Source organism: Bos grunniens, chromosome 5 (genome assembly GCF_055505025.1).
Source record: "Bos grunniens cultivar Pamir isolate PY7600 chromosome 5, Bosgru_T2T1.0, whole genome shotgun sequence".
Classification (NCBI taxonomy): domain Eukaryota; kingdom Metazoa; phylum Chordata; class Mammalia; order Artiodactyla; family Bovidae; genus Bos; species Bos grunniens.
Window position 1 is genome coordinate 103,485,544 of NC_141169.1, and position 241,419 is coordinate 103,726,962.

Here is a 241,419-nt window from a genome sequence, read left to right on the forward strand (position 1 = left end):
ATGTCCGACTCTGTGCGACCCCATATACAGCAGCCCACCAGGCTCCACCGTCCCTGGGATTCTCCAGGCCAGAACACTGGAGTGGGTTGCCATTTCCTTCTTGAATGCATGAAAGTGAAAAGTGAAAGTGGAGTTGCTCAGTCGTGTCCGACTCTTAGCAACCCCATGGACTGCAGCCCACTAGGCTCCTCAGTCCATGGGATTTTCCAGGCAAGAGTAATAGCACAGTGCTATTCAGTCATTCAATAAGCATTAGCTGAACAACTATTAACTTACAGACAGTGGAAATACAGAGCTTAGATTCAGATATAGGCCTCACTCCAACCCTGGGCCCTGGCAGGGCCTCAGGAGATTCCTGCAGCCTGTAGGAGCCTTGGGTAGCATGCTCAGACGGGGAAGGATTTGATCATAATGTAAAGTGAATCTGTTACAGACTTTTTGATGTTAAAGGAGGAACATATTTTGCTGCATTTCCAGTGTTGTTAGGTTGGTGTGCTTGGTGGCTCAGAGGGTAGAGCGTCTGCCTGCAATGCAGGAAACCCAGGTTCTATCCCTGGGTCAGGAAGAGGCCCTGGAGAAGGAAATGACAACCCACTTCAGTATTCTTGCCTGGAAAATCTCATGGATGGAGAATCCTGGTAGGCTTCATAGGGTCACAAAGAGTCAGACACGACTGAGCAACTTCATTTTCACTTTAGGTTGATGTGCATGCTGGACTCAGCTGCACCAAAGCTGCTTGTGCAATAGAGCATCAGTTCAATAAAGTTCAAATTTGAGCAACCATGCAAGGTTTGAACTCTGTGCCACTCCAGTGACACTAACCTTGGGTTTAAGTGGTTTAAGAGTCACCACCCACAAGATCTCAATCACTTTGGAGTTGGTAATTACATCGACTCTGAGCAGAGGTAGATTAATCATGAACTAATGAAGCTTGATCTTCACGGCCTCTCCTTGAACCAGCTCCTTCCAAGGCCCAATGGGGGTCCCTAGTGCTGTGATCACAAGGAAATAGGTTTTTAATGAGTTTCTTTCTTGAGTTGAGGAAAAGAAGCAATTCAGTAAAATTATTTCTTTCTTAAAGTGAAAGAGAAGAGTGAAAAAGTTGGCTTAAAGCTCAACATTCAGAAAACTAAGATCATGACATCTGGTCCCATCACTTCATGGCAAATAGATGGGGAAACAGTGGAAACAGTGTCAGACTTTATTTTTTGGGGCACCAAAATCACTGCAAATGGTGACTGCAGCCATGAAATTAAAAGACACTTACTCCTTGGAAGGAAAGTTATGACCAACCTAGAGAGCATATTCAAAAGCAGAGACATTACTCTGCCAACAAAGGTCCATCTAGTCAAGGCTATGGTTTTTCCTGTGGTCATGTATGGATGTGAGAGTTGGACTGTGAAGAAAGCTGAGTGCTGAAGAATTGATGCTTTTAAACTGTGGTGTTGGAGAAGACTCTTGAGAGTCCCTTGGACTGCAAGGAGGTCCAACCAGTCCATCCTGAAGGAGATCAGTCCTGGGTGTTCATTGGAAGGACTGATGCTAAAGCTGAAACTCCAGTACTTTGGCCACCTCATGCAAAGAGTTGACTCATTGGAAAAGACTCTGATGCTTGGAGGGATTGGGGGCAGGAGGAGAAGGGGATGACAGAGGATGAGATGGCTGGATGGCATCACTGACTCGATGGACATGAGTTTGAGTAAACTCCAGGAGTTGGTGATAGATAGGGAGGCTTGGCGTGCTGCAATTCATGGGGTCGCAAAGAGTCTGACATGACTGAACAACTGAACTGAACTGAACTGAAAGGCAAAGAGAAGGCAATGACAACTCACTCTAGTACTCTTGCTTGGCAAATCCCATGGACGGAGGAGCCTGCTGGGCTGCTGTCTATGGGGTCGCACAGAATCAGACACAACTGAAGTGACTTAGCAGCAACAGCAACAAAGGCAAAGAAGTTAATTAAGTGAGTGAGCACAAAATTCAGGAATCAGATTTGTTCAGGAAATCAACAAGAAACTGAAGAGGTTTAGAAAGCACACACTGCCTTTTCATTAGTACAAGATTGGTGGAAGGGTAGAAATAAGATAAAATAACTATCTCAGAGCAAATAAGAGCTGTATAAGGATAAAGGTCAAGGTGCTAAGAGACAAATCAGGGAAATGGAAGCATGACTCTCAGCACAGTAAAGGTAAAAGAGATGTACCAGGTGTGTGTGCTCTTAAACAGGATGCCAGATCTAAATTTTCGTCAACAGGAATGGTGACTGAGAACTAACCAAGCCCAACAGAGGAAGCAAGGTGAGACCTGAGGAGCAGCTTGGGACAAAGACACAAAAGGAAGAGGAGATCCAGGAAAGTAACTGCTTCATGTGACAGATTCTGTCTTCTTTTCAAGTCTTCTTTCTCCTTTCGATCCATCAGAAAAGATTCTGCTCTGCTGCTGGAAAAGGTGATCCCCAAATGTCAGTCACACACACACACACACACACACACACACACACAGACACACATACACACATATGGACACCCACATACACACACAGACATACACAGAGGGACACACACATATACACAGTCACACAGATGTGGACACACATATACACAGACACTCACACACACATACACAGATGGACATACACATATATACATACAGACACATGTGAACACACATATACACATACATACTCACACGCACATACACACACTCAATACACATACACACATATACAAACTTATACACACACATATACACATTTACAGATGCACACACTCATCACAACCTACAGATGTTTGTGGTCAGTGAGGCTCTTGCACATGCTCAATCTGGAACACGCAGCTTCTGGGGCAGGAAAGAGAGAGACTAGAGAGTCACACTTGGGCTTTTCATGCCTCCACTCGGGACTTGGAAATGGCGAACCTGAAAGAACAACACTTGGACAGTCTCTGTAAGGACTGACAATTTTATTTTTGTAGTCGAGCCTTTTTATAGGAGTGAGGAACAAAGAGCTTAGAGTTTATGGCCAGCAGAACACATATAGGGCTAAGATATAATCAGTAAAAGATACTTTAAGGAACAGCACATTTTTAACGACCCATGCGTTTATCCATGACCCATTTTTTCAAGCAACGTCTTTAATGTTTAATCGCTAAATTTTGGCGCCGAGCATAGCCAAAGGCAGGAAATGTTTTTTAGCTATCAGTATACAATGTCTGGGTACTTTTGGCCCTTCACCATTTCCCCAAGGACCTTCTCCTTCAAGGCTATTTTGTACTGTGTCTCCCAACAGGAGGTGACACAAGAGACACCACCCATGATTCACTGGCCAGAATGAGTCACTGAGGACTGGAAAAGTAACTATTTGATGACTATGTATGTCTATCCACATCCTTCAGTAGAACTCTTGATAGAAGTGCTATCAGTTTTCTCTCACCTTAGAGAAGCTTCTGAGGCACTGCTTTGTGCAGAAATTGAACATGATTTTATCTTCCCCGGAGTGGGATTTGAAGGCATTTTCTATCTGATTCCTTTGGCTGGTGTGTCTCTGACTCCTTTTTCACTTCAGTCTGTGCTGAGTGGGATTAGTCAGATTTGTGTCTCTGCTGCCCCCGTCTTCCTTCCCCTCAGTAGTCACTAACTACAGTGTTATTTTCAGCCTTTGTTCATGCAATCATTTCTTCAATTATCCAGTATTTCTTAAGCTCTTTCTTTGTGTCTTTACTTGGCCCTAAAAAGAAACTGAGGAATAAGACACAGTCTTAGCTCTTGTTAAGCTCCCACTTTAAAGACAGTAAGCAAATTTCTGCACACTAAATAGAAACAGCAGTAATTTTAGGCTGGAAGAATTAGAAATAGTTCATAGAGGTGAAAGCTTTGTGCATTTATAAACATGGAAAGATTTATGAATTTTATGCCTTGAAAATGTATTGTCTACAATTCAAATGTGCATAATATTCTCTATTTTTGTAACTGACTTCATCCTGTTCACTAGCAAGGGGTGTTTGTGTGGATTGAAAGTCCCTTTAAGGTAACACAGAGTCTCCCATTTAAAATCCATCCCTCAGCTTAGCTCAGGTTCACTGTAGTCATTGTCTTGTCAATTCTCAGTTCCAGGTCCCTGTTGAGATTGGCTTTCCTCTTCATGAGGAGGTACCTTCTCTGTCTCCTCCCAGAGATGTTGTCCGGGATAAGGGGCTTCTTATCCAGTGGCAGTGAGAAAAGGTCCTTGGTCTGTATGCTCTCACTTAGAATCAGCTTGTCTTTGATTTAGTAGCTTTGATTTGTTCTGGTCTCTGGCCATCAGGTACTGGACCTGTGGAGAAATGTGTGTACTGTGCTGTGTGTATCTGCTTCAGTCGTGTTGGACTCTGTGTGACCCTATGTACCATAGCCCACCAGCTCCTCTGTCTGTGGATTCTCCAGGCTAGAATATTGGCGTGGGTTGCCATGCCCTCCTCCAGAAGAAATGAATGAGGCCAATTCAGTGCCAAACTCTCTGTTAGATATTGCTGATCATAGACTCCAAAGGGCTGAACAAGAATGATGGGCTGGACCTCAGCCAGCTCATGATCTTATTCTTTCCCTCATGCCCCTGTGATGAAGTAGTCATTGGTAAAGTAGCCTTTACTGATCTTGGGTCCATTCAGGCAAGGAACACAAATAGTGAGAGGGGTCTCCAAATCTTTGGTATAATAACTCTATTATTTTCTTTAAACTTGCATAGATAGTCTTAATTCAAAAATATTTTGCATATTGGTCACTCTGATTGGTCCTGAAAATGTCCCTCAAGCAAGGATGCTTAATTATCAACTTTTCTAGCAAAGAGATTACTAAACCTCTCAAATCTCCTTTTACTCATGGTAATTTGGGAATAACAATGCTACATATTGTATTGCTTTACAATCCATAAGGCCAATTAAGCAATTTCCCAAAGTAAAAGAATTCTTTCTGCTCTTTACTTCTGCACTTTCAATTCAATATAGAAGCTTTTACTTCTGCACTTTCAATTCAATATAAATATTTTTTATAACAAAATTTTCTTCCTGTTACAGTCGTGTGTGGTTTGAATTGAAAGTGAGCCAAATGATAAATATATAAACATCCTTCCCACTTGGCCACATCTGATTAAGACCAGAAGAGGAGGCTTCATGGTGCTCACCTGTCAGTGAGCTGTGGTTTGCCAACTGTATCTTCGGATATACACAGATACTTGCAGCATCTACACAGTTTAGAACTGGCCGTCTCTTAGGGAAAAAAAAAAGAACTGGCCGTCTCAGCACCACTCTGGGAATGGGGTTGCATTTGTTTCTGGATATTGGAATTTACTGCATTTATTGCAAAAATGTGTTGTAGTGAAACATACATAACTAATACCATTTAGTAGTGTTGAAATATCATTACAACAAATGATGCAACTTGCAGTTGCAATGAAGCCCTCACTAAAAGGTGAATTACATTTTTTTAAAAAAAATTTTTTTTCTTTTTGCATACAGGGTTATCGTTACCATCCTTCTAAATTCCATATATATGCATTAATATACTATATTGGTGTTTTTCTTTCTGGCTTATTTCACTCTGTATAATAGGCTCCAGTTTCAACCACCTCATTAGAACTGATTCAAATGTATTCTTTTTAATGGCTGAGTAATACTCCATTGTGTATATGTACCACAGCTTTCTTATCCATTCATCTGCTGATGGACATCTAGGTTGCTTCCATTGAATTACATTTTTAAAACAGCATTTTTAATTAGAATGATTTCTATAAAACACCTACCAGAGTGACATTCATTCATTTATTTATTCAATAGACATGGTCTGGCCATTTTAATTACCCAGGTATTAGGGATATGAAAGTGAATTAGACACAGAACTTTTACTAAGTACCTTCCAGCTTATAGGGTAAAATAAACAAGTAAACAACTTAATTCACAAAAGCTCACAGTTGGTAAGGTCGAGGTTCATGAGCAGTAGAATGGGGGCACAGAGAGAAGGGGCGATGTGTGGAAGACTCACAACTCTGATTGGCACCAATGACCATCACAGCATGTGGTTCCTGGGAGAGTTCTGACAGATCCAGTCAAGGCTCTAGGCAACAGCATTGAATTCCTGTTCTAGAGTGCTGTGAATCTCCGGATGGAATGTAGAGTCATGCCATAATACTGCTTCTCTACCAGTGCTATCACATACTACTGTTAGCTAGAAGTTATAATGTATCTGTGTATGCTCAGTTGTGTCCCACCCCAGGGGCTGTAGCCGCCAGACTCCTCTGGCCACAGAATTTTTCAGTAAAGAATACTGGCATGGGTTGCAATTTCCTACTAGACGGGATCTAGAGGAAATGGCATTTCCGACTCAGGGATCGAACCCGAGTTACCTGCATTGGCAGATGGGTTCCTTACCACTGGTGCCACCTGGGAAGCCCATAAAATTAATGCTTACTAATGCCAACTCACATATCCTCACCAAAACTGTTATCTAGACTCAATAAAAACCTTAATTTTACAGATGAAACCACTATACAGAGTGTAAGAACCCTGTTCAATGTCTCACACATGGTATGTGGCTGAGCTCTGAGTCAGGACAGGGCAGACTGACTCCGTTCTCCTGACCCCTGCACTGCACTCTCTCAAGTCCACTGTGGACACAGCTGGTTGGAGTCCTCCCTAAAGCATTCCTTCTTCAAACCTTTGATGAGATTGGACACTGAGATTTCCTTATGTGTCAGAGAAGATGTGCCTTCATCCGAGAGTGAGTTGGTCCATGCTGACCTGCATTCCCAGTTCTGGGGTACAGGGTGCTGTGGGGCAGCCTGCCAGCCCCAAATTAGCCCCTCCTTTCCAGCCCACCCCTCCCTGTACCAGGAGCCCCTAGCAGTGTCTTACCTGTGAGATCTCCATCCCGAGGTGAGACTGTGTGCCTGTTTTACTAAATGCATCCATGTGTCATGCAGTGGGAGGGATACTGGACCCCAGGAAGCACGTCCTGTGTTCTAGGTGTCTGTCCCGTGGTTTCTGGTGATGCTGTGGAGCCCATAACTGGGTAAGGAATGATGACTCTGGGCCCAGAGGAAGTAGAGCATCAATTCTAAGTGACTGAGTATTTCCTGGTCCTACTCCACCACCTCAGTTTACATTCTGGTTCTGATACTTACAACTAGTTATTATCATTAATGTGTTAAGAATCCTGATATAGAAGGAGATGGGGCTCTATCATGGGACCTGGGAGTGGGAGGAAAAGATGACAAGTAAGTAATTCTATGATTAGTGGGTTGATACTAGCACATATAAGTAGAGGGACAAAAGCATGTGCTCTATTGTCTTTTCTCCTGAGGCTCAAGGAGGATGGATGGGTACATGGCAGGACACAAAAGCTAGGTCTACTGACCAGGTTGAGGGGTCCTTCCAGTGGAGGTGTTACAGGGCTGTGGACTGCCCACAGGTGCCCTCGTGTTGTCCCCACTGAGACCTTAAGGTATGGGAGGGGGAGAGCGTGAATCCATCTCTGAACGCTGGTGGGGACTCTGGGGTGTGTGTGTCACAGTTGCATCCTTCCCACACCTGAGATGAAATGATGAGAGTCAGGGTGAGGGGGCCTCAGGGTGCGCTTGTGTGGACCACAGGGCTGTACCATGGGAACCCTGAGCCTGAGGGGCCGTGAGGAATGGGGGCAGCATGTTGGTGATCTTGAGTTTTGAGGTGGGAGCTCTACTGTGCTTCCCCCTAAGGCCCTTCTCAGTCTCTCTACTCATCACAGTGCTACTCTCTGGGTACTGTCTGGGAGCTTCCCTGATCAGTGGAAACAGAACAAGGCAGAAATGGCCACCATGTACATCAGCCCCTTCTGCTTGGATCTGCCCCCTCAACCCACCTGGGCTTCCATTCTTGCTGCCACTTTTCCTCTTAAATGCAGAATGGAGGAGTTGGAGTCACTGCTGGCTGCAGGCAGCATGAACCCCTTCTCTTCTCTGCTTCACTTGCCTCTTCTTTGCTCCCTCCCTTGCAGACACCCTCTAGCAGAAGGCTTTCTATTTCCCCTTCTGTCAGGAGCTGTTTCCTTAAATTATATTTTGCATCTTTTTTAGTTATGGTTTATAAGTGTGTACTGAATGTTACCAAACCAAACTTTCAATATACAAAGGGGAAAAATGAAGTTTAGAAACTCTTAGACTTTCTAAACTATCTATTTTTTCTCAGGACCCCAAACTTCAGTTTTGGAGGGCTAGAGTTGAATGATGACTCCTACTTTCTCTTTATTTCCTTTATATATAAATCTTTTTCTCTCCTGAAGCCTAATTTTGAGACTAGCAGAAAGGGATATTTCATAAAATGAAATGTGATAAATGGAAAAAGATTTAGTATGTCTGCTGCTGCTGCTGCTAGGTCACTTCAGTCATTACCGACTCTGTGTGACTCCATAGACGGCAGCCCAACAGGCTCTGCTGTCCCTTGGACTCTCCAGGCAAGAACAACTGAGCGGGTTGCCATTTCCTTCTCCAATGCATGAAAGTGAAAAGTGAAAGTGAAGTCGCTCATTCGTGTCCGACTCTCAGCGACCCCATGGACTGCAGCCCACCAGGCTCCTCCATCCATGGGATTCTCCAGGCAAGAGTACTGGAGTGGGGTGCCATTGCCTTAGTATGTCTAGAAGCCCTTATATATAGATACTGTGTATATGCATATATGCATCTGTCTCTCTATTTACTTATTGTCATTATCATCAATCTGTCAGGCCATCTATCTAATCTATTTCTTTAGTATCTATATTTCTATTCTAATTAATTTATTTATAGTTAAAACAATGAAACTGATGTCTTCATCAATAGACTCTTCTAAGATGTTTTAATATGAAAATAATAACCGTGACCTTTAAATAAAATATCAAGCACTTTAATTTTACTTGACACCAGCTTCCAGGAATTTGTCATTCCCAACTCTGCCACCTTGTGGTGATCCTGTAAACTGCACACGTGCAAAGCGGAGCCCGATGCTGTCAGACCAGCAGCATCCATGCAGAAGCTGAAACATTCATGTGAGGGACAAGTGCAAGGATACAGTGAGTGGATTACAATCTGACCTTGGACATTCATTGAAAAAATTGGTCATTTAAGTATCTGGAACTCAGAAGGCTAGAACCACCTAGGACTATGTAAAGATTCAGTGTCTACTTGACCCACAGACAGGTAGTGAGCCCGGGGAAATGGGTGGGGTACTGATTGGGGGAAGCCATTAGCACAGACGTTGCCTCTACCTGGAAAACTCCCACCTCCGCCACTCCTGGGAGAGACAGTAACCTGGACCTGGAGTGGAGTGAAAGAGAGAGGTTTATTTTTTCCTTTTCCTTTTTCAAGAAGGTTGAAAGATTCAGAGGAGAACAGATATACTTCTGGGTGCTCTGTGGCAATATGGTAAAACAATGCAGTATTTTTGTCATTTGAAAAATAATGAGCTTCTATTCTTCAAATATAATAATTCCTGTTCTAAGTATCAATTACAAGTAAATAATCTGAAATACGGACAAAATATATGTGAAAAAAACTTTATGGTAACATTAATTACATAAAAATGAGGCTATAAAATTTTTCTTCCTTCATATTGTTCATTTCTTCCTTGTCCTTTCTGATAATGATTGATAAATTATTACCATTAAGGAAGCTAACTGTTAATATATCCTATTCTCAGAAGCATATGAAATGTCTACTGACTGCAACTTTTCATGAAGCAATTGAAATTTTAAAAAAGAATGACATTTTAAAAACTTGCCCTGGGAACTGTGTCAGATGGGCTGGAAATGACCTGAATGTGACCAGAGCATCTTCAAACTGTCCCCTCAGAGAGACCTGAGCCTGGAAGGCGCCGGGGTTAGATCATGGCCTTGCAGGGGAGAGTCAGCCTGAGGCCTGACCTCCCTTCCATCCCCTCTCCTCCTGCACAGCCAGGGGCCTGGCCTGTGAGCAGGCACTGCACCCAGTCTGTGTCTATTCCCTCTGAACCTGCATCTTCAAACCTCAATGTGCAGAAGAACAACTTGGAGGGACTGTGACGTGATACACAGAGGCTATTCGAAGCTTCTGGGTCTTGCTGGTGCTGCCTGGAGTGACCACACTTTGAGATGCCCTCGTCTAAACTGCATCCCCACCTCCACAGCAAATAGCAGGCCTCGGTCACCCTCAGGACCAAGGTTGCTCACCTGTTGTCCCTTCTCTAGTGGACGTGTAGAGAAGAAGCTGACAGTTCTTGAAGCAGCCTGGGCTCCATTTGGGTAGGAATTCCTGTTCTGAGATCCCTGAAGGGGTTTAGAAGGGGGGATAGCAGGGACTCCCTCTGGGTGTGGGTGTCTCCTCATGAAACCTTCTCCCTGGTGAGAGGCTGGCTGGGAGCATCCAGAGCAATGTCTTGGGCAATGCAGTATCCAGGGCAGGGCCTCTCTGGACCAAGTCTAACGGGAGTTCTCCTGCACACATTCTAATCTCTGCACTGAGCTTGTGTTTTGCAGGAAGAAACATGGCGCAAGTGCATCAGCAGGTGGCTCTCGGGGCAGGACTGCTGCCCCTGGGTGGCTGCAAAGAGAAGAGGGGTTGGGTCTGTAAATACAGAAGACCACATCCCCTCTCACTCTGCAGAAGGGGAGTATAGCCCAAGTGACATAGCCCAAGGACAGAGTGGTCTTAGGGGCTAAGAAAGATCCGTGACCGGAATAGTTAGGTTCAGTCAAAAAGTGTTAATTACTCAGTCGTGTTGTGTCCGACTCTTTGAGCCCGCCAGGCTCCTCTGTGAGATTTTCCAGGCAAGAATATTGGAATGGGTTGCCATTTCCTCCTTCAGGAGATCTTCCCAACCCAGAAATTGAACCTGTGTCTCCTGCATTGTGGGAAGATTCTTTACCATCTGAGCCACGAGGGAAGGTTCTGTCAAAGCCCTGTGTTCTTATGACACCCCTGTGCTCCAGGACCTTGTCTCCAGATCATTCTAAGAAGCGGGGAATAACCAGCAATCTCATCCCCCCAACTCAATGGTTCCCACCTCACCCCCTCCACGCTCACCTGTGAGTTCCTGTGCTCCTGTCCTCATTTCTGCTGACCTGATAATCACGCATGTATTTTCAGCCTGTTTACAGTTCTCTTCTTTGTCCCTGAGCCCAGCCCTGGGAAATATCAATGCCTGATTCCACCAAACTTATTCTTCATGGGCCAACTGATCCCAAACCCTGACCATGTGAGATCTCACAGTCTGTATATGCTGGCCAGGGTGAGCAGGGGAGAGAGAGTCACTCGTGTGACTTAATGCAACTTTTCTACACCAGCACCGGCCATGGGGCCTGGCTCTCGGGACCACGGAAACAGGAGGTCAAAGGACCGTATTGCTCATATAAGGAGATGTTGAAGATTCAGAAGCTTATTGGTGTCTGAGCTGCAGACAGGGGCAGATGCAGCCTCCGATAGTGCCTGAAATGGTAAGAGGTGTCGCTATTGGCTCTCACGAGGGAGGGTTTAAGGGGTGGTCTATATAGACCCCGGTCGGTACTCTGACACCTCCTCTTAGGCTGATCCTGCAGCTGGGACTGTGACCTTGAGGACGTGGGGTCAGGATGGCTCTGGGCAGACACCTCTCCCTGCGGGGACTCTGTGTCCTCCTCCTTGGCACCATGGTGGGTGGTCAAGGTAAGAGCTACCCCTCTGTCCTGGGTCCACAGCAGGGAGTGAATGCCTTGATGAAGGGAAAGGTATATGGAGTTCTGGAGCCGAGCCTCAGTGTTTTTGACCAAAAGGGAGCCATGCTGACTGAAAATACTGGTCCCTCTCCTGTGCGGGGTCCACTGGTCATAGCAGCAGATTTTAAAGAGCAGTGAGGTTTGGTCTGGACCGAGCTGGGTTATCCTGAGTCCTTCCACTGTCTCCCTTGTCTTTAGGGAGCTTCTAGGAGTCCTAATGGCTCCCAGTGTGTGGAAGTTCCAGCCACTGACCTCAGCTGGGACTCTGGGCTGTTCCCACACACTCCACGTGTCTGGTGTGTGAGCACTGCCCCTGGGTCCCCGTGTTTCCTGTGTCTATGCTCCTGTAGGCTCTGTGCTTGTGTGTGTGTGTCTGTGTGTGAGGAGTTTGTGTTTGTGTGCAAGGATATGTGTGTTTGCAGGAGTGTGTGATGAGTGTGTGAGTGTGTGTATGTGTGAGAGAGGATGCGTGTGTGTGAGGATGTGTGTGTGTGTGGAGCGTGTGAGGAGTTTGTGTACAAGGGTATGTGTGTTTGCAGGGTGTGTGAGGAGTGTGTGAGGATGTGTGTGTGTGGAGTGTGTGAAGAGCTTGTGTGTGTCTGTGTGTGAGGGTGTGTGATGGTGTGTGAGGGTGTGTGGAGCCAGTCTGTGTGAGAGGAATAGGACTGCTGAGCAGGGACTGAGTCTGTTGGTCTGTGAAGCACACAGGGTCCCACAGGGCTGGGTGTCATGGCTGCTGCAGATCAGAGATAATTGTGCACCTGCCTGCTTCTCTCTGACTCCCCTCCCCCATCCCCCGGCTCCCCTCTGCTTGTAGACGCATCTGCCCAGCACTGGGCTCTGTGAGAGGCTCTGCCTGCTGACCTAATCCATTCCCACCAGGTGTCCATTGTGAAGCAGAGAAGCCCGCAGCCAGGAGAGAGAACCTCTTGCCTGTAGAGTTTAGTTGATGTGCAGCCCCAGGTGTATAAGTTCCCGAGTCCCTGCCCTGGCCCCTGTAACTTGTTTCCTGATGTTACGAGGGCCTGGAATGGTCCTTTCCCCTCCCAGAATCTGCTGTGACTCTGTGGGGAGTTCTTTCTCTCTTGTGCCCTCTCCTGTCCCTCCCTGGACCTGGTTTCCCCTGAGTGAGAGGACAGGGAAACCATCCTCTCAACCAGTGAGGGCTACAGCTGCAGAGAATCTGGTCTCCAGCCTGGAGGAGGCAGCTCTCTCAGATGTGGGTGCTGGTCCACTGAGACTCAGTGCAGCCCTGTCTCCTCTCAGAGCTCACTGTTGTCCCCTAGACCTCAGCCTCCAGTTCACAGCTCTCCTTGGAAAGCCCCCTCCCTGCATGTCTCTGCTTCTCAAAAGCTGGGTAGATGCTGGTGAAGCATCTTCTCCTGAGAGCTCTGGAGGGCAGAGGTGGGTTTTGATCCCCTGAGGGGTGAGGCAACATGTGTTCAGATGCAAGTCCCCACACTTACGAGGACAACTGTTGGAAGTTTCCTGAGATGTTACTTATGAAGCAAGACCATTTTGCCCAAGGAAGTACTCTTTTTATTTTTCCTGAAACAACACTGTTCAGTGATTTCCTACTAAAATTTTCTTCTACTTCATATGACATTGAACTTGCTCCTTATAAAACAGTAGTCTAGGCATTTGTGAGCATTTGATGATTGCTGAGCTGGGCAGACATTACAAGAGTTTTTACCAGGAAATTCATGATGGACATTGCCAAAAAATTATTCCTTGAAGCATAATTGATGTTATTATACACAATAATGTAGACCCCCCAAGATTAGATAATTCAATATATATTTTTATAACATGTTTTTAAAAGTTAACAATATATTTTGCACATCTGTATATATTAATATTGTTAATTATGCTGCTTTTACACAGTAAAAATTTTTTATTGTTTTGATGTGTGTATGTGTGCATTCAATTGTGTCTGACTCTTTGTGACCCCATGGACTGTAGCCACCAGGCTTCTCTGTCCAATGGGATTCTCCAGGTGGGAATACTGCAGTGGGTTGCCATGCCCTCCTGAGGGGATCTTCCTGACCCAGGGATTGAATCTGCATCTTTTTTTGTCTCTGGCACTGGCACACAGATTCTTTGCACTGCTTAGGAAGTCCATTGTATTGATGGAATTACAAAAGATAGGATATTCCAGGAATAACATAGAAAATTTAAATCCTACAATTATTTTATCTTATAATTGAAATGCAGTATACTTTCCTAATCACTGATGTTAGGCATGTTGCTGAAAAATCAATTAACAATTTTGTTAAGGAGAAAAGCAGGGGATTTTATTCTACCCAAACTTTGGATAATAACCTGGGAAGCAGATTTTCAGAAAGCTCCAGAGTCGTCTTGAATCCTAATTTCTTAAGTGAAACCTCATCACTTTTGCCAAATTCCATTTGTTAGACTCATGTTACTAGATACGCACAAGTGTGGGGATTACACAAGGACATGAACACAGGCAGAAGGAATAACTGAGACATTTCAGAGCCTGTTACCCCAGCCCTCTGTTCCTGAGCTGGATGAGATGCTCCCTATGGACAGGGAAAGAGAGGGAGGATTCCTCCCTGGATCCGGGGCCACGAGCTGTAACTGAGATGAGGAAGCTGGGCCCTAGTGGCGTTGGGCACATCTACAGGGAGGGCAGCATCCAGAGTCTCTGAAGGCCTGTCCTCGGTGGTGTCCCTGGAGCTGGTTCTACAGGCTCATGAGAAACACCTGGTGCATCCCTTCCTGCTCCAGGTTCAGTGATGGCACATTGGGAGCTTAGAGTTGGCCACGGTGGGAGTATGTGTACCACATAAGTCAACAAATACTATATATAGGTAATTTTTACTCTCAGCTCATTTTTAAAATATTTATACCATTGCCTTGTCTCCTAAAATCTCTCCTGTGCCCTCTGTCTGTGTCTCTCTTGCAGATCTGGAGCTGAGGCTGAAGGATGGAACCCACCACTGTGAGGGGAGAGTAGAAGTGAAGCATCAAGGAGAATGGGGCACAGTGAATGATTATGATTGGGGCTTGGAGGAGGCGGCTGTGGTGTGCAGACAGCTGAGGTGTGGAGCTGCTGTTGAGGCTCCTCGAGGTGCTTATTTTGGACCAGCAGCTGGCCCCATTTGGTTTTACTATGTTTTATGTGGGGGAACAGAATCAGCTCTCACTGAATGTCAATATTCTAGTATAAGAGACTTTAGTGATGATGGTTTCATTCATGACTGGGATGCTGGAGCAGTCTGCTCAGGTGAGTCCTGCCTGGTCTGGGTGGGGGTCCCCAGCAGCAAAAGCTTTGGTCTGATTCCAGAATAACTATGTGAGAATATGGATCACAGCCTTTAGAGTCTACTTGGGTGAAGACCTCAGTCCCACATGATTCCTAGAGCATTGGGTGCTCAAGGGAGCAGAAGGAATTGCTTGTACTTGAACAGTAAAGGTTCCAGACCAACTTCTGGGTTGGACCTGTCTGAGTTAGTTTTATCATGGTAGCTGCTTTTTATTCTTTTTTAGGATGGTTTAAGAAGTGCAGCTACAGGATGGTATATAGGAGAGATGCAGGCAAGCAAATTTTATTGTATTCATGTTCCTAGGAATTATTATCTGTCCTATGAAAAAGAAAGAGTACCATCAGGTCAGTTCATGGGGAGATGCCAATAGAACAAGCTCAGCCTAGCAGTCTTAACCAAAATGTGGCGTGAAGATCCAGGGACCAGTGACAGTACTGTGGGTCAAGATGCAGTTACACAAGGGAAAAGACATGAGGGGATTTCACTGATGTGTTTGAATGTCACTAGGTCACGGTCAGTAAGGGGTGGCAAGAAGGGGGACTTCTGGCAGGGGATAGTCTCATCACACTGGTGATCACACTGGTGCACCTGCTCACCTGGGTAGGGAGCTCATATCTTTATGTGGGGATGTTGAAGCTGCAGAAAAATATGAAGCTTTGAAATTTATACCACAGTAGCTGGAACAAAGCAAGTGCTAAGGCAGTGAGGCTAAAAGAACCTGAAGTGACTCATAAGAAGTGTTCAGTGTTGTCTAAGTGTAACTGACTTGTGCCAAATTGGAGGCAGTAAAGACAGCAGTGAAACTGGAGTGTGAATGGGTGGTCTCAGGAACTAAGAACATCTCAGTTGTTATCACAATGGTGGATGAGATGGCCAGGATGTTAATCTATCAGAGCAGCTGGATTGGAGGAAGAGTCAGAAATCACAGTGAATTCCCCGAGGGAAGTGGCTGAGTCTCAGGAAAGGGTCACCCCACTTGATGGGATGGTGGGACCTGGGAGCCCTGAGGACATCTGCAGTGGGTCCCTAAGAGCCACAGCCAATTAGCTCTTTGGTTATGTTGGAGAAGATTGATGGAAAGGTGATCTTTTCCAATCCCACTTTCAGCAGATTTTTGATGATACTAGTTGAGACCCCCTAAGAAAACAATTATTTTTCTTTTTAGAAAATACTTTATCCAGGCATTACTGACAAACAAAAACTGTACATATTTAATGTTTTCAATATGATAAGTTCGCAAATCAGTATACATCTGTGAAACTATTACAACACCCATGCCATAAACCTGTTCATCTCCTCAAAAGTTTTCATCCACCTTCTTTTTTACAGTATTACCCTCAAAAACTATTATTTTCAAGGAGATTTGACTTTCTATTATAATTTTTGCTTTAAGAAAGCCTTAATGTTTTCCAACATTTCAAGTGACATTTCTTATTGGCAAAATGTCCTAGTCATGGTTTCGCCTGAAGATAAACTTCTGGAGACACTACAGGAGGCTCTGCTTTATTTTGATAAATCAGCATCTAAGTTAAAATGGACTGTGTGCTGCTGGAGCTCCTAGTGATGATTTTAAGAAAATTGATGTCTTGATATTAATTCCAATTAAGATGCATTTTAAAATAAGAAGATTTGTGAGTAGTCTGGCATTTAAGCCTTGACTGTGGTCTGTACTCCCTGACCACTATTGCTCCAACTTCGGCTCTCATACATTTATGGACAATTCCAGCTTACTTCTATGAATGTCTTTGTCATGAGTTTCCTCCCACTCATTTGTCTTTTCTCTATTTTCAGACATGTTTTAATAATGTGAAGGTAAGTCAAAACAGTGGTGATGCACCAGAGATAAGAATAGAATAGCACATCTGTTCAGTTTTCTCAGTGGAATTGAAGTCTCGGAGTTTATTCCTCTCAGTCTTAGGAGTCAGGTATGGAAGAGAAATCTCAGCCTCTTTAGTGGATTGTTGGAAGTGAAGCAGGAGAAATCCAGAGTAGAAACAATCACTTGAGAAGAATGTACAGGAGTTTGTTTGAATTAAAAAGCGGACTTCAAAGGCTTCAAGACAAAGGTTTGGGATGGCTTCACAAGCTGAGAGGGACTGCAGTACAGAAGTGCAAAATGATGAGGGGACGAAGATGCAAGGATTACAGGAGGGGAGGGTGGGTTCCTGATCCAGGTCAACTACTACATTCACCACAACTTCTGTGTACCCTTGCTTCCTGCCCTCTCTTCCTTTATCTTGATGTGGGAGTCATTTCTGAGCCTTCTGGAAGTGCTGGCCATTGAAGGTTGCCATTTTATTTGTGGAAAGTTTTTATAATATTGAATCTATTTCTTTAGCAAATATAGGACCAATCAGATTTTCCCTTTTTTGGTATCAGGTTCTGTTGAGTTGTGCTTTTCAAGGACTTGGCCTATTTTGCCGAAATTTTTGAAATTGAGTAAAATGTGCTCATATCTCATATCATTAAATTCACCAGTTGACTCTGTTGATTTCTTCATTGTATGTTTGATTTCTATTTAATTGATTTCTGTTCTCAGTTTTTGTTCCTCTTTTTTGCTTATGATTTGTTGTTATTTTTGTAGATCCATGAAATGGAATCTTAGATCATTTCATTCAGCTTTGGTTTTTTTCTAATGTAGGCATCAAGGAAGCATCAGTTTTCCAAATTTTCTTCTAGCCACCACTTTAATGTTAGCCCACTAATTTTGATACACATAATTTCTTTTGTATTTTATTATCATAAAATATTTCTTCTCTCTCTCTGAATATATTCTTTGCCCTATACTCTTACTTTATATGATACTAATATAAACACTACAGTTTTGTGCATAGTGTATAATTTTTACCTCTTTATTAATAATTTGTTTCTGTGCTTATATTTAAACATATATATTTATAGACAGCATATGGTTTTACAGGGCTTCCCCAGTGGCTCACACAGTAAAGAGTCTGCTTGCACTACCAGAGACCAGTGTTCAACCCCTGGGTCAGGAAGATCCGCTGGAGAAGGGAATGGCAACCTACTCCAGTATTCTTGCCTAGAAAATCCCATGGATAGCAGAGCCTGGTGGGCTACAGTCCATGGGGTGCAAAGAGTCAGACACAACTGAGCAACTTCGCTTTCACTTTTCCAGCAGTTAAATGTTTTTACTTTGTCATGGGACTTGCATTGCCTCAAACAGAAAGTCAGAACTACTTATCTTATCCTCTCCTCCTGGCTTCAATCTTTCCCAGCATCAGAGTCTTTTCCAGTGAGTCAGATCTTTGGATCAGGTGGCCAAAGTATTGGAGTTACAGCTTCAGCATCAGTCCTTCCAAAGAATATTCAGGACTGATTTCCTTTAGGACTGACTGATTGGATCTCTTTGCTGTACAAGGGACTCTCAAGAGTCTTCTCCAACACCACAGTTCAAAAGCATCAATTCTTCAGCACTCAGCTTTCTTTTTTTATTTTATTTTATTTTTAAACTTTACATAATTGTATTAGTTTTACCAAATACTCTCACATCCATACATGTCTACTGGAAAAATCATAGCTTTGATTAGATGGATCTTTGTTAGCAAAGTAATGTCTCAGCTTTTTAATGCTGGGACGGAGGAGCCTGGTAGGCTGCAGGCATGAGGTCGCTTAGAGTCGGGCATGACTGAGCGACTTCACTTTCACTTTTCACTTTCATGCATTGGAGAAGGAAATGGCAACCCACTCCAGTATTCTTGCCTGGAGAATCCCAGGGATAGAGGAGCCTAGTGGGCTGCTGTCTATGGGGTCGCACAGAGTCGGACACGACTGAAGCGACTTAGCAGTAGCAGCAGCAGGTTGGTTATAGCTTTTCTTCCAAGGGTCAAGCTCTTTTAATTTCATGGCTGAGGCCATGGTCTGCAGTGATTTTGGAGCCCAAGAAAATAAAGTCTGTCACTCTTTCCATTGTTTTCCCATTAATTTGCCATGAATAGATGGGACCAGATGCCACGATCTTCGTTTTTTGAATGTTGAGTTTTAAGCCAAACTTTGAACTCTTTCACTTTCATCAAGAGGCTCTTTAGTTCTTCATTTTCTGCCAAAAGGTTGGTGTCATCTGCATATCCCAGGGATGGAGGAGCCTGGTAGGCTGCGGTCCATGGGGTCACTAAGAGTCACACATGACTGAGCGACTTCACTTTCACTTTTCACTTTCATGCATTGGAGAAGGAAATGGCAACCCATTCCAGTGTTCTTGCCTGGAGAATCCCAGGGACGGGGGAGCCTGGTGGGATGCCGTCTATGGGATCACACAGAGTCGGACACGACTGAAGCAACTTAGTAGCAGCAGCAGCAGCATATCTGAGGTTATTGCTATTTCTCCTGGCAATCTTGATTCCAGCTCAAGCTTCATCCAGCCTACCATTTCCCATGATGTACTCTGTGTAAAAGTTCAATAAGCAGGCTGACAATATATAGCCTTGACGTACTCCTTTCCCAAATTGGAACCAGTCTGTTTTCCCATATCCTGTTCTAACTGTTGCTTCTTTACCTGCATACAGATTTCTTAGGAGGCAGATAAGGTGGTCCAGTATTCCCATCTCTTTAAGAATTTCCCACAGTTTGTTGTGATCCACCCAGTCAAAGGCTTTGGTGTAGTCAATAAAGCAGAAGAAGATGTTTTATCTGAAACTGTCTTGCTTTTTCTTTGATTCAGTGGATATTGGCAATTTGATCTCTGGTTCCTCTGCCTTTTTTAAATCCAGCTTGAACATCTGGAATTTCTCGGTTCACCTACTGTTGAAGCTTGGCTTGTACAGTTCTTCTGTGTATTCTTGGCCACCTTTTCTTAATTTCATCTGCTTCTGTTAGGCCCATACTATTTCTGTCCTTGATTGTGAACATCTTTGCATGAAAATCTCCCTTGTTACCTCTAATTTTCTTGAAGAGATCTCTAGTCTTCCCATTCTATTGTTTTCCTCTTTTTCTTTGCATTGATCACTGAGGAAGGCTTTCTTATCTCTCCTTGCTATTCTTTGGAACTCTGCATTCAAATGGGTATCTTTTCTTTTCACCAGTGCCTTTAGCTTCTCTTCTTACTCAGCTATATGTAAGGCCTCCTCAGACAGCCATTTTGCTTTTTTGCATTTCTTTTTCTTGGGGATGTTTTGGATTACTGCCTCTTGTACAATGTCACTAATGTCCATCCACAGTTCTTCAGGCACTCTATCAGATCTAGTCCCTTGAAATATTTGTCATTTCTACTGTATATCATAAGGAATTTGATTTAGTCATACCTGAATGGTCTAGTGGTTTTTCCTACTTTCTTCAATTTAAGTCTGAATTTTGAAATAAGGAGTTCATGATCTCCTGTTAAATTAATCCAAATAATTATTTCAGTTAGTATAAATTTCAATTTTACAAGTTCCATTTGTTTTTTCTAGTTTCATTTCTCTGTTTATTTTTATGCTTCATTAAGCAATTTGTATTAGTGATTTAAATACTTTATCAGCCAATTCAATCATTTCTGTAATTTCTGAATCTGTTTTTAGTGATTGCTTAAAGAGCAATCCAGAGAAGCTGATGGCACCCCACTCCAGTACTCTTGCCTGGAAACTTCCATGGACGGAGGAGCCTGGTGGGCTGCAGTCCATGGGGTCGCAAAGAGTCAGACACGACTGAGCGACTTCACTTTCACTTTTCACTTTCATGCATTGGAGAAGGAAATGGCAACCCACTCCAGCATTCTTGCCTGGAGAATCCCAAGGACTGAGGAGGCTGCCATCTACAGGGTCACACAGAGTCGGACACGACTGAAGCGACTTAACAAAGAGCAATCAATGTGGTATGGGTTATATTTTTATTTTTTGGAAATTCTAGTATAGTTTTTTTTTTTTCCCATTCGATACTGAGAATTGTTAGATAGTCCTTTACTGGAAAGAACTTTAGAAATAAGTAATCAGAACACACTCAGAAACCAGGGAATTGTACATGATGAATTAAATTTTTTTTTTAATTGAGTTACCTTCATTTTCTTCAAACTGTGTTCCTATGATGACCAACTCACAAATTTTTATTTTAGTCTTCCTCCTTTAGTTTCAAAGCTTCCTGTGAGCCCACCTTACCTGCCACATGCCTCACTTACACTCCATTCTACAGCAGGTGCTTCCATTTTTTTCTTTTCTTTTCTATCCATCCATATCTTTTAAGATGATGTTTGCTTGTCTGAAGTGGAAGAAATGAGAATTGATGGTAGGATTATGTGGTAGATGTGAGAAACATCTAGATGTGATATAATATGCAAAAAGCTTATTCAACTAATATTTTCCCAAATGTTATATATTTTATCCATTGTGAGGCTTTTGTAACTTGGAACTTTCCAAATTATGCCTTGCTTTTTCACTGCTTCCTTCCTGTCATTTCCATTCTCTTCTTCCTTCTCCTTTACCTCCTCCTCATCCTTCTTCTTATTTTTGTTTTGGCAGCATTCCAGCTTCTTTTAACATTACAAAACATTCTTGAATGAAATTAAGTAAGAGGCAAATAAATGAAAAGTCATCCTGTGCTCACTGTTGCTGCTGCTGCTAAGTTGCTTCAGTCATCTCCAACTCTGTGCGACCCCATAGACGGCAGCTCACCAGGCTCTGCCGTCCCTGGGATTCTCCAGGCAAGAACACTGGAGTGGGTTGCCACTTCCCTATCCAATGCATGAAAGTGAAAAGTGAAAGTGAAGTCGCTCAGTCATGTCCGACTCTTATCGACACCATGGACTGCAGCCTACCAGGCTCCTCTGTCCATGGGATTTTCCAGGCAAGAGTACTGGAGTGGGGTGCCATTGCCTTCTCCATCCTGTGTTCACAGATTGGAATAATTAATGTTAAATATCTATGCTATTCGAAGTGAGTACAGACTTGATGCAATCCCTATCAAAGTCTCAATGGCATTGTTTATGGAAATAGAAAAGGCAATCTTCAAATAAGAGTGTGTTGTTTAATTTTTAGGTACTCATTAATTTTCCTGTTTTCTTGTCATCACTGAATTTTAGTTTCACTCCACTGTGGTCATAAAGATACTTGGAATGATGCTGATCTTGAATTTGTTCAAACTTGTTTGTACCTAGCATGTCATCTAGCCAGGAGAACATGCCATGTGTGCTTGAGAAGAATGCAAATTTTTCTGTTGATAGGAATACAGAATTAGTACAATGGTGGTATTAAAATCAATTACTGTCACCCCTTTGCATTTTCTACAACTCCTGTCTCAGAAGAAAAATCTCTAATAGGAGATGATCTGCAAACTCAGCTGTCTGGGAAACTCTCATTAAGAACTCCCTCTCCCCCAGGTTCATTGACAAATCCTGGGATTTCAAGAGAGATGGTCAGGACCATGCCCCCACTATGGTTTTCCAGTAGTCATGTATAGATGTGAGAATTAGACTGTAAAGAAAGCTGAGAGCCAAAGAATTGATGCTTTTCAACTGTGGTGTTGGGGAAGACTCTTGAGTGTCCCTGTACAGCAAAGAGATCCAGCCAGTCAGTACTAAAGGAAATCAGTCCTGAATATTCATTGGAAGGACTGGTGTTGAAGCTGAAACTCCAATATTTTGGACACCTGATGCAAAGAGCTGACTCATTTGAAAAGACCCTGATTCTGGGAAAGATTGTGGGCAGGAGGAGAAGGGGATGACAGAGGGTGAGATGGTTGGATGGCATCACTGACTCGATGGACGTGAGTTTCAGCAAGCTTCCAGAGTTGGTGATGGACAGGGAGGCCTGGTGTGTTGCAATCCATGGGGTCACAAAGAGTTGGACATGACTGAGTGACTGAACTGAACTGAACACCCCTCTCTATGACTCTCTGAGCTTTCTTAACTCATCTTATTTTCCACTTAGGCAACCTAATAAATTCTTGGAAATTGTTATCACCAAACTTTTGGAAAAAATATGGTGCCAATTAGTTATAATATCCATATTTCTTTACTGGAGCTGTCATCTGTCTAGAAGTTGGCATGCGCTCATGGATACAGCCTCATGATTTTCCATAACCTAAGTCACTTGAAGACTAGCCCCTGGGAGAGAAAACTGGTCAGAATATTAGCCCCAGAAGTCTCAGCAAAGCTTTCTAACTTTGTCTGGATGATACATCTCTAATCTCATATCCCACATCCCTCTTGGTGGGTTGTGTTCTGCATATCTCTGCATTCAAGTTTAAGTGCTCAACTATTATACAGTGTCCTTGGGTCTGTAGGCCCCAGCCTTCTAAATAAGAAATTTTCTTCTCCAACCAGTGCTAAAATATGTGTTCCTGGTATTCAGTTGTTCCGGTGATTTGTCTTAGGCCAGATCTGTCCAGGCTCCAAGACCAAGGAATTCACATTTTTAACCAATCTCAAAGTATATGTTCTTGGGATTCAGCCATCAAACTGACCCTGTAATCCTTCTGGATTTCTCTTCAGAGACTTGCACATGAAAATCCAGTTATGATGATAACTGTCAAATTCTCTCCCCTTTCCCTGTCCTAGGAAATAAAAGTTTTTACAGTGATGCCTGGGACATATTGTTTTCAATTATCAAGCAAGGTCCATGAACATTGACTAGGTTTGTTGTTTTTCTCTCAGTATTTGTGCGTCTAGCTGGAGGAGCTAGACCTTGCTCTGGGCGAGTTGAAGTGCATTCCGAACAAGACTGGATCCCAGTGTCTGACAGGAACTTTGCACTCCCCACTGGCCAGGTCATCTGTGCAGAGCTGGGATGTGGCAAGGCTGTGTCTGTCCTGGGACATGTGCCCTTCAGGGAGTCAGATGGCCAGGTCTGGGCTGAAGAGTTCAGGTGTGAGGGGAAGGAGCCTGAGCTCTGGTCCTGCCCCAGAATGCCCTGTCCAGGGGGCACTTGTCACCACAGTGGAGCTGCTCAAGTTGTCTGTTCAGGTAATATACATGTCAGGACTTAACCTCCCTACACACTCTGTTCAGGTGAGAAATCATGAGATTTTGCTGAAATCCTGTCATCTCATATCCAGCATACTCAGAAGTCCGGCTCATGACAAACGGCTCCTTTCAGTGTGAGGGGCAGGTGGAGGTGAACATTTCTGGACAATGGAGAGCGCTCTGTGCCTCCCACTGGACTCTGGCCAATGCCAATGTTGTCTGTCATCAGCTCGGCTGTGGAGTCGCCATCTCCACCCCCAGAGGACCACACTTTATGGAAGGAGGTGATCAGATCTCAACAGTCCGATTTCACTGCTTGGGGGTGGAGTCCTTCCTGTGGGAGTGCCCTGTGACTGCCCTGGGTGTCCCTGACTGTTCCCATGGCAACACAGCCTCTGTGATCTGCTCAGGTAAGAGAGAGGGACAAGGGCTACTGGTACTCGGGATGCTCCTGGAGTGAAACGTCTCCAAGAGCAGAGAGTGAGGGAAAACTGGCTTCAATAGTCAGATATTCCATGGTGAAATATGGTTCTTCTTATTCTTCATTTATTTTTCAGGTCAGGGCAAAAAGTATGAAGGGGAATAATATATTTTTAAACAACAGTGTTATTTACACATGGTCATAGAAAACAATGTATAAGCAGTAAGTTAGACTTCAGTCATGTTCTCCAGTCCAAGTCAACAAAGAGAACATTCCCAGCACCACAGAATTATTGTTGCCTCCCCATAACTGTCCTCTCCCTCCTCTCCAGTGAAAATTGCTTACTAACTTCTACCGTAGAATACTTCATCAGTGTTTGAAGTGTATATAAAATTTTGCAGTATGTTTTCTTTTGTATCTAATTTATTTAATTTATTTTATCTAATTTATTTAATGTTTGAGTCACTTGCTCAGTCGCTCTGTCATTTGGCTACAGTGCCTACAGTCTTTGCCATGGCATGGACTGTAGCCCACCAAGTTCCTTTGTCCATGGGATTTCCCAGCAAGCATACTGGAGTGGTGTGCCATTTCCTCCTCCAGGGGATCTTCCAATCCTGGGATTGAATCTGAGTCTCTTGCATTTCCTGTGCTGGCAGACAGAGTCTTTACCACTGAGCCACCAGGGAAGCCCTTAGTGCTTCTCATATCCCTTTACAAATAACTCTAAAGTAAAGTAAATGTTACTCAGTCGTGTCCGATTCTGGCCTACCAGGTTCCTCCATCCATGGGATTTTCCAGGCAAGAAGACTGGAGTGGGTTGCCATTTCCTTCTCCAGGAGATCTTCCCAACCCAGGGATTGAACCCAGGTCTCCCGTGTTGTAATAACTCTGCCTACACCATAAAAACATTCTCTGAGAGTATTTTATAGAAGTTTAATTATTTATCTCTTGCATGTTGTGCTTTCCTTCTGATGTGGATATCTATGTAAGATAATTGTCAGAGTTCATACAGACATCCAATTGACCCAGATCTTTCTGAAAAGACAGTGTTCCAGATTGCACTGCCACTTTGTCATAAACAGAAGGGTATGGTTGTCTGAGTATTTTTTGAGACTCTCTACTCTGTTCCATTGTATCATTTCTACACCCTTGAATGTTTTATTAATTATTGTAATTTTATAATAAGTATGAAACTTTTAATTTATAGGAATTACTTTATACTTAGTCTTCATTGCTTGTCTTGCCAACCACATTGGCTGTTTTTGGTCTTTGCATTTTGTATAAACTTGTGAGTCAGCTTATCATTTTTCACCAAAAAAGCATAAGGTATTTTGACTGAGATTTGATTTAATCTAAATATAAACTTGAGGATGATTGACTGTAGTAATTTTGAGTTTTCCAACTCACTGACATCATACATTCCTCTATTCAATTTGGTCTTGAATTTCTCTCAGAAGATTTGCTCATCTTTTACTGGGTTTTGTCTCCTAGGCATTTTATTTTTTGATGTTACTAGTATTTTTTTTTTTCCCTGTGTAAGTGTCTGAGCAATGAATTCTCTCTGACTTGTTTTCACCTTTTAATTTTTTTTCTTTTGAGCTAATTTGAGATTTACAGAAAAGTTGCAAGAATAATTGCAAGAATAAAACTTTCCAGATGACATTCACCTGGATTTCCCAGTGTTGGTATTTTGCTTTAGTCTTCCTTTCTCTGTCTGTTTCTGTCTTTCTCTTTTCCTCTTGGTTTGCCTCTCACCCCATTTCTCCCTGAATATGTAAAATCTTTCTGAATTAGATTGCAGACATGATGTCCCTTTACCCTTGAAATACTACGGGGAATTTCCTTATGTAACCACAGTTCAGTCAAGTTCTCAGACAACTTCAGCCCCAGATGACATCTAAGTGCAGCCACATGAAAATCCCAAGACAGAACTGCCAAGTTTGTCTGTCCCAAGTTACTGACCCGGAAAGTCTTAAGTAAAATGAAGTTGTTTGTTTTTGTTTTCCTACTGCTACTAACATTTTTGGAAAACTTTGTTATATAGCAATATAACCGGGACACTTACCATGTGAGCTGCATTCTAAATAGATGAATATTTGTCCTCTGATCTTCTATTTTACAGTTTCTACCTTGTGCTGATCTAATGTGCTGATACACTCATTCTCTAGTTCTTAATTTCAGTTATTAAGTTTCAGCTCTAGAATTTTTATTTGTTTTCTTGTTATCATTTTTCTGACAAGATATATCTTGTCAACTAATTCTATAATCACTGTAATCACGGCTACTTAAATTCTCTGCTAGATAACTCTAGTAGCTGAATACCTTTGGGAATACTTTCTAATGTCTCCTTTTTCCTCTTGGTTTTCCAGGAGATCTCTTCTATGTAAGCATTTTTAAAATGACAGACATAGAAGTATAAAATTATAGAAATCCTTCAGAAAAGGTTTTATTTTGCATCTTTTAATTAGAGATAGATTTAGGATTAGAACAGCTAATGTAACATAATTTTTTTAATTGAGTATAATTGCTTTACAATGTGGTATTAGTTTCTGCTGTTCAAGGAGTGAATCAGTTATATGTATACATATATCCCCTCCTTCTTGAAATGCAAATCAAAACTACAATGAAGTATTACCTCACACCTGTCAGAACGGTCATTATAAAAAAATCTACAACGATTAATACTGGGCATGATGTGGAGAAACGGGAACCCTCTTGTACTGTTGGTGGAAATGTAAACTGATACAGCCACTATGGAGAACAATATCAGTTCAGTTCAGTTCAGTTCAGTCACTCCGTCATGTCCAACTCTTTGTGACCCCATGAATCGAAGCACGCCAGGCCTCCCTGTCCATCACCAACTCCCGGAGTTTACTCAAACTCATGTCCATTGAGTCATTGATGCCATCCAACAATCTCATCCTCTGTCATCCCCTTTCCTCATGCCTTCAATCTTTCCCAGCATCAGGGTCTTTTCAAATCAGTCAGTTCTTCACATCAGGTGGCCAAAGTATTGGAGCTTCAGCTTCAGTATCAGTCCTTCCAATGAATATTCAGGACTGATCCCTTTAGGATGGACTGGTTGCATCTCCTTGCAGTCCAAGGGACTCTCAAGAGTCTTCTCCAACACCACAGTTCAGAAGAATCAATTCTTTGGTGCTCAACTTTCTTTATAGTCCAACTGTCACATCCATACATGACTACTGGAAAAACCATAGCTTTGACTAGACAGACCTTCGTTGGTAAAGTAATGTCTCTGTTTTTTAATATGCTGTCTGGTTTGGTCATAACTTTTACTCTAAGAAGGAAGCATCTTTTAATTTCATGGCTGCAGTCACCAACTGTAGTGATTTTGGAGCCCAAGAAAATAAAGTCAGCCATTGTTTCAACTGTTTCCCCATCAATTTCATATGAAGCGATGACACCAGATGCCATGATCTTAGTTTTCTGAATGTTGAGTTTTAAGCCAACTTTTTCACTCTCCTCTTTCACTTTCATCAAGAGGCTCTTTAGTTCTTCTTCACTTTCTGCCATAAAGGTGGTGTCATCTGCACATCTGAGGTTATTGATATTTCTCCCGGCAATCTTGATTCCAGCTTGTGCTTCATCCAGACCAACATTTCTCATGATGTACTCTGCAAATAAGTTAAATAAACAGGGTGACAATATACAGCCTTGACATACTCCTTTCCCTATCTGTTGTTCCATGTCCAGTTCTAACTGTTGTTTATTGACCTGTATACAGATTTCTCAAGAGGCAGATCAAGTGGTCTGGTATTCCCATCTCTTGAAGAATTTTCCACACTTTGTTGTGATCTACACAGTTAAAGTCTTTGGCATAGTCAATAAAGCAGAAATAGATGTTTTTCTGGAACTCTCTTGCTTTTTTGATGACCCAACAGATGTTGTCAATTTGATCTCTGGTTCCTCAGCCTTTTCTACATCCAGCCTAAACATCTGGAAGTTCATGGTTCATGTACTGTTGAAGCCTGGCTTGGAGAATTTTGAGCATTACTTTGCTAGCGTGTGAGATGACTGTGATTGTGTGGTAGTTTGAGCATTCTTTGGCATTGCCTTTCTTTGGGATTGGAATGAAAGTTGACCTTTTCCAGTCCTGTGGCCACGGCTGAGTTTTCCAAATTTGCTGTCATATTGAGTGCAGCACTTTAACAGCATCATCTTTTAGGATTTGACATAGCTCAACAGGAATTCCATCACCTCCGATAACTTTGTTCATAGTAATGCTTCTTAAGGCCCACTTGACTTCACATTCCAGGATGTCTGGCTCTAGGTGAGTGATCATACCATCATGATTATCTGGGTCATGAAGATCAGTTTTGTATAGTTCTTCTGTGTATTCTTGCCACCTCTTCTTAATATCTTCTGCTTCTGTTACGTCCATACCATTTCTGTCCTTGGTTGTGCCCATCTTTGCATGAAATGTTCCCTTGGTATTTCTAATTTTCTTGAAGAGATCTCTAGTCTTTCCCATTCTATTGTTTCCCTCTATTTCTTTGCACTGATCACTGAGGAAGGCTTTCTTGTCTCTCCTTGCTATTCTTTGTAACTCTGCATTCAAATGGGAATATCTTTCCTTTTCTCCTTTGCTTTTTGCTTCTCTTCTTTTTACATCTGTTTGTAAGGCCTCCTCAGATAGCCATTTTGCTTTTTTGCATTTCTTTTTCTTGGGGATGGTCTTGATCCCCATCTTCTGTACAACGTCATGAACCTCTGTCCATAGTTCTTCAGGCACTCTGTCTATTAGATCTAATCCCTTGAATCTATTTCTCACTTTCACTGTATAATCGTAAGGGATTTTATTTAGGTCATACCTGAATGGTCTAGTAGTTTCCCTACTTTCTTCAGTTTAAGTCTGAATTTGGCAATAAGAGTTCAGGATCTGAGCCACAGTCCTTCAAAACCTAGGAATAAAATTAGCATGAAGTGAAGTGTTAGTGAAGTCGCTCAGTCATGTCCGACTCTTTGCGACCCCATGGGCTGTAGTCTACCAGGCTCCTGTGTCCGTGGGATTTTCCAGGCAATAGTCCTGGAGTGGATTGCCGTTTCCTTTTCTGACCCAGCAATCCCCCTACTGGGCATAAACAGTGAGGAAACCATAATTCACAAAGACACATGTAACTCATTCTTAGGGCAATACATAGCGTAAAAGAAAAATTTTGGCATTCTCAAACACAGAAGTCTCAATAGAGATTAAAATTACATTAACTTTGCTGCTATGTTATAGCTCCCATCTCAGGCTCCATCACTAGATCATTATTTAGCTTAAATCAGTTTCCAGTTGTTCAGCTTCCCAGCTCTCTAATCATTGCTGTTTCTGCAGGAAACCAAACCCAGGTGCTGCCCCAGTGCAAGTACCCCGTGTCTGAACCAGCGGCCTCAGCATCCCCAGAGGAGAGCGCCCCCTACTGCTCAGGTGAGGGTCCCACAGAATAGAAGACCCTTCTCATTCCCCTGTCAATGCCCCATTGTCCCATTTCTCTCTCCTCAGACAGCAGGCAGCTCCGCCTGGTGGACGGGGGCGGTCACTGCGCCGGGAGAGTGGAGATCCTTGACCAGGGCTCCTGGGGCACCATCTGTGATGATGGCTGGGACCTGGACGATGCCCGCGTGGTGTGCAGGCAGCTGGGCTGTGGAGAAGCCCTCTACGCCACGAGGTCTGCTCACTTCGGGGCAGGGTCAGGGCCCATCTGGCTGGACGATCTGAACTGCACAGGAAAAGAGTCCCACGTGTGGAGGTGCCCTTCCCGAGGCTGGGGGCAGCACGACTGCAGACACAAGCAGGACGCTGGGGTTATCTGCTCAGGTCTGCGCTGCACACTGTCCACAGGCTGGGGAATGGGGGTGGCTGGAGGATGGGGTTCTAAGCCCTGAGGGAGAGATGCTGAAAGGACTAGAGAAGGAGGCTTTCTCCCATGGAACCTGTGGTTCCAGCAGACGTGAAGACGAGGTGCTTTCACTGCCTCCTGCAGCAGCTGACGTTTTTGTTCTTTCTTCTCAGCAGTGTTTCCTGGCAGAGCCGTTTCTTACAGTTTCCACACGACAGCAGAGCTCTCTTTTCAGTTCCCTGTGGTAGTAAAGTCTAGAGATCCCGTTGGTGCTGTAATGAAAGCACAGATTTACTCTGTTCAGTTCTATTTGCTAGGAGTCTGCTGACGGTCTCCGTGGGCCAACATCCTGGTGCTCACAGAGCTGCGATCTTCCTGAAGGCACAGGGAGGACTCCTTTCCCAGCCTTTCCTGGTTTCTTTGTGACCTCTTTCCTTGGCTTAGAGCCCTCTTCTTCTTCAGACCTACAGCAAACTATGTCTCTTCTGAGCATTCTTCTTTACAATTCCCTCTAACTGGAGCTTTGCAAGGTTATCCATTTAAGGATACCAGGGATAAGGAGGTGATTAGGCTGGACTCAGGTGGTTAATTCACAATATTCCAGCTTAGTCTCACCATCCCAAAGTCCTTATCTTAGTAACATCTGTAAAGTCCATTTTCAAATGTAAGGTAACATATTCACAGGTTCCACAGATTATGATGTAGAGATTTGTGAGTTCATTATTCTGCCTACCCACCCCCCACCCCAGTATCCACATCACATCCCATTCACAGATCCTTTTTAGATTTTACCAGGAAGCAGGATCTAGCTCCCCCTGCTTGCAGGTACCCAGATTAGTCTTTCTCTCTGTTCATATCCATGACATCACTGTGGTAGAAATAGACACAAAAAGACAAAGTAAGATGAAAGGGAGATGAATGTCATTCTTGTCACCTAGTGGACATCTCCTCAACTAGGTCAGGGATGTATAGTCACAAATTCTTGGAGAGAGGAAAACCCAGAGCACTGAGTTGGGTATTGTTCACTATGTCCTGTTTCCTCTCCTTTTCAATCTTAGATTTCCTGGCTGTCAGGATGGTGAGAAAGGACCAGGAGTGTGCTGGGTGGCTGGAAGTTTTCTACAATGGGACCTGGGGCAGTATCTGCCGCAGCCCCATGGAAGACATCACTGTGTCCATGATCTGCCGACAGCTTGACTGTGGGAACAGTGGAAGTCTCACCACTTCAGTTGCTCTTAGGGAAGGTTCTAGACCCCGGTGGGTAGATAGAATCCGTTGTCAGAAAACTGATACCTCTCTCTGGCAGTGTCCTTCTGACCCTTGGAATTACAACTCATGCTATCCAAAGGACGAAGCCTATATCTCATGTGCAGGTAAATTACTGTTCTGTTTTTGTGTCTGTCCCAACCCCGTAGGATGTTGTTAGTGTGATTTTATGTTTTTCAGTCTAAGTGATGAATTTAGGTTGAATCTAGAAAAAGGTGGGCTATGTTTCTGTCTGTGTTTCCACGTATTTGTATTCGTTGTGCGGTATGGACCTGGTAAACAGCAAAGAGATAAAGAAATTTCAGCTTGTGGCAAGATGTAGTTAATGTCTCAGCCCATTAGATGATGAAACCCCTGTTTTTACTTGTTGTTTGGATTGAGCCAAGGACCTTTGATAATCTTGTTTGGGAACAAGACCAGCCCCAGCAGTCCCTGATCCAGCACTTCTCATCATTGCTTCTACAGGAGGGAAACACAAGAGCTGTCCAACTGCTGCCCCCTGCACAGGTACGTCAGCCCCGCCCCCTCCCCTGTGGCTCCCAGGGGCTCCTTCCTCCCACCAGGGGAGTCACAGGAGGGGCTGCTGCCTTTTCAGACAGAGAGAAGCTCCGGCTCAGGGGAGGAGACAGCGAGTGCTCAGGGCGGGTAGAGGTCTGGCACAGCGGCTCCTGGGGCACCGTGTGTGATGACTCCTGGAGCCTGGCAGAGGCTGAGGTGGTGTGTCAGCAGCTGGGCTGTGGCCCGGCTCTGGAAGCTGTGCCAGCTGCGACATTTGGCCCTGGAAACGGGAGCATCTGGCTGGATGAGGTGCGGTGCGGGGGCCAGGAGTCCTCCCTGTGGGACTGTGCTGCTGAGCCCTGGGGACAGAGCGACTGCAAGCACGAGGAGGATGCTGGTGTGAGGTGCTCTGGTGAGTGAGGGGCTCGGTGTTCATCCCAGTGAGTGGAGGACAAGTGTGAGTTTGTATCCAGAGCACTTCCTGGGGTAACCTGCTGCTTTGTGCTCTGGCTTGAGAAAAAGCTATTATCTGATTTCCTGGGATCTGGGAGAGAATGATATGCCCATAATGATAGATGTAACCTGATGGCTTTTTCCAATTAACTCAGTACAGTAATCCATTCTTTTTTTCCTTCTCTCACTGTGAGAGAACAGCAGTTCCCTCCAGCCATGGAAGTAAGTGGTTCTGCTGCTCTGAGCAGTGTGATTGTGGAGATCCCCATATTTTCAGGCACCTGCACTATATATCTTTATATTTCAACAAAACTACCCATATCAGTACAGAAAACCTTAATGATCTCATGTTTACAATCCTGTTAAGCAGTGGCAGCTGATGTCCTCAGAGCTTCACCAACTTTCATCCTGTAAAAATCCTCTAGAACCAAAATGAGAAGACACTTGACATAGCTCAGGGAAAGACCTCTATCGATCACATCTTGGGGTTCAGGCAAACCCATTGTGTCTTACTGGTGACTTCATGGTCTTGAAGACTCAGAAGAAGACCAGTATAAGGACAGAAGGGTTTCTCTGGACTTATGACCCTCCTAAAACCCTATGGTCCACTTTGACTCAGCTCCAGACCCTGGCATCCTCTCCCTTCCCATGATCATCTGCATCATCCTCGGAGCCCTTCTCTTCATGGTCCTCATCATCCTGGGGATACAGCTACACAGATGGAGAGCAGAGCACCAAGGTGGGCCTTAGGGATGCTAAATGACCTGGAAAGTGGTGGGAAAGAAATTGAGTCTGTTGTGACATCAAGAAAGTGCACAAGTATTGGTCTCCATGCTCATTATCTGGTAAAATCCCACCTTTTCTACAGTAGACAACAGGATTTGAAAGAATGGAATCCTTGGTCCTGGGTTGAATGTAAAATTTCTTGAGAATTATGACTTCCTGTGTGAACAGTGCCAGTGGATATTGAGTGTGAGATCAAGGTCAGGGTCAGGAAATCTAGTTCTGTTCCATGTAGCTAAGAAAGGAGCCTGAGCAGCCCAGAGTGGTTCCCCAAGGGGCAACGCTGGAGAGCACTGAAGGCCTTTTCTGTTGATAAAGGGATTAACTCCAGGGTCAGTCTCTAACTCATGCCACTTTCCCAGAGTTATCTGATTTTGAAGCTGCTGTTGATGAAGCTGTGTACCAGGAGATTGATGACATCATAAAACCAGGGAAGAAGGACCTGTTGGATAGCCAAGGTAAGTCCCACGCCCTCCCCTCTGATCATGAGTTGGCTGTGTGTTATTTTCAGCAAACAGAGACCTAACCTTATTAAGCCAACTTCACATGGAGTTCCAAGCCTTCTCTCTACAAGTCTGAAGTCTCAATATTTCCTCTAAACTATGACAGCAGGCATCCTACCATGACAGGGCAAAGGTTTCCATTTTTCTATGATGCTTTTCTCCCTACCAGGTAACCTGTCTGATGACTCAGCAACTAAGCTGCCGTATTACACAGGGGATGATGGAGAGGATGGATACCCCGACTCTGCCTCAGGTAGCAGGTCTTCCCTTGGATGGTGGGGATGCGGAGGAGGAATTGTGTCTGAGGATCTCTTCCTGTGATTAAGACATCACAGGATGTCTTAATCATCCACACGGGAAGGATCTCTTTTCTCTAGTTCACAACAACTTTTTCCCTCTCTTGCCCACTCTATGACCTCAGAAGTGGAAAGGTCAGACCTAGTTCTCTGTATTCATGACCACTTCTACCCAGTTACAGACTGAATATGTAGTGCTTCCCAGGTGGCGCTAGTGGTAGAGAACCTGCCTGCCAATGCAGAGAGATAAGAGATGCTGGTTTGATCCCTGGATCAGGAAGATCCTCTGAAGGAGGGCAGGGCAACTGACTCCAGTAGTCTTGGCCAGAGAATCCCCACGGACAGAGGAGCCTGGCAGGCTACAGTCCACAGGGTCTCAAACAGTTGGACACAACTGAAGCAACTGAGCATGCATGGATCTAATAGTACATTATTATCTAATGTACCATTAAAGATTTTAAGACCATTTAAAAAAAATCTGAAACTGATAAACTAAAAATTGTGTGGCTAAAGAGAACATTGGAAACTATAGTTGGATCCAGATTCAGTCTGATATTTTAATTATTTCATGGATTTTTATATATATTGAGACACAAATATTGCTATTGATAAGCCCTGGAATATATGGAGTGATCAGTGCTGGTAGTTACCAATGACCAGAAACTCTTACTTATAAGGAACTGGAGAAAGGACAATGTCCTCTCTGGGTCTTCTCCAGATAATAAAGATGGACAACCCCTGGAGGTGAGATCCTAAGGTCAACCAAGGTCTAGAAGGGACTGAAACCCAGGCATCTTGTGACTGGGATGGTGGGATATCCTGTCTCTGAGTAACAGATGTCCAGGATCCCTCTCCCACCAGCTCTGTGTCTCCCAGAGCCTTAGAGAGCACACAGACACCTGGGTTCTCTTGGTCCAGATTCATCCTCCCCAGTCACTGATAAGTGCACAGTATATGTTATAAATCTGTATCATATGCTTGAAATAGTACCTGAAACTCATAGCATAATAGCTTTTGTTGATGCTTTATGATATGAGAGACCGTGTTAGAAAAATATGACTGACCCTGATATATTGAAATAGTTAAAAGATTTAAATGATTTCTGAGCACTGTGAGATCAAATACATGCCTTTGACACGACCTTGGAATATAGAGTCTATATTTATCAGTTGTTTGAACTTCTGCATTAGAAAGGACTTAGGCCATCACATAGTCCAACACATACTTTGCTATTCCACCTAAGTCCGTGTCTGTTTACAGATCCTCTGAGACAGCGTATCAACACCACAGGAAATGGTTATGATGATGTCGATGAGTTACCTGTTCCTGTAAATCTTTTCTTCCCTGGGATGAATGAAAATAACTTTTCCCCAGAGGACAGAGGTGGCGCCCGTTATTCCCAGACAAGTGAGTTGACAGCTCAGTAACCTGACTTCATCGTGTGGAGAAGATGAGTTTTGACCCACTTAACAGTCAGTTGTTCTTATTGTTGAAATTGGGGTAGACTCTTATACCTAGATGGGCTTCCCGGGTGGTGCGATAATAAAGACTCCACCTGCTAATGCAGGAGACACAAGCGGGTGTCTTGTGTCTTGATAGGGTTTGATCCCTGGATTGGGAAGGTTCCCTGGAGGAGGGCACGGCAAACCACTACAGTATTCTTGCCTGGAGAATCCCATGGACAGAGGAGCCTGGCAGGCTATAGTCCGTGGGGTCGCAGAGAGTCGGACATGACTGAGCATGCTCACATGCACAGAGAAAGAAGAATGCCTTCCTGGACCTTTTCCAGTTAGTAAAGATGGACGACTAAAAGGGACTGAAACCCAGGCGTCCTGTAACTGGGATGGTGGAATATCCTGTCTCTGAGTAACAGATGTCCAGGCTCCCTCTCCCACCAGCTCTGTGTCTTCCAGAGCTTCAGAGAGCACAGACACCTGGGTTCTCTTGGATCAGATTCATGCTCCCCAGTCACTTTTATGTGCATAGTATGTGTTACAACTCTGTACCACATGCTCAAAAAGAGTACCTAAAACTCATAGCATTATAGATTTTGTTGATGCTTTATGATATGAGAGACCATACTAGAAAAATATGATTGACCCTGATATATTGGAATATTTAGAAGGTTTAAATGATTTCTGAGCACACTGAAATAAACTACATGCCTTTAACAGCCCTGGAATATGGAGTATATATTAGTCATTTATTTGAATCTCTGCCTCAGAAGGGACTTGGAGCATCACTTAGTCCAACTCATATTTTGCTTTTTCACCTAAGTTCTTATCTGTTTTCAGAGCCTCCGGGACAGAACATCAACACCATAGGAAATGGTTATGATGATGTTGATGAGTTACCTGTTCCCATAAATCCTTTCTTCCCTGGGATGAATGAGAATAACTTTTTCCCAGATGATAGAGGTGGTGCCAGGTATTCCCAGACTGGTGAGTTGACAGCTCAGTAGCCTAACTTCATCATCATGGAGAAGATGAGTTTGACTCATCAACTGTCAGTGTTTCTTTACTATCAGAACTGGGGTAGCCTTGTTTGGGTTTCCCTGGTGGTGCAGTAGTAAGGACTCTGCCTGCAAATGCAGGAGACAAAAGAGACTTGAATTCGATCCGTGAGTCAGGAAGAGTCCCTGGAGAAAGAAATGGCAACCCACTCCAGTATTCTTGCCTGGAAAATCATGTGGACAGAAGAGCCTTGTGGGCTATAGTCCACGGGGTTGCAAAGAGTCAAACACGAGTGAGCATGCATGCACCACATATACCAGGTATTATTGACTTTTTATTATCTCTGGAATATTGGAGCTACTTCATCTCTTCTAAGAGGAGAACATACTGTGTTCTCTTGTCCGTGTCCATCATCAATTGGATAAAGACACATTTGTATGAGTTACAGAGGCTTTGTTTCCATTTTCATACCCCAAATTGAAATATACGTTTTGACAATAAATTTGGAGATTTTTCAAATTGTGAGAACTAATCTGAAATGTTTTTAATGGCAGTATAAATTAAATTTATGAGCTATAAAACTTGTTTTGAGAAATCTGTGTAACCATATATTTAAAGTTGATTGCTCACTATTAAAGCAGAATCTGAAATAGCCTTAACTACAGAATCATAAATCTCAACACTAGATGGGAACCAAGAGAAAATTTTCTCTCACTTCAATTGCCAGATGAAGACCCTCATTCCCAAGGACTAGGCTTTCTGCCTATATGTGGGGATATGGTCCCTGGGGAGCAGGAGGTTGTGAAATTTGGTTGAGTTGCCCATTTCTGGCATCTGACAGAGGACCCAGAGTGTTCTCATAGAGCTTGCAGGTCAGGCTGGTTCTGTTGCTGAGGTGCTCAGAAGAGGGCATCTAAGGCACTCTACAGAGGTCATCTCCTGTCTCTACTTCTTGAGAAATCAGACCCACCGAGTGTTGAAGAGGCATGCACATCTCCTTTCCACTCCTGGCCATTATTGGTCCATCTTCTTTCCAACTTCCAAGGTCCAGACAAGATGTTGCATGGAGTAGCTGAGTCAGTATGAAGTAGCTCAATCTAGACTTTTAGACAATGCTGGGTGCTCCCCCTCACCTCAGATACTTTGTGGCCCCTTTTACTATCCTTCCATCAAAGGTTGTGTCTTGTCATTTTGTCACCACTAAAACCAGACTCTCCTTACTGTTTCAGGCATGTCTCTGAAGTCTCTAAGAGAAACTGTTGACTCTGGGGTGGAAGAGAAGGAGTCCTCATTGGTCCTGAGACAAGAAGAGCCTGGATATGATGATGTGGAGCTTAGCACCATGTAGCACCATGTTTGAAGCAAGAAATTCTTAAAAGACAACTCTGTAATATTTTTTGTCAAATAAATGAGAATCCTGTCTTCTTCATAATTATTGTTTTTACATGGAACTATGATTAAAGGAATTTTTTTTTCCTCTGTAGAAATCATATCATTACCTGCGACACAGGGTTTTACATTGAAAGTTGCCATGAAACATAATCCCTGACATTTTCATGTCTTTGTAACTTACTCCATTCTGCCAGAATAAAGTATTTATGGGTGGTAAGTGCCTGTGAGGTTTCAGAAAAATCCTAGAGACTTTCACTGGGTCTTCCCAAATAACATAGGACAGGCCTCCAAGCTTAACATGCTAAGTGCACTACAGATAGGAAAGAATTTCCTATAAATACTTTCCCCACATGACATTCTGGCTGCCTTGTCATAATTAATACTCTGCAGAGAAGTTTTCTTGTTTTTGTGACAGACCCTGGAACGATAAACCCTCCCAAACCACCCCTCACAAAAGGCCCCTTCACAGGCCACGTGGATAACTTGGAATGATTGCCCTCATCTTCCTGATCTAAACAGTCCAAAAGTCTATTCACCAACTCCTGGCCAGTTTTGAGCACTCAATCCATAATAGGCTCATCCTGAGACTCTCCCAAGTCTAGGTGGGAAATCTTGTCCTCCTCTCCTCTCCCATAATTTTATATGATTTTTATCACCCAGAATTACAGTAACCAGCTCTTTTGGCTTCATGGATACCGTGAATCAGGAATAAAATATAATATTCTTTATGGGTACACTTTACTCTGTCACTTATTTCATCACTTCCCAATGGCAAATGGCCACATGAGCTGCACTTGGAGAAACCCTAGGGATCTCTAATCCCCAGCACAGAAAAAAAAATTACAGAGATTACAAGTATGAGTGTAGGTTGGAGCCTTGGACATCATCCAGAGCCATCAACTAAATAACAGGTTGGCCACAAATCATACTCAGGCCAGCACTCTCAGGTCTTATATTAGTTCAGCAGCTTCTCCAAATGTCCACAATGAAATGGGATGGGAGTCAGGGTATTGTGGAAATGTATTGTTTACTTGGTCACCCCTACAAGACAGCTCTCTCTACCCTGAACAATCACAGCAGGATCACATTTACATTTTCAACAGTTACCAGATTAAAGGACTCTTTAAACAACATGTTTTCAGAGAAGCCTATTGGTCTGAAATTCTTCCTCTAAGAGTTCAGTCATATCAGATGCCTCCATTGACATCAATAAAACTCACATAGCCCCAAATTCCTCATCTTTTTGTCTATATCCCTTCTTCTAGATCCCCTCTGTCTTATTCTCCAATTTCTTGCCCCTTTATCCCACCTGATGCCCCTCAGTGGTGGGTTGGATGGTAAAGAATCTGCCTGCTGGGCAGGAGACCTGGGGTCGATCTCTGGGTGGGGAAGACCCCCTGAAAAAGGGAATGGTAACCCACTCCACTCCAGTATTCTTGCCTGGAGAATCTCATGGACAGAGGAGCCTGGCAGGCTACAGTCCACAGGGTGGCAAAGATTCGGACACCACTGAGTGACTAACATTTTCACTTTGTCCCACCTGGATACAGGGTGTGAGGTAGCACCGATTTGCCCTTCACCAACTTGGAGAGAGATACGAGTTGATGTAATTCACTTTAAATGCTAGATAATTGGACAGACAAGAAATGACAACATCCTGAAGAAGTAGTAGAAAGTGATGGAGAGGCAAGACTGGATTTAAAAGGATTTGATAACCAACTAGACATGGGAGAAGAGAGATAAAGAGTCTATATGCACTTGAGGAAAAAACTGAAAAAAGTAACCTAGGGAATGGGAGATAAAAAGGAAGAGGTAGTTATGTAGAGTGAGATTTTTAATTGGCCTTGAGAATTTAGGCAGGGTAAGGAAAGCTGTATGCATTCTCTTCCACCAGCCAATTTCTTACCCTCAACTTTGAAACTCACACCCAATCTGGTGCCCAATAACTGAATAAAAACAGATGGTGTGACATCTTGGGAAAGGGGAAGAGCATATAGGAAGGTTTAGGATTTCCGCCCCCCACACAAGTTCACCTTGCTAAGAATGAAGGTGTGAGTGTGGACAAAGTTTAGAATCTGCTGTCTAAGAAGAGTGACCTGGAGCATTTCTGAGCCTGAGTGAAGTCATGCCTTAATTAGCATTTAGGGGAGGTGAGACAAGTCAGTTCACTCATCTGGTATTTCCTTATAAGGAAATTGTGATTGAGTACCAATCCTCTAAGAGCATTTGGAATGAATCTTGCCATTGTCAACAAAGCAAAAAGCTATTTTATTGAGAATATTTCATTATGAGCAATTTCCATATAATACAATTATAGGTCAGCACTATTCTACTAAAATATGGGCAATTAGAATATCTGAGACAACATCTCATATTTAATACATCATGGGGAAGTAACTATGGATGTTTCCAGAGCACTTAGTTCAACATCATCGTACCCAGTGTCTGCTTCCTCCCCCTGGAGCAACCAGGGGCTCTCTTCTTCTTCCCTAGGATCAGCCACCTCTCTAGAGATATTCAGAGAAGAACCTGAAGTAGGAACGAAACATTTGATTAGAACTGAAGCAAAGGGACCTGACAGAACCCTGTGGTGGAAGTGAGTCAAATAAGTGGTGATGACAAAGCATCCCTGGGATCCAGGTGCACTCAGGGAGGCTCAGGCTATTTCATGTTTATTTCAGTGAGGATGGATCAGGGCTGTCTTCTCAAGATCCGGCCCAGGAATTGGCTAGTTAGTGGTCCAGTGGTCAGGACTTGGTGCTTTCACTTCTGTGGCCCAGGTACAATTTCTGTTTCAGGCACTAAGACCTGCAAGTCTTGCAGCACTGCCCCTCCCCACCCCCAACCCCCCAAAAAAGGATTCAGCCCATCTGAGGTCTCAACTTAAATGGGAAATCCTGGATTAAAGATCTGTTCCCAGGCTACACAATCAGCAAGGAGATGCCCAAGAAGGGAAGAATCTCTAGAAGGGGTATAAAATTTTCTTTTTTCATAATCAACAGGTCTGAATCAACAAGGAGAGGGAGGTAGAAGATCACATCTGGAGAAATCTCAGCTCCTCACTGACCATCCAACTCTGCTCTTGGTGGTCTTGACTTGTGTTCCCCAAAGCCCACAAAAAGCAACCACAGGATCCTTCTGCAGTTGCCCCTTCCCCAGGAAACACATGAACCTCAGATGGAGAAATACCCTTGATGGAGAATGAGTGTATTTCCTTGGCCACTGAAATGTGTGGAGCAGATTAACATGAACCTGCCCACAAATTCTGAGTCCATAATCCACCATCATGCTTTTGTTTTTTAGGGCCATATATACCATCCACTTTACACATATTTGGGTTGACCTATGGTCAGAGTGCATTTTAAAGTATAAAAATGCTTACAAATTCCAATACTAACATAGTCTTTAAAATCTCTAACTGCATTTCACATATGAGACAGCACAAAAGGTTATTCAGTTATTCTATTTTTGTATTAGGTAAATATGCTCAAGTAATCTGCAAGTGTTAATGCAGGCACATGAAGGATAAAGCCATGCAGACACAGTTACTAGTACTAGAGTGCTTCCTCTTCTCCCCAGGAGTCTGAAAGCATTAAAGAAAGGAATAAGATCAAAATGATGCTATCAACTATTTGAGGTCATCCAAAATTGGAATATCTATGAGGGATGGACACTGAGCAGCTCAAATTCACCATTTCCAGGATAGAGACCAAAGATTGCAGGAGATCAGCTAACTCCACTCACCTGTCTGAGAGGACCTCGTCACATCCACCTTCTCTGGGGGCACTTCCTCCTCACTCCCCTGAGAGGCAGTAGGAGCCCCAGGCAATGGTACCTCTTCAGCATCATCGTAATCCTCACCAAGGGCATCAGTCCTCTGATCTGGGGCTTCCAAAGGCAGAGCAAGGGTCAGATGAAACCACAGGAAGTGGGTTGGTCTGGGAAATACCTAAGATCCCTTCTGACCCAGAGTTTCTGAGCCACTAAACAAAAGTACCAGTCACTCTTTGTTGCAACAGAATTTTTTCTAAGGTTGTATTTCATGCTGGTGTGCCCATAAACCAAACAAATGATTTTATACATATCAATACTTCCTTTGCCAACAAATGTCTATATAATCAAAGCTATGGTTTTTCCAGTAGTCATGTATGGATGTGAGAGTTGGACCATAAAGAAGGCTGAACATCAAAGAATTGATGCTTTTGAACTGTGGTGTTGAAGAAGACTCTTCAGAGTCCCTTGGACTGCAGGGAGATCAAAACTGTCAATCCTAAAGGAAATCAACCCTGAATAGTCACTGGAAGGACTGATGATGAAGCTGAAGCTCCAATACTTTGGCCACCTGATGTGAAGAACTGTCTCATTAGAAAAAACCCTAATGCTGGGAAAGATTGACAGCAGGAGAACAAGAGGATGACAGAGGATGAGATAATTAGATAGGATCACTGACTCAATGGACATGAGTTCAAGCAAGCTCTAGGAGCTGATGATGGACAGGGAAACCTGGCGTGCTGAAGTCCATGGGGTCACAAAGAGTCAGACATGACTGAGCAACTCAACAACAACAACAACAACATTTCCCGATTAAAATTACATATCTCAAAGCAACTCTTATACCAATGAGCATTACTATAAAATTTTGACAAATTATGTTTTCCAGATGTTGTTGTTGTTGTTCAGTCGCCAAGACATGTCTGACTCTTTGCAACTCCAAGGACTGCAGAATGAAAGGCTTCCCTGTCCCTCACCATCTGCCGGAGTTCTTCCAAGTTCATGTCCATTGAATCGGTGACACCATCCAACCATCTCATCCTCTGTCACCCTCTTCGCCTTCTGCCCTCAATCTTTCCCAGCATCAGGGTCTTTTCCAATGAGTCAGCTGTTCCCATCAGGTGGACAAAGTATTGGAGCTTCAGCTTCAGCATCAGTTCTTCCAATGTGTATTCAGTGTTGATTCCCTTTAATATTGACTGATTTGATCTTCTTACTGTCCAAGGGACTCTCAAGAGTCTTCTCCAGCACCTCAGTTCAAAAGCATCAATTCTTCAGTGCTCTACCTTCTTTATGGTCCAGCTCTCACAACTGTACATGATTACTGGAAAAACCATAGCCTTGACTATACGGACCTTTGTCAGCAAAGTGATGTCTTTGCTTTTTAATACACTGTCTAGGTTTGTGAGAGCTTTTCTTCCAAGAAGCGAGTGTCTTAATTTCATGGCTGCAGTCACCATCCACAATGATTTTAGAGATGTTTCCAGATAATGTTTTCTTTTAAATATGTGCCTGTTGTGACCGAATGAGAGTGACTAAGGACACAGAGAGCCCAGCCCCAGCATGAGACATTGCAGAACAGCTAGAGAAGGGGGAGAACAGACCCCATCTGGACACAAGGGATCCCTCTGGTCCATTAAAGGAATACTGTTTCCCTTGCATCTCATCTCTATGAGGGAAACTCTCCTCCCCAACATCCAGTTTCAGCGGGTCCACCTCTATTACCTGGATCAGATCTGTGGTCATTGTTGTCTTCATTGTCCCTCATGTAACATGGCATTTTATTCACTGAGTCATCTGATAGGAATCGTAAAGTGTAGAAAAATGTCACAGAATACACAGAAATGACCCTCCGGACACCCACGGAACATGTGTTAAGACTGAGAAGAAACGCGGAGACAGGCCTGGCTACTGCAGCACAGATGGAGGCTCGGGGCTCATCTCTCTTTGTAGAGCCGCCTCTGTGAGCTTGGGGTATACATGAGGTCTGCAGACACTGAGAAGATGTGCACAGCCAGTGGGTGATGACAACCAGAAGTCCCAGGAGGGCAGGCAGAGACACCCACCTGGGCTGCCCAGAAGATCCCCTTTCTGTGTCACAAGGTGATCTAGGTCCTTGTACACAGCTTCAGCAAGAGCATCTTCATAACTGGATAAGGCTGAGAGATCCCCCAGAAGGTCAGAGATGCTGCTCCAGATACCCCGATCCAGCCAGCCCACCCTTCATCTCCCCAGTGCTCACATGGGCTGCTGGGACCTCAGCATTGTCTCCCACCCCATGCATCGTGTGTGTACCTTCTCTCCTCATCTGACCTGAATCCACAGCTCAGCCTCAACTCTTTCTTCTCTCACAGAAGAGGCCATGTCATATGAGAATTCACATCCCAGTCCTAAGAACCTGTGTACACTCAGCCTTTAGAGATCAGCACAGAGCACATGGAGTCTGCAGACTCAGAACAGAGACCTGGCCCAGGTTTCTCTCCTCACATCTGCTCCATCTCCTGCCTCCACACACTCTCCCTGGTCCCCAGTTCCCCCTGCAGCCCACCTCTGCGCTCTGCTCTCCATCTGAGCAGCTGAGTCACCAGGATGATAAGGACCAGGAAGAGAAGGGCTCCCAATATGAAGCAGAGGACCTCAGGCAGGGAGAAGGCACCAGGGAGAGGATTTGAGGTTGTTCTGGTCCCTAAGGAGAACAAGGCAAGAGGGTGTGGAGAAGGTCCTGGGCATAGAGAAATCCCTGAGCCAGCATTTCCGGGAGCTCCAGACGATGGTGTTCCAGCGTTAGACAGTGACTGGGCTCCCTTGGGTCTCATCCTGAGATGGGTCAACTCCACTCTGGCCAGTGTGACCCCAAGGCAGAGCCAGGGGTTATCAGGGAGCTGCCATGCCAAGACAGCCTCTGAGGACCCAGTTCATCCCTTCTCCTTGGGGATCAAACAGGCCTGGAATTTGCATCTCACTGATGAGGAGCAACACTTAAGGGCAGGTGGGAGAACTTTAGACTCTTCAAAATGGGAATCAGCCTCTCTTGGACCCCTGGGCATGAGAACCCTCTGACCCAGGGGACCAAGGCAGAGGAGTTCCCCAACATACTGCTCTGGTTCACCCCCACCAGTCAGGGGCTCCTCAAGCTCTTTGCTCTCTTTCATTGTCAGAGAATCCACAGAACAGGTCCCAAGACTCTGAATATCTACCCTGCCCAGGAATCCTGGCACTATACTTACTGGGGGGCAGTTGCGGGGCTGGCAATGTAATTCTTACAGCCAAAAAAAGTAGGAGTTTGGAGAAAGAAAATTGGCCAGAAATAGGTGAAAGTGAAAGTGTTAGTCACTCAGTCGTGTTCAACTCTTTGTGACCCCCTGGACTATAGCCCACCAGGTTCCCCTGTCCATGGAATTCTCCAGGCAAGAATAATGGAGTGGGTTGCCATTTCCTCCTCCAGGGGATCTTCCTGACTGAGGGATCAAAGCCCAGTCTCTTGCATTGCAGGCAGATTCTTGACTGTCTGAGCCACTTACTAGGGTGTGGTTGGGGAGGGCAATGCAATTTTTTCACCCAGAAAAAAAACAGGAGTTGGGAGCAGGGTGATTGACCAGATGCAGGGCAGCCCATTTTTCTCTCCTGAGCCCTGAAATCACCCTTCAGTCTCCACAAAATCAGTGTCCAGTCCTCCCAGCTTCTACATCATAGATCAAGGCCCCAGGACCGGGACACTGTCTGAATACAAACTCCCCACCACCCCCCAGCCCAGCCCACTGTCCTTGCGCTGCCCCAGCTCACCCAGGGCAGACCCCGAGCCTCTCACTCACCAGAACACCTCACACCAGCATCCTCCTCGTGCTTGCAGTCACTCTGCCCCCAGGGCTCCGCAGCACAATCCCACAGGGAGGACTCCTGGCCCCTGCACCTCGTCCAGCCAGATGTTCCCATTTCCAGGGCCAAACCCTGTGGCCCACATGGCTTCCAGGGTCTGGCCACAGCCCAGCTGCTGACACACCACCTCAGCCTCTGCCAGGCTCCAGGAGTCATCACACACGGTGCCCCAGGAGCCGCTGTGCCAGACCTCCACCCGCCCTGAGCACTTGCTGTCTCCTCCCCTGAGCCGGAGCGTCTCTCTGTCTGAAAAGGCAGCAGCCCCTCCTGTGACTGCCCCTTGTGGGAAGAAGGAGTCCCTGGGAGCCACAGGGGAGGGGGCGGGGCTGACGTACCTGTGCAGGGGGCAGCAGTTGGACAGCTCTGGTGTCTCCCTCCTGTAGAAGCAATGATGAGAAATACTGGATCAGGGACAGCTGGGGGTAGGCTTGTCCCCAAACATGAATATCTATCATCCTTGGTTCAGTCCAAACGACAAGGGTAAATACAGGCTCATTATCTATTGGACTGAAGCATTCACTGCATGTGACCACTAGCTGAAACAACTGTAACTGTTTATATATTTGTCTCCACATTCCACTACAAATACAAGCACACACATTTTGTAGATTCGACCTAAATTCATCACTTAGATTGCAAAATATCAAACCGCACTAACGACATCCTACAGGGCTGGGATAGACACGGAAACAGTAAGTCACCTGGACACTACCTCCTTTGGAGAACATGAAGTGTAATTCCAAGGGTCAGAAGGACACAGCCAGAGAGAGGTGTCAGTTTTCTGACACTGGATTCCATCTACACACTGGGGTCTAGAACCTTCCCTAAGAGCAACAGAAGAGTTGAGGATTCCACTCTCCCCACAGCCAAGCTGTCTGCAGATCATGGACACAGTGATATCTTCCATGGGGCTGTGGCAGACACTGCCCCAAGTCCCATTGTAGAAAACTTCCAGCCACCCAGCACACTGCTGGTCCTCGCTCACCATCCTGAGGGCCAGGAACTCTTAAGATTGAAAGGGAGGAGATGGGACACAGTGAGCATTCCACTCAGTGCTCTGGGTTTTCCTCTCCCCCAGAAACTGTGACCATACATCCCCAACCCAGCAGAGGAGATGTCCACTGGATGAGAAGACTGACTTTTGCCTCACTTTCACCTGACTTTGTCCATTAATATAAGTCTATACCCCAACCAGTAATGCTGAAGAAGCTGAAGTTGAATGGTTCTATGAAGACCTACAAGACCTTTTAGGACTAACACCCAAAAAAGATGTCCTTTTCATTATAGGGGACTGGAATGCAAAAGTAGGAAGTCAAGAAACACCTGGAGTAACAGGCAAATTTGGCCTTGGAAAATGGAATGAAGCAGGGCAAAGACTAATAGAGTTTTGCAAAGAAAATGCACTGGTCATAACAAACACCTGCTTCCAATAACACAAGAGAAGACTCTATACATGGACATCACCAGATGGTCAACACCGAAATCAGATTGATTATATTCTTTGCAGCCAAAGATGGAGAAGCTTTATACAGTCAGCAAAAACAAGAACAGGAGCTGACTGTGGCTCAGACCATGAACTCCTTATTGCCAAATTCAGACTTAAATTGAAAAAGTAGGGAAAACCACTAGACCATTCAGGTATGACCTAAATCAAATTCCTTATGATTATATAGTGGAAGTGAGAAATAGATTTAAGGGCCTAGATCTGATAGGTAGAGTGCCTGATGAACTATGGAATGAGGTTCGTGACATTGTACAGGAGACAGGGATCAAGACCATCCCCATGGAAAAGAAATGCAAAAAAGCAAAATGGCTGTCTGGGGAGGCCTTACAAATAGCTGTGAAAAGAAGAGAAGCAAAATGCAAAGGAGAAAAGGAAAGATATAAACATTTGAATGCAGAGTTACAAAGAATAGCAAGAAGAGATTAGAAAGCCTTCTTCAGCGATCAATGCAAAGAAATAGAGGGAGACAACAGAATGGGAAAGACTAGGGATCTCTTCAAGAAAATCAGAGATACCAAAGGAACATTTCATGCAAAGATGGGCTTGATAAAGGACAGAAATGGTATGGACCTAACAGAAGCAGAAGATACTAAGAAGAGATGGCAAAAATACACAGAAGAACTGTACAAAAAAGATCTCCACGACCCAGATAATCACGATGGTGTGATCACTGACCTAGAGCCAGACATCCTGGAATGTGAAGTCAAGTGGGCCTTAGAAAGCATCACTACGAACAAAGCTAGTGGAGGTGATAGAATTCCAGTTGAGCTATTTCAAATCCTGAAAGATGATGCTGTGAAAATACTGCACTCAATATGCCAGCAAATTTGGAAAACTCATCAGTGGCCATAGGACTGGAAAAGGTCAGTTTTCATTCCAATCCCTAAGAAAGGCAATGCCAATGAATGCTCAAACTACCGCACAATTGCACTCATCTCACATGCTAGCAAAGTAATGCTCAAAATTCTCCAAGCCAGGCTTCAGCAATATGTGAACCGTGAACTTCCTGATGCTCAAGCTGGTTTTAGAAAAGGCAGAGGAACCAGAGATCAAATTGCCAACATCCACTGGATCATGGAAAAAGCAAAAGAGTTCCAGAAAAGCATCTATTTCTGCTTTATTGACTATGCCAAAGCCTTTGACTGTGTGGATCACAATAAACTGTGGAAAATTCTTCAAGAGATGGGAATACCAGACCACCTGATCTGCCTCTTGAGAAATTTGTATGCAGGTCAGGAAGCAACAGTTAGAACTGGACATGGAACAACAGACTGGTTCCAAATAGGAAAAGGAGTTCGTCAAGGCTGTATATTGTCACCCTGTTTATTTAACTTATATATAGTGTACATCATGAGAAACGCTGGACTGGAAGAAACACAAGCTGGAATCAAGATTGCCAGGAGAAATATCAATCACCTCAGATATGCAGATGACACCACCCTTATGGCAGAAAGTGAAGAGGAACTAAAAAGCCTCTTGATTAAAGTGAAAGAGGAGAGTGAAAAAGTTGGCTTCAAGCTGTACATTCAGAAAACGAAGATCATGGCATCTGGTCCCATCACTTCATGGCAAATAGATGGGGAAAAAGTGGAAATGGTGTCAGACTTTATGTTTTGGGGCTCCAAAATCACTGCAGATGGTGACTGCAGCCATGAAATTAAAAGACGCTTACTCCTTGGAAGGAAAGTTATGACCAACCTAGATAGCATATTCAAAAGCAGAGACATTACTTTGCCAACAAAGGTTCGTCTAGTCAAGGCTATGGTTTTCCTGTGGTCATGTATGGATGTGAGAGTTGGACTGTGAAGAAGGCTGAGCGCCAAAGAATTGATGCTTTTGAATTGTGGTGTTGGAGAGGACTCTTGAGAGTCCCTTGGACTGCAAGGAGATCCAACCAGTCCATTCGGAAGGAGATCAGCCCTGGGATTTCTTTGCAAGGAATGATGCTAAAGCTGAAACTCCAGTACTTTGGCCACCTCATGCGAAAAATTGACTCATTGGGAAAGACTCTGATGCTGGGAGGGATTGGGGGCAAGAGGAGAAGGGGACAACAGAAGATGAGATGTCTGGATGGCATCACTGACTTTATCTACGTGAGTCTGAGTGAACTCCGGGAGTTGGTGATGAACAGGGAGGCCTGGCGTGCTGCGATTCATGGGGTCGCAAAGAGTCGGACACGACTGAGAGATTGATCTGATCTGAACCATCTTTCTATTTCAACCACAAGGATGTAGTGATTATGAACAGAGGAAGACCAACCAGCACTTACAGGGCAGGGGAGCTGAATCCTGCTTCCTGAGAAAACTTCTAAAGACTGTGTGAAAGGATGTGATGTGCCCAGTGAGGTGGTCAACAGTATAATGAACCCCCAGAAATGTCCACATCCCAATCCTGGAGCCTGTGATATGTTACCTTACATTTAGAAAGGGGCTTCACAGATGTGATTAATAAGGACCTTGGGATGGTGAGATTAAGCTGGAACAATGTGTATTAATCACCTGAGCCCAGCCTAATCACCTCCTTAGCCCTAATACCCTTAGATGGATCACCTTGCAAAGCTCCAGTTAGAGGGAAATGTAAGTGAGGAAGAACAGTTGGAATAGGCACTGTTATCTGAAGAAGAAGAAGAAGAAGAAGAAGAGGAGGAGGAGGAGGAGGAGGAGAAGAAGGAGGAGGAGGAGGAGAAGGAGGAGAAGAAGGAGAAGGAAAAGGAGGAGAAGGAGAAGAAGAAAGAGGGCCCTGAGCCAAGGAATGAGGCCACATATAAACCAGGAACGGCTGGGAAAAGAGTAAGCCGCAGAGCATCCAGGAAGAAAGCAGCACTGTGGACACTGGGATGTTGGCTCACAGAGACCATTGTCAGACTCCTAGCAAACAGAACTGAACAGAATAAATCTATGCTTTCATTACAACGTCACCAGAATCTCTAGACTGTATTATGACAGGGAACTGCAGAGTGAGTCCTGCTTTCACGTGGAAACTGTGAGAAAAAGCTCTGGCAGGAAACACTGCTGAGAAGAAAGGACCAGAATCTCAGCCACTGCAGGAGGAAGTGAAAGCACCTCGTCTTCTCGTCTGCTGGAAAGACAGGCTCCATGGGAGGAAGCCTCCTACTCTGGTCCTTTCAGCATCTCTCCATTAGGGCTCAGAACCCCGTCCTCCAGGGCCCCATCCCTACCCCAGCCTGTGGACAGTGTGCAGCACGCACCTGAGCAGATGACCCCCACGTCCTCCTTGTGTCTGCAGTCCTGCCGCCCCCAGCCTCGGGAAGGGCACCTCCACACGTGGGACTCATTTCCTGTGCAGTTCAGGTCGTCCAGCCAGATGGGCCCTGATCCTGCCCCGAAGTGAGCAGACCCCGTGGCACTGAGGGCTTCTCCACAGCCCAGCTGCCTGCACACCACGTGGGCATCGTCCAGGTCCTAGCCGTCATCACAGATGATGCCCCAGGAGCACTGGTCAAGGATCTCCACTCTCCCGGCGCAGGGACCGCCCCCGTCCACCAGGCGGAGCTGTCTGCTGTCTGAGGAGAGAAAAATGGAACAATGGGGTGGTGACGGGTGGTGAGGGGGGCGAGGGGGCAGGGGAGTGAGAAGGGTCTTCTGTCCTGTGGGACCCTCACCTGAGCAGTAGGGGGTGCTCTCCTCTGAGGCTGCAGAGCCTGCTGGTTCAGACACGGAGTCATCGCACTGGGGCAGCACCTGGGTCTGGTTTCCTGCAGAAACAGGGGATTGGGAGGGTTAAAGAACAGAAAATTGAATTAAGGTAAATAATGACCTAAGTGGTGGAGCCTGAGATAAACGCTGTAACATAGCAGTAACCTTATGGTAATTTTAGAGTTCACCTTCTCTATGAAGAGTTCTGTGTCTGACAATGCCAAACGTTCTGTTTTAAGCCAAGTGCTGCACTAAGAATAAATTTACAAAAGCGAGAAATTATCAATACTTTTGATGTTGTTGAGCTACCCAAGCAGTGAGAGTTTTTGGAGCCAAGCTCTCAGAGAGAATAAAGGGCAGAGGTGAGCCACTTCTCTGAGGCTTTTGTCAATTCAGAGGTAAGAGCTGAGACTCTGAAAAGCTCAGCAGAGATTCACCAGACACACTAGCTCAGGGAACATGAAGCACTATTCAGGGTCCGCCTGGGAGAAGATTAGCCAGGATCTGGGCATGGTAAAAGGAAAGGGAACTAAAAGCTGATCCTTTCCCAAGGAATGGATGCCCAGTTTCTATTTTCTTCACCCTCTTTCAAGTAAGGTGATCGACCCTAAATTGGGTGTCTGGAGGAAGCTATAAAATAAGATCCTTTCTGAAGGAGTTCTACAATTTTTCACCTATAATGTCTGTCAATCAAAAATACTCAGTCACAAAAGATAAACAATTTGACAAAAATGTATGAAGAAAAAATGCATTAGAAAGAAATGTATAGGATACCCGGCTACTGGACTTAACCCGACAAAAGTTTAAATCACCATGGATGAAATGTTCAAAGAATGAAATGACAAGATAGAATTTTGGCAGAGAAATGATCACAAAGAATTTAACAAAAATTCTAGAATTGAAAATGTCAGTTTTTGAAATAACTCAGAGGATATGTGTAATACTCCATCAGACCAGCACAAGATAGCAATACTAAAAGGAGACAGAATGAAGCACAGAAAGAAAAAAAAAATGGAAAATGTAAAAATGTACAGAAAGATGCTAAACAGGTCTGGAATTCATATATACTAAGTCTTAGATACACAAAGCCAAAATTGACAGAACTAAAGGCAGAAACTTAGAATCAACAATTTCCCATTTTATATACCGTGGTGGGTTTTAAGCATCCACAAAATCTTAACATCCACTGAGAAGTGAAGTCTATGCCTCCCTCCCTTGAAGCTCTGCTGACCTTCATGAATTCCCAGTAAACAATGGAAGGGAGTGTATGTATCACTGCTCAAACTTCGTACTAGGTCTGAGGACCATTCAGCCTCCTCTGAAATCACTGAGGACTTTTGCTTTAGAGCAAGGAGAGACAAGAAAGCCTTCTTAAGTGAACAATGTAAAGAAATAGAGGAAAACATTAGAAGGGGAAAGACTAGAGATCTCTTCAAGAAAATGAGATACCAAAGGAACATTTCATGCAAAGATGGGCAAAATAAAGGACCTGGCAAGGACATTTAGGAAATGGCAAGAACCTAACAGAAGCAGAAGATACTAAGAAGAGATGACAAGAAGACACAGAAGTGCGTGCTAAGTCACTTCAGTCGTGTCTGACTCTTTGAGACCCCATGGACTGCAACACGTCAGGCTTCCCTGTCAATCACTAACTCCCAGAACTTGCTCAAACTCATGTCCATCGAGTCAGTGATGCCATCCAACCATCTCATCCTTTGTCGACCCTTCTCCTGTCTTCTATCTTTCCCAGCATCAGGGTCTTTTTCAGTGAGTCAGTTCTTTGATTCAAGTGGCCAAAGTATTGGAGCTTCACCTTCAGCTTCAACGTCAGTCCTTCCAATGAATATTCAGGACTGATTTCCTTTAGGATGGATTGGTTTGATCTCCTTGTAGTCCAAGGGACTATCAAGAGTTTTCTACAACACCACAGTTCAAAAGAATCAGTTTTTTAGTGCTCAGCTTTCTTTATGGTTCAACTCTCACACCCATAAATGACTACTGGAAAAACCATAGCTTTGACTATACAAACCTTTGTTGGCAAAATAATGTCTCTATTTTTTAATATGCTGTCTAGGCTGGCCATAACTTTCCTTCCAAGGAGTAAGCATCTTTTAATTTCATGGCTGCAGTCACCATCTGCAGTGATTTTGGAGACCCCCAAAATAAAAAAGTATCTCACTGTTTCCATTGTTTCCCCATCTATTTGCCATAAAGTGATGGGACCAGATGCCATGATCTTAGTTTTCTGAATGTTGAGTTTAAGTCAACTTTTTCACTCTTTCATCAAGAGACTGTTTAGTTCTTCTTCACTTTCTGCCAAAAGGGTGGTTTCATCTGCATATCTGAGGTTATTGATATTTTTCCTGGCAATCTTGATTCCAGCTCACGCTTCATCCAGCCCAGCGTTTTTCATGATGTACTCTGCATATAAGTTAAATAAGCAGGGTAACAACATACAGCCTTGACCTACTCCTTTCCCTATCTGGAACCAGTCTATTGTTCTATGTCCAATTCTAACTGTTGCTTCTTGACCTGCATGCAGATTTCTCAGGAGGCAGGTTAGGTGGTCTGGAATTCCCATCTCTTTAAGAATTTTCCACACTTTTTTGTGATCCACACAGTCAAAACTTTGCCATAGTCAATGAAGCAGAAGTCGATGTTTTTCTGGAATGCTCTTGCTTTTTCTGTGGTCCAACAGATGTTGGCAATTTGACCTCTGGTTCCTCTGGCTTTTCTAAATCCAGCTTGAATATCTGGAGGTTCTCGGTCCATGTACTACTGAAGACTTGCTTGGAGAATTTTGAGTATTACTTTACTAGCATATGAGATGCATACAATTGTGTGATAGTTTGAGGATTCTGTGGCTTTGCCTTTCTTAGGGATTAGAATGAAAACTGACCTTCTCCAGTCCTGTGGCCACTGCTGAGTTTTCTAAATTTGCTGGTATATTGAGTGCAGCACTTTCACAGCATCATCTTTTAGATTTTGATATAGATCAACTGGAATTTGATCACCTTCACTGTCTTTGTTCATAGTGATGCCTCCTAAGGCCCACTTGATTTCACATTCCAGGATGTCTGGCTCTAGGTGAGTGATCACACCATATGGTTACCGGGGCCATGAAGATCTTTTTGTATAGTTCTTCTATGTATTCTTGCCACCTCTTTGTAATATCTTCTGCTTTTGTTAGGTCCATACCATTTCTGTCCTTGATTGTGCCCATCTTTGCATGAAATGTTCCCTTGGTATCTCTAATTTTCTTGAAGAGATCTCTAATCTTTCCCATTCTGCTGTTTTCCTCAATTTCTTTGCACTGATCAAAGAGGAAGGCTTTCTTATCTCTCCTTGCTATTATTTGGAACTCTGCATTCAAATGGGTATGTCTTTCCTTTTCTCCTTTGACTTTAGCTTCTCTTCTTTTCTCAGCTGTTTGTAAGGCCTCCCTCCTCTGACAACCGTTTTGTCTTTTTGCATTTCTTTTTCTTGGGGATGGTCTTGATCTCTGTCTCCTGTACAGTGTCACAAACCTCCATCCATATTTCTTCAGGTACTCGGTCGATAAGAACTAATCCCTTGAATCTATTTGTCACTTCCACTGTGTAATTGTAAGGAATTTGAGTTAGGTCATATCTGAATAGTCTAGTGGTTTTCCCTACTTTCTTCAATTTAAGTCTGAGCTTTGCAATAAGGAGTTCATGATCTGAGCCACAGTCAGCTCCCAATCTTGTTTTTGTTGACTTTTTAGAGCGTCTGCATCTTTGTGTGCAAAGAAATCTTTGCACATCTTTGTGCAAAGTCACACATCTTTGACTGTGTGAATCACAACAAACTGTGGAGAATTCTTAAAGAGATGGGAATATCAGACCACCTTTCCTGCCTTCTGAGAAGCCTGTTTTCAGGTCAGGAAGCAACAGTTAGAATTGGACATGAACAATAGACTGTTTCCAAACTGGGAAAGGAATACATCAAGTTGTATATCATTATCCTGCTTAATTAACTTCTATGCAGAGTACATCTTGTAAAATGCTGGGCTGGATGAAGCTCAAGCTGGAATCAAGATTGCTGAGAGAAATATGAATAACCTCAGATATGCAGATGACACCACCCTTATGGCAGAAAGCGAAGAGGAACTAAAGAACCTCTTGATGAAGGTGAAAGAGGAGAGTGAAAAAGCTGACTTAAAACTCAACATTCAAAAAACTGAAATCATGGGGTCTAGTCCCATCACTTCATGGCAAACAGATGGGGAAGAAATGGAAACACTGACAGATTTCATTTTCTTGGGCTCCAAAATCACTGTGGACAGTGACTGCACAGATGAAATTAAAAGATGCTTGCTCCTTGGAAGAAAAGCTATGACCAACCTAGATAGCATATTAAAAAGCAGAGACATCACTTTGCTGACAAAGGTCCATCTAGGCAAAGTTATGGTTTTTCCAGTAGTCATGTATGTATGTGAGAGTTGGACCATACAGAAGGCTGAGCACCAAAGAATTGATACTTTCAAATTGTGCTGCTGGAGAAGACTCTTGAGAGTCTGTTGGACTGCAAAGAGATAAAATCAGTAATTTCTGAAGGAAATCAACCCCGAATATTCATTGGAAGGACTGATGCTAAAGCTGAAGCTCCAATACTTTGGCCACCTGATGGGAAGAGTTGACTCATTGGAAAAGACCATGATGCTGGGAAAGATTGAAGGTGAAAGGTGAAGAGGGTATGAAGTAAGAGTTGTGGTTCATTTTTTTTTTTTTCCCATGAATATATTCAGCCAGTACATCTTTTTTTTTTAAATTATACTTTCCCCTTTGAAATATCTTGATGCCTTTGGAGAAAATCAACTTATTATACATAGGTTTAGGTCTAATAGTGAACTTGATTATGTCCTGTTGATCTATTTATCAATGCTTACTCAAAGACAATGTTGCCATGGACACATTGTAGGAATCTTCAAGTTAGTTTGCTTCTATTTTTGTTATTATCTTTCAAATTTGTTTTATCCACTTTATCTCCTTTCCATTTTAATATGTACACAAATATTTAGAATAGGTGTATAAATTCACCTCCCTGCTCTTTAGTCAAAACAGTCGGTGTGCATGGATAAATCATGTATAAGCCATCAATCTACAGTCCTAAAGGATGTGAACAAGCTGTTCCTGGGTGCTACCAAGGGAGAAATTTTTAAACAACACATTATAGGAACTTCCCTGGAAGTCCAGTGGTTAAGACTCCATGCTTCCATTGAAGAGGGCATGGGTTTGATCCCTGGCAGGGGAACTAAAATTCTGTGTGCAGTGAGGTAAGGCCACAAAAAAATTTTTTTTTTTTTAATTTAAACATAAACAGCACATTATAATCATTTAGTTATTCCACCTCATTCTTAGTCTGTCCATGAATCAGATTCAAACAATTTAGCATCTGCAAAGATAAGCATAGAGCAGACTCAGCAGACCTGAGGATGTCAGAGCCTCAGAGTTGGTGATTTATTTTGTAAAGGGGAGGACTGTATGCAGTTGGAAGGATATCTTTGTCCAACTGGTGATCGATCATTAAGAAAACTACACAGGCTGCAGGGGAGAGGTTCAAGAAAAACAAAACACAGGAATACTAACTAAAAGAATTAAGCCACTTTGTGGGTCAGTATAAACAATTTTCTTTTAAATCCTCTAGTGAAGTAGATTTGTGCAGAAGTGCCAAGAACTACTTCAAATTCTACTGAATGGAAAGGCACGTCCAGTCTTACTCAGAACTCTTAGTTTGCTGCAGCTTTTACATAAATATGGACAAAGGAACAAACAGACTCTTGGTGGGCTGGATAAAGGCATGAGTACTTAGCACATATCCTGATTAATTATCGAAGTCTACCCTTAAACAAAATATTCTCTTGGAGCCTGCTGAAATGAATATACAAGCAACTTTGGTATGTTTAATTGTTGGGGGCCAGAGTGAGGTACTCCGCCCGTGACAAAGGTCATGAGGAAGGAGGTTCGACATACGCAAAGGCGGGATCGAGCCTCAGGAGTCCCCCTGGAACTCCTCGAGCATCTACCCCCATAACCAGAGCCTGCCTACTTTACTACTTTGTGCTCACCTACACCTCTGACTTTACGGGGGGCTGTCCCCCACCACCTCTTTTGGAGAAGGAGTTAACTTAGAGCTCCAGTTTATAATAATTCCTGGGCGTGATAAGAGTGTTTTAACCTACAAACTCCTCTGAAGGTTCTCTGGCCTGCCTGACAGGCTTGTCCGGCCACATGTGATCGCTCACAGCCTCCCAACCGTGAGAGGCACAAGATGCTTTAAACCTTCTAAAAACAGGTTCCTTAGAAAAGTTAGAAAACTATTAGTATAAGTATAATGGGCTAATTAGAAATTGTGTTGGTGAAGGGTTTTTCATTTGTTGAGCCAATGTTTGTTGCTAAGTCTCCATATCCCCTGCCCTTACACACATTAATGAATATATAGAATTAACCTTTGATATTAATCACGTTAGACCTTAGGCTAAGTAAATTCTTTCCTTAACTAAAACCCACTACACCCTCACCCTGTAGGAATGTAACTTTATTTGGGTGGCGTCTGTTTTGAGAATAATCAGCCCTGGAGAAATAAGTGTCCTGATTGACTGACCGCTGTCACAAGGAGAGGGTCGTAAATTGTCAGCAGGCCCCCCTGGCCAGAAGATGATGTAACACCCCTAAGACCTCTGTATACATTTGTATGAAGCACCTGACTTTGATAAAAGTCAGGACTGCTGACCCCGCGTGACTTTTGCATAACATCTCAGTGTATAAAAACAGACTCTGGAAAATAAAGAATTGGGATCAGTTTCTCGAAATACTGGTCTCCCCATGTCGCTCTCTCTCTCACTCTGGTTGAGTCTCCATCTGGAGCGCGGAACCCACCATGCTTACTAATCATGCCTGGGCTTCTAAGATCCGACCGGGGAGGCCTCAGTGTCTCCTCTCCTTCGGGAGAACGGAAGGACGCCTGCGGCCTACGTAAGTGGTGCAAACTTCTTGTCTTGAAGTTTTATTGGTCTCCCGCGTAAACCAAGCTACTCAGCCTCTTTTCTCCACTGAATTTTCCTACTGAGCTATCCTTATTCTATTACTCTTTATATCTTTAATTAATATCTAATTGAAGCTATCGTATCCTGATCCTCGCCTATGCCGTCTCTCCTTCGAATACCCTGGATCAGCCGGGGCTGGTCCCCGGCAGGTGGCGCCCGAGACAGGGATTTTCGAAGGTAAGCTCCCCAAAGCAATCAGGGCCATCAGCCCTATTGCTCCCCGTTCTCGGAACAACTGGGTCACCAGCCCTCTTGTTCCCCCACGGAGCAGTTTGGGTCACCAGCCCTACTGCTCCTCCCTCGGAACAGTTTGGGCCATCAGCCTACTGTTCCTCCCCCGGAACAATCTGGGCCATCAGCCCTATTGTTCTTCCAATGTTCGGGACGGCTAGGACCCCACTCGAGGGTGCCGCGGACCCCCCTGTAGGATAGACAGGGCGAGAGGAGTGGGAAGTGTTGAAAGTGTTAAAGAGTTAGAGTTAGAAAAAATGGTTTCTGAAGTTAAAAGGCCAAAGAAAAGCCTGATCTTTTGAAAGCTAAAAGCTTTATCTTCTATTATATTTAACTTTCTGACATGGATAACACTGAAACTAAGAATGGCAACTCTTTATACAAGTAATCTTGAAACTGTTAAAGAAGCTACTGTTAATTTAGATACTTGGGTGAAGGTGAAAAAACAACTAAACACTTATCCTATAAATATGATTAAAAATGTTCTGGATCCTCATCATGAGGCTGTGGGATGACCTATGGGAGAGGCTATAGCGGTGGATGGTAGTGGATCTCCACCTTCTGCGCAGATCATATTTTCTGCCATTGACAAGGAAGAGGAGGGACACTGTGCTCTACCTCCCGAGGAGTGAGAGGGCTTACAGGACGCTGCGGCCGGGCGCCCTGGCGAGCCCCCTCTCCCTCTACACAAACCTTTAAAAATTTATCCAACAATTTCTGATTTAAGGCGACTACTCCACCTCTGCTTGCACCTCTCAGGGCCTAGGAATTCCCCAGTTTACATCCAAAGCCTCCCAGAGCATTGCCTAAGGTTGAAAAAGATTAAAAAGTTTTATTTTTAAAGAAAGGAGCTTTTAAAAAATACACAATATACAGAGCCTACTCCTTGCAGGAAAACCCCCTCTGGGGGGGCCTCACCCAAGCAAAAAAAGAGAGAAAAATAAAAAGAAAAAAGAGAAAAAAAGTGAAAAAGAAAAAAGGAAAGAAAATAGAGAAAGATCTAAAGATAGAAAAAGAACTAAAGAGTGAAAAGGAGAGAGGATCGGAGGAGGAAGGAATCAGGGAATGCAGCAAGATAGAAAAAGAAAAAAAAAGGAAGTTAGAAAAAGAAATACAGAGAGAAAAGAGAGGGAGGAGGAAAGAAAAAGAGAGAAAGAGGGTAAAGGAAACGAAACTAAAGAAAGAGAAGGTAGTAAGAAGGAAGAAGGGAGAATGAAAGAGGGAAACAAAAAGGAAATGATAGAAAGTAAAAGAAAAGAGAAGAGGAAGGAAAAAAGATAGAGTGAGGGAAAGAAAACTTGAGAAAGATTTAAAGAGAAGAAGTAAGAAAAAATCAGCAGAGGAGAGGAGAGGACTTACAGGACACTGTGGCCAGACGCCCTGGCGAGCTACCTCCCCCTCTGCGCAAACTTTTAAAAAAACTTATCCACCACTTTCTGATTTGGGGCGATAGCCGCCGCCTCCGTTTGCGCCTTCCAGGGCCCAAGAGTTCCCCACTTTGCCCCCAAAGCCTCTCAAAGTGTTGCCTAAGCCTGAAAAAGATAAAAAGTTTTTTAAATAGTGGAGCTTTTAAAACAGACTGCATGCACAATATGCAGAGCGTGCTCCTTGGAGAAAACCCCCTCAGGGGGGTCTCACCCAGGCTAAGAGAAAAGCCAAACGGTAAGGGGATTTAGCAACAATATTAACCCTTGACGAGGTTACTCCAATTCCAACGGGAGTGGCTGGCCCCCTACCTGAGGGCATTGTAGGACTTGTGCTAGGGCGTAGCTCGCTTTCTTAAAAAAAAAAAAAAAAGAAAGAAAATAAATAAATAAGTAAATAAAAAGAAAAAGAAAATTTCGGTGGTGCATGGTGTAGTAGATTCTGATTATATTGAGAAATTAAAGTTTTGTTCTCACCGCCTACTAAAACTGTGCAAATTAATAAAGGTCAAAGAGTAACACAGCTTTTGCTTTTTACCTTATTATCAGACAAGAAAAACCTTGACTTCTCAAGCTAAGAGCCACAGAGCATTTAGATTTAGTGATCTAGCTTTTTGGGTGCAGGGAATTACAGCTCCAAGGCCTTTAAAAGATCTTTTAATTCAAGAAAATAAAATGTCAGGGCTATTAGACACAAGAACAGACGTCTCTTAACATTGCTGGAAAAGACTGGCCTAGTTCCTGGCCCACGTATAATACTGAAAATGAGTTGGTGGGATTAGAGAAAGTGTTATGCGGGGTGAGAATGCTGTAGAAAAAAAAAGGTGAGGGAGAGTTTAAAACCTTGAAGAGTAGTGAGTTTCCTGTTGCTGGAAGTATTCAAGCAAAGATTAGATGGTTGCTTGTCATCTAAAAAGCTATAGACCAGATTTTGGTTTACAAAACTAACTGGAGAAGCTTATAAACATGTTGTGCAACACCTCTTTACTTGCTTCTCATGTTTAGGTCTGCCAAAAGTTTTAAAAACTGATAATGCCCCTTTGAAGCTGTGAAGAGATTGTTTACTAACTTTAAATGATTTCCAAAAATTATTAGGGGACATTAATTGGATACGCCCTCATTTAAAACTGACTACTGCAGATTTAAAGCCTTTATTTGATTGCTTAAAAATTGATCCTAATTCCAGTTCTAAGAGAAAGTTGACTAATGAGACAGTTAGCTCTTGTTGAAGTGTATGAGACTTTAAATGATCAGTTAATTAAGATTAATATTACCAAAAGATGAGATTAAATTATTTTTGCCACGAAACATACACCTACAGGGTGCTTGTGACAAAAAGGCCCATTGGTTCCATCTACCAGTGACCCCAAGAAAAGTAGTTTTATCTTATCCCAGCTTGGTGGCACAATTAATTATAAAAGGAGGAAAAAAGAAATGTGGAACTTTTTAGAAAAGAAGTAGCAAATATAGTAATTCCATTCAATAAGGATCAACTGCAAGTCTTTTACAAAATAGTGATGATTGGCAAGTTGCCCTGATAGATTTCAGGGGTCAAATTTTGTTTCATTTGCCCTCAAGCCCCCACAGTAGTTAAAAGTCCAAAAATGTTAGATTGGCAGTTTGAGGGTACCTGTGGAACTTTCCAACCCTATGTAGTTCCTACGCTCCCCTTTACCCTATGGGGGAGGGACGTGCTATCTCAAATAGGAGATACTCAGAGAAGGGTTTTCTCAATTTCTTAGTGATCAACAGGTGGTACAATTAATAATACTATATATATTATTATAAATACATAATATAAATATATTTGCCTAATTACAGTTTGCCTAATTAGGTATGGGTATAAATAAAATATAATAGAGGTATACCTAATTCTATTTATGGATCTATACTTAATTAATCTGTATATAAATTGGTATGTATACTGTATATGCATATTATATATATACTGTATAATCAAATATATATTGCAGTAATATAATGTGTGTGGCTGATATTAATTGGTATGGATTGATGTGCTGTGATGATATATGTTCTATATACTGTATAATTATATATGTGTGACATGTATTATTGCAGTACATTGGTTTGTGTTGGCTGGTATTAGCTGTGTATGTGTTGTATTGCTGTAATATATATTAATTAACATATTAATTATAAAAATTAATTCAAGTATATTGATTATGTCAATAAGTTTATACTTGTTGCCATGTATAAATACATATATAAATACATTTTGCATTTAGATATATCTGTATACCAAAATGAGATAAGGAGGTTATGCATTTATTATTTAAATTTATACAGAGACCTAAACTAAACATTAGACCTAAATTAACATATCCCAAAATTTATGCTGTTAAAATGTAAATTTTAAAAATTTAAAAAATTAAATTGACAACTGCTTGACAGTTCCTTTGCCATAGAACCCCCATAGGTGTAATTGGGGTGGCCAGACAAAAAATTGGTTTTATGGCAAAACGGCCCCCTAGAATGGGTCCATCTCCCCGCCCAAACTAAAAAAGTAGTGGCTTCTTATCCAGGATTGATAGCTACGCTGATATTAAAAGGGAGAAAGCGGAGCATTGAAATGTTCGGTAAAGAACCAGCAGAAATTGTAATTCCATATAATAAAGAACAACTTGATGCTCTTCTAATGTTTGATGAGGACTGGCAGGTTGCCGTAGGAAATTATTGTGGTCAAATTCTACATCATTTACCTTCGCATGTTTTGCTGAATTTTATATCCAGACATCCAGTTATTTTTCCTGTCAGATGTAAACAATCTCCTATTCCAAATGCTCAGATAGTTTTTACTGATGGGTCAGCAAACGGTAAAGCCTCCATAGTTACTAAAAATCACCAAAAGGTTTTAGAAACATGGGAAACTTCAAACAGCATAGAGGCTTTTGCTATGTTTGCAGATGAAGAATTTAACCTTTATTCTGATTCTCAGTATATTGTCAGGTTGTCTCCACACATTGAAACTGTGGTTTTTGTCTGAAAATAAAACTACCATATTTCATTTGTTAACTAAATTACAGCAACAAATTTGGAAAAGAAATAAAATATTTTTCATTGGACACATTCGGGCTCATTCCGGATTGCCCGGCCCTTTAAATGCCTTTAATGATTTGGCTGACTTAACCAGAAATACAGTGGCTACTGTGATTGAGGAGGCCAGAGCCTCTCACTCACTTCATCATCAATATGCTACTACCTTAAGATATCAATTCCAAATTCCCAGAGAAACTGCTAGGGAGATTGTGCGTTCTTGCTTATATTGCCCCACTGTTTATAATAGTCTACCTATGGGAGTTAACCCTCGTGGTCTCAAACCTAACATACTCTGGTAAATGGATGTAACTCATATCTCTTCATTTGGAAAACTTTTCTTTGTTCATGTAACTATAGATACCTTTTCTCATGTCATTATTGCAACGTCTTATACCGGAGAGGCAGTTAAAGATGTTATACAACATCTCTTTACTTGTTTTTCATATTTGGGCCTACCAAAAGCTCTGAAAACTGACAATGCTCCTGCTTACACTTCTAAGTCTTTTCAGGAATTTTGTTTACAGTTTCAAATTAAACACAATACAGGCATCCCTTATAATCCCCGGGGACAAGCCATTGTGGAAAGAGCACATCAAACATTAAAGCTTCAAATTCAAAAATTAAAAGAAGGGGAGTTTAAGTATAGCTCTCCCCATCAAATCTTGCAACATGCTCTTTTTGTAATAAATATTTTAAATGCCGATTCCGCCGGAACTACTGCAATGCTTCGCCATTGGTGCCCAGAGCAATTGAATGCAAAGCCATTAGTCAAATGGAAGGACCTTCTCTCAGGACAATGGAAGGGTCCTGACTCATTATTAACTAGCGGTCGAGGATGTGCTTGTATTTTTCCACAGGACGCAGATTCACCAATTTGGGTTCCAGACAGGCCAGGTTCGCGGCGCGCACTCGCTTGCCCCGCCCACTAGGCAGCTCTTGCCTCTGCGCCTCCAGCCTCGCCCCGCACCCTCCTCGCTGCACCCCGCGACCTAGAGCAAAGAAGTTTGTGCAGCGAGTGAGGGCCAGAGAAGAGAGTGCACCCACAAAGTGCCGTCCAGACCAGCGCGGCGCCGGCCAGCAGGGGAGACAAGATAAGCATCGAGATCCCGGCGAGACTGACAGGGCTGCTGCAGCGTGAACTCCAACCAGAAAATAATTCTACTTATTCTGTTTTAGCTTGTCCACACTCGCCTTATGTTTTCCTTTTTACTAATGACTCCAACAAACTTAATGTAGGCATGAATTATTCAGGTGGACCTAACGTAGTGACTTGTGAACAATGTATGCTTTCATCTTGTTTAAACCCTCAATGTAATGTTTGCTCCTTTGTGGTGTTAACAATGCCCATCCTATCTTATGGTGCCTATATGATAGCTATAGTCTTACTGTGTTACAACAACTGCAGGATTTAATGCGATCGCGACGGTTTGTGGTCTTGCTTATCCTAGGAATATCAGCTTTGATAGCAACAATTACTTCTGTTACTGCGGCAGCAATATCATTGACTCAACAAGTGCATACTGCCCAATATGTTGATACCATGTCTAAAATTGTTTCTTTAACTCTAGCAACACAGGAAGCTATAGATAGGAAATTAGAGATGAGAGTAGACGCCTTAGAAGAAGCAATTATGCATATTGGGATTGAGTTACAGGCTTTAAAGGTGAAGATGGCGTTGACATGCCACGCTGATTTCAGGTGGATATGCATGACATCTTTGAAGGTAAACGAGACAGATTATGAATGGGAAAAGATTAAAAATCATATCTCAGGTGTTTGGAACAGTTCTGATATTGGCTTGGACTTAGGGAAACTTCATAATCAAATACAGACCTTGGAACACTCTCGACTGGATTTTACCACCACTGGAGCAGCTAATGATTTTTTTAACACCTTCTCTAACTTTATTTCTGGAAAAAATATTCTGTCTAATATCCCTAGTTATGTTGTTTTTGGTGATCTAATCCTACTTCTCATAATCATTCTTCCTTGTATTGTCAGGATTCTCTGGCAGAGCATTTGGAAGCTCGCGACTGAGCTGCATCTGGTTGTTTTAAGAAATAAAAAAGGGGGAGATGTTGGGGGCCAGAGTGAGGTACTCCGCCCGTGACAAAGGTCATGAGGAAGGAGGCTCGACATACGCAAAGGCGGGATCGAGCCTCAGGAGTCCCCCTGGAACTCCTCGAGCATCTACCCCCATAACCAGAGCCTGCCTACTTTACTACTTTGTGCTCACCTACACCTCTGACTTTACGGGGGGCTGTCCCCCACCACCTCTTTTGGAGAAGGAGTTAACTTAGAGCTCCAGTTTATAATAATTCCTGGGCGTGATAAGAGTGTTTTAACCTACAAACTCCTCTGAAGGTTCTCTGGCCTGCCTGACAGGCTTGTCCGGCCACATGTGATCGCTCACAGCCTCCCAACCGTGAGAGGCACAAGATGCTTTAAACCTTCTAAAAACAGGTTCCTTAGAAAAGTTAGAAAACTATTAGTATAAGTATAATGGGCTAATTAGAAATTGTGTTGGTGAAGGGTTTTTCATTTGTTGAGCCAATGTTTGTTGCTAAGTCTCCATATCCCCTGCCCTTACACACATTAATGAATATATAGAATTAACCTTTGATATTAATCACGTTAGACCTTAGGCTAAGTAAATTCTTTCCTTAACTAAAACCCACTACACCCTCACCCTGTAGGAATGTAACTTTATTTGGGTGGCGTCTGTTTTGAGAATAATCAGCCCTGGAGAAATAAGTGTCCTGATTGACTGACCGCTGTCACAAGGAGAGGGTCGTAAATTGTCAGCAGGCCCCCCTGGCCAGAAGATGATGTAACACCCCTAAGACCTCTGTATACATTTGTATGAAGCACCTGACTTTGATAAAAGTCAGGACTGCTGACCCCGCGTGACTTTTGCATAACATCTCAGTGTATAAAAACAGACTCTGGAAAATAAAGAATTGGGATCAGTTTCTCGAAATACTGGTCTCCCCATGTCGCTCTCTCTCTCACTCTGGTTGAGTCTCCATCTGGAGCGCGGAACCCACCATGCTTACTAATCATGCCTGGGCTTCTAAGATCCGACCGGGGAGGCCTCAGTGTCTCCTCTCCTTCGGGAGAACGGAAGGACGCCTGCGGCCTACGTAAGTGGTGCAAACTTCTTGTCTTGAAGTTTTATTGGTCTCCCGCGTAAACCAAGCTACTCAGCCTCTTTTCTCCACTGAATTTTCCTACTGAGCTATCCTTATTCTATTACTCTTTATATCTTTAATTAATATCTAATTGAAGCTATCGTATCCTGATCCTCGCCTATGCCGTCTCTCCTTCGAATACCCTGGATCAGCCGGGGCTGGTCCCCGGCATTTAATGGTGATAGTAAAATTCTCTGAAGCTATAACTTTGATGAAAATGATGGTTGAAGCTGAGACAAAAGAGATTCCTGCTGGTTGGGCTCCTTATGTGACTTTATTATTGGAAAGATAAGATGATGTCAAGGAAGATGTCATAGATAGCTTTCCAAGGCTACTGTAAATGTATCTGAGTGATGGGGAAATGACTGGAGTTTTTCAGAAGGATGAGAATCAAATATAAAATGGCAAAAAAATGGAGGGCATCTAAAATTACTGAACGTATACAGATGGTTGACTGGAAAATAACATGAAAGAGGAGGAGACAGGTGGAATAACTGCTAAAAATTTTAATGATTCTTTATAAGAGATTATATCATCAGATTGCCTGGAATATCTCCTTAAACTGTAAACAAACATGATAACTTAATTCATCAAAACCTTTACGAATCATTAAAATATTATGTAAGAGATGAATCTACAGGCCCTTTAGAGTCAATATGGAATAAATTAATGCAAAGTAAAGGAGATTATGACTCTGAGTGACAGGTGGGCCAATATGTTTTGGCACAATGCCTAGCAGGCAGCAGCCTGAAGGTGGTAAAGAAACTTTCGTGGGGTTAATAGACACTGGTTCTCAATGTATTGTAATACAAAAATGAAAGTTAGATGGCAGTATACAGTATTTAGGGCTTCCCAGGTGGTGCTAGAGGTAAAGTATCTACCTGTCAATGCAGGAGATGACAGAAACATGGGTTTGATCCCTGGGTCAGGAAGAACCCCTGGAGTAGGAAATGGCAATCCACTCCAGTATTCTTGCCTGGAAAACCCCATGGACAGAGGAGCCTGGTGGTCTAAAGTTCATGGGGTCACAAAGAGTCAGACATGACTGAGCAACTGAGCTTGCACCCACACAAATATCTGTTAGATCCTTCATTCTGAAGTATGGTGTAAGCCTCATGATTTTGTGTGGATTTTCTCTCTGGATGATTTGCTGAAAGTGCAGTATGAGTATTCCCTACAATTACCATATATCAGTCTCTTTCTCTCTTTAGATCTGTTCAGTTCAGTTCAGTTCAGTTGCTCAGTTGTGTCCGACTCTTTGCAACCCCATGAATTGCAGCACGCCACTCCTCCCTGTCCATCACCAACTCCTGGAGTTTGCTCAAACTAATGTCCATCGAGTTGATGATGCCATCCAGCCATCTCATCCTCTGTCGTCCCATTCTCCTCCTGCTCCCAATCCCTCCCAGCATCAGGGTCTTTTCCAATCAGTCAACTCTTCACATGAGGTGGACAAAGTACTGGAGTTTCAGCTTTAGCATCAGTCCTTCCAATGAACACCCAGGACTGACCTCCTTTAGGATGGACTGGTTGGATCTCCTTGCAGTCCAAGGGACTCTCAAGAGTCTTCTCCAACACCACAGTTCAAAAGCATCAATTCTTCAGCACTCAGCTTTCTTCACAGTCCAACTCTCATATCCATACATGACCACTGGAAAAACCAAAGCCTTGACTAGACGGACCTTTGTTGGCAAAGCAATGTCTCTGCTTTTTAATATGCTATCTAGGTTGGTTATATCTGTTAGTATTTGCTTAATATATTTAGGGGCTTCAATGGGGAGTATGTATTTATGATTATTAAATCTTCTTGATGAATTGACCCCTTTATCATGATATAATTGCCTTCTTGTTTTCTTATTACTATTTTTGGCCTAAATACTATTTTGTCTGACATAATGTAGTTACCTCTGCTCTCCTTAGGTTTGCACTTGCCATGGAGCATCTTTTTCAGTCCCTTTACTTTGAGCCTTTGTGTGTTCTTAAATCAGGAGTGACTCTCCTTTAGGCAGCAAATAGTTTGGTCTTGATTTCCATGCAACTAGGCACTCTTTTTGAGTAATGAATTTAATCCACTTGCATTTTTACTGATTATGGATATGTAAAAATTCCTAATGCCTTCTTATTGCTTTCTGACTATAGTCCCATTGCCTTGTTTTGTTTCTGTCTTAGCCTACTTTTTTACATTGGTAATTTTTCATGATGGTGTGCTATGATTCCCCTTTACCTTTTGTAAGTACACTCCAGATTTTTGCCTTGCAGTTACCATGAGTTTTACATGAGCATATTATATATAAAACAGTTCATTTTATACTGATAGCAACTTAAGATGCCTGCTACTAAGTTGCTTCAGTCGTGTCCAACTCTGTGCGACCCCATAGACGGCAGCCCACTAGGCTTCTCTGTCCCTGGGATTCTCCAGGCAAGAGTACTGGAGTGGGTTGCCATTTCCTTCTCCAATGCATGAAAGTGAAAAGTGAAAGTAAATTCGCTCAGTCGTGCCTGACTCTTAGCAACCCCATGGACTGCTGCCTACCAGGCTCCTCCATCCATGGGATTTTCCAGGCAAGAGTACTGGAGTGGGTTGCCATTGCCTTCTCCGAAGATGCCTACAAACACTCTACTTTTTAACGTTCCCTTGTACATTCCAATGTCACATTTTATCTCTTTTTATGTTGTGTGTTTGTTAACAAATTATAACATCTACATTTGTTTTTACTACTCTTTTCCTTTAATCTTTATTCTAAAGTGAGGTGGTTAACACAGACTGTTGTATATACATTCATTTTTTTTTTCATGTCACAAATTAACAACATTTTGTTTAGGCTTGAAAAACCCCTTTCAGCATTTCTTTTGAGTCAGGTCTAGCAGTGATTAACTCCCTCAGCTTTTATTTTTTGTGAAAATCTCTCCTCTTTCCTATGTGAAGGATAACACTGCTGGATAGAGTATTCATGGCTGGCAATTTTTTTCTTTCAACACATTGAATATGCCATTCCACTTTCTCCAGGCCTATAGATTTTTTTGCTTAGAAATCTACTGATATGGTTGTCTCTTAAAATTTTTGACAGTATCATTATACAGTATCCAGGAGAAGGTATTTCTGCACTCAGATAATAGGGTTATTATCTTTATGAACTTGAGTGTCCAAGTCTCTTCCTTATGTTTGGAAAGTTTTTGGCTATTATTTATTTAAATAAACTTTCTCACAGTTTCTCCTTTCTTCTCCTTCCTGAACCTTAATTATTCTAATATTTGTATGTTGAATGGAGATTAATAGATCACATAGGATATTTTGTTCTTTTTTATTCAATTTTCTTTATTTTCCACTGATAAGAGCTGTTTCAAAATTCCTATCTTGTAGTCACAGATTCTATCTTGAATTTGGTCTACTCTATTTTAGATGTTCTCTGTTACATTTTTTTTCATTTATTAAATTCTTCAGGACCAGAATTTCTGTTGGTTCTTTGTTATAATTTCTATCTGTTTATTAAATCTCTTACTGTGTTAGTATAATATTCTTCTGATTTCATTGAATTGCCATTTTGTGTTTTCTTATAGCTCATTGAGATTCCTCAAAACAACAATGTTGGATTCTTTCTAAGTTAGATCACAAAATTCTATGTTATCGACATGTCCCTCTGTCAGTTTGAAAGATATTTGTCACCCTTTGTGACAATGATATCATTCCACTTTGATGGGCCTTGGAGTTTTGCACTGGTGCTTTTGTATTTGAAGTGGTAGACAACTCTCACCCCCCAAGTCTTTAGTAATTACTTTCAGATGATACATACTCTTCTCTGACCTTGTAAGGATACACCCATTTCACATTCCTTGCTCCTTCCATAGCAAAATTTTAAACTTTTTTGTCTTCTCTGGTTCTTACCACTCACCAGGCTGGCTGCTGAAAACCTCCTTTTTGTTTTGCACAAGGTTCTACTTCAGCTCAAGTGTGTGGTTACCCCCTTGCCCCCAGGACTGTCCTGTTTCCTGAAAACATTCCGTTTACTGAAGTTTACTCTCAACTCCACACTTGGGAATACACACAGGGAGCTGTCAACAGAGTAGAGGTAGGCGTGGGTTGATTACTCAGGGCACTGGGGGCACCAATAGGCCCAGGGAGAAGGATCCTCCTTTGGGGTTTCCCCAGAGGCTTGTGTAGAAGTTTTCTGTTGAAGTCTCGAGCACAGTCAGCAAGAACTGAATCCATCTTCTACCCTTTGACATTCTTAATGACCTTTCACATCATTTCTCTGCCCCCAGTCATGAGGTCTGGCCCCAGAACTCTGGGTGCTATCAGAGAGAAAAGGGTTTATTCGTGCCTCCCACAGAACTGGGGGGCTGGGCACTGACAGATTTCTTCTCTTTCTCCCAAAGGGAAAGGCCCCACTGGCTAGTTTAGCTCCATAGTGTTTCACCTCAGGATGAGGGCAGCACTGGAAAATGACTCTTACCATCTGCAATCTTTCTTTTTTTCTCCAATGGAATGCTGAAATCTGCTTTCAGGAATCCTGGACTCTACCAAGTTTCCTTCATGCATAGGTGTCTGACCAAGTCAGAATTCTCCAGGTTTCTCCAGGTTTTCCCCATAGCCTAGAGGGCATGGAGCAGGTTTACTGGCTTCTGCTAACTCCTGTGACATAACAAAGGACTTTGATCCTTACTGGGAGCACAGGTGAGTAAGTATTCTCCTGGGCCCCTGGCACTAGATACTGGTGCCTTCAACATTCACAGAGGCAGTTGAGATCATGGATGTCCATGATGTTCATGGCTGCAAATGCAGGAGACCTGGGTTTGATCCCTGGGTTGGGAAGATTCCCCTGGAGAAGGGAACAGCTACCCATTCCAATCTTCTGGCCTGGAGAATTCCATGGACTATCCATAAGGTTGCAAATATTTGGACATGACTGAAGAGAAAGCCCACAAGCAGCAATGAAGCCCCAGCCCAGCCAAAAATAAATAAATAAATCTTTAACAAAAATAATAATATTGTGTGAAATTAACATTTTCTGAATCTCAGTGGATGTCTTTGTACTTAAGAAATGCATGCTGAGTAAAGGAACCTGATATGTATAAGTAATTTTTAAATGGTTCAGAGGGGAAAAAAAAACCCTGACTGAAGTACATGCTTATTATTTACACATTGTTCTCAAAGGTTATATGTAGGTAAATAATAATGTTTATTTTTAAATGTATTATTCTTCTTAACATTTCTGCCCTGACTTGAAAATGGATGAACAGTTAGAAGAATCATTTCATAAAAAATAAAAACATTTCATGAAATATCTACATTTTGAAGCCAGTTTTCCCTCACTCTCTACTCTTGGGGATATTTCACTCCAGGAGCATCCACCAGTAGCCCTTCCCTCTCTCTTACCTGAGCAGATTACAGAGGCCGTGTTGTCATGGGAACAGTCAGGACCACCCAGGACAGTCACAGGACAACTCCACAGGAAGGACTCCGCCCCCAAGCAGTGAAATCAGACTGTTGAGATCTGATCACTTCCTTCCACAAAGTGTGGTCCTCTGGGGGTGGAGATGGCAACTCCACAGCCAAGTTGATGGCAGACAACATTGGCATTGGCCAGACTCCAGTGGGAGGCACACAGAGCTCTCCATCTTCCAGAAGTGTTCATCTTCACTTGCCCCTCACATTGAGAGGTGCCATTTGTCATGAGCTGGACTTCTGAGTATGCTGGATACAAGACGACAGGATTTCAGAAACATCTCATGATTTCTCACCTGAGCAGAGTGTGCAGGGAGGTTATTCCTGACCTGCATCTCACCTGAACAGACAACTTGAACAGCTCCACTGTGGTGATAAGTGGCCCCTGGACAGGGCACTCTGGGACAGAACTGGAGCTTAGGCTCCTCCCCTTTACACCTGAATTCTTCAGCCCAGACCCGGCCATCTGACTCTCTGAAGGGCACGTGTCCCAGGACAGACCCAGCTGTGCCACATCCCAGTTCTGCACAGATGACATGGGCAGTGGAGAGTGCAAAGTTCCCATCAGACACTGGGGTCCACTCTTCTCCAGAATGTACTTCTACTCACCCTAAGCAGGGTCCATCCCCTTCAACCAGATGAACAAATCCTAAGGGAAAACAACAACAAACCAGTGAGTCTTCATGATCCTGGCTTGACAAATGGAAACAACACATCACAGGCAGTGATGTGAAATCTTTTCTTTTCCAGGAGTGGAGCATGGAGAGAGAACTTGACAGTTACTGTCACAATTACATTTTCATGAACAAGTTTCTGAAGAGAAATTCAGAAAAACCTGCAGAATCAATTTGGAATGACTGAATTCCAAGAATGTATACTTTGAGATTGGTTAGAAAAGACTATCCTTGGTCTAGGAGCCTGGAAACTACAGGGCTTAAGACAGATGATTGGAATGGCTGAATACAAGGAATACATATTTTAGTGTTAGATACCGGATGACTTTCCATTTATTTTTATCTTTATTAATTTCATTCATAAATGTTTTATTGTAAAAGAAGCTGACATGCTGCCCATATATATATATATATATATATATATATATATAGGATAAGGAGGAAGAAATGGAGAATTGTTGGGAGCCGTGTTAGGCATTACTGACAAAATGGAGGCACGGCCCTAAACCCACTCCCTTTGTTCCATAGGCACGGACCTGGAATTAAGGAGTTAGGCTTTGTGATTCTCACTTGTTTTTTTCCTTTCCTTGGCTGAGTTGACTGAAGAGAATATTAAGGTGCTTATTGTTTTTGAGAGGAGCATGAGAAGGCATAAAGCCTTCTGCAGCTGTGCTCAAAGAATAATTCATAAAGTTAATCACTGACGTTTGTTCAAGGACTTTTACAAAAAAGTGTTCCAGGCTGAGCACACAGGCTGCAGTTTGAGACCATGGGAGGGATTTCTATCTGAAGCCCATTTGTGAGAAAAGTGTTTATGGCAAAGGAATTTGCTGAATTTAGGGCTTAGGAATAATTAAAAGAGTTAGAAGCTAAAGATTTAAGGATTGCTGTAATGTTGGCTCAGATGGTAAAGTGTCTACAATGCGGGAGACCCGGGTTCGATTCCTGGGTTGGGAAGATCCCCTGGAGAAGGAAATGGCAATCCACTCCAGGACTATTGCCTGGAAAATCCCATGGACAGAGGAGCCTGGTAGGCTATAGTCCATGGGGTCTCAAAGAGTCGGACACGACTAAGCGGCTTCACTTTTACTTTTTAGCATATTCTACTATAGCTTATAGAAATTAGGGACTTTAGAGATATTATTAGCTAGAAGCCCTTTCTAAGAAATAGTGAGCTTAGGATACTAGGGGCAAACAGGACTTAGAAAGATAAGAAATAAACTGAGGAATGTGGTATGCAGCCCAGACATTAGCATGAGTTACAGTGTATTCACAAGGACACATGAGAAAAAGTAGATAAGAGAATTGCTGAGGAAGGAACTCCTTTTGAAGGGCAACAATGATTTTTGGAGAAAAATAAATCTGGGTCAATGGGAACTAAAAATATCAAACCTCTGACCTAATGCTTTTGTAAAAGTATAAAAGAGAATCATAAGCTTGAAATGAACAGGCAGTCCAAGAAAAATGAGAGGCTGCCTCAGTTTCTTGCCGACACTGCTCACCTTTTCAGGTTGAACCTCTGGCTGCTGGAGCTGGACTCCAGCAGAGAATGAAAGGAAGGAGGCAGTGAACAAATACACCAATTTGGGGAGTTTCAAGTATCCAATTTGGCAATAAGGAGCTCATGATCTGAGCCACAGTCAGCTCCGGTCTTGTTTTTGCTGACTGTATAGAGCTTCTCCATCTTTGACTGCAAAGAATATAATAATATGATTTCGGTGTTGACCATCTAGTGATGGCCATGTGTAGAGTCTTCTTTTGTGCTGTTGGAGGAGGGCGTTTGCTATGACCAGTGTGTTCTCTTGGCAAAACTAGCTTTTGCTCTGCTTCATTCCGTACCCCAAGGCCACATTTGCCTGTTATTCCAGGTGTTTCTTGACTTCCTACTTTTGCATTCCAGTCCTCTATAATGAAAAGGACATCTTTTTGGGGTGTTAGTTCTAAAAATCACTTCATGGGAAATAGATAGGGAAACAGTGTCAGACTTTATTTTTGGGGGCTTCAAAATCACTGCAGATGGTGACTGCAGCCATGAAATTAAAAGACGCTTACTCCTTGGAAGAAAAGTTATGACCAACCTAGATAGCACATTGAAAAGCAGAGACATTACTTTGCCAACAAAGGTCCGTCTAGTCAAGGCTATGGTTTTTCCAGTAGTTATGTATGGATGCGAGAGTTGGACTGTGAAGAAAGCTGAGTGCCAAAGAATTGATGCTTTTGAACTGTGGTGTTGTAGAAGACTCTTGAGAGTCCCTTGGACTGCAAGGAGATCCAACCAGTCCATTCTAGAGGAGATCAGCCCTGGGTGCTCTTTGGAAGGAATGATGCTGAAGCTGAAACTCCAGTACTTTGGCCACCTCGTGCGAAGAGTTGACTCATTGGAAAAGACTCTGATGCTGGGAAGGATTGGGGGCAGGAGGAGAAGGGGACGACAGAGGATGAGATGGCTGGATGGCATCATCGACTCAAAGGACGTGAGTTTGAGTGAACTCTGGGAGTTGGTGATGGACAAGGAGGCCTGGCATGCTGCAATTCATGGGATCGCAAAGAGTCAGAAACAACTGAGCAACTGAACTGAAGCATCCAATATGGATAAAACATATAAATATTTGGGGAAATATGAGTGGAATAAGTTTCTAGATATTACATCACCCTCTTCTTCTCCCATCTGCCACCTAACCCTGCCATCCTTTTATATTTCTTCCACTTCAAACAAGTAAACACCATCTTAAAAGATTCTGATTGATGGAAAAATGAATCAAAAAGGAAGCAATTGCTATAGAAGTGGAGTGTAGATGAGATATGTGGCAGGTAAGGTGGGATCACAAACCAAAATAAAAATTCATTCACTTGGTCATAAAAGGAATACATTTTTAAGAGAATGAAGGTAACTCAATGGAAAAAATATTTAATTTTTCAAGTACAACTCGCTGGTTTGAGTGTGTTCTGATCATTTATTGCTAGAGTTCTTACTGGTAAAGTATTGCCAAACAATTTCCAGCATCCAATCAAAAGATTACTAGAATTCCCCCAAAAAGAAAAAAGTGACCCATAACAAGTTTTTTAAAAAGCAATTATTGAGGGGGGTTCAGGATGGGGAATACATGTACACCTGTGGCAGATTCATGTTGATGTATGGCAAAACCAATACAATATTGTAAAGTAATTAACCTCCAATGAAAATAAATATATTTATATTAAAAAAAGAAAACAGATTCAGAAATTATAGAGATGATTGAATTGGCTGATAAAATCTTTAAACCACTAATATTAGTACATTTAATGAAGCATAAAAAGAAAGGAAAATCTAGAAAGAAAAACAAATTGGACTTCTAAACACTATCTGAAATGAACAATTATTTGGATTAGTTTAACAAGAGGCTAGACATTGCAGAATAAGAGAATTGGGAAGTTAAACAAATAGCAATAGGGAATACCCAAGCTGAAGTAGAGATAGAAAAGAGAAAAATATGAATGGAAACTCAGTGGCATGTGGGAAAATATCAAATTATATAAAATATGTGTATCTGAAGATGCAGAATAGAAAATGAAGAGAAAATGTTAAGAAATGACAGATGGAATTCTTCTAAATTTTATGAAAACTGTAAACCCACCGGTCCAGGAGGTTAAACAAATCCCAAATGAAATCAAGAAAATATTCTTAGAAAACCCTGTAATACAATTGCTGAAATCCAGTGATAAACAACCAATCAAACAAAAAGAAACAGTCTTAAAAGCAGTCAAAAACGTTGACACATTATATACAGGAAACTAAGACAAGTTGTCCTGACTTTTTGTTGGAGGCAATGTAAGTCCCTTAACAAAGTCAAAACATATTTTAAGCACTGGAGCTAGGGGAGGCATTACCTAGAATTCAGTCACCTATGAAAATACTTTTCAAAGCTGAATGAAAATTTAAATGAGTTCAGATAAATAAATGATGATAGAATTTGAGGTGACCTGACATATGCTGCACAAAACTGCTACAAAATGCCTTCAGGCTAAAGGCAAATGATAAAAGATGAAAATGTGGATCCACCCAAAGCTATGGACACTGCACTAAACAGTAATTTTGTGGATAAATATAAACATTTTTCTCTCATTTTTAATATAATAGAATATTTAAGGCAAAATAATAGCAACATTTTATAGGATTCATAATGTAATTACAAGTAGAATGTATAACAACAATAACACAAATGACAAGAACAGGGAAGTGGAAGTTTACTACAGTAGGTTTGACATTGTGTGTTGTGACAAAATGTCATCTCAAGGTAAAATGTGATTGTTCTTCTTGTTCAGTAGCTAAGTCGTGTCTGACTCTTTGTGACCCCATGAACTGCAGCACATCAGGCTTTCTTGTCCTTTACTGTCTCACTCTCTTGAGTTTGCCCAAACTCAAGCCCATTGAGTCGGTGTTGCCATCCAACCATCTCATGCTCTGTCAGCCCCTTCTCCTCCTGCTCTCAATCTTTCCCAGGATCAGGGTCTTTTCCAATGAGTTGGCTCTTCAAATGAGGTGGCCAAAGTGTTGGAGCTTCAGCATCGGTCTTTCCAAAGAATATTCAGGGTTGATTTCCTTTAGGATTGACTGGCTTGATCTCCTTGAAGTCCAAGGGACTCTCAAGAGTCTTTTTTTTTTTTTTAACTTTACAATATTGTATTAGTTTTGCCAAATATAGAAATGAATCCACCACAGGTGTACCTGTTTTCCCCATCCTGAACCCTCCTCCCTCCTCCCTCCCCATACCCTCCCTCTGGGTCGTCCCAGTGCACCAGCCCCAACCATCCAGTATCGTGCATCGAACCTGGACTGGCGACTCATTTCATACATGATATTATACATGTTTCACTGCTATTCTCCCAAATCTCCCCCACCCTCTCCCTCTCCCACAGAGTCCATAAGACTGATCTATACATCAGTATCTCTTTTGCTGTCTCGTACACAGGGTTATTGTTACCATCTTTCTAAATTCCATATATATGCGTTAGTATACTGTATTGGTGTTTTTCTTTCTGGCTTACTTCACTCTGTATAATAAGTTCCAGTTTCATCCATCTCATTAGAACTGATTCAAATGTATTCTTTTTAATGGCTGAGTAATACTCCATTGTGTATATGTACCACTGCTTTCTTATCCATTCATCTGCTGATGGGCATCTAGGTTGCTTCCATGTCTTGGCTATTATAAACAGTGCTGCGATGGACATTGGGGTACATGTGTCTCTTTCCCTTCTGGTTTCCTCAGTGTGTATGCCCAGCAGTGGGATTGCTGGATCATAAGGCAGTTCTATTTCCAGTTTTTTAAGGAATCTCCACACTGTTCTCCATAGTGGCTGTACTAGTTTGCATTCCCACCAAAAGTGTAAGAGAGTTCCCTTTTTTCCACACCCTCTCCAGCATTTATTGCTTGTAGACCTATGGATCGCAGCCATTCCGACTGGTGTGAAATGGTACCTCATAGTGGTTTTGATTTGCATTTCTTTAATAATGAATGATGTTGAGCATCTTTTCATGTGTTTGTTAGCCATCTGTATGTCTTCTTTGGAGAAATGTCTATTTAGTTCTTTGGCCCACTTTTTGATTGGGTCATTTATTTTTCTGGAGTTGAGCTGTAGGAGTTGCTTGTATATTTTTGAGATTAGTTGTTTGTCAGTTGTTTCATTTGCTATTATTTTCTCCCATTCTGAAGGCTGTCTTCTCACCTTGCTAATAGTTTCCTTTGTTGTGCAGAAGCTTTAAAGCTTAATTAGGTCCCACTTGTTTATTTTTGCTTTTATTTACAATATTCTGGGAGGTGGGTCATAGAGGATCCTGCTGTGATGTATGTCAGAGAGTGTTTTGCCTATGTTCTCCTCTAGGAGTTTTATAGTTTCTGGTCTTACGTTTAGATCTTTAATCCATTTTGAGTTTATTTTTGTGTATGGTGTTAGAAAGTGCTCTAGTTTCATTCTTTTACAAGTGGTTGACCAGTTTTCCAAGCACCACTTGTTAAAGAGATTGTCTTTAATCCATTGTATATTCTTGCCTCCTTTGTCAAAGATAAGGTGTCCATATGTGTGTGGATTTATCTCTGGGCTTTCTATTTTGTTCCATTGATCAATATTTCTGTCTTTGTGCCAGTACCATACTGTCTTGATAACTGTGGCTTTGTAATAGAGCCTGAAGTCAGGCAGGTTGATTCCTCCAGTTCCATTCTTCTTTCTCAAGATAGCTTTGGCTATTCGAGGTTTTTTTTTATTTCCATACAAATTGTGAAATTATTTGTTCTAGCTCTGTGAACAATACTGTTGGTAGCTTGATAGGGATTGCATTGAATCTATAAATTGCTTTGGGTAGTATACTCATTTTCACTATATTGATTCTTCCAATCCATGAACATGGTATATTTTTCCATCTATTAGTGTCCTCTTTGATTTCTTTCACCAGTGTTTTATAGTTTTCTATATATAGGTCTTTAGTTTCTTTAGGTAGATATATTCCTAAGTATTTTATTCTTTCCGTTGCAATGGTGAATGGAATTGTTTCCTTAATTCCTCTTTCAGTTTTCTCATTATTAGTGTATAGGAATGCAAGGGATTTCTGTGTGTTGATTTTATATCCTGCAACTTTACTATAGTCATTGATTAGTTCTAGTAATTTTCTGGTGGAGTCTTCAGGGTTTTCTATGTAGAGGATCATGTCATCTGCAAACAGTGAGAGTTTTACTTCTTCTTTTCCAATTTGGATTCCTTTTATTTCTTTTTCTGCTCTGATTGCTGTGGCCAAAACTTCCAAAACTATGTTGAATAGTAATGGTGAAAGTGGGCACCCTTGTCTTGTTCCTGACTTTAGAGGAAATGCTTTCAATTTTTCACCACTGAGGATAATGTTTGCTGTGGGTTTGTCATATATAGCTTTTATTATGTTGAGGTATGTTCCTTCTATTCCTGCTTTCTGGAGAGTTTTTATCATAAATGGATGTTGAATTTTGTCAAAGGCTTTCTCTGCATCTATTGAGATAATCATATGGTTTTTATTTTTCAATTTGTTAATGTGGTATATAACACTGATTGATTTGCAGATATTGAAGAATCCTTGCATCCCTGGGATAAAGCCCACTTGGTCATGCTGTATGATCTTTTTAATGTGTTGTTGGATTCTGATTGCTAGAATTTTGTTAAGGATTTTTGCATCTATGTTCATCAGTTATATTGGCCTGTAGTTTTCTTTTTTTGTGGGATCTTTGTCAGGTTTTGGTATTAGGGTGATGGTGGCCTCATAGAATGAGTTTGGAAGTTTACCTTCCTCTGCAATTTTCTGGAAGAGTTTGAGCAGGATAGGTGTTAGCTCTTCTCTAAATTTTTGGTAGAATTCAGCTGTGAAGCCGTCTGGACCTGGGCTTTTGTTTGCTGGAAGATTTTTGATTACAGTTTCAATTTCCGTGCTTGTGATGGGTCTGTTAAGATTTTCTATTTCTTCCTGGTCCAGTTTTGGAAAGTTGTACTTTTCTAAGAATTTGTCCATTTCTTCCACGTTGTCCATTTTATTGGCATATAATTGTTGATAGTAGTCTCTTATGATCCTTTGTATTTATGTGTTGTCTGTTGTGATCTCTCCATTTTCATTTCTAATTTATTGATGTGATTTTTCTCCCTTTGTTTCTTGATGAGTCTGGCTAATGGTTTGTCAATTTTATTTATCCTTTCAAAGAACCAGCTTTTGGCTTTGTTGATTTTTGCTATGGTCTCTTTTGTTTCTTTTGCATTTATTTCTGCCCTAATTTTTAAGATTTCTTTCCTTCTACTAACCCTGGGATTCTTCATTTCTTCCTTTTCTAGTTGCTTTAGGTGTAGGGTTAGGTTATTTATTTGACTTTTTTCTTGTTTCTTGAGGTATGCCTGTATTGCTATGAACTTTCCCCTTAGGACTGCTTTTAAAGTGTCCCACAGGTTTTGGGTTGTTGTGTTTTCATTTTCTTTAGTTTCTATGCAAATTTTCATTTTTTTAAAATTTCTTCTGTGATTTGTTGGTTATTCAGCAGCGTGTTGTTCATCCTCCATATTTTGGAATTTTTAATAGTTTTTCTCCTGTAATTGAGATCTAATCTTACTGCATTGTGGTCAGAAAAGATGCTTGGAATGATTTCTATTTTTTTGAATTTACCAAGGCTAGATTTATGGCCCAGGGTGTGATCTATCCTGGAGAAGGTTCCATGTGCGCTTGAGAAAAAGGTGAAATTCATTGTTTTGGGATGAAATGTCCTATAGATGTCAATTAGGTCTAACTGGTCTATTGTATCATTTAACGTTTGTGTTTCCTTGTTAATTTTCTGTTTAGTTGATCTATCCATAGGTGTGAGTGGGGTATTAAAGTCTCCCACTATTATTGTGTTATTGTTAATTTCTCCTTTCATACTTGTTAGCATTTGTCTTACATATTGTGGCGCTCCCGTGTTGGGTGCATATATATTTATAATTGTTATATCTTCTTCTTGGATTGATCCTTTGATCATTATGTAGTGACCCTCTTTGTCTCTTTTCACGGCCTTTGTTTTAAAGTCTATTTTATCTGATATAAGTATTGCTACTCCTGCTTTCTTTTGGTCCCTATTTGCATGGAAAATCTTTCTCCAGCCCTTCACTTTCAGTCTGCATGTGTCCCCTGTTTTGAGGTGGGTCTCTTGTAGACAACATATGTAGGGGTCTTGTTTTTGTATCCATTCAGCCAGTCTTTGTCTTTTGGTTGGGGCATTCAACCCATTTACGTTTAAGGTAGTTACTGATAAGTATGATCCCGTTGCCATTTTCTTTACTGTTTTGGGTTTGAGTTTATACACCGTTTTTGTGTTTCCTGTCTAGAGAATATCCTTTAGTATTTGTTGGAGAGCTGGTTTGGTGGTGCTGAATTCTCTCAGCTTTTGCTTGTCTGAGAAGCTTTTGATTTCTCCTTCATATTTGAATGAGATCCTTGTTGGGTACAATAATCTGGGCTGTAGGTTATTTTCTTTCATCACTTTAAGTATGTATTGCCATTCCCTCCTGGCTTGAAGAGTTTCTATTGAAAGATCAGCTGTTATCCTTATGGGAATTCCCTTGTGTGTTATTTGCTGTTTTTCCCTTGATACTTTTAATATTTGTTCTTTGTGTTTGATCTTTGTTAATTTGATTAATATGTGCCTTGGGGTGTTTCGCCTTGGGTTTATCCTGTTTGGGACTCTCTGGGTTTCTTGGACTTGGGTGATTATTTCCTTCCCCATTTTAGGGAAGTTTTCAACTATTATCTCTTCAAGTATTTTCTCATGGTCTTTCTTTTTGTCTTCTTCTTCTGGGACTCCTATGAATCGAATGTTGTAGCGTTTAATATTGTCCTGGAGGTCTCTGAGATTGTCCTCATTTCTTTTCATTCGTTTTTCTTTTATCCTCTCTGATTCATTTATTTCTACCATTCTATCTTCTAATTCACTAATACTATCTTCTGCCTCTGTTATTCTACTATTTGTTGCCTCCAGAGTGTTTTTAATTTCATTTATTGCATTATTCATTTTATATTGACTCTCTTTTATTTCTTCTAGGTCCTTGTTAAACCTTTCTTGCATCTTCTCAATCTTTGTCTCCAAGCTATTTATCTGTGATTCCATTTTGATTTCAAGATTTTGGATCAATTTCACTATCATTATTTGGAATTCTTTATCAGGTAGATTCCCTATCTCTTCCTCTTTTGTTTGGTTTGGTGGGCATTTATCCTGTTCCTTTATCTGCTGGGTATTCCTCTGTCTCTTCATCTTGTTTAAATTGCTGAGTTTGGGGTGTCCTTTCTGTATTCTGGCAGTTTGTGGAGTTCTCTTTATTGTGGCGTTTCCTCGCTCTGTGTGGGTTTGTACAGGTGGCTTGTCAAGGTTTCTTGGTTAGGGAAGCTTGTGTCAGTGTTCTGGTGGGTGGAGCTGTATTTCTTCTCTCTGGAGTGCAATGAAGTGTCCAGTAATGAGTTATGGGATGTCTATGGTTTTGGGGTGATTCTGGGCTGTCTGTATCTTGAAGCCTAGGGCTGTGTTCCTTGCTGCTGGAGAATTTGCTTGGTATGTCTTGCCCTGAAACTCCTTTTGAAGACTTGGGTTGCTTTTCTGGGTGCCTGATGTCCTCTGCCAGCATTCAGAAGTTGTTTTGTGGAATTTACTTGGCATTTAAATGTTCTTTTGATGAATTTGTGGAGGAGAAAGTGTTCTCCCTGTCCTACTCCTCCTCCATCTTAGCTCCTCCCCCCCCCCCCCCCCCCATGTCCAGTTCTAACTGTTGCCTCCTGACCTGCATATAGGTTTCTCAAGAGGCAGGTCATGTGGTCTGGTATTCCCATCTCTTTCAGAATTTTCCACAGTTTATTGTGATCCACAGAGTCAAAGGCTTTGGCATAGTCAATAAAGCAGAAACTCTCTTGCTTTTTCGATGATCCAGCAGGTGTTGGCAGTTTGATCTCTGGTTCCTCTGCCTTTTCTAAACCCAGCTTGAACATCTGGAAGTTCACGGTTCTTGTATTGCTGAAACCTGGCTTGGAAGATTTTGAGCATTACTTTACTAGTGTGTGAGATAGTGCAATTGTGTGGTAGTTTGAGCATTCTTTGGCATTACTTTTCTTTGGGATTGGAATGAAAGCTGACCTTTTCCAGTCCTGTGGCCACTGCTGAGTTTTCCAAGTTTGCTGGCATATTGAGTGCAGCACTTTCACGGCATCATCTTTCAGGATTTGAATAGTTCAACTGGAGTTCCATCACCTCCCCTAGCTTTGTTTGTAGTGATGCTTTCTAAGGCCCACTTGACTTCACATTCCAGGATGTCTGGCTCTAGGTGAGTGATCACACCTACAGGTGCTGAAATTTCTCATACATACCTGACACTTATAATTGAGAGGAATAAACTCCAAAAGTTCAATTTCAACTAAAATAATGAAAAGGTCTGCTATTCTAATATTATCTCTGTTGCATCACCACCAATTTGACTTACCTTCATATCAATAAAACATTTCCTGAAAATATAGAAAAGAGACAGCAGTAGCAGGAATCGGGTGACAAAGATTAATAGAAGAAAACTGCAAGTGTTCATAAAAGCTTGAGAACCTAGGTTAGAGCAATGGTAAATAGGACTTCCCTGGTGGTTCAGATGGTAAGAATCTGCCTGTAGTGCAGGAGACTCAGGTTTGATTCCTGGGTTGAGTATGGAATGGCAATCCACTCCAGTGTTCTTGCCTGGAAAATCCCATGGACAGAGAAGCCTGGCAGGTTAGAGGCCATGGGGTGACAAAGAGTCAGAAAGAACTTGGAGACTAAACCACTGCTGCCACCAATCAGGGAGTACAAACCACAGTCAAATTTTAAATGCCAGAGCACACCCAATCTGTTTTTTATTAACTGTGTCCCAACTGGAATTAATATCAAGACACCAATTTTCTAAATATGATAATATTAGAAGTACCAAAATCACACAAAGTTTCAAGAAAACACATTCCCTTTTAATTTAGATGCTGATTCATCAAAAGGTAGGGCCTCCTGTAAGGTTTCACAAGTTCATCTGCAATTCGAACCATAATTAAGACATTATGACATTAAGGAATGTTACTGGAAGAGTGACTTATTGGGAAAGACTCTGATGCTGGGAAAGATTGAGGGCAGAAGGAGAAGGGGGTGGCAGAGAATTAGGTGGCTGGATAGCATCATCAACACAATGAACGTGAATTTGAGCAAATTCTTGGAGATAGTGAAGGACAGGGAAGCCTGGTGTGATGCAACTCATAATATTGCAAAGATTCGTACATGACTTACCGATTGAACAATTGGAAATGCCAAAAGACATGTTTTCTTAAAACAATAACTCCTAACTGAAATTCAAACATCCCTTAAAATAATTATTTTAATAATAATATTGTAATAAAGAGAGTGAAGGAGAACCTTTGAGGAGATCAACAGATATGTGGCATAGACTGTGGTCGGGATTTCACAGATGTATACTGATCACCCCACTCATTAAGTTGTACTAACTACATATTGCTTTTTGTATGTCAGTCATACCTCAATATAGTACTTGTAAAAAAGGAAAGAAGTGTTTTCTTTGGGACCTCAAGAAAATCATCAAAGATCTGCTAAAGATGAGATTGGAAAAGATAATCTTCCAGTTATTTTCCCCAACAAAACACAGAGAGCTGATTGGCTGTGGCTGCTAGGGACCTACTGCAGATGTCCTTAGGGTGAACCTTTAAACCATATCATCATGTTGAGTGACCCTTTCCTAAGATCCAACCACATATTTTAGGAAACTTGTTGTAATGTCTGATAATATCTTCCTCAATTCAAGCTATGCTGCTGGGATTAATGTCCTGAAGAATTCATCAAACATTCTGATAAAAACTGGGAACATCTCTGGCAAACACTGTGACCACCCAATCACATTCTAGTTTTAACCTTAGTATAGGTGAAATACATACAGTCAGGATTGAGCCCTTTTTATATGTCATTTCATGCTTCTTACCCTCACTGTGCTTTAGGTTTGCTCCAATTTCAGTGCTGTAAATTTAAAACTTTAGGTTTTCCTGCAGCCTCAACAACCCCACAAATAGGAGATGACCTCCCCACCCAGGCGAACAGGTGCACCTGTGTAAGGAGATTAGCCCCTGCCACAAACCCCGCTTCTGGCCCTCCCCTGTGACCTAGTGATATTCAAACACACCCATGAAACCTCCCTTTTCCTAGTATATCTCCACCCTGACCCCCAGTATTGTCACTTCTCCATGGGTATTTACACCCCATGTTGGGTTCCCACTGCTAGGTGGATCCTGGTCTATTGGTCCCTCTCCCATGTACCCATCTTATGGTCTCTGTCTCTCTAGGACCAGTGAGTATAATACACTTTGTTTGCCTGCTTCTCTCCTATATACCATCCTGTAGCTGCACTTGTCTGACAATGTCATGAAAGAATACAAAAAGCTACCATAATGAAACTAATTAATCAAGGTCCAACCTGACAGTTATACATGTATGAAACATTTGAGCTCACCTCCCTGCCTCCTATGAGACACATCACAGAGACTGGAGGGACCAGTGACTATGGATCTGGAGACTTTCTGTCCAGGGTCAGTTCAGTTCAGTTGAGTCAGTCAGTCGTGTCCGACTCTTTGAGACCCCCATGGACTGAATGCATGCCAGGCCTCCCTGTCCATCACCAACTCCTGGAGTTTACTCAAACTCATGTCCATTGAGTCAGTGATGCCATCCAACCATCTCATCCTCTGTTGTCTCCTTCTCCATCCACTTTCAATCTTTCCCAGCATCAAGGTCTTTTCCAATGATTCAGTTCTTAGCATCAGGTGGCCAAAGTATTGGAGCTTCAGCTTCAGCATCAGTCCTTCCAATGAATATTCAGGACTGATTTCCTTTAGGATGAACTGGTTGGATCTCCTTGCAGTCCAAGGGACTCTCAAGAGTGTTCTCCAACACCACAGTTCAAAAGCATCAATTCTTCAGTGCTCAGCTTTCTTTATAGAAAGCTCAGGACCAAGTCAGACCTTATGTTCCTTTGAATACCTAATGTTCAAGAAAGCACTGTGTGACTGAAATCTTCACCCAAGTATGAAGTATAAAGACCACCCTGGTAGTCCAGTGGTTAAGTATAAAGACCACCATTCAAGTAAGTTCTACGGTATGTGACCCATATTCTCATAGCTATTCTGTGAATAAGACTGAGGCTTTTTCTGCTGGGAATCCCTCCCAGACCACAGGGCTTACCTGAGCAGACTGTTCCCACATCCTTGTCATGGGAATTGCCCTCAGGGCGATGATCTTTAACAGAAGGATAACTACACTCCATGATAGCTGACTCTGGACCTTTGCAATAAATATAAGGAAACCAAATGGGGCCAATCCCTGGGCCAAAATGAGCCCTCTTGGGAGCATCAGTGGCACTTCCACATCCCAGCTGTCTGCACACCACAGCTGCCTCCTCCATGCTCCAGTTCAGATCATCCACTGTGCCCCATTCTCCTTGGTGCTTCACTTCCACTCTCCCCTCACAGCAGTGGTCTCCATCCTTCAGCCTCGCCTCCAGAGCTGCAAGAGAGACACAGGACATAGGAGAGATTTTGGAGACTTGCACCAGTGGTGTGCTGGTAAGTATTAAAAGATGAATACTCTATTCTCTGGAAAAATCACTGTGAATAGAAAGTGTTGACTTCTGTGGTATACACATTCCCACCATGGCCAACTCAAAGCTCCCAGTGTGCCATCACTGAACTTGGAGCAGGAAGGGAGGCACCAGGAATTTCTCACGAGTCTGTAGAACCAGCTCCAGGGACACCACCTAGGACAGGCCTCCAGAGACTCTGGATGCTGCCCTTCCTGTAGATGTGCCCAAGACTACTGGGCCCAGCTCCTCCAACATCTCAGTTGCAGTTCATGGCCCGGGATCCAGGGAGGAATCCTCCCTCTCCTTCACTGTCTATAGCGAGCATCTCATCCAACTTAGGAACAAGGGACTGTGGTAACAAGCTCTAAATCATACCAGTTGTTCCTGTCATCTGGTATTCATGTCCTTGTGTAATCCCCACGCTTGGGTGTAACTAGTAACATGAGTCTAACAAACAGAATTTGGTGAAAGTGATGAGATGTCATTTAAGAGATTAATTTTTAAGACAATTCTGGTTTCTCCTGGTGACCTATCCTGCTCTCTCTGTCTTGATGAAGCCAGTTGCCACATTGTGAGCTATGTATGGAGAGACCCACATGATAAGGAATCGAGGGAGACCTCTAGCTCATGGCAGAAAGGGACTGGTGCTCTCAGTTAAACGGTCCACCAAGGTCTGAATGCTGCCAACATCCAGGTGAGTATATTTGGGTGATATCCACTCCTAGATGAACCTTTTAATAAATGCAGGCCTGTGATACATACCATATGTGTGTCTATAACTGATCCCTGGTGTATATGGGCACCTGTACCTGGTCCCTCAATGCCAACTGGGTGCACACTTCTGGCATTGACTCTAGCCACTGCCACTGCCTGCCATGGTCCCTAGCCATTGGACCTAGGGGTACTATTGTTAATATACTGAGTATACTAACAATCCTTACAGCCACTTCACATCTCCTGCAACGCTTGCTAAAGTCCTCAGAGTTGTCAGAGCACCTGAATTTATTATACATCATTCAGACAGATAATCAATTAGAAACAGCGGATTTGAAGAACCTAGTGCACTGGGACGACCCAGAGGGATGGTATGGGGAGGGAGGAGGGAGGAGGGTTCAGGATGGGGAACACATGTATACCTGTGGTGGATTCATTTTGATATTTGGCAAAACTAATACAATTATGTAAAGTTTAAAAATAAAATAAAATTAGAAAAAAAAAAAAAAAGCACTTCAGAGTACTGAAATGAAGAACCTAGTAAACAAATGGACTTAACAGACATATACAGAACATTTTATCCACCAGCAGTAGAATACATATTCTTCTCAAATACACACAGAATATTTTCCAGAATAGATCATGTTAAGCAACAAAACAAGTCTTAACAAATTCAAAAATATAGAAATATTATCAAATATATTTTCTGAGTACAGCTATTTGAAATTAAAAAATCAACAATAGGAGGAAACTGGCAAAATCACAAATATGTGGAAATTCAACAACAAGCTCCTGAACAGCCAATGATAAAAAAGAAATCCAAAGGCATATTAAAAATATTCTGAGATAAACAAAAGTAGAAACACACATTCAAACACTATATACTACATCCAAAGCAGTTATAAGAGGGAAATTTATAGTGATAAATGCATACTTAAAAAAGAAAGATCTCAAATAGACAACCTAATATTGCAAATCAAAGAACTAAAAGAGAAGAATGAAGTAAACCAAAATCTAGCAAAGGAAGGAAAAAACAAAGATTAGAGCATAAATAAATGAAATAGAATATAAGAAAGTGATAGAAAAGATTAACAGAGGTCATTCTTGAAAAAAAATAAACAAAAATGACAAACTTTAAGCTGTACTAATCAAGAAAATAAATGAGAAGATTCAAATAAATAAAATTGGATAGGAAACAGGGGACATTAAAACTGATACAACAGAATACAAACCATAAGAGGCTCCTATGGAAAATTATAGGCCAACAATTTGGATAATCTAGAAAAAATGATTCAGAAATGCTCACTGGTGACTTCTATCAAATATTTATACAAGAAAAACATCTGTTTTTTTTTACAATCTTCTAAATATTGAGGAATGAGCACTCTGCAAATCATTTTACATATCCTGCATTAGCCTGATACCAAAGCTATGTAAAAACACTACAAGAAAGGAAAATTACAAGCCAATGTCCCATTAATACAAATGCCAAAATTCATAACAAATTTAGCCAAGGGAATTCAACAACACATTAAAAAGATTATATACTGTGAGCAAGTGGAATTAATCTCTAGGATGCAAAGATAGTTCAACATGTGTAAATCAATAAATGTCATACACCACATTAATACAATGAAAGATAAAAATCATAAGACCATCTCAACAGATGCAGAAAAGATGTTTGACAAAATTCAACACTCTTAAATTTTTTAACTCTCAAAAACTGCATATAGAAGGAACATTTCTCAATATAATATAAATCATATATGAGAAGCCCATAGTTAATATCAAACTCAATGTTCCTCTAAGATCAGGAATAACATAAACATGTCCTCTGTTACCAATCTTAATCCACATAGTACTGGAAGTCCCAGATATAGCAAGTAAGCAAAAAGAAATAAAATTATCCAAATAGAAAAAGAAAATTTTCTCCGTTTCCAAAAGACATAATATTATTATAGAAAATTCTAATAGTATATCAATAGAACAACTGTTAGAACTAATAAATTCAAAAAAGTCACAGAAGACAAAATCAAACTACAGAAATTGGTTGTGTTTCTACACACTAACAAGGAAACATCTGGAAAAAAAAGAAACAATCTCTTTAAAATGGTATAAGAAGCCATAAAATGTTAAAAATAAATTTAACCAAAAAGATGAAAGAGCTATACTCAAAAATCAATAAGACTAATGAGAGACATTGAAGAAGACACTAATAAAATGGAAAGAGAGCCCATGTTCATAGATTGGAAGAATTAATATTGTTAAAATGTCTATACTACCCAAAGCCATCTATAGATTCAAAGCAATTCCAATAGTATTTTTCATAGAAATAGAAAAAATCTTAAAATTTGTGTCAAACCACAAAACCTCAAATAGCCAAAGCAATTTTAAAGTGAAAAAGAGAAAATAATAGCAAAACTGGAGGTGACTTGCCTGGTGGTCCAGTGATTAAGAATCTGCCTACCCAATACAGGAGACACAGTTTCTATCTTGGGCCCAAGAAGATCCCACATTCCACAGAGTAACAGAGCCCGTGTACCTAGAGTCTGTGCTCCGCAACAAGAGAAGGCACTGCAGTGAGAAGACTGAGCACCACAGGGAAGGGCAGTCCCGACCTCTGCAGCTAGAGAAAGCCAGCGGGAAGAACTCATTATCAGAGAAATGCAAATCAAAACCACTATGAGGTACCATCTCACACCAGTCAGAATGGCTGAGATCCAAAAGTCTACAAATAATAAATGCTGGAGAGGGTGTGGAGAAAAGGGAACCCTCTTACACTGTTGGTGGGAATGCAAACTAGTACAGCCACTATGGAGAACAGTGTGGAGATCCCTTAAAAAACTGGAAATAGAACTGCCTTATGATCCAGCAATCCCACTGCTGGGCATACACACTGAGGAAACCAGAAGGGAAAGAGACACGTGTACCCCACTGTTCATCGCAGCACTGTTTATAATAGCCAGGACATGGAAGCAACCTAGATGTCCATCAGCAGATGAATGGATAAGAAAGCTGTGGTACATATACACAATGGAGTATTACTCAGCCATTAAAAAGAATACATTTGAATCAGTTCTAATGAGGTGGATGAAACTGGAGCCTATTATACAGACTGAAGTAAGCCAGAAGGAAAAACACCAATACAGTATACTAAAGATGGTAACAATAACCCTGTGTACGAGACAGCAAAAGAGACAGTGATGTATAGAACAGTCTTATGGACTCTGAGGGAGAGGGAGAGGGTGGGAAGATTTGGGAGAATAGCATTGAAACATGTAAAATATCATGTATAAAACGAGATGCCAGTCCAGGTTCGATGCACAATACTGGATGCTTGGGGCTAGTGCACTGGGATGACCCAGAGGGATGGTATGGGGAGGGAGGAGGGAGGAGGGTTCAGGATGGGGAACACATGTATACCTGTGGTGGATTCATTTTGATATTTGGCAAAACTAATACAACTATGTAAAGTTTAAAAATAAAATAAAATTAAAAAACAAACAAACAAACAAAGATCCAGCAATCCCACTGCAGGGCATACACACTGAGGAAACCAGAAGGGAAAGAGACACGTGTACCCCAATGTTCATTGCAACACTGTTTATAATATCCAGGACATGGAAGCAACCTAGATGTCCATCAGCAGATGAATGGATAAGAAAGCTGTGGTGCATATACACAATGGAGTATTACTCAGCCATTAAAAAGAATAATTTGAATCAGTTCTAATGAGATGGATGAAACTGGAGCCTATTATACAGAGTGAAGTAAGCCAGAAAGAAAAACACCAATACAGTATACTAACGCATATATATGGAATTTAGAAAGATGGTAACAATAACCCTGTGTACGAGACAGCAAAAGAGACACTGATGTATAGAACAGTCTTATGGACTCTGTGGGAGAGGGAGAGGGTGGGAAGATTTGGGAAAATGGCATTGAAACATGTATAATATCATGTATAAAAAAATGAAGCAAAAATAAAAATAAAACAAAACCAAATAAAAAACAAACAAAATAAAGCTGGAGAGACTTCCCTGGGGGTCCAGGGGTTAAGACTTTGCCTTCTAATGCAGGGGGTGCAGGTTGAATCCCTGGTCAGAGAGCTAAGATCCCAAATGCTTTGTGGCCAAAAAACGAAAAAGTGAAAAGAAAACAGAAGCATTATTGTAGCAAATCCAATAAAGACTTTTAAATGCTCACATCATCAGGGGACTTCCCTGGTGGTCTAGTGGTTAAGAATCCACCTTCCGGGGAACTTGACCGTGGCACAGAGGCAAGTTGGAATCTGACTGGAAAGGCTGAGAAGTTTCTCTGTGTTACGGACAACAACGGACACCCAGAATGTTCAGCCCCCTAAGCAGCAGCCAATGATATGTATCTGCAGAGAATGTCACACAGAAAATGAAATAAAGTCAAGGGATCCAATCCAATGTGGAGATACAGAATAATGTACAAGAGAATGACCAAAAGACTGGTGATTTTAGATGCTTGGTGAAACATGAAGTTCAGAGGAATATCTTATATGGATTTGGATTTGCTGTTAATGTTGTACAGATTTTGATTAGTGTACTTTACGAATATAATTATATACTTATGGTTTCATTTTAAAAACCTTACTGTATTTAGATATCTATTAGTGGCTTATATAAAGATATTTTTTGTTCAGAAAAAAAAAAAAAAAGAATCTGCCTTCCAATGCAGGGGTCTCAAGTTCAATCCCTAGTTAGGGAGCTAAGATCTCAAATGTCATGGGGCAACTAAGGCCATGCACTACAACTCCTGATCCCTCTGTGCACTGGAGCCTGTGCACCACAACTAGAGAGAAGCCCATCCACTGCAGGTGGAGAAGCCCATGCTGCAACAGATGCCACATGTTACAGCTAGGAGTTCACGTGGCATAAGTAGCATGGCATGCTGCAACTGAAGAACTGCATGCTGCATAAAGATCAAATATCACATGTACTGCAGGCAAGACCTGCTGCAGCCAAATACATAAAAACAAACATTATGGCAATGGTGTGAAAATAGACACATCAAGCAATTAACAGAACTGAGAGCCCAAAAATAAACCCATGCATGGACAGTCAATGAATGTTTGACAAGGGAGGCAAGAATACTCAGTGAGGCGAGGATGGTCTTTTCAGTAAATGCTGTTAGGAAAACTGGATATTTACATGCAAAAGAATGAAACTAGATCCCTATCTTAGAACCACAGAAAAATAGACTCAAAATAGATCAAAGACATAAATCTATTTAAGACCTGAAACCACAAACTCCTAGAAGAAAACATAGGGGAAAGCTCCTGAATGTGGATATTGGCAATGAATTCTTGGGTATGACAGCTAAAGCACAAGCAACAAAATCAAAATAAACAATGGGACCACATTAACATCAACCTAAAAAGCTCCTGTAGAACAGAAGAAACAGTACACAAAATGAAAAGACAATGCACAGAATGGAGAAAAAGAACTTGCAAATCATGTATCTCATGAGGGGTTAATATCCAAAATATATAAGGAACACATATGACTCAATGGCTAATAATAATAATTAACTCTAACTCTCCAGGGAGAGAGAGTGCTCCCTACAGAGTTACAGCAGATCCTGGAAGGGGAAAAGACCATCCCAGGCCCCCAGCATATCTGGAAATGTCACAGGGACCAGGGCAGGGACTCGGGAACTTATATACCTGGGGCTGCACATCACCTGATCTCTACAGACAAGAGATCCCCTCTCCTGGCTGCTGGCTCCTCTGCTCCACAATGGACACCTGGTGGGAAGAGGTGAAGCCAGCAGGCAGAGCCTCTCACAGAGCCCAGTGCTGGGCAGACACGGCAGCAAGCAGAGGGAAGCCCAGGGGACAGGGAGAGGAGCCAGAGAGAGGCAGGCAGGTGCACAATTATCTCTGATTTGGTTACATGCAGCTGACTTGACACCCAGCCCTGTGGGACCCTGTGTGCTTCACAGACCAATGGACTCAGTCCCTGCTCAGCATCCCTGTTCCTCTCAAACAGACAGGCTCCACACACCCTCACACTCTCTCTCTGTCTCTCTCACACGCACACATGCATCCTCACACACAAACACACCCTCACAAACACACTCTCACACACATACACCCTCACACACACCCTCACTCACCCTCACACACATACACACCCTGACACACTACATATACACACCTAAGAACAAAGCCTACAGAAGCACAGACATAAGAAATGGGGGGACCCTGGGGTAGTGCTCACATACCAGGCACATGAGTGTGTGGGAACAGCCCAGGGTCCCAGCTGAGGTCAGTCATTGGATCTTCCACACACTGGGAGCCACTGGGACTCTAGAAGCTCCCTGAGAACAAGGGAGACAGTGGAGGGATTCAGGCTGACCCAGCTCAGTCCAGACCAAACCTCACTGCTTTATAAAATCTGCTGCTACAACCAGTGGACCCCCCACAGGAGAGGGACCAGTATTCACAGTCACTGTGGTTTCTTTTTGGTCAAAAACACTGAGGCCAGGTTCCACAAGTCCAAACACCTTTCCCTTCATCAAGGCGTCCACTCTCTGCTGTGGACCCAGGACAGAGGGCCAGCTCTTACCTTGACCACCCACCACTGTGCCGAGAAGGAGGACACAGAGTCCCCGTAGGGAGAGGAGTCTTCCCAGAGCCATCCTGACCCCATGTCCTCAAGGTCACAGTCCTGTGAGGAGGCGTCAGGGTGCTGACTGGGGTCTATATAGACCACCCCTTACACGCTCCCTCCTGAGAGCCAATAGCAACACCTTTCACCATTCCAGGCACAATCGGAGGCTGCATCAGCCACTTTCTGCAGCTCAGACACCAATGAGCTTCTGAATCTTCAACATCTCCTTAAATGAGCAACATGGTCCTTTGACCTTCTGCTTCTGTGGTCCCTGAGAGCCCTATGACAGGGGTTGGCACAGAAAAGTTGCCTCACAAAGCATGAGTGGTTTTTCTTCCCCGATCACATTGGCCAATCACTACAGACTGTTAGATCTCACATGGGATTGGTTGGCCCATGGAGAATATCTCTGGTGGAATCAAGCATTCATCTTCCCCTGGACTGAATTCAGGGCCAAAGCAGAGAAGTACAAGAAGGTTTGAAATATGAGAGTAATTGTCAGGCCAGCAGAAACTGAGGACAGGAGCACAGGAATTCACAGGTGAGCTTGGAGGGGTGAGATGGAAACCATCAGGTTGCAGGGATGAGATTGTTGGTCTTTCTTTCCTTCTCAGAATGATCTGGAGACGGGACCCTGAAGCACATTGGGGTCATAATAACACGGGACTTTGACAGAACCTAACATTTCCCATCAAGAATCTTTCTTAGCCTCTAAGACCACTCTGTCTGGCAGGCACATTTCACCTGGGCTATACTCGCCTTCTGTGGAGTGAGAGGGGATGTGGTCTTCTTTATTTACAGACCCGACCCTTCCCCTCTGTGCAGCCACCCAGAAGCAGCAGTCCTTGTCCAACACATGAAGGTATCAGCTTCTACATGGATGCTGCTTGTCTAATAGCATCATATTCCACTTTGTAAGTGTGCAGTTTATAGGATCGCATAAGGTGATAGAGCTGGAAATGACAAATTCCTGGAAACTAGATTCACAGGTTTTATTTTATTGAGCTCCAAAATCACTGCAGATGGTGACTGTGGCCTTGAAATTAAAGGATACTTGCTCCTTGGAAAGAAAGCTTTGACAAACCTAGACAGCATGTTAAAGAGTAGAGACATCACTTTGCCAACAACAGTCCATACGATCAAAGCTATGGTTTTTCCAGTAGTCATGTATGGATGTGAGAGTTGGATAAAGAAGTCTGAGGGCTGAAGAACTGATGCTTTTGAATTGTGGTGCTGGAGAAGATTCTTGAGAGTCTCTTAGACTGCAAGGAGGACAAACCAGTCAATCTTAAAGGAAATCAACCTGAATATTCATTGGAAGGACTAATGCTGAAACTGAAACTCCAATACTTTGGCCACTTGATGTGAAGAACCTGCTCATTGGAAAAGACCCTGATGTTGGGAAATACTGAGGGCAGAGGAGAGAGAGGTGACAGAGGATGAGATGGTTAGATAGCATCACCAACTCAATGGACATAAGTTTGCACAAACTCCAGGAGATAGTGAAGGGCAGAGAAGCCTTAGTTGCTGCAGTCCATGAAGAGTTGACTCATTGGAAAAGACTCTGATGCTGGGAGAGATTGGGGGCAGGAGGATAATGGGACAACAGAGGATGAGATGGCTGGACGGCATCACTTACTCGATGGACATGAGTCTGAGTGAACTCTGGGAGTTGGTGATGGACAGGGAGGCCTGGGGTGCTGCAATTCATGGGGTCACAAAGAATCGGACATGACTGAGCGACTGAACTGAACTGAACTGATGGGGTTACAAAGAGTCAGACATGACTTAAGCAACTGAGTAACAACAATAGGAAAAAAGTCAAGTAAAATTTAAGTGCTTTTTATTTTTTTAAAGATCACAATAATATTATTTTCATATTTAAACATCTTAGAATAGTCTATTCATGAAGACAACAGAGTCAATGTTTGAACTATAAAGAAACTAAAATAGAAATGTAGATAGATGCTAAAGAAATCGATCAACCCTGAATATACATTGGAAGGACCGATGTAGAAGTTGAGGCTCCAATACTTTGGCCACCTGATGTGAAAAGCCGACTTATTGGAAAAATCCCTGATGCTGAGAAAGCTTGAGGGCAAGAGGAGAAGGGGCTGGCAGGTGAGATCATTAGATTACCTCATTGACTCAATGGACATGAGCTTGAGCAAACTCCAGGAGATAGTGAAGGGCAGGGAAGCCTGCTATACTGCAGTCCATGGGGCTACAAAGTTAGACATGGCTTAGTGACTGAACAACAACAAAGAAATAGATTAAGGAGATTGGATGATGGATTGATGATGATGATGGCAGTGGTGGACTAATAGATAATATGTAGATGTAGAGAAACAATAGGTATATATAAGGGGCTTTTGAGACATGCTAAATACCCTTTTCATTTATTGCATTTCAACTAGTCCCCAAATGAGATTTCGGGGAGAGAGACAGATTGCTGCTACAGGAAATAAGGAGAAGGTAAGAGTCATGGTTTAACTCTAGCCCTCCAAGATAGGATTTTAGAATCCCAAGAAGAAAAGATATAATTTAGAATGATGAACTTCCCATTTTTCCCCATTGTATATTGAAAGTTTTGTTTGATAGGATTTTGAACATAATTGTATTATAAACCATAGCTAAAGAAGATGCAAAATATAACTTATGGGAGCACCTCCCGACAGAAGGGGAAGTAGAAAGCCTTCTGCTGGAGGGTGGCTGAAGGCAGAAGGCAAAGAAGAGGCTAGTGAATCAGAGAAGACAAGGGATTTATGCTGTCTGCAGACATCAGTGACCCACCTCCTCCGTTCTGCATTTAAGAGGAATGGTGGTGACAAGAATGGAAGCACAGGTGGGTGGTGGGGACAGATACAAGCAGAAGGGACTGATGTCCAATGTGGCCATTGCTGCCTTGTTCTGTTTCCACTGATCAGAGAAGCTCCCAGATGGTCCCCAGAGTGCAGTGCTGGGATGAGTAGAGAGACTGAGAAAGGCCATAAAGGGATATAAGACACTGACAAAATTCAAGGTCACTAACATGCTACCCTGCATTCCTCACACCCTCGGAGACTCAGGATTCCCATGATGCACTCCTGAAGCCCACATAAGCCCACCCTGAGGCCCGCTCACCCTGACTCTTGTCATTTCAGCACAGATGTGGGAAGGACCCATCTGTGACACACACACACACCCCAGAGTCCCCAGCAAAGCCCAGAGACAGTTTCACACCCTCCCCCTCCCACACCATAACGTCTCAGTGGGATGAATATGGAGGACAGCTGCGGGCCAGTCCACAGCCCTGTCACATCCCCACTGGAAGGACCCCTCAACCTGGTCAGCAGACACAGCTTCTCTGTCCTACCTTGTCTGTGCTTCATCCTTGAGCCTCAGGTAAATAAAAAGGGAGAAAAGACAACTGAACATATGTATTTCTCCCTCTCAGTTCAGTTCAGTTGAGTTGCTCAATCGGGCCCAACTATTTGCCACCCTATGGACTGTAGCACGCTAGGCTTCCCTGTCCATCACCAACTCCCAGAGCCTGCTCAAACTCGTGTCCATCGAGTTAGTGATGCTATCCAGCCATCTCATCCTCTGTCATCCCCTTCTCCTCCTGTCTTCAATCTTTTCCAGCATCTGGGTCTTTTCCAATGAGTCAATTCTTAGCATCAGGTGGCCAAAGTATTGGAGCTTCAGCTTCAGCATCAGTCCTTCCAATGAATATTCGGTATTGACTGGTTTGATCTCCTTGCAGTCCAAGAGACTCAAGAGTCTTCTCCAACACCACAGTTTAAAAGCATCAATTTTTGGGTGTTAGGCTATCTTTATGGTCCAACTTTATGATTCAACCATGACTACAGGAAAAACCATAGCTTTGACTAGATGGACCTTTGTTGGCAAAGTAATGTCTCTGCTTTTTAATATGTTGTCCAGGATGTTCATAGCTTTCCTTCCAAGACGTCTTTTAATTTCATTGCTGCAGTCACCATCTGCAGTGAATTTGGAGCCCCCAAAAAGAAAGTCTATCACTGTTTCCACTGTTTCCCCATCTATTTGTCACCAAGTGATGGGATTGGATGCCATGATCTTCGTTTTTTGAATGTTGAGTTTAAGCCAACTTTTTCACTCTCCTCTTTCAACTTTCATCAAGAGGCTCCTAAGTTCCACTTTGCTTTCTGCCATAAGGGTGGTGTCATCTGCATATCTGAGGTTATTGATATTTCTCCCAGCAATCTAGATTCCAGCTTGTGCTTCATCCAGCCTGGTATTTCACATTATGTATTCTGCATATAAGTTAAATAAGCAGGGTGACAATAAACAGCCTTGACGTACTCCTTTCCCAATTTGGAACCAGTCCTTTGTTCCATGTCCGGTTCTAACTATTGCTTCTTGACCTGAATACAGATTTTTCAGGAGGCAGGTAAGGTGGTCTGGTGGTCCCATCTCTTTAAGAATTTTCCACAGTTTGTTGTGATCCACACAGTCAAAAGGTTTGGCATAGTCAGTGAGGCAGAAATAGATGTTTTTTCTGGAACTCTCTTGCTTTTTCTATGTACCAATGAATTTTGGCAATTTGATCTCTGTTCCTCTGCCTTTTCTAAATCCAGCTTGAACATCTGGAACTTCACGGTTCATGTATTGCTGAAGCCTGGCTTGAAGAATTTTGAGCATTACTTTACTAGAGTGTAAGATAAGTACAATCGTGTGGTAGTTTGAGCATTCTTTGGCATTGCCTTTCTTTGTGATTGGAATGAAAACTGACCTTTTGCAGTCCAGTGACCACTGTGGAGTTTTCCAAATTTGCTGACATATTGAGTGCAGCACTTTCACAGCATCATCTTTTAGGACTTAAAAATAGTTCAACTGGAATTTCATCACCTCCACTAGCTTTGTTCATAGTGATGCTTCCTAAGGCCCACTTGACTTGGGACTCCAAAATGTCTGGCTCTAGGTGAGTAATCACACCACTGTGGTTATCTGGGTCATTAAGTTCTTTTTTGTATAGCTCTTCCATTTATTCTTGCCACATTTTCTTAATATTCTTAATATCTTCTGCTTCTGTTAGGTCCATACCATTTCTTTCCTTTATTGTGCTCATCTTTGCATGAAATGTTCCTTTGGTATCTCTAATTTTCTTGAAGAGATCTCTGTCCTTCCCCTGGAGAAGGGAAAAGCTACCTACTCCAGTATTCTGGCCTGGAGAATTCCATGGACTGTATAGCCCATGGGGTAGCAAAAAGTTGGACATGACTGAGAAACTTTCTACCTCCAAATATGCTAATATTTATCTATTACTTATACAAGAATCGGGTTTCCAAGATGGCTCAGACAGTAAAAAAATCCACCTGCAATGTGGGAGACCTTGGTTCTATCTGTGGATTGGGAAGATCCCCTGGAGAGGGGCATGGCAACCCATTCCAGTATTCTTGTCTAGAGAATCCCTATGGACAGAGGAGCCTGGTCGGCTACAGCCCATAGCATAGCAATGAGGCAGACACAACTGAGCAACTAAACACACATGCAAGAATCACTTACTTTTCATTTGGTCCTCTCACTCCCTGGCCCTGTGACTGTACTTGGGCCCTATTTCCTTCTATATCTGGGCCTTTAACATATTAATGATAAAAACTGATCATAAATATCAGAACTAGAATTTAAACTCAGGTGCTGGAATAGGACCAGGATCTGCTGATTCACTTAGAGTTGATTCTCTACTCCCTCTGGGCCCAGACTCACCATTCCTTACCCAGTTATGGAGTCCACACCATCATCAGAAACCACTGGCCAGACACCTAGAACACAGGACGTGCTTCCTGGGGTCCAGTATCCCTCCCACCGGATGACACAGGGATTGTTTAGTGAACCAGGTACACACGGTCTCACCTGAGGATGGAGCTCTCACAGGTAAGACACTCTTGAAGGCTCCAGACCCTGTTATAGGGAAGGGTGGGCTGGAAAGTGAGGCAAAAGTATTAGTCTCTCTGCTGCTACTGCTGCTGCTAAGTCACTTCAGTCATGTCCGACTCTGTGCGACCCCATAGACAGCAGGCCATCAGGATCCCCTGTCCCTGGGATTCTCCAGGCAAGAACACTGGAGTGGGTTGCCATTTCCTTCTCCAATGCATGAAAGTGAAAAGCGTAAGTGAAGTCACTCAGTCGTGTCCAACTCTTTGTGACCCCATGGACTGCAGCCTACCAGGCTCCTCTGTCCATGGCATTCTCCAGGCAAGAGTACTAGAGTGGGGTGCCAAGTCTCTCAGTTGTGTCTAACTCTTTGCCACCCGATGGACTGTAGCCCGCCAGTTTGCCCTGTCCATGGAATTCTCCAGGTAAGAATACTGGAGTATTCTTCTGCAGGGGATCTTCCCTAAACATGGAGGAGTTAACAGGGCTGGCATGTGGTGCCCACAACTCCCTGTACCCCAGAGCTAGGGGTGCAGGGTCAGTATGCACCAACACACCCTCGGATGAAGGTCCATCTTCTCTGATACATAAAGAAATATCAGTGTCCAATCTCATCAAAAATTTGAAGAAAGAAAGTTTTAGGGAGGACTGCAACTGGCTGTGTCCACAATGAACTTGAAAGAGTGCAGTGCAGGGGTCAGGAGAACAGACTCAGGAGTCAGTCTGCCCTGTCCTAATTCACAGCTCAGCCACATACCATGCATGCAACCTTGAACAGGGTTCTTGCATTCTCTCTGTGTAGTGGTTTCCTCTACAAATGGCGGGTTTTGTTTGGGCCTAGATGACAGAATTTTGGTAAGGGTTAAATGAGTTGGCATTAGTAGTGATATTATAACCACTAGTTAGCAGTAGGACATAGTAGTGGTACAGAAACATTATTAGGACATCTTTCTCTATCCCTTCCTGGGAATCACAGGCACTCTAGAACAGGAATTCAATTCTGTTACCTGGAGTCTGGGCTTCCCTGATAGCTCAGTGGTAAAGAATCCACCTGCAATGCAGGAGAACCTGGTTCAATCCTTGGGTTGGGAAGATCCCCTGGAGAAGGGAAAGGCTACCCCCTCCAGTAATCTGGCCTAGAGAATTCCATGGACTGTGTAGTTCATGGGGTCGCAAAGAGTTGGACACGACTGAGCAACTTTCACTTTTCACCTAGAGCCTTGACCAGATCTGTCAGAAATCTCCCAGAAACCACATATTGTGATGGTAATTGGTGTCAATCAGAGTTGTGAGTCTTCCACACTTCACCCCTTCTCTCTGTGCCCCATTCTACTGCTCATGGACCTGACCTTACCATCATGAATTAAATTGTTTCCTTGCTAATTTTACTTTATAAGCTGGAATCTACTCGGTAAAAGTCTAATTCACTCTGTATCCCCAATGCCTGTTAATTAAAAATGTCAAACTATGTCTAATGAATAAATGAATGAAAGAATGAATGAATGGTACTCTGATAGACCTTTTACACAAATCATTCCTATTAAAAAGAACTGTTTTTCTTTGAAAACATAATTCAACTTGTTGTGCGAACTTAACAACACAAGTTGCCTCCTTTGTTGTAAAGGTATTTCAAAACTATTAAAAGATATGAGCTATGCGTGGCTCACAACAATGCCTTTCTGCAATGAATGCAGTAAATTCCAATATCCAGAAAGAAACACAGCCCATCTCCAGAGCAGGGCTGAGATAGCCAGTTCTAAAAATGAATAGATGCTGTAACTTTCCTTGTATCTGAAGATACAGAAGAAAAACCACAGCTTACTGACAGTGAAGATCATGAAGTCTTGTGCTCTGATCTTAATCAGATATGACGGGGTGGGCAGGATGTTGATATATTTATCATTTGGCACGTTTTCAGTGAAGGCAACATATGACTGTAACAGGAAGAAAATTTTGTAATAAAAAAGTTCAACAGATCCAGTAGTGAATTAGAAGTGCTGAAGTAAATAACGAAAAGAATTCCCTTCTTTCACTTAGGCTAACTGTTTGGCCTTACAGATTGTAAAACAATTCAGCACATTACAGCAGCATTATAATGTAGCATTACTATTCCCAAATTACACATGAGAAAATGGAGGTTTAAGAGGCTAAGTTCATCTGTTTTCTGAGGAAGATAATAATTAACCATCCTTGCACAAGTGACATTGTCTCAGGACCAATCAGAGTGACTAAAATAGAAAATAGTTTTGACTTAAAATTTATCTATACAACATTACGGAATTGGCAGGTGGTCCAGTGGTTAGGACCCCATACTTTTACTGCTGAGGGTCTGGGTTGACACTTCAAAGCACTGGGTACTCACCTCATCATCTGTGTTTCTTGCATGGATATTACAGGGTTTAGTAAAGGCTCCTTTATCAATGACCACTTAATCACAAGGGCATGAAGGAAGGCGCAAGGTCGTGAGCTGGCTGAGGCCCAGCCCATCATCCTTGTTCAGCACTTTCCAGTCTATGATCAGCAACATTTAACAAAGTGCTTGGCACTGAATTGGCCTCATTCATTTCTTCACAAGCCCAGCTTCTGATGCCCAGAAACCAGAACAGATCAAAGCTACTAAATCAAAGACAGGCTGATTCCATATGGAAAGCATGCAGACCAAGGATGCTTCCCCACTTCCACTGGAGAGTAAGAAACTCCTTTGTCCCAGACACCATCTTGGGAGGAGAAACAGTGAAGATATCTGTTAAAAAACCAATTTTGGCAGGGAACCTAGAATCAGTGAGATAATTATTACTGAATTAAGTTGAAGGACACATTTTAAATGAGATAGTCTGTTAATTTTATTGAAATTTTTTAATTACACAAATACCCCTTATAGGTGAGCAAGATTAAATCAATTATAAAAAAGAGAAAATACTACATTTATGCCTACATAAATTCTGAAGGACACATTTTCAAGTCCACTACAAATAGCTGCTTCTAAATCTTCATATGTTTTTAAATGCACAGAGCTGTCACCTCTGTGAAGCTCTTTCTGATCATTCTAGCTCAAAATTACTGCTGTGTCTATTTAGTCTATAAAAACTTGCTTACTATCTCCACAGTGGGAATTTCTTGAGAGCAAGTACTATGTCTTATTCTTCAATGTCTCTTTAAGGCCAAGTAAACACACATAGTAACAGCTTAAGAAATACTGGATAATTAAAGAAATGAATGCAAGAACAACAGCTGAAAATAACCCTGCAGTTAGTGAAAACTGTGGGAGAAGAGGGAGACAGTAGAGACACAGATGTGACTAATCCCACTCAGCACAGACTGAAGTGGAGTAAGGAGTCAGAGACACACCAGATGAAGCAATTCAACAGACAATGCCTTCAAATCCCACTCTGGGTGGACCAGATCACATTCAGTTTCTGCACAAAGCTGTACCTCAGAAGCTTCTCCAAGGTGAGAAAAAACTGACAGCACTGCTATCAAGAGTTCCACTGAAGGATGTGGATAGACAGTAATACTCACCAAATGGTTGTATTTCTAGCCCTCAGTGACTCATTCCGGCCAATGAAACGTGGGTGGTGTCACCTGTGTCACTTGCGAGTGGAGGCATGAAAAGCCCAAGTGTGACTCTAGTCTCTCTCCTTCCTGCCCCAGAAGCTGTGTGTTCCAGATGGTGCAGGTGCAAGAGCCTCACTGACCACAGACATCTGCAGGTTGTGCTGAATGTGTGTGTGTGTGTGTGTGTGTGTGTGTGTTTATGTGAATGAGATTTGGGGATCACTTGTTCCAGCAGCAGAGCAGAATCTATTCTGATGGATACAAAGGAGAAAGACTTGAAAAGAAGACAGAATCTGTCACATGAAGCAGGTACTTTCTTGGATCTCCTCTTCCTTCTGTGTGTTCATCCCAAGCTCCTCCCTCAGGTCTCACCTTGCTTCCCCTGTTGGGCTTGGTTGGTTCCCAGTCACCATGTCTGACTGACCAACAACTAGATCTAAGTCCTGTTTAAGAACACCCACACCCGGTACATCTCCTTTTCCCTTTACATCAGTCAGCGCTGATAGTCAGGCTCCCATTTTCTCAGTTTGACTCTTAGCATCCTGACCTTCATTTTTAAACAGCTCTCTTTTCCTCTGAGTTAGTTAATTGTTGATCTTATTCTTAGCCTTCCACCAATACTGTACTAATGAAAAGGCAGCATTTGCTTTCTGAACCTCTTCAGTTTCTTCTTTTTTTTAATATAAATTTATTTATTTTAATTGGAGGTTAATTACTTTACAATATTGTATTGGTTTTGCCATACATCAACATGAATCCACCACAGGTATACACGTGTTCCCCATCCTGAACCCCCTTCCCTGCTCCCTGCCCATACCATTGCTCTGGGTCATCCCAGTGCACCAGCCCCAAGCATCCAGTATCATGCATCGAACCTGGAGTGGCGATTCGTTTCATATATGATATTATACATGTTTCAATGTCATTCTCCCTGATTTCCAGAACAAATATGATTCCTGGATATAGTGCTCATGCACTAAATTAATTAACTTCTTCACCTTTGGGTAAGAAATAATCTTACTAAATTGCTTCTTTTCCTCAACCCAAGAAAATGGCTCATTGAAAACCTATGTCCTTGTGAGCATAGTGCTAGGAAGCCCTCCCCCGCCTCCAGGCCTTGGAAGGGGCTGGTGCAGTGAGAGGCCCTGAAGGTGAAGCCTCCTTAGCTTCATGATTAATCCACCTTGGCTCACAGTTGATGTACTAACTCCCGAGCTATTCAGTTCTTGCGGGTGGTCACTCTTAAACCCAAGGTTAGTGTCACTGGGGTGGCACTCAGGATTCAAAGGCTGAATGGTTGTTCAGACTTGAACTCTATGAACTGATGCTCTATAGCACATGGAGCTTTGGTGCAGCTGAGTCCAGCCTGCAGACCAGCCTAAGAACACTAGAAACACAGCAAAATGCATTCCTCCTTTAACATCTAAAAGTCTGTGAACAGATTCTCTTTTCCTTCCCCATCTGGGCATGCTAACCAAGGCCTCTGCCAGGGCCCAGAATTGGAGTGAGGCCTGTACTTGTGTATAAGCTCTGCATTTCCAGTCTCTGTAACTTAACAGATGCTCAACTAATGTTTACTGAATGACTGAATGGCACTGTGCCAGACATTTAAAAGAAATTATCACTAATATAAAGAACTGTTTTTGAAGACATCATTTAGCTAACTGATATTTTTGTTTTAAAGGCAAATGTTTTCAGCAATTACCAAGGCAAAATTTGATTTTCAAGAAGAAGGAGCTTATCATCAACAGACATGTCACAACAAATGGTGCAAATCTCTTATCTCTAAGGATACACAAGACAAACCACAATGTACTAACATGTGGCTTCTTATTAAGTCTTGATCAGAACCAACAGAGGAGAAAGCCTATTTGTATGATTTATCATTTGGCAGTTTTTCAATAAAACCACACAAGAATGTCACAGGAAGAAAACTTGCAATTAAAAAAGTACAGGTGCGCTGTCTGTCTGACATAAGGAAGGATATGACCTGCAGAAAGAGTTCTTTGGCTTAAAAAAAAAAAAAAAAACAGCCCAATTAGTCTTTCATGTTGTGTAAGGAAAGTCCTCTTGTGCTGATCTAGAAGGATGCTTTAAGAGACCAGGACAACTCAACTGTTCTGTACAACAGTTAGAACTGTGAACTGATAATTTTGGATAATGTCACTCTTTGATTCTCTTCTCTTTACTTTTTGTGAATCTACTGTAGGTTTTTACATTTTTGTTGGCATGAGGCTCACATGAAACATCTTATAGATACAATTGGTGGCTCAAAAGGTGAAGAGTCTGCTTGCAATGCAGGAGACTCAGATTTGATCCCTGGGTTTGGAAGAGCCCCTGGAGAAGGAAATGGAAACCCACTCCAGTATTCTTGCCTAGAGAATTCATGGACAGGGGAGCCTGGTGGGCTACAGTCCATGAGGTCGAAAAAGTTGGACATGACTGAGCAAGAAAAACGTACATAGACACAGTCTATATAATACTCATCTGATAACAAATTAATTTCAATCACATACTAAAGTTTTACATTTTTATCCCCTCCTATACTTTCTGTATTTGATGTCAGAATTTACCTCTCTTTATATCCAATAACAAAATATTTGACTAGAGTTAATTGGTTAGCACACTACCATATTACAGTGTGAGAGTATTCTGAATTGGATTACATATTTACAAGTTTACAAGTGTGTTGTATATTTTCACTTCTTTCATATAATAATTAACATCCTTCATTTAGCTTGAAAAACTCCCCTCAGCAGTCTTATAAGGCAAACCTGTGTTGGTGAGCTCCCTCAACTGTTGTTTGTTTGGGAACATCTTTATCTCGTCTTCATTTCTGAAAGACAACCTTCCTGAGAAAAGTATTCTTGGCTGGCAGGTTTACTTTCATCAGTTTGAATATATCATCCCTTTCTCTCCTGGCTTGACAGGTTTCTTCTGAAAAGTCTACTGATATTCTTAAGGGAATTTCTCTTTTGTGAGCATTTGCTTTTCCCTTGATGCTTCTAAAATTCTCTCACTACGTATTGGAGATGATACTTTTGAAGGAACTCCGAGGGGGGACCCATTAGCTACATGAACTTGGATGTTTACATCTCATCAGATGTGGAACTTATCTGCTATTATTTCTTTAAGTACAGTCTCTGTCCCTTTCTCCCTCTCTTCTGCTTCTGGGACTCCAGTAATGTGCAGGTTGTTTCTGTGAATGTTCACACAGGTTCTTTCACACTTTTTTGTTCTTTTTTGTCCTTTGTCCCCTGGCCGGGTAATTCAATTGTCCTGTCTTTGGCCTTACAGAGTCTTCTGCTGTTTCTGATGCTCTCTGTAGCATTTTTCATTTTGCTGAATTTCATTTACTGCAATCTTAAGCAACAGAATTTCTGTTTGGTTCATGTGTCTGTTTGGTTCTTTTTTTCTTTTGCCTCACTGCACAGCTTGAAGGATATCAGTTCCCTGACCAGGATTGAATCCAGCCACAGTAGTAAATGCATAGAATCCCAACCACTAAGCCATCAGTAAACTCCCTGTTTGCTTTCTTTTTTATGATTTCTATCCCTGTTTAAAAAATCTGAATTTATTCTGTGGAGCAACTCAGCCTGTGCACAACAAATACTGAACCCACGTTCTTGGACCCTTCAGCTACAAATATGAGCTCGCATTCTGCAACTACTGAAACCTGCTTGTCTAGAACCTGTGCTTCACAACAAGAGAAGCCACTGCATAGTGAAGCCACAAGGAAGAGTAGCCCTGCTTGCCACAACTAGAGAATGCCGGTGGCAGCAACAAAGACTGAGTGCAACCAAAAATTAAAAACAATGACAAAAATTATAATAAATACTTTAAAAAATCTTATTTTGTTCACATATTCTCTTCCTGAATTTGTTTAATAGTATATTTGTGTTTTCTTGGAGTTCACTGAACTTCTTGTTGGATATGCTTTATTTCTTTCATCAAATGTCATTTATTTCATCTCTTCTCAATGCTGAATGGCCATGTGAGCTTCACTGGCAGAAGTCCTGGGCATCTTCCCATCCCCAAACACAGCCTAGAACTACCAGGACTGAAGGCATGAGTATGGATCGGAGCTCTGGATCATGCATCAACCAAGTAACTGGGTGGGTTCAGCTCACATCCAGGCCACCACTCTCAGGTTTTATGTTAGATCAGCAGCTTCTCCACATGTCCACAATGGCATGGGGGGTGGGTGGGTGGGTAAATGTAATCTTGACTTAGGGACTCCTACATGACAGCTCTCTCTACCCTCAAGAATCACAGCAGGATCATGTAGTCAGATTAAAGCAATCTTGAAACAATATGTTTTCAGAGAAGCCCATTAGTCTGAAATTCTTCCTTTAAGAGTTTAGTCATATTAGACCCCTCCATCCACATCTTTGAAACAAGTAGACAAAGGTTCCTGATCATTCTGTCTACATCCCTTCCTCTAGATCGCATCTACTTAGGTCTTTCTTGCCCTCTTGTCTGACCTGGATGCAGGGTATGGGTGAGCACCAATATGCCCTCCATCAACTTGAAGAGATATGCAAGCTGATATAATTCACTTACAAGGAGAGATAAATGGAGAGACAAGAAATAGCAATGTCCCGAAGAAATAGTAGGAAGTGATGGAGAGGAGAGAATGGATTGATAAGGATTTGATAACCAACTAGACATGGGAGAAGAGCAAGGAGGAGTCTGTATCAGCTTGAGGAATAAACAGATAAAGTAACCTAGGGAATGAGAGATGAAAAAGGAAGAGATAGTTGTGCAGAGTTTCATTTTTAATTGGCCTGTGAAAATTTAGTCAGGATAAGGAAAGTTGTATCCATTCTCTCCCACCAGCCAAGTAACTTTACCCTCTTTGAAACTGACACCCAACTCTGGCGCCCAAAAACAGGTTAAAAACAGGTGATGTGACATCTCAGGAAAGATACAGGATTAGTTTTTTTCCACTAGTTTGTGAAATGAAAATATTTCCTGCCATATCAATAAACAAGAAATGTCACAGCCATCAGTGATTTCTGGCCTCCAAATGTAAATGAGGGCTCCCAAAGCATCCAGCGGATGCTGCCACCCCCCATGGTGATTGCTGAGGAGCTGGGGGAAAGCAAGAAGCAGCCATGTGCCGCTCCTTAAGGTGAACAGGGAAACAGGGTTGGCCCCAGATAACTGAGCTGCATATGAAACAATTGAATTCAGTGAGTCCAGAGGCTTGCATCTTCCCATACATAGAATACTAAATTCCTTAACTTGGTACCGGATCTTTGATCTTTAGACTGCCTGCTCCCTTTGTTGCAAACTCATGTATAGCCTGACTTGCCTTTCTGCCTTTTTGGAGCAGTTTACTCAGAGTTACTGAGATGCTGTCTCCAGGGCCTGGAGTCCTAAACATTCCCACCAAATAAAATAACACTACTTTCAGGTTCTGACTATAGTTTTTGGTTGAGAAGTTCATCTTGCTAGAAAGGAGGATGTGAATGTGGACCAAGTTTAGACTCTTTTTCTAAGTAAGAGTGACCTGGAGAATTTGTGATCCCAGGCAAAGTCATGATCTCATTAGCCTTTGAAGTTTGCAAGAAAACAGGACAGTGCACTCGTGTTTTTCCTTTGAGGAAAATGGTGTTTGAGGGCCAATCATCTAAAAGCATCTGACATGGAACTTGCTAAATTACCAGCAAAGCAAAAAAGTTACTTTATTCAGAATATTTCATTTTGAGCAATTTTCATGTAATACAATTACAGGTCAGCATTATTCTATTGAAATACAGGCAATTAGAATACTTGAGGCTTCATCTCATATTTAATACAACATCACCAGAAAGTCACTGTGGATGTTCCTTGGACACTGATTTCAACATCATCGTACTCAGGATCCCCTTTCTCCCCCTGGAGCAGCCAGGGCCTCTCTTCTCCTTCCCCAGGATTAGCTTCTTCTCTAGAGGCATTTAGAGAAGAGCCTGAAAGAGGAAAGAGGAATATGATTAGAACTGAGACAAGGGGACCAGACAGTGTGGTGGAAGCAAGTTAAGCATGTGGTGATGACAAAGCATCCCTGGGACCCAGGTGTGGGCAGGAGACTCAGGCTATTTCATATCAGTTACAGTGAGGATGGTCCCGGGCTATCCTCTCAGATCCAGTCCATGTAGAGTCTCTGGAGCCTCAGTTCATGTGGAAACCCTGCATCACAGGAGACCTGTGCTCACACAGGAGCTCTAGGAAGACCTGCCTCCACACTACACAATCAGCAAGGAGATGCCCAGGAATGGTAAGAATCATAACAATGAATTTAAATGTTCTTCTCTCACAACAGACAGATGTGAAATCACAATGAGAGAGAGAGAGTGGAGAAAGGAAAACCTGAGTTCCTCACTCACAAATCAGCTCTGCTCTTAGTTGACTTGACTCCTGTTCCCAAATGTCCACAAATACTATCACAGGTGCATCCACAGAGGCCCCTCCAGAGGGACCACATGGGCCCTCAGAAGGAGAAATATTCTTTTCCAGAGAATGAGTGTCTTCTCTCAGCTACTGAACCATTTGGAGCAAATTAGACTTTCAGTTCAATTCAGTCACTCAGTCATGTCCAACTCTTTGGGACCCCATGAATTGCAGCACACCAGGCCTCCCTGTCCATCATCAATTCCTGGAGTTTACTCAAACTCATGTCCATCGAGTCGGTGATGCCATCCAGCCATCTCATCCTGTCATCCCCTTCTCCTCCTGCCCCCAATCCGTCTCAGCATCAGAGTCTTTTCCAATGAGTCAACTCTTCGCATGAGGTGGCCAAAGTACTGGAGTTTCAGCTTTAGCATCGGTCCTTCCAAAGAACATCCAGGAGTGATCTCCTTTAGAATGGACTGGTTGGATGTCCTTGCAGTCCAAGGGACTCTCAAGAGTCTTCTCCAACATCACAGTTCAAAAGCATCAATTCTTCAGTGCTCAGCTTTCTTCACAGTCCAACTCTCACATCCATACATGACTACTGGAAAAACCATAGCCTTGACTAGATGAACCTTTGTTGGCAAACTAATGTCTCTGATTTTGAATATGCTATCTAGGTTCGTCATAACTTTCCTTCCAAGGAGTAAGCGTCTTTTAATTTCATGGCTGCAGTCACCATCTGCAGTGATTTTGGAGCCCAAAAAAATAAAGTCTGACACTGTTTCCACTGTTTCCCCATCTATTTCCCATGAAGTGATGGCACCAGATGCCATGATTTTCGTTTTCTGAATGTTGAATTTTAAGCCAACTTTTTCACTCTCTTCTTTCACCTTCATCCAGAGGCTTTTTAGTTCCTCTTCACTTTCTGCCATAAGGGTGGTGTCATCTGCATATCTGAGGTTATTGATATTTCTCCCGACAATCTTGATTCCAGCTTGTGCTTCTTCCAGCCCAGCGTTTCTCATGATGTACTCTGCATATAAGTTAAGTAAGCAGGGTGATAATATACAGCCTTGATGTACTCCTTTTCCTATTTGAAACTGTTGTTCCATGTCCAGTTCTAAATGTTGCTCCCTGACCTGCATACAAATTTCTCAAGAGGCACATCAGGTGGTCTGGTATTCCCATCTCTTTCAGAATTTTCACAGTTTATTGTGATCCACACAGTCAACTTTAGCTGACCTCAAACTGAGTCCATGACCCACCTAATTGGCTTTATGTTAAGGCCACCGTTTACCATTGATGCTTTTGAATTGTGGTGTTGGAGAAGACCCTTGAGAGTCCCTTGGATTGCAAGGAGATTCAACCAGTCCATCGTGAAGGAAATCAGTTCTGAATATTCATTGGAAGGACTGATGCTGAAGCTGAAACTCCAATACTTTGGCCACCTGATGTGAAAAGCTGACTCTTTGGGAAAGACCCTGATGCTGGGAAAGACTGAAGGCAGGAGGAAAAGGGGACAACAGAGGATGAGATGATTGGATGGCATCACTGACTCAATGGACATGCGTTTGAGTAAACTCTGGGAGTTGGTGATGGACGGGGAGGTCTGGCATGCTGCAGTCCATGGGGTTGCAAAGAGTCCGACACGACCGAGCAACTGAACTGACTGACCGTGTATCATAGATTTGTACATGTTAGTGCTGACATATAAACAGAGCTCATCTTAAATTATCAGAATGACTCACAAATTCAATACTGCAGTACATTTTAAAAAAATCTCTAGCTACCTTTCATGTATAAGACAGCACAGAGGTGTTATCAAATATTTTTTCTATTTTTGGATTTTGTAAATATGCTCAATTAATATGTAAGTTTTCTTCTTCTTTTGGTCACTGAACAATGCTTGTGGGATCTTAGTTGCTTGACCAGCATTTGAACTCAGTTCCTAGCAGTGAAAGCTCAGAGTCCTAACCACTGGATTGTCAGGAAATGCCCTAATCCGTAAATTCTAATGCAAGCATATTACATATAAAGTGAAAATTGATGTTGCAGTATAGATACATAAGTGCCAAAAGTAGAGTAATTCCTCACTGCCAAGGAGTATGACAGCATTAAAGACAGCATATGGTTGAGAAGTGAAGTGACACTCAGTCGTGTCCAACTCTTTGTGACCCTATGGACTACAGCCCACCAGGCTCCTCTGTCCATGGGATTCTCCAGGCAAGAATACTGGAGTGGGTGGCCATTCCCTTCTCCAGGAGATCTTCTCATCCAGTGATCAAACCCAGGTCCCCTGCACGCCAGGCAGATTCTTTACCATCTGAGTCATCAAATGCATGTGATTACCTAAATTTGAAACTCTAGAGAGGCTGGGCCTTGAGGAGCTCAAATAAACCCTTTCCAGGACAGAAAGAAAAGATTGCAAGAAATCAGCTAACACCACTCACGTGTCTGAGAGGACCTCATCTGATATTCCTTCTCTGGGGGCACTTCTGCCTCACTCCCCTGAGAGGCAGGAGGAGTCCCAGGCACTGGTACCTCTTCAGCATCATCATAATCCTCACCAGGGGCATCGGTCCTCTGATCTGGGGCTTCTGAGGCAGAGCGGGGGTCAGATGAAACCACAGTAAGTGGGTGGGTCTGGGAAATACCTAAGATCCCTTCTGACCCAGAGTTTCTGAGCCATTAATAGAGGCACCTTGTTTAAAAAGACTTTTTTCTCTAAGACCATGTTTCAGTTTGAAGTGTCCATAAGCCAAAACATGATTTTACACATCTTTCTCAAAGGAACTCTTATACCATTGAGCATTACTAAAGTATTTTGTCAAATTGTGCTTTCCAGATGTTATTTTTTAAAAACATTGTGTGCCTGTTGTGATTCTGGACACAGAGAGCCAAGCCCCAATGTGAGACATCACAGAACAGCCAGAGAAGGGGAAGGATGGACCCTGTCTGGACAAAAGGGATGCCTCTGGTCCATCAAAGGAAGACTGTTCCCCTTACATCTTGTCTCTGTGAGGGAAACTCTCCTTCCCAAAGCCCAGCTGAGGTGGGTCCATCTCTATTACCTGGAGCGGACCTGGAGTCATTGTCCTCACCATCTGACAGGAAGCCTAAAGTGGAGACAAACATCACAACACACAGAATGACCCTCCCCACACTCACGGGACCTGTGTTAAAGCTGGGAAGGGACAGACCTGGCTCCTGCAGTGTAGCCTGGGGGCTCTCAGGGCTCTGAGAGGCCATCCTACCACTTTATAGGAGCTGCCTCTGTGATTGTGGGGCACACGCTGGGTCTGAAGACATTGAGAAGACCCACACAATCAGTGAGTGGTGACAACCAAAGGTCCCAGGACAGCAGGCAGAGACACCCACCTGGGCTTCCCAGAAGACCCTCCTTCTGAGTCACAAGGTAATCGAGCTCCTCATACACAGCTTCAGCAAGAGCATCTTCATAGCTGGATAAGGCTGAGAGATCCCCCAGCAGGTCAGAGAAGCCGCCACAGACACCCCGATCCAGCCAGCCCACCTTCATCTCCCCAGTGCTCACATGGGGCTTGCCAAGGCCTCGGCTTAACCTCCCACCCCGTGCACCGTGTCAGCACCTTCTCCCCTGTCTGACCTGAATCCACAGCTCAGCCCCGAATCTGTCTGATCTCAAAGGAGTGGCCATGACTTATGAGAGTTCACACCCCAGTCCTAAAAACTTCTGTATACTCAGCCCTTAGAGCTCAGCACAGAGCACATAGAGTTCTGCAACTCAGAACAGAGACCTGGCCCAGGTTTCCCTCCTCACACCTGCCCCATCTCCTGCCTCCACACACTCTCCCTGGTCCCCAGTTCCCCCTGCAGCCCACCTCTGCGCTCTGCTCTCCATCTGAGCAGCTGAATCACCAGGATGATGAGGACCAGGAAGAGAAGGGACCCCAGGATGAGGCAGAGGACCCCAGGCAGGGAGAAGATGCCAGGGAGAGGATTTGAGGTTGTTCTGGTCCCTAGGAGAACAAGGCAAGTGAGTGTGGAGAAGGTCCTGGGCAGAGAGAAACTCCCTGTGCCAGCATTTCCAAGGAGCTCCGGACAATGGTGTCCCAGCCTCAGACACAAGTACACTGACAGTGACTGGGGTCCTCCAGGTCTTGTCCTGAGATGAGTCAACTCCACTCCAGCCAAGGCAGAGCCAGGGATTGTCAGGGAGATGGCCTGCCAAGACAGCCTCTGAGGACCTGGCTCATCCCCTCTCCTTGGGCTTCAGGAGACAGAGTGTCAAACAGTCCTGGGACCTGCACCTCACTGATGAGGAGCAACACTCAGGGGCAGGTGGGAGATCCTTAGAATCTGCACCATGGGAACCAGACTCACTTGGACCCCTGGCATGAGAACCTTCTGACCTTGGGAACCAAGGCAGGGGATTTCCCAAACATAATGCCTTGGTTTTCCCCCACCAGCCAGGGCTCCTCAGGCTCTTTCCTCTCCTGAGCTGTCAGAGAGCCCACAGAACAGGTCCCCAGTATTTGAGTATTCTCCCCTGCCCATGGATGGACCACAATACCTGCAGTACTTGGGGCCAATGTTGTCCTTGCACCTGGAAAGAAAAACAGCAGATTGGAGCAGGGTGATTGGCCAGAATGCAGGGCAGCCCATTTTTCCCTCCTGAGCCTGAAAACACTCCTCAGTCTCCACAACATCAGTGTCCAGTACTCCCAGCTCCCCTCTCCTACATCAGAGCCCCATCACCAGGATACTCTCTGAACATAAACTCCCCACCACCCCCGGTCCAGCCCACTGCCCCCATGCTGCCCCGGCTCACCCAGGGTGGACCCCAAGCCCCTCACTCACCAGAGCACCTCACACCAGCATCCTCCTCATGCTTGCAGTCGCTCTGCCCCCAGGGCTCTGCAGCACAGTCCCATAGGGAGGACTCCCGGCCTCCACACCGCACCTCGTCCAGCCAGATGCTCCCATTTCCAGGGCCAAACTCTGCGCCCTGCATGGCTTCCAGGGCTGGGCCACAGCCCAGCTGCTGACACACCACCTCGGCCTCTGCCAGGCTCCAGGAGTCATCGCACACAGTGCCCCAGGAGCCGCTGTGCCAGACCTCCACCCGCCCTGAGCACTCGCTGTCTCCTCCCCTGAGTTGGAGCTTCTCCCTGTCTGAAAAGGCAGCAGCCCCTCCTGTGACTGTCTTGGTGGGAGCGAGCCCCTGGAAGTCACAGGGTGGGGCTGACATACCTGTGCAGGGGGCAGCAGTCGGACAGCTCTTGGGTCTTCTTCCTGCAGAGGCAACAATGGGAAGCTATAGTTCAGGGACAGCTGGGGGAGGTCTTGTCCCCAAACATGAGTAACTAAGGTTTTTGGTCACAGTCAGATGACGAGAGACCACAGAAGCTTCACCATCTACTTGGCTGAGAGGGTCAGTGCATGTTATCAGCAGCTGAAATTACTGTATCTAATTAGTTGTTTACCAGAACAACAGCAAACAAACAGACACAGAGACAAATACAAACATACACCTACATTTTGTAGACTCAACCAAAACCCATCAATTAAATCTGAAAATATGAAATCATACTAACGACATCCTACATGGTTGGGAGTGACACAGAAACAGACAGTAAGTCACCTGCACACGAGATATAGGCTTCCTCCTTTGGAGAGCATGAGTTGTAATTCCAAGAGTCAGAAGGACACTGCCAGAGAGAGGTATCAGTTTTCCGACACTGGATTCCATCTACCCAGTGGGGTCTCAAACCTTCCCTAAGAGCAACAGAAGAGTTGAGACTTCCACTGTCCCCACAGCCAAGCTGTCTGCAGATGATGGACACGGTGATGTCTTCCATGGGGCTGCGGCAGACACTGCCCCAAGTCCCATTGTAGAAAACTTCCAGCCACCCAGCACACTGCTGGTCCTCGCTCACCATCCTGAGGGCCAGGAACTCTAAGATTGAAAGGGAGGAGACAGGACACAGTGAGCACTCCACTCAGTGCTCTGGGTTTTCCTCTCCCCCAGAAGTTGTGACCATACACCCCTGACCCAGGGGAGGAGATGCCCACTGGGTGACAAGACTGACTTTTACCTCCCTTTCACCTGACTTTGTCCATTAATGTCTATATACCTATTTCTACCACAACACTGTAGATATGAACAGACAGCAAGACGAACTTGGGCACCTGCAGTGACAGGAGCTGATTCCTGCTTCCTGACAAAACTTCTAAAAGAATGGAAAGTGATGTGGACAGTGAGGTGGTCAACAGAATAACGGACCCCCAGAGATGTCCATAGCCTAATCCCAGAACCTGTGATATGTTACCTTACATTTCAAAAGGGACTTTACAGATGTGATTAATAAGGACCTTGGGATGGAGAGATAAAGCTCAAATATTGAGGATTAACTATGTGAGCTCAGCCTAACACATCTTTAAACTCACTACACTGAGAAATGCATCATTTTTCCCAGTTCCAGTTGAGGGAAATGTGAGTGAGGGAGAACTGTTGGAAGAGGCACTGTTGTTGAAGAAGAAGAATAAAGAGGGCTCTGAGCTCAGAAATGAGGCCACACAGGAACCACAAAAGGCTGGGAAAGGAGTCCTCCCCAGAGACTCCAGGAAGAACGCAGCCCTGTGGACACTGGGATTTGGCCCACAGAGACTCTCTTCAGACTCCTAGCAAACAGAACTATAGAGGAAAAATCTGAGCTTTCACTATGCCAGGCTCCTCTGTCCATGGGATTCTCAGGCAAGAATAATGGAATGGGTTGTTATCCCCTCCTCCAGGGGATCTTCCTAACCCAGGGACTTAACCCACATCTCTTACATGCCCTGCATTGGCAGGCAGGTTCTTTACCACTAGGGCAACTTGGGTATCCCAGGATTTCAAGATGTTACTACCACAGGTAACTGCAGAATGAGCCCTGCTTTCAAGTGTTAACTGTAAGAAATAGCTCTGCCAGGAAACACTGGTGAGAAGAAAGGACCAGAATCTCAGCTGATGCAGGAGGAAGTGAAAGCACCTCATCTTCACGTCTGCTGGAAAGACAGGCTCCATGGGAGGAAGCCTCCTACTCTGGTCCTTTCAGCATCTCTCCCTCAGGGCTCAGACCCCTGTCCTCCAGGGCCCCACCCCTGCCCCAAACTGTGGACAGTGTGCAGCGCGCACCTGAGCAGATGACCCCCGCGTCCTCCTTGTGTCTGCAGTCATGCCGCCCCCAGCCTCGGGAAGGGCACCTCCACACGTGGGACTCATTTCCTGTGCAGTTCAGGTCGTCCAGCCAGATGGGCCCTGATCCCGCCCCAAAGTGAGCAGACCCCGTGGCATTGAGGGCTTCTCCACAGCCCAGCTGCCTGCACACCACGTGGGCATCGTCCAGGTCCCAGCCGTCATCACAGATGGTGCCCCAGGAGCCCTGGTCAAAGATTTCCACTCTCCCGGCGCAGTGACTGCCCCCTTCCACCAGGCGGAGCTGTCTGCTGTCTGAGGAGAGAGAAATGGGACAATGGGACGGTGACAGGGTTGTAAAGGGTCTTCTGTTCTGTGGGACCCTCACCTGAGCAGTAGAGGGCGCTCTCCTCTGAGGCTGCAGAGCCTGCTGGTTCTGACAGGGAGTCATTGCACTGGGGCAGTGCCTGGGTCTGGTTTCCTGAAGAAACAGCAATGATCAAGGTGTTGGTGATTGAAAAACAGGAAACTGAATTAAACTAAATAATGACAAGCAGTGGGGTCTGAGAAGAAAACTGTAACATAGCAGTTTTCGCAGTTGTTTAGTTGCTCAGTAGTTTCCAACTCTTTTTGACACTATGGACTGTAGTACACCAGCTTCCTCCGTCCATGGAATTCTTGAGGCAAGAATACTGGGATGGGTTGACGTTTCCTCCTCCAGGGGATCTTCCCCAACCAGGAATCGAAATGTCATCTCCTGTATTTCCTGCATTGGCCAGCAGATTCTTTACCACTGAGCCTTTGGGGAAACCCAGGTTAACATAGCCATAAATTTTTCATAACTTTGGTGTTTGCCTCTGCTATGAAGAGTTCTGCTTCTGACAGTGCCACAATTTTTGTCTCAAGCACTAAGAATGAGTTAAATAAGTTCTGTCCCTAAAGTGAAAGTGAAGTCACTCAGTCGTGTCCTACTCTTTGCGACACCGTGGACTGCAGCCTACCAGGCTCCTCTGTCCATGGAATTCTCCAGGCGAGAATACTGGAGTGGGTTGCCATTTCCTTCTCCAGGGGATCTTCCAGACCCAGGGATCAAACCCAGGTCTCCCACATTGCAGGCAGACGCTTTAACCTCTGAGCCACCAGGGAAGCCCTAAATCTATCTGTCCCTAAATCTATCCCTAAATAGAAGAAGCAAAATAAAACACTTTCTGAAGTATTTCTACAATTTGTCATCTACAATGTCTGTATTTTTAAAAATATTTATTGAAAATAGATCTCATGAGAAACCAAGAGGAAATGTAGACATTAGAAACAATTCCCCAGGATACTCAGCTACTAGAGTTACTTGACAGAATTTAAAGAGCCTTGATTAAGGTGCTCATGGAATTAACTGACAAAATGTGCACCCTGATGGAAAAAAACAAATAATGATAACAAAAACAAATAAAAATTCTAGAGCTGAAAAACTTACTAGTTGAAATTAAGAACTACAGAATTAGCATATCAGCACATTAGCTCAGCATAAGGGAGAATCAATAAAGTGGAAGGTCATAGGACAAATAGACCTCTATTTAGAAAGGCAGGCCACATAGTAAGTGTCCCAATTACACTGCTGTATAACAAATTATAAAAACAGCCTCTGAAGCAATAGATATGTGTGTGTGTGTGTGTGTGTGTACCCACACTCTTCATTTTCTTAAGCCTTCCTGGGTCAGTTATTTGAGAAAGACTCAACTTGGCAGTTGTGTCTTGGGATTTTTCATGTAGTTGCATTTAGATGTCATCTGGGGTTGAAGTCAGCTGAGGACTTGACTGCACTTTGGTTAATAAGGAAATTTCTTGAATTATTCTAGGGATAAAAGGACATCATGACTGCAACCTAATTCAGAAAGACTTTACATATTTATGGAGAAATGGGGCAGGAGGGAGACAGAGAGAGAAAGAGAGGAAGATTATAGCAAAATACTAATATTGGGAGATCCAGGTAAATGTCATTTGGAATTTTTATATTATTTTTGCAACTTTCAGGTCTCAAATTAGGTCAAAATAAAAAAATTAAAAGGTGAAAATAAGTCAGAAAGAATTAATTCCTAGGATACTTTCACTAAAAGAAATACAAATAATTTCAAAAAAGTGAAACACCTAGGAGAAAATCCAGTAAAAAATGGGCAAAACCTCTGATAGACCTAACTGAAAGGAGGGATATGTCATGTCAGTGAATTGGGAGACTCAAACTTCTCAAAGTCAATCATCCTCAAATTTCTGGTAGATTAAATATAATCTCAATCAAAATACATTTATGAAGTTTCTTTTGGTGAAAAATAACAAACTAATTTCAAAAATTCTTTTAAAACATAAAAGGCCAAGAATGACCAACACAGTTGGCAAGAAAAACAACATAGTTAGTTAATATAAAGTAACTCTTATTTAACTTATATGCAGAGTACATCATGAGAAACGCTGGGCTGGAAGAAGCATAAGCTGGAATTAAGATTGTCGGGAGAAATATCAATAACCTCAGATATGCAAATGACACCACCCTTATGGCAGAAAGTGAAGAGGAACTAAAAAGCCTCTTGATGAAGGTGAAAGAGGAGAGTGAAAAAGTTGGCTTGAAGCTCAACATTCAGAAAACTAAGATCATGGCATCTGGTCCATCACTTCATGGCAAATAGATGGGGAAACAGTGGAAATGGTGTCAGACTTTATTTTGGGGGGCTCCAAAATCACTGCAGATGGTGACTGTAGCCATGAAATCAGAAGACACTTACTCCTTGGAAGGAAAGTTATGACCAACCTAGGTAGCATATTCAAAAGTGGAGACATTACTTTGCCAACAAAGGTCCGTCTAGTCAAGACTATGGTTTTTCCAGTAGTCATGTATGGATGTGAGAGTTGGACTGTGAAGAAAGCTGAGTGCCAAAGAATTGATGCTTTGAACTGTGGTGTTGGAGAAGACTCTTGAGAGTCCCTTGGACTGCAAGGAGATTCAACCAGTCCATCCTAAAGGAGATCAGTCCTGGGTGTTCTTTGGAATGATGCTAAAGCTGAAACTCCAGTACTTTGGCCACCTCATGTGAAGAGTTAACTCATTGGAAAAGACTCTGATGCTGGGAGGTATTGGGGGCAGAAGGAGAAGGGGATGACAGAGGATGAGATGGCTGGATTGCATCACCAACACGATGGACATAAGTTTGAGTAAACTCCGGGAGTTGGTGATGGACAGGGAGGCCTGGCGTGCTGTGATTCATGGGGTCACAAAGAGTCGGACATGATTGAGTGACTGAACTGAATTGAACTGAACTCTTGTGAATTAAAATTACCCAAACTTACTATAAAATTACAATAATTAAGAAAATATAGTGTTTGTGCAAGGATAGACAAATGATACAATGGAATAGAACAGAGAGTCTAAAAAAAGGCTTAGACACACATGCCCTTCTCCTTATGGCAAAGGTGGCACACAGTGGAGACAAAAGTCTTTTCAGAAAAAGATTCTGAGTCAATTAGATGTCAGTATGAAATGTGACCCTTATCTTACATAGGTATCAATCTCAGAAGGAATACACAATTATATTCAAGAGAAAAGTAAACTTCTATAAGACACTATTGAAGAATGTTTTTATGGTCTTGGAGTAAGCAAAGTTCTTTTCAAAAGGATATAAGAAGTACTAAATATACCGGGAAAAACTAGTAAGTTATATTTCCTTAAGATTAAGAACTTCGCTCATCTAAGGACATGGTACCATTAAGAAAATGAAAATAAAAGACCAAGGATTAAATAAATAGCATAGATTTTCACCCAAAGTCATTGTCATGGTAAGTTGTGGCATCATATTTGTAATAGTCAAGGACAGGAAACAATTCAAATCTCTACCATTAGTCAAATGGATCAGTATATTGTCATGTGATCATTCAAAGAACTACTCTACAGTAATAAAAATGAATAGTCAGCTGCTATAAACAACATCATGAGTGAATCCCAAACATAATGTTGAGTCAAAGAAGTCAGACACACAAGAAAACATACAGAATGATTTTATATAAAGTTCAAAAATCAATAAAATATCCTATGGTTGTTGTTATTGTTGTTGTCCAACTGCCCAGTCATGCCCAACCTTTGCGACCCCATGGACTGCAGCATGCCAGGCCTCCCTGTCCCTCACCATCTCCTGGAGTTTGTCCAAGTTCATGTTCATTGCATCAGTAATGCCATCCAGTCATCTCATCCTCTGACACCCTCTTCTCCTTCTGCCCTCAATCTTTCCCAGCTTCAGAGACTTTCCCAACGAGTCATCTGTTCACATCAGATGACCAAAATACTGGAACTTCAGCTTCAGCATCAGTCCTTCCAGTGAATATTCTATGGTAGTAAAAGTTAAACTGTTTTCACTGGAGAGGACACAGGACAGAGTTACTGGGAGGCAACAGTGACTCTGTAGTGCCGGGAATGTTCTCTTGGCTTATCTGGGTTGGGGATCATGACTGAGGTCTACACTTATTGCTGGTACATTGTTTTCTATGATTATTTGTAAATAGTAATGCTGCTTAAAAATATATTATTCCCCTTCACACTTCTTGCCCTGACCTGAAAAATGAATGAACAATGAGAAGAAGTATATTTCACCATGAAATATCTGATTTTTGAAGCCAGGTTTCCCTCACTTTCTGCTCTTGGGAACATTTCACTCCACGAGTACCAGTAGCCTTTCCCCTCCTCTTTTACCTGAGCAGATTGCATAGGCCGTGTTACCATGGGAACAGTCAAGGCCACCCAGGGCAGTCACAGGGCACATCCATAAGAAGGACTCAGCCCCTGAGCAGTGAAATCGGACTGTTGAGATCTGATCTCCTCCTTCTACAAAGCGTGGTCCTCTAGGGGTGGAGATGGCAACTCCACAGCCAAGCTGACGACAGACAACATTGGCGTTGGCCAGACTCCAGTGGGAGGCACAGAGCGCTCTCCATTGTCCAGAAATGTTCATCTCCACCTGCCCCTCACACCAAGAGGAGCCATTTGTCACGAGCCGAGCTTCTGCATACACTGGTAGAAGAAGACAGGATGTCAGCAAAGTCTCATTTTTTAAAAAACCTGAACAGAGTGTGCAAGGAGGTTAAGTCCCAACCTACATCTCACCTGAACAGACAACCTGAGCAACTCCACTGTGGTGACACATGCCCCCTGGACAGGGCACTCTGGGGCAGGACCAAAGCTTAGGCTCCTCCCCCTCACACCTGAACTCTTCAGCCCAGACCTGGCCATCAGACTCCCTGAAAGGCATGTGTCCCAGGACAGACACAGCCTTGCCACATCCCAGCTCTGCACAGATGACCTGGGCAGTGGGAAGTGTGAAGTTTCCATCAGACACTGGGGTCCAGTCTTCTCCAGAATGCACTTCTACTCGACCTGAGCAGAGTCCTTCTCCTCCAGCCAGACGCACAAATCCTAAGGATAACAATCAACAGCAGCAACAAACCCTGTGAGTGTTCATAGTCCTTGCTTGGCATTGGAAACAGCACATCACAGGCAAGGATGTGAAAGCGTTTCATCTCTGGGAGTGGGGCATGAAGAGAGAATTTGACAGTTAGTGTCAGAATTGTATTAGTATTTTCATGAGCAAGTTTATGAAAAGAAAGCCAGAAAAATTTGCAGTCAGTAAGAATGTATATTTTGAGGTTGATTAGGATGAGAATTCCTCATCTAGGGGCCTGGAAACAACAAGACCCAAGGAAACTGCACTGCAGCAGGCATCAGACTGGAGCACAGAGCTGAACTAACCCAGAGTGAAGTAGGTTTATGGGATTCAGTAGTTTAGAGGACTAAGAGCCAGACAAGGTTAGAAGGCCATCTGAGATTTCTGGAGCTAGAATTCTGGCCAGTTTTCTCTCAGGAGCCAATAATCAAGTCACTGAAGACAGGGAACCTCATAGCGGGATATCTGTTAATTCAGGCTAGACTGTAGACAGACTTACGGCTCACGGGAGGAAAGCTAGACATCATACCAAGTCTACAAGTCTATTATGATTTTTGTATATTATAACAAGTCTATTATGATTTCACATATATTTCTCATAATTCTTGATGGTGAAAGATTCCCAGAATTTCTTAGGTGACTTGATTGTGAAAAGTTGTCCATAGATGAGTCTGAATATTAAGAAAGTTCAGAGAGTTATAGAAGAGGGACGGGCTGGTCCTAGCCATCTTTCTTGAAAGACTAGGATTTATCAAGGGAGAGAATGAGTTTTCAGTGGGAATATGCAAATCAGCTGAGTTTTATTACTTTCTACTAGACATGGGGATCTAAGACATGGGAATCTTAGCAAATACTAAGAAATGATGATAATTTAATGTGTTTTAATCCTACATATATGCTAACTGTGTTTTCCTTTCTTATTTGGATTCTTGAGAAATGGCTAGCATGCAGTAAAAAAAAGGAGAGGGAGAGAAAGAGAGCAGAGAGCAAACAAGCCATTTGTAATTTAGAGATTTCCAAATGCAAAAACCTCAATATGGATGAAAGATAGACAGACTTGAGGAAAATATTTGTCCAAGTTTTTGACAGATTTTATTGACTGTGCTCCTCCCATCTGGCCACCTAACCCTGCTACCCTTTACCATTTTACCCACTGCAGACAAGAGAACAATCTTAAAAGCTACAAATGGACACCTTATCTTCGACAAAGGAGGCAAGAATATACAATGGATTAAAGACAATCTCTTTAACAAGTGGTGCTGGGAAATCTGGTCAACCACTTGTAAAAGAATGAAACTGGACCACTTTCTAACACCATACACAAAAATAAACTCAAAATGGATTAAAGATCTAAACGTAAGACCAGAAACTATAAAACTCCTAGAGGAGAACATAGGCAAAACACTCTCCGACATACATCACAGCAGGATCCTCTATGACCCACCTCCCAGAATATTGGAAATAAAAGCAAAAATAAACAAATGGGACCTAATTAACCTTAAAAGCTTCTGCACATCAAAGGTAACTACTAGCAAGGTGAAAAGACAGCCTTCAGAATGGGAGAAAATAATAGCAAATGAAGCAACCGACAAACAACTAATCTCAAAAATATACAAGCAACTCCTACAGCTCAACTCCAGAAAAATAAACGACCCAATCAAAAAATGGGCCAAAGAACTAAATAGACATTTCTCCAAAGAAGACATACAGATGGCTAACAAACACATGAAAAGATGCTCAACATCACTCATTATCAGAGAAATGCAAATCAAAACCACTATGAGGTACCATTTCACACCAGTCAGAATGGCTGAGATCCAAAAGTCTACAAATAATAAATGCTGGAGAGGGTGTGGAGAAAAGGGAACCCTCTTACACTGTTGGTGGGAATGCAAACTAGTACAGCCACTATGGAGAACAGTGTGGAGATTCCTTAAAAAACTGGAAATAGAACTGCCTTATGATCCAGCAACCCCACTGCTGGGCATACACACTGAGGAAACCAGAAGGGAAAGAGACACGTGTACCCCAATGTTCATCGCAGCACTGTTTATAATAGCCAAGACATGGAAGCAACCTAGATGTCCATCAGCAGATGAATGGATAAGAAAGCTGTGGTACATATACACAATGGAGTATTACTCAGCCATTAAAAAGAATACATTTGAATCAGTTCTAATGAGGTGGATGAAACTGGAGCCTATTATACAGAGTGAAGTAAGCCAGAAGGAAAAACATAAATACAGTATACTAACGCATATATATGGAATTTAGAAAGATGGTAACAATAACCCGGTGTACGAGACAGCAAAAGAGACACTGATGTATAGAACAGTCTTATGGACTCTGTGGGAGAGGGAGAGGGTGGGAAGATTTGGGAGAATGGCAATGAAACATGTAAAATATCATGTAGGAAACGAGTTGCCAGTCCAGGTTCGATGCATGTTGCTGGATGCTTGGGGCTGGTGCACTGGGACGGCCCAGAGGGATGGTATGGGGAGGGAGGAGGGAGGAGGGTTCAGGATGGGGAACACATGTATACCTGTGGCGGATTCATTTTGATATTTGGCAAAACTAATACAATTATGTAAAGTTTAAAAATAAAATAAAATTAGAAAAAAAAAAAAAAGCTACAAATGGATGGAAAGGAGACTCTGAAAGGGAAGAACATCTGTAGGAGTGGAGTGTGGGTGGGGTGTGTGGTAGGTTAAACTGGGAGTGGATGTAGTACAAAACTGAAAGAGATCAAACTGGTCTGATGGGGAGTTCAGTCACAGTCTACTCTTTCTAATTAAATAATTTTTACTCAACACCTTGTTAGTTTCTGTATTGATCCCACCACATTATGAATTTAGAAAGAACAAATATTGCTTACATGTTATTGTAGATAGCCTGACACATGTTAGACACTCAAATATATTCAGAACAAAGTCTTATACACATCAGGATAGTCTCCCAAGACAAATTATTATTATTTCTTTTTTACTTTATATTTGATTTCAAATGGAAAAGTAAGTGTGTGAACATTGCAAGAAAATTTATGAACTAGAAGGATGATGTGAGGGGCTAAGTTATTAAAAATAATAAAACCAACCATGTTCTTATATAACAATAGAGAGAATGGGGCAGAATATAAATATCTAACAGACACAAAGACATACACGCACAGAAATTTAGTATTTGAAGAAGGTGATACTTTATATCACTAGAGAAGATAGACTGCTCAATAAATAGTGCTGAAACACTTTTTGGCCCTCATTTTCCAGGCTTAGTCCATTTGCAAAAGAGACATCAACCTGAGCCATAGGAGGGACCTCAGGGGCCAGGTTGTCAGGAAAGGATTCTCTCTGCACCTATGCCTGAGCCTGGGAGAGCCCTGATTTTCTGTACCTCAGCTTCTGCTTAGGGCCCTTTGTCCCAAAGGCTATCTCACTGTTATAGCTTTGGGGCTGGATTTTATCCAGGGAACCATGAGAGCATGAGGGACCAGGTGGATTTTCAACATTGTTCATGTAGATCACATCCTTATTTCTCTCCCTCTGACCAAGGTGGCCTCCTCTCTTCTCCCTGTAGCTGTGATGCATCTGCCTCCAGACCAACTCCCAGCCCTCCGACCTTCAGCCTCACCTGACCCTGGACCCTCTGGCTCTTCACTCATCATTCTGAACTCCTACTGGTTTGACTGGAACAGAGCACTGTGTGGCCTGAGGTGTAGGAAATATCCTTGTTGGGTGAGGGATGTGGCCTCTCAGAGATCCACAAAGATCAAGTATCTTCCTGGAAGACCGGACCTGCCCTGGACCCTTGGGCTGCCCATTCCCCTCTGAAAGCCAGAGGGAATCAGTGTGATCTTTCCATCAAGGTGCAGCAAAGGCCAAGGAGAATGGGTCCGTAGAGGCCCAGTAATAGACTCTCTGATTGGGAAATGAAATGGAGAGAGAGGAGAGGCTACAAGGGAGTCATATCTGAATTCTTTCCAGAGGTCTGATATTTAAGTAGGAGGATGTTATTTGAAGGCAATATTGAGAATCTATTTTCATATGGTTTATTACAAATACAAGCACCTTTTTAGAGTCTGTTATATTCATGAATTTTGACCGATGTTGGGAAGTAAATCACAATAAAACAATGCCCTTATCTTTTTAGAAGTGCAGGAGAAAAACAAGTAGACAGTTTAAAGCCCTCCAAAATGTTTATGAGAGACTTGGATAATCAAAGAAAGGGAAACTGCCCTTTCAGAGGGCCATTTATTTGTATGAATCAACTGAAACAAAGGCAAAATGAAACTGTGGTCAGATTTATCCTTGTCTGGTCTCTTGCTGTACAGACATCCTGTGTCCTTAGGCACACGTAGCATCCTCCACACCACACCTGGACCCTCAGTGCTGCTCAGAGTACTTCACAGGTGCCTTTGTCAGCTCCCATTGCCCTTCCATCCCTCCAAGCTATGATAATTCTCTTCCAGCTTGTCCCCTTACTTCTATTCCTGTCAAATAAACTCCCAAGTGCAATTCTCTTATATCACTGAAATCATCAGGTGTAAACTATATAATCTCTTACTATAAAACACAGAATCAATATTTCATTACCTTCACCTTTGATGTGTCAGTACATGGCTAAGTGTTCTTTCAAAGTTTGGTTTAGGCAGATGTTTTAAAAGAAAACATGGATAAAGAATCTTTTCTAATAACAATGGAAGGAGAAGCTATGACTCAGAGCATTTCACCAGAGAAATTCATTTCACCAGAACTCAGGACAGTTCTCTGGTCCTACCAGCCAAATGGCTATGAATATTTACATTTAAATTTGTAAAGGAGACTTGAAACTTGGCATAAATCCATAAATTGCTTTCTGACTTGTTTAATGATATCCCCTGTGCCTCCACTCTTACTGACCTAGTGCAAAATAGCGTGTCATGGGGTAACTACCGAAACAACTCCACCCAGGGAGGTGCACCCTCATTCTTGTCCCTCCCTCCTGTGGGTTCACTGTGCAAAGGGGTCTGTGAGTGGTGATTTGCAAGTATTTCACTCTTCCAAAAATTATATAAAAAATTATGAGGATCAATTATAATTGGAAATAATAGAGTAAACTCTGTCAGGTAAGATCACTGGAGAAGAAATATCAGAGACAGACAAGAGGAAAGTAGTGAAGCCCATCACTCAGAGATAAATGTGCCCTCAGGGAGGATGGGTAGATGTCTTAGACCTATCTAACTCAGTCATCTTCTATCGCCAGGTGATCAGACACCAACTTCCTTGGAACTTTCTACCTTCTCAGCCCATGGGCAATGCACTGACCGTACCTGAGCAGACGACCCCAGCATCCTCTTTATGCCCACAGTCGTGCTGCCCCCAGCCCTGAGAAGGGCACCTCCACACGTGGGACTCCTTTCCTCCGCAGTTCAGTTCATCCAGCCAGATGGGCCCTGATCCCTGACCTAATTCAGCAAATTGCAAGGCATTGAGGGCTTCTCCACAGCCCAGCTGCCTGCACACCACGCGGGCATCGTCCAGGTCCCAGCCGTCATCACAGATGGTGCCCCAGGAGCCCTGGTCAAGGATCTCCACTCTCCCGGTGCAGGGACCGCCTCCGTCCACTAGGCGGAGCTGTCTGCTGCCTAAGGAGAGAGAAATGAGACAGTGGGGGGTTGACAGGGCGTAGGGACCTGGGATAGGGTGGTGGAGATGAGAAGAGTCTTCTGGTCTTGAGTCTCCTTTGAGGCTGCAGAGCCTGCTGATTGAGACACAGAGTTTTTGCACTCCGGCAAGCACCTGGGTCTGGTATCTTATAGCAGCAATGAGAATAATAAGGTTGAAAATGGGCAAAAATAGGAAATATTACTCTACTGAGTTGTGTGAGACAGATGATGTTACCCAAGTCCTATTGGTATTAACCTTCTGATTTGTTGAGTTCTGCATTATTGTTTTTGAGTCACCAAGTCGTTTCCAACTCTTTTGCGACTGTATGGACAGTAGTCTGCCAGGCTTCTCTATCCATGGGATTTCCCAGGCAAGAATACTGGAGTAAGTCGCCATTTCTTTCTCCAGGGGATCTTCCCAGCCCATTGATCAATCAGGCATCTCCTGCACGGGCAGGTAGATCCTTTAACACTGAGCCACCAGGGAAGCCAGACAAAGGTCTGTCTAGTCAAAGTTATGGTTTTTCCAATAGTCATGTATGGATGTGAGATATGGACTATAAACAAAGCTGAACACCGAAGAATTGATGCTTTTGAACTGTGGTGTTGGAGAATACTCTTGAGAGTCCCTTGGACTGCAAGGATATCCAGTCAATCGTAAAGGAAATCAGTCCTGAATATTCATTAGAAAGACTGATGCTGAAGCTGAAACTCCAATACTTTGACCACCTGATGGGAAGAACTGACTCATTGGAAAAGACCTTGATGCTGGGAAAGATTGAATGCAGGAGGAAAAGGGGACGACAGAGGATGAGATGGTTGGATGGTATCACCGACTCAATGGATATGAGTTTGAGCAAGCTCTGGGAGTTGGTGATGGGCAGGGAAGTCTGGCATGCTGCAGTCCATGAGGTCCCAAAGAGTCAGACAGGACTTAGTGACTGAACTGATTGATAAATAAAAAAGAAAAATTTAAACATTCTAGAGAAAAATAAAAATGGTAATGAAAGCTATCATAAAGTCTTCTAAAATGATTTTAAATATTTACTGGTTTTTCACTACCTGCATCTAATAACAAATATAAAAACAGACATACAGACATCTACAAATGTGTACACACACATACACGCATCCCTACCTGAATTAAAGTTTCACTAGAGGAAGGACTTTGCATATCTTATTTACCCTGTGATTCTATTAGGAGAGTGCCTACATATTGTATGCACTCATTCGACAAGATTCAACTAGTATGTATATGGAGAACCTTTTCTAAACATCATGATAGTTGCTTAATAAGTATTTATTGAATGAATGTGTAGATGAATAAAATTCATGAAATAGGAGTCCTTTAGCTTCATGCTAGTCAGTGAGATATTAATAGTAAAGCAAATATAAATTAAAGGTAATGTTTTGTGATAATAAATAGTGCATATTAAAAATAAATTTAATTTACCACACAGCATTGCTATTAGGTAAGCATTGTTGGATTTCCCCAGTGGCTCAGTGGTAAGGAATCTGCTAGAAATGCAGTAGATGCAGGTTTGATCCCTGGGTCAGGAAGATCCCCTGGAGAAGGAAATAGCAACCCACTCCAGTATTCTTGCCTGGGAAATCTCATGGATAGAAGAGCCTGGCAGGCTACAGTCCATGAAGTGGAAAAGAGTTGTCCATCTGTTTGTGACCCGTGGACTGTAGCTTGAGAGGCTTCTCTATCCATGGGATTTCCCAGGCAAGAATACTGGAGTAGGGTTGCCATTTCCTCCTCCAGGGGATCTTCACAACCCAGGGAGGGAACCCACGTCTCTTATGTCTCCTGCATTGAAGGGGATTCTTTACCACTAGCATCACCGGGGTTAATACTGTATCTTATATTAGAAAGTTGGTGACAAAGTACACCTTAGAAGTTCTCATAACAAGAAAAAAGTAAGGGCTTCCCTAGTGGTCCAGTGGTTAAGAATCCACCTTGCAATGCAGGGGACACTGGTTTGATCTCTGGCCCAAGAAGATCCCACATGCCACAGGGCAACTAAGACTGTGTGCCACAATTACTAAGCCTGTGCTCTGGAGCCCTCAGACCAGAACTACTGAGCCTGTGTGCACCAACTACTGAAACCCTCGTGCCCTGGAGCCAGTGCTGCACTACAAAAGAAACCTGAACAGCACAACTAGAGAAAGACTGTGTGCAGCAAGGAAGATACAGCACAGTCAAAAATAAACATTGAAAAGCTGGTAGCTATACTATCCTTAGGCTAGTCAACATTTTCCAGTATGTACAAATACATAAACATTATGTTGTACACCTGCAACTAATATTAATACTGTTATGTGAATTATATGTCAACTGCAAATTTTTAAAAATAGTGTTGGAACATGTGGATTAAATTTCCATCTTAACTTCTGAGTTAAATTCACCCATTCCAGTTCATTTTAGTTCACTGATTCCTAAAATGTTGATGTTCACTCTTGCCATCTCCTGTTTGACCATTTCCAATTTGCCCTGATTCATGGACCTAACATTCCAAGTTCCTATGCAATATTGCTCTTTACAGCATTGAACTTTACTTCCATCTCCCATTACATCACAACTGGGTGTTGTTTTCTTTTGGCTCTGTCTCTTCATTCTTTCTGGAGTTATTTCTTCACACTTCTCCAGTAGCATATTGGCCACCTACAAACCTGGGGAGTTCATCTTTCAGTGTCATACCTTTTTGCCTTTTCATACTGTTCATGGGGTTCACAAGGCAAGAATACTGAAGTGGTTTGCCATTCCCTTCTCCAGTGGACCATGTTTTGTCAGAACTCTCCAACCATGACCTGTCAATCTTGGGTGGCCCGACCCGGCATAGCTCATAGTTTCATAGAGCTAGACAAGGCTCTGGTTCATGTGATTGGTTTGGTTAGTTTTCTTTGATTGTAGTTTTCATCCTGTCTGCCCTCTGATGGATAGGGATAAGAGGCTTGTGGAAGCTTCCTGATGGGAGAGACTGACTGAGGGGGAAACTGGGTCTTGTTCTGATGGGTGGGGCCATGTTCAGTAAATCTTTCATCCAATTTGCTGTTGATGGGTGGGGCTGTTTCCTTCCTGTTGCTTCACCTGAGGCCAAACTATGGTGGAGGTAATGAAGATAATGGTGACCTGCTTCAAAAGGTCCCTGCACTCACTGCTGCACTCAGTGCCTCTGACCTTGAAGTAGGCCATCACTGACCCATGCCTCTGCTGAAGACTCCTGGACACTCATGGGCATGTCTGAATCAGTCTCTTGTGGGGTCACTGCTCCTTTCTCCTGGGTCCTGGTGCACACAGGTTTTGTTTGTGCCTTCTAAGAGTCTGTTTCTCCAGCCTGTGTAATTTCTGGTGGTTCTATGGTAGGGTAATGGTGACCTTCTCCAAGAGGGCTTATGCCATACCCAGGTCTGCTGCACCCAGAGCCACTGCAGCAGGGCACTGCTGACCTGCACCTCCACAGGAGACACTCAGACACAGTTCTGGCTCAGTCCCAGTAGGGAAAATGACTAGACAATTCAGGTATGATCTAAATCAAATCCCTTATGATTATAAAGTAGAAGTGACAAACAGATTCAAGGGATTAGATCTGATAGACGGAGTTCTTCAGAGAACTATGGGTGGAAGTTTGTGACATTGTACAGAAGGTAATGATCAAGACCATCCCCAAGAAAAAGGAATGCAAAAAAGCAAAATGACTGTCTGAGGAGGCCTTACAAATAGCTGTGAAAAGAAGAGAAACAAAAAGCAAAGGAGAAAAGGAAAGATACACCTATTTGAATGAAGAGTTCCAAAGAATAGCAAGGAGAGATAAGAAAGTCTTCCTCAGTGATCAGTGCAAAGAAATAGAGGAAAACAATATAATGGGAAAGACTAGAGATTTCTTCAAGAAAATTAGAGACACTAAGGGAATATTTCATGCAAAGATGAGCACAATAAAGACAGAAATGGTATGGAACTAACAGTCAGTCACTTTAGTCACTCAGTCCTGTACGACTCTTTGCGGCCCATAAATTGCAGCATGCCAGGCCTCCCTGTCCATCACCAACTCCCGGAGTCCACCCAAACCCATGTCCATTGAGTAGGGGAAGCCATCCAACCATCCCATCCTCTATCATCCCCTTATCCTCCTGCCCTCAATCTTTCAGCATCAGGGTCTTTTCAAATGAGTCAGCTCTTCATATTAGGTGGACAAAGTATTGGAGTTACAGCTTCAACATCAGTCCTACCAGTGAACACCCAGGACTGATCTCCTTTAGGATAGACTGGTTGGATCTCCTTGCAGTCCAAGGGACTCCCAAGAGTCTTCTCCAACACCACAGTTCAAAAACATCAATTCTTCAGTGCTCAGCTTTCTTTATAGTCCAACTCTCACATCCATACATGATCACTGGAAAAACCATAGCCTTGACTAGACGGACCTTTGTTGACAAAATAATGTCTCTGCTTTTTAATATGCTGTCTAAGTTAGTCATAACTTTCCTTCCAAGGAGCAAGTGTCTTTTAATTTCATGGCTGCAGTCACCATCTGCAGTGATTTTGGAGCCCAGAAAAATAAAGTCAGCCACTGTTTCCACTGTTTCCCCATCTATTTCACATGAAGTGATGGGACCGGATGCCATGATCTTCGTTTTTTGAATGTTGAGCTTCAAGCCAACTTTTTCACTCTCCACTTTCACTTTCATCAAGAGGCTTTTTAGTTCCTCTTCACTTTCTGCCATAAGGGCAGTGCCATCTGCATATCTGAGGTTATTGATATTTCTCCTGGCAATCTTGATTCCAGCTTGTGCTTCTTCCAGCCTGGCATTTCTCATGATGCACTCTGCATATAAGTTAAATAAGCGGGATGACAATATACAGCCTTGACCTACTCCTTTCTCTATTTGGAACCAGTCTGTTGTTCCATGTCCAGTTCTAACTGATGCTTCTTGACCTGCATGCAGATTTCTCAGGAGGCAGGTTAGGTGGTCTGGTATTCCCATCTCTTTCAGAATTTTCCACAGTTTATTGTGATCCACACAGTCAAAGGCTTTGGCATAGTCAATAAAGCAGAAATAGATGTTTTCCTGGAACTCTCTTGCTTTTTCAATGATCCAGCGGATGTTGGCAATTTGATCTCTTGTTCCCCTGCCTTTTCTAAATCCAGCTGGAACATCTGGAAGTTCACAGTTCATGTATTGCAGAAGCCTGGCTTGGAGAATTTTAAGCATTACTTTACCAGTGTGTGAGACAAGTGTAATTGTGTGGTAGTTTGAGCATTCTTTGGCATTGCCTTTCTTTGGGATTGGAAGGAAAACTGACCTTTTCCAGTACTGTGGCCACTGCTGAGTTTTCCAAATTTGCTGACATATTGAGTGCAGCACTTTAACAACATCATCTTTTAGGATTTGAAATAGCTCAACCAGAATTCCATCACCTTCACTAGCTTTGTTCATAGTGATGCTTCCTAAGGCCCACTTGACTTCACATTCTAAGATGTCTGGCTAAGGTGAGTGATCACACCATGGTGATTATCTGGGTCATGAAGATCTTTTTTGTACAGTTCTTCTGTGTATTCTTGCCACCTCTTCTTAATATCTTCTGCTTCTGTTATGTCCCTACCATTTCTGTCCTTTATTGAGCCCATCTTTGCATGAAATGTTCCCTTGGTATCTCTAATTTTCTTGAAGAGATCTCTAGTCTTTCCCATTCTGTTGTTTTCCTCTATTTCTTTGCATTGATCACTGAGGAAGGCTTTCTTATCTCTCCTTGCTATTATTTGGAACTCTGCAATCAAATGGGTATATCTTTTCTTTTCTTATTTGCTTTTCACTTCTGTTCTTTTCACAGCTTTTGTAAGGCCTCCCCAGACAGCCATTTTGATTTTTTGCATTTCTTTTTCTTGGGGATGGTCTTGATTTCTGTCTCCTGTACAATGTCACAAACCTCCATCCATAGTTCATCAGGCACTCTGTCTTTCACATCTAGTCCCTTAAATCTATTTCTTACTTCAACTGTATAGTTATAAGGGATTTGATTTAGATCATACCTGAATGGTCTAGTGGTTTTCTCCACTTTCTTCAATTTCAGTCTGAATTTGGCAATAAGGAGTTCATGATCTGAGCCACAGTCAGCTCCTGGTCTTGTTTTTGCTGACAGTACAGAGCTTCTCCATCTTTGGCTGCAAAGAATATTATCAATCTGATTTCAGTGTCGACCATCTGCCAAGAGAAAGCACTGGACCTGACAGAAGCAGAAGATATTAAGAAGAGGTGACAAGAATACACAGAAGAACTATATGAAAAAGACATTCATGACCCAGAAAACCACAATGGTGTGATCACTCACCTAGAACCAGACATCCTGGAATCCAAAGTGGCCCTTAAGGAAGCATCACTATGAAAAAAGCTAGTGGAGGTGATGAAATTCCACTTGAGCTATTTCAAATCCTGAAAGATGATGCTGTGAAAGTGCTTCACTCAATATGCCAGCAAATTTGGAAAACTCAGCAGTGGCCACAGGACTGGAAAAGATCAGTCAACATTCCAATCCCAAAGAAAGGCAATGCCAAAAAATGTTCAAACTACAATTGCACTCATCTCACACCCTAGCAAAGTAATGCACAAATTTTTTCAATCCAGGCTTGAACAGTACATGAATCGTGAACTTCCAGATGTTCAAGCTGGATTTATAAAAGGCAGAGGAACCAGAGATCAAACTTTCAACATCCATTGGATCATCAAAAAAGCACGAGAGTTCCAGAAAAACATCTGTTTCTGTTTTATTGACTATGCCAAAGCCTTTGACTGTGTGTATCACAACAAATTGTGGAAAATTCTTAAAGAGATGGGAATACCATACCACCTGACCTGCCTCCTGAGAAATCTATATGCAGGTGAAGAAACAACAGTTAGAATTGGACATGGAACAGACTGGTTCCAAATAGGGAAAGGAGTACATCAAGGCTGTATATTGTCACCCTGCTTATTTAACTTATATGCAGAATACATAATGTGAAATGCCAGGCAGGAAGAAACACAAGCTGGAATCAAGATTGCGAGGAAAATATCAATAACTTCAGATACACAGATGACATGACCCTTATGGCAGAAAGCAAAGACGAACTAAAGAGCCTCTTGAAAGTGAAAGAAGAGAGTGAAAAAGTTGGCTTAAAACTCAGCATTCAGAAAACTAGGATCATGGCATCTGGTCCCATCACTTCATGGCAAATAGATGGGGAAACAATGGAAACAGTGGCTGACTTTATTTTGGGAGGCTCCAAAATCACTGCAGATGGTGACTGCAGCCATGAAGCTAAAAGATGCTTGCTCCTTGGAAGAAAAGCTATGACCAACCTAGACAGCATATTAAAAAGCAGAGACATTACTTTACCAACAAAAGTCCATTCAGTCAAAGCTATGGTTTTCCCAGTATTCACATATGGATGTGAGAGTTGGAATGTAAGAAAGCTGAGTACTGAAGAATTGATGCTTTTGAACTGTGCTGTTGGAGAAGACTCTTGAGAGTCGCTTGAATAGCAAGAAGATCCAAACTGTCCATCCTAAAGGAAATGAGTTCTGAATATTCATTGGAAGGAATGATGCTGAAGCTGAAAATCAAATACTTTGGCTACCTGATGTGAAGAACTGATTCATTAGAAAAAACCCTGATGCTGGGAAAGATTGAAGGCTAGAAGAGAAGGGGATGACAGAGGATGAGATGACTGGATGGCATCTCTGACACGATGGACATGAGTTTGAGTAGGCTCCGGAAGTTGGTGATGGACAGGGAAGCCTGGCAAGCTTCAGTCCAATGAGTTGCAAGGAGTTGGACACCATTGAGTGATTTAACTCTACTGGTCTTAGCTTCATTTTGTGGACCCATGATAAATTAATTACTTAAATATGAAAAAATAAAATCTCACTATTATCATTTTATGGGTTTAAGACAGACACAGAAACATACAGTAATTCACCTGCACATGAAATGTAGGCTTCCTCCTTTGGAGAGCATGAAGTATAATTCCAATGGTCAGAAGGACACTGCCAGAGAGAAGTATCTGTGTTCCGACACCGGATTCCATCTACCCACCGGGGTCTAGAACCTTCTCTAAGAGCAACAGAAGAGTTGAGACTTCCACTGTCCCCACAGCCAAGCTGACTGCAGATGATGGACACAGTGATGTCTTCCATGGGGCTTCGGCAGACACTGCCCCAGGTCCCGTTGTAGAAAACTTCCAGCCACCCAGCACACTGCTGATCCTCGCTCACCATTCTGAGGGCCAGGAACTCTAAGATCGAAAGGGAGGAATCAGGACTGGTGAAAACTTCACTCAGTGCTCTTGGTTTTCCTCTCTCCCAGAAATAGTGGCCATTCATCCCTGAACCAGCTGAGGAGATACCCAAAGACTGAAAGTTGTCTCCCTTTTATCTGACTTTGTCCATTTGTGTATATATTTTTAAACATTTCTACCACCATGGTGTAGTGAATATGAACAGAGAAGAAGAGCAACCTGGGCACCTGTAGGCAGGGGAGCTGAATTCTGCTTCCTGACAAAACCTCTAAGACAGTTTGAAAGGGATGTGATATGATATTGGGGAGGTGGCAAAATAATGAACCCTCAGATGTCTCATCCAAATCCCTGGAACCATGAATATGTTACTTTACCTCACAAAAGGGATCTCACAGATGTGATTAAGGTTAAGAATCTTGGGATGGTGAGATTAATTAATTCAGAATTGGAATATTGTGGATTAACTATGTAAACCTAGTCTAATCACATTCTTGTTGGGTTGGCCAGAAAGTTCCTTTGGTTTTTAAGTAAAAATAAAAGGCATTTTTCATGTTCACCAAGAACTTTATTGAACAGCATATTCATCATTTTGTTCCACTACCTTCTGCCATTTTCAGGCAACTTCATAATTCCCTCTTCCCAAAACTTTTATCTTTCCAAGCAAAGAACTATTCCAAGTGTGTTTTATAGTCTTCCAGGGAATTTAAATTTTTTCCATTAAGAGAATTTTGTAAAGATCTAAATGAATGGAAAGCTGAAACTGCAATGTCTGGTAAATACAGCTGATGAATCAGAACTAGCCAAACTGTGGCAGTTTTTCTCTGGCCTACAAAGATGTATGTGATCTTGTATTATCCTGATGGAAGATTATGCATTTTTGTTGGATTAATTCTGAATGTTTTTCATTAAGTGCTGCTTTCAGTTGGTCTAATGGGGAATAGTACTTGTTAGAATTATATTTCGGTTTTTTGGAAGGTAGTCTCTTAATAGAGGACTCCTTTCCAATACCACCACATACACAACATCACCTTCTTTGGAAGAAGACTGGCCTTTGGTGTGGTTGGTGGTGGTTCATTTTACTTGTGCCACAATCTCTTCCATTCCACATTATTGTGCAGTATCCACATTATTGTGCAGTATCCACTTTTCATCACCCATCACAATTTGTTTTAAAAGCAAAACGTTTTCATTATGTTTAAGTAGGGAATCTCATGTATAAATACTGCCATGAAGGTTTTTTTTTTTTTTTCACTTATGTGAAACTCAAACATCAAAGCAATTAATATAACCAAGCTGGTACAAATGACTTTCAATGCTTGATTTGGATATTTTGAGTATGTTGTCTATCTCTTGCATGGTTTAACATTGATTGTCTTCAAGTAATATCTCAATTAGATTGCTATCAACTTCAACTGGTCTACCCTACTGTGCAGTACTGTTCAGTGAGAAATCTCCAACACAAAACTTCATAAATCACTTTTGATGAATGTGATCAGTCACCACACTTCCATACACTCTACAAATTTGTTTTGCATTTCAGTTGTGTTTCTAACCTTTCTTGAAATAATAAAGCATGATATGCTGAAAATGTTGCTTTTTTCCCTTCTGTTTTCAATATTAAAACGGCTACTCAAAAACTCACCAATTTTGATTTTTTTTAAAAGATGCATGTTGATATGATAGCTGCCACAAAACAATCTAACAAAATTGTTTCAAACGAAGTGAAAGACAACTAAGTGTTACTAGACCATCTTACAGGAAAAAAAGAAGGAACCTTTTGGCCAAACCAATAGAAGCACTCTTTCTTGGCTCTAACTCCAGGGAGGTGTGACTCTGGATAATGGTTAGAGATGTGCAGCATTGCTGGTCTGATGATGGATGAAGAGGGGCTATGAGCCAAGGAATGCAAATTGTTTGAAAAGAAACTTGATATAAAAAATGGGATTCTTCACCAAAGCCTCAGAAGTGATGTGGCCCTGCTGAAATCTTAATTCCAAGAGGGAGATCCTGTTGAACATCGACCCTACAGAACTCTAAGGCAATAAATATATGTTGTTTTAAACCACTGTGTGGTAATTTATTACAGAAGCAAACAGAAACTAGTACCATGGACTTAAGATTTTCTTCCCACATGTAAGGCAAGGTGAATCCTACTTTCAACTGGAAATTCTAAGAAATGGCTCTGCCAGGAAACTCTGCTGAGAAGAAAGGACTAGAAGGTCCGCTGCTACAGGAGGACATGAAAGCACCTATTCTTTACGTCTGCTGGAAAGACCGGATCCATGGGAGGAAGCTATCTTCTCTGGTCCTTTCAGCATCTCTCCCTCAGGGCTCAGACCCCCATCCTCCAGGGCCCCACCCCTCCCCCAGCCTGTGGACAGTGTGGAGTGCAAACCTGAGCAGATAACCCCTGCGTCCTGCTTGTGTCTGCAGTCGTGCCGCCCCCAGCCCCGGGAAGGGCACTTCCACAAGTGAGACTCATTTCCTGTGCAGTTCAAGTTGTTCAGCCAGATGGGTCCTGATCCCACCCCAAAGTGAGCAGATCCCATGGCATTGAGGGCTTCTCCACAGCCCAGCTGCCTGCACACCACGCGGGCATCGTCCAGGTCCCAGCCGTCATCACAGATGGTGCCCCAGGAACCCTGGTCCAGGATCTCCACTCTCCCAGCACAGGGACCTCCCCCATCCACCAGGCGGAGCTGTCTGCTATCTGAGGAGAGAGAAATGGGACACTGAGGCGTTGACGGCGGCGGGGGCGGGGAAAAGATCTTCTGTTCTGTGGGACTCTCACCTGAGCAGTAGGGGACACTCTCTTTTGAGGCTACAGAGCCTACTGGTTCAGACATGGAGTCATTGCACTGGGGCAGCACCTGGGTCTGGTTTCCTGTAGAAACAGCAATGATCAGAGGGTTGGTGGATTGAAGAACAGGAAATTGAATTAAGCTAAATAATGACCTAGTGATCAAGTCAAATAAACAATGTAACAGTAAGGTTATCATAATCTTAGGGCTCACCTTCTCTAGGGAGGGTTCTGCTTTTGACAGTGCCACAATTGGTTTCAGCCAACCATTGCACTAAGAATAAGTTAAATAAGCTCTTTTGTCTCTAAATCTATCCATAAACAGGAAAGTAAAATAAAATCTTTCCCAAAGGGATTCTAACACTTTTTCATCTACAATGTCTGTTACTAAAAACAATACACATATAAAAGAAATCTCATAGAAAACCAGGAAGAAACAGACATTAGAAAGAATTTCCCAAGTTGTTCGGCTACTAGAGTTATCTGATGGAGAATTTAAATAGCCTCCTAGAATTAACTGACAAAAGAAATTGACAAAATAACAACAGATAAAAATTCTAGAGCTGAAAAACTTAACAGCTGCTATTAAGAAATAAAGGGTAAGAGTTTCAACACATTAGCTTGGCATAAGGTAGAAACAGTAAACAGAAGATCAGAGGACAAATAGTCTTCTATTTAAAGATGCGTGGGTCTCTAAATAAGAGATCATGTAATAAGTGTCCTGGTTGTTGTTGCTGTTGTTTAGTCACTCAGTCATGTCTGATACTTTTAAGGATCATATGGACTGTAGTCTACCAGGATCCTCTGTCCATGGAAATTCTCAGGCAAGAATATTGCAGTGGGTTTCCATTTCTTTCTCCAGGGAATCTTCAAGACCCAGGGGTGGAACTTGTGTTTCCTGACTTAGCGGGTGGGTTCTTTACCACTGAGCCACCAGGGAAGCGTGTCCTGGTTATATTGCTATATAATAAATTTTCCCATATAACTTAGCCACTTAAGCAAAAAAATATATACTTCATTTTGCTTAAGACTTCCTGGGTAAATAATTTGGGAAAGATCCCACTTGGCAGTTCTGTCTTAGAGACTTTCGTGTAGTTGCACTTAGATGTTATCTGGAGCTGGAGTTGTCTGATGACTTGACTGAAGTGTGATTACATAAGGAAATCCCTTGAAGCATTTTAGGGATAAAGAGACATCATGTTTGCAACTTAATTCAGAAAGATTTTACATATTCATGGAGAAATGTGGTGGGGGGGGGGACAGAGAATGAAAGACAGAAACAGAGATAGAGAGAGATGTCAATTGGGGGGAGAGAATAAAGCAGAATACTAACATTGGGAAATCCAACTAAAGGTCTTCCAGATTCTTATATTATTCTTACACCTTTTCTGTAAGTCTTAAATTACATTAAAATTTAAAAAAAGGAAAAGTAAAAACAAGTCAGAGATAAATCATTCCTAGGACACTTCCACTAAAAGTAATACTTATAACATCAAAAACATAAAATGCCTAGGAGAAAAACCTAGCAGAAAATGAGCAAAACCTCTGAGAGAAGTTGGAGACCTAACTGAATGGAGGGATATGTGTGTGTGTGTGTGTATATATACATATATATATATATATATATATATAGCCAATGAATTGGAAGATTCAGCATCATCAGTCAATCACCTCAAATTTCTGTGTAGATTAACTCTAATCTCAAACAAAATACATTTATGCTTTTTTTTTTTTTATGAAAAATGACAAGCTGAGGGATGTCTCTCCTGGTCCAGTGTCTGAGAATCAACCATGCAATGCAGAGGACTCAGGTTCAATCCTTGGTGTAAGAACTAAGATCCCACATGCCACAGAGAATCTCAGCAAGAGCCTCACAACTGGGCAGTCCATGTGTCATAACAGAAGATCCCACAAGATATAATGAAGATCCATACACTTCAACTAATGCCCAACACCGTCAAATAAATACATATGTTTTTTAAATGAAAATCTGATTCCAAAATTGGAATAAAATACAAAAGAACAAGAATGACCATCACAGTTGACCAAAAAGCAACAAAAGTAGAAGAGTTAATAATATAAAGAAACTCTTATACATTAAAATTATCCAGACTTACTATAAAGTTACTATAATTAAGAAAATGGAGTATTGGTGCAAGGATAGAGAAATGATACAATGGAATAGAATAGAGAGTCTTTAAAAAGACTCAGACATATGCTCTTCTTATGACAAAGGTGGCACTGCAATGGGGAAAACTCTTTTCAGAAAAAGATTCTGAGTCAGTTCGATGTCATATGAAACTTGATCTTAACTTACATAGATATCAGTTGCAAAAGGGATGCACAATTCTGTGCAAGAGAAAAATAATTAAACTTCTATGAGATACTCTTGGAGAATGTTTTTATGGTCTTGGAGTAAACAAAGTTCTTTTAAAAGGATTTAAGAAGCATTAAATGTAAAGGGAGAAGTTAGTAAGCAGTAATTTCTTAAAATTAAGAGATTGGCTCATCAAAGGACACCATACCATAAAGAAAGTGAAAATGAAAGACCATAAGTTAAACACACAAGATAAATAACATGTTTGCACCCAAAGTCATTGTCATAGTAAGTTGTAGCATCATTTTTGTAATAGTCAAGAATAGGAAACTCAAATCTCTACTATCTATTGTGGAATGGATCAATTCATGGTCATGTGATCACTCAAAGACATACTCTACAGTAATAAAAATTAATAAAATGCTTCTATAAGCAACATTATGAATGAATCTCAAATATAATGGTGATGCAATGTTATACACAAAAGAAAACATACTGCATAATTTTATACACAGTTCAAAAAACAATAAAACACTTTATGGTAGTAAAAGTTAGGAAGGCAGTTTTAGCTGGAGAGGAGGGAGACACAGTCATGGGGAATGAACAGTGACTGTGATGCTGGGAATGTTCTCTTTGCTGATCTGGGTACATGACTGAAGTCTACACTTACTGCTTTTACATTATTTTCTATGATTATATTTAAATAATAGTGTTATTTAAAAATACATTATTTCCCCTTACCACTTCTTGCCCTGAGTTGGAAAATGAATGAACAATGAGAAGAACCATATTTCACCATGAAATATCTGACTTTTGATGCCAGTTTCCTGTCACTCTGCTCTACAGGACATTTCACTCCAGGAGCATCCTGAGTACGGGTACCCCTTCACCCTCTCTTACCTGAGCAGATCACAGAGGCCGTGTTGCCATGGGAACAGTCAGGCCCACCCAGGATAGTCACAGGACAACTCCACAGGAAGGACTCCATCCCAGAACAGTGAAATCGGACTGTTGAGATCTGATCACTTCCTTCCACAAAGTGTGGTCCTCTAGGGGTGGAGATGGCGACTCCACAGTTGAGCTGACGACAGACAACATTGGCATTGGCCATACTCCAGTGGGAGGCACAGAGTGCTCTCCATCGTCCAGAAATATTCATCTCCACCTGCCCCTCACACTGAGAGGAACTGTTTGTCATGAGTCGGACTTCTGTGTACATTGGTAGAAGAAGACAGGGTTTCAACAGTCTTATTTTCTCACCTGAACAAGGTAAGTGGAGAGGTTATAAACCTGACCTTCATCTTACCTGAACAGACAATCTGAACAGCTCCACTGTGGTGACAAATGCCCCCTGGACAGGGCACTCTGGGGCAGGACCAGAGCTCAGTCTCCTCCCCTTTACACCTGAACTCTTCAGCCCAGACCCGGCCACCTGACTTTCTGAAGGGCACGTGTCCCAGGACAGACAAAACCTTGCCACATCTCAGCTCTGCACAGATGACCTGGGCAGTGGGGAATGTAAAGTTCCCATCAGACACTGGGGTCCAGTCTTTTCCAGAATGAACTTCTACTCTCCCTGAGCAGGGTCCATCTCCTTCAGCTAGACGCATAAATCCTAAGAGAAACAAAGGGAACCAGTGAATGAAGTTCTTGATCCTGACTTGACAAATGGAAACAACACACACAGGCAATGATGTGAATGCTTTTCTTTTCCAGGAGTGGGGTATGGAGAGAGAATTTGAGAGTTGGTGTCAGAATTGCCTTTTCATGAACAAGATTCTGAAGAGAAATTCAGAAGAATTTGCAGGGTCAGTTTGGGATAACTGTATCCCAACAATGTATACTCTGAGAATGGTTAGAAATATGAATTCCTTATCTACAGGCCTGGGAACTACGGAGCCCAAGACCTATCATCAGAAATGGCTGAATACCAGGAACATGTAATTTATCATTGGTTGGAGAAGTGAATTTTACATTTAGGAGCCCAGGACTACAGAGCCCAAGGAAATTGCATAATGTGTTGGCACTCAAATGTGAATGTAGACATATGAAAAACAGAACCACCCCAGAAAGACAAGGACTATGACAGAGTAGAGATCTGTCATTAGACAAAGTCAGAAAATTTTCCTGAGACTTGTGAGGCTATTATTTTGAATAGCTTTCTTTCCCAGAAGCTAGTCCTCAAGTGACTTAGGTAAGGAAAATCATGAAGCAGAATCTAAGAAAGCATGCCAACCTGTAGGGAGGTTGCCTGAGAGAAGAAATATAGACATTATAAATAATCAACATTTATGGTTTTTATATTTTTCTGATAATTGTTAATGGCAAAAATTCCAAGAATTTCTTGGTAATTTCAGTGAGAAAGAACATGAGTTAAGAAAGCTCGGAGAGTCATAGAAGAGGGGTTGTGGTCCTAACCATCTCTCTTGAAACCCCAGGATTTGTCAATGACCTTGGGAGAGAGTGAGTTCTGATTGGAAGTTTCAGGACTGTGAGTTTGCCAAACAGTTCCTATTACAGGTATTTCTTCGAACACAGGAATCACAGAAAATGCTTAGGAGTGATATTTAACTAATTTTAATCCTATTATTGTGCTTTTTCTGTATCCATATTTGACATCAAGATGATAGAAAAGGAGATTCCCCTGCTCTCATTCTCCCACAGAAACAGGGTGCCCCCAGCAACATGCCTGCCAACTTCAGACAGAACTGTGGACCCAGAATCAGCTCCATAATGTTGCTCCAGCCCTGCACCACAATGGTCCTGGGCAGTCCTGTCTGCCCAGACATCCAGAAGGAGGCACAACCTGTTGGAAACTCTGGTAATAGGAGGGCCAACTGCAGACCTGAGTACGGATTATGAAGCAGCCCTTTGACTTATCCAGACCCACTCTACCACAGTAGGGAGGCAATCCTGACCATGCAGGAACCCAGAGAAAACCACATCCATCCATGCCTTTGCTACATACCCACTGACCATAGACCCCAAAGCAGCTCCAGGAGCAGCAACATAACCTAACTCCAGCTTTGCTAGTCCATGATTCCAGAGGCAGTGCTATCAGTTCAAGGACAAGGCAGTAAATATTTACTTGTGGAAACCAGTCTGTAAAGTCTGGAGGAAGTGTCTGCTCCTTCAAATGCACAGTCACCAGTGCAAGCCTATCCAGATGATGAAAAATCTAGCAAACATGACACCACCAGAGGAAACTAATAAAGCCCTAAAACTGATCCTAAAGAAATAGAGATCTATGAACTGCTTGATAAAAAATTCAAATTCATTGTTTTGAAGCTCAGTGACCTACAAAAGAATGCAGAGAGACAAGTAAATACAGTCAGGAAAGCTATACATGAACAAAATGAGAAGCTTCATGAAGAACTAGAAAACATAAATAAAAGAACCAAAAAATTCTGTAGCTCAAGGATTCAATAATTGAATTACAAATCCAAAGGAAAGCATCAAGGAAACTCTATAATGGAAATCAAAGAATAAGTAAGCTTGAAGACATTCCATTTGAAATTATCAAGTTAGAAAGTCAAAAAGAAAAAAACAGTGAACAGAATACATAGCACATATGGGATACCACAAGCAATATATATATTTGAGAATCCCAGTAGGAAAAAAGAAATAAAGGAGCAGAAAGCTTATTCAAAGAAATAATAACTGAGAAATTCCCAAATCTAGGGAGGGAAATGGACATCTTGATTCATGAAGCCTGAGTTCCCAAATAGGTGGAAACCAAAGAGGTCCACACCAAGACATGTTATGATTAAATTACCAAACTTTAAGATAAAGAGAAAATTTTGAAAACAGGAAAAAAAAGTGACTTGTCACCAAGAAAAACCCTTTAAAACTAGAAATCTTGAAGTCCAGGAGAGCAGCATGATACATCAAAAGTACCACAAGAAAAAAACCTTGCCAACTCAATCATCAAAGCTTTACATGGATAAACTGTCCTTTAAAAATGGGGGTATTAGATATATATATATACATACATACACAAAAGGGCTTCCCAGGTTTCTCAGAGGTAAAGAATCAGCCTGCCAATGCAGGAGATGCAGGTTCAAACCCAACCACCACCACCACCAAAACAATAATGTATGTATATTATATAATATGTGTGTATATGCTATATAACATATACATGTTATATATACATTTGTGTGTGTGTTAGTTGTTCAGTCATGTCCAACTCTTTGTGACTCCAAGGACTGTAGCCCACCAGGTTCTTCTGTCCATGGAATTCTCTAGGCAAGAATACTAGAGTGGGTAGACAATCCTTTCTCCAGGGGATCCTCCCAACCCAGGGATCAAACCTGGGTATCCTGCACTGTAGGAAGATTTTTTACCATTTGAGCCACCAGGCTCAAATGACATATATATATATATATATATATATATATATATACGACAAGCAAAATCTGAGGGATTTCATCATCACTACATTACCAAAGTGCTAAAAGGATTCTTCAAGTTTCAGTGAATAAACAAAACAATGATACAAAAGTATCTTCACATATGAAACTGTAAATCTTACTGGTAAATCTAAAGAGAAATATAGAATATTGTAATATTGTAATAGTGCCACATAACTTGCTTTTAACATTAGTATATAAATATAAATCAAAAGACCATCATAAGAGTAACTATAATTACAGAAAGCTGCTGTTGGAAACACAATATAGAAAGAAGTAAAATCTAATATCAATCACTTAAAATGTAGGGGAGAAATAAAATGCAGTTTTTGCATGCTATTGAAATTAAGTTGTTTTCATAACAGTACTTAAGTTTGCTATAGACTGTTACAGCTAGAAAATGTTTTATACAAGTTCCATGGTAACTACAATAAAAAGTATAGTACATACACACACACACACACACACAAATGTTTTATACAAGCTCCATGGTAACTACAATAAAAATTATAGTACATACACACACACACACACACACACACACAAAGTATAGTACATACAAACACAAAAAGAGAAATTAATCAAAGCATACCACTATAAGAAATCATCAAGCCACAAATACAACACAGAAGAAAGAAGGAGCAAGAAACTATAAAACAGACAGAAAACAATTAATCAAATGGCAAGTAAGTCCTTATCTTTCAATATGATTATAAATGTGAATGTACTACACTTTCAAATGAAAAGATATAGATTATCTGAATGGATTAAAAACAAGATCCAACTACATACTGTGTATAAGAGACTCACTTTAGATTTCATGACTCAGGTAGGCTGAAAGTGAACAGGTGGAGAAAGAGATGCCATGCAAATCATAACCTAAAGAGATCAAAGTCAGGCAAAAGAGACTTTAAGTAAAAAACTGTCACAAGAGACAGTTCAACTGGAAGATATAACAACTACACAATATATACACCCAACATTATAGCATTTCAATATACAGGACAGCATGGACAGCTCTCAAGGGAGAAGTAGAAGCAATACTTTAACAGTAGAAAACTTCCATATCGCACTCTCTATAATTAACAGATCATTCAAACAGAAAATCAATATGCATTCTTCTCAAGCACACATGGAATATTTTCCAGGGTAAATGACATGTTAGGCTACAAACAAGGCTTAACAAATTCAAGAAAATTTGAATAATTCCAAGTATCTTTTCTGACCACAGTGGAATGAAACTAAAAGTCAATAATGGTAAGGAAACAAAAAGTCATGAATAGATTGAAAGTAAACAATATACATATTTTAGACTGTATTTCAGAATTGTACTTTCTATGTCTATAATGAATGCCATTGGACTTTTGAGAAGGGTTACATAAAACCTGTAGATCACTTTGAGTAGTGTAGACATTTTAACAATATAGATTCTTCCAACCCATGAACACAGGATGCTTTTTCATTTATCTATATCTTCATCAATTTTTTTCATATATATTTTATAATCTTGAAAGAAGGTGGCATGCTGCAAAAAGAGAGGGAGAAGAGAATAAGAAAGAAGCAGAAATCAAGTAAGGCCTAATTTGCAGAATTCTGAGTTTCAAAAGCCTCAATCTGTACAAAATACACAAGTATTTAGGGAAAATAGTTGTTAAATTAGTAACTAGAATATTTCATTGCACTCTGCTCCTCCTATATGTCACCTAACTGTTCGATCCTTTCTCATTTCTCCCACGTCAGACAAGAAAACACAATTTTAAAACATATGGATGGATGGCAAATAAAATGGAAAAAGGAAAACAACTGCTGTAGAAGTAGAGTGTAATTTGGGTATGTGGCAAGCAAAAGTGGGATAACAAGAAGTTTTGAAGTTAAAGTGGAGAGACCAAAATAAAAATTTATCACTTTGGCATCCAAGGAACATATTTTTAAGAGAATGCAATGTAACTCAATAAGAAACATTGTTTAATTCATCAAGTCAAATTCCCTGCTATTTGACTGTATTTATATTAGTGTCTGTATTCTGATTATTTATTGCTAGAATTCTTTCTGTTAAAGGACATCCTAGCAGTGCCCAACATCCAATCAAAAAAGTACAAGGCTTTCTAAAAAAGAAAAGTGTAACTCATAGCAAAATTTTAAAAGAGCAATCACTAAAAACAGATTCCAGAATAACCAATTATTTAATTGACTGCTAATAAAAACATTAATGTAAATATGCTTAGCAAAAAAACTAAAAGAGAGAAAAAACTAGAAGATAGCCAAATGGAACTTCTAAAACTGAAAAATCAATATATGGAATGAAAAATTGTCTGGATTAGCATAAAAAGAGGTTAGATGTGGCAGAACAAAAAAGGGGGTGGGGAAATTAAACACCTATCAATAGAGACTATCCAAACTGAAGCAGAGAGGAAAAAGAGGCAGAAAACGAACCATGGATGGGAAGTGGCACTTGGGACAAGAGTAAACCATGTAAAAATATGTATATTTGGAGACTCAGAATAAGGGATGAGTAGAAAACTAGTTGTAAATAATGGATGGAATTTTTTCCAAATTTAATGAAAGATATAAACCAAGCCAAAAAGCTAAACAAACTCTAAAAGATAAAAATAAGGAAAAGTACCTCAGACACCTGATAATATAATTATGGAAAACCAATGATAAACCAAAAAAAAAAAGCCATGAAACATTGACATGTTATGTAAAGGAGGACAACAATAAGTATTACTGGCTATTTATTAGAGGCAATGCTAGCCATGCTGCTAAGTCGCTTCAGTCGTGTCCAACTCTGTGCGACCCCATAGATGGCAGCCCACCAGGCTCCCCCATCCCTGGGATTCTCCAGGCAAGAGCACTGGAGTGGGTTGCCATTTTCTTCACCAATGCATGAAAGTGAAAAGTGAAAGTGAAGTCGCTCAGTCGTGTCTGACTCTTCACGACCCCATGAACTACAGCCCACCAGGCTCCTCCGTCCATGGGATTTTCCAGGCAAGAGTACTGGAGTGGGGTGCCATTGCTTTCTCCAATGCTAGCCATAGGCCAATGTAAAAATATCTTCAGTGTGGTGAAAATTTCTAAACTAGAACACAGTCACTGGTGAAAATATTTTTAAAAATTATTAAAAGTTAAAATATTTCATATAAAAACGATGATAGAATTTGAGACCACCAAACCATCACTACACACACACAAAAATGTTCCAGTAAGGTATTCAAGCTACAGGAAAGTGATAACATGTGAAAATTTGGGTCTACCCAAAGCTATAAAGACTGCTCTAAATGATAATTCTGTGAGTAAATACAAAAACTATTGCACATTTTTGAGATAATAGAATATTTAAGATAAAAATAGCAGCAACATTTTATAAGATTTATTAATTTGTTTTATTATTTGTTAAGTGACAAACTGTCATTTTAAGGGCTTCCATGAAAACTCAGTTGGTAAAGAATCTGCCTACAATGCAGGAGATCCTGGTTCAATTCCTGGGTTGGGAAGATCCACTGGAGAAGGAATAGGCTACCCACTCCAGTATTCTTGGGCTTCCCTGGTGGTTCAGCTGGTAAAGAATCCACCTGCTATGTGGGAGACCTGGGATCAATCCCTGGGTTGGTAAGATCCCCTGGGGAAGGGAAAGGCTACCCACTCCAGTATTCTGACCTGGAGAATTCCGTGGACTGTTTAGTTGATGGGGTCACAAAGAGTCGGACACGACTGAATGACTTTCACTTTCAGTTTTCCCTTATCATTTTAAGGTAAAATATGAAAGATGGAAGACTATAATGACTTAGGCTCACCTCCTCTCACAAAAGCACAAAAATCACAACTAACTTTTGAACAACCATCAACAAAAAAAGAGTATAACCTATTAAAAATAATATTCTACATCCAAAGACAAAGAAGAAGCCACAATAAGATGGTAGAAGGGATTTATTTACAATATAATCAAACCTCATACCCACCAGGTAAATGATTAACAAACTGGAAAATAATTATATAATAGATTACCCACAGAATGTTTCTGAAACTCAGGTCAAGCTCCCCACCCTGGGGGTCTGGCATCAGGAAGAGGAGCCCCCAGAGCACTTGGCTTTCAAGGACAGGGCCCTTGATCATAGGAACTCCACAGGAACAAGGGAAGGGAAGTGAAGTGAAAGTCATTCAGTCATGTCCAACTTTTTGTGATCCCATGAACTGTAGCCTGCCAGTCTCCTCTGTCCATGAAACTCTCCAAGCCAGAATACTGGAGTGGTTAGCCTTTCCCTCCTCCAGGGGATATTCTTAACCCAGGGATTGAACCCAGGTCTCCTGCATTGCAGGCAGTTTATATACTGTCTGAGCTACCAGGAAAGCCCAAGAATACTGGAGTGGGTAGCCTATTCCTTCTCCAGTGGATCTTCCCAACCCAGGAATTGAACCAGGATCTCCTGCATTGTAGGCAGATTCTTTACCAGCTGAGCTCCCAGGGAAGCCCACTGGGGCCCAGGGGAAAAACCATGACTTCACAGAAGCCAAGGACAGACCTACCTGCTTGTCTTATAGAGTCTTCTGGGGAGGTGGGGGCAGCTGTGGCTCACTGCAGGGACAAGGACATTGGTGGCACAAGTACCAAGGAGTACTCATTGGCGTGAGCTCCCCTGGAGGCTGCCATTTTGACACCAAGACCTGGCCCCACCCAACAGCCTGCAGGCTCCAGTGATGGGATGCCTCAGATCAAACAACCCACAGGGCAGGAACACAGCCCTGCCCATTAGCAGATAGGCAGTCTAAAATCTTCCTGAGCCCACAACTGCCTCTATACACATCTTTTGGCATGGCTCTGCACACCAGAAGATCAAGAAGTAGATTCTCCCACTAGTCAGCAGGCACCAAAACCTCCCACCAGGAAGCCTGCACAAGCCTCTAGATGAGTCTCACCCATCAGGGGGCAGACACCAAAAGGAAGAAGAATGACAATCCTCCAGCCTGTGGAAGAGAGACTATAAACACAGAAAGTTAGATAAAATGAGACAGCAGAGGAATATATTTTAGACAAAGGAACAAGATAAAATCCTAGGAGAACAACTAAGTGAAATGGACGTAGGCAATCTGCCTGGGAAAAAATGCAGAGTAATGATAATAAAGGTGATTCAAGATTTTGGAAAAAGAATGGAGGCGTGGAATGAAATGATATAAGAAATGTTTAACAGAGAGCTAGAAGATATACAGAACAGAGTTGAAGAATAATACAGTAAAAGAAATGAAAAGTGTACTAGAAGGAATCAACAGCAGAATAAATGAGGCAGAAAAATAGATAAGTGAGCTAGAAGACAGAATGGTGAAAAGTCACTGTTGTGGGACAGAAAAAAGAATGAAAAGATGTGAGGATAGTGTAAGAAACTTCTGGGACAACATTAAATGCACAAACATTCACATTGTAGGGGTCCCAGAAGGAGAAGAGAGCTGAGAAATATCTGAAAAGATAATAGCTGAAAACTTCCCTAACATGGGAAGGGAAATAGTTACTGAAGTCCAGGAAGCACAGAGTCCTAAATGGGATAAACCCAAGAAGGAACGTGTCAAGACTCACATTAATCAAATTGACAAAAGCTAAAGACAAAGAGAAACTATTAAAAGCAACAAGGGGAAAGCAACAAATAACTAAAAAGGAATTCTCATAAGTTTATCAGCTGATTTTTCAGCAGAAATTTTGCAGGCCACAAGGGAGTGGAATGATATAACTGATAACAGAGGGAAACCTACAATCAAGAATACTCTACCCAGCAATGCTCTTATTCAGATTCTATGGAGAAATCAAAAGCTTTACAGACAAGGAAAAGCTAAAAGAATTCAGCACCACTATACCAGCTTCCATGGAGAAGGCACTGGCAACCCACTCCAGTACTCTTTTTTTTTTTTCTTTTTTCTTTTTTTTCCAGTACTCTTGCCTGGAAAATCCCATGGACGGAGGAGCCTGATAGGCTGCAGTCCATGGGGTTGCTAAGAGTTGCACATGACTGAGCGACTTCACTTTCCCTTTTCCCTTTCATGCATTGGAGAAGGAAATGGCAGCCCACTCCAGTGTTCTTGCCTGGAGAATCCCAGGGACGGGGAGCCTGGTGGGCTGCCATCTGTGGGGTTGCACAGAGTCGGACATGACTGAAGTGACTTAGCAGCAGCAGCAGCAGCATACCAACTTCCAAGAGGTAAAGGAACTTTTCTAGGCAGAAAATTAAAAGGCCAGAGAAGAAAAAAGAAAAGTATGAATAAGAAAGCTTACCAGTAAAAGCAAACATACAATGAAGTTAGGAAAGCATTCACACACAAACATGATACCAAAACTAGCAATCGTGAGGAGAGTAAAAATGTAAGATACTGGAAACCCATTGGAAATTAAAAGATCAGAAACTTGCAATAGACTGCATATCAAAACCTCATGGTAACCACAAATCAAAAATCTACAATATATATTCACACAATAAAGAAAAAGGAATTCAAACACAGCATTAAAGATAGCCATCAAATCATGAGAAGAGAACCAAAGAGGAAGGGAAGAAAAAAAGACCTACCAAAAAAATACAAAGCAATTAACAGAGTGTCAGTGAGAACATACATTTCCATAATTACCTTAAATGTAAACTGATTCAATGCTCTAACCAAAAGACAGAGACTAGCTGGATGAAAATGAAAACAAGACATATATATATATATATATATGTGTGTGTGTGTGTGTGTGTGTGTGTGTGTATTTGTCACTTGTCCATGGGTCCTCACACTCCATTTTGGGAGCACCACTGCTTGGATCAGGGTGTTCTACTGGCACCTCCCCCAAGTACCCACCTACTGATATTCTGTCTCTCTAGGATCTGTGAGTATAATAAACTCACACCTCTCCTTACCTGCACCTCTCCTATATCCCCTCTTAGAGCTGCACTTGTCTGACCATCCCATGAAAAAAATACAAAAAACTACGATGGTACTACTACTACATTAACCTAATTAATGTAGGTTCAACCAGGCAGTTGTACATGTATGAAACATTTGATCTCACCTCACTGCCTCCTGTGACACATCACTCAGACCAGAAGGGCACAGTGCACACTGGATCTGGAGCCTTTACTGTCCATTGCCAAGAAAGTCCTTCTGCTCCCTTGAACACCTAATGCTCTAGAAATAACTGTGTGACTGGAATCTTCACCCAAGTATGCACTAAAGTCTGTGATCCATATTCTTATAGTTAGGCTGGGAATGAGACTGAGGCTTTTCCTGCTGGAGATCCCCTCCCAGACCAGACAAGCCTTACCTGAGCAGACTACTCCAGCATCCTGATCATGGGAAAGGCCCTCAGGACGATAGTCTTTAACAGTAGGATAACTACACTCTGTGATATCTGACTCTGTCCCTTTGCAGTAAATAACATTAAACCAAATGGGGCCAACTGCTGGTCCAAAGTGAACTCTTTGGAGAGCATCAACAGCAGCTCCACAACCCAGCTGTCTACACACCACAGCTGCCTCTTCTAAGCCCCACTTGTAATTATTCACTGTGCCCCATTCTCCTTGGTGCTTCACTTCCACTCTCCCCTCACAGCGGTGACCTCCATCCTTCAGCCTCAGCTCCAGATCTGCAAGAGAGACACAGACACAGATGCAAGACAGATTTTAGTGCACCATGCAGTAGTGTACTGTCAAGTAATAAAAAATGGACACTCTGATCTCTGAAAAAAATTCCCTGTGTACAGCATTTGTTGACTTCTGTGGTATATATATATATTTCCACCATGGCCAACTCTAAGCTCCCGATGTGCCATCACCAAACCTGGAGCAGGAAGAGAGGCAACAGGTGTTTCTCGTGAGCCTGTAGAACCTGTAGAACCTGTAGAACCTGTAGCCTGTAGAACCAGCTCCAGGGACACCACCGAGGACAGGCCTCCAGAGACTCTGGATGCTGCCCTCCCTGTAGATATGCCCAAGGCTACTAGGGCCCAGCTTTCCCATCTCAGTTACAGCTCATGGCCCAGGATCCAGGGAGGAATCCTCCCTCTCCTTCCCTGTCCATAGGGAGCATCTCATCCAGCTTAGGAACAGAGGCTGGGGTAACAGTGTGTACAGTGTTCTGATTTTTTCTGTTGCCTGGTATCCACATCCTTGTGTAATCCCCACACTTGAATGTACTTAGTAACATGCATGTAACAAATGGAATTTGGCAAAAGTGATGATATGTCACTTATGAGATTAGATTTCAGTTCAACAATCCACCAAAGTCTGAATGCTGCTAAGAACCAGGTAAGTACATGGCCGATATCCTCCCCTGGTTGAACGTTCAGATGACTGCATCCTTGTGAGACATCATGACTCCAAGGATCCAGGTAATCCATGTCAATTCTTGACCCACAGAAAGTGTGAGATACTAGGTGTTTGCTGACTTAAGCTGCCGAGTTCAGCAGTAATTGGTTGCACAACAACACATAACTAATGCAGGGCTTCCCTGCAGAATCAGAAGGCAGGGGTGAACAAGCCGGGGGTTTATACGTGAGCCTTCACTGCTTCATCCAGGTGAGACTTCTTCCTGTGTGATCAGGCCTGCTGCCTGGTCCCACCTGGAACTGGGACCCAAACCACCTCTCTCTATCACATCAGGTCTCACCCAGTGTCCCAGGCTCCTGCCTGCCTGTCAGGAACTGAGAAATGAGTTCCCTGAGACCTTGATCAGCTCCATTAGCTTTAAATTCAGGTCAGAAAATGAGAATCTTTCTTACAATCTAACAAGACGTCATCCTTGGGGCACCCTTGACACCACTCAGATCTCTGTCCCTGCCCCCCAACGTGCTCTCACTCTGGAAACCAAAGTGGTGCGTCACAGAGGGAACATCTGGGGAAATGCTGAATTGGAGAAGATCCTGGTGTATAGTCAGATCAGGCAGGCAGCCACCCAAAAACCAGAGTCTTGCAGGTTAAAAAACAGAAATTATTTATCTTATCACAGTTCTGGAGGCTGGTAAGTCAAAGATCAACGTGCTGGCAAAGCTGTGTTCATTCTGAGACCTCTGCTCTTGGCTTGTAGTCATGGCTCCCTCACTGTGTGCTCCCCTGGCCTTTCCTCGGGACAGATGCACAGGGAGAGAGGGAGGAAGATCTGTCTCATCCTCTTTTTATAAAGTCACCTATTGGATTAGGGCCACATCCTTATGACCTTATTTAACCTTGATGTTAGTGGTTTAGTCGCCAGATTGTGTCCAACTCTTGTGACGGCATAGACTGTAGTCTGCCAGGTTCCTCTGTCCTTGGGATTTCCCAAGCAAGAATAATAGAGTAGGTTGCCATTTCCTTCTCCAGGGGATCTTCCTGACCCAGGGATCAAACTTGCCTCTCCTGCATTGGCAAGAGGATTCTTTACCACTGAGCCACCAGTGAAGCCTATTTAAGCTCAATTAATTCCTAAAGACAGTGCAGTCACACTAGGGGCTAGGATTCAACATATTAATTATGGAGGGACACAGTTTAGTCCACAGACCCAGGGAGGTCCATTCTAGGAAGGAAATATAGATACTTAGCGGGAGGTAAAGGAAACAGTAGAAGTAGAGAGACATCCTATGGTGCTTAGTCAGATTTTTCAGAAGTCTGACACTGATATAAGAGTAAAGGATTGAATAGGATCTTGAAAGCACACAAGAAGCTATTTTTATTAATACTAAATGATTAAAGTGAAAGTGGAGAGTGAAAAAGTTGGCTTAAAGCTCAACATTCAGAAAACGAAGATCATGGCATCTGGTCCCATCACTTCATGGGAAACAGATGGGGAAACAGTGGAAACAGTGTCAGACTTCATTTTTGGGGCTCCAAAATCACTGCAGATGGTGACTGCAGCCATGAAATTAAAAGACGCTTACTCCTTGGAAGGAAAGTTATGACCAACCTAGATAGCATATTCAAAAGCAGAGACATTACTTTGCCAACAAAGGTTCGTCTAGTCAAGGCTATGGTTTTTCCTGTGGTCATGTATGGATGTGAGAGTTGGATTGTGAAGAAGGCTGAGCACCAAAGAATTGATGCTTTTGAACTGTGGTGTTGGAGAAGACCCTTGACAGTCCCTTGGACTGCAAGGAGATCCAACCAGTCCATTCTGAAGGAGATCAGCCCTGGGATTTCTTGGGAAGGAATGATGCTAAAGCTGAAACTCCAGTACTTTGGCCACCTCACGTGAAGAGTTGACTCATTGGAAAAGACTCTGATGCTGGGAGGGATTGGGGGCAGGAGGAGAAGGGGATGACAGAGGATGAGATGGCTGGATGGCATCACTGACTCGATGGAAGTGAGTCTGAGTGAACTCCGGGAGTTGGTGATGGACAGGGAGGCCTGGCGTGCTGCGATTCATGGGGACACAAAGAGTCGGACACGACTGAGTGACTGAACTGAACTGAAATGATTAAAATTTTATTAATGATAAAATTATCTATGGAGAGGCAGGTCTTTTTTAAGTACTATAAATACGAAAATAGTAAGACAATATCCTTGCCTACCTGGAGCTTTTATCTAGTTTATGACACAAACACATAGGTGATTTCATTACTGTGAAGAGTTCTAGGAGAGTTTCTCCGTAATGGTGGGCTTGCTTATTGAGGCTATCTCTTCTGCTGAAAAAGTAGAATTAATTTACTAAAAATTATCTAAAAGCATTAAAGACCTGATAAAATAGGAGGGGAAAAATCAGCCCAAATCTTAAGGGTGCTTGTAAATTCATTGAGTTTCAAACAGATAGAAAACATTAAAAAAAAAAAAAAAAAACTAACCAGAAATTCTGGGGCTGAATAATACCATGAGTGAACTGAATAATTTAATACAGAGCATCAAAAACAGACTTGACTATCAGATAGAGAAGGAGAAATATTATATGAAATCCCTTGTATATGAATCCAAAAAGAAATTTTAAAAATGGACTTATTTACAAAACAGAAAGAAACTCACAGATTAGAGAACTTAACTTATGATTGCCAAGGGAAAAGAATGAAGGGAAGGGATAGTCAAGGAATTTGGGACCGATTCCTACATACTGCTATATTTAAAATGGATAATCAACAAGGGCCTACTGTACAGCACAGGGAACTCTACTGAATGTTATATGGCAGCCTGGATGGGAGGGGAGTTTGTGGGAGAATGGATACACACATATATATATGTATGGCTGAGTTTCTTTGCTGTTCACCTGAAGCTATTGCAATATTGTTAACTGGCTATACGCCAATATGAAACAAAAAGTTTTACAAAATGCAGAGTTGACCAAGCAGAAGACTCAATGAAATAAAACAAAGATAAGTCGAAATTATCCAATCAGAGGAGCAAAAAGAATGCAAAGGAATACAGGAAACCTACAGGAATTATGGATGCCATTAGGAGAAACAAGGTATCCAAGATGCCTGCTCAGTCCTGTCTGACTCTTTGCGACCCCATGGACTGTAGCCGACCAGGCTTCTCTGTCCATGGGATTCTCCAGGCCAGAACACTAGGATGGGTTGCCATGCCCTTCTCCATGTGATCTTCCTGACCCAGGGATCGAACCCGAGCATTGGCCTTTCCAGGTGGTGGTAGTGGTAAAGAAGCCACCTGCAAATTCAGGAAATGTAAGAGGCATGGGTTCGATCCCTGGGTCAGGAAGATCACATGGAGAAGGGCATGGCAACCCTTGACTACTGAGCTACTGAAATAGCTCAGTAGTCAACTGAGCTATTTCAAATCCTAAAAGATGATGCTGTGAAAGTGCTGCACTAAATATGCCAGCAAATTTGGAAAACCCAGCAGTGGCCACAGGATTGGAAAAGGTCATTTTTCATTCCAATCCCAAAGAAAGGTAATGCCAAAGAGTATTCAAACTACCGCACAGTTGCACTCATCTCACACACTAGTAAAGTAATGCTCAAAATTCTCCAAGCCAGGCTTCAACAGTACATGAACCGTGAACTTCCAAAACTTCAAGCTGGTTTTAGAAAAGGCAGAGAAATCAGAGATCAAATTGCCAAAATTCGTTGGATCATCGAAAAAGCAAGAGAGTTCCAGAAAAACATCTGTTTCTGCTTCATTGAGTACACCAAAGCTTTTGACTGTATGGATCACAGCAAACTGTGGGAAATCCTTAAACAGATGGGAACACCAGACCACCTTACCTGCCTCCTGAAAAATCTGTATGCAGCTCAGGAAGCAACAGTTAGAATTGGACTTGGAACATCAGACTGATTCCAAATTGGGAAAGAAATACATCAAGGATGTTTATTGTCATCCTGCTTATTTAACTTATATGCAGAGTACATCATGTGAAATGCCAGGCTGGATGGAGCACAAGCTGGAATCAAGATAGCTGGGAGAAATATCAATAACCTCAAATATGCAGATGACACCACCCTTATGGCAGAAAGTGAAGAACAAAAGAGCCTCTTGAGGAAAGTGAAAGAGGAGAGTGAAAAAGTTAGCTTAAAGCTCAACATTCAAAAAACTGAGACATCTGTGGCATCTGGTCCTGTCACTTCATGGCAAATAGATGGGAAAACAATGAGAACAGTGGCTGACTTTATTTTGGGGGGCTTGAAAATCACTGAAGAAGGTGACTGCAGCCATGAAATTAAAAGACACTTGCTCCTTGGGAAAAAAGCTATGACCAACCTAGACAGCATATTAAAAAGCAGAGACATTACTTTGCTGACAAAAGTCCATCTAGTCAAAGCTATGATTTTCCCAGTAGTCATGTATGGATGTGAGAATTGGACCATAAAGAAAGCTGAGCACTGAAGAATTGATGAATTTGGACTGTGGTATTGGAGAAGACTCTTGAGAGTCCCTTGGACTGCAAGGAGATCAAAGCAGTCAATTCTAAAGGAAATCAGTCCTGAATATTCATTGGAAGGACTGATGCTGAAGCTCCAATACTTTGGCCACCTAATGGGAAGAAATGACTCATTTGAAAAGTCCCTGATACTGGGAAAGATTGAAGGCAGGAGAAGAAGGGGAAGGGAGGATGAGATGGTTGGATGGCATCACTGACTCGATGGACTTGAGTTTGAGCAAGTTCCAGGAGTTGGTGATGGATAGGGAAGCCTGCGTGCTGCAGTCCATGGGGTCGCAAATAGGCAGACACAACTGAGCGACTGAACTGAACTCGCGTAGTAGTCACAGTCATAGTATGCTGCTGCTGCTGCTAAGTCGCTTCAGTCATGTCCAACTCTGTGAGACCCCATAGCGGCAGCCCACCAGGCTCCTCCATCCATGGGATATTCCAAGCAGAGTACTGGAGTGGGGTGCCATTGCCGTCTCCAACAGTCGTAGTATAGAGAGCTCCAATATAAATCATTACAAAATGACAAACATCACAATTTTAAAAACACAAATGTCATGAGCAAGCAATGAAGGAGGAAATGAAGCATTAAATTAGTGAATATATGCTAGTTTTTGCCTATGAAACTGGATAAGATTTTAAAGCTCGATAAAAAGCAAATGTTGGTGAGGGTAAGTGGAAACTAATATTCTCACACAATACTAGTGAAAATAAAACTCAGTGCAAACGTTTCAAAAGGCATTTACTCTCTATGCACCAAAAGCCTTAAGGATATTCATAGCCCATGAAACAACAGTTCCACCCAGGGAACATCATTAGAGAAATAATCATGAATAGTCCTTACATTTAAATACAGAAAAACTCAGAGCAACTTTTTCTGTAATAGCAGAAATGTTGAAAATTACTAAATGCCTGATGAAATAAAATTTATATTTTAAGGCAGGGCAAGAAATATGAGAGGCTGGAGGATGGGAGAGAGGACCGAGAGAGAGGCAGGCAGGTACAATAATCTCTGATCTGGTTACATGCAACAGACATGACACCTGACCCTGTGGGCACCCTGTGTGCTTCACAGACCAACACACTCAGTCCCTGCTCAGTAGTCCCATTCCTCTCACATAGACAGACTCCATACCCTCATACAGCCTCATACACCCACAGGCACCCTCACATGCACCCTCACACACACACACACACACACACACACACACACAAGCACAGAGCCTACAGGAGCACAGACACAGGAAACATGGGGACCCAGGGGCAGTGCTCACACATCAGGCTTGTGGAGCATGTGGGAACAGCCCAGAGTCCCAGCTGAGGGCAGTCACTGGACCTTCCGCACACTAGGAGCCACTGGGACTCTTAGAAACTCCCTGAGAACAAGGGAGACAGTGGAGGGACTCAGGCTGACCCAGCTCGGTCCAGACCAAACCTCACTGTTCTGTAAAATCTGCAGCAATGACCAGTGGACCCCACACAGGAGAGGGACCGGTATTCACAGTCAGTGTGGCTCCTTTTTGGTCAAAAACACTGATGCTCTGCTCCAGAACTCCAGACACCTTTCCCTTCACCAAGGCATCCACTCCCTGCTGTGGACCCAGGACAGAGGGGCAGCTCTTACCTTGACCACCCACCACGGTGCCGAGGAGGAGGACACAGAGTCCCCGCAGGGAGAGGTGTCTGCTCAGAGCCATCTTGACTTCACGTCCTCAAGGTCACAGTCCCAGCTGCAGGATCAGCCTGTGAGGAGGTGTCAGGGTGCCAACTGGGGTCTATATAGACCACCCCTTACACCCTCTCTCCTGGGAGCCAATAGCAACACCTTTTACCATTTCAGGCACTATCGGAGGCTGCATCTGCCACTTTCTGCAGCTCAGACACCAATGAACTTCTGCATCTTCAATATCTCCTTATATGAACAACACGGTCCTTCAACCTCCTGCTTCCGTGGTCCTGAGAGCCGGGCTCCATGACCGAGGCTGGTGTAGAAAAGTTGCATCAAAAAGCATGAGTGACATTTTCTCATCTGATCACCCAGACCAATACCATAGACTGTGAGATCTGTCAGGGTCAGAGGAGGGGATCTGTTGGCCTGTGGAGAATATTTCTGATGGAATCAAGCATTGATCCTCCCTGGGACTGAGCTCAGGGACAAAGAAGAGAACTACAAGAAGGCTTGAAATACAAGCATATTTATCAGGCCAGCAGAAAGTGAGGACCAGGAGCACAGGAATTCATAGGTGACCACGGTGGGAGTGAGGTGGGACCCATCAAGTGGAGGGTGAGTTTGCTTGTCTTTTCCCCCCTTCTCAGAAGGATCTGTAGCCTGGGTACTGAAGCACGTGCATGCATTCTCTGTTGTGTCCAACTCTTTGCAACCCCATAGACTGTAGCCCTAACAGACTCCTCTGTCCACAGGATTTCCCAGGCAAGAATACTGGAGTGGGTTGCCATTTCCTTCTCTGGGGGATCTTTCTGACTCAGGGATTGAACCCACGTCTCCTGTGTCTCCTGCATTGGCAGGTAGGTTCTTTACTCCTGAGCCACCTGGGAAGCCCTATAAGGGATTTTCAGACACACTAAATCCCTTCCCCTTTATTGCATTTCAGTTTGTGTGAAATATCCCTTTCAGCTAGTCACCAAATAATGCTTCATGAGAGAAAGAGATTGCTGTTATATGAAGCAAAGAGAAAGTAGGAGTCATCATTCAACTCTAGCCTGCCAAAATCAGATTTGGGGATCTCTAGAATAAAACATGTAGTTTAGAAAGACTTAAGTTTCCTAAACTTTACAGTTTCCCTCTTTGCATATTGACAATTTGGTTTGATAAGATTCATTGTATTGTTAGCCATTACTAAAGAAGATGCAAAATATAATTTAAAGGAACTACCCCAGACAAAAGGAAAAATAGAAAATATTATGCTACACAGTAGCTACAGGCAAGGGGTCAAAGTAGAGGCCTGTGAAGCAGAAAAGAAAAGGGTTCATGCTGCCTGAAACTATCAGTCACCCCACCTCCTTCATTGTACGTTTAACAGGAAAAGCAGCGACAAGAATGGAAGCCCGGGTGGATGAGGGGACAGATCAAAGCAGAAGGGGCTGAAGTTCAGTGTGGCCATTGCTGCCTCATTCTGTTTTCACTGATCAGAAGAAGCCCCCCGATGGTAACCAGAAAGTAGTCCTGGGGTGAAAAAAGACTGAGAAGGACAGTAAGGGGATATAAGATAGTGAAAAAACTCAAGGTCACTAACATGCTACCCCCATGCCTCATGCCCGCTAAGGCTAAAGATTCCCATGATGCACCCCTGTGGTCCACACACGCCCACACTGAGGCCCCCTCACCTGTCTGACTCTCATCATTTCAGCAGAGATGGGGGAAGGACACATCTGTGACACACACACTTCAGAGTCCCCACCAGAGGTCAGAGATGGATGGCTCTATGCGCCCCACCCCCCCACACACACACCTTAAGGTCTCAGTGAAGCCAACACTGAGGGCAGCTGTGGGCCAGTCCACAGCCCTGTCACATCCCCGACCAGATGGACTCCTCATCCTGGTCATCAGACATAGCTGCTTCTCTGTCCTGTCATGCCTATCCTTCCTATTTGAGACTCAGGTAAATGAAAAGGGAGAAAAGTCAATTGAAAACATTTTTTTTTTCTCTCTTTCTATTTAAATGTGCTAATATTTTATTTTACAACAGTCACTTACTTGTTCTGTGTTCCTCTCACTTCCAAGCCCCCATCTGTACATGAACTCCAACTCCTTCTGTATGTTTGACACAGTAATGATAAAACTGATTATAAATGTCAAAACCAGAATATAAACTCAAGGGCTGGAGTAGGACCAGTATCTGCTCAGTCGCTTAGAGTCAATGCTCTACTCCCCCTGGGGCCCAGAGTCATCATTCCTTACCCAGTTATGAACTCCACAGCATCACCAAAATCCATGAGGCAGACACCTAGAACACACGACATGCTTCCTGGGGTCCACTCATCCCTCCCACAGGATGACACAGGGGTGCATTTAATGGACCAGGTACATACAGTCTTACCTCGGGATTGAGATCTCACAGATAAGACACTGTTAGGGGCTCCAGATTCTATTATAGGGAGGGGTGGGCTGGAAAGGAGGGGCTAACTCAGGGCTAGTATAGGGTCCCCAGCACCCACTACCCCAGAGCTGGGAGTGCAGCGTCAACATGGACCAACTCATCCTCTGATGGAGGTATGTCTTCTCTGACACATAAAATCTCAGTGTCCAATCTCATCCAAGATTTGACGGAGGAAAGCTTTAGTGAGGACACCAACCAACTTTGTCCACAATGAACTTGAGAGAGTGTACCTCAGGTGTCAGGAGAACAGACTTGGGAGCCAGTTTGCTCTGTCATGACACAGAGCTCAGCCACACACCACGTGTGTGACCTTGTACAGGGTCCTTACACTCTCTGTGTAGTGGCTCAGTCTGTAAAAGGAGAGTTATGTTTGTGCCTAGATGACAGAGTTTTGGTTAGAATTAAATGAGTTGGCATTAGTAAGAGATATAACCTTTAGTTACTAGTAGTACATAGTAGTGATAGAGAAGCAATATTAGGGCCCCTCTCTCCATCCCATCCCAGGAATCACAGAACTCTAGAACAGGAATTAAATTCTGTTATCTTGAGTCTTGACTGGAGCTATCAAAATTCTCCCAGAGTTTTGACATGCTATGATGGTGATTGGTGCCAGAGTTGTGAGTCTTCCACACATCACCCCTTCCCTCTGTCTCCCATTCTACTGCTCATGAACTTTGACCTTATCAACTGTGAACCTCATGAATTAAGTTGTTTACTTGCTAATTTTACTTTATAAATGGACTTGGTAAAGGTTCTTTGTATAATTCACCTTCTTATCCCCAATGCCTGCTGATTAAAAATCCTAAATGATGTCTCTTGTATACCTGAATGAATGAATGTCAGCCAGGTATTTTACACAAATCATTTCAATCAAAAGAAATCTTTTGAGAAATAATTTAACTTGTTGTGAGGACCTAAGAGCACAATGCAAGTTGTGTCAACTTTTGTAATGATATTTCAATATAATTAAATGGTATAAGCTATGCATGGTTCACTTCATACTTTGCTGCAATGAATGCAGTAAATTGCAATACCAGAAACAAGGCTAGCCCCATTCCAAAAGCAGTGCTGAGTGAGCCAGTTCTAAACACGTATAAAAAAGCTGCAAGTGTCTTTGCATATCTGAAGATAAAGAAGATAAACCACAGCACCCTGACAGGTGAAGGCCATGAAGCCTCCTGTTCTTGTCTTAATCAGATATGGCCAAGTGGTCAGGATGTTTATGTATTTATCATTTAGCACATTTTCAATTCAAACCACACATAACTGTAACAGGAAGAAATTTTTTTATTTTAACAGCTTTCATATTGAATTAGAAGTGCAGAAGCAAAGAGCAGGAAGAATTCTGTTCTTTAACTTAGACTGTTTACTTGGTCTTATGGTAAAGCAATACAATCTGCAGCAGCATTATTCCCAAATCACCATGAAAAAAATAGAGCTTTCAGAGGTTCAGTAATCTCTTTGCCAGGAAATTAATAATTAAATCTGCTTGTTTGAGGAACATTTCCTCAGGACCAATCAGACAGAGTGACTAAAATGCAAAATATTTTTAAATTAAAATAGTGGTACACAATTTAAAAGGAAATAATTCATTGAGTTGTTACACCAAAGCATTGGAGACCTGCCTCACCATCTGTGTTCCTTGCATGGATGGATGGTACCAGGGTTCGTAAAGTCTCCTTTACCAAAGACCACTTCATCACAAGGGCGTAAAAGAAGGAGCAAGGTCATGAGCTGGTGATGTCCAGCCCATCATCTCTGTTCACCCCTTTACAGTCTATAACCAGCAACACTGAACAAAGAGTATGGCTCTGAATTGGCCTCATTCACTCCTCCATAGTGCAGCATCAGATACCCAGAGACCAGAGCAGATCAAAGCTACTAAATCAAAGACAAGCAGATTCTTAGTGCAGAGCAAGCAGACCAAGGACTCTTCCCCACTGCTGTTGGAAACGAAGAAGCCCTCCCACCCCAGACACCATCTGTGGGAGGAGAGAAAAGAAGATGACTCTTTAAATAGAGGAAAACCAGTCTCAGCAGGGAGCTTGAACTAGAAATGACAAGACAGTTATTACAATGAACCCAAGCTAAGTTGAGGGACAAATTTTAAATGGGAGAGTCTGTGTTAATGTTATGGAACTTTCAATCCATACAAACACACCTTGCTAGTGCACAAGATGAAATCAGTTATAGTAATAGAGAATATTACATTTATGTATATTTGAATTCTAGAGGACACATTTTTAAGCCTACTACAAAAAGAAAATTGATAAATCTTCTCTTATTTTTAAATGCATAGAGTTTTCACCTCTGTGAATTCTTTCTAATTCCTCCAGCTCAAACTTACTGCTGCATCTATTTAATCTATATAAACTTTCTTATACATACTATACGGTCTCCAAAGTGCAGGCTTATGGAGAGCAAGTATTATGTCTTATTCTTCAGTGTCTCCTTAAGGTCAAGTAAAGGCACATAGAAAGAGCTTAACAAATATTGGCTAACTAAAGAAGTGAATTCATGGACAAATGCTGAAAATCACCCTGCAGTTAGTGATACTGAGTGGAGAAGGGAGGTGGGGGACAGGGGAGATACAAATCTGACTAATCCCACCTGGCACAGACTGAGGTGGAGTAAGGAGTCAGAGACACACAAGCCAAAGGATAAAAATAGGAAATGCCTTCAAATCCCACTTGGGGAGGGTAGGAGCACATTCAATTTCTGCACAAAGCTCTACCTCAGTAGCTTCTCCAACGTGAGAAAAAACTCACAGCACTGCTCTCAAGAGTTCTACTGAGGGATGTGGATAGACAGTAATACTCATCAAACAGCTGTATTTCCAGTCCTCAGGGACTCATTCTGAGCAATGAAACGTGGGTGGTGACACCTGTGTCACCTCTGAGTGGAGGCAGGAAAAGCCCAAATGTGATTCTCTAGTCTCTCTCTTTTCTGCCCAAGAAGTTGTATGTTCCAGATGGTGCACATGTAAGAGTCTCACTAATCACTAACAACTGTAGGTTGTGATGAGTGTGTGTGTGCACATGTATGTATGTGTGTGTTTCCATATGTGTGTATGTGTGTCTATATGTGTGTGTGTGAGAGAGACAGTGAGATTTGGGGGTCACTTTTTCCAGCAGCAGAACAGAGTCTCTTCCGATGGATACAAAGGAGAAAGAAGACTTGAAAAGAAGACAGAATCTGTCACATGAAGCAGATACTCTCCTGGATCTCCTCTTCCTTCTGTGTCTTCATCTCAAACTACTCCCTCTGATCTCACCTTGCTTCCTCTGTTGGGCTTGGTTGTTTCTCAGTCACCATTTCTGATTTATAAACAACTAGACCTAAGTCCTGTTTAAGACCACCCACCCCTGGTGCATCTCTTGTTCCCTTTAAATTACTCTGTGCTGACAGTCAGTCTCAGTTTCCCAAATTTGCCTCTTAGCATTTTGACCTTCATCCTTAAACAGCTCTCATTTCCTCTGAGTTAGTCAGTCCATCATCTCTGATCTTATTTCACCTTCCACCAATTCTGTACTAATGAAAAGGTAGCATGTGCTTTCTAAGTCCCCTGTTTCTTCTTGATTTCCTGAACAAATCTGATTGTGCATTTACTGCTCCATGTATGTAATTAACTTCTTCCCCTTTCAGTTCAGTTTAGTCAATCAGTAGTGTCCAACTTTTTGTGACCCCATGGACTGCAGCATGCCAGGCTTCCCTGTATCACCAACTCCTGGAGCTTGCTGAACTCATGGCCATTGAGTCGGTGATGCCATCCAACCAGCTCATCCTCTGTTGTCCTCTTCTCCTCTTGTCTTTAATCTTTGCCAGCATCAGGGTCTTTTCCAATGAGTCAGTTCTTTGCATCAGGTGGCATCATTCTTTGCATCATTGGATTTTCAGCTTCAGCATCAGTCGTTCCAATGAATACTAAGGACTGATTTCCTTCAGGATTGACTGGTTGGATCTGCTTGCAGTCCAAGGGACTCTCAAGATTCTTCTCCAACACTGCAGTTCAAAAGCATCAGTTTTTCAGTGCTAAACTTTCTTTATGGTCCTGCTCTCACATCCATACATGACTACTGGAAAAAACATAGCTTTGACTAGATGGACATTTGTTGGCAAATAATGTCTCTGCTTTTTAATATGCTGTCTAGGTTGGTCATAACTTTTCTTCCAAGAAGAAAGTGTCTTTTAATTTCATGGCTGCAGTCACCATCTGCAGTGATTTTGGAGCCCAAAAATACAATGTCTCTCACTGTTTCCATTGTTTCTCCATCTATTTTCCATGGATAGATGGAACCAGATGCAGTGATCTTCGCTTTTTAAATGTTGAGTTTTAAGCCCACTTTTTCACTCTCCTCTTTCACTTTCATCAAGAGGCTCTTTAGTTCCTCTTCACTTTCTGCCACAAGGGTGGTATCATCTGTATATCTAAGGTTATTGATATTTCTCCCAGCAATCTTGATTCCAGCTTGTGGTTAATCCAACCCAGCATTTCACATGATGTACTCTGCATATAAATTAAATAAGCAGGGTGACAATATACAGCCTTGATGTATTCCTTTTGCAATTTGGAACCAGTCCTTTGTTCTATGTCTGGTTCTAACTGTTGCTTCTTGACCTGCATACAGATTTCTCAGGAGGCAGGTAAGGTGGTCTGGTACTCCCATCTTTGAAGAATTTTCCACAGAAAGAATTCTTCACGTTTGGGTAAGAAATAATTTTGCTAATTTTTTTTTTCTCAACTCAAGAAAACGGCACATTCAAAACCTATATCTTTGTGAGCACAACCCTAGGGCCTGCCTCAGAACATGGGAGAAGTTGGTGCAAGGAGAGTCTGTGAAGGTGAGGTTTCATTACCTTCATGATTAATCTACCTTTGCTCAGAACTGATGTAATTACCAACTCCAGAGCTATTGAGTTCCTGCAGGTGGTCATTCTTAAACCACTTAAACTCAAGATTAGTGCCACTGGGATGGCACTCAGAGTTCAAAGGCTGAGTGGTTGCTCAGACTTAAACTCTATGACCTGATGCTCTATTGTACGTGGAGCTTTGATGCAGCTGAGTCCAGCCTGCAGATAAGCCTAAGAACACTGGAAATATAGCAAAATGTGTTTCTCTTTTAACATCTAAAAGTCTGTGAACAAATTCTCTTTTCCTTATCATTGACTCCTTCCCCATCTGGGCATGCTACCCAAGGCTACTGCAGGCCACAAGTATCTGCTAAGGCCCTTCCAGGGCCCAGGATTGGAGTGAGGCCTGTACATGAGTATAAGTTCTGCATTTCCACTCTCTATAACTTAATAGATACTCAGATAATGTTTGTTGAATGACTGAATTAGACCCTGCTAGACATTTAAGAGAAATTATCTTAAATATAGAGAACTATTTTTGAGGACATCACTTAGCTAACTGACATTTTTGTTTTAAAGGCAAATGTTTTCAGCAATTAACAGGGCAAATTTTTATTTTCAAACAGAGGGAGCTTATCACCAACAGACATGTCACAATGAACACTGCAAATCTCCATCTCTAAGGATACACAAGACAAACCACAACATACTAACATGTGGCCTCTTATTAAGTTTTAATCAGACCCAACGGAGGAGATAAGCTATTCATATGATTTATCATTTGGCAGTTTTTCAATTAAAACCTCACAGCAATATCACAGAAAGAAAGTTTGCAATTAAAAAGTACAGCTGCACTGTCTGTATGACATAAAGAAGGAGATTAGCAGCAGAAAGATTTTTTTGCTTTAAAAAAAAAAAAAAAAGCAGACTAATTCATCTTTCACTCTGTGAAAGGAAAGTCCTCTGAGGCTGATCCTGAAGAATGCTGTAAAGACCAGGACAACTCAACTATTCTGCAGAACAGTTAGAACTGAGAGCTAATAACTTTGGATAATGGTGTGCTCTGACTTCTTTCTCTTTACTTTTCGTGACTCTACTGTCAGTTCAGTTCAGTCGCTCATTCGTGTCTGACTCTTTGCGACCCCATGAATTGCAGCACGCCAGGCCTCCCTGTCCATCACCAACTCCCGGAGTTCACTCAGACTCACGTCCATCGAGTCAGTGATGCCATCCAGCCATCTCATCCTCTGTCGTCCCCTTCTCCTCCTGCCCCCAATCCTTCCCAGCATCAGAGTCTTTTCCAATGAGTCAACTCTTCGCATGAGATGGCCAAAGTATTGGAGTTTCAGCTTTAGCATCATTCCTTCCAAAGAAATCCCAGGGCTGATCTCCTTCAGAATGGACTGGTTGGATCTCCTTGCAGTCCAAGGGATTCTCAAGAGTCTTCTCCAACACCACAGTTTAAAAGCATCAATTCTTCAGCACTCAGCCTTCTTCACAGTCCAACTCTCACATCCATACGTGACCACAGGAAAAACCATAGCCTTGACTAGACGGACCTCTGTTGGCAAAGTAATGTCTCTGCTTTTCAATATGCTGTCTAAGTTGGTCATAACTTTCCTTCCAAGGAGTAAGTGTCTTTTAATTTCATGGCTGCAGTCACCATCTGCAGTGATTTTGGAGCCCCAAAAATGAAGTCTGACACTGTTTCCACTGTTTCCCCATCTGTTTCCCATGAAGTGATGGGACCAGATGCCATGATCTTCGTTTTCTGAATGTTGAGCTTTAAGCCAACTTTTTCACTCTCCACTTTCACTTTCATCAAGAGCCTTTTTAGTTCCTCTTCACTTTATGCCATAAGGGTGGTTTTTACATTTTTGTTGCCATGAGGCTCATGTATAACATCTTACAGACACAACAGTCTGATAAATTAATTTCAATCACATACAAAAGCTATACCTTTTTATCCCCTTACACTTTCTGTTTTTGATGTCAGAATTTGCCTCTCTTTATATTGTATATCCACTAACAAAAAACTTTTCTTTATAATTATTTTAATACTTCCTTTAGACTGCAGTTAACTGGTTAGCACAGAGTATTCTGAGTTGTATTACACATTTACATTTACAAGTTCGTTGTATATTTTGTGGGCTTTCCTGATAGCTCAGTTGATAAAGAAACCACCTGCAATGCAGGAGACCCTGGTTTGTTTCCTGGGTTGGGAAGATCCCCTGAAGAAAGGATAGGCTATCCACTCCAGTGTTCTTGGGCTTCCCTTGTGGCTCAGCTGGTAAAAAATCTGCCTGCAATGTGGGAGATCTGGGTTCAATCCCTGGGTTGGGAAGATCCCCTGGAGAAGGGAAAGTCTACACACTCCAGTATTCTGGCCTGGAGAATTCCATGGACAGTCCAGGGGGTTGCAGAGTCGGACACCATTGAGCGACTTTCACTGTATATTTTGCATATTAGAGTATTCTGAGTTGGATTACATATTTACATTTACAAATCTGTTGTATCTTATTTCATTTCTATCTCTGTAAGACAACCGATTTCCTTTGTGGAGCAACTCAGCCTGTGCACAACAACTACTGAGCCCATGCTCTAGGACCTGCAAGCCACAAATAGAAGCCTGCATGCTGCAACTACTGAAGCCTGAGCGCCTGAAGCCTGTGCTCCGCAACAAGAGAAGCCCCCACATAGAGAAGCCTGCTGTCCACAAAGAAGAGTAGTGCCTGCTTGCTGCAACTAAAGAAAGCCCATGTGCAGCAACAAAGACCCAGTGCAACCAAAAATTAAAAGCAGTAATAATAATGATAAGAAATACTTTTAATCTCATTTTGTTCACATATTCTTTTCCTGAATTGGATTGTTTATCTGTGTTTTTTTGGAGTTCACTGAGCTTCTTGGCTGGTATACTTTATTTCTTTCATCATATGTCATTTATTTCATTACTTCCCAATGGTGAATAGCTATGTGAGCTGCCCTGGGAGAAGTCCTGGACATCTTCCCATTCCCAAGCACAGCCTAGAACTATGAAGACTGAGAGTGTGAGCATAGGTTGGAGTCCTGGACACCATGCAGGCATCAAGCAGTAACTGGGTGGACTCAGCTCACAGCTAGGCCAGCACTCCCAGTTCTTATATTAGTTCAGCAGCTTCTCCACATGTCCACAATGGAATGGGGGTGGGGGGAGACGTGTTGTGTAAAGATAATATTTACTTGGCTACTCCTGTAAGACAGCTGTCTCTACCCTGAAGAATCACAGCAGGATCATGTTAACATTTTCAATAGTAACCAGATTAAAGCAATCTTGAAACAATATGTTTTCAGCAAAGTCCACTATTCTGAAATTGTTCCTTTAAGTTTTCAATCATATCAGACACCTCCATCCACATATTTGAAACAAATACCCAAATGTTCCTGATCTTCCTTACATCCCTTCTTCTGCATCCCCTCTGCCTAGGTCTCCACTTTCTTGCTCTCTTGTCCCACCTGGATGCAGGGTGTGGTGAGCACCAATTTGCCTTCCATCAACTTAGAAAGAGATATGAGCTGATATAATTCACTCAGAAGGATAGATTACTGGAGAGACAAGAAATAGCAAAATCCTGAAGAAATACCACAAAGGGATGGAAAGAATGGATTCATAAGGATTTGATAATCAACTAGACATGGGAGAAGAGCAAAAAGGAATCTATATCTGCTTGAGAAATAAACAGATAAAGTAACCTAGGGAATGAGTAATGAAAAAGGGAGAAGCAGTTAACCTAGAGTTAGATTTTTAACTGGTCCATGAAAATTTAAGCAGGATAAGGAAAGCTGTATCCATTCTCTCTCACCAGGCAGTGTCCCACTTTGAAACTCACATCCAAGTCTGGTGACCAAGAATAGGTTAAAAACAGGTGATGAGACATCTCAGAGAAGAACATACAGGATTGGGTTTTTTCCATGAGTTTGTGAAATGAAAATATCTCCTGTCATATCAATAAACAAGAAATATCACAGCCATCAATGATTTCTGGTCTCCAAATGTGAGTGAGGGCTCCCAAAACTGTGATCCAGGGGATGCTGCCACTCCCCATGGTGATTGCTGAGGAGCTAGGGGAATGCAAGAAGCAGCCATCTGCCGCTCCTTGAGGTGAATAAGGAAACAGGGTTGGCCCCAGATAGCTGAGCTTCATATGGAAGGAATGAATCCAGTGAGACCAGAGGCTTGCATCTTCCCAATAACAGAATGCTAACTTCCTTAACTTGGTACCTGATCTTGATGTTCAGACTGCCTCGCCCTTTGTTGCAAACTTATATATAGGCTGACTTCCCCTCCTGCCTCCTTGGAGCAGTTTTCTCAGAGCTACTGAGATGCTGTCTCCAGGGCCTGGAGTCCTAAACATTCCCACCAAATAAAATAACTCTATCAGGTTCTGACTATATTTTTTGGTTGACAGGTTCATCTTGCTAGGAAGGAGAGTGTGAATGTGGACCAAGTTTAGATGCTTTTTCTAAGTAAGAGTGACCTGGAGCATTTGTGATCCTGGGCAAAGTCATGTCCTCATTAGCCTTTGATGGAGGTGAGAAAAAAAGGCAGTACATCTTGTTTTCCTTTGAGGAAAATGGTGTTTGAGAAACAGACCAATCCTTTAAAAGCATTTAATGTGGGACTTGCTAAATTAGCAACACAGCAAAAAGTTACTTTATTCAGAATATTTCATTTTGAACAATTTCCATATAACACAATTACAGGTCAGTATTACTGTATTGAAATATAGGCAATTAGAATATCTGAGGCTTCATCTCATATTTAATACAACATCATGGGAAAGTCACTGTGGATGTTCCTGGGGCACTGAGTTCAATGTCATCGTACCCAGGGTCCCCTTTGTCCCCCTGGAGCAGCCATGGGCTCTCTTCTCCTTCCCCAGGATCAGCTTCCTCTCCAAAGACAAACAGAGAAGAGCCTGAAATAGTAAAGAAAAGTATGGTTAGAACTGAGACAAAGGGGACCAGACCATGTTGTGGAAGTGAGTAAAGGAAGTGGTGATAACAAAGCACCCCTGGGACCCAGGTGGGGGCAAGGAGGTTCAGGCTGTTTCACACTAGTTACAGTGAGGATGGATCCCGGCTGTCCTCTCAGATCCAGTTCATGTGGTCTCTGGGGCCTCAGTTCATGTGGAAACCCTGCATCACAGGGGACCTGTGCTCACACAAGAGCTCTGGGAAGATCTGCCTCCAGGCTACACAATCAGCAGGGAGATGCCCAAGAACAGTAAGAACATACCAACGAATTTAATGTTCTCCTCTCACAACTGACAGATGTGAAATCATGAGAGGGAGAGTGGAGACAGGAAAATATGAGTTCCTCACTCACAAACCAGCTCTGCTCTTAGTTAACTTCTGTTCCCAAATGTCCACAAATAGTATCAAGGTGCAAACACAGGGCGCCCCTTCCCAGGGAGCACACAGGCCCTCAGACGGAGAAATGCTCTTTTCTAGAGAATGAGTGTCTTCTCTCAGCTACTGAAATGTCTGGAGCAAATTAGACTTTAGCTGACCACAAACTCTGGTCTATGAACTACCAATATGGCTTAATGTTAAGGCCACTGCATATCATAGATTTTGTACATTAGTGCTGACATAGAAACAGAGCTCATCTTAAATTATCAGAATACCTCACAAATTCAATACTGCAGTACATTTTTAAAAATCTCTGACTACCTTTCATGTATAAGACAGCACAGAAGAGTTATCAAAATACTCGTTCTATTTGTGTATTTCATAAATATGCTCAAATAATCAAGTTTTCTTTTCCTTTTGGCCCACTGAACAATGCTTGTGCGATCTTAGTTGCTTGACCAGGGATTGAACTCGGGTCCTAGCAGTGAAAGTGCAGAGTCCTAACCACTGGATTGTCAGGAAACGCCCTAATCTGTAAATTTAAATGCACGCATATCACATATAAAGTGAAAATTTAAGTTGCAGTATGGACACATAAATGCCAAGAGGAGAATGATTCCTCACTGCCAAGAAGTATGATAGCATTAAAGACAGTATACGATTGAGACGGTCACGTCCAACTCTTTGTGACCCTATGGACTACAGCCTGCCAGACTCCTCTGTCCATGGGATTCTCCAGGAAAGAATACTTGAGTGGGTTGCCATTCCCTTCTCCTGGAGATCTTCCCAACCAGGAGGGATCAAACCTGGGTCTCCTGCATTGCAGGCAGATTCTTTACCATCTGAGACACCAGGGAAACCCATCAAATGCATGAGATTACTGACGTTTTGAAATTCTAGAGAGGCTGGGCATTGAGGAGCTCAAATTCACCATTTCCAGGACAGAGACTGAAGATTATAGGAGATGAGCTAACCCCACTCACCTGTCTGAGACCTCATACCATCTTCCTTCACTGGGAGCACTTCCTCTTCGCTACCCTGAGAGGCAGGAGGAGCCCGAGGCACTGGTACCTCTTCAGCATCATCATAATCCTCACCAGGGGCATCAGTCCTCTGATCTGGCACTTTTGAGGGCAGAGAAGTGGTCAGATGAAACCACAGTAAGTGGGTTCATCTGGGAAATACCTAAGATCCCTTGTGACCCAGAGTTTCTGAGCCACTAAATAGAGGCACCAGTCATTCCTTGTTTCAAAAGATTTTTTTCTCTAAGACCATGCTTCAGTTTGAAGTGTCCATAAGCCAAAACATGATTTTACACATCTTTCTCAAAGGAACTCTTATACCACTAAGCATTACTAAAGCATTTTGACAAATTATGCTTACCAGATATTATTTTTAGAAACAATGTGTTTCTGTTGTGATTCTGGACACAGAGAGCCCAGCTCCAAATGTGAGACATGACAGAACAGCCAGAGAAGGGGAAGGATGGACTCCATCTCGACACAATGGATGCTACTGCTCCATCAAAGGAAAACTGTTTCCCTTGCCTCTCATCTCTATGATGGAAACTCTCCTCCCCAACACCCAGCTGAGGCGGGTCCATCTCTATTACCTGGAGCAGATCTGGAGTCATCGTTGTCCTCATCATCTGACAGGAAGCCTAATGTGGAGACGAACATCACACGATGCACAGAATGACCCTCCCCCCACACAAGGGACCAGTGTTAAGGTTGAGAGGGAACAGGCCTGGCTCATGCAGTGTAGATGGAGGCTGGGGGCTCACAGAGCTCTGAGAGGCCATCCTACCACTTTGGAGGAGCTGCCTCTGTGAGTCTGGGGCATGCCTGGGGGCTGCGGATGCTGAGAAGATGAACACAGCCAATGAGAGTTGACAACCAGAGGTCCCAGGAGGGCAGGCAGAGACACCCACCTGGGCTGCCCAGAAGACCCTCCTTCTGTGTCACAAGGTAATCGAGCTCTTCATACACGGCTTCAGCAAGAGCATCTTCATAGCTGGAAAGGGCTGAGAGATTCCCCAGCAGGTCAGATATGCTGCCCCAGACACCCCGGTCCAGCAGGCTGAGAGATCCCTCAGTAGGTCAGAGATGCCATCCCAGATACCCCAATCCAGCAGACACACCCTTTATCTCCCCAGTGTTCACACAGGGCTTGTCAGGACCTCAGGATAGCTTCCCACCCAGTGCACCTGTTGGCGCCTTCTCCCCTCATCTGGCCCTGAATACAGCTCAGCCCCAATTCTGTCTTATCTCACAGGAGAGGCTATGACTTATGAGAGTTCATATACCAGTCCTAAAAGCCTCTGTCTACTCAGCACTTAGAGCTCAGCACAGAACACATGAAGTTCTGCAGACTCAGAACAGAGACCTGCCCCAGGTTCCCCTCCTCACACCTGCCCCATCTCCTGCCTCCACACACTCTCCCTGGTCCCCAGTTCCCCCTGCAGCCCACCTCTGCGCTCTGCTCTCCATCTGAGCAGCTGAGTCACCAGGATGATGAGGACCAGGAAGAGAAGGGCTCCCAGGATGAAGCAGAAGACCCAAGGCAGGGAGAAGATGCCAGAGAGAGGATTTGAGGCTGGTCTGGTCCCTAAGCAGAACAGGAAAGAGGGTTGGAGAAGGTCCTGGGCAGAGAAACCCTCTGTGCCATAATTTCCAGGAGCTCTGAACAATGGTGCCCCAGTCTCAGATACAAGTACAGTAACAGTGATTCTCCAGGTCTCCTCCTCAGACAAGCCAACCTCACTCCAGCCAGTGTTGCCCCAAGGCAGAGCCAGGGATTGTCAGGGAGATGCCCTGCCAAAACAGCCTCTGAGGACACAGCTCATCCCCTGTCCTTGGGCTTCAGGAGACAGAGCATCAAACAGTCCTGGGACCTGCACCTCACTGATGAGGAGACACTCAGGGGCAGGTGGGAGATCCTTAGAATCTGCACCATGGGAACCAGACCCACTTGGACCCTGGGCATGAGAACCTTTTCACCCGGGAAAACAGGGAAGGGGAGTTCCCAAACATAACGCCCTGGCTCTTCCTCAACAGCCAGAGGCTCTTCAGACTCTTTCCTCTCCTGAGCTGTCAGAGAGCCCACAGAACAGGCCCCAGAATCTCAGTATTCTCCCCTGACTGCAGATGGATCATAGTACCTGCTGTAGTCGGGGGCAAAGATGTTCTTGCACCTAAAGAGAAAAAGAGGACTTTGGGTAAAGGGAATTGGCCAGAATGCATAGCAGCCCTTTTTTCCCTCTTGAGCCTGAAATCACCCCTCAGTCTCCACGACATCAGTGTCTGGTCTTCCTGGCTCCCCTGCCCTAGATCAGAGCCCCAGCACCCGGGATGTCTGAACACAAACTCCCCACCACTCCCGGCCCAGCCCACTGCCCCTGCGCTGCCCCAGCTCACCCAGGGCGGACCCCAAGCCCCTCACTCACCAGAGCACCTCACACCAGCATCCTCCTTGTGCTTGCAGTCACTCTGCCCCCAGGGCTCTGCAGCACAGTCCCACAGGGAGGACTCCTGGCCCCTGCACTGCACCTCGTCCAGCCAGATGCTCCCATTTCCAGGGCCGAATGTCGCAGCCTGCAAGGCTTCCAGGGCCTGGCCACAGCCCAGCTGCTGACACACCACCTTGGCCTCTTCCAGGCTCCAGGAGTCATCACACACAGTGCCCCAGGAGCCGCTGTGCCAGACCTCCACCCGCCCTGAGCACTCGGTGTCTCCTCCCCTGAGTCTCAGCTTCTCTCTGTCTGAAAAGGCAGCAGCCCCTCTTGTGACTGCCCTGGTGGGATGAAGGAGCCCCTGGGAGCCACAGGGGAGGGGGCAGGCTGACGTACCTGCGCAGGGGGCAGCAGTTGGACAGCTCTTGGGTCTTCTTCCTGCAGAGGCAACAATGGGAAGCTATAGTTCAGGGACAGCTGTGGGAGGTCTTGTCCCCAAACATGAGTAACTAAGGATTTTTGTCACAGTCAAATGACAAGAGACCACAGAAGCTTCATCATCTACTTGGCTGAGAGGGTCAGTGCATGTTATCAGCAGCTGAAATTACTGTATCTAATTAGTTGTTTACCATAACAACAGCAAACAAACAGACACAGAGACAAATACAAATATACACCTACATTTTGTAGACTCAACCAAAACCCATCAGTTAGATTTGAAAATATGAAATCATACTAATGACGTCCTACATGGTTCGCAGTGACACAGAAACAAAGAGTAAGTCACCTGCACACGAGATGTAGGCTTCCTCCTTTGGAGAGCATGAGTTGTAATTCCAAGGGTCAGAAGGACACTGCCAGAGAGAGGGGTCAGTTCTCTGGCACTGGATTCCATCTACCCAGTGGGGTCTAGAACCTTCCCTGAGACCAACGGAGGTGTTGAGACTTCCACTGTCCCCACAGCCAAGCTGACTGCAGATGATGGACACGGTGACATCATCCATGGGGCTGCGGCAGACACTACCCCAGGTCCCGTTGTAGAAAACTTCCAGCCACCCAGCACACTCCTGGTCCTCGCTCACCATCCTGAGGGCCAGGAACTCTAAGATCGAAAGAGAGGAGACAGGACACAGTGAGCACCCCACTCAGTGCTCTGGGTTTTCCTCTACCCCAGAAATAGTGATCATTCACCCCGACCCAGTGGAGGAGATGCCCACTGGGTGACAAGACTGACTTTTACCTCCCTTTCACCTGACTTTGTCCATTAATGTCTGTACATCTATTTCTACCACAGCAATGTAGAAATAAACAGAGAGGAAGACCAAACTGGGCAGCTGCAGTGATGGGAGCTGAATCCTGATTCCTGACAAAACTTCTAAAAGAACATGTGAAAGAATGTGATGTGGAGAGTGAGGTGGTTGACAGAATAATGGACCCCCAGAGATGTCCACAGTCTAATCCCCAAACCTGTGACAGTTACATTTCAAAAGGGATCTTACAGATGTGATTAATAAGGACCTTGGGATAGAGACATAAAGCTCAAATATTGTGGATTAACCATGTGAGCCCAGCCTTACACATCTTTAAACTCACTACACTAAGAAATGTATCATCTTTCTCAGCCCCAGTCAGAGGGAGATGTGAGTGAGAGAGAACAGTTGGAAGAGGCACTGTTGTCTGAAGAAGAATAAAGAGGGCCCTGAGCCAAGAAATGAGGCCACACAGAAACCACAAAAGGCTGGGAAAGGAGTCCTCCCCAGAGACTCCAGGAAGAATGCAGCCTTGTGGACACTTGGATGTTGGCCCACAGAGCCCCTAGTTAGACTCCTAGCAAACAGAACTGTAAAGGAAAAATCTGAGTTTGCACTATGCCAGGCTCCTCTGTCCATGGGATTCTCAGGCAAAAATGCTGGAATGGGTTGCCATGCCCTTCTCCAGGGGATCTTCCTAACCCAGGGATTGAACCTGCATCTTTTACATCTCCTGCAATGGCAGGCAGCTTCTTTACCACTAGCACAACCTGGGAAACCTAGGATTTCCAGGTGTTACTCCCACAGATAACTGCAGAGTGAGCCCTGCTTTCAAGTGTTAACTGTAAGAAACAGCTCTGTCAGGAAACACTACTGAGAATAAAGGACCAGAATCTCAGCTGCTGCAGGAGGAAGTGAAAGCACCCGGTCTTCACGTCTGCTGGAAAGACAGGCTACATAGGAGGAAGCCTCCTTCTCTGGTCCTTTCAGCATCTCTCCATCAGGGCTCAGACCCCTGTCCTCCAAGGCCCCACCCCCTCCCCCAGCCTGTGGACAGTGTGCAGCGCAGACCTGAGCAGATGACCCCCGCGTCCTCCTTGTGTCTGCAGTCGTGCCGCCCCCAGCCCCGGGAAGGGCACCTCCACACGTGGGACTCATTTCCTGTGCAGTTCAGGTCGTCCAGCCAGATGGGCCCTGGCCCTTCCCCAAAGTGAGCTGACCTCGTGGCATTGAGGGCTTCTCCACAGCTCAACTGCCTGCACACCACGCGGGCATCGTCCAGGTCCCAGCCGTCATCACAGATGGTGCCCCAGGAACCCTGGTCAAGGATCTCCACTCTCCCAGCGCAGAGACCTCCTCCGTCCACCAGACGGAGCTGTCTGCTCTCTGAGAAAAGAGAAATGGGACAATGGGGTGGTGACCTCAGGGGTTGAGTAGCATCTTCTCTCCTGTGGGACCCTCACCTGAGCAGTAGGGGGCGCTCTCCTCTGAGGCCGCAGAGCCTGCTGGTTCAGACACAGAGTCGTTGCACTGGGGCAGCACCTGGGTCTGGTTTCCTGCAGAAACAGCAACAATCAGGGGTCTGGTTGGGTTGAAGAACAGGAAACTGAATTAAACTAAATAACAACCTAGTGATGGAGTTTGAGATGAAAGCTGTAACAGCAGTGAAGTTATTATAGAGTTCAGTTTCTCCATGGAGAGGTCTGCTTCTGACAGTGCCACAATTTTTGTTTAAGCCAAGCTTTACACTGAGAACGAGTTAAATAGTGTGTTCTATACCTAAATCTGGAGAAAGCAATGGCACCCCACTCCAGTACTCTTGCCTGGAAAATCCCATGAACGGAGGAGCCTGGTGGGCTGCAATCCATGGGGTTGCTAAGAGTCAGACACGACTGAGCAACTTCACTTTCACTTTTCACTTTTATGCATTGAAGAAGGAAATGGCAACCCACTCCAGTGTTGTTGCCTGGAGAATCCCAGGGACGGGGGAGTCTGGTGGGCTGCCATCTATGGGGTCGCACAGAGTCAGACACCACTACAGCGACTTAGCAGCATCAGCAGCAGCATGCATAAATCTATATCTAAATAGAAGAAACAAAGCAAAATCTTTTCTGAAAGATTTCTAAAAGTTTTCATCTTCCATGTCTGTCACCAAAAGAAGGAAAAAAAAAAAAAACTCATACAAAAGAGATCAAATGGAAAACCAAAAGGAAAAAGAAGACATTCCCCAAAATTTCCCCAAATATTCAGCTATTAGAGTTACCTGACAGAGAATTTAAATAGCCCTGATTAAAGTGCTCTTAAGATGAATTGACAAAATGTGTTTCTTGGCAGAGAAATTTTAACAACAACAACAAAAAGTTCTAGAGCTAAAAAGCTTAATATTTGAATTTAAGAACTAAAGAATGAATGTATAAGCACATTAGATCAGCATAAGGCAGTTATTAAAACAGAAGATCAGAGGACAAATATTCTATTAGGTTGGTGCAAACATCACTGCGGTTTCAGACCACGAATTTTAAATCATTATAATTAGGCTCAGACATATCTTTATTAATTAAAATAGGAACCATTACAATCAACACATTTTTGCCAATGAGAAATTAGTTTGTTTTTTCCTGTAGTGTAAAGCTGTGCTTTGGGATTTGAGGAACTCTTGGAAAGCATTTTCTGCCTCCTGTTGGTTGTGGAAGCATTTTCTCTGCAAAAAGTTGTCGAGATGCTTGAAGAAGTGGTATTCAGTTGATGAGAGGTCAGGTGAATATGGCAGGTGAGGCAAAACTTCGTAGCCCAACTCGTTAAACTTCTGAAGCGTTGGTTGTGTGATGTGTGGCCAGGCGTTGCCACGGAGAAGAATTGGCACCTTTCTGTTGACCAATGCCGACTGCACGTGTTGCAGTTTTTAGTGCATCTCAGTGATTTGTTGAGCATACTTCACAGATGTAATGGTTTCGCTGGGATTCAGAAAGCTGTAGTGGATCAGACTGGCAGCAAGTTTGGCCTTGGGAAGTGCTTTGCAGCTTCTTCTCAGTCCCACCACTGAGCTGGTCATCTCCAATTGTCATATAAAATCCACTTTTCGTCATAGGTCACAATTCAATTGAGAAATGGTTCATCGTTGTTGTGTAAAATAAGAGATGATGCTTCAAAATGACAAGTTTTTTGATTTGTGGTCAGCTCATCAGGCACCCACTTATCAAGTGTTTTCACCTTTCGGCATTTGCTTCAAATGCCAAACGACTGTAGAAGGGTCAACATTCAGTTCTTAGGCAACTTCTCATGTAATTGTAAGAGGATCAGCTTTGATGATTGCTCTAATTGGTTGTTGTCAACTTCCAATGGCAGGCCATTGCACTCCTCATCTTCAAGGTTCTCATCTCCTTTGCAAAACTTCATTTAAATAAAATTCTTTATTATTTATTTATTTTTGGCTTTGCAGGGTCTTTGCTGCTGCTCAGGCTTTTCTCTAGTTGTGGCGAGTGGGAACTAGTCTTTGTTACAGTGCGCAGGCTTCTCACTGTGGTGCTTCTCATGTTATGGAGAACAAGCTCTAGGGCTTCTGGGCTTCAGTAGTTGTGGTTCCCAGGCTCTAGAGCACAGGCTCAATAGTTGTGGTGCACAGGCTTAGCTGCTCTGCAGCATGTGGCGTCTTCCTGGACTAGGGATTGAACCCATGTCTCCCGCATTGGCAGGTGGATTCTTTACCATAGAGCCACCAGGGAAGCCCTGCAAATCTTCTTGAACAACCACTGAACTATATGTTCATTAGCAGTTCCTGGACCAAATGCATTGTTGATGTTGCAAGTTGTCTCTGCTGCTTTACGACCCATTTTGAACTCGAATAAGAAAATCACTTGAAATTGCTCTGTGTCTAACATCATGTCTATAGTCTAAAATACATATGAAATAAGCAGCAAGTAATAAACCATTAGCAAAATAAAAAGCAAGAAATACACATTAAATGATGTGTAACATAACCAAATTTATTTAAGAATGCATTCCAAGATCAAATGGCAAATTTCAATAATGCAAAACAGCAATGACTTTTGCACCAACCTAACTGCAGGTCACATGGTAAGTGTCCTGGTTATAATGCTGTGTAACAAATTTCCCCCCAAAATTTAGCCACTGGAGGAAAAAATATATACTTCATTTTGCTTAAGACTTCCTGAGTCAGCAATTTGGGAAAGACTCAACAGTTCTGTCTTGGGGTCTTTCAGTGCTTGCACTTAGGTATCATCTGGGGCTGCAATCAGCTGAGAACTGGACTGAACCTGTGGTTACATAAGGAAATTCCTCATAGTATTTTAGTGGTAAAGGGACATCATGACAGCAACCTAATCCAGAAAGATTTTATATGTTCAGAGAGAAATGAGACAGAATGAACCAAAAACTAGCATTGAGGGATTCCAGTTAAAGGTCATCTGGAAATGTTTATATTATTCTTCTAACTTTTCAGTGTCTCATATTACATCAAAATTTTAAAAAAATGTTAAAAGGTGAAAACAAGTCAGAGATAATTCATTCCTAGGACATTGTCCATAAAAGAAATACTAATAACATAAAAAATAAATAAAATGCTTAGGAAAAATGTAGAAGAAGGTGGACAAAACTTCTGAGAGAAATTCAAGACCTAGCTGAATGGAGGGATATATTATGTCAATGGCTTCCCAGATGGCTCAGTAGTAAAGAATCCGCCTGCCAGTGCAGAAGTGGGTTCAATATCTGGGTCAGGAAGAAGCCCTGGAGGAGAGCATGGCAACCCACTCCAGTATTCTTGCCTGGGAAATCCCATGGACAATGGAGCCTGGCAGACTGCAGTCCATGGGTCACAAAACAGTTGGATGCAACTTTGTGACTAAACAACAACGAAAATTATGTCAATGAATTGAGAGATCCAAAATTGTCAAAGTCAGTCATTCTCAAATTTCTGTGTAGATTAAATCTAATCTTAATCAAAATACTCTTATGCTATTTTTTTAGGGAGTATGAAAAATAACAAGCAGATTCCAAAATTTAGACAAAATACAAAACACCAAGAATGACCAACACAGTCGGTAAGAAAAGGAACAAAGTTAAAGGAGTTAATATAAAGTAACCCCTGTAAATTAAAATTATCTAGACTTATTATAAAGTTATAGTAATTAAGAAAATGCAGTATTGGTGCAAAGACAGACAAATGATACAGTGGAACAGAATACAGAGTCTTTAAAAGGACTCAGACATATGTGCTCTTCTGCTTAAGATAAAGGTAGCACTGCAGTGGGGGAAAAAGTCTCTCCAGAAAAAGATTCTGAGTGAATTGGATGTCCATGTGAAACATGACTTATCTTACACAGATATCAATCCCAGAAGGAAGGTACAATTACATGCAAGAGAAAAAGAAACTTTTGTGAGATACTCTAAGAGAATATTTTCATGATCTTGGAGAAGGGAAAGTTCTTTTTAAAGGGATATAAGAAGTATTAAATATATAGGGAAAAGTTGGCAATTGTATTAATATTTCCTTCAAATTAAAAACTTGCTTTATCAAAGGATCCTGTACCATTTAGAAAAAGAAAAGACCAAATGTTAAACACACAAAATAAGTAACATATATTGTGCCCCAAGTCATTGTCATGCTACATTCTAGCATCATATTTATAATAGTCAAGAGCAGGAAACAACTCAAATCTCTAACATCAGTTGAATGGATCAATGGCCATGTTATCAATGAAAGCAATATTCTACAGTAATAAAAATGAATAAAGTACTGCTATAAACAACATCATGAGTGAATCCTAAACATGAAGTTGAGTCGAAGAAGTCACACACAAAAGAAAACACACTGCATCATTTTATATAAAGTTCAAAAACTGATAAAATACTCTATGATAGTAGAAGTTAGATAAGCAGTTTTCCCTGGAGAGGAGGGAGGCCAGTTATTGGAGGCAACAGTGACTCTTGGGGCTGGGAATGTTCTCTTTGCTGCTCTGGGTACATGACTGAAGTCTACACGTATTGCTTATACACTGTCTTCTATGATCATATGTCAATAACAATGTTGCTTTAAAATATATTATTCCCCTTCACACTTCTTGCCCTAACCTGAAAAATGAGTGAACAATGAGGAGCACCATATTTCATCATGAAATATCTTCCAAAGCCAGTTTTCCCTCACTCTCTGCTCTTGGGGACATTTCACTCCAGGAGCATCCTAAGTACCAATAGCCCTTCCCTGTCTCTTACCTGAGCAGGTCACAGAGGCCGTGTTGCCATGGGAACAGTCAGGACCACCCAAGGCAGTCACAGGGCAACTCCACAGGAAGGACTCAGCCCCCGAGCAGTGAAATCGGACTGTTGAGATCTGATCACCTCTCTCCACCAAGTGTGGTCCTCTGGGGGTGGAGATGGCGATTCCACAGCCGAGCTGACGACAGACAACATTGGCATTGGCCAGACTCCAGTGGGAGGCACAGAGCGCTCTCCATCGTCCAGAAATCTTCATCTCCACCTGCCCCTCACATTGAGAGGAGCCATTTGTCATGAGTCGGACTTCTGAGTATGCTGGTAGAAGAAGACAGAGTTTCAGCAAAATCACATGGCTTTCTCACCTGAACAGAGTGTGCAGGGAGGTTAGTCCTGACCTGCATCTCACCTGAACAAACAACCTGAGCAGCTCCACTGTGGTGACAAGTGCCCCCTGGACAAGGCACTCTGGGGCACCACCAGAGCTTACGTTCCTTCCCCTCACACCTGAACTCTTCAGCCCAGACCTGGCCATCAGACTCTCTGAAGAGCTCGTGTCCCAGAACAGACACAGCCTCACCACACCCCAGCTCTGCACAGATGACTTGGGCAGTGGGGAGTGTGAAGTTTCCATCAGACACTAGGGTCCAGTCTTCTCCAGGACGTACTTCTACTCGTCCTGAGCAGGGTCCATCGTCTCCAACCAGACGCACAAATCCTAAGAAAACAACAACAAGAAATCCAGTGAGTGCCCATAGACCTGGTTTGGCAATTGGAAACAATGTCACAGGCAATAATGTGAAAATTTTTCTTTTCCAGGAGTGGTGCCTGGAAAGAGAATTGGACAGTTATTTTCAGAATTTCATGAGCAAGTATTTTCAAGACCAAGTTTCTGAAAAGAAACCCTGAAGGATTTTCAGGGTCAGTTTGAAATGGCTAATTTCCAAAAACATGCATTTTGAGGTTAATTAGGGATGTGAATTTCTCATCTAGAGGCCTGGAAACTACAGAGCCCACGGATACTGCTCTGTAGTGGGCACCAGCCTCAGGTTCAGAGCTGTACTAACCCAGAGTGAAGTAGATCCATAGGCCTCAAGAGGTTAGAGGACTAAGTGCCACACAAGGTTAGAGGGCCATCCTGAGATTTCTGGGGCCAGAATACTGGCCAGTTTTCTCTCAGGAAACAGCACTTAAGTCTCTGAAGATAAGGAAAATCATGCAGGCTGGATCTGTGAGTGCTCAATGACAGTAGACAGACTTCTGGCTTAATAGGAGGAAAGCTAGACATTATAACAAGATTTCACACATGTTTCTTAAAATTTTTCACAGTGAAAAATTCCAAGAAATTTCTTAGGTGACCTGATTTTGGAAAGTTGTCCAGAAATCAGTTTGGATAGGAAGAAAGCTCAGAGTCATAGGAGAAGGGGCTGGTCATAGCCATCTTTCTTGAAAGCTTAGAATTTATCAAAGAACCTGGGAGAGAGTGAGTTCTCAGTGGGAGCATGTAAAACAGCTGAGGTTTTTAATTACTTCATACTAGACATGTGATGGAGAAGGCAATGGCAACCCACTCCAGTACTCTTGCCTTGAAAATCCCGTGGGCGGAGGAACCTGGTAGGCTGCAGTCCATGAGATCGCTAAGAGTCGGACATGACTGAGCGACTTCACTTTCACTTTTCACTTTCATGCATTGGAGAAGGAAATGGCAACCCACTCCAGTGTTCTTGCCTGGAGAATTCCAGGGACGGGGGAGCCTGGTGGGCTGCCGTCTATGGGGTCGCACAGGGTCGGACACGACTAAAGCAACTTAGCAGCAGTAGCAGCAGCAGACATGTGAACTTTAGGAAATGCTAAAGAGTGAAGATGAGTTAAAGTATTTTAATCCTGTCTATATGCTATTTTTTCCTTTCCTATTTGGGTTCTTGAGAAATAGCTACCATGCTATAAAGAAAGAGAGGAAGAGAGCAGAAGGCAAATAGTGAAGTGAAGTGAAAGTCACTCAGTCATGTCTGACTCTCTGAGATCCCATGGACTATACAGTCCATGGAATTATCCAGGCCAGAATACTGGAGTGAGTAGCCTTTCCCTTTTCCAGGGGATCTTCCCAACCCAGGGATCGAACCCAGGTCTCCCACATTGCAGGCAGATTCTTTACCAACTGAGCTGCAAGGGAAGCCCAAGAATACCGGAGTGGATAGCCTATCCCTTCTCCAGTGGATCTTCCCAATCCAGGGGTCTAACTGGGGTCTCCTGCACTGGAGGTGGATTCTTTGCCAACTGAGCCATGAGGGAAGCCCAGAGAGCAAATTAGCCATACATAATTTAGAAATTTTCAAATTGCCAAAGCCTCAATATGGATGAAAGATAGAATATTTGGGGGAAATATTTGTCCAACAAATTTTTGACACATTTTATCCCCTGTGCTCCTCCCATCAACCAGTTCACCCTGCCACCTTTCCCATTTCTCCCACTGCAGACAAGAGAAAACAATCTTAAGAACCACAAATGGGTGCAAAGGAAATTCTGAACGGGAAGAACTTCTGTAGGAGTGGAGTGAGGTAGGGTGTGTGGTAGGTTAAATGGGGAGTGGATGGGGTATGAAACTGAGACAGAGACCAAAGAAAAAACTCATGATCATGGTTTGAACTTCAGGGACCATATTTTGGGTAGAGGAAGGTAATCCAAGTAAAAAAGAAACCCACAACATAAAACACTTTATTTAACACACTTGTCTGGTTTCAAAGTATGCTCATGATAATTTATGTATATGGTGAAATTCTTTCTGGTAAAGGATTCTGATTATATAAATATGTGAACTTTGAAGGTTCAGAAAGAATATTCTAACAAAATAAAAATCTACTACAGAAAAACAGGAAAGAACAGAAAAGACCTAAAAGAAATTAAAGACTTGAAGGATCAGCTTGACCACTTATACAATGGTGAGAGAGAAGATGGTCTGCTTGCCTTTTATTATTTATCACTCTCATCTCCCCAGAGAGACACAGGTTAGAACTTCTAGTCTGGTCTGGTTGGGAGTTTGCTCATAGGCAACACATTCTAATTAAAGCATTTTCAGTCAACACTTTTTAGTTGCTATATTAACCCCGAAGATTATAGATTAGGCAGAACATGAAAGAAATATTTGTTATATGCTGTTTTATGTACCCTGATATATGTTAAATGCTCGAATATACACTGAATAATCAAAAAAGTCTTATACACATAAGGATAGACTCTTCTGAGACAAATTAAGACTTTTTTTGTTTTCTATTTGATTTTAAAATTTGTGTGGGAGATTATGTGTGTGAAAACTGCGAGAAAGTTTGTGGAATAGAAGGCTGATGTCAGTTGATAAGGATACTAAATATAATAAAATATATCCTTCTCTGGTCTCTTGCTGTACAGACATCCTGCTTTCTTAGGCACACACAGCATCCTCCACACCACTCCTGGACCATCAGTGCTGCTCAGAACACCCCACATGTGCCTTTTTCAGTTCCTATTACAGTCCCTCTCCCTCCCAGCTGCCATAACTCTCTTCTACCTTCTTCAAAAATTACATCTGTCCATTACTCCTATTCATTTCAAACAAACCCCCAAATTCAATTCTCTTAAATCATTGAAGTCATCAGGTATAAACTATATAATTTCTTACCATAAAACACAGAAATTGTATTACTTCCACTTTTGACTTGTCAGTGTATGGCTAAGTGTTCTTCCAAAGTTTTGGCCTATACAGATGTCTTAAAATAAAAAATGGGCAGAGAATCTCTGATGGTAACAATCAAAGGAGAACCTATCACTCAGAGCACTTCATCCAAAGTTCTCTGGTCTTACCTGCAAAGGCCTATGAATATTTACATCTAAAATTTCAAAAGAGACTTGCAATTTGGCACAAATCCATCAATTTCTGTCTCATGTGATTGATCTTCATCTTCATTATGAAGATCAGTTTTCATTGGAATAGTTTAATCTACTATGTCAGTAAGATCACTGGAGAAGAAATAGCAGAGACTTACAGCAGGAAAGTAAATGAAGCAGAAGCTTTGTGCATTCACGGAGGATGGGTCTGTCAGTCCTCTCTAGCCCATCTATATCCTATTGCCCCAGTGATCAGACACCAGCTTCCATGGCGCTTTTCATTCTGCCATCACAGGGTAATACACTGACCATACCTGAGCAGACGACTCAGTCTGCAGTCATCGTTCTCATGACTGCAGTTGTGCACTCCCCAGCCCCAGGAAGGGCACTTCCACACGTGGGATTCCTTTCCTCTGCAGTCCAATGCGTTCAGCCAGATGGGCCCTGATCCTGCCCCAAAGTGAGCAGACCCCATGGCATTGAGGGCATCTCCACAGCCCAGCTGCCTGCACACCACGCGGGCATCGTCCAAGTCCCAGCCGTTATCACAGATGGTGCCCCAGGAGCCCTCGTCAAGGATCTCCACTCTCCCGGCGCAGAGACCTCCTCCGTCCACCAGGCGGAGCTGTCTGCTGTCTGAGGAGAGAGAAATGGGACAACGGGGCATTGACAAGGGGGATAAAGGTCTTCTGTCCTGTGGGACCTTCACCTGAGCAGTAGGGGGCGCTCTCCTCTGAGGCTTCAGAGTCCCCTGGTTCTGACAGGGAGTCATTGCACTGGGGCAGCACCTGAGTCTGGTTTCTTACAGCAGTGATAAGAGAATAATAACATTGAAAATGGGCAAAAACAGGAAATATTACACTACTGAGTAGGGTGAGACAGAAGTGTTAACCTTTGATTTGTAGAGTTCTGCACAGCATCTGAGAAAGACTTAAAAGAAATGTTAATCTCTACCAGGAGCAATTGAATGAGTTCAGAGTCACAGGTATGGGCTGGCTGCTTAATGGATTCCTTATAAATCACACACACATTGGTGCCCTTGACCTGAGAGCTAAAGGGATTAGATTAAAGGAAATGGAGTCAGGACCCGGCCTCATCAGAAGCCCTAGGTAGCAGCCATGAATCCTCTATCATTAGAATCATTCTCCTTGGTACAGTCACGCAGAATTGAAAAACAAATGGACCTTGAGATGTCTTGGTTTGCCCCAGAATATTTCACTGATGGCTCTAAGCTTCAGACTCCAGATCTGGATACTTTGTTTTAAGAAAATGTGATCTCTTTGAGTGGATTGGGCAACCTTGCACGAGAAATGTCTCAGGTGATATTGATTGACATTGACCAGATTACACTGGGAATCTTGGAATGCTGCTTCTCTCAAGTAAATATTATCTTTTCTTGCACTTTGTGTCAGGAATCGCTATTATTCAAAGTTAGGGGTTATTTGTTCTCCAGGGGGAAAATATTATGCATTTATAATTTTACCATAGAACAGAAATAGGTTAAATTCTTGCTCTGAAAGCATTTGAACAAACGATACTGACAGACTCACTGCGTTGTTCTTCTTTAATACATAAAAAGCAATGTAAAGAAAGGTTAAATGATGTCTATTCAGTGTTGCATTTTAAGTGAATGATCAAGTAGAGAATAAAATTTAGAATTTTATACTTTCATGAAGAAGGGTTCCAATGGAGGGTTCACAGCAGGCCAGTGGTCTGCTGGATACAACTTTAAATGCTATAAAATGTTAGATAAAAAATGAAGATATTAGACATTTGTGGACACAATATGAACTAAACATGCTAAAATTCTAAAGAATGGAGATCATTTCATTGTTAACCAAGGATCTGAAGCTTCTCTTTATGGGAATTTCCCAATTTGTTGCCGGGGTTAATGGATCAAAATGTGACAGAGAAGCCTGCATGATTTGGGGGTTACCTGGTGCTGCAGTGACAAAACTGGAGATTTGAGAGCCTCTCTCATATAGCAGATTTTCTCCTCAAATATCTGCCCAGTAAACACGCTGTCAATGGCAGGAGGCCAAAGAACTGTGTCAAACACCTTGCAAACAGAGTGGATATTCCTTCATCCCCCTGACTGCTGAGCTACCAAAACATTCAGGTTTTCAATTATAAACTCTAAAAGCCCATAACACAGGGGCAGAGAAATCAGGGGTAGACTGAGTGCTACAAATACTGCAACCCAGACTTGTTACAGCTCAACCCTAGCTAGTATTTAGACATCTGGGTGGTCTGAACCCCTTCTCCCACTTGCTTAACAAAACAGAATATGAATCCTTTCAGGTGTTAGAAAATGTATCTGGGATATCTTATTTTCTTATGCATCATTTTTCTCATTCAGTTAAAAATTGCATGGTATGTAAACAGATGGATGACATGACAAATTTAAAAATTGAAAAAAGGAAGGTAAGAGAAGGTAGAGACACACATGCTAGATATGCTGGACTTAGCAGATAAGGATTTTAACTATGAACAATGTGTTTAGGGGGAAAAGAGGAAAGGAAAGAATCAATAGGTGAAAAATGTTAACAAATAATTGTAACTATAAGAAAATCAAAGGAACAGTTGCCAACTGAAAATGAAATATCTAGAATTAAGAACTGAATGAATAGGTTTAAAAGAATAGGTTTAGACAGAACTGAACACAGAATTAGTGTCTTAGAGGAGTCCTAAGAGAGATGAGGAGGAGGAAAAAGGGAAGGACGAGAAGGAAAAAGCGGGGGAATAGGAGGAGAAGAGAAACAGAGACAGTGCTGCAGAAGTAATATTTGAAGATATAATAATTAAGAATTTTTTAAATGGATAGAAGTCTATGAAAACCTCCACATCTAGTAAAGCTGCAAAAAATCAAAGGAAAATCTGGAATAAATTTTTTTAATACCAAAGAAAGAAAAAAAAGGAGAGAAAAAGGAACATGAAGCACATGGGTCAATTAAAAGGAAATGGAATACTGTATTGGAATGACCCAGAGGGATGGTATGGGGAGGGAGGTGGGAGTGGGGTTCAGGATTGGGAACACGTGTACACCCATGGTGGATTCATGTTGATGTATGGCAAAACCAAAAACAATATTGTAAAGTAATTAGCCTCTAATTAAAATAAATAAATTTAATTAAAAAAAAAGGAAATGGTAGATACTAACCCAACAATATCAGTAATTGGATTTGCAATCTAATTACAATGGATTAGATACTTCAAATTAAAGCCCCTCTACTAACTGGGAAATGGCGACCCACTCCAGTGTTCTTGCCTGGAGAATCCCAGGGACGGGGGAGCCTAGTGGGCCGCTGTCTATGGGGTCACACAGAGTCGGACACGACTGAAGTGACTTAGCAGCAGCAGCACTAACTGATAAACCAACAAAATTTGTGTAAATGCTACCTGCAAGATAGTCACATTGGATATGAGAGCGAAGAAAGGTCAAAAGTAAAATGATGGAGGAAAACATATATATTATGTGAATACTAGGCTTCCCAGGTGGTGCTAGTGGTAAAGAACCTGACTGCCAATGTAGGAGACATATGAGATATTCAATCCCTAGGTAAGGAAGATCTCCTGGAGGAGGGCATGGCAACCCACTCCGGTATTCTTGCCTGGAGAATCCCATGGACAGAGGAGCCTGGCTGGCTATAGTCCTTAGCAAAGAGTTGGACGTGACTGAAACGACTTAGCAAGCCTGGACACATGTGAATACTAACTATAAGAAAGCTGCAGTAGCTATAGCAAGGTCACAGAAAGGAGATTTTAAGAGAAGATGTGCTAATTTAGTTAAAGAGGATATTTTCATGATCATACAGTAGTGCGCCCTTAATAAAGATATTACAGATATCAGAATCCAGGGAAGATATCGAAACATAGCTTTGAAATACAGAATAATACTTGACAGAATGAAAAGAAGAAATAGATAAAATAACAATCAACCTGGGGGAACTTTAACAAATCTTTTTCAATACCATGCAGGCCAGGCATACAAAAAAGAAGGAAGACTATAGTAGATGTAAAACACCACAATCAACACATTTAGCTAAATAACATATAAAGACCAATGCACCCAATAATGAAAAAATTCAGATTATTGTAAATGCACTAGGAACATTTATCAAAAATGACCATATGGTAGGACAAAAACCTTCAGATAATTGAATTTATACAGAGTATTTACTCTGACCACAGTGTAATTAAATTAAGAATTAATAAGAAAATACAGTTAGCCATCCTTATTTGGAGAAATTAAGCAACACCCTTCCAAAACAGTACATGGGTCTGGGAATAAATTTAAACCTTAGAAAATATTGTGAAATAGTGATTGCAAAGATATGATATAACTAAATTCTTCTAATGTAACTAAAGTAGTGCTTAAGGGAAATTTATACCTTAGATTTAGAAAAGAAGAAAGGCTGAAAATGAAAAAACATGTAAGCTTCTATTTAAGAAACTAGGAGAAGAGAAAATAAAGCCTAAAGGATACAGAAGTTGGGATTAACAAAGAAAAGAACAAAAATTAATTTTAAAAAAGAAGGTAAGGATGGTGGTAGTGATGGTGGTTTAGCCCCTAAGTCAAGTCCTACTCTTGCGACTCCATGGACTGTGGCCCACCAGGCTCCTCTGTCCATGGGATTTTAGGAAAGAATATTGGAGAGGGTTGCCGTTTCCTTCTTCACGGGATCTTCTTAACCCAGAGATTGAACCTGCATCTCCTGTGTTGCAGGTGGTCTCCTGCACTGCAGGCAGACTCCTGCATTGCAAGTGGATTCTTTACTGCTGAGCCACCAGGGAAGCCCAAGGTAAGCATGATAGAGAAAACAGAGGAAAACCTTTCAAACATGGCTCCTTGAAAACTGATAACCACTGAGCAATACTAACGAGAACAAAGAGAAAATGAAGTTAACAATACCAAGAATGAAGAAATGTCACCATAAATCATATAAATTTTTTTGGTCATAGTTTTATTGAGATTAAATTTACATATCTAATGTGGATAAATACTCAGAAGATATTCAATTTCTCCACAACCTTGCCAAAACTTCTTCTTTTTTTTTTTTAATCACAGCCATTTTGAGAGGTGTAAAATGATATCTCTTATGGTTGTGATTTACATTTCCCTGATGACTAATAATGTTGAGCATATTTTCCTATACCTATTGGCTATTTCTATATCTTCTTTGGAGAAATGTCCATTCAAGTCTCTGGTTAATTTTTTAATTGGGTTATTATGTTTTTTTTCTTCTTGTTGTTTTGCACTTGAGTTTTAGGATTTCCTTACATATGTTGCAAATTGTCTATTTTTGCCTGTTCTTTTGGTGTCATATCCATGAAATCATGAAATAATGTATATTTATTTGGTGAGGAACTAAATTATCAGGTATCTAAAATGTAATTTGTATATGTTGATGATATTACAACATCACACACAGTAAAATAAATTCAGATTCAGTAAGGTTATAGATTCATCTCACATGCTAGTAAAGTAATGCTCAAAATTCTCCAAGCCAGGCTTCAGCAATACGTGAATCATGAACTTCCTGATGTTCAAGCTGGTTTTAGAAAAGGCAGGGGAACCAGAGATCAAATTGCCAACATCTGCTGGATCATTGAAAAAGCAAGAGAGTTCCAGGAAAACATCTATTTCTGCTTTATTGACTATGCCAAAGCTTTTGACTGTGTGGATCACAATAAACTGGAAAATTCTGAAAGAGATGGGAATACCAGACCACCTGACCTGCCTCTTGAGAAATCTGTATTCAGGTCAGGAAGAAACAGTTAGAACCGGACATGGAACAACAGACTGATTCCAAAGAGGAAAAGGAGTATGTCAAGGCTGTATATTGTCACTCTGCTTATTTAACTTATATGCAGAGTACATCATGAGAAATGTTGGACTGGAAGAAACACAAGCTGGAATCAAGATTGCCAGGAGAAATATCAATCACCTCAGATATGCAGATGACACCACCCTTATGGCAGAAAGTGAAGAGGAACTAAAGAGCCTCTTGATTAAAGTGAAAGAGGAGGGTGAAAAAGTTGGCTTAAAGCTCAACATTCAAAAAACGAAGATCATGGCATCTGGTCCCATCACTTCATGGGAAATAGACGGGGAAACAGTGGAAACAGTGTCAGACTTTATTTTTCTGGGCTCCAAAATCACTGCAGATGGTGACTGCAGCCATGAAATTAAAAGACGCTTACTCCTTGGAAGGAAAGTTATGACCAACCTAGATAGCACATTCAAAAGCAGAGACATTACTTTGCCAAAAAAGGTCCGTCTAGTCAAGGTTGTGGTTTTTCCTGTGGTCATGTATGGATGTGAGAGTTGGATTGTGAAGAAGGCTGAGCGCTAAAGAATTGATGCTTTTGAACTGTGGTGTTGGAGAAGACTCTTGAGAATCCCTTGGACTGCATGGAGATCCAACCGGTCCATTCTGAAGGAGATCAGCTCTGGGATTTCTTTGGAAGGAATGATGCTAAAGCTGAAACTCCAGTACTTTGGCCACCTCATGCGAAGAGTTGACTCATTGGAAAAGACTCTGATGCTGGGAGGGATTGGGGGCAGGAGGAGAAGGGGATGACAGAGGATGAGATGGCTGGATGGCATCACTGACTTGATGGACGTGAGTCTGAGTGAACTCTGGGAGTTGGTGATGGACAGGGAGGCCTGGCATGCTGCAATTCACGGGGTCACAAAGAGTCGGACATAACTGAGCGACTGAACTGAACTGAAGGTTATAGATATTCTTTACTCAAATTATAAAATTATTTGAAGAAAATAATATGATGCTTGGGGCTGGTGCACTGGGACGACCCAGAGGGATGGTATGGGGAGGGAGGGGGGAGGAGGGTTCAGGATGGGGAACACATGTATACCTGTGGCGGATTCATTTCGATATATGGCAAAACCAATACAATATTGTAATGTTAAAAAAAAAAAAGAAATAATTTTTTGTAAAAAAAAAAAAAAAAACCTCCTATATCCTCGAAGAAAATAATCTGATTAAAAGCTATTTTGAGATGAAGAATGGCATCTGAAACACTGCATTAAAGGCAGAATTCATAAAAGTAAAACATAGTATATTTGATCATATAACCACACCACATACACAACCCTAAAGACATATGCAAAAAATGGGGTACTTTCAGAAGTATTTAAGAAAAGCAGTAAGTGGTGTTAATTTGTAGAGAGTTCCTATAAATAGATGAAATTTTAAACATTCTAGAGAAAAAATATAAACGATGATGGAAGATATCTTATCTGAAATACCTTTAAGTATTTATTTGTTTATCATGTCCACATTCCACGACAAATACACACACATATATACCCCTGAATGAAAGTTCCACTAGAGCAAGGACCTTGCATATCTTATTTACCCCATGTTTCTGCTATTAGGATGGTGATTGCACATTCACCGTTCAACAAGAATGCATGGAGAAGCTTTTCTAAATACCATGATGGGGCCTGATAAATATTTATTGAATGAATACGTAGATGAATAAAATTCAGTGAAATAGAATTTCTTTAAATTCACAGTAATCAGCAAAATAGTAAAGCAAATATAAATTAATAGTAATGTTTTCTGATAATGGTGCATATAAAAAATAATTAGTACATAAGCACAGAATTAATTTATATTCAAATTTCCACTTATGTGATTTTTAAAAAGTTTTTCTTAAATTTATTTTTGGCTGTACTGGGTCTTGGCGCTGCACGTGGGCTTTCTCTAGTTGTGGTGCACAGGCTTAGTTCTTCCATGGCATATGAAATCTTCCTGGGGTGTGTACATGTGTGTGCTGTTTCTTCAGTTGTGTCCAACTCTTGTGACCCAATGGACTGTAGCCTGCCAGGCTCCCCTGTTCATGGGATTCTCCAGGCACGAATAGTGGAGTGAGTTCCCATGCCCTCCTCCAGAGAATCTTCCAGACCCAGGGATCAAACCTGCATCTCTTATATCTTCTGCACTGGCAGGCAGGTTCTTTACTACTTCCTGGATGGGAGATCAGATTCATGTCCTCTGCATTGACAGGTGGATTTTTAACCGCTGGACCACCCGGGAAGCCCCACTTATGCAATTTTCAATGGACAATTATTAAATAAATTCTAAGCTACTGTTATGTGTTATTCAGTATGACATTGGTCAAGCAAAGATTGCTGTAAAGAGAGAAAACTCTTTAAAAAGGGAATATATAGTAAAAGTCAGGGGGAAAAAAAAACAAATAGCTACCTAGTAAGGCAGAAATGTGTGCAGTAGACTCAAATAAATTTTCTAAGAAAGATTTGTATTTAGAGGAAGCAAAATTAACCAAAAAAAAGACACAAAAGAATTGTAAGTGAAAGAAATACACGTAAGTTCAAAAAACACAAGAAAATGGCAGTGTAAATGGCTCTTGTCATAAAATATGAGAACTTGTGTATTCTTTCCACATCATCCTACCAAACTTGCTACCCTCTTCATGCAGAGAACCTCTCAAAAAATGATGGCAGGGCCTCTGTGAGGTGATTGCTCACTTTCAGGGTTAGAGACTTCACCACAACCCATTTTATGGTGCTTTATTGTTGAAAAAATATCATAAATAAAAGTCCAATAGTTTAACACTACTTTGGCCTTTGAATGAAAAGACAAAGATATGAAGAAACAGAGGCAAGGAAAGGGACAAATCTCTGCTTTTGAAATATCTATCTCATTTATTTTTATCTATCTCATTATATCATTTGTAGATTTCAGGCACTGCCCAACATATCATTCAAGGTATACCTGAATGGGGTGTGTGTGGAAGGTGGGGAATAAGAGAGAGAGAAATGTTGAAGGAAGTAAGGTGCTATGGTTTGACTATTTGTCACCCCACCAACACTTTTTGTTGAAATTCCAATTCCCAGTGTAATGGTATGAGGCACTGGAGCCTTCTCAAAGTCTTCCAAAAAGGATGAAAGGAACACTTACAGAGCCATTTATTATGAGGCCGAGATTATCCTGATACCAAAACCAGACAAGGACACCACAAGAAAAGAAAATACTGGCTAATATCCCAAATAAATATAGATGCAAAAATCCTCAACAAAATATTAGAAAACCAAATTCAATGATACCTGAAGAGAATACTGGACAACCCACTCCAGTATTCTTGCCTGGGAAATCTAAGACAGAGGAGCCTAGCTAGCTATAGTCCGTTGGACCACAAAGTATCAGGCACAACTTAATGACTGAACAACAATAATAATAACAACACCAAGACCAACAAGGATGCAAGGATGGTTCAATATTCACAAATTAAATCAATGTGATACACCAAATAAGATAAAGGCAAAAATCATACCCTTTCAACACATGAAGAACAAATATTTGACAAAATTCAACAGCTGTTTATGATACAAAAGGTCTTTACAAAGTAGATATAAAGGGATTATACCTCAACAAAATAAACATCATATGACAAACCCTCAGCAAACATCCTACTCAACTGTAAAAAGCTGAAAGCTTTTCTTCTGAGATCAAACAAGGCAAAAATGCCTACTCTCATCACTTTTATTCAACATAGTTTTGGTAGTTCTAGTCAGAATCATCAAGCAAGCAAAAGAAAATAAGAACATCCAAATCTGAAAGGAAGAGTCAAAACTGAGACACTATTGAAAACTTTAACACATTGTGAAAGATATTAAAGAAGGCACAAATAAATTGAAAGATATTCTGCACTCATGGATTGGAAGACCTAATATTGTTAAAATGATCACACTAGACAAAGCAACCTACAGATTGCTACCATCCTTATCCAAATTTCAATGAAAATTTTCACAAATATGGAACAAAGAATTCTGAAATTTGTGTGGAACCACAAAAAAAAAGTGAATAGCCAAAGAAATCTTGAGACAGAATGACAGAAGGGTCGTGCTTCCTGATTTCAAACTATATTACAAAGCTGTATTAATCAAACAGTATGGTATTGCTATAAAAAGTGGACACAAAAATCACTGGAACAGAATAGAGATCCCAGAAATAAACCCAAATATATGTGGTCAATTAATTTATGACAAAAAAGTAGAGATTATAGCATTGGGAAAGGACTGTCTCTTCAAAAATGGTGTTGTGAAAGCTGGATGGTTACACGCAAAAGAATGAAACTGAAAAACTTACACCATTCACAAAAATTAACTCAAAATGGATTAAAGACTTTGATCATAAGTCCTGAAGCCATAAAAATCCTAGAAGAGGGACTTCCCTTGTGGCTGTGGTAAAGAATCCACCCACCAATGCAGGAGACTCAAGTGTGATACTTGATCCAGGAAGATCCCAGATGCCACGGAGCAACTCAGCCCATTCACCACAACTGTTGAGCCTGTGCTTTAGAGCCCGGGAACGGCAACTGTCAAGCCCACATGCCACAACTACTGAAGCTCGGTGCCCTCCAGCCTGTTCTCCTCCACAAAAGAAGCCACTGCAATAAGAAGCCTGTGCAATGCAATGAAGAGTAGCCCTGCTCACTGCAATTAGAGAAAACCCCATGCAGCAACAAAGACCCAGCACAGCCAAAAATAAATAAATTTTAAAAATTATTTTAAAAATCCTAAAGAAAAATTAGGGTGAAAAGGTCCTGACATCAATCATCATGAGGATATTTTGGGTTTGATGCCAAAAGCAACAAGAGAAAAAATAAGCATTGAAACTACAGAAAGCTAAAAAACTTCTGCACAACAAAGGGAAAGGGTCACAAAATGAAAACGTAATTTATGGAGTTGGGGAAAATATTTGCAAATTACATTTCTGACAAGGGTTAATATCCAAAATACTTAAAGAATTCATACATCTCAATAGCAAAAGCAAACCAACAGACAATCTGATTAAAAATGGGCAGAAGACCTGAATAGACATTTTTTTTTTCAAAGAAGACATAAAGAGGGCCAAGAGGTACATGAAAAGGCGCACAATGTTATGTCATCAGAAAAATGCAAATCAAACTATAATGGGGTAATATCTCACATCTGTTAGAATGGCTTTTATCCAAAAGACAAGAAAAAACAGGAGTTGGTGAAAACTCGGAGAAAAGGCAAACCTTGTGCACAGTTGGGCGGGGCAGGGAGGGGGGAATGTGAGTTGATGCAGCCCCTATGGAGAACAGTATTGAGGCTCTCCAAAAATTAAAAATAAAACTGTCATATGGTTCATCAATTTCACTTCTGGGTATTTATCTGAAGGAAACAAAATACCAACTTGAAAAAACTGTGCAACCAAATGTTCATTGCAGCATTATTTACAATAGCCAAACAACGTAAGTCTTCACTGATGGATAAATGGTGATATGTACGTATGTCCAGCCAACAAAAAGAAGAAAATCCTGCCATGTGTAGCAACATGGATGAACCTTGAGGGCATTATGCTAAGTGAAATAAATACCATATGATCTAATTTATATGTGGAATCTTAAATCAAATACCAAAAAAAGGGGGTTCAGAGATGCAGAGAACAGTTTGGTGGTTGCCAGAGGTGGATTGATGTGGGCAAAACAAGTGGAGGTAGTCTAAAGGTACAAACTTGCAGTTCTAAAGTGAATTCCATGAAGATGTAATGTACAGCATGGTGACTACAATGAATCTGTATTATATACTTGAAAGTTGGTAAGAAAAATTCTCCTCATAATCAAAAAATTGTAATGATACATGGTGATGGATATTACTAGACTTATTGTGGTGATCATTTACCAATATACAGAAATATATAAGCTTTACATTTAACACCTGAAACTAATACAATGTTATATGAATTATATCCAAATTAAAACTCTAAATAACAAGGTTGAAATGTGGATTAAATTAGCTCCATCCTAACGTCATTTTGTGGACCCAACTTTAACTCATCACTTAGATAGTTTAAAATATAAAATCTCACTACTGACATCCTACAGGGTTGGGACAGACACAGAGAAACAGCCAGCAAGTCACCTGCACACGAGATATAGGCATCCTCCTTTGGAGAGCAGGAAGTGTAATTCCAAGGGTCAGAAGGACACTGCCAGAGAGAGGTATCAGTGCTCCGACACCGAATTCCATCTACCCACTGGGGTCTAGAACCTTCTCTGAGACCAACAATAGTGTTGAGGGTTCCACTCTCCCCACAGCCAAGCTGTCTGCAGATCACGGACACAGTGATGTCTTCCATGGGGCTGCGGCAGACACTGCCCCAGGTCCCGTTGTAGAAAACTTCCAGCCACCCAGCACACTGCTGGTCCTCGCTCACCATCCTGAGGGCCAGGAACTCTAAGGTTGAAAGAGAGGAGACAGGACACAGTGAGCTTTCCCCTCAGTGCTCTGGGTTTTCCTCTTTCCCAGAAATCGTGAACACTCACCCTTGACCCAGCTGAGGAGATACCCACTAGGTGACAAGACTGAAATCTGTCTCCCTTTTACTTGACTTTGTCCATTAATGTCTGTCTTTCTATTTCTACCACAATGATGTAGTGAATACGAACAGAGAGAAAGACCAACATAGGCACCTGCAGGGAAGGGCCCTGAGCCTTGTTTCCTGATAAAACCTGTAAAAGAGCATGTGAAAGGGATGTGGGTAGTGGAGAAACAGGCAGAACAGTGAACCCACAAATGTCTATGTTCCAGTCTTTCAATCCTGTGAATGTTGCCTTATATTTCAAAAGGGATTTTACAGACATTATTAAGACAAGAAACTTAGGAGCTTGGGATGGTGAAACTAACCTGCAATATTATGAATTAACCATATAAACCCAATCTAATTATCCCTAAAATTGGAATACTCTTCCTGAGTGTGGTTAGAAGAAGATGAGACACTGAAGAATGGTCAGGGGAGGGAATGTTGTCTGAAGAAGAAGATGGGCTCCAAGCCAAGGAATGAGGCCATAGGAACCAGAAAAGACTGGCAAACGAGTTCTCCCCAGGGCCTCCAGGAAGAACGCCACCCTGTGGACACTGGGGTGTTGGTCTACGGAGACCCTTGTCAGACTCCTAGGATATAGAACTGAACAGAGTAAATCTGTGCTTTCATTACAATGTCAACAGGATCACCAGACTGTACTACCACAGGGAACTGAAGGAGAGCCCTGCTTTCATGTGGAAACCGCAAGAAACGGCTCTACCAGGAAACACTGCTGAGAACAAAGGACCAGACTCTCAGCTGCTGCAGAAGGAAGTGAAAGCACTTAGTCTTCACGTCTGCTGAAAACATAGGCTCCATGGGAGGAAGCCTTCTTCTCTGGTCCTTTCAGCATCTATCCCTCAGGACTCAGACTCCTTTTTTCCAGGGCCACACCCCTCCCCCTTCCTGCGGACAGTGTGCAGCCCAGACCTGAGCAGATGACCCCCGCGTCCTGCTTGTGTCTGCAGTCGTGCTGCCCCCAGCCCCGGGAAGGGCACTTCCACAGGTGAGACTCCTTTCCTGTGCAGTTCAGGTCGTCCAGCCAGATGGGTCCTGATCCTGCCCCGAAGTGAGCAGATGTCGTGGCATTGAGGGCTTGTCCACAGCCCAGCTGCCTGCACACCACGTGGGCATCGTCCAGGTCCCAGCCATCATCACAGATGGTGCCCCAGGAGCCCTGGTCAAGAATCTCCACTCTCCCGGCGCAGTGACCGCCCCCATCTACCAGGCGGAGCTGTCTGCTGTCTGAGGAGAGAGAAATTGGACAATGGGGCGGTACCCAGGCAGGGGTGGGGGTGGTGGGGGGCTGCGGACGAGAAGCGTCTTCTGTCCTGTAGGACCCTCACCTGAGCAGTAGGGGGCACTCTCCTCTGAGGCTGCAGAGCCTGTTGGTTCAGAAAGGGAGTCGCTGCACTGGGGCAGCACCTGGGTCTGGTTTCCTGCAGAAATAGCAATGATCAGAGGGACATGAGTTACCGGAAGATAGTGAAGGATAGAGAAGCCTGGCATGCTGCAGTCCAGGGGATAGAAAAGAATTGGACACGACTGAGCGACTGAACAGCAGCACATAATCTTTGCTGTTACATTCACTGAGAAGTGAATGTGTCTCCCTCTCTTGAAGTTCTGCTGACCTTTGTGAATTCCTAGTAAGTTATAATGCTGCTGCTGCTGCTAAGTCACTTCAGTCGTGCCTGACGGCAGCCCACCAGACTCCTCTGTCCTTGGGATTCTCCAGGCAAGAATACTGGAGTGGGCTGCCATTTCCTTCTCCAATGCATGAATGCATGCCAAGCCTTCCCAGTCATGCCCGACTCTGTAGTAACAGAAGGGAGTTAAGATAAAGTTGCTTGACTTTCAGCACAGGTCTGAAAACGCATGCAGCCTCCTGTGAAATCACTGAGGACTTTTGCTTTAGGGCAAGTCTGCCCTGTTGAGACACTCATCGTGTGGAGATGGTCATATGCAGGTCTCTGGTCACTCAGTTCAACCCAGGTGACCTTCCAGTTGCCAGGCTTGTCCTCATGAACCATCTTGTATCCGCAGCCCAGTTGTGTCCTCAGATGATGTCAGCCCAGCTGATACTGGGCTACAACCTGATGAGACTCCAAGACAGTACAAATCAGAGCGCTTCCCAAATTCCTTTCCAAACTCCAGGAAATCGTGAGCAAAAGTAAAAAGGGGTTTTAGGATGGTAAGTTTTGTTGGAAATTTGGTTATGCAGCAATAGTAACCAAACACTTATAATTACCACACTACTAAGTATTTACTGGAGAAGGCAATGGCACCCCACTCCAGTACTCTTGCCTGGAAACTCCCATGGACAGAGGAGCCTGGTAGGCTGCAGTCCATGGGGTCACAAAGAGTCGGACACGACTGAACGACTTCACTTTCACTTTTTCACTTTCCTACATTGCAGAAGGAAATGGCAACCCACTCCAGTGTTCTTGCCTGGAGAATCCCAGGGACGGAGGTGCCTGGTGGGTTGCCATCTATGGGGTCACACAGAGTTGGACACAACTGAAGCGACTTAGCTTAGCTTAAGTATTTACTGAAGACAACTGAAGTGTTTGTTTTCAGAACAACTTGTATATGCATATGCATAGCATCTTTATCCATAATGGCCCAAATTTGGGATGCCACCTAAAACACATGACATTGCTTTTGGAACAAAGTAACAGGCAGAAGCTAGAAGGGGTGAAGGAGGTTATTAGCAGAAGCCTAATGGGCTTGGGCAATGCTGTCAATGAGGATTCAAAGGAAGTGAGGAAATACAATTGGGGCTGAAAGAAAAATATATGTTGATATTTATGCAAAATAAAATGGTTGCTGTAAGTGACTAGATTTTGAAGTACTTTGTTACCTGGCAACAGTAACTGGAAACACCTTTTTTCACTCTCAGTAACTATAGAGCAAAACAAGCAAAGCCAGTCACTAAATATTTAGAACATTTGAGTGGGGTGATTTAACAAACATACCTCTCAAAACTAGAGAATACACCTTATTCTAAGCACTTATAGGTCATTTTTCAAGGCTGATCATATATTATGCAAAAAGTGAGATCCAAAAATTTTTTCAAAGGGTAAAATAATTAAAAATATGTTTTTGTTTTTTTTTTTTTACTAAAGTGGAATTAAGCTAAAAACAAAAGACAAATAGTAAAATCTCCTGTTATTTGTTTTGTAGCTAAGTCATGTTTGACTCTTTTGCGGCCTCAAGGGCTGTAGCCCATCAGTCTCCTCTATCCATGGGATTTCCCAGGCAAGACTACTGGAGTGGGTTGCCATTTCCTTCTCCAAAACCTTCTGTAGTGAGGTATAATTTTCATGCATTAAAATACACATATTTTGAGTATGTTTTCATAAGTTTGACAATTGCCTATGCCAGCATAACCATTATCACAGTTAAAATTCAGAATATATAGGATTATTCGCAAAGTTCCTATGTGCCTCTTGCAACCAATAAAAGCCCCACAAACCCAGATCCAGGCAAATACTGATCTGTCTTTTATTATAATAGATTAGTTGTATTTTTTGAGAATTTAATAAAATCATACAATATGGAATCCCTTTTAGATGGCTTCTTTCATTTAGCATGCTTTGAGATTTTCTGTGTAGTTGGATTTATGAGTAGCTTATTCTTTCTATTGTTAAAGTCTTACATTGTATGACTATGCCAAAGAAAGTTTTCCTTTCTTTCACTAAAGAAAATTAGAGTTGCCGGGAGCCAGCATATTGCATATTGAGTGCATATTGCATATTGAGTGCAGCACTTTCCACAGCATCATCTTTCAGGATCTGGAATAGCTCAACTGGAATTCTATCACTGCTGGGAGCCAGCGTGAGGAACTCTGCCCATGACAAAGGTCATGAGGAAGGAGGCTCGGCATACGCAAAGGCGGGATCGAGCCTCAGGGGTCCCCCTGGAAATTCTCGAGCATCTACCCCCAAAACCAGAGTCTGCCTACTTTCTGCTTTGTGCTTTCAGCTACACCTCTGACTTTACAGGGGGCTGTCCCCCACTACCTCTCTCTGAAAAAAGAGTTAGCTTACAGCTCCAGTTAATAATTCCTGGGTGTGACAGTGTTTCAACCTACAAACTCCTTTGGAAATCCTCTAGCCTGCCTGAATAGGTTTTTCTGGCCACATGTGATTGTTCAGAGCCTCCCAACTGTGAGAGGCAGGAGATGTTCTAAACCGTCTAAACATAGATTCTTTTGAGTAGTTAAAAGATTGATTAGAAATTGTATTGGTGAAGGGATTTTCACTTGTTGGGCCAATGTTTGCTGCTAAGTTTCCATATCCCGTACCTGCTGTGTCCCTGGCAGTGTATTGATTAATATAATTGGTGTAAGTAGTAGCTTTAATGTTTGTAACCTGGGACCCTTGAGTTAATTCTTTTTCTTGTTATAGCCTACCACACCTTTGCTCTGTAGGAATGCAACTTTATCTAATGCTTTTGGAGGGTGGCTCCTGACCAATCACCTTTAGAGAAAAATAAGTTTTCTGAAGAAAGGGCCTTAAAATGTTAACAGGCCTCCAGGGCAAAAGATGATGCAAATCACCTAAGCTTTTGCATATGATAAGTTTGCAGGAAGAAAGCCTGGCTTGCTGCATGACTCTACCCCTTCCCCCATTATCCTCTATGCATAACTTAAGGTATAACAACTACTTTGGAAAAAAAAGTGCGGGCCTTGTTCACTGAAACTTGGTCTCACCATGTCGTTATTTTTCTTACCTTCTGGCTGAATTATTCAGCCTCTTTTCTCCACTGAACTTCCTCACTGAGCTATCCTTATTTCAGCCTCTTTTCTCCACTGAATTTCCTCACTGAGCTATCCTCATCCTATTACTCTTTATATCTTTGATAAATATTTAAATAAATAGGTCGCCTATGCCGTCTCTCCTTCGAATACCCTGGATCAGCCGGGGCTGGACCCCGGCATAGAGTGGCTTGTACTATCTTACTCTTTTAAATAAACACGTCTGACTTTTCTGCCTAAATTTTTTGTGGACATATCTTTTCATCCCTCTTGGGTAACAGAAATTTTGGGTAACACAGAGTTGCTAAGAGTTGTTTTCTCTTACTTTATCATAAGCAATGTATAAAGGTTCTAGTGGATCAATAACCTTCTCCAAACTTGGAATTGTCAGTCTCCTTAATTCTAGCCAGTCTAATTTGTGAATTTATATGTCATACGTTAATTTGAATTTCTTTAATAGCTAATGATATTTGATATCTTTTCATTTACTTATTGGCCATTTGTATATCATCTTTGGGAAAGTGTCTTTCTTAATATCTTGCCCATGTTTAAACTGGATAGTTCTTTACTTATTTTTCTGTTATAAATTTTTCACTTATTCTTATTACAAGTCCTTTGTTAGATATCAGTTCATTTCAGTTGCTCAGTCGTGTCCGACTCTTTGCAACCCCATGAATTGCAGCATGACAGGCCTCCCTGTCCATCACCAACTCCCAGAGTTCACTCAGACTCACCTCCATCAAGTCAGTGATGCCATCCAGACATCTTATCCTCTGTCGTCCCCTTCTCCTCCTGCCCCCAATCCCTCCCAGCATCAGAGTCTTTTCCAATGAGTCAACTCTTTGCATGAGGTGGCCAAAGTACTGGAGTTTCAGCTTTAGCATCATTCCTTCCAAAGACACCCAAGACTGATCTCCTTTAGAATGGACTGGTTGGATCTCCTTGCAGTCCAAGGGACTCTCAAGAGTCTTCTCCAACACCACAGTTCAAAAGCATCAGTTCTTCAGCACTCAGCTTTCTTCACCGTCCAACTCTCACATCCATACATGACTACTGGAAAAACCATAGCCTTGACTAGACGAACCTTTGTTGACAAAGTAATGTTTCTGCTTTTGAATATGCTATCTAGGTTGGTCATAACTTTCCTTCCAAGGAGAAAGAGTCTTTTAATTTCATGGCTGCAATCACCATCTACAGTGATTTTGGAGCCCCAGAAAATAAAGTCTGACACTGTCTCCACTGTTTCCCCATCTATTTGCCGTGAAGTGATGGGACCAGATGCCATGATATTCGTTTTCTGAATGTTGAGCTTTAAGCCAACTTTTTCACTCTCCTCTTTCACTTTGATCAAGAAGCTTTTTAGTTCCTCTTCACTATGTATTGCAATTAACTTCTCCCTGTTAGTTGAATGCCATTTTATTGTCTTAATTTTTTTTCAAAAATCAAAAAGTTTTAATTTTAATGAAAATCACGTCTCATTTTTTAATGGTTAATGTCTTATCTGACTTAGGAAATGTTTGCCTACTCCACAATCATAATAATGTTTCTTATGTTTTCTTCTACCAGTTTTATAATTAAATTTAATATGGGAATAACCATTTATTTGAGCTACCCTGATGGACTGGGATTTTTCTTCAGGGTGAGGATGAGGGGAATGGCACTTATGATGTGAAATCAGGATCATGGTTCATCCCCCCATCCCATGAAGATATTCAATTAGCAGATCATTTTTGAAGAGAATATATTTTCCCCTTTGAAATATCTCTATGCCTTTGTACAATTTCAACACATACATGGGTTTGGGTCTGTTACTAAACTTTATTGTGTTCTGTTGATCTATTTAGCTATTCTTATTCAATGGCCATGTTGCTGTGGATATGCAGTAGGAAACTTGAGGTTCTTTTTGGCCCTTCTTTTTCAAAATTGTTTTGTCCATTTCACTTCTTTCACATTTAAATAAATATTTAGAATTTGCTTGTAAAGTTCTACAAAAATATTGCTTGGCTTTTTATTAGGATTAGATTTATTTTGTGTACTAAGTGAAGAGAATTGACAGCCTATTAAGTTTTCTAATCCATGAACATGGTATCCATTTTTATATTTTAAATGCTCTGTGACTTTCAATGAAAGCCCTTTAGATATTTTAAGTTTCTTCCTACATATTTAATAGTTTTTATACTATAATAAATGGAATTTTCCCAATTTCCCCCTAGATTTTGCTGGTATAAAGTAGTACCACTTATGTTTGGTTTATGGTTCATTGGTCATTAGTGAAGACAGTCTGTGTACATGGATGAACTCTATGTTAGTCATCAATCTAAGCAATCACATCAACCCTAAGCAATGTGAACTAGCTGGTCCTGCATGTGACCAGCAGAGTTTCAAATTTTAAACAGTATGCTAAATAATCATTTAGTTATTTCACTTTATTCAATATTTTTTCTGCTACTTTTATGATTCTTTGTCTTTGGTTTTTACAGTTGAATTATGTTTCTGAGAAAAGGTCTTTTGCATTAGGATTATAAGGTTACCTATTAGTTTTATCAGCTTGAATTTTCAAGCCTCTCCCCAAGTTAGAAAAATTCACAGCTATTATTCATTTAAATACAATTTCTCCCACCCTCCCCCTCTCTTCTCCTAGACATTTTTATGTTAGCATAGACCCATAAGTCACATAGGATATATTCTTCCCTTTTTACTCATTTTTGACCACTGAGTCTATCTTTAATTTGATCTACTCTGTTGTAGATGCTCTTTGCTGCATTTTTCCCCATTTCATTCATTAAACTCCTCAGCACCAGAATTTCTGTTTGGTTCTTTTTATAACTTCTCTTTATTAAACTTCTTATTTTTTCATCTATTGTTGCCCTTATTTCATTGAATTGCCTTTCTGTCTTTTCTTACAGCTCATTCAGTTTCCTCAAAACAGCTGAATTGGGTTCTTTATAAGCTAGATTGCAAAGATCCATGTCATTGACATGTGTCTTTGTCAGTTTTGAAAAGTTACTGTTACTCTTTGGTGATGACTACTTTCTTTAATTCTTCAAGTTCCTTGAAATTTTGCTTTGCTGCTTTTGACTTAGATGTAGCAGACACCACATTAAATTTTTACTGATTACCTTCAGGTGGTATATACTCTTCTCTGACCTTATATAGATTCACTCTATATTTATTGCTTCATCTTATAGAAAATACCTTAAGCTTTTATGTCTTATTTGGTCCATAAAACTCAACAGGCTGCTGAAAACCTCTCTTCTGTTTTGCAGAATGTTGAGCTACAGCTCAAGCCTGTGGTTACCTCCCTGCCCACAGACCCTAGTCTGTTTTTTAAGATCACTCCATTTACTGGAGTTTGCTTTCATTTCCACACTTGGAAACACACAAAAGCAGCTGTCAGAAGGGTGGTAGTAAAGATGATTTACTAAAGATTTAGTACCCTCAGGGACTTGGAGTACCTACAGGCCCAGGGAGAGAGATCTTTGGGTGACATTCTCCTAGAGGCTTATGGATGGGCTTCTTGCTGAAGCACTGAGTGTAGTCACAGGAATTGCATCCCTTTTACACTCTTTGACATTTTTAATGATCTTTCATATTTCCTCTCTTGCCTCAGTCATGGAGGTTCAGCCCTAGAACTCTGGGTGCTGCTGGAAAGAAATTGGTTTCCCCAGCAATATCAAGTGGGCACTAGCTCATTGCTTTCCTTTTCGCCCATGAGAGAGGCCCCACCAACTAGTTCAAATTTATGCTGTCACCTCGGGGTAAGGAGCAGCACTGGCAAAATCCTTTAATCCTCCCCAATAATTCAAACTTAACTTTTTTGGCTCCAACAGAGTAATGAACTCTCCCTTCAGGAATCCTGGACTTCTAACAATTTCTATAGGTATCTGACCAAATGAGCACTCACCATGTTTCTCCATGTTTTCCCTGACCATGGCCCAGGGGGCTGGGACAGCTTCACTACTCCTGCTGGCTCCAGTCTGTACCAATGTCTACCCACCTATTACTGGATGCCCAGGTGAGTGACCATCTTCCTGGTCCTTTGATATAAGTTATGGATCCCACAACTTTCACAGAGGCACTTTTAATCATGGATGTATGGTTAATTAGTTGTTAAAAAGAGAAGCAAATAGGAAGGAAGCAAACCACCATGATGCTGACATCATTCCCTCTTTGCCAAGACTTTTACACAATTAGCTGAAGTAGAGAAATTCTTTGAATAGTTCCATTTGAAATGACATATGGATGAATAGAAAATCTGAATAATTCTGATTTATTAAAAATACTGAATTTGTAGTTAAACCTTTCTACTATAACTTTAAAACAAAACAATTTCAAGTTCAGATGTATTTCAAAATTGTTAATAATGTGTGAAATTGAAATTTCCTGAATTTGAATGATGTCTTAAGAAATACATGCTGAGGTTATCAGGTAAAGGAAACTGATGGGCATAGAAATTCTCACATGGTTCAGTGGGGAAAAATCTCTGACTGAGGTATACCCTTTTTGCTTATATATTGTTCACTATGATTATACTTAAATAGCTATGTTTACTTAAAATATGTATTCTCCTTTATGCTTCTTGCCCTGATCTGAAACATGAATGAATAATGACAAAACCCATATTTCGTCATGAAATATCTAACATTTGAAGTCAGTTTTCCCTCCCTCCCTGCCCTTGGAGACATATCACTCCAGGAGCATCCTGAGTACCAACAGCCCTTCCCTCTCTCTTACCTGAGCAGATCACAGAAGCCGTGTTACCATGAGAACAGTCAGAACCACCCAGGGAAGTCACAGGGCAACTCCACAGGAAAGACTCAGCCCCCAAACAGTGAAATCGGACTGTTGAGATCTGGTCATCTCTGCCCACCAAGTGTGGTCCTCCAGGGGTGGAGATGGCGACTCCACAGCCGAGCTGACGACAGACAACATTGGCATTGGCCAGACTCCAGTGGGAGGCACAGAGCACTCTCCATCGTCCAGAAATGTTCATCTCCACCTGCCCATCACACTGAGAGGAGCCGTTTGTCATGAGCCGGATTTCTGAGTACGCTAGTAGAAGAAGACAGGATTTCAGCAAAATCTCATGATTTTCTTACCCCAACAAGAGTGCAGGGAGGTTAGTCCTGATCTACATCTCACCTGAACAGGCAACCTGAGCAGCTCCACTGTGGTGACACGTGCCCCCTGGGCAGGGCACTCTGGGGCAGACCCGGAGCTCGGGCTCCTCCCCCTCACACCTGAACTCCTCAGCCCAGACCTGGCCATCAGACTCTCTGAAGGGCATGTGTTTCAGGACAGATGCAACCTTGCCGCATCCCAGCTCTGCACAGATGACCTGGGCAGTGGGGAGTGTGAAATTCCCATCAGACACTGGGATCCAGGCTTTTCCAGAATGTACTTCTACACGCCCTGAGCAGGGTCTATCCCCTCCAAACAGACGCACAGATCCTAAGATAAAAATAACGACAAATACAGTGAGTTTTCATTTTCCTTGCTTGCAAATTGAAAACAATATGCCACAGGCAGTGGTGTGAAAACTTTCCAGGAGTTGAGCATGAACTGAGAATTTAACAGTTAGTGTCAGAGTTGCATTTTCATGACCGAGTTTCTAAAGAGAAACCCAGAAGCAGGGTCAATTTCAAATGACTGGATCCCAGCAAGGTATACTTTGAGGTTGGTTAGAAATGTGAATTCCTTATCTGAGGTCCAGGAAACTACAGGGACCAAGACAAATCATCTGTCTGGCTAAATGCCAGGTATATATATTTTATTTTGGTTAGAGAAGTTTCTCATTTAGGAGCCTGGGATCTACAGAGCCCCAGAAAATAACATGTAATGTGTGGCACTCAAACTTGAGTATAGAGACATGAAGAGCAGAACCAAACCAGAGTAAAATGGCTGAGAGTGTAGAGATCTATCATCTGGACAAAGTTAGAAAGCTTTTCTGAGACTTTCTGCTACTAATCTAATCAGTTTTTTCTCCCATGTGCCACTCCTCAAGTGGCTTGGTGTAGAGAAAATCATATAGGCTGGATCCATTAGTGCATGCCAACCTGTAGACAGATAATGGCTCAAGAGAAGAAATACTGACATAATAACTAATTCACTTTTAATGCACCAAATTTTATTTTTCTGATAATTTTTGATGACAAAATATTCCAAGAATTTCTTAGATTATCTAAATAGGAAAAAAGATGAGTCTGTTCTGTTAAGTAAGCTCAGAAAGTCACAGGAGAGAGAAGGGATGGTCTTAGAAATTTCTCTTGAAAACTTGGTATTTGTCAACAAACCTGGGAGAGAATGAGTTCTGAATGGAAATTTATAAAACAGTGAGTTTGCCAAAGAGTTCCTACTACAGACTTTTCTTCTGAAACAGAAATCATAAAGAACCATAAGGAGTGGTATTAATTGATTTTAATTCTATCATCATGCTAATTCTGTATTCATATCTGACATCAGTGAGATGATAAAAAAGGAGGGTCCCCAACCCTCACTCTCCCAAAGAAACAGTGTGCCCCCAGCAACATGCCTGCCAACTTCAGACAGAACTGACTCAGAAACTGCTCCCTGATGTGGCACAACCCTGCACCACCATGGTCCTAGGCAGTCCTGTCTGCCCAGACATCCAGAAGGAGTCACACCATTTGGCATCCCTGACAACAGGACTGTCAACTGTGGACATGAGTGTGAGTGCAGATTCTAGTGCACCCTGCAACCTAGGCTCAGTCTCACTCTACTACACTAGGGAAGCAATCCTGCCCACCTCAACACTCAGAGGAAGCGACACTCATCCATGAACCTGCCAACAGGGCCACTGACCAGAGACACAACAGCAGCCCCAGAAGCAGCCACATAACCTGACTCCAGCTTTGCTGGACCACAAGACCAAGGGCAGTCCTATCAGTTCAAGGACAAGGCAGTAGATCTTTATTGGTTGAAATCAGATTTCAACAAATCTTTATTTGTTGAAATTCTGGAAGAAGTGTCTGCTCCTTCAAATGCACACTCACCAATGCAGGACTACACAGATCATGAAGAATCTGCAAAATAAGATGCCTCTTAAGGAAACCAATAAAACTCCAGCAACTACTCTGAAGAAATGAAGATTTATGAACTGCTTGAGAAAAAATTCAAAATAATTGGTTCAAACTCAATGGCTACAATAGAACAGAAACAGACAACTGAACACCATCTGGAAAAGTACGTGAACAAATGGCAAAGTTTAATTAAAAAATAGAAAACACAGTGCTCACTTCAGCAGCACATATACTAAAAAACAGAAACCACAAGAAGAAACCAGACAGAATTGCTGAAACTCAAGAATACAATAACTGAACTGAAAAATTCAAAAGAGTGCTTCAGGCAAACTATTGTCCAAAACAAAGAATCAGCAAACTTAAGGACAGGTTATTTCAAATTATCTTGTTAGAAGAACAAATCAAGTACTGATGGGAGACTTGGACCATAAAGAAGGCTGAACACCAAAGAATTGATGCTTTTGAATTGTGGTTCTGGAGAAGACTCTTGCAAGTCCCTTGGACGTTCAAGAGATCAAACCAGTCAGTCCTAAAGGAAATCATCCCTGAATATTCATTGAAAGGACTGATGCAGAAGTCGAAGCTCCACATCAGTTTGACCACCTGATGTGAAGAGCCAACTCACTAGAAAAGACCTTGATGCTAGGAAATATTAAGGCAAAGGAGATGGGGGTGGCAGAGGATGAGATAGTTAAATAGCATCACTGGCTTGGACATGAATCTGAGCAAACTCTGGGAGATAGTGAAGGACAGGGGAGCCTGGTGTGCTGCAGTCCATGGTGTCACAAAGAGTCAGACATGACTTAGTGACTGAACAGCAACAAGATGGAAAAAAGTGAAAATTATTCATACACAATATATGGGAAACTGTACAGCAAAATTATTCATGCATTATGAGAGCCCCAATAGGAAAAAAGAAAGAGGCAGATAGCTTATATAAAGAACCAATGACTGAAAATTTCCCAAGTTTAGGGAGAGAAAAAAGGACAACTTGATTTATGAAGCCCAAAAGTTCATAGGTAGGTAGAACCTGAAGAATTCCACACCAAGACTCGCTATAGTTAAATTATCAAAATTCAAACACAAAGATAATTTTGAAAGCATTAAAAGAAAAGTGACTTGTTACATATAAGGCAGTTCCTGTCATAAAGCAGATTTCTCAGCAGAAACCTTGCTGACCAGAGAGAGTAGGGTAATGTATACAAAGGACTTAGAGAGAAAAATTGCCAATCATCAACTCTTTATCTAGCAAACTTTCCGTTAAAAATGAAGGGAGATTTTTTTTTTAATTTTAAAAAAGCAAAAACTGAGGGGTTTCATCACCACTAATCTTGTCGGGCCTCTCATTAGTAAGGATAAATATGAAGAGAAGTACAGAATACTAATATATTGTAATCTCAGCACATAATTTTAACCATGTTTTGTAAATCAAAATTCAAACACAGCAAGAATAACTATAACCACAGAAATTTGCTGGTGGAAAAAGAATATGTGAAGAAATAAAATCTGACGTCAATGATATAAAGTGTTGGGGGGATAGTAAAATATAGAGTTTCCGTGTGCTATTAAATTTAAGTTGTTACCTTAATTGTACTTGACTTCAGTTATAGACTGTTACATCTATCAATTGCTTGATGCAAGTTCCCAGGTAACCACAACTAACAGTATAGTGGATAACAAGATAAGGAGAAAAGAGTCAGAGCATGGCACTATTAAAAATCACTTCACAAAGAAAGCAATGGAAGGGAAGAACAAGAGAACTACAAAACAGACATAAAACAATGAAGAAAGTAGTAACAATAAGTCCTGACCTTTCAATAATGCTTTTAAATGTAAATGTATTAAACCTTCCAATTGAGAAATGTTGAATGGCCTGAGTAGATTAAAAAACAAGACCCAACTACATACTTTAGATTTCATGACACATATAGGATGAAAGTGAAAAGGTAGAGACAGAGATTCCATGCAAATAATAATCAAAAGAAAGCAAAGTCAGGCAAAAGAGAAGTTAAGCCAAAACCATTATAGGAGACATAATAATTAAATAGTTCAACAAGAATCGATAACCCATGTTATTATATATATATTCAATATATGCCCCCAACATCAAAAAATGTAAATAAACAAAGCCAACATTGACAGATCTTAAGGAGAAATAGAAGCAATACAAAAATATCCCACTGTTTATAATGGATGGATTGTTTAGACAGAAAATCAATAAGAAAACAACAGAACTGAGCAACACTATAGTCGAAATGCCATTACCAGACACATAGTGCCCATTCACCCAATACACTGACCCATACAGCACATTTTTACCCAATGTATAGAAAAATACACATTCTTCTCAGTGACACATGAACTATTCTCCAGGACATGCTAGATCACAAACAAGTCTCAGAAAATTTAAGAATATCAAAATAATTCAAGTGTCTTTGCTGACCACAATGGAAGCTAGAAATCAAGAATGAAAAGAAAACAGGAAAAATTCATAAATACATGAAAACTAAATGACACACTCATATTTTGAGGCTTTTCTCTATTTATATAAAGAATGCTATTGAGATTTGATAGGGATTGCACCAAGTCTATAGATTACTTTGAGCAGTATAGACATTTTAGCAATATTAATTCTTTCAATCTATTAACACAGAATGATTTTCCAATTATTTGTATCTTTTTAATTTTCCTTCATGATGGTTTAATGTATTAAACATTTTTATAATGTTAAAAGAAACTGACTTTTTTTTTTTTAAGTAGAAGATGAAAGTAGAGAGCAAGTAAGCCATTATTTGGAGAGCTCCCAGTTGGAGAAAACTAAGATCATGGCATCCAGTCCCACCACTTCATGGCAAATAGATGGGAAAACAATGGAAACACTGACAGACTTTATTTTGGGGGACTCCAAAATCACTGCAGATGATGACTGCAGCCATGAAACTAAAAGATGTTTTCTCCTTGGAAGAAAAGCTATGACCAATCTAGACAGCATATTAAAAAGCAGAGACATTACTTTGCTGACAAAAGCAATGACAACCCACTCCAGTACTCTTGCCTGGAAAATCCCATGGAGGGAGGAGCCTGGTAGGCTGCAGTCCATGAAGTCGCTAAGAGTCGGACACGACCGAGCGACTTCGCTTTCACTTTTCACTTTCATGCATTGGAGAAGGAAATGGCAACCCACTCCAGTGTTCTTGTCTGGAGAATCCCAGGGACGGGGAGCCTGGCAGGCTGCTGTCTATGGGGTCGCACAGAGTCGGACACGACTGAAGCGACTTATCAGTAGCAGCATGGTTTATCCAATAGTCATGTATGGATGTGAGAGTTGGACTAGAAAGAAAGCTGAGCATTGACGAATTGATGCTTTTGAACTGTGGTGTTGGAGAAGACTTTTGAGAGTCCCTTGGACTGCAAGAAGATCCAACCAGTCCATCCTAAAGGAAATCAGTCCTGAATATTCATTGGAAGGATTGATACTGAAGCTGAAACTCCAATACTTTGGCCACATGATGTGAAGAACTGACTCTTTGGAAAAGACCCTGATGTTGGGAAAGATTGAAGGTGGGAGGAGAAGGGGATGACAGAGGATGAGATGATTGGATGGCATCACTAACTCAATGGCCATGAGTAAATTCTGGGAGTTGGTGATGGACAGGAAAGCCTGGCATGCTGCAGTCCATGGGGTCGCAAAGAGTCAGATGTGACTGAGCAACTGAACTGAAGTTGCATAAGCCTCAATACTCATAAGACACATAAATATTTGGGGAAAATATTAGTTGAATCAGTTTTTAGCATATTTCATCACCCTCTGCTCATCCTCTATCACCTAACCCTGGATTTTTGTCATTTCTCCCTTTTCACACAAGTAAACATGATCTTAAATATACAAATGTTTATTGATTTAAAGATGGGTTTGTTGAAAAGGTAAGCAACTGCTATAGAAGTGAAGGGTAGGTATATAGGTGGGGTTTGTGGCAAGTAAGGTGAGATCATAAAAAGTTTTGAGGCTAAGGAGGGAAACCAAAATGACAATGTATCTTTAGTCATCCAAGGAGCATATTTTGTAAAGAATAAAAGGGAATCAATTACCTAATTTTTTAAATTCCCTTGTTTCTGAGTATATTCTGATTATTTATTGCTAGAGTTCTTTCTGGTAAAGGACTACCTAGTAATGCCTGAATCCAGTTAAAAAACTAGACTTCCAAAGAAGAAAAATATAATCCATAAAAAAAAAATTTAAATGAGCAATCATTAAAAGCAAATTCAGAAATTACAGAGATGATTTAATTGGCTGATAAGGTCTTTAAATCTCTAATATAAATATACCTACTGAGGCATAAAAACAAAGTAGAGAAAAAATAAGCAAATGGAGCTTCTAAAACTAAAATACAATATCTGGAATGAAAATTTGTCTGGATTAACTTAACAAGACACAAGACATTGCAGAATAAAAGAATTTGAAATTCAACACATAGCAATTGACTATCCAAATTGAAGTAGAGAGAGAAAAATACGAGTAGAAACTATTATCATTAAGGATAATATCAAACCATGTAAAATATGTTATTTGGAGATTCAGAATAAGGGATAAGTAGAAAAAAAATTTTTTAATGATAGATGGAATTTTTCCAAATTTAATGAAGCTATAAACCCACTGATCCAAGAGGCTAAACAAACCTCAAACAAGATAAAGTAAATAAAACCACCCATGGCACTTGATAATATACTGCTGAAGTCCATTCATAAACAAAAATAACTAAGAGCAGCCAGGAAATTTTGACACACTATATATAGGGGAACAATGTTAAGTATTACTGACTTCTTGTTTGAAGTAATGCAAGCCAGATAATTCAGACACTTTTGAAAATAACTCAAACCTGAAAGAAAATTAAAGTGTTTTCAGATGAATAACAGATGATAGAATGTGAGGCTATCAGACATACACTACACAAAAATGTTATCTAAAGGTCTAAAAGTTAAAGGAAAGTGATAATAAATGAAAGCTTGAATCTACCCAAAGCAATAAAAACTGCGTTAAATGATAATTCTGCAAGTAAATATTTTAAAAACTTCTTCTCATTTTTAAAATACTACAATATTTAAGACAAAAATAACAATTGTGTATTACAAAATTATGATATATTTATAAGTAGAATATATGACAACAGTAACATAAATAACAAGAACAGGGAAATAGAAGTATACTATAATAAGGTCTTACATTATATATTAAGTGACATGCTATATAAAGAAAAATGTGATTAAAGAGTAATATTTTCAACATTATGATAAGCTCTGCAAAAAGAGATACAGCCAATAAACCAACAGAGTACATAAAATAGAGTATTAAAATGCTCAATTAAAGATTAAAATAAGAACAAAAAAGCATAAAACAAACAGCAAGCTAGTAAACTTAAACACAAGTATATAAATAATTGTGTTAAATTTAAATAATTTAAACACTCCAACTAAAAGCAAGATGATAAGACTACATAAAGTAAGACAAAATCATACACTGTATAAACACAGAAACATAGGGTCACAAAGATATACCATGGAAACACTGATCAGAGAAAGCTGTGTTATATATATTAACATTATATGAAGTAAGCCTATAGGATAAAGAATATATTCAGAGAGAAAAGAACATTTCATGATGATAAAATACAAAAGAAATTATGTAGTTTCAAAATCAGCATGAAGCAACTGAAATGGTGTTTAGAGGAAAATTTATAGCCTTTATGCTTCCTTGAGGCTTACATTAGAAAAGAAAAGAAAACTGAGAGCAAATGATCTAAGATTCCACCTCAAGAATCTACAAAAACACAGCAAATCAAAACCAAACGAGAAGAACAAAAACTAATAGAAATCAATGAAATAGGAAACATACACAATAAAGAAAATCAACAAAGTCAACTGGTAATCTTTTTGAAAGGCTAATGAAACTGATAATCCTCTAGCAAAAAAGTCAATCAAGAAAACCTAAGAGAACACAAGTTTAAAAACACCAAGAATGAAAGGGGGGTTATCACTTTAGATCCTACCAATATGTAAAAGATACACTGTTGTTCAGTCACTAAATCGTATCCAACTCTGTGACCCTATGGACTACAGCACCCAAAGTTTTCCTGTCTTTCACTGTCTTCTGGAGTTTGCTCAAATTTATATCCATGGAGTCAGTGATGCCATCCAACCATCTTGTCCTCTGTTGCCCACCTTCTCCTCCTGCTCTCATCTCAATCTTTCCCAGGATCAGGGTCTATTCCAATGAGTTGGCTCTTCACATCAGGTGGTCAAACTGTTGGAACTTCACCTTCAGCATCAGTCCTTTCAATGAATCTTCAAGGTTGATTTCCTTTAGGATTGACTGGTTTGATATCCTTGTTGTCCAAGGGATTCTCAAAAGTCTTCTCCAGAACCACAGTTCAAAGACATCAATTCTTTGGTGCTCAGTCTTCTTTATGGTCCAACTCTCACATCCATACCAGACTACTGGAAAAAACATAGCTTTGACCTTTGTCAGCAAAGTGATGTTTCTGCTTTTTAATATGTTGTCTAGGTTTATCACAGCTTTTCTTCCAAGGAGCAAGCATCTTTTAATTTCATCGTTGAAGTCACCATCTGCAGTGCTTTTGGAGCCCAAGAAAATAAAATGTGCCACTGTTTACATCCCCCCCCCCCATATATTTGCTTCCCAAGTGATGCTAGTGGTAAAGAACCTTCCTACCAATGGAGGTAGACATAAGAGACGTGGGTTTAATTCCCTTCCATCCTGGGAAGATTCCCTGGAGGAGGAAATGGAAACCCACCTCAGTATTCTTGCCTGGAAAATCCCATGAACAGAGGAGCCTGGCAGGCTACAGTCCATAGGATTGCACAGAGTTGGAGATAACTGAAGCAACTTAGCACTGCACATTTGCCATGAAGTGATGGGACTGGATGCCATGATCTTAGTTTTTTAACAATATTGGGCAAGTTCAGGGTGGTGTGACCATAGACTGATCTTAGTTTTTGAATGTTGAGTGTTAAGTCAGCTTTCTCACTCTCCTTTCACCTTCATCAAGAGGTTCTTTAGTTCCTCTTCACTTTCTGCCACTAGAGTGATAACATCTGCATATCTGAGGTTGTTGATATTTCTCCTGAATATCTTGATTCCAGCTTGTGCTTCATCCAGTCCAGCATTTCGCATGATGTACTCTGCATATAAATTAAATAAGCAGGGTGACAACATACAGCCTTGTCATACTTCTTTTCCTACATTGAACCAGTCCATTGTTCCATGCTTGGTTCTAACTGTTGCTTCTTGACAGGTAAGGTAGTCTGGTATTCCCACCTTTTTAAAAATTTCCTACAGTTTGTTGTGATGCACACAGTCAAGAGATTTAGCATAATCAATGAAGCAGAAGTAGATTTTTTTCTGGAATTCTCTTGCTTTTTCTATGATCCAGCAGATGTTGGCACTATGATCTCTGGTTCCTCTTCCTTTTCTAAATCCAGCGTGTACATTTGGAAGTTCTCAGTTCACGTACAGTTAAAGCCTAGCTTGAAGGATTTTGAGCATTACCTTGCTAGCATATGAAATGAGTGCAGTTGTGTGGAACTTTAAACTTTCTTTGGCATTGTCCATCTTTGGGATTAAAATGAAAACAACCTGACCTTTTCCAGTCCTGTGGAATCCATTGCTGAGTTTTCCAAATTTGCTGGCATATTGGGTGCAGCACTCTAACAGCGTCATCTTTTAGGATTTGAACTAGCTCAGCGGGAATTCCATCACTTTCACTAGCTTTTTTTGTCTTAATGCTTCCTAAGGCCCACTTGACTTCAGACTCCAGGATATCTGGCTCTAGGTGAGTGACCACATCATCATCATTATCTGGGTCAATAACTCCTTTCTTGTGTAGTTCTTCTTTGTATTCCTGCTGCCTCTTTTTTATCCTTTTACTTCTGTTAGGTCCTTGCATGTCTTCCCTTGAAAATAAAACTACCAATATTTGAAAGCACAAAAAATGGAAAATCTGAAAAAAATCTGAAGTTTCCTAAAAAAATTCCCATTAAGACAATTGCAGTACTCCAATGTCAGATCTTCCAGAGAGCTCAGAAACGATTTCTACTCTGGATTTATCCTAAACACAGTACCTCACCTTCAACAATCTGATCAGATCAGATCAGATCAGTCACTCAGTCTGTCTGACTCTTTGCAACCCCATGAATCGCAGCACGCCAGGCCTGCCTGTCGATCACCAACTCCCAGAGTTCACTAAGACCCACGTCCATCGAGGCAGTGGTGCCATCCAGCCATCTCATCCTCTGTCGTCCCCTTATCCTCCTGACCCAATCCCTCCCAGCATCAGAGTCTTTTCCAATAAGTCAACTCTTCGCATGAGGTGGCCAAAGTACTGGAGTTTCAGCTTTAGCATCATTCCTTCAAAAGAAATCTCAGGGCTGATCTCCTTCAGAATGGACTGGTTGGATCTCCTTGCAGTCCAAGGGACTCTCAAGAGTCTTCTCCAACACTCCAACAGTTCAAAAGCATCAATTCTTTGGTGCTCAGCCTTCTTCACAGTCCAACTCTCACATCCACACATGACCACAGGAAAAACTATAGCCTTGACTAGACAGACCTTTGTTGGCAAAGTAATGTCTCTGCTTTTCAATATGCTATCTAGGTTGGTCATAACTTTCCTTCCAAGGAGTAAGTGTCTTTTAATTTCATGGCTGCAGTCACCATCTGTAGTGATTCTAGAGCCAAGAAAATAAAGTCTGACACTGTTTCCACTGTTTCCCCATCTATTTCCCATGAAGTGGTGGGACCGGATGCCATGATCTTCGTTTTCTGAATGTTGAGCTTTAAGCTAACTTTTTCACTCTCCACTTTCATTTTCATCAACAGGCTTTTGAGTTCCTCTTCACTTTCTGCCATAAGGGTGGTGTCATCTGCATATCTGAGGTTATTGATATTTCTCACAGCAATCTTGATTCCAGCTTGTGTTTCTTCCAGTCCAGCGTTTCTCATGATGTACTCTGTATATAAGTTAAATAAACAGGGTGACAATATACAGCCTTGACTGACTCCTGTTCCTATTTGGAACCAGTCTGTTGTTCCATGTCCAGTTCTAACTGTTGCTTCCTGACCTGCATACAAATTTCTCAAGAGGCAGATCAGGTGGTCTGGTATTCCCATCTCTTTCAGAATTTTCCACAGTTTATTGTGATCCACACAGTCAAAGGCTTTGGCATAGTCAATACAGCAGAAATAGATGTTTTTCTGGAACTCTATTGCTTTTTCTATGATCCAGCGGATGTTGGCAATTTGATCTCTGGTTCCTCTGCCTTTTCTAAGACCAGCTTGAACATCAGGAAGTTCACGGTTCACATATTGCTGAAGCCTGGCTTGGAGAATTTTGAGCATTACTTTACTAGCATGTGAGATGAGTGCAATTGTGTGGTAGTTTGAGCATTCTTTGGCATTGCCTTTGTTTGGGATTGGAATGAAAACTGACCTTTTCCAATCCTGTGGCCACTGCTGAGTTTTCCAAATTTGCTGGCTTAATGAGTGCAGCACTTTCACAGCATCATTTTTCAGGATTTAGAATAGCTCAACTGGAATTCCATCACCTCCACTAGCTGTGTTCGTAGTGGTGCTTTCTGAGGCCCACTTGACTTCACATTCCAGGATGTCTGGCTCTAGGTCAGTGATCACACCATCATGATTATCTGGGTCATGAAGATCTTTTTTGTACAGTTCTTCTGTGTATTCTTGCCATCTCTTCTTAATATCTTCTGCTTCTGTTAGGTCCATACCACTTCTGTCCTTTATCGAGCTCATCTTTTCATGAAATGTTCCTTTGGTATCTCTGATTTTCTTGAAGAGATCCCTAGTCTTTCCCATTCTGTTGGTTTCCTCTGTTTCTTTGCATTGATCGCTGAAGAAGGCTTTCTTACCTCTTCTTGCTATTCTTTGGAACTCTGCATTCAGATGTTTATATCTTTCCTTTTCTACTTTGCTTTTGGCTTCTCTTCTTTTCACAGCTATTTGTAAGGCCTCCCCAGACAGCCATCTTGCTTTTTTGCATTTCTTTTCCATGGGAATGGTCTTGATCCCTGTCTCCTGTACAATGTCATCAACCTCATTCCATAGTTCATCAGGCACTCTATCTATCAGATCTAGACCCTTAAGTCTATTTCTCACTTCCACTGTATAATCATAAGGGACTTGATTTAGGTAATACCTGAATGGTCTAGTGGTTTTCCCCACTTTCTTCAATGTAAGTCTGAATTTGGCAATAAGGAGTCCATGATCTGAGCCACAGTCAGCTCCTGGTCTTGTTTTTGCTGACTGTATAGAGCTTCTCCATCTCTGGCTGCAAAGAATATAATCAATCCGATTTCAGCGTTGACCATCTGGTGATGTCCATGTGTAGAGTCTTCTCTTGTGTTGTTGGAAGAGGGTGTTTGTTATGACCAGCGCATTTTCTTGGCAAAACTCTATTAGTCTTTGCCCTGCTTCATTCTGTATTCCAAGGCCAAATTTGCCTGTTACTCCAGGTGTTTCTTGACTTCCTACTTTTGCATTCCAGTCCCCTATAATGAAAAGGACATCTTTTTTGGGTGTTAGTTCTAAAAGGTCAAGAGGGTGAAATTCTCTTTCACACCACTTTCCTAAAATTAAAAAGAAACTCCAAGACTTCAGTTTCAATTAGAGAATTGGAACAGACATGCTATTCTCTTTTTACTTCTCCTGTGTCACCACTTTGACCTGCTGTCACTAAAACATGTTTCTGAAAATATACAAGCGAAAGACCAGAGGGAAGAAACTGACAAAGAGATTAGCACAAAAAAAACTGTAACAGTTCATATACATGTGAAAGTCTAAATTAGAGCAGCCTTAGGGAGTAAAAACCATAATTGAGGTTAAAATGTCATAGCACCCTGTTAATTCTTAAGTATATCCTAACTGAAATTAATATTGAAACATTGATTTTCTTAAAACAGTAACATTAGGAGCTCCAACATCACATAAGCTTACAGCACCACACACTGTATTTTTACTCAGATGCTGATTTATCAAAATAAGGTGGAAACCCATGTAGTATTTCCACAAGTTTATCTGCAGTTGAAACCAAGATTAGGGCATGGTAACAATAGAAATATTACTTGAAATGCCAGAAAACAGATTTTCTTAAAACAAAAAATTCCTATCTGAAACTCAAATGCCCCTTGAAACTAATTATTTTTAATAATAATAATAACAGAAGAAAACATTTGCAGATGTATACTTACCTCCCAAAGTTCTAAGTTGTATACATTGAATATATACAGCGTTTGGTATGTCAGTCATACCTCAATAAAGTAGCTTAAAAGGAAAGTAATTCTTTTCTTAGGGGTCTCAACTAGTATCATCAAAGATCTGCTGAGGGTGAGATTGGAAAAGCCACTTTTCCGGTGATCTTCCCCAAAAGAGCTGATTAGCCATGAGCTGCTAGAAATGTACTTCAAATATTCTCAGGTCTCCCCCTGTCTCACCCACCAGATGGCTGACCATTTTGAAAGACTCAACTACCTACATTAGGAATTCACTGTGATATCTGACTTTTCCTCTAGTCCACCTGGTCTGATGGGATTCATGTGTAAAGCATCTAGATCTTCCACCATTGTAATAACCACTGGAAACTGACCACCTACTCATACCCTAGTCTCACTGCTGTCTTTACTGTCTCCACCTTGGCACAATCCAATGCGCTTAGCACTGAGCACTTCTCATGAGTCACTTCAGGTCCTATTAGCCTCACTGCTACTGTGCTGTTAATTTCTAAGCCTCATATTTTGCTTCTCCTTCAACAACCCCACAGACAGAATGTGAGCTCCCCACCAAGGTGGCCAGGTGATGAGACTAGCTCCTGCCACAAATCCTCCTTCTTGCCCTGACTGTGACCTAGGACCTTCAAATGCACCAGTGAAATCCCCTCATGCCTTTTCCTTGTGTTGCACCCTGACTCCCAGTGTTGTCACTTCTCCATGTGTCTTCACTCTCTCTTTTGGCTTCTCATGCTTTGTTGAGTCAACCTCCTTGCAGCCTTTGTGATATGATCCCTTCATACCTCTGGTGACTCTGTTTCTTTAAGACCAGAGAGTGTAATAAACTATGCTTGCCCTCTCTTATGCCCTCTCTTGTGGCCAAACCTGACTGGCCATCTCAATAGAATAAAAAATAATCATGATGAAACTAATTTGTCACATCATTGTATGAAAGTCTAACCCAGCAGTTGTACCTGTTTGTAACATTTGACCTCACTTCCCCACCTCTTATGACACATCACAGAGATCTGAAGGGTCCAGCTGTCCACAAGTCTGAAGTTTTTACTGTCCAGGGCCAAGCAAACCCTTAACCTGCCTTGAGAACCTAATGCTCTAAGAATCAAGTGTGACCAGAGTTTTCCCCCAAGGGTGCTCTAAAGCATGTGATCTGGTTTCCCCATGGTCATTCTGTGAATAAGACAGACGTGTTTCCTGCTGGGAATCCCCTCCCAGACCAGACAGGCCTTACCTGAGCAGACTGCTCCAATATCCTGGTCATGAGAGAAGGTGTCATTATAGTTTTTAAAATCAATATGAACACACTTATAGATACTCAAAGTTGATTCAGCCTCTATACTCTCACAAGAACCATATAAAAACCAAATGGGGCCAAGTCTTGGTCCAAAATAAGACCCTCTGGGAGCATCAATGGCAACTCCACATTCCAGTCGTCTGCACACGTCTTCTGCACCACCTATGAGCCAGTTCTCAGAATACACTGTGCCCCATTCTCCTTTGTACTTAGCTTCCACTCTCCCCTCACAGCGGTGGGCTCCATCCTTCAGCCTCAGCTCTAGAACTGCAAGAGAGACACAGACACAGGACACAGGAGAGATTTTAAGAGAGAGTGCAGTGGTGTGCTGGTAAGTATTAAAAAAAAAAATCTCTCTGAGGGGAAAAAAAAATCCCTGCATTTGTTGACTTTTATGGTCTAAACATTCCCACCGTGGCCAGCTCAAAGCCCCCAATGTGCCATCACTGAACGTGGAGCAGGAAAGGAGGCACCAGGTGTTTCTCACAAGCCTGTGGAACCAGCTCCAGGGACACCACCGAGGACAGGCCTCCAGAGACTCTGGATGCTGCCCTCCCTGTAGATGTGCCCAAGGCTAATAGGGCCCAGTTTCCCCATCTCAGTTACAGCTCATGGCCCAGGACCCAGGGAGGAATCCTCCCTCTCCTTCCCTGTCCATAGGGAGCATCTCATCCAGCTCAGGAGCAGAGGGCTGGGGTAACAGGCTCCGCAGTGTCCCAGTTATTTCCATCACCTGTGTTCATGCCCTTGTGTGATCCCCACACTCCAATGTATCTAGTAACATGCATGTACAAATAGTATTTGGCAAAAGTGATGAGATGTCACTTAAGAGATTAGGTTTCAAGATGACTCTGGTTTCCCTTTGGTGACCTATCTTACTCTCTCTCTCTTGCTCTAATGAAGCCAGCTGCCACACTGTGAGCTGTGTATGGAGAGACCCTCACTACAAGCAACCAAGGGGGGCCTCTTGGCAACAGCCAGCAAGAGACTGAGGCTCTCAGTTAAACAGTCTCCTAGAGTCTGAATGCTGCCAACAACCAGGTGGGTTTGAGTGGTACCCACCCCTCGTTGAACCTTCAGATGACTGAACCAGTGAAACAACACAAGTCAGAGGACCCTGGTAATCCTTGCCAATTCCTAGCCCATGGAAATTATGAGGTGCTAGATGTTTGTTGCTTTAAGCTGTTGTTTTGTTTTGTTTGTTTATTTTTGGCTGTGCTGGGTTTTTGTTGCCACTCACAGACTTTCTCTAGTTACAGAGAGTGGAGGCTACTCTTCATTGTGGCGTATGAGCCTCTCATGCCAGTGGCTTCTCTTGTTGCTGAGCACGGGCTCTAATCATGAGGGCCAAGCTTTGCAGTAATTTGTAGCACAGCAACACATAACTAATGTAGGAAGGCATTATGCTAAGTGAAAGAAGTAAGACAGAGAAAAGCAAATACTGTTTGGTCTCATTTACATGTGAACTCTTAAAAACAAAAAACAAATTCATAGATAAGGAGAGTAAATTGGTGGTTGCCTGGGTAGGGATGGGAGTGGGAGGAAAGGATGATGGTGGTACAAACTTCCACTTAGAATATAGATAAGCCCTGGGGATGGAATGTACATGTGACTGTAGTTGACAATTGTTATTTAGTCACCAAGTCATGTCCTACTCTCTGCAAGCCCATGAACTTCAGCACATCAGGCTTCCTTGTCCTTCACTATTTTCTGGAGTTTGCTCAAACTCATGTCCGTTGAGTTGGTGATGCCATCCAACTATCTCATCCTCTGTCACTCCTTTCTTCTCCTGCTCTCAGTCTTTCCCAACATCAGGGTCTTTTCCAGTGAATTGGCTCTTCATATCAGGTGGCTAAAGTATTGGAGCTTCAGCATCGGTCTTCCAATGAATATTCAGGTTGATATCCTTTAGGATTGACAGATTTGATCTCCTCATTGCCCAAGGGACTCTCAAGAGTATTCTCCAGCACCACAGTTTGAAAGCATCACTTCTTTGGCGCTCAACCTTCTTTATGATCCAGCTCTCACAACCATACATGACTACTGGAAAAGCCATAGATTTGATTATAGGGACCTTTCTTGGTAAAGTGATCTCTCTGTTTTTTAATATGCTGCCTAGATTTGCCATAGCTTTTCTTCCAAGGAGAAAACATCTTTTGATTTCACAGCTTCAGTCACCAACTATGGTGATTTTGGAGCCTGAGAAGATAAAATATGTCACTCTTTCCACTTTTTCCCCATCTTTTTGCCAAGAAATGATGGAATCAGTTGTCATGATCTTAGTTGACAATACTGGATTGTATATTTGATCATTACTAATAAAGTCAATCTTAAAAGTTCTCATAACATACACACAGTAATTATGTGCTGTGATAAATTTAATTATGTTAATAGTTTCAAAATATATATGTATTTCTTTTTTAATACTTTAATTTTTGGAGTATAGTTGATTTACAATGTTGTGTTAGTTTCAGGTGTACAGTAAGGTGACTCAGTTATATATTTTAATACATACACTCATTCTTTTTTAGATTCTTTTCTCTCATAGCTTATCACAGAATACTGGTTAGACTTCCCTGTGCGATACAGTAGGTCCATGTCGATTATCTATCATATATATATAGTAAGGTGTGTGTGTGTTAATTTCAAATTCCTCATTTATCCCTCTCCCTAACTCCCAACATTTCCCCTTGTGTAACCATAAGTTGTTTTGGATATCTGTAAATCTGCTTCTGCTTTGTAAATAAGTTCATTTGTATCCTTTTAAAATTAATTTTTATTGGAGTATAGTTGCTTTACAATGTTGTATCCTCTGTACAGCACAGTGAATCAGTTATTTGTTGTTGTTCAGTTGCTAAGTCATGTCTAACTCTTTGTCAATTCATGGACTGATGCACTCCAGGCTCACCTGTCCTCCACTATCTCCTGAAGTTTGCTCAAATTCATGATGATTTCTAACCATCATGCTATCTAACCATCTCCTCCTCTGCCACCCGCTTCTCTTCTTGCCTTCAATGTTTCCCAGCATCATTTCCAATGAGTCTGCTCTTGGTTGAGTCCCTTTTCTCCACACCATTCCCAGTATTTATGCTTATACAGCTTTTGATGGCCAATTCTGACTGGTGTGAGGTGATGCCTCTTTGTACTTTTGATTTGCATTTCTCTGATGATTAGTGATGCTCAGCATCTTTTCATGTGTTTTTTGGACACCTGTATGTCCTCACTGGAGAATATATACATATGTATTTCAAGTCATCATACTGTACACCTTTCACTTATATCTTATTATATGGTGATTACCTTCCAATAAAGCTGGAAACAATAGATAAAAACAACTATATAGAGAGACAAAAACTTTTGCAAATGCAAGGGAAAGAATGACAGGAATAATAGTAATGGGAGCTTGAAATATATTTCTCAGCTTTTAATACTTGAAATGGTCATCTGAACTAAATTCAATGCGGAAAAAGTGGAAGTAGTGACAGATTTTATTTTCTTGGGCTCCAAAATCCCTGTGGACAATGACTGCAACCAGGAAATGAAAAGACACTTGCTCCTTGGAAGAAAATCCATAACAAACCTAGTCCGCATATTAAAAAGCAGAGACATCACTTTGCCAACAAAAGTCCGTATAGTCAAAGCTATGTTTTTCCTGTGGTCATGTATGGATGTGAAAGTTGAACCATAAAGAAAGCTGCATGCATGCGTGCTAAGTCGTTTCAGTAGTGTCCAACTCTTTGTGGCCCTATGGACCACAGCCTGCCAGGTTTCTCTATCCATGGGATTCCCCAGGCAAGAATACTGGAGTGGATTGTCATTTCCTTCTCCAGGGGATCTTCCCAACCCAGGGACTGAAACTGCATCTCTTATGTCTCCTGCATTGGCAGGCGGGTCCTTTACCACAGCACCACCCGGGAAGCAGCACTGAAGAATTGATGCTTTTGAACTGTGGTGTTGGAGAAGACTCTTGAGAGTGCCTTGGACTGTCAGGAAATCCCACCAGTCAATCCTAAAGGAAATCAACCCTGAATATTCATTGGAAGGACTGATACTGAAGTTGACGCTCCAATACTTTGGTCACTTGATGAGAAAAGATAACTCATTGGGAAAAAAAAAAAAAAAAACCCGCTGGTGTCCCCACTGATGGCACTTATCAGAGTTTATTATAATTTCTAGTTTTATTGTCCAGACTCACTAGACTATCAGTTAATATGGGCCAGGGAGCTTTATTCACCATCATTAGGGCCTCAGCATCTGGTGAATTGCAAAGGGTATGGATCGAATGCCCCACAAACCCACCTTTAAATTAATAAACATTTGTGGAATGAAAGTCTAAATAAATTCTGAAAAGAAAGTATGGAAATGATATAATTTAGCACATTTATGGCATTCAAATCAGTAAGAAAAGAAAAAGAAATAATTCAGGAATGACATTGGAAAAAATAAAATTAGGTAGAATGTCATATCATACATAAAATAACTTACACAATTATTTAGTATTTACACATTTAAATATATTCATAAAATTATTACAGATAAAAATAATTTATTTAAATTTGAAGTGGGGAAGAACATGCTTGACAAGGCTCTGAAAGTGGAAACAAAAATGGGAAATTTTAATAGGCAATTAATATTATTAGAAACTTCCGTGAGGGACTTCCCTGGTGGTCCAACAATTAGGGCTCTGCACTTCCAGTGCAGGTACCACAGGCTTGCTTCCTGGTCTGGTTTGGTACAGCCAAAAAAATCAAATGGTAAACTGAAGGAAGCGTCTTCAGTCTATAAATAATGTAATTCAATAGGACAGGGACTTGCACCCAAACTGCCTGGTTTCAAGTCTTACCTCTGTGTCTTACAACTGACTCATCTTGGGCAAGTGACTTTGCTTTCCCTCAGTGATCTGTTTGGTGGATAAAAAATATATTCTGCTTGTTGGACTGTTGTGTGCTCAAATTTGTTCATATAAGTAAGCGCACTGTAGGTTGTTGCAGTAGATGATAGTAGTAGTATAAAGAGCTTCAATACAAATCATGACAAAAATGATAGCCATCACAAGGTAAAAAGGACAAATGTAATGAGCAAAGTAATTGACAAACGAAGAATTAAATTAGCTAATATATGCCAGTGTTTGCCTACCAAACTGGCTAAGGTTTTAGAACCTCGTAAGAAGACAAAGTTGGTGAAGCTATGTGGAAACTAACATTCTCATTCACCATTTGTAGAACTAAAGTTCAGTGCAGCTATTTCTGGCAAGCATTAATCTCTATGTACCAAAAACCATAAAGGTATAGGTACAAAGCCTTAAAACCTTAGAGGTACTCAGCCTATAAAGCAGCAACTCCACTTTTTTTTCCCAACATTTAAATATTTATTTATCTATTTATTTGTCTGCCTAGGTCTTAGTTGCCATATGCAAGATCTTTAGCTGCAGCATGCGAACTCTCAGTTGCCACATGTGGAATCTAGTTCCCTGACCAGGGATCAAATCTGGGACCCTGCACTAGGAGCAGGGAGTCTTAGTTACTGGACCACCAGGGAATTCCTGGAAACCTCACCTTTAGAATATGATTAAGAGAAGCAGTCATGGATGGTCCTACATTTAAACACAGGGAAGTTCAGAGTAACATTTTCATAATAGCAAAAAATTTTGAAAACAACTGAATGCTCAATAGAGATGGTCAGGTGAGCATATTGCATTTCTGCATATAGTGAAATAGCTGGAGGCAGTTTAAAAATTCAGTACTATCCCTGTGATAGCCTGTATTTTTTAATTCTACAATAAAATGCTTTAGTGTGTAAAAGAATAGTTAATGATATAGAAAAATGCCCAAAATATATTCTGGATTGTAAAAACAGGATACAAAACAATATATGCCAGATTATCTAATCCTGAGGATCTACGCTAATGGCATCAATTGCATTGGAGAGATAGTTTTATGCCAATGCCCATCATGAATTTCAAGGTGGAGATTCCTGTAATATGTGAGAAATCATCAGATGCTCAGAAAGGCCAAGACTATTATTCTACAAGGAGCAAGTCTACTGTAACATGAAGTAGAAGAATAAAATGTTATAGGATAATTCTGAATGGTGTTGTTTCAAAGAAAATGAAAATAGTGCTTGCTTTGGTGAAATATTCTTGCTTCTTAAAAAACAACTGATGAAATTTCCTACAGTTTTTCTTGTAAGAGGAGGGGGCCATGCATCAAAACACCCATCATCTCCCCCTTCTGCGACCAAAACCCACCTCTGACCTCCAGAGCCCTCAGAAGGAGACATTTCACCAGCACCTGCCCAGCACTCAAGGAGCAGAGATGAGGAGGGAGGGGACTTCCCAAGGAGAGCTGTGGACACAAGGCTGAGGTCTAGGGGATGACAGTGAGCTCTGAGATGAGATGGGGCTGCATGGAGTCTCAGCCAGATCAGCACCCACATCTGAGAAAGCTGCTTTCTCCAGGCTGGAGACCAGATTCTCCGCAGCCCCAGCCCTGACGCCCGCCATCCTCTCACTCAGGGGAAACCAGCTCCAGAGAGGAACAGGAGAGGGCGCGAGGCAGAAAGTGCTCCCTACAGAGTCACAGCAGATCCTGGGAGGGGAAAGGACCATCCCAGGGCCCCAACACATCAGGAAATGTCACAGGAACTGGGGCAGAGACTAGGGAACTTATACACCTGCGACTGCATATCAACTGATCTCTACAGACAAGAGGTCCCCTCTCCTGGCTGTGGGCTTCTGCTCTGTAATGGACACCTGGTAGGGACAGGTGAGGTAAGCAGGCAGAGCATCTCACAGAGCCCAGTGCTGGGAAGACACAGCAACAATCAGAGGGGAGCCTGGGGGATGGGGAGAGAGGAGCCAGAGAGAGGCAGGCAGGTGCACCATTATCTCTGATTTGGTTACATGCAGTGGCCAAGACATCCAGCCCTGTGGGACCCTGTTTGCTTCACAGACCAATGGACTCAGTCCCTGCTCATCAGCTCCGTTCCTCTCACAGAGACAGGATCCACACACTCCTCACACACACATACATACACAAACTCCACATACACTCCCACTCCACACACACACACACACACACACACAAACTCCTCACTCACTCCTCACACACACACACTCCACACACTCCACACACACACACCCTCACACACTCCTCACACACCCTCACACATGCCTCACAATCACACACACACACACACACACACTCCACACACACACAGTCTTACACACTCCTCACTCACCCACTCACACACACACACACACACACTCCTCACCCTCACACAAACACACACAAACACAAACACAGAGCCTACAGGAGCATACACACAGGAAACATGGGGACCCAGTGGCAGTGCTCACACACCAAGCATGTGGAGCATGTGGGAACAGCCCAGAGTCCCAGCTGAGGTCAGTAGCTGGAGCTTCCACACACTGGGAGTCACTGGGCCCTAGAAGCTCCCTGAGGGAGTGGAGGGGACTCAGGCTGACCCAGCTCAGTCCAGAGCAAACCTCACTGCTCTGTAAAATCTGCCACAACTGGCAGTGGACCCCCCACAGGAGACGGACAAGTATTCACAGTCAGCGTGGCTCCTTTTTGGTCAAAAACACTGAGGTTCAGCTCCACAGCTACAGACACCTTTCCCTTCACCAAGGCGTGCACTGCCTGGGGTGGACCCAGGGCAGAGGGGCAGCTCTTACCTTGACCACCCACCACGGTGCCGAGGAGGAGGACACAGAGTCCCCGCAGGGAGAGGTGTCTGCTCAGAGCCATCCTGACCCCACGTCCTCAAGGTCACAGTCCCAGCAGCAGGATCAGCCTGTGAGGAGGCGTTAGGGTGCCGACCGGGGTCTATATAGACCACCCCTTACACCCTCCCTCCTGGGAGCCAATAGCGACACCTCTCACCATTTCAGGCAGTATCGGAGGCTGCATCTGCCACTTTCTGCAGCTCAGACACCAATGAGCTTCTGAATCTTCAACATCTCCTTATATGAGCAACACGGTCCTTTGACCTCCTGCTTCCGTGGTCCTGAGAGCCAGGCCCCCTGACCAGGGCTAGAGTAGAAAAGTCACATCAAAAACTATGAGTACCATTCTTTCCTCTGATTACCTTGGCCAATCCCCAAGAACTGTAAAATCTTGCACGGTCAGGTTGTGGAATTCACTGGACCACGGAGAATAACTTTGATGGTATCAAGCATTGATCTTCCCCAGCACTGAGCTCAGGATCAAGCAGAGTACTACAAGAAAGCTTCAAGCACAAGAACATTTCTCGGGCCAGCAGAAAATGAGGACAAGGATTTCAGGAATTCACAGGTGACCGTGGAGAAGGTGGGGAGGGAACCATTAAGTTGAGTGGATGAGATTGCAGGTCTTCTCCTCGCAGAATGATCTGGAGACTGGGTCCCAGAGAAGGTGCATGTATGCTCAGTTGTGTCCTACTTTTTGTGACCCCTGGATTGTAATCTGCCAGGCTCCTCTGTCCACAGGATTTCCTAGGCAAGAATACTGGAATGGGTTGCCATTTCCTTCTTGAGGGGATCGTCTCAACCCAGGCATTGAACCCACGTCTCCTGTGTCTCCTGCATTGGCAGGCAGGTTCTTTATTGCTGAGCCACCTGGGAAGCCTTATAAGGGATTTTCAGACATGCTAAGTCCCTTTCCCTTTATTTCATTAATTTTATGTGAAATATCCCTCTCAGCTAGTCAACAAATGATGCTTCAAGAGAGAAAGAGATTGCTGTTACAGGAAACAAAGAGAAAGTAGGACGTATCATTCAACTCTAGCCTGCCAAAATAAGATTTGGGGATCTAAGAGAAGAAAATATATAACTTAGAAAGATTTGGGTTTTCTAAACTTCACATTGTCCCTCTTTGCATATTGAGAGTTTGGTTTTATAAGATTCAGAACACCCTTGTATTATAAGCCATAACTAAAGAAGATGTAAAATACAATTTAAAGCAACTGCCCCCAGACAGAAGGATCAATAGAAAGTATTCTGCTGCACAGTGGCTGCATGCAAGGGGCAAAGAAGAGGCAAGTGAAGCAGAAAACAGAACCTCTTCTGAGCCTAAGAGGAAAGGTGGCAGCAAGAATGGAAGCCCAGGTAGATTGGGTGCACAGAGCCAAGCAGAAGGGTCTGATGTCCAATGTGGCCATTGCTGCCTTGTTCTGTTTCCACTGATCAGAGAAGCTCCCAGATGCTTTCCAGAAAGTAGCCCGGGGATGAGTATAGAGACTGAGTAGGGCCGTAAATGATGCAAGATAGAGCTCCCCCATTGAAATTCAAGGTCACTAACATACTGCCTTCATTCCTCATGCTCCCTCAGGCTCAAGATTCCCATGATGCCCCTCTGTGGTCCACACAAACCCACCCTGAGGCCCCGTCACCCTGACTCTCATCATTTCAGCACAAATGTGGGAAGGACCCACCTGTGACACACATGCCCCAGAGTCCCCACCAGAGCTCAGAAACGGCTTCACACCCTTCCCCTCCCACACCTGAGGGCAGCTGTGGACCAGTCCACAGCCCTGTCACATCCCCACTGGGAGAACACCTCATCCTGGTCAGCAGACATAGCTTCTCTGTCCTTGAGACTCAGGTAAATGAAAACGGAGAAAGTTCAATTGAACATATGTTTTTCTCCCTCTAAATATGCTAATATTAATCCATTATTTTACAATAGTCACTTATTTGCCCTGTATTCCTCTGACTTCCAAGCCTCCATCTGTACATGAACCCCATCTCCTCTGGATGCTTAAAACAGTAGTGATAATAACTGATTATAAATATCAAAACCAGAATATAAACTCAGGGACTGGAGTAGGAACAGGATCTGCTCAGTCACTAGAGTCGATGCTCTACTCCCCGTGGGTCCCAGAGACACCATTCCCTACCCAGTTATGGACTCTGCAGCATCACCAGAAACCACCGGACAAACACCTAGAACACAGGACGTGCTTCCTGGAGTCCAGTCATTCCTCCCACAGGATGACACAGGGATGTGTTTAGTGAACCAGGTACACATGATCTCACCTCGGGATTGAGATCTCGTAGGTAACATACTGTTAGGGACTCCATACCCCATTATAAGGATGGAGTGGGCTGGAAGGAGAGGTTAACCCAGGGCTTGCAGGCTGTGTCCAGGCAGAACCCTGTACTCCAGAGCTGGGATGCAGGTCAACATGGACCAACTCACCCTCTGATGAAGGTTTATCTTCTCTGACACATAAGGAAATCTCAATGTCCCATCCCATCCAAGATTTCAAGGAGGAAAGCTTTAGGGAGGACACTAAACTTGTCCATGTGAACTTCAGGGGTCAGAACAGGCTCAGGAACCAGTCTGCCTGGCCTGACTCAGAGCTCAGCCACATACCATGTGTGTGACCTTGAACAGGATCCTTACACTCTTTGTATAGTGGCTTCGTCTGTAAAAGAAGAGTTATACTTGTGTATAGATGACAGAGTTTTGGTTAGAATTAAATGAGTTGGCATTAGTAAGAGATATAACTAGTCAACAATAGTACATCATCTTGGCAGAAAAGCAATATTAGGGCCCCTCTCTCCATCCCATCCCAGGAACCCCAGGACTCTAGAACAGGAATTTAATTCTGTTACCTGGAGCCTTGACTGGAGCTGTCAGAACTCTCCCAGGAACCACATGCTGTGACGGTGATTGGGGCCAGAGTTGTGAGTCTTCCACACATCGCCCCTTCTCTCTGTGCCCCAGAGAGAGGTTCTACTGCTCATAAACCTCGACCTTATCAACTGTGAACCTCATGAATTAAGTTGTTTACTTGCTAATTTTACTTTATAAATGGACTTGTTAAAGTTCTGTGTCTAATTCACCTCCTTATCCCCGATGCCTGTTAATTAAAAATCCCAAATGATGTCTATTGTATACCTGAATGAATGAATGTCAGCCAGGTATTTTACACAAATCATTTCAATCCAAAGAAATCTTTTGAGATATAATTTAACTTGATGTGAGGACTTAACAGCACAATGCAAGTTGTGTCGCTTGTTGTAATGATATTTATATGATTAAATGGTATAAACTATGTATTGGTTAACTTCTACACTTTTCTACAATGAATGCAGTAAATTGAAATACCAGAAACAAGGCTAGCCCCATTCCAAGAGCAGTGCTGAGAGAGCCAGTTCTAAACATGTATAAACACTGCGTCTTTATGTATCTGAAGATAAAGAAGACAAACCTCAGCACACTGACAGGTGAACACCATGAAGCCTCCTGTTCTGGTCTTAATCAGATATGGCCATGTGGTCCGGATGTTTATATATTTATCATTTGGCATATTTTCAGTTCAAACCACACATAACTGTAACAGGAAGAAATTTTGTTATAAAAAATTTTAGTTTAACAGCTCTATATTGAATTAGAAGTGCAGAAGTAAAGAGCAGGAAGAATCCTGTTCTTTAACTTAGACTAACTGTTTATTCAGTCTTATGGATTGTAAAGCAATACAATATGTAGCATTATTATTCCCAAATCACCATGAAAATATGGAGGTTTCAGAGGTTCAGCAATCTCTTTGCTAGGAAAGTTAATAATTAAATATCCTTGGTAGAGGGACATTTTAGGGACCAATCAGAGGGACTAATATACAAAATATTTTTGAATTAAAAAAGAACTATATGACCTTAAAAGGAAACAATCAATTGAGTTGTTACACAAAAGTACTGGTGACCCACCTCACCATCTGTGTTCCTTGCATGGCTGGACCAAGATTTGTAAAGGCTTCTTTACTAAAGACAACTTCTTCACAAGGGCATGTGATGAGCTTGGTCATGAGCTGGTCATGAGCTGACTGAGGTCCAACCCATCATCTCTGTTCAACCCTTTATAATATATGACTGGCAACATCAAACAAAGTGTATGGCACTGAATTGGCCTCATTCATTCCTCCATAGTGCAATATCAAATACCCAGAGACCAGAGAAGATCAAAGCTACTAAATCAAAGACAAGCATATTCTAAGTGGTGAGCAAGCAGACCAAGGGCCCTTCCCTGCTGCTGTTGGAAAGGAAGAAGCCCTCCCACCCCAGACACCATCTGTGGGAGGAGAGACAAGAAGATGCCTCCTGAAATAGAGGAAAACCAGTCTTAGCAGGAGCTGGAACTGGATTTGACAAGATAATTATTAGCATAAATCCAAGCTAACTTGGGGGACAAATTCCAAATGGGAGAGTCTATGTTAACTTCATGGAAGTTTCAGTCCATGTAAACACCCCTTGCTATTGCACAAGATGAAATCAGTTATAAAAATAGCGAGTATTACATTTATGCATATTTGAATCTAGAGGACACATGTTCAAGCCCACTACAGAAAGAAAATATGTATAACTTCCTTTATTTTTAAAAGCACAGAGTTGTCATTTCTGGAAATACTTTCTAATTCTTCCAGTTCAGAATTACTGCTGTGTCTATTTAATCTGTAAAAACTTTCTTTTTGTCTCTAAAGTGGTATTTTTTGGGAGCAAGTATTGTGTCTTGTTCTTCAATGCCTCCATAAGGTCAAGTAAAGACACATAGAAAGAGCTTAACAAATATCAGATAAGAAATGAATGCATGAACAAATGCTGAACAATCACCCTGCAGTTAGTGATACTGAGTGGGGAAGGGAGAAGGGCAGGGGAGACACAAATCTGATTAATCCCATTCGAACAAGCTGAAGTGGAGTAAGGAGTCAGAGACACACCAAAGGAGCCAGATAGAAATTGCCTTCAAATCCCACTCTGAGAGGGTCAGATCACGTTCAGTCTCTGCACAAAGCTGTACCTAAGAAGCTTCTCCAAGGTGAGAAAAAACTGACAGCACTGCTCTCAGGAGTTCTACTGAAGGATGTAGATAGACAGTAATACTTGTCAAATAGCTGTATTTCTACTCCCCGGTGACTCATTGTGGCCAATGAAACGTGGGCGGTGTCACCTGTGTCACTTCTGAGTGGAGGCAGGAAAAGCCCAAGTGTGACTTTCTAGTCTCTCTCTTTTTCCTGCCCCAGAAGCTGCATGTTCCAGATGGTGCATGTGCGAGAGCCTCACAGACCACAGATGTCTGTAGGTTGTGATGAGTGTGTGTGTATGTGTGTGTCTATATATGAGTATGTAAGTATGTGTTCACTTGTATATGTGTGTGTGTGTGTGTGTGTTGCCCCTGAGATTTGGGGGTCACTTTTTCCAGCAGCAGAACAGAGTCTCTTCTGATGGATACCAAGGAGAAAGAAGACTTGAAGACAGAATCTGTCACATGAAGCAGGTCCTTTCCTAAATCTCTTCCTTCTGTGTCTTTGTCTTAAGCTACTCCCTCTGATCTCACCTTGCTTCCTCTGTTGGGCTTGGTTGTTTCTCAGTCACCATTTCTGATTGACCAACACCTAGATCCAAGTCCTGTTTAAGAGCACCTGCCCCTAGTGCATCTCCTGTTCCCTTTACATCACTCGATGCTGACTATCAGGCTCAGTTTCCCAAATTTGACTCTTGGCATCTTGACATTCATCCTTAAACAGCTCTTCTTTACTCTGAGTTAGCCTATCCATCATCTTTGATCCTGTTTTTGCCTTCTACCAATTGTATACTAATGAAAAGGCAGCATGTATTTCTAAGCCCTGTAAGTTTTTTTTTTTTTTTTTTTTTGATTTCCTGAACACATCTGATTCCTGAGTTTAGTGCTCCATGCAGATAATTAACTACTTCACCTTTGGTTAAGAAATAATTTTGCTGAATTTTTCCCCTCAACTCAAGAAAATGGCACATTCAAAACCTATATTCTTATGAGCACAGCCCTAGGGCTCCCCTAACAGGACTTGGAAGGGGCACGTGTAAGGAGAGGCTGTTAGCTTCATGATTAATCCACCTCTGTTCAGAGTTGATGTAATTGCCAACTCCAGAGCTATTGAGTTTTTGTGGGTGGTCATTCTTAAGCCACTTAAATCCAAGATTAGTGCCACTGGAATGGCACTCAGAGTTCAAAGGCTGAGTGGTTGCTCAGATTTGAACTCCATGACCTGATGCTCTATTGCACATGGAGCATTGGTGCAGCTGAGTCCAGTCTGAGGACCAGCCTAAGAACACTGGAAATACAGCAAAATGTGCTCCTTCTTTAACATCTTAAAGTCTGTGAACAGATTCTCTTTTCCTTATTATCGAATTCTTCCCCATCTGGGCATGCTATCCAAGGCTCCTACAGGCTACAGGCATCTGCTGAGGCCCTGCCAGGGCCCAGGATTGGAGTGAGGCCTGTACCTGAGTATAAGCTCTGTATTTCCACTCTCTATAAGTTAATAGATGCTCATCTAAGGTTTATTGAATGATTGAATGGCACTATGCTAGATATTTAAGAGAAATTATCTTAACTATGAAGAACTATTTTTGAGGACATTATTTAGCTAATTGACATTTTTGTTTTAAGGATAAATGTTTTCAGCAATTAACAGGCCAAAATTTGATTTTCAAAAAAGAATGTGCATATCACCACCAGATACATCACAACAAACACTATAAACCTCTATCTCTAAGGATACACAAGACAAACCACAACACACTCACATGTGGCTTCTTATTAAGTCTTAATCAGACCCAACAGAGGAGACAGGGTATTTGGATGATTTATCACTTGGAAGTTTTTCAATTAAAACCACACAGGAACATCACAAGAAGAAAATTTGCAATTAAAAAAGCACAGCCACACCATCTATATGACATAAGGAAGGAGATGAGGTGCAGATAGAGTTCTTTGGCTTAAAATAACAAACAGACTACTTAGTCTTTCACTTTGTAAAAGGAAGGTCCTCCGGGGCTGATACTGAAGGATGTTGTAGAGACCACGATAACTTGACTTTTCTGTACAACAGTTAGAACTGTGAACTGATCGTTTTGGATAATGATGTGCTTTGATTTTTCTCTCTCTATTTTTTGTGAATCTACTGTAGGTTTTTACATGTTTGTTACATGGCTCACATAAAATATCTTAAAGACACAATAGTCTATATTTTACTGATAACAAATTAATTTCAATCGCATACAAAAGCTCTACCTTTTGATCCTCTCCTATACTTTCTGCTTTTGATGTCAGAATTTATCTGTATTTATATTGTATATCACTAATAAAATATTTTTCTCTATAGTTATTTTAATGCTCCCCTTAAACTAGAGCTAACTGGTTAGCACACTACCATGCTCAGTGTTAGAATATTCGGAATTGCATTACATATTTACATTTACACGTCTGCTGTATATTTTCACTTCTTTAATATAATAATTAGTATCCTTCATTTGGGTTTCCCTGGTGGCTCAGAGGTTAAAGCATCTGCCTGCAATGTGGGAGACCTAAGAACTCCCCTCAGCAATCTTCTAAGACAGAGTTTACCAACAGAGTTTGGTAAACTCCCTCAACTGTTATTTTTGGGGGAAAGTTTTTAACGCATCTTCATTTCTGAAAGACAACCTTCCTGAGAAAAGTATTCTTGGTTTGCAGGTTTTTTTTCTTTCATCAGTTTGAATATATCATCCCTTTCTCTCTTGGCTTGTCAGCTTTCTTCTGAGAAGTCTGCTGATATTCTTAAGGTTCTTCAGAGATTTTGTGTGTGAGAGAGCATTTGCTTTTATCTTGCTGCTTCTAAAATTCTCTCTTTGTGTTGATTACGAACAATGTGTCTTGGAGACAATCATTTTGAATGAACTCTGAGGAGTGACCTATTAGCTACATGAACTTGGATGTCTAAATCTCATCAGATGTGGAACTTATCTGGTATTATTTCTTTAAGTACAATCTCTGTCCCTTTCTCCCTCTCTTCTCCTTCTGGGACTCCAATAATGTGCAGGTTGTTACTGTGAATGTTATACCATAGTTCACACAGGTTCTTTCACAATTTTTTCATTCTTTTTTTCTTTGTCCTCTGGCTGGTTAGTTTAAATTTTCTTGTCTTCTGCCTCAAAGATTCTTCTGCTATTGCTGATGCTTTCTGTAGCATTTTCCATTTTGTTGCATTTCATTCATTGTAATCTTAAAAAGAATTTCTGTTTGATTCCTTCTCTTTTTCTGCCTCATTGCACAGCTTCAGGGATCTCAGTTCTCTGACCAGGATTGAATCCAGGCACAGCAGTGAAAGGATCGAATCCTAACCACTAAACCAACAGCAAACTCCCTGTTTGCTTCCTTTTTTATGATTTCTGTCTCTTTAAAAAAAAAAAACAAAAAACTGAATTTATTCTGTGGAGTGACTCAGAGCCCGTGCACAACAAGTGCTGAGCCCATGCTGTAGGACCCGCAAACCACAAACAGGAACCTGCATTCTGCAAGTACTGAAGCCTGAGCTCCTAGAGCCTGTGCTCCAAACAAGAGAAGCCGCCGCATAGAGAAGCCTGCTGTCCACAAAGAGAAGTAGTGCCTGCTTGCCGCAACTAGAGAAAGCCGATGTGCAGCAACAAAGACCCAGTAAAGCCAAAAATTAAAAATAATAACAATAATTATAATAAATATTTTAATCTTATTTTGTTCACATATTCTTTACCTGAATTTGATTGTTTATCTGTGTTTTTTGGAGTTCACTGAGCTTCTTGGTGGGTATACTTTATTTCTTTCATCATATGTCATTTATTTCATTACTTCCCAATGGTGAATAGCTACGTGAGCTGCCCTGGGAGAAGTCCTGGGTATCTTCCCATCCCTAAGAACAGCCTAGAACTATGAAGACTGTAAGCATGACTTGTAGATCTGAGCACTGGACACCATGCAGAGCCATCAACCAGGGACTGGGTCGTTCAGCTCACAACCAGGCCATCACTCTCAGGTCTTATATAAGTTCAGCAGCCTCTCCACATGTCCACAGTAGAATTGGGGGCAAGGGGGTGTTGTGAAATGTAATACTTGGCCACTCCTACATGACAGCTCTCTCTACCCTGAAGAATCACAACAGTATCACATTTACATTTTCAGTAGTAACCAGATTAAAGCAATCTTGAAACAGTGTGTTTTCAGAGAAGCCCATTAGCCTTAAATTCTTTATTTAAGTTCTAGATTTAATTCATCAAGAGATGGGAATATCAGAAAACCTGGCTTGCTTCCTGAGAAATCTATATGCAGGTCAAGAAGCAACAGTTAGAACTGGACATGAAACAACAGACTGGTTCCAAATCCAGAAAGGAGTATGTCAAGGCTGTATATTGTCGCCTTGCTCATTTAACTTATATGCAGAGTATATCATGAGAAATGCTGGACTGGATGAAGCACAAGCTGGAATCAAGATTGCTGGGAGAAATATCAATAACCTCAGATATACAGATGACACCACCCTTATGGCAGAAAGCGAGGAAGAACTAAAGAGCTTCTTGATGAAAGTGAAAGAGGAGAGTGAAAAAGTTGGCTTAAAGCTCAACATTCAGAAAACTAAGATCATGGCGTCTGGTCCCATCACTTTATGGGAAATAGATGGGGAAACAGTGGCTGACTTTATTTTTGGGGGCTCCAAAATCACTGCAGATGGTGATTGCACCCATGAAATTAAAAGACATTTGCTTCTTGGAAGAAAAGCTGTGACCAACCTAGATAGCATATTAAAAAGCAGAAATATTG

General features: G+C 42.1%; 4 protein-coding genes and 1 long non-coding RNA gene across 5 annotated transcripts; 2 read left to right on the forward strand and 3 right to left on the reverse strand.

Moving 5' to 3' along the window:
- The first annotated feature begins 22,078 nt into the window (after positions 1–22,078).
- On the forward strand, positions 22,079–37,834 carry LOC147372832 (antigen WC1.1-like). Its single transcript, XM_086404353.1, is given in 14 exon segments — positions 22,079–22,106; positions 23,575–23,883; positions 23,976–24,293; positions 29,646–29,738; positions 29,814–30,128; positions 31,209–31,523; positions 31,882–31,923; positions 32,012–32,330; positions 32,931–33,106; positions 33,513–33,608; positions 33,823–33,906; positions 35,210–35,356; positions 36,244–36,390; positions 37,632–37,834. Coding segments are annotated over 14 exon segments (2,508 nt in total). The 3' UTR covers positions 37,751–37,834.
- Positions 37,835–40,046: 2,212 nt separating this feature from the next.
- On the reverse strand, positions 40,047–93,218 carry LOC147372833 (antigen WC1.1-like). The gene is given in 9 exon segments (XM_086404354.1): positions 40,047–40,323; positions 41,539–41,682; positions 45,378–45,818; positions 50,154–50,468; positions 50,568–50,660; positions 70,945–71,262; positions 71,354–71,662; positions 85,436–85,756; positions 93,146–93,218. Coding segments are annotated over 9 exon segments (2,160 nt in total). The 3' UTR covers positions 40,047–40,177.
- Positions 93,219–102,674: 9,456 nt separating this feature from the next.
- On the forward strand, positions 102,675–106,492 carry LOC147372834 (uncharacterized). Its single transcript, XR_015164322.1, has 2 exons — positions 102,675–102,949; positions 104,325–106,492. It is a non-coding gene; the product is annotated as an uncharacterized LOC147372834 (long non-coding RNA).
- Positions 106,493–108,308: 1,816 nt separating this feature from the next.
- LOC147372835 (antigen WC1.1-like) lies at positions 108,309–159,637 on the reverse strand. Its single transcript, XM_086402115.1, has 21 exons — positions 159,514–159,637; positions 152,374–152,694; positions 141,989–142,297; positions 141,583–141,891; positions 138,357–138,449; positions 137,961–138,275; positions 135,248–135,562; positions 126,954–127,268; positions 121,312–121,620; positions 120,901–121,218; positions 116,563–116,655; positions 116,175–116,489; positions 114,642–114,956; positions 114,251–114,292; positions 113,858–114,172; positions 113,571–113,603; positions 112,879–113,016; positions 112,397–112,489; positions 112,090–112,134; positions 111,469–111,615; positions 108,309–108,594 (listed from the first exon to the last, which is right to left on the reverse strand). Exons 1-21 carry the CDS (start codon positions 159,584–159,586, stop codon positions 108,449–108,451), a joined length of 4,359 nt encoding a protein of 1,452 aa, XP_086258241.1. The 5' UTR covers positions 159,587–159,637; the 3' UTR covers positions 108,309–108,448.
- An 11,884-nt stretch (positions 159,638–171,521) lies between these two features.
- LOC147372836 (antigen WC1.1-like) lies at positions 171,522–231,868 on the reverse strand. Its single transcript, XM_086402111.1, has 22 exons — positions 231,733–231,868; positions 231,525–231,643; positions 223,766–224,095; positions 209,324–209,632; positions 208,916–209,233; positions 200,769–200,861; positions 200,353–200,667; positions 198,981–199,295; positions 187,349–187,675; positions 183,588–183,896; positions 183,179–183,496; positions 178,414–178,506; positions 178,022–178,336; positions 176,488–176,802; positions 176,097–176,138; positions 175,695–176,009; positions 175,410–175,442; positions 174,719–174,856; positions 174,180–174,272; positions 173,862–173,909; positions 173,233–173,373; positions 171,522–171,813 (listed from the first exon to the last, which is right to left on the reverse strand). Exons 2-22 carry the CDS (start codon positions 231,595–231,597, stop codon positions 171,668–171,670), a joined length of 4,386 nt encoding a protein of 1,461 aa, XP_086258237.1. The 5' UTR covers positions 231,598–231,643; positions 231,733–231,868; the 3' UTR covers positions 171,522–171,667.
- Positions 231,869–241,419: the final 9,551 nt, after the last annotated feature.

Coding starts and splice junctions, on each gene's coding strand:
- LOC147372836 (XM_086402111.1), bottom strand. CDS start 231,597: ATGGCTCTGAGCAGACACCTCTCCCTGCGGGGACTCTGTGTCCTCCTC. Junction 209,234..209,323: donor TGCTCAGGTTGCCTGTTCAG/GTGAGATGTAGA, acceptor TTCTTCTACTAG/CGTACTCAGAAATCCGGCTC. Junction 178,337..178,413: donor GAGCGCCCCCTACTGCTCAG/GTGAGGGTCCCA, acceptor CTCTTTTCTCAG/AGAGCAGACAGCTCCGTCTG.
- LOC147372835 (XM_086402115.1), bottom strand. CDS start 159,586: ATGGCTCTGAGCAGACACCTCTCCCTGCGGGGACTCTGTGTCCTCCTC. Junction 112,135..112,396: donor GGGTCTTCTGGGAAGCCCAG/GTGGGTGTCTCT, acceptor TCTCCACTTTAG/GCTTCCTGTCAGATGGTGAG. Junction 108,595..111,468: donor GATGAGGTCCTCTCAGACAC/GTGAGTGGTGTT, acceptor TTCCTCTTTCAG/GCTCTTCTCTAAATGCCTCT.